General features: G+C 46.7%; 3 protein-coding genes across 4 annotated transcripts; 2 read left to right on the top strand and 1 right to left on the bottom strand.

Annotated features, from left to right (window-relative positions):
- The first annotated feature begins 89851 nt into the window (after window positions 1-89851).
- On the top strand, window positions 89852-238672 carry ITGA11 (integrin subunit alpha 11). The gene is made up of 30 exons (XM_073361500.1): window positions 89852-89928; window positions 111414-111525; window positions 153464-153573; window positions 157947-158038; window positions 159483-159597; window positions 161487-161614; window positions 164447-164595; window positions 165880-166024; window positions 167716-167881; window positions 168663-168733; window positions 172980-173124; window positions 176101-176249; window positions 180167-180307; window positions 184809-185012; window positions 188012-188142; window positions 190368-190534; window positions 193713-193855; window positions 196681-196791; window positions 198767-198852; window positions 201144-201351; window positions 210856-210954; window positions 214370-214446; window positions 217246-217335; window positions 224036-224126; window positions 225094-225207; window positions 226799-226885; window positions 229131-229241; window positions 230598-230693; window positions 234115-234228; window positions 237458-238672. Exons 1-30 carry the CDS (start codon window positions 89877-89879, stop codon window positions 237527-237529), a joined length of 3576 nt encoding a protein of 1191 aa, XP_073217601.1. The 5' UTR covers window positions 89852-89876; the 3' UTR covers window positions 237530-238672.
- A 10640-nt stretch (window positions 238673-249312) lies between these two features.
- FEM1B (fem-1 homolog B) lies at window positions 249313-261775 on the bottom strand. Its single transcript, XM_073304449.1, has 2 exons — window positions 260811-261775; window positions 249313-252359 (listed from the first exon to the last, which is right to left on the bottom strand). Exons 1-2 carry the CDS (start codon window positions 261056-261058, stop codon window positions 250724-250726), a joined length of 1884 nt encoding a protein of 627 aa, XP_073160550.1. The 5' UTR covers window positions 261059-261775; the 3' UTR covers window positions 249313-250723.
- Window positions 261776-270388: 8613 nt separating this feature from the next.
- Window positions 270389-287658, top strand: CLN6 (CLN6 transmembrane ER protein). Of its 2 annotated transcripts, XR_012154112.1 has the most exons (8): window positions 270389-270559; window positions 273736-273850; window positions 274854-274952; window positions 277868-278056; window positions 278163-278218; window positions 281164-281286; window positions 284362-285253; window positions 285311-287658. XR_012154112.1 is itself a non-coding variant. In XM_073304448.1 (7 exons), exons 1-7 carry the CDS (start codon window positions 270477-270479, stop codon window positions 284648-284650), a joined length of 954 nt encoding a protein of 317 aa, XP_073160549.1. In that variant the 5' UTR covers window positions 270389-270476; the 3' UTR covers window positions 284651-287658. The 2 variants fall into 2 exon arrangements, 1 of the variants encoding a protein (XP_073160549.1); XM_073304448.1 differs by having other exon boundaries at window positions 284362-287658.
- The last annotated feature ends 700 nt before the right edge of the window (window positions 287659-288358 follow it).

The raw sequence follows: 288358 nt of genomic DNA, 5'->3' as shown, positions 1-288358 counted from the left end.
GAAGGAGATTCTACCACATATTACCCTGCTAAATTGTCTAAATGAATGGAGGGCTTTTTGGTCAAATATTTCAAGTGCAGCTCTGAATTGGAAGAGGTAGTAACTGGAAACACTAACTTTCACTGATTGTTTCCTAACTAATTACAAGAATGCGGAATCTGGTGTGGCTCATTCTCAGAATTATCCAGTTACTACACGAGGCACGGAATGAAATTATTTTATTGCTACTGAATTAAAAAACACTTCAGGCAAAGAACTTCCCCTGAAAGAAAAGCAGTCTGCCAGGAAACAAAGGATTTCCTTTTCATAAGGAGATCATACAGCCAAGAGTCTGATGAACAGAGCACAGTTACCTTCCCGATGCTGATGTTTCCCATAAAATATTATTGGCTCTGATAATATGAGTACCAAGGGAATAAAAAGAAATGGTCGTCCTCTGACACTCTTCTAAAAGCAACACTGTTTGCAAAAATAAAACAAGTTCTGTGAGATGGGTCTGAAATCATGAGAAAGGTTAACGATTTAGTGTAGAGTTAATTACCACTAGAGCAAGCCATCTTTAATTTCTCAACTATCTATCTGCAAATGACCTCTTTTAAACAAATACCCCCATTTCCCCTCTAAGCTGGCAAGCTAAATGCAAGAATTATTGCAAACCAGGATTAAGTTTAAAACTAAAAACACTTTTGTTAACTGAACAAGACGGGAATTAGATGGATTAATAAGCCAGGCAGGGATAAAACAGCCTCTTACAATGTCTTATAAGAAGTGGGGAGTTCTTAATTAACCAAACAATAAAACGCTCCTAAGTCTGTTTGAGAATGGAAATGCTCGACAGGGAAACAGGACTAGTACCAGCAACAAATAGTGTCAGAGCCACAGGAAATAGAATTGGTCATGTATAACATTTGCAGGGGTGATTAGCCCACATCTGGCCTGATTCTGAGGAAGGGGCTGGCTCTGTGGCTTTCTGACGGGCGTGAACCATGAAAGATCTGGTTTGTGGCAGTTTGATCCAGAGGAAGGAAGGTTGGTTTGGCCTGAGGTGGAAGTCCACTGCCCTTTACAGAGAATAAATAAACCCCGTGCTCTTTCCAAACATTGCGGTAAGTTCATGCTATTGCCTTAGGTCCAGCCCCGGCCAGCTGATCAGTGCAGGTGGCCCCCCGATTCCCCACAGATGGGAATGGGACTCTTTGGAAGCAGTCATTGCAGGGATATGGGAGCCACCTGTGCAGGTCATCTTGCAGGATTAGGAACTGAGTGAGCTCCTTCCATTCCTGCTCTCTTGAAACCACCAGTCTGCAACTATAAAGCAAGAGAAAGTGCTAGAGGAACCCTCCTGCCTTTGCACCCTGCCTGCATCTGGCAGTGCTCTCTGATCTGGGCATAACTCGTGTGGGGTTGCCAATTTTGGTTGGATGTATTCCTGGAGGCCTCATCACACGACATAATCTTTCATTCGTGGAGACTCCAGGACAATCCTGGAGGGTTGGCAACCGTAAACTTGCCTCTGGCTCATCTCTGGCTGTTCCTTCTTTAGACCAGTTGGAAGCTGGTGACTACACCTGCCCTGGGCCGTCACCTGCCCCAGGATTTAGGGAACAAGAAGTAGAGAGGGCTATGACTGGCATAAGCAGCTGACTTCTAAAAAGGGCCTGTTGGCTAGGGATGAGCAAAGCCACCGTTTCACACCGTCGGAAAAAATCTGTGGTGATGAAGAGGGCTACGTCCAGCCGCTAACGAGCTACCCCGTGGGTGTAAATCAGTGTTCTCAACCCCATTTTGGAGACGTGTTAACTGACTGGCCCAAAGTGACCTGGAGAGCTGGTGTCTGTGCCAAGATCAGAATCCCTATGCTTGGCCTTTTGGAGGCCCCGGGTGGTCCCCGGCACAGAGAACAGAAGGCAGGAGTTGCTCTGCTTCACTCTTCAGGCCTCTGTAGCTGCCAGAAATGCCCCTTCCACCTCCTGCACCGCAGCTTGAGAATGGGGCCCTGTATGTCGCCGTTTCTGGCAGCCCTCTGCAATGCCGGCCCAAGGGGAATTCTCCCCCACTGGATGTGGAGTGGGGGGTACGGCCCCTGTTAGCTGCCAGAATCGCATAAAGAAGCTGGAGCGAATACCAGGATCCCACCCAAGGTCTCTTAGAGCTTATGGTCTAAACTCGATGGCTAAACTATATACGCCACACAGCCAGGGGCCTGAGGCACGTGGGCGGAAGCTGAGAGTTGCAGCTGATCAGAAGTGGTGAAAGAAATGGGTCTGGAGGGGCAATTTGAAGGAGAGTTGTGAACTGGATGCTGGAGGAATGGGCTTTTAGTTCCAGACATGACATTAAATGGTCCGACGGACATGAAAAGCCCCCGCACACGGAGTTCCGCTGCTCTGCAACTTGTTCAAAGTGGACCAGCTCCTGCGTAGTTTGCTCCATCAGGGAGACCTGTTCTCGGAGGTTCATAGGGATCTACCCCATGTCGTCTGCTGCAGAGTTCCTGGTGCTGTCAATCCTGCCTTCATTCCTGCTGCACCCTGACGGCATAGATATGGAAATGGTGGCTATCAGAATTTCTTCTCAGCTGCTCCCCTGGTGTATTTGAGATCGATCTGCTGGAATTAATTAATACCAATTAACTGGCTGAGACAACCTAGTGCCTTCCTCTTGGTGCAGTGAATAGGGACAGCGTGCAGAGGCAGGATGATAGTAAACGGACCTCAGCAAACCAGCAGTCTCCTAAATTGCTTCCACCCAGCAGAGCCTGCCAGCCTCCTTGGCCCTGTTTAATCGCGCCGGGTTGGTGGAGAAAGCATGTCTTCTCGAGGGCTGCAGTGGCATGGAAAAAAAAAATCCCTACATAATTATTCAACGTTGCACAGCTTGCTGCAAATGATAATTGCTATTGTCTGGTGCGTGCCTGAAAACTTCCCGGTTCTGGAATGGCTGCAGCCTCAGTAGAATTATTAATAGAATGCAGAGGTTCAGTGCAGACAGTGAAGCCGGAGCCAGCTAAGTCCTTGTAAACAGGAAGCCTGATGGATGCTTCTGAGGAGCCCCTCCTCTCTGTTCAGCAGCCCCTCCCAAGCTTCCCCCACAGACACAATGCTCACCTTTGTGTGGCACCAGTGTTTGGGCCAATTAGGCCTATCTCTCGCTTTCCCTGGCGCACGATACAAAGCGCTTGGCTCTTACTGATTCCAACCAAATAAGCAGCCTTGAGTCTGAGCTCAGTCAGCCAGTGACAGTTCCTGGCCTACTGTGAACAAAGCGAGGCCTGCAAAATAGCCACCCGGTTCCCAGAGCAAACCGTGGCAACTTGCAGCTGCTGCACTCTGAAGAGACGTTCCTTCCCTGAAGGAGGAAGGGGACAACTTACAGCTGCACAGAAAACTGCAGTGGGCCTGAGCTGACTAGAACACAGGGGAATTCACCGCACAGAACAGCGGCGTGCTGGCTCTGGGCATTGGGACACAGGGCCCTTCTGGGTGTGCTGAACGGGCATTGTGCAGAGTCCCACTACGTCAGGGCATGTGTGAAAACATCTGTGTGTTGCTGCACGTTTGTACAGGTCCTGCTGCTCGGGGGGAAAGGGTGAGCCTCGCCAGACTCGTCCTTGCGGTCACAGCCTAGTATAGCTTTAACTGACATTCAGGCTGGGAGAAAATCCTCCCTTCCTGAGACCCACAGCGACTTCCATTAAATAGCCAGGGGGCTTCTAGTTTCACTGGGTGCAAATGTAGCAGCTTCCAGTCAGAGCTATTCAAACCTAGCAAACCTCAAATTTAGGTCAGGTTGCTTGGAGGGACTTTATTTATTTGTATTATTGAAACCCATAGGAGCCCCAGTCCTGGGCCCAGTCCCCATTGGGCCGCTGCTGTACTAACTCAGAACAGAAAGACCTGAGCTGGTTTTAGGGGGATTTGGGTGGGAACAAATCCAGCGCATAGATCCACAGAACTTTTTATTTGAGTTTTGTTTTGGGGGGGGGGGGGGCTGCATGGATTTCATTTAACCCGCAAATGGAGACTGTGACTCCAGGGCTGTCAACCCAGGTGAAGCGAGACTGGAGACATGGTTTGCATAGGCTGGAGAACTGAACTAACAGATTTCCATCTGCTCCCAGCGGCATACGAGGTGTCCTTTAATGAGACGTGTAGGTACAGTATTCACACCCATAATGGGCGCTATGGAAAACGAAAAACAAACTGCAGGAGTTAAATTACCTGCCGTCGTCCCATTCTAAGAGTCAAATCCTGGTCTCTCTCCTCCACCAGTGTAAATCTGGCGTAGCGGTGCTGACGACGATGGAGTTACTCCAAATTTACACTAGTGAAAATGAGATCAGAATTTGGCCTCAAGTATAGGAAACGCTGCAGCAGGCAGTTAATTCCCCTTGTTAATGACACCCACGGAGCTCAGTATGAATGTTGTCATCTTCAAATTATGGAATTGTTTTGCGGAGGTTTGGCTGTTTTAGGGGGTACAACTATCTTTGTATCTGTCTTGGGATCTCCAGTAGCATCATGGGAATGAAGTCCTCATTTTTGCGTGTAATCTTTGATGGCAAAGACCAGATTGAACTGCACATAACTAGGTTTACTGTGAAGGTTTTTTAGGTTGTGAGTCCTGAACTGCGCTTGTAAGTGCTGTTGCTGGGTGGGATCCTATTTCTGGCATCTGCAGCATGTCTCCCGGTGGTGACTCGGAGAGCCGGGCCTAAGCAGAAATCTGCAATGACACAAAATCTCCTCAGACTGGGTTGTGCTAAATAATCGCTTCTGACTCGCTGAGCAATATGGTGCTGTAATGTTCCTGGAATGAAGCTGCTGTTGTGTTGAGTAGAGCTCCCTCTCCCGGCCCTCTTCTGGACCTGTTTTGGAGAGCTGAGTGGAGACCCCAGCACAAGCTTTGGTGGTTTGGATCATTGCTGAAGAATGTCTTCGGCAACGGAAGGTGGCAGTCTAGATTGCAAGGCTGCGTTTAGATTTGTTGACTGTTGTTGTCTGAAGATTTCCAAAATAAGAAGTTCGCTGTAAAAAGGGGACAGGTCGCCCCACGAAACCTATGAACTGTGTCTCTTGTGTCCATAATTCTTAGCCTTATTTAAAGCTCCCCAGAGTGCTAAGGCAGAGGGGCCAACAGGCAGGTGGCATGGGGTTCTTTTCAGAGGTTGGGGGTCATGTCTTTGCAGGTAGTCCCTGCAAGCGTTCCCAGAAGAAGCCAGTTTTAAGGAGTGGTTAATGAGAAGACGGAGGGAGCACCACAGGGCAACCTGCAAGCAGGGCTTTTCATCTTGAGTAGGAACCTCTGCAATCCTGTGTGGCCGTAATGTGCTAAAGAGGCCTGTGAGAGAGGCCAGCGAGATCAGGCCTGAGCAAGGCGAGAATGATTTTGCCCTTTCTGCGTCCCTTCCCTGCTCTCTCAAATAGGCCCCGTTCCAGGGGGCGCTGTGAGGGTCAACCAGCGAATAGGTTTGAAGATGAATGTTGCAGCAGGGTTGGTCCTGCGCAGTACTAGAGGGAGCCGGGGGGGCGTCAGACACACGCTCCAGGTAGGCAGCAGTCAGCAGGATGGACAATGCAGGAAACGTGATCCCGGCGTCCTGCTGAGCAGCCACCTCGCTGCTTCTGCCTACTTAGCCACACATGTCCCTTGGCCTACTTAGCCACACACAACCAAAAGAGGGTCCCTGCCCCAAAGACAGACATGGTTTGGGTTGCCTCAAAACGAAGGAAGCAGGGCCTCACCCATTAACCACAAAAGCAGGGCAAATAATGGATTTTTGATGCACTAGAAATTCTGAATTTAAAAATTTAACTGAATTTCAGGTTACAGTGAAAACAAATTTTTTGTCAGGGGGAAAATGGGGTCAGGTTGGAACAAAACATTTTGTCTCTACCTGAAACTTTGTGTTGCAATTTTGGGCATTTTGCACAAGAACTGGCAGACTAGACTCAAAAAATGTCCAGAGAGGACGAGGCAGGGCCTCCCTTGTGCGCTTTAGCCAAGTAGCTAGGGAACTTGCCCAGGATGTGGGAGATGTAGTTCAATTTCCCCCTCTGCCTGATGTGGAAAAGCATTGGAATTGGCTCTCCTACATGGCAAGAGAATGCCTTAGACTAGGGGCAGGCAAAGTATGGCCCAGGGGCTGCATCCAACCCTCCAGATGTTTTAATCTGGCCCTGGAGTTCCTGCTGGGGAGCTGGGTCTGGGGCTTGCCCTGCTCCGGGTGCTCTAGCCAGGGAGCAGGGTCGGGGGCTTGCCCCACTCTGTGCGGCTCCTGGAAGCAGCAGCATGTCCCCTCTCCAGCTCCTATGCATAGGGGCAGCCAGGGGGCTACGCACACTGCTCCTGCCCCAAGCTGCAGCCAATGGGAGCTGCAGGGGCTGCACCTGTGGACGGGGCAGCACTCAGAGCTGCCTGGCTGTGCCTCCGGGTAGGAGCTGGATGGGGGACATGCTGCTGCTTCTGGGAGCTGCTTGTGGTAAGCGCCGCCCAGAGCCTGCACCCTGATCCCCTCCTGTGCCCCAGCCCCCTGCCCCAGCCCTGATCCTGCCATCTAACCCCTCGGTCCCAGCCCAGAGCACCCTCCTGCACCCCCAACCCCTCATCCCCAACCCCATCCCAGAGCCCGCACCCCCAGCTGGAGCCCTCACCCCCTCCCACACCCCAACCCCCAATTTTGTGAGTATTCATGGCCCACCATACAATTTCCATACCCAGATGTGGCCCTAGGGCCAAAAAGTTTGCCCACCCCTGCCCTAGACACTGGGCTATGGGATATTCTGCCGTGCTGTGGTTCTTCAATCTCTCCTGTCAAAGCTGTTCCACGCTGTATAAATAATTAGAGCAGGGTCTTGAACTTGAGTCTCACAAATCTTGAGTAACAGGTCTAACCACCAGGCTATACAGTCATTCTCACTGCATTTCTCCGGCCCAAGGGCTATTAATTGTCCTCATGAATGACTATGACTTACCACTATGAATGACAATGGATAGCCCTTGAGCCAGGAAAAGGCAGCATTCCCCTCCCTCCTACCACAGATGCGATAACTGAATTTCCCAGCGCTCCACAGCAGCGGCTTTTTGTTCATATTTTGCTGTGTGATTTGTTGGTGACATTTGCCCTCTCTTTGTGAAGCTGGGAATGACTGACAATCTCCCCCCCCAAAACCACGCGCTTCTCCAAATCGAACAAATAATCACTTCCCCGGGAGCTCCGGGCCCAGACGCTTGGATTGGGAGCCTTCCTTCCTGGAATTGTGACGACCGCGCTGTTGGCCAAGGAGCTTTGAACAAGCCGAGGTGTTATCCGCCGGTTAGCTTTGCAGAGCGGGGCTGAGATCCTCATCGGAATTCCGGGCATTCCAGGGTTCTGCAAAGGAATGCGTCCGCTTGCTGCCGTCTCCCCCCGCTGGTGGCTCATGCAGGCCCTCTGACCTCAGCCTGCCCTGGGCTGTGTGATGGAGAATTCAAGCTTCCAGTAAAGGTTGTTTCTAGCCCCTTTTCCTCAGGGGGATAAAATGAAAGCTGGGCTCCTTGTCCACCCTTCCGCCTGACAGCCCCAGCCCTCTTCACATGCCCTTCTGCATCAAGCAGGTGCGGCCCCCATTCAGCAAATTCCTTAAACACGTGCCCCGTTTCTACCAAATTAAACGGGGCTTAAGCGTGCCCCTAAGTGCTTTGCTGAATGGGGACCTTCGCTCCCAAGAATTGCCTCACTCACCCTTCCCAATCACAGCACGTTGCGGGCAAATGCTTCACAGGCCAGCTCCAAAATGCTCAGCCCGGCTCTGCTCCTTAAATGTTCTGCTGTAGCTGATAGATACATAGATCACACATAGACACATAGATCCTGTGTGACCCTGCAGCGTACAAGGAGGAGAGGGGTCAGGGCAGCCTGTCCCCAGCCCTAAGCTGGTAGCAGGAAGGAGGGTGCTTGCAGCCCTGTCCCTCCAAACTGGCAGGAGAAGCCCACATTCCACTCCCAGCGGGGGGAGGCTGCCCGCCTCAAGAACCAAGGGCAAGTCATCCCTCAGCTGGCTCCCCAGCCCATCAGTCTGAGCACCCCAGCTAGAAACTGCAGGACCACCTGCCTGACACCACCTCTGCTGCCCTGAGGAACAACTGCGGGAGGCTGGGCTAGGAGGGAAAGGGTAACTGGAGGAGGGGAGGGGGAGAAGAGGATCCTCCCCAGGGATGGGATTGCCTGCATCGGGGACTGTGGGACACCGTGTTAAAGCTTGGGCAGCAAGCTATGCATCCCTCCCCCTCACGCCCTGTTTGGACATCTAGCGCTCATGAAAGTAGGGGCCCAATAGCAGCACCTACCACCATGGTCCCTGTACACGCAAGCACTATGTGGCCGGAACATTCAAGTCAACAGAGCCTTGTGGGGTTCAGAGGCTGCTCCGCCCCATCCTGCTCATAGGCTTTGTAATAATAATTAACAGAGGAAATAATCAAACCCACTCAGTGTGCTCTCTCTCTTCCTCCCTCTCTGTCCCCCCGCCCCCCACAAGGGTCTCCTAGAATCCCTGGCATCTGGAGCCCCACCGAGAAGCGTTTTGCATTTCAGGCCCTTGTGCTATTTCTTAACAGTGCTACTTAACCAGATGAAGGAAAGGAGCTGTCTTGGTGGATGTTAGCAATTAAAACGTAATGATCAGTGTTCTTGGAGACTGCCTGCCCCGTTGGGGTGGCATGGGAGGGTGTCTCTGCGGACCCTGGCTTTGCAGCATGGCTTGGCGCTGTCGTGCCCAAGAGATCATTGTGTGCAATGCTGCAGACACAGTCAGTGCAATATTTCACCATGGGCTACTACCTCTCCCAAGACGAATAATAGCACAAACCTCCCTGAATCACAGCAACTGGGATAATTTCTTCTGGTCAATCCATTTGTCAGTTGTTTGCTCTTTGGTCTACTCTAGCTCATGGAAATTCAAATGTCTATCATACCCTTAGCGACAGGGATTTAGGTGTATGTATAAACATATGAGAATAATAGCCAACCAACCAGGTAACATGTAATTATCATGTCACCAGAAAGTTCTCATGGCAAGATGACTCCTGGGTGAGTTTGGGTGGCCCACTCTCTAGAATCTCAAAATGGAACTGTCTTCTATTACATCGTTGCACCTTCTCTTGTCATCCTGAAATGATTGGCTTTGTCAGTTAACTCATGGTCTGTTTCCATGGCACCCATCCTAACATGGCTGGGAAATGTTCAGATGTTTATGGGCCTGAGGCTGATGTCACTTCACACTGGGTTTACACCAGGGGCACTGAAGTGATGTTAGAGGAGTTACACCTGACTTCCTCTGATGTGAGCACAGATCCGGCTCCATGGGTCCAATACTCAGATGTAGGACGTATCAGCTGTTCATTTGAATTTGGCTATTCCTGTTGCCTGGGGTATGAGAATTGTCAGAAGCAATTATCTCTTTGTGTGATGTATTTATTTGTGTGTTGCTGTGTCTTTATTTTTTAGGATTAAAGTAGACACCTAATAGGTCTTTCCTATCATTTGATTCCTTGCCCCTTCCAAGGCAGATCATAGTCCCCAAGAGAAGATGCATCAGTTGCTAGACTGGTACTGGACCCGATCTTTGTCAAAAAGCCAAGACTTAGCTCAATCAACTTTAGTCCATTTTTTTACAGATTTAAGTTAAATCAAAATACGGCACTCTGAATCCAAGACAAATGGCCACACAGAGACTTGCACCTAAACAACTACAGCTGGGAATTGTCACAGAGTTCGTTATTTCAGTTCCAGTTGGTGTGTGGACAAGCCCAGAGCATGACTGCCATCTTCGTTTCTGAGAGTTCGTGCCAAATAGCTATTGTGTCCTTGAGGGAACTTGATGCTGGTAATTGCACTGAAAACAAACCAATTGAGCAAACCCATTTGCTTGAAAGCAAGATGTTTCAATTTTAAAATGTTGTTAGCAAGAACTAGGGTGACCAGACAAGTGTAAAAAATTAGGACGGGGGTGGGGAGTAATAGGTGCCTATATAAGAAAAAGCCCGAAAATCGGGACTGTCCCTATAAAATCGGGACATCTGGTCACCCAAGCAAGAATGAATGTCCCATCTTACTAACTCGTATAACTCGTCTCCCTGTTGTCATCTGGTTCAAATTAGAACTGGATAATACCCAGGGAGCTAGGAGGAGAACTTAGAGCTGTTTCTACTCGTTCCAAGTATGAACTGAATGCACTGTACAAATGAATTCCAAAATGCTAAGGAAATCACAGAGATTTCAGTTCCTGTCTGTGGAAAACAATTGCTAAAAGCGCAGTGAGGTTTAACTTTAGAAAGCACAGTAGATCAACTGGTGGGGTTTTAGCTCTCTCTCTAAAGCAGGACAACTCAACTCACTGGCACACAAACCTTACTAACCCAGCGTTAAGGGTGCCAGGTGGTACTTTGTGCCCTTCCAGAACACAGAGTTCAGCAAAACTCAAACCTCTGAAAATGAAGAGTTAGGCACACACGCCAACACAACCTTAACTCTGCCCCCTGGAGCTGGCAATAACCACTGGGAATTATCTGCCTCTCCTCCAGCTGTATTTACTGTATTCGCTGTAGCTGTATTCAGGACCAGATTAGAGAATTTGGGGCCCTCTACATTATGGAAATTCCCCCCCATCTTCCACAAGGGACCTGAGAAATTGAACCCCTCCCAGAAAGCTCCCTATTCTTATGGGGTTTGGATGGCCGTGGCCATCTAGGAGAGCACCAAGAAGGGGCCTAGCTGTCTTGGGCACCAAACCTGAGCCGCACTGCAAGCCTGTGTGTGAGGTCACAATGCCCCACACTGAATTTTGGCCTGCCAGCCCCCCCATCCCATGATTCATTGATTCACGATGGGAGGGGGAAGAGGGTGGCAGCTGGGCCAAACTGGTCAGGGCCTAAATAGAGTTGCCTCCTTTGAGAGGCAGAAAAACTGGTCCCCTCCCCCATACCAGCCTGACCCTTCTCTTCTCCCCCCAGTATCCCCACCAGCACCAGCAGCCTGGCCCAGGAGCCACTACACCCACCCCCTCCCAGGAGACTTATCCCAGGGAGTCCCCTTACTGTCATCTCCCAGGAGCCCCTGCCTCCCCTCCCCTGGTTCCCTCTCCTTCCCCCTCCCTGCTGGTGAGCCTCAGAACCATCCTGCTTTCCAGCACAGAGAGGAGCAGGAGCCTTTACTGCTGCATCGGCACTGAGGACCCGGCAGGCAGAGCGGGACCCGGTGCTGCTTTGGCAGTGCTCCCAGCGACCTTGTGACCTGCGTGCTGTAATGAAGCAGTCACGGGCACGCAGCAATGGCTGCCGGCTGCCACGGGCTGGGTTTTCCACTTGTAACAGACCCCCAGTGCATTGCCGCCAACAATACAAGAGAAAAAACAGCCAGGCCAGTGAAAAACTGCTCAGGTGGCAACAATAGGCCCCAAGCGGAAATTGGGGACCCTGCGCAATCTCACAGGGTGCACATTGGTTAACCCGGGGCTGCCTGGAAGGGCGGCGGGATCAGATGGAGCAGCTTGGCAGAGCTGTGATTGTCATATGAGGAGATTTGGGAGGGCCCTACGTCTGACTGAGCCCGCTCCTGTCACCTGCCTCCCCTCCCCCCAGTTTGTGGGATTGAAGGCCAGAGGTGCATGTGTATCGAGAGATGCGGTATGCTTCGTCGCAGTGCTGAGTTCTGTGGGTTGTCAGCAGCAGGTCACAGGGTGGCCGGGCAGCAGCAAGGTGTGTGGGTTTCCTGACAGGCTAAAAGTGTCAAATGGCACCCCAGGTGTAACAGGTTGTAAAATCTAGCAGGTGCGGTGCTGTTCCTGTGGAGTAGGAGTGTTTGAGAATAGGGCAGCCTGCAGTGCAGCTCCCCTCAACACAGGCTGGGCTTTAGCGAAGAGATGGTATTAGCCAGTGTGCCCGATCCCAGAGTGCCCGGCACTATCCGCAAGGCAGAGTCTGAGTGGGCATCATGCAAAGAGGACGGAGCTAGCGCTGCCTTGGTGTGCACCTTCACTCTGTATTTCCCGGCTTTGAGAGCTGTGAGTTTTGCTGAATCTCGTGCTCTGGAAGGGCACAGGATACCCCTGGGCAGCCTCAGCTCGGTGCTAATGTCAAGGTTCCTTCCCCACTCTGAACTCTAGGGTACAGATGTGGGGACCCGCATGAAAGACCCCCTAAGCTTATTCTTACCAGCTTAGGTTAAAAACTTCCCCAAGGTACAAACTTTGCCTTGTCCTTGAACAGTATGCTGTTGCCACCACCAAGCGATTTGAACAAAGAACAGGGAAAGAGACCACTTGGAGACGTCTTCCCCCAAACCCTACACCCCCTTTCCTGGGGAAGGCTTGATAATAATATCCTCACTAACTGGTATAGGTGAGCATAGACCCAAAGCCTTGGATCTTAAGAACAATGAAAAATCAATCAGGTTCCTAAAAGAAGAATTTTATTTAAAGAAAAGGTAAAAGAATCACCTCTGTAAAATCAGGATGGTAAATACTTTACAGGGTAATCAGCTTCAAAACATAGAGAATCCCTCTAGGCAAAACCTTAAGTTACAAAAAGACACAAAAACAGGAATACACATTCCCTCCAGCACAGCGAATTTTACCAGCCGTTAAACAAAAGAAAATCTAATGCATTTTCTAGCTAGATTACTTACTAACTTTACAGGAATTGGAAGGCTTGCATCCTTGATCTGTTCCCAGCAAAGGTAACACACAGACAAAACCCTTTGTCTCCCGCCTCTAGATTTGAAAGAATCTTGTCCCCTCATTGGCCATTTTGGGTCAGGTGCCAGCAGGGTTACCTTAGCTTCTTAACCCTTTACAGATGAAAGGATTTTGCCTCTGGCCAGGAGGGATTTTATAGCATTGTATACAGAAAGGTGGTCACCCTTCCCTTTATATTTATGACAGCTAACAAAGGAGGAGGGGGGAAGTTGCTTATGGATAGTACACATAGAGGGCATATCCCTGGGAGGAACAGGCAGCAGCTGGAGCTCAGAGGGTGAGCTGGTGGAGGAAAGAAACTACGTGGCCTGCTGCGTACCTGTGTTGTGGCTTGCCCTGTTTGGGAAACAGGAGGTATGGAGGTATGTGTGGTGGAAAAGAAACAGATTGTGTGTTTGTGGCTGAGAGACCATGGCAGAAGGCTAGACAGTGCTGCTCACTGGGTAGTTGAAGAGGTCCCCTCTGACAGTCTACTTAAAATAGTGGGTTTTATAGTTTATAGGAATAGAGCAATATCCCTTTAAGCAGTTTCTGAGTCCTCCAGTGGTGCTCATGTGTTCTGTTGTAGAAGCCATGTCGAAATCAGCCACAGCAGCAGAGTGTACATAGGTAGGCGGTGGCTGGGTGTATTTCAAACGTGGTTATTGGTGCCCCATTGTGCCTGTGGATAGTCTTTGTTGTGTAAAGAGCAAAAGACACAACAGTTCTCCCCTATCTATGTGGGGGTCCTATTATCCCTCCTGTCCCCTCTAGCTTGGACTTGCCCAGTATGGGGTGCTCATTTACCTTAGAGAACCCAGGCTCCAGTTCAGGAAAACAATTAAACCTGTTCCCAAGTTTCAATGACTTCAGTGGGACTTAAGCATGTGCTGAGTTAACCGCATGTTTAAGTGCTGTCCTGGATGGGGATCATTCCTGAACTGGAGCCTTAAGCTGTCACTGTAACCAGAGTGCATTTGTTCTAAAGTGACCTCCACTGCAAGTTACCTGGTGAGGGTTCTTTGTTTCCTAAGTTCAGCTCTAGAGAGAGCAAAACAGGTGACCCTGGCGAATAACACAAGAGGGCAGCGAAGTGGGGGTTTAACCAGAACTCTCAGCTGAGTTGTCTGCAGAATGCTTTTTCCTTTGGAGCTGGGTTGGCAGCAGTACTAGTGACTGCTGGAAGTTCTTGTTCATCTGGTGCAGGTTACTAGCCAGAGAACTGCTGTTGGAGAGACTGCTCTAGCTCATCATGGAGCCTGCGTCCAGGGGACACAATACATCCGATGAAGTGAGCTGTAGCTCACGAAAGCTTATACTCAAATAAATGTTAGTCTCTAAGGTGCCACAAGTCCTCCTTTTCTTTTTGCGAATACCGACTAACACGGCTGCTGCTCTGAAACCAATCTTTTCTTGTGTCTTCTTCACATCCCAGCCAGGAAGGATTTTGCCTTATTTTGTTTTCCACAGTTCCAGCAAAAGTGCCAGCAGTGTGTGTGGCTCTGACTCAGAGGTGGGCTGTGGCCCGTGGGCCGTGTCTGGCCTGTCAGACCTTTTAATCCGGCCCTCAAGCTCCCTCTGGGAAGCAGGGTCGGGAGCTTTCCGTGTGGCTCCCAGAGACAGCAGCATGTCCCCCCTCTGGCTCCTACGCATAGGGACAGCCTAGGGGCTCCACACGTTGCCCGTGGCCCAGGCACTGCCCCCCACATCTCCCATTGACCGGGAACCATGGCCAATGGGAGCTGCGGGAGTGGTGCCTGTGGACGGGGCTGCACACGGAGCCACTTGGCCGCGCCTCCGCGTAGGAGCCGGAGGAGGGACATGCTGCTGCTTCCGGGAGCTGCTTGAGGTAAGTGCCACCCGGAGCCTGCGTCCATGATTCCCACCCCACACTCCAACCCTCTGTCCCAGCCCTGATCCCCTTCCTGCCCTCTGAAATCCTTGGTCCCAGTCCAGAGCACTGTCCTACACCCCAAACCCCTCGTCTCCAGCCCCACCCCAGAGCCTGCACCCACAGCCGGACCCCTCGCCCTCACACCCCCCACCCCTACATCCCAACCCCCTTCCCCAGTCTGGAGCTCCCTCCCACACCCTGAACTCCTCATTTCTGGCCCCAACCCAGAGCCCACACCCCCAGTCGGAGCCCTCACCCCCTCCTGCACCCCAATCCCCAATTATGTGAGAATTCATGGCCTGCCATACAATTTCTTTACCCAGATGTGGCCCTCGGGGCAAAAAGTTTGCTCATCCCTGCTCTGTCTCAGTGGCCAAAGGCACTCCCTGATAGGCCAGCAGCTGGGAGCCATGAGAATGCACATGTGGTTTAAAAGTTCTTTCTCTTATATATCAGAACACCCAGTAAATGCTTTAATTTGGGAACTTTGGGCTAAGTAGGGTGGGAAACCTCAAGAGGTTCTTATGGGAAAAACCTAAGTTTTCAGGAGGAGGACTGGGCATTCTCTTTGTGGCTGGGGGAAAAAGACTTAAAAATGGCCTTCAGTGTGTTTCAATTGATGTGTTGGGTGTGCTGTGCGTATATATAAAAAATGTTTCTTCCATGAAGAACTACTACTTCTATCAGAGACAAGGTGGGTAAGGTAACGTCTTTTATTGGACCGACTTCTGTTGGAAAGTGCAAGCTTTCGAGCTATACAGAGCTCTTCAGACCTGTGGGTTATATCAGCACTGTTGGTCACAAAAAAGAAAATGTGACTTCATGTCAAGTTGTTTGTTGTTTCCTATTCAAGGAGAAAGTCTCTCTCAATCTCCTGCCTCGGATAGCGCTAAACCTTTGGGCATGGAAAGAACGTTAAGTGGCCAGATTCTCCCCGTGTCTTCCCCAAACTGTGGGCTCCGTGTCTCTGAAAATCAGGTCTATTAGGGCTTGTCTACATGGGGAGTTGTTCCTGACTAACTCTATGGGCTGGTCTTCGCTATGGGGAGATCAACGCTGCTGCAATCAATGCAGCAGGTGTTGATTTAGCAGGTCTAGTGAAGACCCGCTAAATCGACCGCAGCACACTCTTCGGTCAACCCTGGTACTTCACGGGAACAAGAAAAGGAAGGGAAGTCGATCGGAGAGCGTCTCCTGTTGATTCAGCACAGTGAAGACACTGGGGTAAGTTGACCTAAGCTACGTCGACTCCAGCTACGTTATTCACATAGCTGGGGTAGCGTAACTTGGGTCAACTCACCCCCGTAGTGAAGACAAGCCCTATGTGTTGGCACTCTTAGCTACATTTATTCTGGAATAAATCAGGAATATTTAATCTGCTTTAAATTCACACCCTACCTTATTCCAGATTCACTTTCATGTGTAGACATGCTCTTGTTTAGATGCCTAAATATGGATTTGGGTGCCTGACTTTAGGCACTCCCATTTGAAACTGTTGGGTTGTAAAGGGATTCAGGAACGAGGGAGATGGTGATGCCCAGGCCCCCCGTTCCTGTTGAGCTCCACCAGCAGGAAGTTGGGGATTCCGTTCCCCCTGCCCTTTGCTCTAGTGGTGTTATCTGGGCTTGGACAAAACACCTCCAAAGGCCCCAGACCGGGGGATTGTTTCACACCCTGATTAGTGCTGCTGCCCTTCGCTTTGGCAAACAGTCTCCTGAGCCTGGAGCCTGCTGTACATGGAGCCTGCTGTACGTGGCTGATTCCAGCTTTTCTGCATTGCACATGCATTGGCTGAGCAGGCAACACTTAGCAATCTGCATTCCTCATTCTACTGCTTCTCTTGGGCACCTCCCAAAGCCATGTTAGGTTCATCTGCAAAGTGTAGTAACATTGTCCCTTTGTTTTCCGTGCCAGTCTGGATGGATGGCCTCCCTGAGAGTATGGGAATCTGAACTGGCAAACAGTGAATGACTGGCATTAATCACTAGCTGTCTTATGTGCTGAGCTGTTGGCATATCAATTAGCTGTCAATCTACTTTCCTGCCAAATCGCTGTTGAAATCCTGTGTGGTATTGAATGCTGGGTCTCTTAAATGCAATATCACAAAACTCACCCGTTCAGAATTATGCGCTTGCTTGAACCCCAGAAAAAGAGCGACCCTGGTCTACCTAAATATTGGGCATATAAGCGTGGCAGCATCTGCATGCCACTTACCCACAGAAGTGTCATTTTCCCTTACAGAATTGTGCATAAATTGCATACACAGAAGCAGCATGTCTGGATGTTTGTATTTATAGATTTTTTTTTCCTGAGACTAATTGGATCATAACAATTCTTGGAAGTCCTTTTGTGATGTGCCACATCGATTTGGGCAGGGACGGTCCAGCTGAGTTTATACCTTAGCACGTTCAGCAATCGGAGTTCAGGACACCTAAAGGAAAAGCTTTTTTTTTTTTTTAACTCTGAGACATTCAGTCCAGTGCCAGGGTTGCTATGCAAAGCTCTCCAGCATTGTTTCAAAAACAGCTTCTCCCGTGCCTGCCCGTTCCCATCACCATGTCTCCACTTTCTTGAGATCCTGTATACCCACAGTAACTTTGTAAGGCCTGACAACTTCTCCTCCTTATACCATCATCTGGGGTTGGGTCACCGTGCAAGCATGCACCATCTTCATCTGTCTAAGGTAGCACTAAAGTCTACTTGCTTATCTTCTTTGATGCAATCCACCCAGTGCTTCCTTGGCTTTACTTGGAGTCTCTTTCCATCCTCCCCTTTCATGCTGTCTTAACCAGGTCCTCTTAATTCATTCTCTCTATGTGACTGAAACAGCAAAGTCATGCTTCCTAGATTTGTCAGCTACAATGGACTTTGACTTCCGTCTTAATGCTTTCATTTTGGCATTCTGTCCCTTCATGTAACTCTTCTTATTGCACAAAGATGTCTCATCTCGTTGGCATTGAACCTGCCGTCTCTTTACTGCCCATGCTTCTGCACCTTTGTGCACTGTGGGGCATGCTCTTGTTCTGTACAGTTGGGTTTTTAGTCTCGGTGGAAAAGGCTTGTCATTCACAACACCTGAGACGTTGTCCCACACATCTTCCAGCACTCCCAGTCTGCATTGTATCTCGCATTCAAGCTCGCTGTCTCCCGTAACCCAGCCAGCCCAGATATTTGGATTTGGCAGTCCTATTTAATCCGCATTAATCTCCGTCTAGTTTCCCTGTGGCACTTCTACTAACCCACACGACCTCAATCTTAATCATGCTCAATTTCATCCCATGCCTGCTTAGCTGGTCATACCACTGGCTTACTATTTCCTCTAACATCCTCTTTTGAGGATGCCCTTATGGCTTGTTATCTGCATACAGCAGCATCTCACCTTTCTTCCATTGGGATCTTCCTGCTGCCATAATCCAGCAACACCCTAAACAGCAATGGGCTGAGAGCTGACCCCGGTGCAGTTTGATTTTTCCCTTCAAAGGAGCTTGTCATTTCAAAACATATTTGGATCACTGTTTTGGGTGACCTGTGTAGTTCATTCACCATAGATAGTAAATCCTCAGACACTCCATATTTCCTCATCACTGGTGTGAACATCTTTCTGTGTTCTTATCAGATGTCTCTTCTAGTCTGTAAAAGCCCAGAAGCTTTTGTGTTGGTACTGTCTGCTTCTCTATCCCTTGCTGAATTACAAACATGGCGTCAGTGGAAACTTCTTATCCTTTTCTAAAGCAGAACTGTTCTTGTTTGAGGAGTGGTTCCACAATTCTCCTAATTCCAGCATCCAAGATATGTTCCTGCATCTTCATTCCATGCAACAATAGCTTTATCCCTCTAATTTCCACAATTCTGGATCCTTCCCTTATTACCTATTGGTGCAAGTCTATCCTGATCCCAGTCTTCTCTCGCCATATGGCTTTAACCACTCTGCTTTTGCCTCTGGCTCTCAGGACTTTCACAGGTCCACCATCACTTCATCAGGTCCTGCTGCCTTACCATTCATCATTTCCTGGACTGCATTTCTCCTCCCCTCCTTCTTTGTTATGTTTGCCTTAAGCACCATGTTAGGATCACAAGTTGGCAGCTCCATCGTAAAGAGGTTTGCCTCATTTAAGAGACTCAAAGTGGTGTTTCCACCTCTCCTTCACTTGTTCAGGTGTTACTAACAGTTTCCTCTGGTCATCCAGAGGAAATAATATCCTCCTTCCCTTTCATGGTTTTTTTAGGTTTTTTTTTTTTTTTGGTAATGCTATAGATAATCTGGAGAGCCAGGTATGGGTGGCTTACAAACTAGGCACACTGGTTGTCTAGGGCATTCTATTTGGCCTTCTTCACTGCCCAGTTGGCAGCTCACTTTCTCTTTACTCTCAACAGATTAATTTCTGTTTTAGCATGTTTTGGATTGCTACCTGCCCTGTCGGTCCATTTCTCTCTTTCCCTCAGTGTTTTCCCCTTCTGCATTGTCCACAATCCTCCTCTGCGGCCACAATCACATTCTTTTGAGGTGATTCCTGCTCTTGTAGGCCGATAACATGTTTGTTTCCAGATACTCCTCCTGTACTGCTGGCACAAAGTTCTCTGCCACCCTTCCCCTTAACTGCCTGTAGTTTAATCTGGTTTCTTTTGAGCTTAATTCCCTCATTTTACAATGCTCAACCACGTTGGTGCTGCAGTTCTGTCTTACTAGGTATCGCTTTGCAGTCCATAATTCAACTCCACTCAGACTTCCTCACCAACATCGTATCAATCTGGCTTTTGTTTCCACTACGGATGGGTGAGTCACTTTGTCGCACGCTCTTTTGGAACCACATATTGGCTATCCTCCATTGAATGGCAATACACATGGCTAGTAGCCCTTTCTCTTCCTCATTCAGAGTCCCTAGGCTGAAACTTCCTAAGCACATTTCATACCCCTTTTGGTTTTTGCCTGTGTGCACATTCGTATCACTCGGCACCAACAGCTCCTCTGGCACTGCTGTGCCCATGAATCTTAGCGGAAACTCTTCTCTTCACGGCATCCTTACTGAGGTGCATAGGCGCCTTGCCGAGGTGATATCAAACAGAGCGTGCTGTTCAACGTACTCCTACAGCTGTCGTCTGTCACTTACTACCAAACTTCAATCACCATCTTCCTTGGCTTTCATCTCACTACCCCTGGACTCCATTGCCCACATAGTTTACAATCTAAGCCTAGCTCCTTCACTGCATTCCCCATCCATTGTGGCTCCTGTAGGCACAGAACATCAATACCCCTCCTTACCATCATCTTGGCTTCTTCCACACCTTCACTAGCCAAGCTGGATACTTAGTGTTGCTATTCATATAATATGGGACTTCTTTGGCTGTGCAGGTCACTGCATTTATCTGACTATTCACTCTAACCATTAGTCCCCCCAATGCTCTAGAGGACTGATCAAATGCTGGTCACCAGAAATCCTACTGGCTGGGGGCTGCTAGGCTTGAGGTGAGCTGATTTCTAGCATCTGGCTCAGAGCCCCTCCCATTGTTGTGAGGCCTGACAACATAGGCTTAAATTTGAGGTCTGGAGTGTTAGTGGTTTTCCTCTTAGCTGCTTACTCTCCTCAGTAAGATGGTCACCATCTGTAGGAAATACCAGCTGGCAATAAAATGCACAGAACTGGTTTCTTTGCTTATGTAAACCGGTGTAGCTCCATTGAAGTCAGCGTAGATCCACTGACTTCAGCCACCTGAGATTCCAAACCTTAATTGCCCGATGTATTTCCTAGCTCATTCATGGTGAGAAGGGAATTTTACCTTTCCAACTCCTCGGCTGAGTGAAATGGGAGCAGAATTTTTGTAAACCTTAAATGTTGCTAAATTTAAACTTTCAATAAAAGCCTTTGACAACTCTTGAGTCCAAAGGTGAGATCCAGTACCCCAACAAACACTTCTGTGACGGAGGAGAGTACAAAGACCTCAAACTGCTCCAGGGTGGATTAAAAACAGCTCGATAGCATCTGGCTTCTGTCTGTATACAGACAGAATAAAATAACCCTGTTGACTGGAGAAATTGTGCTCTGGATTTCTACCCACTGCAGCCCTCTCCTGGCTTCACTGCTCTGCAGCGTCTTGTCCAAACAACAGCTTTTGTTCTTGCCTACTCCAGCACTGTTATGCCACATGCTTTTGCATGCCTCTCTCCTCAGCACACTCTCAGTAATCCTCATTCAAAGGCCACACATGGATAGCACCATTAGCAAGTATTTGAACTTTGCAGGGGGATTCCAGGAATGCTGAACGGAGCTGAACAATGCTGATCTATTTATTTTTTTTAATGGTGATCCCTGCATTTTGCTTAGGAAAAGCCCCTCCCTCTTGCTAGAACAAAGATTGTATAGCTACTACCTTGGTCTGTTAAATTCTGTCCCCACTTTTATATAGAGACAGGTAAACAGAAGTACTCTTCTGTCTCTGCAGGTTTACAGGCTGCACCCCTCACTAGTGTCTGTTCCCTCCCGATAGGGCCTTAGATAATCTGGCGACCAGGGCCCATGGAAGTGCCTAGGTAGCTTTGAGAGTTCCGCTATTGCAATCCTAGTGAAAGGTGCAATCCTGACATGCTGTCTTGACGCTGAATGTGAGAGTTTCCAGGACCATGTACCGGGGCAGTGCAAGGTTCCCCAAGTTACCACTCACGTCAAACTAACCGTCTGTGCTCATATGAGGGTAACTTATTCGGCCCATTCAGTCCTGACCCTCTTGGCCAAGCCTGCTATGAAATTGCCAGAAATGGCTGGTGTTTGATGAAATGGGTCCAGACTCAAACGTCACCGAGTACGAGTAAGGTCTCCTGCTGGAAAAAGGTATAAATCTAACTGGGAAACAGAGCTATGGCTGCAGTAACAATGACAGGGGGCTTGACTGGTGAGCTGTGCCTGGATGGCAGAAGGACGGTGCAGGAAGCAATGCAGCTGAGCCCTGACAGGAATCCTGGATTTGGGTGGGGCGTGGCTGGCTTGTATGATTTAAGAAGTGTTTTCCAACTCTAGCTTTTGGTTAGTCTATGAATGTCTGGCAGCATGGCCCAATCCACATGTTAAAGGGAAACTTGAAATTCCCCTCCCACCACCCCCTGAGATATGAGCACTCTCCAGTCTCGCTGAGGTCAATGGGAGTTGCAGGCTCTCTAAAAATGAGCCATGTTTTCACGGTGTGTCACACGGGAGGAGGTTCTCGTGAACAGTGACCCAGGTCACATTCTCCTCCTCTGAAACTTTCCTGCTTGCCGGCAGGATCTCTGCCACACCTCACGAATACAGTCCTGTCACTCAGAAAGGGATCCTGTCTCTTGGAAAAGCACCTGTCGGTAGCTGGAAAACAGTGCTGATGAAATAACAATAGTGACTGTTTGGGGCGTTATAGAAAGGAGCAGTAAAAGCAGATGTGAATGGAAGAGCTCAGTAGTTGTAAGGAGTTGTGTGTCTATATACTAAAAACTATGTTCTGAACACCTGTGAAGTGTCCCTAGCCTCTGTTTGCCAGAAGTCGGGAATGGGTGACAGGGGATGGATCACTCGATGATTACCTGTTCTGTTCATTCCCTCTGGGGCACCTGGCATTGGCCACTGTCGGAAGACAGGACCCTGGGCTAGAGGGACCTTTGGTCTGACCCAGTACGGCCGTTCTTATGTGATGTAGAATTCTACCAAAATTCAGCTCCATGTTTGTAGTGATCCCTAAACCAAAAGCATGAAGGGCCTAGTCCTGTAAGGTTCTCCACTCCACTGCCATCCCTGGGAATGGTGGTGGCTTGCCATGTCATAGAAGCAGTGTTTTGGGGATGGGGGTTAACAAGTCACATTGGATGATGGAAGAAAAGGGCACTGCTCAAGATTCAACCGGGGGGCCTTTGGCCTACTCTGCTTAGTAGGATACAGTTTGCTTTCCCTCGTGTGGCTGGTCAGCTCTGACTTCACTGCCTTCAAGTCCCTTCGAGGAGGCAGATGCCCCAACATGGAGCTAGCTGGGTGCTTGGAAGGGGGCCATGGCTGTGATTGCGTGAGTGGGGGCGGGGGAGGGAGGAAGCATATTGGAGGGGAAACCTCCTTGTGTCCCCCACCCCTGCACCAGGTACAGTGCAATAGGACCCTCTGAGTTAATCACACGTAACTGTTAAAGCTGAGACATGACTATTGGCAAATCGCCACGCCCCAGCAGCACAGATTCCTCCACCACACCCTGCCCCACGTATTTGATTTGTCTGTAGGGCTTTTCCTTAGCCCTCGTCACCAGCTCTCCAGTTCTCTCCCCAGTGCAGTGTTCAATGACTCTGGCTGTGTGGCTCCCACAGTTCTCCCGTAGGGCAGGCAGCTGGCCGTTACTCTCGCCTCTGCTCTGGGAATCGAACAAGCTGTTGGGAGGAAGGGTATGAAAGGTCTGGTGCCCTCTGGGGCTGCGGTGAGCTCATGTGACTGAGCAGCAGCTTGGGGAAGCCGGCCCTGCTCTTGGAGCCAGGGAGCTGTTTGCATCACTGGTCATGAGCTGTTTCCTGCAGTTGTCAATGGATGCCCTGAGGCAGTTGGCACTGGCCTGGGTCAGTTAGGGTATGGGGCTGGATGCAGCAGGTCTGCTCTGCTCTTGGAAATTCCCATGTTCCTGTGAACTCCACTCATGGCCCTCAGGAGGAACTCTGGGCAGGGGATGGAGGCCTTTAACAGGGATGTTCTAGGGTCTTTGCCAGACCCATTCAGGCTACTTGGGTAATAACACTTGTTACAGAAGCAGCCAATTGCAATTGTTTGCAACCTGAGCCCAGTTCTTAAAAACACAAGGGAGAACATTTTGTCAAACAGCTAAGCCCCATTCAGCTTCGGGAGTACTTGTGAGCTGTTTGCATCAACTCTTAGTTGACTCCCACACAACTCGTCTAAGGAAGTCTGACGATTCTCTTTCTGCTCCCGCAGCGGATAACTGAAATTCTTTCCCAAGCCAAAGGTCAGATAACAAAGCCTTGGCCTGCATGAATTTCAGAATGGCTAAATACTTTGGCTGAAATTTACCAAATGTTCACAATTCCCAGCCGGTTCCCTGATGGAAAACTGGAGCAAACTGAGCCTGGTGCTTCTCTTGTGACAACATTTGTGAATCAGCTTTTGTCTGTTTGTTCAGTTCTAGGGCCTGACTAGGCTTCCTTACTGGGTGGCTCATCTGGCTGCATATTCAGCATGTGCTCGCTCTTTCTCTGGGGCTCTGGGCACTGCCATCCCAGTTCCCACCCTCCCAAAAGCCTTACCCTTTGTCTGCGGACAAGCTGACTTCTAGGGGGATGTGTGCCGTCCTTTAGTGTTTGGGAGCCCTCTAGTGTCCAACTATAATAGTACAATGGTGCTGGGTTCTTTAGTTAACGCACAGAACTCCCTCCAGCTGCTAGACAACACTACGCCACTCCAGCAGCCCTCCAGTCCAGACACGGCTTACACTGTGCCGTAAAATGACCCACTCGAGCAGTGCCTGGAGTCTTGCGCCTTTGCACTGTAATTTCTAGATGAAAGAGTAAAATTACATTCTAGCACTTTCATCAAACTGCACAACCCAGTGTATCCTTCAGTGACACAGTGTGGCAGAGCTCTGGTTGTTGTTGTTTTTTTGTTGTTTGTTCATGAGTTGGTGGGAACATACAATTTGTCTGCAGCAGCCATTGAAGCCGAATGGGAATTTGTGCCCTTAAATCTGAGAGCAGAATTTGGACCTAATTATTGTTCGAATAATATTTTCTTTTGATGTCGGACAATAAAAACCGGCTCTGAGCACCTCACCAATACGTCTCCAAATACACAGCTTGAGCGGGGTCTCCCTTTCCCTAAACAGCAGGGCTTCATATAAACTCCTAATCCCAGAACACACCTAATGCACCTCAGACACTGTGGTGATGAACACAGTATAAGAACCTCAACATCCCTAATTGTCCCTCTAGGGCCTGGTGGAACAAATATGGCCCTGCAGTCCACCTTCAAAGCCAACAGATTTTGGACGTGGGGCAGGAGACTATAAATAGACCATCCCTTCCACCATCAAAAGATGGGTTTTTGTTCCTGTAGGAACATTCCATTCAAACTTTGCTGATGCTTGGCTGGGTAACCGAACACAGGTTAAGGTTTTCAGCAAAAACGTGCTGCCCCAAGCCCTGGGACTCTGGTTTCCAAACTCGGAGTCCCGCCTGCATGAACTGGCGCCATGTAGCTATAGGCCCTTGGCTTTAGTTGCTCAGTCATTCACTTGTTAGTAACCTGGAGCAGCAATGGAGACCATCCTAGGTTCACATCCGTGGACCTCTTAGTAAAAGGATGGCAAGCCAGAGCTAAATCATGCATCAGAAATTCACTGGCATGTATTGAGGAAATAGTTCACCAGTCGTCCTAAGAAATATAATAAATCCATTAAACAACGGAGCTATTTCTATTTCTGAAATCTCTGCTACGTGGTTAACCCTTTGCTATAAAGGCACATTATCTTGCCACCCCCAACCTGAGAGAACTCTCTAAATACCCTTCTCCCTCTGTAAAAAGCTGTCTGCTTCGTTTCTAAATGAGATTTCCATAGTTCATTCTGAACTATGTCAGCCTGTGGAACTCCTTGCCAGGGGATGTTGGGAAGGCCAAAAGTATAACTGGGTTCAAAAAAGAATTATATAAGCTCATGGAGGACAGGTTACTTAGGGCTATTAGCCAAGATGGTCAGGGATGCGATCCCATGCTCTGGCTGTCCCTAAACCTTTGACTGCTAGAAGCTGGAACTGAACAACAGGGGATGGATCATTTGATAATTGCCCTGTACTCCGTGGTGCAAGTGGTAATAATTTCTTGCCCGTTCCCTGCATTCATGGGAGGGACACAGGGCGGGGCGGGGGGGCATGTGGCCTCCCCATGTGACTCCTCTCTGCCCCCAGCTCAGGGCCCCCCTGCACTCTCCCCATCCCCTCTCCATGGTCCACATCCATCCCATGTTACTTGGCGGAGGGAGGGCTCTGACTGTCCTCCTCCCGCTGCGCCAGAGACTTCTGCTGTACAGACCCCAGGCATGACTCAGGAGATGCAGCTGCGTGGAAGGGCTGAGGTCGGGCTCCTGTGTCTTTCCGGTACACTATACCGGCTGTAAATCCCTTCCTGGTACGGTGCACCGGATTGGACCGCCCTACCTGCACCACGGCCTGTTCTTTTCATTCCCTCTGAAGTATCTGGCACCAGCCACTGTCAGAAGACTGGATACTGGACTAGATCAACCACCGGTCTGACCCAGGGCAGCCGTTCTTATGTTAATGATCAGGAGACCTAGTGGGACATACCCAAACAGGGATCTTCCCTACAGGAGAGTGCTGCAACTAGGAGAGTTGCTAGCTAGGAGTAGCTGACTCGCTCCATCCAAGGTCACAGACCAGAGAGCAGGGGAGTCAGACAGATAAAAGAACCAGCAGAAAGGTTTGGAAGCAGCAGTGGCTGTCCGGACCCTGTGTCTGCAGTGGGGAGCCCAGAAGAGAACCAGCTCAAAGAGCTGGCTGTGGGCAGAGTCAGCTGAGTAGCTTTTGGAGAAAAGCTCCTTGAATCCAAGTGGCCAAGCACAACAGAGCGCCTGCATCTGGCATGAGGAGAATGGAGCCAGGACTTTACATATATTAATGTTCCTCCACCGCTCTCCACACCCTCATGTTCTAGCCCTGGCTTGCAGCTTAAGCTCTAATCACCAACTGCTAATTGATTGTTAATGAGCTTGCTGGTAGGGGGCAGTTCAATGTGCAGTCACTCAGCTCTTCAACAAGTTGTCCGAATTCATCTGGAGCTGCAGCTGCTGAACCTTAACCAGCAACCTCCAAACAGAAGCCTTGTTGAATACTTCTTCTCCCTGCACCTTTTTCATCAGGCTTCGATCCACAGACTCTGGTGGGCAAACGGTTTCCCCCGACGCATCGGGAAGTGCTTTACATGAGTGGAGCTGGCGCGTCATAAAACCTCAGATACCAGACCCTACTATGGGAAGCTCGGCTTAAAGCTTTTATGTTAAATAGATCAGCTGACGCCGGACTGCGTGGCTGGCCAGGGTCGGGGTCCCAGGGCGGTGTTGCTAATGGAAAGCACACGCAGTGAATAGTTTCTTTCCCATTAAGAGCCTGATTCCTCCCAGGGACGCAGAGAGAGGAATTTTCTTTGGCATGCTGTGTTTGGGGGCGAGCACCACGCTGGCCTCCGTCTGGGGCCATGCTGCACAGCTCAGCTCCTTCATGCCCCATACGCGGCTCGCAGCACATATGAAGACGGGTGTTGAGTAGATTTCCAGCTCTTGGAGTGACGGATGCTGCGACTAATCCCCACTTTGTGCTAAAAATGTCTCTGGAGCTGCAAGGCCCAGATCCCACATTCAGGGATGCTTTGCCAGCTGTTGTGCACTGGGTGTCCTTGTTTCTCCCTGAGGCGACTGACTCACCCACCAGTCCTGATGGGAGTCATCTAGGCCCTCTCTAGGGCATGGAGACAAAGCCCTGGGGCAGGCAGTGCTGCATCCTCCTCAGTGCTGCAGAAGGCCATGTGTCGAGAGAGGAAGGATGGTTTAGTGGTGAGGGCACTGACCTGGGACTTGAGACCTGGGTTCCATTCCCTGTTCTACCACGGGCTTCCCAGGGGAACTTGGGAAAGTCCTTTAGTCTCCACAGGCCTTCGTAAGCTGTATGTATAATGGAACGTACTTCCTTTCCTCACAGGGGTGCCGTGAGACTAAAGCCGGAGGCACTCCGATACTACGGTAATGGATGCTGGAGAAGTGCCTTGGATGGAGAGAGGTCCTTTTCTCTACCCCTCATTCCACGCTCCGTTTCCTCCTCCTCCCTCTACTACACAACTGCTAAACTTTGTCGCTCCCCTAGAGGCCCTGGCTGCTCGAACCCATTCTGAAGAGCCCAGGAAGGAACAGGAATTGAGACCGCCTTAACTTGCAAAATTTGGACCCAGACTCTCCACAGGCTCCCGGCAGAGGACAGATTAACAGCTGAAGCTCAGGTTCAACTCATTACATACCTGTATCCTCCAGAGCAGGCGGCATTAGAAGTGTGTCGGCTGCAGCAGGCTCACCAGATCTGCTGGCAAATCAGAGAGGGTCTGGGGAACTCCAGACTGAGTTTTAGTTGCCCACCTCTTCCCTTTCCAGTCCCTTGAAATGCCTCCCAAGGACAACCCCGAAGGGTTGATCGTTATCGTTAGAGCTGGCTGACCAATGGAAAACCGGCTGTGTGAAGCTGTTCTCATTTTGGCGGACTAGAAGTGGTTTGAATGCTTTCTAAATGATATTTCAACACTTCAGAATTTTAAATTCCTCCCCCCCCTTCTTACCTGGCTTTTTGCCACGAAACGTAATAATTGGAATTACAATATAATTCCAACTATCTAATTTCCTTTGTCCAGAAATCCTAGTTATCCGAATCCGCAGTGTGCCCCTGTGTTCGTTAATCACATTTCTGTTTATCCAAATGTCCACTTAGCCATAACTGTTGGGTGCCCCCAGGGTCACTGGGAAAATGGCAGGAGTGTGTTATATATACCAAGGAGGGAGGTTCCGCCTTTTTTTCTTTTTGCTGCTGTGTAACTTTGCCAAAGTCAGGGAAGTCTTAAGTTAAGGTGGTAAAAGAAATTTAAAGGAGGCAAGGGGAGGGAGCACATTTTATTGCATTCAGGGGAGGAAGGGAGAGTCAAACTCAAACCGTTTGGGATTTGACAGCCTCCCCCTTGTGAAGTTTTTGTTTTACTTCCCCCCCCCCCCCGGTCCAAAAAGCGTTTTGAAAGAATAATTTCAAACCCGCCCTTCCCCTCCCCCACTATTTTCAAAGCTGGCCTATGCACGAGGCACAGTGTCTCAACCCAGGCATTGATCTAACGCTGAACTACAGGCCATAGTGACCCAATGATCCCAGCAGTGAGGGGCCTGTAAGGTGTTACACCCTCTGTAAGATCAAAAGCTGCCGGCCAGCACACCTCACAGCGTGAGGCATGGCTCCATTCTGTTAGACATTAGCTGGCAAAGAATCACAGAAGATTAGGGTTGGAAGAGACCTAGGAGGCCATCTAGTCCAACCCCCTGCTCAAAGCAGGACCCACACCAACTAAATCATCCCAGCCAGGGCTTTGTCAAGCCGGGCCTTAAAAACCTCCAAGGATGGAGATTCCACCACCTCCCTAGGAAACCCATTCCAGTGCTTCACCACCCTCCTAGTGACAGAGTGTTTCCTAATATCCAACCTAGACCTCCCCCACTGCAACTTGAGACCATTGCTCCTTGTTCTGTCATCTGCCACCCCTGAGAACAGCTGAGCTCCATCCTCTTTGGCATCCTCCATGCCACTGATGTGTCGTGGGCAGGGCGGCACCTTGGAACTAGACAAATTTACTTCACTCCAGATCTGCTATGAAGAGTTTCAGGCCAACCATTTTCTCCCCTGAGTGTGGATTCTGTGAGCTCCTGGTACCCCAGATCTTTGTGTTGAGAGAGCTGTGCACGCGTTCATGCAGGGTGAGCAAATTCTTGTACACTCAACCTTGAATTGTGCTGGTGATATTTAAAATTGAATTAAAGAGCGAGCCCAGAAGAGAGAAAATACACACCGGCTACCCCCCCACCCCACCCCCACAGCCGCTGCATTCAATCAGGCTACAAATGCTGGAGCTATCAGACTGCTGCTCCAAAAAAAAAAAAAAAAGACTTGAGGCACTGCCATCGTGTGGCACGTTTGAGGTATAACTCCTCAATAACGTTGCTGATAAGCTGGGCGGGGAGAGGGAATTGGTGCTTTGGCTCAAGTTTTGCCCAGTGCAGCTCAGCTGAGTTTGACGGGGATGCAGGGTGTAATTCTGGGTTGAATCTGGCCCTTAGAATTTTTGAAGCAATTTCTATTTCCAAAGCTTTGTACAAACGAAAGCCAGTGATGTGAACGAGCTCTTCCCTCTATCTATTGAACTAGGGAGAAAGGACCTCAAGAACAGAGCTGATTTGCATAGTACTTTGCCTAGGTGATCAGCAGACAGACCAGCTTTGCCAAAGTGATAATTTTGGGCTGGTTTTGGGGGTTAAAATGCACCCAAGTCTCAGATGCAGGGGTAATGAAATCTTATCCTTCTTGTATGACTAACGGGCAGCAGAACTGCACTTAATACACCCTCCGGGGTGGGGGGTGTCCTATCTATAACCTCACTTGCTAAGCCAGATCCACGTGAAAGTCAGAGGGGAGGGCAGGTGTTCCTACATAGAATCATAGAATCATAGAATATCAGGGTTGGAAGGGACCCCAGAAGGTCATCTAGTCCAACCCCCTGCTCAAAGCAGGACCAATTCCCAGTTAAATCATCCCAGCCAGGGCTTTGTCAAGCCTGACCTTAAAAACCTCTAAGGAAGGAGATTCTACCACCTCCCTAGGTAACGCATTCCAGTGTTTCACCACCCTCTTAGTGAAAAAGTTTTTCCTAATATCCAATCTAAACCTCCCCCACTGCAACTTGAGACCATTACTCCTCGTTCTGTCATCTGCTACCATTGAGAACAGTCTAGAGCCATCCTCTTTGGAACCCCCTTTCAGGTAGTTGAAAGCAGCTATCAAATCCCCCCTCATTCTTCTCTTCTGCAGGCTAAACAATCCCAGCTCCCTCAGCCTCTCCTCATAACTCATGTGTTCCAGTCCCCTAATCATTTTTGTTGCCCTTCGCTGGACTCTCTCCAATTTATCCACATCCTTCTTGAAGTGTGGGCCCCAAAACTGGACACAGTACTCCAGATGAGGCCTCACCAATGTCGAATAGAGGGGGACGATCACGTCCCTCGATCTGCTCGCTATGCCCCTACTTATACATCCCAAAATGCCATTGGCCTTCTTGGCAACAAGGGCACACTGCTGACTCATATCCAGCTTCTCGTCCACTGTCACCCCTAGGTCCTTTTCTGCAGAACTGCTGCCTAGCCATTCGGTCCCTAGTCTGTAGCTGTGCATTGGGTTCTTCCGTCCTAAGTGCAGGACCCTGCACTTATCCTTATTGAACCTCATCAGATTCCTTTTGGCCCAATCTTCCAATTGGTCTAGGTCCTTCTGTATCCTATCCCTCCCCTCCAGCGTATCTACCACTCCTACCAGTTTAGTATCATCCGCAAATTTGCTGAGAGTGCAATCCACACCATCCTCCAGATCATTTATGAAGATATTGAATAAAACCGGCCCCAGGACCGACCCTTGGGGCACTCCACTTGATACCGGCTGCCAACTAGACATGGAGCCATTGATCACTACCCGTTGAGCCCGACAATTTAGCCAGCTTTCTACCCACCTTATAGTGCATGGTGGCGTGGGTTCTGTTTAAAGGTTTCTGGGTGGGGGTTTAAGCTGGTTCTGTTTCTTAATGTTAAGAGGAACACCTAAATATTGAGCCCATCCCTTGATGCTGCTACACCACCTGGCAGAAGGGTTCCAGAAATATTAACACACAAATACTGACTAAATATGTAACACAGGTTTTTAAAGAGTAGCTTCTGTAGTCAGATGAATTTTTGAGAGGCAGGTAATTTAAGGATGGATTTGCCAGTTTCACAAAACATCAGATAGGAAATTGCACCTGGTGGTTACAGCGGGAGCGACAGAGATCTAATTTTGTAACGTCTATTCCTGGCTTTGCCATTGACTTACTAGGCAATGCTTCTTGGTGTCTGTTTATCCAAGTGTGTCATGAAAAATACTTCCCTCACAGTGGTGCTGTGAGCTTGCTGGAGTGCAGTGCAAGTGATTTTGAATATTGTTAGATTGGTAGGTAGATGAAGTTGGCGAACAAATCCTTTGCTGATCCAGAGCAGAGGTTAAGCCAGAGATTTGGTTCCAGCCAAGTGTAGGTCCGCCTGAGAAGTAGACAGTATGTCAGTGCAACTGATGTGGTTAAAAACAGGGGATTGAAAAGCCCAGATGCATGCTAATGGAGAAAACAGAATTCTCTGGGAGGAAAAATAAATGGTTTGGAGATGCTGCAGCCAAACAGTGCACGCTTAACTGAGATAGAAATACAGTGTGCCATCCAGCAGTGTAACTGGAAACTACCAAATCCCATCAAACGGGCTTCCCCTCAGCAGAGGAGTAAGCGCTGCATTGTAAGCACTGTTTTATCCAGTCTGTCTGTGCATTGTCACTGTGTAGATTTTGCTCCAGTTCTACCTCTTTGCATCAAGGTAGCGCTACCCATGGGTTTATGATACCAATGCAGTTGCCCCAGAGAGTTGATGGACATCAGTTATTTGGTGACTTCCATGCCCTGCTGCCAAACAGTTGGTGGCAAGAGACAACGGCCAATGGACAGTCTGGCTTCTGTATCCTGCACACCCTACGCACTGCTCAGCCTTTGTTCCTTTCCCATTCATCTGAAGCTAGAGCCACCAGCTAGCAAGGGACCATCCCAGAGAGTTTCTCACTCACCACCTCCCCTCCCTGCTCCTGTCTGGCAGCGTTTATAGAACCCAGCAGGGGAGCTGGGCCAAATTGCTTGATGATCACTTTTTTCTGTGGTCAAAAAATGCAGATTCAGGTCAACGGAAACATTTCACGGATTTGTGTGGACGTCAGCGAATTGTTTCAGTTGAAATGTTTTGTTTTGACTTTCTCAGAACAAAATATTCTGGCTTCAAAATTACCTTTAATTTTTTTTGTAAAAAAGCTCTCAGTTGAAATGAAAGCTTCAGTTTCAGGTCAAATGAAATACTTGGCTGGGCCCAAATTACCAGTGAATCAAAACCTGCACTACTCACAGATGCCTCCTCGGTAGCCCCGGTGCTGACATTAGACTGGTGGTTTCCGGAGGGTGGGTGGGGCAGTCACAGGTGCAGAAGGAGGTGTAAATCTCACTTCACGTTGTGCACTGCACCCTGGGGACCACTCAGATTCCTTCGAGAATGGCTGCAGTGGCCTGTGTAGCATGCATCTCTTGTCAGCTGATCCAGGAAGCTGTCTGGTGCTGCTTTCACTTGTAGCCCCCTCCCCCCTTCCCATGCAGTCAGAAGTCGGATCCTCCAGGATAAAACTACAAGTGCTAAGAGAAGGTGAGTAACTATGATGTATGTCCATGAGCCTCTCCGTAGAGCTTCTGAAGTCCACCATACTCCTCCGGAGAAGCTCATGGCTCTTCATGAGGTCTGCCGTCCATCTCCTTCCTTCCCTTCAATAAGCATTTAAAGTACTTGACTGTCCCACCCAAGCAGTCAGCAAGTCTGGTATTCCCCTGCTAGCTGCCTCTAAATCAAGGGCTGTACTGCCTTTCCATGCCCAGTGCTCACTCTCCTTTGGGCTTCTCTGGCTGATCAGATGGTGCCTGAATGAAGAGAGCAAGGCCCTGCTGGCATGATGCACAACAGGGGAGTGATGGCCTCGTGGGGACTCGCTGCAAGCTGAGCTTCTAACCAGGTCCTGCCTCTCAGCCACCAGCCCAAAACTTGGGAAATCAGCCAGGCTCCAGGTGACTCTCTACCTGACAGTAAAGACTAAATAAGTCCCTGCTGCATGGGGCTGCGGCACCCATGCTTGTGGACTCTGTATTTCCAAGCCTGCCCTTGAGCATCCCAACTGGGGTTTACAATTGCTGGACCTGGATGTCTCTGTGGCTTGAGGTGCAGCCAGACTGTAAAATAGCAGGGCCAGGACCTGAGTCGCATTAAAGGCGTTTCTTGCCAGTGGGAAACTAAAGCTGGATTGTTCTTAGTGAAATTCCAGGCCATCCAAGTAGAACTGGGTGATTTTAATAAACTAAACTGAACCTCCCTAATATCTAACCCTGCCAGCACTAGCAGATGACATTCTCATTAGCAGATGTTCTTCCTGCCACGCTGGAAATTGCCCACTTCATATCCCACTGTATGCTGCTCTGCACAGAGGTACTTTGAACATAGGCCTATGCAGGGTGCATGACTAGTCCTAGCCAAGTTTCTCTTGAAGAGTCGCTCAGGCCTGGCCTACACTAGCAATCTAGGTCAGTATAATTATGATGTCACTCAAGTGTGTGGGAAAAATCCACACCACTGAGCGATGCAGTTAAATGACCGAAGCCCTGCTGTAGTCAGCCCGAGGTTCACAAGAGATCCTGCCGACCTACCACCTCCTGGGGAGCTGGGTTACCTGCGCCAATGGGAGAACTTTTGCCTGCAATAAATGGTAGGTGCAAAACTAGAGGCTTTTATTTTATTTATTTATTTAGACCAAATGCTTCGTATTTTAAATGGCTGCCTGTGTCTCTGTAGTTTTCTGATGTCGAAAGCACTTATGTCCAGCCCCACACGCTAGGAATGTCTAACATGCAATTCCCAAGCAATGCAGACCCTAATCAAACCTCTGGAGGATTCTAATGGCATCTGTTATAGAAATGTTTCTGATATCAGACTCGGATAATGCACATCCCTTTGTGGTGACTCATGTTCTAAGCGCATCCTTATGTAACGTCGGCTCTGCCAAATATTTCTGAGAAAAGCACTGTAAATTGCCATTTTTTCTGTTTCTCTTCCTTTTTATTTTCAGCCTTTTTTCCTTGCTTCTTCTGTAATTAAACAAACTCCAGAATTCAGACAGGAATTTTATCATGGGTCACCCACATGCGAACTTGCCAGATCCCTTCCGCACCTGCAAACAATGGAGAGCAATGTAACAGTAATCTAACCTTCTCTCTAATCACTATCCTGGGTTATCTAGGTCTCTTCTTTGGCACCCATGACTGTAGGAGTGTCCAGCACTTCCACCAAACAAACTAAAGCAAAAAGGAGCCCAAGGATCAGATTAAGTTCTTCCCTTTTCCCTAGAAGGCTTCATTTTAACCTCACAGGGCCAAATCTTGGGATGTCTACTTGGTTTCATCCAGGTCTCACTTGTGCAAATTCCCAGGGCCTGGCCCATAATCTACTGGCTCCCTTTACAAGTTACCCAGGTAACCAAGAGTCTACCCTCCACCAAATCCTATGGAGTCCCAAGCACCGCTCCTGGCAGAGGGGAGCCCTCAAGCATTGTTCATACCAGCAAGTTAAAAACATACCTATTACAAAAGGCCTGTAAAGTAGGTACACTAAATTGGCTGCTAGTCCTTGCTCCAATGGCTGACTTATTGGCTGTGAACGTTCATATCAGTTTTACTTAGCCTGTGCACAGTGGTGTTGCTGAGGTATAAAGGCTCTTTCTGAGCATGAGAATGAGATGAGTACATTGTAATTCCCTTTCATTGAATTCCTCTTTCAAGCACCTGCTGATGCTACTTGCCCAGCACTGATGGACCAGAGCAGGGCTGATTTTTCTGTGAAATAGACACACAAGGTGGGTGAGGTTATGTCTTTTTATTGGACCAGCTTCTGTAGGTGAGAGAGACAGACTTTCGAGCCACATAGAGCTCTTCATCCGGTCTGGGACTGGTACCCAGAGCATCACCGCTAAATGCAAGGTGGAATAGACTTAGCATAAGTTGTTAGCACCTATTCTAAGGAGCTGTAATGGTTCTCGCTTGGGGGTTGGTTGGGAAGCATGGCCTAGTGGGCAGGGCCCCAACCCATGACCAGCAGGAGGACTGTTGGTAGGGGAGCCCGGGCCCTTTCTCTTCACTGGGCTCCGACCCAGGGCCGTGTGGGGCTACCAATGATCCAGTCACCAAGGCTACTTAAAGGCTGCCCTCCCTGGGCCACTTCCTGTCTCTTCACCCCCAGCCAGCTCAGTCCAAGGCTTTCCCCTGCTGGGCGAGTCCCAACCAATAACATAAGAGGGGATTGCCAATGTCCGGTGTCCACAAGCAGAGGAGAGGGGGATGAGTCCTCCCTTGCCTCAGGGAGGGCCCTTTGGGGCAATTACGTCAGAGACTTCGGCCTTCCCTCTGCCGTCTACTGCTGGAGCCACGGGTTACAGGTCTACTCTCTTCCAGACCTGCCCCCAAAGGAGCGGTTTCCCTGCCTTGTCATTCCCCCACCAGAGGGCGCCTTTGCTACAGGTGGGGCAGGGTGGGCCCAAAATAATCCCTTAACCCTTTGTTGCCCGTTGTGGGGTCTGTGGCCAGGGAAACACGTTCCTCAATTTGGGATGTTTAGCATCTTGATCTCCCTCTTTGGTTTCAGCTTCCAGGGACTCTGACTGCACTGCAGCATCTGGGAGGGTGACGGGCTCTCAGACTCCTCTATAGTAGAGACCACACTGAAATCATCCGATGAAGTGAGCTGTAGCTCACGAAAGCTTATGCTCAAATAAATTTGTTAGTCTCTAAGGTGCCACAAGTCCTCCTGTTCTTTTCACACTGAAATAGTCTCCCGGAAACCTTCCCAGCTGCCATCACACGGGCAATTTGCAATCCCATTGCATCTCTCTGGAAATGGCAGCAATTGCATACCCAGTAAAGCGATGTCAGGAGAGTATTGAGGTATTTTGGCTGCCTTTTAATATCTTTTAATAGCTGGAGAGAGGAGGAGGCGTTGTCCCCATGCAAGCCGCCAGTTGCAGACTCCTTGCAGATATTGTAGTACAATCTTCGCCCCGGCAGACACAATTAACAGCAGGCTGATAGACTAAACATCTCCCAGCAAGGAAGACGTTTCCCCTGGCAGCAGGACCATGTGAAAACCCTTTGGACTGCTCTGTTCAAATAAGGCAAGAAGGCAGAGTGTAGCAGCTAGAGAAGTGAGGCTTTAGACCTGGTTCGTTCCACCGTCAGCCAAATGTTTGCCTAGAGGCAGCTTTTTGCAGAGGAAGGCTGAATTTTCTAAGCCGTGTGCAGCGCTTTTTATAGACTTCCATCCGGACTTGGATTCAATGCTCTGAGCAAGCTTGTGAGATCTGCTGAGATTGTCTAGCCTGGGTATTAGGAAGTTGGACTGATCATAATGGTCCCTTCTGGCCTTAAAATCCACTGAATCATTTCCAGTTACTCCTGTGAAGCCTCCAGTTGCATGGAAATACACAGCCCACAGTACAGGTAACCTCCCAGTTTCAGGTTACTAATGCACTGAATGAAAACACCCTTGTCAACACTGCTCTCCAAAATGGCAATGCTAGGGCTAGTTACCCTCGGAAAGATTCGATTTTTAGCAGTAGATGTTGATTTTTACCGTACACACACAAACCAATCAAAACTATTTCCATCAGTGGTCATCAGAATGTGCAGACAGGCAAAGCAGGGAAAATGCTGCTTGAGAACATAGTTTGATTTAAGGCTAATTACTTTGTATATTTTGACAGGTGAGGTTGACGATTTGTATATTAATGGTTATAAAGCTTTAACTTTTTAAATCTCAGTGCCTGCTGTCATTAAATTGTCTGTGCCTCCCAATTTCCCACAGCTGTGAAAATTTAAAATTGAAAAAATGCTTAAAAATAAGCACTGATATTCATCAAAATTATGAAAATATTAAAAACTTTGGGTTTTGCTAAAGGTGCAGGGTTGCTAGCCTAGAAGCACCAGCCGCTGCTCCAGAACTCGCTCCGCCAGAGTTTGGTGTTGAGAACATTGTAGTTTAACTCTCCTCATGGCATCAGGTGGTGAAAGGAGGGCAGATGGTGTGTCAGGGCAGTGAGTGGTTTATTTCCCAGACATCTCATGAAATTCCTACTGGGTTCAAAAAAGGGTTCCTGGAGGATAGGTCCATCAATGGCTATTAGCCAAGATGGCAAATCCTTTGACTGCTTGGTGCTGGGACTGGAAGACAGGGGTGATCACTCAGTAATTGCCCTGTTCCATGGCCCTAGCTACTGTCAGGAGACCAGATACTGGACTAGATGGACCATTGGTCTGACCCAGTCTGGCTGTTCTTATGTTCTCCTCAGACAGAACTCCAGTCTGTCTGCTAGCTGCTTGGGTTATTTCCAGGTAGCTCAGTGAATCTCTGCACTGGAGCAAAAAATAAAAAACATACTTCTATTGTTTTGCTTTTTCACCACAGAAATCTTGGAGCATTCTCCTGCTCTGGAAAATATTCTGCCCTCTTTGAAGTTGCTACATTTCTCTAAAATGTTGAATTGCGAGGGTTGAGCTGGTGACTGGTGTATAAAGGTGAAGAATAAAGTTCCTTAAACAAGAGCAAGACCCGCTGGCCCTCCTCTCCGGAAGAAAATCCTTCAGTGTGGTCTGCTCCCTCTGTCCCGGGATGTGGGAAGATAAGATGGGAGTTCTTCAAAGTCTCCTTTCAAGAACCCCAACAAAGGGGATGAGGTGGAAAGTGACTGGCCTACTTCATCTTCTCACTATTTCATTCACCAATTAAACCCACTGCTGTAAGGTCAAACTCGGCACAGGTAACTTCATTCCCACATTTTCTTATTTATTCAGTCCAACCTCAGCCCAGACCTTTGAGATGTATCAGTTAGGTCTTTTTGTTTGGACTTATTCAATTTGTCTGTCTGGTTCTCTTGCACATATCTGGAACATGCATTTTTGAAAATAATGTGATGTACTTTTAATCATCCATTCCCAAGCAGGCAAAAATTCTAGGCCCAGTTGTCACAACCCTACTCAGCACCTCTGAGTAGTAGGCCCTAAATCTTGAGCATTATGTAGCACCCCTCCAGTTAACTGAGCTTTGTCCAGAGAGGCTCCTTATCTCCTGACCCCATGCATTCATAGCACAAAGCAGGATTTGGCCACTATGTTCCTTGATATGGTTAATTGTCTCTCAGCCGTGGATAGCTAATGATCAATAGGGAGCTAAACTCATGGCTCCTCCAGATCTCTCATGGCAATTTGTGAAGCCCCAAGAGAAGATAGAAAATCTGAGACAGATGTTGGCTATGGGGCCAATATGCAATTTCTTTATCTCTGTATTGGAATATAATAATTGCTATACTGGGTCGGACGCAAGGCCCATGTACTTTGGTAGTTTGTTCTCTGACAATAGCCAGATTCAGAGGAAGGTGAAGGAACTCCACAATAGGCAGATGTGGGATAGTCGCCCCCAGCCTCATCCTGATTTATAGTTAAAGATTGGCTTGAGGCGCAATGGATTGTGGACCTATTGATAATCCTAGGAACGGAGGCCTGTCTCCACAGAATGGGCACAACGCAAGATTCCCCATTCTGCCCTACCAGTGCGTCCTCTACGGGGAACGGTCTTTGCTGTACCCATCCCGTCCCGGCTTTGATCTCTGATGACACTTTGTCAAGGTTCCTCCCCCACTCTGAACTCTAGGGTACAGATGTGGGGACCTGCATGAAAAACCTCCTAAGCTTATCTTTACCAGCTTAGGTCAAAACTTCCCCAAGGTACAAAATATTCCACCCTTTGTCCTTGGACTGGCCACTACCACCACCAAACTAATACTGGTTACTGGGGAAGAGCTGTTTGGATGCGTCTTTCCCCCCAAAATACTTCCCAAAACCCTGCACCCCACTTCCTGGACAAGGTTTGGTAAAAAGCCTCACCAATTTGCCTAGGTGACTACAGACCCAGACCCTTGGATCTTAAGAACAATGAACAATCCTCCCAACACTTGCACCCCCCCTTTCCTGGGAAATGTTGGATAGAAAGCCTCACCAATTTGCATAGGTGACCACAGACCCAAGCCCTTGGATCTGAGGACAATGAAAAAGCATTCAGTTTTTTTACAAGAAGACTTTTAATAAAAATAGAAGTAAATAGAAATAAAGAAATCCCCCCTGTAAAATCAGGATGGTAGATAACTTACAGGGTAATTAGATTCAAAAACATAGAGAACCCCTCTAGGCAAAACCTTAAGTTACAAAAAAGATACACAGACAGAAATAGTTATTCTATTCAGCACAATTCTTTTCTCAGCCATTTAAAGAAATCATAATCTAACACATACCTAGCTAGATTACTTACTAAAAGTTCTAAGACTCCATTCCTGGTCTATCCCCGACAAAGGCAGCATAAAGACAGACACACAGACCCTTTGTTTCTCTCCCTCCTCCCAGCTTTTGAAAGTATCTTGTCTCCTCATTGGTCATTTTGGTCAGGTGCCAGCGGGGTTATCTTTAGCTTCTTAACCCTTTACAGGTGAGAGGAGCTTTCCCCTGGCCAGGAGGGATTTCAAAGGGGTTTACCCTTCCCTTTATATTTATGACACACTTGCAACAAGAAATAGCTTTCTTAAATTCTTTGGGTTTATATTAAATCCATAAAAATAAGGGTCCACTCTATAGCCCGCTCTCCCGTATCATGGAATTAGTATTAGAATTAGTAGGGGAAGCAAAAGCGGTTGGGAACCTGAAATGGTTGAGTTCAGGATCCTGACACAAGGAAGAAAGGAAAGCAGCAGAACTATGGACTGGACTTCAGAAAAGCAGACTTTGACTCCCTCAGGGAGCTGATGGGCAAGATCCCCTGGGAGAATAACATGAGGGGGAAAGGAGTCCAGGAGAGCTAGCTGTATTTTAAAGAATCCTTATTGTGGTTACAGGGACAAACCATCCCGATGTGTAGAAAGAATAGTAAATATGGCAGGCGACCAGCTTGACTTAACAGTGAAATCCTTGCTGATCTTATACACAAAGAGGCTTACAAGAAGTGAAGATTGGACAAATGACCAGGGATGAGTATATAAATATTGCTCGGGCATGCAGGAATGGAATCAGGAAGGCTAAATCACACCTGGAGTTGCAGCTAGCGAGGGATGTTAAGAGTAACGAGAAGGGTTTCTTCAGGTATGTTGGCAATAAGAAGAAAGTCAAGGAAAGTGTGGGCCCCTTACTAAATGAGGGAGGCAACCTAGTGATAGAGGATTTGGAAAAAGCTAACATACTCAATGCTTTTTTTGCCTCTGTCTTCACGAACAAGGTCAGCTCCCAGACTACTGCACTGGGCAGCACAGCATGCGGGGGAGGTGGCCAGCCCTCTGTGAAGGAAGAAGTGGTTCGGGACTATTTAGAAAAGCTGGATGTGCACAAGTCCATGGGGCCAGATACGTTGCATCCAAGAGTGCTAAAGGAATTGGCGGATGTGATTGCAGAGCCATTGGCCATTATCTTTGAAAACTCATGGCGATCAGGGGAAGTCCCCGAAAATTGAAAAAAGGCTAATGAAGTGCCCATCTTTAAAAAAGGGAAGGATGATCCTGGGAACTACAGGCCGGTCAGCCTCACCTCAGTCCCCGGAAAAATCATGGAGCAGGTCCTCAAGGAATCAGTTCTGAAGCACTTAGAGGAGAGGAAAGTGATCAGGAACAGTCAGCATGGATTCACCAAGGGAAAGTCATGCCTGACTAATCTAATTGCCTTCTGTGATGAGATAACTGGTTCTGTGGATGAAGGGAAAGCAGTGGACGTGTTATTCCTCGACTTTAGCAAAGCTTTTGACACTGTCTCCCACAGTATTCTTGTCAGCAAGTTAAAGAAGTATGGGCTGGATGAATGGATTATAAAGTGGATAGAAAGCTGGCTAAATCGTTGGGCTCAACGGGTAGTGATCAATGGCTCCATGTCTAATTGGCAGCCGGTATCTAGCGGAGTGCCCCAAGGGTCGGTCCTGGGGCCAGTTTTGTTCAATATCTTCATTAATGATCTGGAGGATGGTCTAGATTGCATCCTCAGCAAGTTTGCAGATGACACTAAACTGGAAGGAGTGGTAGATACGCTGGAGGGTAGGGATAGGACACAGAGGGACCTAGACAAATTGGAGGATTGGGCCAAAAGAAATCTGATGAGGTTCAACAAGGACAAGTGCAGAGTCCTGCACTTAGGACGGAAGAATCCAATGCACCACTACAAACTAGGAACTCAAAGGCTAGGCAGCAGTTCTGCAGAAAAGGACCTAGGGGTGACAGTAGACGAGAAGCTGGATATGAGTCAGCAGTGTGCCCTTGTTGCCAAGAAGGCTAACGGCATTTTGGGCTGTATAAGTAGGGGCATTGCCAGCAGATCGAGGGACGTGATCGTTCCCCTCTATTCAACATTGGTGAGGCCTCATCTGGAGTACTGTGTCCAGTTTTGGGCCCCACACTACAAGAAGGATGTGGAAAAATTGGAGAGAGTCCAGCGAAGGCCAACAAAAATGATTAGGGGACTGGAACACGAGAGTTATGAGGAGAGGCTGAGGGAACTGGGATTGTTTAGTCTATGTAAGAGAAGAATGAGGGGGGATTTGATAGCTGCTTTTAACTACCTGAAAGGTGGATCCAAAGAGGGTGGATCTAGACTATTCTCAGTGATAGCAGATGACAGGACAAGGAGTAATGGTCTCAAGTTGCAGTGGGGGAGGTTTCGGTTGGATATTAGGAAAAACTTTTTCACTAGGAGGGTGGTGAAGCAATGGAATGGGTTACCTAGGGAGGTGGTGGAATCTTCTTCCTTTGAGGTTTTTAAGGTCAGGCTTGACAAAGCCCTGGCTGGGATGATTTACTTGGGATTGGTCCTGCTTTGGGCAGGGGGTTGGACTAGATGGCCTCCAGAGGTCCCTTCCAACTCTGTTATTCTATGATTCTATGGCAAAAACAGCACATTAAAATAGGCTACGTTTCCTGAATCATCACTATCGGATTGCAGTGAATGTCCTGTAGGCACAGAGCTGTCAGAACTTCCTCTCTCAAGCACATTTCCACAGGCTGAAGTGGTGGATGGTCCCTTGCCAGCCTTGGCTGGCTGCAACATGGGAGACTTCTAGGCTCAAAGCTAACTTGGTAGAATCGTGGCTTCTCTTTTTAAAAAATGTATTACGATTCTAAACACTGAAAGATGCATGTACACACCTGTCCCTTTAAGAGGGAAGAAGCCCGTGCACCTGCTACTGGGTAGCTGAACCCCAGTTTGGCTTAAGCAAGGCTACCTGGGCTTTAGAGGGGAGGAGACCTGGAGAGTCCAGACCTGAGAGGAGTCAGACAGGAAGCAGCAAGGAATTGCTGGATTTGCTTGGGGGAGTGCCTCAGGAGACCCAACAGAGCACAGTTGTTGCCCAAAGCTGGGAGCCCCTGACAAGCGGGAGCCTGGGGCAGCAGCCCCTAGGGAAAGGGGAAGATCCAGCCTGACTGGGGGAAGCCAAGCCTGGAAGCAAGGGAATTTGCTATGGGAGGGTGGATCCCCCTTAGCATGGTAGGACTCAGGCAAGGAGGTGTAGGGAGAGGAACCTGCAGAGAGATCTCGGAGAGAAGAGCTGAGTGAAAGGCTGCGGGCAGACTGGTAGTTGTTGGGTAGGGGTCTTGGAGAGTGAGACCCAGGAGCAGAGGCCAAAGAAGCTGGGAACAAAGTGCTGCGATTGCCTGTGGGCAGGTGACTTGGCGGGGGTGTCCCTGGAGAAGGGACGGGGAAAACCTCTTGTGTCTTTAGGTGTTTACTGTGGGAACTGGAGAAAGGTTTCATTACAATGTTTGTGAGGAATTACTGCACTGGTGGATATGAATAGAGTGTGCCCAGAAGCAGGCTTTGTACCAGAGACTGAGACTATTCCTTTCTTGGGCAGAATAAAGGGGAAACCGAGGCAGGTACCTGCTCAAGACAAGGCCACCCTATGACAACCCCCTAGTGGCTAATGCAGAGGGACCATGTAGATGGTCAGATAGCAGCCAGTCTGCAGAGTTTTGAGATAGTCTCAGTGGTCAGGTTTGTGCCATGAGGCAGCTGTCAGGATTGAATGCAGGATGGAGGGAAGGAGGAGGAGTGACTGATGTCTGAGTGGCAGGTGTGTGAGGCCCTCATTCTTACAGTGAGAGCCATCCATCAGATGGCGGGAGCTGAAAGTATTCCCAAAAGCAAGAGGAATCCTCTGCTAGGGGCTGGGTTGGTCTGCACAGCAAATGGACAGCCCTTAGTCAATACAGGTAAAGGATATGGGAGTAGCTATAGTAGTTTGCCATTCAAAATCTTGCAACATATGGCTTCCAGTCTGTCCATGGTGAAGGCTTGTCAAAGCTGAAGTTCTCTGGGGCATTGAAGAGCAGCATGTTGATGAGATCCTGCAACATTTTGTTGCTTTGTTCCTTCTGTTTCTGTTCTCAACTTACTTCTGACGCCATGTCATGTCCTTCTGTACCAGATGTGGACTGGCTACAGAGCTTGCTTATACTCAACAGATGGGTTCATCAAAGATTCTTTAATGATCTGCTAGGAATGGCTTTAAATAAAGTATTTTACACTGTCACCTAGTAGCAGAACAGTATAATACAGTTTTAGCATTCTATTACAGGGGGCCCCCGGTATATGTCAGGGTTGCGTTCTTGCAGCGAAAGATACTGAAACGACAGATACCAGGGAATTTTTCGCCATAAGAAATAATGGTCCGCCTGCCTCTTCCTACCCCCCCGCTTCCCTTCCTCTTCCTGCCCAGTTTTGCCCCCTCCTCCAAGCGTGCCCTGTCCCCGCTCTTCCCCTTCCCTGCCAGCACCTCCTGAATGCTGCAGCAAGCACCCAAAGAAAAGCCACACAAAAGGTGAAATGATGGATATGCAGATCGGGACTGACGTGAATCAAAACACATTCCCCAACTGATGAAGGACGGATACGCGAAACAACGGATAAGGGGGAGACATATACATAGAGATTGAGTGAGAGAAACAGACAAGGTTGGAAAATGACCTGACTTCAGTTAAGGAGCAAGAAGAGGTGAGTGAATTTTGTTTGTACCAGAGGCTGATCAAACCAGAATAATCATCATCTCTGGATTAAGATCAGGCAGTAGGTGGACGGGAGCCATAGCTTTGACACCGACGTTCCTGTGGGGGCTGGAACAGTGGTATGGAAAGCAGTGCTGCACAAAGGTGGCTTAGTTCACACCGCACGCTCCCATGACAGGATCCAGCGCCAGGGCAGGCTTGCTGCCCTGGCAGCCCCTTCGGAACTGCTGGCTTGAGAGGGAATAACACCGGCTTTCAAATAACTGGATTGTCTGTGGTTAAAGTCAACCTGCACCTTAAATGTAGGAAAGGAAATGAGCTGCTGATGAGGGGGAGAGGAGGAATGCAATTAATTAGGATATTTTTTTAAAAAAAAACTTCTGTGGCTATAATTAAAAGCCTTGTCACTGCTGGTGACCTCTTTGGGTATGTCTTCATACTGCCGAGTTCTTGAGTCCTCATTGGTGCTGTGCTCCCCCGGGGGGTGTTCAGACTTCTGGGGCCATATCCCATGGTCCTTTGTGCTGGAGCAAGCTGAGCTGCTCCAATTCTTTCCTAGTGAATTGTGGGAACTTGTCTGTCCTTCAGGAGATTGGGGGAGGGTAGGGTTGGGGAATTGTGGGAAGGCATTGGAGGACCGTCAGCATTCAAGGAGTTTGCAGTGAGGATGCAGGCTAAAGTGAGCAGGGTACCACCCTCAGTGAAAGTGGCACCCAGGCGCTGATCTGTATCCCCAGCTCTGCCGGCTAGCCCAGGATGAAAGTTGCACTAAAGTCAGTGAGAGGGTTTTTGTGTGTGGATGGGCAGAGGGTTGGGGACAACACCCAGGTAAGAGCTGGAGTGAAGACAGATCTCCGATGTTGGCCCTGACACAGCATTGCAAGTCAAGACTCTTATGCTTATCCCTACAGAAAAGACACCCAGGTACCTTCAGCCTGGGTTAATGCTACTGTAGATTGAAGGAAGCAACAAAGTGAGAATGAATAAAAGGCTCCCCAAGAGCACGATGTGTGCCCCTTCCCTGTGACATGCTGCCTCAAGCAAGCCTCAGGTGCCTCTACAGAGCCCTAGCAGGGAGATTTTTTTCTAAGGTCCAAATGGGAGCCAGGTGCCCAACTCCTATGGACTTTCAGTGGAAGGTGAATGATGCAATGCACCAAAACCAAAATCCTAGTTCCTAAAAAGAACAAAGATTGAGTCAAAGAAGCTGCATCCCGTACTCCTGGCTCTTAACCGAGGGGGACTTACTCTTCCTCTGAAACAAACGTGCAAATAGCAAAGGAAATTTCCCTGCTTTTGAGTGTCTGCTGTGGACTGCTCCCCATGAAGGAGAGACATGAGACATTAGTTTTCTGAGATCTTCTTTGTTTTGATTCAAAACACTTTTTCTGTAATCACATCAAGATGCTCCAGCTTCTTTGCCAGTGCAGCAGGAAGCATAAATCGTTGTATCCTACTCGACTTCACTTCACGCCCTGCTTTTCTGCCCGAGGTCATGGTGCTGCAGGCAGCCTGTCACGTGAGGAAGGACAGTGGGATGGTCTCAGAGTCCCCAAAGTGCATCTGTGGCTAGTGCTGGGAAATCTCCACTCCCAGCACACTAGCAAAAGGCCCAGTCCCAATTGGCTGGCACGTGCTGACTTTCACAGCTGTGCAAAGGATGTTGCTGAATGCTTGTGTAAGTTTGCTGTGCAAGCATGTGTGGCAAGCCCAGTGCACCGCCAGCTGAGGCTGCTGCAGGGACCTGTTCTTCCTCTTTGTTACAGTAATCCTTTATCTCTTGTTGCTGTCACTGTTTGCTGCGGGGAATATCTGTCTGGTTTTCAACTCTAGTAACGTAGAAGTTATCAGCACGTAGGGCTGACTTTCTCCGAGACTGCTGTGTACAGAGAGTTGGTGAGAATTGGTGGGTCTGCACCAACCTCTTTCCAACATGTCTCTGTTCTATAGCAATTAATGGCTGGGGGAGGGTCCTGCTGAATGCAGTCTGCTTTAAGCTAGCACATTGCAGTAGACTCCCGGTCTCATCCTTGGCGCTTTTCATCTCCTGGCACTGCTGTGGGGTGAGAAATCTGAGCCATGTTTTACAGATGGGGGAACTGAGGCAGAGAGGTGCCAAGGGAACAGAAGGAGATAGCACCAGAACCAGGATTAGAATGGAGGCGTTCTAGCCTGTCTTCTGCTCAGGCCACTGGAGCTTTCTCAAAACTTAGTAGCCAAGAGCATCTCCCTAGCTGGGCAGTCTGCACAACCCAGTTCCTCTTTGAACCCTCCACTGCTCCCCCTTCCATGCGACGGCAAGTTCAAGCTCCATGGCACTATCTTCAAGACCCTGCATAACTTTGCCCCTACAACACAGCAGCCAGGTAACCATGGTCAGACTGAGGTAGAGCTGACCTGAATTAATGTGATCTATTTAAGAACACTTCGCCAATTCAGCATACTCAAGTGGTGCACAGAGCTGGCCTATAACTATGTGGTCTTACGTATGCACTCACTAGGGCTTCCCAAATACTCTGGAAAGACTGTCCCTTTGCTAATGGGCTCAGTGTCTAAGGTCTGATTTCTAGTCCCTATGTTCTGCCCTCCTGCTCCATCCTCGATTTGTTAGCCTCACTTGAGTGGTGCTATTCTTTTACAGTGGTGCAAGGTGAGAGGAGAATCCACTTTAGGAAGCAGCTGACAGCACGTCAGTTCTACACAATTAGGGCTTCATTTTTCAGGGATAATTAATTTCATTTTGGGGGTTTATTTTTAGTAATTGTTTTAGTTATATCCAAAAATCAGGATTTTCTGGGCTTTCTCTGACCTTATACATTACTAGTTACAATAATCTATATACTATAAAGAGCAATCTCTTTGTACTGTTCCCTTGGGCACTTTCACATAGCGCTGTTTCAAATAGCACTAGGTTTAAAGGGCACGAGGGAACCTTTAGTGCACAGCAGCAGGGTACATGGACCAATTAATGCACAACACCTAAATGCGCTTTAGAAATACCATCCCCAGAGTCCCCGTTCTTGCTCTGTGTAGACAAGCCTGTAAATACAAGTAACTGTTTCTGACGTTTTCCCAGACTTTCACTTTTTTCTTTTTAAATTCTACGGATGCTTTATTGGTGTGTGTTTAAAACCAAGAATCAGAAGCCCTATACGTAATCAAAGATGTACACTGAGTTGTGTACAATGTTGTGTACACCGTATGTCTGTGTGCACACATGTGAAATACCAGAGTTATGTGCCCAAACTTTCCACAATGTGCCTTACATGTAGATTATTTGCTCGCTGTTGTGCAGATCAGTTACTGGAGCCTTAGCATTTTGGGGGCTGACCCAGAATAAGATTCTTGCTATGTCCCTCTCCCCACAACCTAACTGGTTCCTTCTCACCATGACCACATGGATACATACAGGGCCGGCCTGAGGATTGTGGGAAAGGTCAGCAAGAGAAGGCTTTGGGGCACACCCCAAATTTCACTGACACCGAATCTCGTTGGGAAAATGTCAACAAAACATTTTGTCGGAATTTGCTGATTGATCGAAATCCAAACGACCATGCTGATTTTGATGAAATGCCACCAGAAGCTGCACAGGGTTCCGATGGAATCCTGTCTGCCTGGTTTCAGGCTGCTGCCTCCCGGCTCTCTGGGGAACCTGGGCTTCCAGGCTCCCAGCTCCTCAACACCCCACCTAGTTACTCCACCCAAACCCATCAACTGTGACCCATCAGCTGAGCCCAAATCTCGGAAAGGGCCAGCCCATGTGACCAGTGGGATATAGTGAAACCCCATTCCTGGCAAGCTTGTCTGGAGAGAGCTGCTTTCCTGAAAGAGAGGTCCAGAGTCCACACGCAAAGCATGTGGAGGCTGAGGGCTAAATAGCTGGAGATTCCTTTTTTTAACACGCCTGCCTGTAGTTTTTTATTCACTGTCCTGTAGGAAAGTACCTACTTCTTAGCTGTTTTCACTGGTGATTTATTTATAGCCAAAGGTAGTTGGCTGTCCTCACTTCTAAGCTATGTGCTCCGGGGTAGCTCTAAATAATAATGCCCTCGTTTTCAAAAAGTGACTACCTCCCATGAGCACTTGCACCTGCCGCTGAATCACAAGGGAGCTCTGGCTACTCAACACCTTTGAAGATCAAGCTAACGCAATACCTTCCAGACCAGGGGCTGTATTTGTACCTGCCTCTTTGTGCCATTCCTGGTGTATCTTACTACTTGTGAATATTACACCAGGCTATTTACCTTGCTCTTTAGTGTAGAGCCCTCTGCATGGCTTCTGCCCCTTCACCCTGTCTAGGAATTCTACCAAAAAATCCTTGCCTCTTTGAACAGAACATTGCTTGTTTGCTATCCTGGTATTCTCACTGATGGGACAAGAAGAGAAATCGATAATGCAGGCTTGGATTCAGAAAACCTCCCACTCCTCACCATACGCTGCCATCTGCAAAGTTGTTTTTTCCCAATGGTCCTTTTCCCCCAGCAGTCATCGTATCAGCAATGTATCATGGTCTGGGTAATGCTGCCAGCCCTGCTGCAAAATTCATCCTGACCAGAAGTTCACACTTTAGTCTCTTAAATCTACCATGCTCTGCAAGCAACATCCTCTGTGCCAGTGAGCCAAGCCCTCAGGGTGCCACAAAGCTTTCCAAATGTTTTTACTGTTTCTTGCAGAACAAGAGGAAGTAGTAAAGGCTCTGTCCTGGAATGAAAGCCTTGGTATTGAGACGTGGCTTGTTTGCCTAGGCAGCCTCTTTGTTTATCGGTCAGTGTAATACGAAGAAAATAGACTCTTCTTTTTGCCACTCATTGGAAAGATCCATTAGAATAATCAAATATCAATGGTGCCACTTGCAGGGAGAATTGCTCTATAGTGTGTTTTTCGTAAATCCCGATTCAATATAAAATCCAGATTTAAATGGAAAAACTCTGCAATTTGGGGGGCTCAAATATTAGGTGTTGTGAAAATATTTTTCTAAATCCCAGGCAAAGGACTTTGAAATAAGACCCTGATACAGCAAACCACTTAGGCCCAGATTTGTAAATACATTTAAGTATTGCTGCATTTTGTATTGCAATGCCTAAGTCTCATTTTCAAAAGTGACTTAGGCAGTTAATGAGCCTAATGAGCAGCAATGCCTAAATACCTTTAAAAATCTGGGCTTTAACCACTTGCTTAAATGTTCAAATGTGTGCCAAATTCACTGGCATTTAAGCATATATGTGAAGTAAAATATGCTTTGCTGACTAAAGGTGGACTGAAGTGTATGCCTGATGTGCAAGGATTATTCATGATAGGAGCTAGCCTCTTGTGCAAGATGATGTGATCCTGGCTGCTACTAGTAGCTCTAGTAATGACTGTCACTGTCAGAAATAAATCATTCATGGGAGTCGTCAGGGGCCAGAAGAAAGGTGAATGAGGCTCCAAAGTATCGAGATCTCAAGCCAACAGCGTTCTTTTGCCGTTCATACAACCATGCCCTTTTTTTATCTGGTGTGATGATGTAGATCGTGAGTGTAAAGTCCTTCTACAGACTTCCAAATTTCAGTAGAGAGGCAAATCTCATCCAGATAGAGGAGGTGGGTCCCATGCAATTGGTGATAGGTTTTTGCCAACCAGCTGCTTCTGACCTGGGTTCAATGATATATGGAAAGGAAGTTACAACAAAAAATGTCAGCACAGTGAAAATTAGAGTCTGCACCAAACTCCTTATTACAGTGCAGGTCCTTTGGGATCTGCTGCCATTTCTTTATTTAGATTTTTATTCACAGCACTGATATTGGTAAGCGTCAGAAAGATCTGAGGTTCTGTGTATTTGGCATTTCAATTAGACATAACAAAATCTGCTTCAAATTTGCCATTGGCATATGGGTAGCACTTTAAGCAAAGAGTAAGAACACTCAGGTGAATGCAAAAGTCATTCCAGCCATATGACTTAAATAGTGTATTAAATTGATACAATCAGCTAAGTCTGTGCTTTGAGTATTAATCTAGGAATACTCCTAAAAATGTCCCTTTGCATAAGAGCAAATTTCACCTGAAGATGCCATCAATGTGGATAAATAGGCTAGTTACCACTGATGATGTCTTCAGTGTTTTGTCTTCTAGGTCATTCCAGCTGTGCCACAAGGCACTACACTAACGTTCTTTCTTTAGCCACATGGATCAAGTTGTTTTCTTTCTCAGTAAAGAAGCACTTTATTGTGAGTAGGTAGGAAAACTAGTATTCTAATGTTCTTGTGAGCTCTGTTTTCTTTGAGAGAGAGACAGGGTTTCTGCACAATTTCTATGATGGGTTGTTCTAATCAACAATAATTAGAACAGGTTGATTACTCTTTGTCAAATAGCTCTGGGTAATAATTAGCACTAGTATCAAACTTCTGATTTGAAAACGTTAATAGAGTTGGTCAAAAACTAGGAAAATGTAAATTTTTATAAAAATTTCCTTTTTGGTTGAAATTTTGAAATGCAACAGTTTTCACTGAAATTGCAAAATTTTGTGTTTTTCTCCTTGATATTTAAAATTTTGATGAAAGATGTTAAAATTAAATACAGAAAACTCTGACAGCTCGACTAATTAATCCTTACAAAACTTGTAATGTAGATACTTGAAACGTTATTGGTCTTTCTGTTCAGCGGGGGAAAACTGAGACACAGAGAGGTTAGATAATTTACCCAAAGTCATAAAAGGAGATGGGGAAGACCAATTACAACTCAGGTGTTTCTGGCTCCAAGCCCCAATTCCCAGATCACTAATCATAGAATCATAGAATATCAGGGTTGGAAGGGACCTCAGGAGGTCATCTACTCCAACCCCCTGCTCAAAGCAGGGCCAATCCCCAACTAAATCATCCCAGCCAGGGCTTTGTCAAGCCTGACCTTAAAAACCTCAAAGGAAGAAGATTCCACCACCTCCCTAGGTAACCCATTCCAGTGCTTCACCACCCTCCTAGTGAAAAAGTTTTTCCTAATATCCAACCGAAACCTCCCCCACTGCAACTTGAGACCATTGCTTATTGTTCTGTCATCTGCTACCACTGAGAACAGTCTAGATCCATCCTCTTTGGAACCCCCTTTCAGGTAGTTGAAAGCCGCTATCAAATCCCCCCTCATTCTTCTCTTCTGCAGACTAAACAATCCCAGTTCCCTCAGCCTCTCCTCATAAGTCATGTGTTCCAGTCCCCTAATCATTTTTGTTGTCCTTCGCTGGACTCTCTCCAATTTTTCCACATCCTTCTTGTAGTGTGGGGCCCAAAACTGGACACAGTACTCCAGATGAGGCCTCACCAATGTTGAATAGAGGGGAACGATCACGTCCCTCGATCTGCTGGCAATGCCCCTACTTATACAGCCCAAAATGCCGTTAGCCTTCTTGGCAACAAGGGCACACTGCTGACTCATATCCAGCTTCTCGTCTACTGTCACCCCTAGGTCCTTTTCTGCAGAACTGCTGCCTAGCCTTTGAGTTCCTAGTTTGTAGTGGTGCATTGGATTCTTCCGTCCTAAGTGCAGGACTCTGCACTTGTCCTTGTTGAACCTCATCAGATTTCTTTTGGCCCAATCCTCCAATTTGTCTAGGTCCCTCTGTATCCTATCCCTACCCTCCAGCGTATCTACCACTCCTTCCAGTTTAGTGTCATCTGCAAACTTGCTGAGGGTGCAATCCACACCATCCTCCAGATCATTTATGAAGATATTGAACAAAACCGGCCCCAGGACCAACCCTTGGGGCACTCCACTTGATACCGGCTGCCAACTAGACATGGAGCCATTGATCACTACCCGTTGAGCCCGATGATCTAGCCAGCTTTCTATCCACCTTATAGTCCATTCATGCAGCCCATACTTCTTTAACTTGCTGGCAAGAATACTGTGGGAGACCATACCAAACGCTTTGCTAAAGTCAAGGAATAACACGTCCACTGCTTTCCCCTCATCCACAGAGCCAGTTATCTCATCATAGAAGGCAATTAGATTAGTCAGGCCTGTAATCTAATTGTAAAGGGTTGTAAGGATTAGATTTTTGATCGGTAAATGTTAAGAAACATCTGTTTCATCACGTACACACACGGAGAGACTGACAAAACTACGTCCATTGATAATTGAAACTTACAGCTAAGTAAAAAAGGTGCTGCTTGAGGACTTTAGTCAAAATCCAGTGATTTAGACATCGGAAGTCGGCATGTCACAAATGGACTATGAACATGTCACATGTCACAAATGGACAAATGAACGGATGGCCAGGATCCCCTGGGGGACTAACTTGAAGGGGAAAGGAGTCCAGGAGAGCTGGCTGTATTTCAAGGAATCCCTGTTGAGGTTACAGGGACAAACCATCCCGATGAGTCGAAAGAATAGTAAATATGGCAGGCGACCAACTTGGCTTAATGGTGAAATCCTAGCGGATCTTAAACATAAAAAAGAAGCTTACAAGAAGTGGAAGGTTGGACATATGACCAGGGAAGAGTATAAAAATATTGCTCGGGCATGTAGGAATGTTATCAGGAGGGCCAAATCGCACCTGGAGCTGCAGCTAGCCAGAGATGTCAAGAGTAACAAGAAGGGTTTCTTCAGGTATGTTGGCAACAAGAAGAAAGCCAAGGAATGTGTGGGCCCCTTACTGAATGAGGGAGGCAACCTAGTGACAGAGGATGTGGAAAAAGCTAATGTACTCAATGCTTTTTTTGCCTCTGTTTTCACTAACAAGGTCAGCTCCCAGACTGCTGCGCTGGGCATCACAAAATGCGGAAGAGATGGCCAGCCCTCTGTGGAGATAGAGGCGGTTAGGGACTATTTAGAAAAGCTGGACGTGCACAAGTCCATGGGGCCGGACGAGTTGCATCCGAGAGTGCTGAAGGAATTGGCGGCTGTGATTGCAGAGCCACTGGCCATTATCTTTGAAAACTCGTGGCGAACCGGGGAAGTCCCGGATGACTGGAAAAAGGCTAATGTAGTGCCCATCTTTAAAAAAGGGAAGAAGGAAGATCCTGGGAACTACAGGCCAGTCAGCCTCACCTCAGTCCCTGGAAAAATCATGGAGCAGGTCCTCAAAGAATCAATCCTGAAGCACTTGCATGAGAGGAAAGTGATCAGGAACAGCCAGCATGGATTCACCAAGGGAAGGTCATGCCTGACTAATCTAATCGCCTTTTATGATGAGATTACTGGTTCTGTGGATGAAGGGAAAGCAGTGGATGTATTGTTTCTTGACTTTAGCAAAGCTTTTGACACGGTCTCCCATAGTATTCTTGTCAGCAAGTTAAGGAAGTATGGGCTGGATGAATGCACTATAAGGTGGGTACAAAGCTGGCTAAATTGTCGGGCTCAACGGGTAGTGATCAATGGCTCCATGTCTAGTTGGCAGCCGGTATCAAGTGGAGTGCCCCAAGGGTCGGTCCTGGGGCCGGTTTTATTCAATATCTTCATAAATGATCTGGAGGATGGTGTGGATTGCACTCTCAGCAAATTTGCGGATGATACTAAACTGGGAGGAGTGGTAGATACGCTGGAGGGGAGGGATAGGATACAGAAGGACCTAGACCAATTGGAAGATTGGGCCAAAAGGAATCTGATGAGGTTCAATAAGGATAAGTGCAGGGTCCTGCACTTAGGACGGAAGAACCCAATGCACAGCTACAGACTAGGGACCGAATGGCTAGGCAGCAGTTCTGCAGAAAAGGACCTAGGGGTGACAGTGGACGAGAAGCTGGATATGAGTCAGCAGTGTGCCCTTGTTGCCAAGAAGGCCAATGGCATTTTGGGATGTATAAGTAGGGGCATAGCGAGCAGATCGAGGGACGTGATCGTTCCCCTCTATTCGACATTGGTGAGGCCTCATCTGGAGTACTGTGTGCAGTTTTGGGCCCCACACTTCAAGAAGGATGTGGATAAATTGGAGAGAGTCCAGCGAAGGGCAACAAAAATGATTAGGGGTCTGGAACACATGAGTTATGAGGAGAGGCTGAGGGAGCTGGGATTGTTTAGCCTGCAGAAGAGAAGAATGAGGGGGGATTTGATAGCTGCTTTCAACTACCTGAAAGGGGGTTCCAAAGAGGATGGCTCTAGACTGTTCTCAATGGTAGCAGATGACAGAACGAGGAGTAATGGTCTCAAGTTGCAGTGGGGGAGGTTTAGATTGGATATTAGGAAAAACTTTTTCACTAAGAGGGTGGTGAAACACTGGAATGCGTTACCTAGGGAGGTGGTAGAATCTCCTTCCTTAGAGGTTTTTAAGGTCAGGCTTGACAAAGCCCTGGCTGGGATGATTTAACTGGGAATTGGTCCTGCTTCGAGCAGGGGGTTGGACTAGATGACCTTCTGGGGTCCCTTCCAACCCTGATATTCTATGATTCTATGATTCTATGACTAGCAAATGAAGAGTAAACACCTGTATGATTTGTTATTTTAAGGATATTTATGTTGTATATTTTGACAATTTGTATTTTAACACTTCATAAAGTTTTCACTTTCGGAATCTCAATGTCTAGAGTCATTAAACTTCTGAGCCCCCCCCCGCCATAATTTCTTGGGACTGGATGAAAATTTAATTGATTAAAATGATTTAAATTAAACATCCACATTATCCATCAACATTACAACAAATTCCACCCAGTCTGCTTGAGTCTGCCACTGCTTCCAGCTATGGGGCAAAGTCCTTTGCCCCTACTGACTGAGCCTGATCCCTTTAGCACTGCAAGTCCTGGGCTCAAACACCACAGTTTAGCCCAACTGGGGCCAGGTATAAACTGGTCCCCCATGTGAACCATGAACTCTGGCAAGCCTCATCTGCTTGGGCTGGGTTCCCCCTGTGTGGAGGAAGTATGTAACCCCTAGCAGGAGAGTGTGTGTGGGGGTCTCTGTCCCGTTCTAGGGGCTGTTCCCTGTAAGAGGTTTAGGAATCACAGAATCATAGAATATCAGGATTGGAAGAGACCTCAGGAGATCATCTAGTCCAACCCCCTGCTCAAAGCAGGACCAATCCCCAATTTTTGCCCCAGATCCCTAAACGGCCCCCTCAAGGAATGAACTCACAACCCTGGGTTTAGCAGGCCAATGCTCAAACCACTGAGCTATCCCTCCCCGCCAGCCCCCGGAATTATAACAGACAGCATGGCTGATGTACCAACACCGTTCCGCTAACGGGGTGCTGATGTCAATTGGGCAAATCCAGCCAGCCCTCCTCTTCTCCTAGCAGTACTGTGGGGGCCAGCAGGGGCTGCACGGCCCCGCCCTGGGCGCAAGGCAAAGGGTGGGTCAGTGGGGCTCCGGCACTGCTCCTCCCTTTCTGTTGCCGCAGTGTCACCAGCTCTGGTGACTGTTGTCCAGAGTGAGGTGATTGTGGTGCCAGCAGGAAACGGTCACGTGCTGACCGAAGTTCCGGCCTTCACGCCTGCGTAGCCCTGTCCCTGGGGAACCCTCGCTGGGGGGCTGCTCTCCCCCAAGCACCAGGAAGGCAGCCAGCCAGGGCTGCTGCAGGAGGCAGAGCTCTTCTCAGTGCCTGACGGGAGGGGAGGCATTTGGGGTAGGGGCAGGGGAGAGAAGGGAACAGAGAGCCCAGGAGCTCACGGGGGCCCTGTTTCCTCCTTCCGCCCTCCCCACTTAGGACCAGTGGGCCAGTCTATTCCTTCCTCCCCTTCCCTGCAACACCAGGCGTGGGAATGGGGCAGGGGTGATGAACACATGGAGCTGCCTCCCAAGCCTGGGAAGGGGGAGAAAAGGAACCTGCAGCAGCTACTCCCCCCACCAGGCCTGGGAGAGGGGAGGCAAAGAGCCGCAGGGGAGCCGAGGGGCAGAACTGAGGAGTGGGCTGGGAGGGTGTATAATTAATTGCTGGGCAGGGGGAGGGGAATGCAGAATGAATTGGGATGTTGGGGCTTAGGGGGACGCGGGAAGCTCCGCACCATCAACCTGGGAGAGCTCCTGCAGCAGGAATTAAAGTGGGGGAGCTGGTGCGTCTCACACGGCAGAGCAAACCAAACCCTATAAACTTTTTCTAAAACAACCTCCTGGTTGTGGGGCCAAGCCCATGATGGGGGGGGTACTATTGCCCCCGAGGCCACCTGCTTGTTGTAGCTCGTCTGGTCCAGTGCTTCCTGAGCTCCTCAGCCTGAGAGGATCCCTGTCTCTTTGCCCCTGTGCATCTGCCCAGTTCCCAAACTAGCTTCTGGGGCAGGACATTGGCAGGGCGACTTGAGCCTAAATGAGGAATAATCTTAAACCTTCCAATCAGCGTCTTGTGTTACGGTGCTATGCAGTGAATTGCACGGCTCTCCCATTCTGCACCAGATTCAGTGCTCCTAGTGACCTCCTGTGTCTGATAAATTAAACGCCCGTTTGAACGCGGCAGGCCATGAGTGTCACTTGAAAAGTGTCCACGAAAATCATTGCTTAAGTGAGCATATAGTCGCTGCATTCACTCAAAAAACAAAAACAAAACAAAAAACCCCACAGCTGCTGAATTTGAAAGTGTGCAAAGTTTTAATACAATAAAAACACCTCCAATCATTTGGGAACCCTGTGTTTTAGATCAGGGCAGGTTAACTTACACTCCAAATTCTCCTGGCATGTGGCATGGATTTAATCTGGCATTCGGCAAAGATTTCATATGGGCCCTGCAATGAATACCCATTGAAGGTCTGGAAGAAGATATAAATAATCACATTGTAACACGTATGATTTGGCACCCAAGGCAGCTCTGTCAAACTGTGGTCAAAGGGAAATAGAATTTTGCTAGCAGCTATTCTAAAGGGCTGATCTAGATGCATTCCAGAACTGCTCATTTATCCAGACTTAGCTTCCTTCTGTTGAAATTCTTTATTTTATGCAAGCTGTTGATTTTTGCTTTGAAAATTTATTTGACATTTTGGTTTCGGGAAGAGGGAAAAATAATTCAACAAGCCAACTATAAATTCCATCTGCCATTGAAAAATGGATGGAATGGGACCTGGAAAACAATGTACCCGGGAGAAATATCAGTGCTGAGAAAAACAATAACCCATAGAATAAGGTTTGTTCATATAAAAGATTAAATATATTATGAAGATGATTTTCCTGCCCAGAATCAGTCAGAGAAATCTTGGCCTGTTTCTGCATATTTTGCTGTGATTTTCAAAAAAATTCTTTGAAGAGAAATTTATCAGTGAGGATATTGTAAATCTACCTTGTGCCTGCAGTTGCTGCCGTATTAAGTAAAAATAGGACTGACAGGTTTAATAACTGAACCAGAGATAAAGAGCAAGAGAAACTTAATCCCTTCCAGTCACACTGAAACCTGCTGCAAATACAAAACCTCCTCTCCAGAATCATCCAAAATGGCACGGAAACTCCAACTAGAAGCATAACCAAAATAAACACCTAGGAAACTGGAAGGAAACGTATTTGCTTTAAAATGTCCATCATGCAAGGAATTCTACCCGACTGCCGTCTGTGCAAACACCATAAGGCTCTGATTAGCCACATCAGGAGCTGGGTGTCAGCATGGATGAAGTCAGCCTCCTTCCTTTGCCAATTAGTAGCAAGATTGATTTTCATCTCAAGGTACCTCTCTGAGATACTGCCATTGCTGAGCAGTGTTTGAGTCGCACTTGCAAACTTGCGCACATGAATGAAATCTGTGCTGGACATTGGTGTGACTCCAGAATCTTCAGTAGATTTAGAGCAGGGGCGATGTTGGCCCATTGTCTCTAAACCAAAAGAGGCACCATTTAGTGTAACCGCGTGTTCAAAGAATTTGCCTATTTATTTTGAGTACTTTCGTTGAAAATGCCTCAACATGATAATTTCCCTTCCCCTCAGCTGTGACCATGTCTCCCATTTGCCTAAATCTCTGGTTTCCCCTCTTCCATGTACATTTCAACCGACGGCTACTCCCTTTCAAAGTTCTCTGTGACAGATCTTCTGTCACACGCATCTCTGCCCTCAGCTCCTTCTACCCCACAGGCTCTGCGTCATCCTCAAGGAGGGCTCAGTCGAGCATGCAGAGACACTTTGTACCTGCACCAGCAGGTAAAGCAGAGGAAGCTAAACAGGTTGCATCCATATAGTGTGATTAAGCTGCTACATTGCAGCAGTGCTTTCTTGATTTTGCTGCATGCTTTTCAAGTTTGAATCCAGTCCTCTGGTTTATTTTCTCGACAGCGTTTTTTTTCTTGTGTGGCTCAAGCCCCAATTAGCCAGTGTTGTAACAGGACGTGCTAATGTACGCGGCTTTTGTGGCATTAGCATCCCTGGAATAATGCCTGCCCTAGGAGGAGCACCAGCATTCTTCACAACTCACCCACTCCATGTAACAACCTTCCCAAACTGTCCTGATTCCAATTCCCATAAACAAAAGCTGTAGATCTAAAGTGCTGTGGAACGCGCCAAGTCCTGAAGGGTCTGGAAACCCTGGAAAGGATGTTTCATTTGGAAAGCCCCCTCCGGTGTCTTTATTTCTCCTTTGTGATTTCCCCAGGTTAGCCGACAGGCTGCCCCACTGATAAGTGAGCACTCACGTGCCAAAATCAATCCACCTGTAAATCCTCTTTGGAGTCAGCTGCTGCCACATGCTTTGGTGAACAGTCAAGAGGGTTTAAATAAATGGCCTTCAGTGGCGTTGGGTATGCCTTTGATTATAGCGCTTTTCAAGTGTTTTACAAGTCTAAAAGAATGGAAAATGCCTCGGATTGACAAGTCATCTCAGCTCCTAGCCAAGGAGCTCCACTTCTAACGGCATTTCTAAGAATCCTAGAAAAATAGGGGGGCAGTAGGGAAAGCTTGACAGGGCCAGTTCAGAGGCCAATTCATTGCTCCTTAGACACGTGTCACTCTCATTAGAGAGAGAGAGAGTTGGATGGAAGGGCATGACAAATGAAGGCTAGAAACCCACAATTAATTGGTATCAAAAGAAAGAGGGTGAAACATGTCCCTCGTCATTTATAAGTAGCTTTATATTGCAGCATCCAGCATTTGTCTATAAATTCTCCTTGTTAGGAATTACATTTTTAGAAGATGTAGGGCCAGAGTCTCACCTACTATAAATCAGGATAATTCCATTGTAGTCAGCAGAATGGGGCCAATTTACACCAGCTGAGCATCCGGGTCTCTTGACTTCAACTTTTGATATTTATGAGGGCAGCTTGAGTTACCTGTAGCAGAAAGTTTTCACCTCCCTCACGAAGATGCTGACTGAGCAGTTGCGGCTCCCACTGGCTGGAATTGGAGTTGTGAGTGCTCAGCACCTCTGAATCAGTCTGCGGATCAATGCTGCCTCAGGCTTTTTGGTCTGACACTTGAGATCTTTAACATAGTGTCCGCTGCTCTTAACTGCTGTTTTTGTGATTTTTGGATACCCTCCCCATATTCACTGATCAGAATTGGGGGGAGAGAGGTGGGTAGAGTTGGCTCTAGCCTGTTTGGACTGAATCCAGTTTAGGAAGTGAAAGCTGGAACCTTCTAGTGGTGGTTTGATGGGTATCAGTTCAGCTCACAGCAGACAGGTGTCAATCCACCTGTAAATCCTCTTTGGAGGATTACAACACAAAGAGCACCATCCCATTTGGTACTAATTAGCAACCTTGTTGGTAGCTTCAGCAAAGAAGCTGTAGACTGAATGGGCAGGAGCTCTTACCCCTACTGGTGCTACCTGCTGGCCATGGCTGAGGCAATTGGGAGGACCTAAAGCTCAAGATTCAGCTCTAGATTTGGTTCCAAACTTACCCAAAGTTCAGAGGTGGGTGTTTTTTTTTTTGGTGAGTCTATGGTTTTGATTCAGCCTCTTACTGAGTGTAGAGTTGGGATCTGGCGCTGGATTCCCCAGAGCGAGGCCCATTTCTGCACCTTAGTGGCTGAAAGCTCTATTTTCTCGCTGAGATTTGTCTTTAAAGGTCACTTTCTGCCACACAAGTTACGACATTTCCACACGGGTAGCAGGGTTCCCAAAACAGTTCAGAGAAAACAAAACTTGTCCTAAACCTTCACCCAGAACTGTACCTGAAACTCTTTTCCAGATAAGCGGATTCATCTTTCTTCATTTGCTTGTGTCTCTTGCAATTTCCTGTTTTGTCTAGGATTAGAAGTAGCTCTCTCCAAGTCAAGCCCTATCATATTCTATTTAGGTTCTTATCCCATGTTCATCACTGGGGCGTCTGGGAATCCTGCAAGGATTCTCACAGGCAAACACCAAAAATACCAGAGATCCCACAAGAGGATTTCTTCTCAAAGATTTCCTGCCCAACTTCAGATTTTTTCCATTATGTGTCCTAGAGGTTCGTGTGTCTGCACTGTAGGGTACAGAGCTGGAGTTTTAATCCCTTCACAAAACTCATGGGTGTTTGTATGTGGGGTTTCGCTTTAGTCTATTGAAATTACAGTCCAACACAAATTTGGTTCCGGGTCCTGATGGGACCTATCTTCAAGGGAGTTTGGATCCAATATGTTGGTACAGGCCCATCTTTAACATATAATATGGTAATAAAGAGGGGCTCACAGTCTTTGTTGTGAAAAGGTTATAAAAGATTCCTCTCCGACAAAATCATCCAGATTAAATGTGAGCCTGAAACAGACTGCCAAATGCTACAGAAGAGAAACCAATCTACTTGGTCTGGCTTGATTTTTATAACAGACCTAAGTTCAGACTGCAACAGAGCAATAATTTAGAATTCTTGTAAATGGCTTTCAGGTGTGAGTGGGTAATGTAACATAAAATATCATATTGAGTGAAAGGAATGACTTTGCTTGCTTGAATGTATTAAGAATACATCAGCCTTAAAAGAAATCTATACTTTAATCCAAAAAACGTTCCCAATTTACGTATCAAACATCTTTGCCTTTAAATATTTATATATGAGAGGAGCCTGGAAAGAATCTAGATGAAGCAATTTTATCCTGGAGAGGTCTTTTGTTATGCATTTAACAGAGTTTCTGAAGTGGAGGACCCAGGGTAGCCCAGGGCATAGGACAGGGGAGGGCAAACTATGTCCTGAGGGCCGGCTCTGGTTTGTCAGGGCTTTCAGTCCAGCCCGCGGGATTGCCAGCTCCATGGTGCAGTGGGGCTAAGGCAGGCTCCCTGTCAAAAAATGTGCACACCCTTGGCACAGGACTTAACAGGGATCAGTAGCATCTTATGGTCCCATGGAACAGATCTGAGTAGGGCTGGGCAAAATCTTTCCGGTAAATTTGTGGAGAGAGGTATTTTTCAGGACACTGAAACTATTTGTAAATTTGGGTCGAATTTGGCAAATACTTTCAGCTGGAAAAAAACCCTGAGTAATGTTGCAATGGTTTATTTCAACATCGTTGAATAGAGATTCAAAATCTTTCATTCAACCTGAAAAAAAATTTTTTTTTTTTTTTTGGTTTTTCATTTTGGTGAGGAAAACCAAAACTAGATATTTTTGCTGTGAAACTAAGTGATTTTTTTTTCAGTTTGGCCACTGAACCAAAAAATCAGTTCTTTGCTCAGTTCTGTTCTTGAGATCTGGGTTCTATTCCTGGCTCTCCCACTGACCTGCTGTGCAGCTCTGTGCCTCAGTTTCCTTCCCCCATCTTTTGTCTTGTCTAATTAGCTTGTAAGTCCTTTGCAGCAGAGACCGTCTTTATTGTGTGACACTACAATGGATCTCAGCTGTCTTTTGCGGATTTTGGCTGCTACTGCAATACAGATAATAAACACTTTATAGATCCTGGAAAATGTTTTTATCCTGCCTGTTTTCCTGTGAGCATGATACAAAGTAAATATAATCCTCATTACATTAACATCAGAGCTCTGACCCACTGGAGGTTTTGTTCTTCATTATGTAGGGCACCAGGCTGAACATTTTAAATGTGTAGTGTTTGCACAGCATCATTCGAATGTTTTTTTTTTTAAATAACAAACAACGAAATCTGCCTGTGGGAAGACTATCCTCAGGTAGCCTACTTGGGAGAAAGAACAGGAGGACTTGTGGCACCTTAGAGACTAACCAATTTATTTGAGCATCAGCTTTCGTGAGCTACAGCTCACTTCATTGGATGCAACAGACTTTTCTTTTTGCGAATACAGACTAACACGGCTGCTACTCTGAAACCTACTTGGGAGAGTCTAGCTTAGAGGAAACCAAAAAAGTGTCTACAAAAGAAGTATTCTTCTCATAACGGCGTTGCAAAATCTTGTTTTCGTAAAGTGCTAAAAACAGAATCTTGCCAGGGTGGAAGTAGCGATGATTCTGCCGTGTGCGGGTCTAATGAATCTCACGTGCACTGCAGGAGAATGAGATGCCATGGTACAAACAGTAGATGGTCGCAGCAACAAAGCTTCAGGTGGACAGTTACCCAAATGCTTTTCTGCTGTTCCCATGTAAGTGTACGGGCAGCGGAGAGAAAACAGAGCAATAAGGCGGGACGGTTATTTATTTTTAAATGTTTAAACCAGAAATTTTTTGAAACCACAGTTTCTTGGAATCTAAGGTTGCCAGTTAAGCACCATTTTTTCTCCTACAAAATGTGTGGACTGGGGTGTGTCAGCCCACGGCATTTAAAGAGACTTGGCTTAAAACCCAAAACTTAAGGAAACCCCAGTTTACAAACTGGTTTCAAACTTTTTAAATTGGGATTGCAAAAAAATTGCAGCACTCTCACAAGTGTGACTTCTTGCCAAGATGCTTACAGGTAACTACACTGAATTCAAGAGCCGAGAAACTCTTAGACGCGTCATAAGCCCTAAGCCCAGCATCACACGCCCTGTGGTTTAGAGATCTTTAAGTGCTGATTTTTAATTATAACATAAAATAAGAGTGAGATGGGAGGTGCCTTTGGACCGCATAAAGAATCTCATTTAGGCTTGAAAACAGAAGACAACTTTGTAAACTGTAGCCAGAAAGATTGATCCATATAACCTGGGTAGGAAGTGCATAATAATTGCATTGTGTGACACTGTGCTAAACTTGACATGATTTTATTTGGTTACTGTAGCTAACTGAAGTTGGCCTTTAGTACATACTGAATGCTGGCCCTCACAACAGGTACTGCACAAAGCTGGCATTCAAAAAAATCTACTTGTCTATGGAAAGAAAGAGGGGACTTGAGCTATGCTTCCTGTCCGATTTATATATTTTATGAAGGCATTCCTTTACCGTGGTGATGCATGCAGCATAAATACCTAGAGAGACCCGCATCATTTTTCATCTACAGTATAACTTGGAAGGTACTAAATTGACTGTCTGGTTCTGATTTTTGATACATGAACCTTTTATGATAGTATTTGATCTTCAGCTTGTTTAACGGATGCCTGAGAGGTAATAACTGTCTGCATCTATTTGCGAACACGGCTTCTGAGCACCAGCGCCACAGAAGGAGAGGAATTGGGAGTCATGGCACAGAACTGAGCGAAGGACGGGTTAGGAAAAATAGCAGGAAATGTTTTCAGAAGGTGAGAGCTAATAGACTGTGTCATAGCCTGCCAAGGGAAACAGTAGAAGACCAGGGCCAGACTAGGTTTGGCAAAATGCTTGATAATATGTCATAGGCTTCAATGCTACATGGGCCCAGAGGGTATGTCTGCCCCGCAATGTAATCCCAGAGTTAGTAGAAGTCAAGTTAGCAGAGTTTGTTAACCTAGGACTTGAGCATCTATACTAAATTGTAACCACAGGTTAGGAGCTGTTGAACCCTGGAACACAACCTGAGGCTCCAGTTCTACACTACATGATGTGGGCCCGAGTCCAACCACCCATATCCCAGACTGTGCTCAGAGTGTGAAATGATGAGTGGGAAGAATAGTTTACTTACAGTTAAATCATTCAGTTTTGCAACTGGACATGTAGAGCCAGCGTGGATGGGCACAGGTCTATTGATGCCAATTGAGCTGTGCCCTGGTGACATTCTAACTTTCGTCCTGTATTGCGGGATGATGCTAAGTGTGCCGTCCCACTCTCCTGTCTCCACCAGATGCGGTACAGTGGCACATTTGCACCGGTGCAGCTGTGCCAATGTCGTGCGGTAGTGTTGAGCTGCCCATAGTGGTATAACAACCCTGTAGTCGGGACTAAGTCAAAAATCTGTTCCTGGTTGTTCAGCCCTCCGTGTAACAGTCTGCGGGAGCTCCAGTCTTTGATTGTTAAACAGATATTTGTGTGACTCACGAGTGGTTTGTTCAAAGTGCCAAGAGACTTATGATGTTGTGACTTTAAAAAGAATGTATAGAAGGAGGTGAGGTCGCTGGTCTCAGATACAGAACGCTGTACTTTGTGAATGTGACCTGACTCGCTTTGTATAGGCTAACCATAGCTCCAATGGCGGGCTGAGTAATTCGTTTCCTGTTGGTGGGTTTTTCCTTCATAGCAAATGCTTACATGAGATATTGTGTGACAACCGCAGGTCTCCCCACTGTTCGTTTTATATAGAATGCCATGCGGGAGGCCAAAATGGTAGGTAGAAGAGAGAGAAAATCTGGTAGACCTGTTAGTCTAGTGTCTCTAGTTAAAAATGTGGACGGGATGTAACTTGTAGGGAATTCCCAGGCAGATACAACAGCAAGAAGCTCTCAAAGTCAGCTCAGAGTTAGTTTTATTTGAAGATACTCCTGTCATGGGGATGTCTTTTCAACAGCTTTATGGATTGGAGAAAGAAAGAGGAACCATCTGCTTGATGCGGTAATAAGTTGTTTAACCTTGGAATATTTCTCATTTGGCATCACAGCACTAGTCAAAGGCATTTGTTTAAGAGTTTGGGGGTTTTGAGGGTTTGGGGGATGGTTTTGTCCACTGAATTGGAGAACTTAGCTGGCTCTTGGTTGTGTTTCCTGGTCTGTGGATGATACTGTGTCTCAGATCTGGATTTTTAAAAACATGGGAATTTGTTTCTGTGGAAAATGATAACTTTCTGATGGAAAAAAATGAAAACTAGGCAAAAACAGAGAAATGTTCAGGCATTCCGTTTCTCAACGAAAAATTGTAAATTTCTATGGAAAACAGACACCTTTCATGAAAACATTTTGTTTACTCAAAAACCCAATTTTCCATCAAACAGTTTAGATGGAAAATTTTCAATTAGCCCTCATCTCGGATTTGTGAGCAATACTCAAGTTGAGAATGATTTCTTTGATCCAAAACAAAGTAGGCTGTCTTTGAGCAGGGTTCAAAAAAGAACTAGATAAGTTCATGGAGGATAGGTCCATCAATGGCTATTAGCCAGGATGGGCAGGGATAGTGTCCCTAGCCGCTGTTTGCCAGAATCTGGGAATGGGCGACAGGGGATGGATCACTTGATGATTACCTGTTCTGTTCATTCCCTCTGGGGCACCTGGCATTGGCCACTGTTGGAAAACAGGACACTGGGCTAGATGGACCTTTGGTCTGAACCAGTGTGGCTGTTCTTATGTTCTTATATACGTGGTACATTGCCAGGATGGTTCATGTGTATTTCTTTACATCATTCACACTGCCGTTAACCAAGACCGTGCGTATAATTCCCCGTGCGCTGTCCCGAACATATATATACTCCATTATCTTACATCTGAAAGGCACAACATGTTTCAGTACTTCCTGTGTATCCTGACATTCAAAAAGCAATATAAGTGTACGAGTGGCTTGTCCTTTTCTTTTTAAACAAATATCAGCTGCATTATCAATACACTTTCATCCAATAGCTCATCAGTTTCTTTAGCAGAGCAGACATCCGGGAGAACATACATACGTGTGTGTGTGAGAGAGAGAAAGAGAATTTCTCCTGACAGTGGGCCTAATCCTGTTCCCAGTGATGTCGATGCCATTCACTTCAATGACAGCACAATGAAAATCATTTTGCTGTTCTCAGACGTGCACCTGAAATTCACTGCCACGGGAAAGCTTTTGTTGTTCTAAAAAAACCAAAAGAGGGGCAAAGCTAATTGCCTTACCTGGCACTTACAATTATATTTACAAACAGGCAAGAGCTTTTCAAAAAAATCCATAAAAAGCAATGAGTGAAATTGTTCTATATCTATCTCTGTGTAGAACATTCTGTTCTGGACACTGAAAGCTATGAATATGAAACAAATCATGATTTTCTCAGCATGTGGCAAAAATGTTCATTATTAGCATCCTTGCCAGACAGGCCACTGCCAACTCATGTGGGTAATTCAGGCCACGTTTCCAGACACATTGTCTGAGACAAAAGAGAAGATTGGTCTCATGGGGAAAGGGTGGGGTTTTCAAGAACACCTAAATGACTTACGAGCATAAGTCCCATTGAAAGTCTACAGGAATTGTGCTCCTAAATCACATAGGTGCTTTTGAAAATCCCAGAGAGTAAGGAAATCTATGTTCTATTCCAGAATGACCTTGGACCAGCCACCGGGGACCATATTTTCATGAGTGCCTACTAATTTTGGATGCCACTGTTTGGAGGTGTCCCATTTAATGCCTCAGGTTGGGCATCCAAAAACCATGACTCACAGGGTCATGAAAAGATTGGGAGAAGTTGTGGGACTTGCATGATGTTTGTAATGGGGGGAGGAGGGGCAGGGCTGCACTATAACTTCCACCCAAACACCCCTCAACTTTTGGAGTGTGTTAAATCTGTATCGAAATTATGAAAAACGGCTCTTCTTTCTTGTGGGTTGACCCAAAGCCCAGGTTCCAAACATCCCTGAACTTAAGTGCCTCAGAGACGTGGATCTGATTCGGCTGCTGTGACCCAATCTTTGGTTTGGGAAGCTCTTTCGGATGCTTCGTGGGAGTGCTGTCGAAGTACAATGTGTTCTTTACGTTACTACGGTGACACCTCGGAATTCTCAGTGTGGTTATTTTTTTGAAGTGGATGTTGCCTGTTCTGGAGAAATGACCACAAGTATTTGATCCCTAATCTGCCTCTGGAAGAGTCAGAATTCTTGGTAAACGTCAAATGTGGGCTTCGTTTACAGGTCTGACATGTACTCCTGCCACTGCACATTCCAGAGCCTTCCGATCGCAGCTTGCTTGGAATCTAGTAGAACAAAGTTGGGGAAAAGTCTGGGTGACTCATGCTTTAATATTGGTTTTGGGTTTTGTTTTGTTTTTAATCTCCGTCATTCACCATATGAGAGGTCAAATCAGATTTCCCATATTATTTTCTTAAGTTTTCAAATCCATTGCCATAGCGACTGTTTTGCCCTCCTCAAAGCTGTCATTAAGACATGACATTGCTTTCCTCTGGGAAAGAAAAATGGCTCCTTGAGCTCATTGTAAAGAGCGCATATGTATTTTTTTAACCTTTCATAGAGCTCTGCTCAGCAAAAATTCCAAATTCCGTGGCTCTGGCAGTGCACAAGAATCCCTAGTTCAGCTAATACCAAACTTAATCCCCATCCAGAGACCAGGAGCTATGTATCTTGCCCGCAGCATTTGTAATCTTGCCTTCTGCTTTAGCTCCCAGACTGCAATGCGAAGAGAAGCCACATCTGTCCACTGTGTGCAGTGTGCTAGGTGTGAGCATACCTACCATTGCTGGGCAGCGACTTCCCCAGCTGAAGCTAATAAATAATGAAGTCCGTATTCCTGCAGGGAAATGGGAACCATACATAAGAGTGTGTTTCATTGTTCCTCGGTTTGGTGGGACCAGTAAAACTTGTGGTTGTGCACTGCAAATGGCTTCCTCTGGGCAGCTCTTTACATCAGCCCTTAGCAATCCCCGCCAGATGGGAACAAAGGCCTTTCTTCATTTTGCAAGCCCTGCATGTGAGACACATTCCTGGGTGAACAGCAAGACACCCCCATGGCTGTGATAGTTGGCACATCTACAGCACTTGCCTCCAGGGATTGTGGTGTGGTTGTCCATGGTTAATGGCTGTAGTCAATTTCCATGCAGTGCTGCTTATGTGGGATTAGGATCAGGCCACGCTGGGGCATGGAGGGGTTGGTTACATTGCTTGTCACTAAACCCTACAAGTGTACACCAGCAGGGAGTCTAGAGATGGGGGAAGTCACAAGAACACCTGTATTGTAATAAGTGATCTGCAATACGGAAAAGATTTGAGAGCCATTGCTCTAAAATACACATCTTTGCTAATCACGCTAGTAACATCCCCTGGCTGTCATTCATGGGGCAACATGATTTACCCGCCTTCTATTCATTGCCTGACCTTAGCTGCGAGGTACCGTGTGTTCTCAGTATAGGTAAAGGTGAACGTGTCATCCAGGAGCAACATGTGTGTAAGCAGTGTCAGGATGAGCTCCACCCTGACATCTGGTGGTGAGGTGTGGCAAGTTGTGGAAAAGAACTTCAGGGGCCGATCTCATTTGCATAGGCACACCCACCACGCCTAGAATGAGACCATAGCTGCCCAAATGGTCACTTTGGCTGCTGTGGGATCCCCAGTGTCTCTGTTATTGGGGCAGGAAGAATAAATTGTTATTACCCTGATTATGGGAACTGTGCTTGGAACTGCTACAGACTAGGGACCGAATGGCTCGGCAGCAGTGCGGCAGAAAAGGACCTAGGGGTTACAGTGGACGAGAAGCTGGATATGAGTCTACAGTGTGCCCTTGTTACCAAGAAGGCCAATGGCATTTTGGGATGTATAAGTAGGGGCATTGCCAGCAGATCGAGGGACGTGATCATTCCCCTCTATTCAACATTGGTGAGGCCTCATCTGGAGTACTGTATCCAGTTTTGGGCCCCACACTACAAGAAGGATGTGGAAAAATTGGAAAGAGTCCAGCGGAGGGCAACAAAAAGGATTAGGGGACTGGAACACATGAGTTATGAGGAGAGGCTGAGGGAACTGGGATTGTTTAGTCTGCGGAAGAGAAGAATGAGGGGGGATTTGATAGCTGCCTTCAACTATCTGAAAGGGGGTTCCAAAGAGGATGGATCTAGACTGTTCTCAGTGGTAGCAGATGACAGAACAAGGAGTAATGGTCTCAAGTTGCCGTGGGGGAGGTTTAGGTTGAATATTAGGAAAAACTTTTTCAGTAGGAGGGTGGTGAAACACTGGAATGCGTTACCTAGGGAGGTGGTGGAATCTCCTTCTTTAGAAGTTTTTAAGGCCCGGCTTGACAAAGCCCTGGCTGGGATGATTTAGTTGGGGTTGGTCCTGCTTTGAGCAGGGGGTTGGACTAGATGACCTCCAAAGGTCCCTTCCAACCCTGAAAATCTATGATTCTATGTACGTGGCCTTTTGTTATGATGGAGGGATTCACCATCAACTAAGTAGCACTCGCTAGGCAAGGGTCATGGGTTCCAAAACTGTGTGAAGGGAGAGAGGCTGGGGACAAGTATTAATACTTGGTGGTATGGGCCCCTTGTTGAGGGCCTTACATGCTAATTGCACTTCCTCCTCTCTCCACTGTGGAATATCAGAGCTAATTTTGATTTCATTAGAAGTCTAGTTATAGGCTGCTGAGCTCACTTTGGGCTGACAGTACACCAGCACTGGGGCTCCCCTACTACAAGCTGAATTTACCTAAGAGCTGAAATCACTGAGTGTTGTGTTAAGCAGTGGGGGAGCCTGAAGATATATTGTGGAGCAGTTTGCGGGACGGCTGGAGTGCCTTGCGGACTGGCTGGTGAAGCAGTTCGACGCGGAGCAGTTTGTGGATGGCAGGAGCTGCTTGTGGGCCGTGGAGCTGAGCGAAGGAGTTCGTGGGACGGCTGGTGGAGCGGAGCTGAGCGAAGGAGTTCGTGGGGTGGCTGGCGGAGTGGAGCGCAGCTGAGCGAAGGAGTTCGTGGGGCGGCTGGCAGAGCGGAGCGCCGCTATGGAGCTATGGGGCGGTCAGCTTCAGATCATGTAAGGTGCCTCTTACCCCCGTCCCATTTCCACCCAGGTTGGGAGGTAAAGCTCCGCAGATAAACTTTCGAACTCTGGGGCTGCTCTGACCAGGGACAGAGACTTTTTGGGGCATTGGACTTTTGGGGACTTTGGGTGATTTGGGGTTGCTGGACTCAAGAACCAAAGGGAAAGGGCATGCCCCAATTTGCTTGGGGTGGGTTTTTTTTGCTCATGGGTCGTGTTATGAATCCTGTTGGTGGTGTTTCCCCAACATAATGCCACATTGTTTCTCTCTGTTATTAAAAGGCTTTTGCTACACTCAGACTCTGTGCTTGCGAGAGGGGAAGTATTGCCTCTTGGAGGCGCCCGGCAGGGGGGGTATATATTTGTCCCAGGTCACTGGGTGGGGGCTCAAGCCGGTTTGCATTGTGTTATTGGAATGGAACCCCTAGATATTGAACCCGGCCCTTGTTGCTGCCAACTCTGACGGGCAGAAGGGTTACATGTGCAGCTTTCCTTTCGCTCTTCTTTAAAGGACAACAGACACCAAGTCCAGCTGAACCTGCTGCTCAGAGTGAATGCACGAGTTGTGAACTTGTGCGCTCCCCTGGGGTGGAGCCAAACCCGGAAACATCACAAGCCAAACCCGGAGCTCCCGTAAGCATGTGCACAGACATACGAGTGGTTTTGATGCACTGTGGATAAGTATATTGGGCCTGATTCTCCTACAAGTGTAATGCTAATGAAGTCAATGGAATTACTCTGGAGTGAGATCAGAATCAAGCCCATTGAGCTGAAAGTATGATAATGATATTTCCACCCTCTCACATGTTTCTGAGGAAAATTCCAGTGCGAGTTAAAATAGTACCAGAGGAGAGAAGAGCTGATGATGAATAGTCTGGAGGAGCCAGAGGACTCATGTCATGTTTCTTTTGAACAGGTTTCCACTTTCTTTGTCAGACAGAATGGAAAGTGATTTGAAACATTTCTCTTTCCCTCCTTGCAAATTATTTTGCGGACTAAGTTACTTTACTGTCACATTTTCCCCTTCAGCAGGGTATGAATCAGGCTCTCCTTTTATGTTCTGTGATTTTATGAACTGCCAACTGCACAAAGCCAGTCTGGCATCTTCTCTTACAGATCCAGCTTGAAATGGCTTTCCCATTTGTATTTGGGACTTAACTGTGCATGTTGCTTCGGTAGAATTGAACTAGAGGAAAGCAAAAAGAATTCATATTTATATTACACAGCAAATGCCTCTGTTCTGGGAGTAGTTTCTCCAAGCAGACGAAAGTCTGTAACAAAAATGTACAGCTCTGAATAATACTGCTGCAGAGCAAGAGAGAAAATAATATTCAGTAATACAATGTACATTTCCCCTACATTTTTATGATTTTTATGGGTGTGGTGATTAATTTCTTTTTTGTAAATTAAACTTATCTGAGCAGCTCTATGAAGCGTAATGATTTCCATTGTCGGTACTTAGTGGTAACAGTAATAGCTTTACATTTCGGGCAAAACTGCACCTTCAGTGGAAGGAGGAGAAGTCTGGCTTTCCTGCGCATGTGTTTCTGGTTCTCCTGCGTTCCTCAACAGTAACTCGCTCTCAGAACGAGGGGGTTGGGGTTTGAAAATGTCTCGGTGCATGGGGTAGAGGTTTGGAAGAGAAGAGCCCAAGCCTGTAAGGTGATTGAGTGCCTTTTGAGGGATCCTGAGCATTTTCAGTTCTCACTGAATTCAGCAGCCTGTACCTCGCAGGATCAGATACACGAGCATGAGACTGGACTGGGAGTTGGAAGATCTGAGTGCTGTTCTCATCTTTGCCACAGATTAACGGCTGGGCGACTGTGGGCAGGTCATAGGCAGGGTTCTTTCCAAAGGTCCTTTTCTGGGTGCTCAGCAGGGGATCTGGCTGTCCAGCTTGGGGGGCTCAGTGTACCAGGCCAAAGTGCAATGCCAAAAGGGGGTGCTGCTTTTTCTGTGAAAAATCTGCTCTTAAATTCCTCTCCCGTGATCCCACACCACATCTGTGGGCAGAGATGCAAATGGACTCTGGATCGTCTAACTTCCATGCTTGTGCTGTACTGACTAAGACATGCTTCCTGGCTGATTGTAAACTCCTCCTGACCAAGAACTGAAATGAACTACTGCAGGCCACGAAATGGAATTTATATCTGAGTAACCCAGAGCTAGCTTTTTCCCAGGGGAATTTTTAATAACCGATTTATTAGCAAGGCAGCACAGATGACTGTTGACTCAAAAGAAGAAATAAACAAAAAGAGACTAAAGAAAAAAGAAAAAATGCTGGCTAAGTAAACAAGTAGAAATTCCTCAGTAGCAAACACTTATTTTAAGGGTAACTGTGTAAACACGGCATTTGAAAAGATGCTTTAATAATGAGGCAACCCCTTGTCTAATATCAAAGGAAGTGCATAAATTCCCTTACTTTAATAGCAGATTAGCAGCTGTTTTGTGCATTGGAGAAAACAGCCCTGCATGAGCATTAAATATAACTTCCTACCAATGCTCACAGTAGAGGTTGGGACCAAGCTGCAAAGCTGAGATTTGGAATCGAATCTGAATCCGAACATCCACAAAGCTCAAGAGGGTTGGATCCAGGGGGCCTGTAGTTAATAGGTGGCCTTGAAGTTTTGAGTCTTAAGGTATATCTACGCTGCAGTTAAAAACCCACAGCTGACTCAGCCAGCTGACTGAGGCTAGTGCCAGCTGACTCAGGCTAGTGGGCATCAGGCTAAGGGGCTGTTCAACTGCAGTGTAGACATTTGGGCTCAGGATCCCGTGATGGGGGAAGGTCTTGGAATTTGCCCTCCAGCTTGAGCTTGAATGTCTACACTGCATTTAAACAGCTTCTTAGCCGGAGCCCAGCTAGCCCGAGTCAGCTGGCACAGGCCAGCCACGGGTGTAATCGTGATATAGACAGACCGTTAGTGAAAACATCAGTGGAGTGTCCAATCCTTTTCTAAGGTGTCTCTATCCTTTTAAACTCCTTCAAATCCACTGCAGTCCAAATTGTCCTTGGGTCATTATTGCTTTCAGATCACTGGAATTAATTACTCATTTAGGAAGCAGCATTGCAAAAAGTTTCCATGCCGAACAGTCAGATCAGAGGAAATGAGGTACAATGGTCACATTTTCAAAAGCGTCTTCCATTTGGAAAGCACCTGCCTCTTCAATAGATCCACCTTATACTTAAAATGCAGAATACCAGTGCAACTCGTAATCTATCAAATAGGTAGAAACTTGTAAGTTCATCCACAATACAGCACCTCAAAGTAGGAATTATTAAGTAAGCTGTCATTGTTAGGCAGAAATGGTTTTCCCATCTAATGAATATTTCTGAGAGTTCAAAAATGTTTACTGTCCAGAACACGGATGAGAAGTTGAAATCTCAAAAATTTTCATAAGCCAAAAGATTTTGATTTTTTCCCCCCATTTTGGTCAATCAAAATGTTTCATTTCAATAATTATGAAATGTTTTATTTGGATTTTGACTTTTTTTCTTACCTCTTTTTCAGTCTAATTAGCTGAAGTGTCTAAACAAAACATCATTTTGAGCTGGAAACCTGGCATTTTTTTGTTTCGAAGATGTCAAAACAAAACTTTTTGACAATTTTGAAACTTGTTTCAATACATTTTTGAGTCAGGAGATTTGTCGAAATCAATCCTGTTTCACAAACAATTTTCGTTTCAATGAATTGGCATTTTTCAACTGCAACAACAAAAATAGCTTGTGCTGAAAAATTCCTGACCCAGCTCTACTTAGAGTAGGATCGAGTGTCCTCTACTGACTACAGCAAGAGACAGTAATTTTGATTCTATTCCTACCTCTTCCCCAGGTTCGTTTTTGACCTTGGGCAAATTTCTTAACTTCTCTGTGCCTCACTTTGTCCACCTGTAAAATGGGTGTAATAGTAATACCTTAGCGTCATGGAAATGAAAATGGAAAAGACTTATTCATTCATTTAGTCAATTTTCTAGCCAGTGCGGGCTTATTTGGTCTATACAGTCCCTTATGGTAGGCTGGGTCAGAGCTTTATTAACTCAGGTTGTGATGTAATTTCAAGATCCTTAAAGAAAAGTTGCTTTTCAGAATGCAAAGTACTTTTATCTGCAGTGGATGTTTATGTCTGGAGATTACAGCTGCCTTTATTGCCAAGACAACTTAAATTTGCTAGAATGTTTCTCAAAACTGTTGCAACTTTATTTTAGTTCTTATGGAAGAACATTCTTCAGTTATCTGCAGGGACTTCCTGGCTTTGGCCCTATGCGTATTGCAGCATGAGGCCTTCTGAAATAGGGAAGTCGCATGCCTGTTGATTAATAGTGCTGGTGCTTTCCTACCTGTTATTAAAAGCTTTAGGCCATGGGGGCGGGGACTGTTTCAAATGATGCAAAAGTAGAGGGCTTCCTGTTAGGAGAGAAGCATTTTGGCTAAGAGACTAATAAATAAAGCTGATGTGCTGGGAGTCCAGTGCCAGAGGAATTCCAAACAGAGCAGGTTCCAAATCTCTGTTTTCTTGAGGTCAAGTTGCTTTTTAAGAAATACTGAAAAAGCAAATCGTCCTGAGCAGCACTGCTACCTCAACAGAGTTTTCTCTTTGTTCCTTCCCAGTGTTACAATTACACGTCGAGTATGTTTTCTGTCCTCCAAGACAGCTTCTGGAACTGGGCGCTGGTGCGGAGTGCGGCTCGGAGACTTGCAGGCCCAAGACTTCTATCCGAACGATCAGCCTGTTTGCAGGGAGGAGGTAAGTTTTACTACAGTAGCACTGTGATGCCATCGCTCAGAGGTAGATTCGCTGCCTCAGCCAGCCACAAAAGAAGCACTGGAGGGATGCTATTGTACAAGTCAGCCATGCTAATCTATCCTCTTGGCCGCGCTAGCTCCAGGCTAGGTTCACAATCTTCGCCTTGCTCTCTATAGTGGTTCTGCTGGAGGGTCAGGGCCCTCTGTGTTGCTATTTTCTAATCAGCACTGTAGCTTTGCAGACTAATTTCCTGCCATTCGGATCTTATTGTCTACATTAGATTTGACATGAGAAGAGATTCCAATAAACAAAGAGAGAGGGAAGGGATATGGGAGCATAGGCTACAACAGCTGAAGATCAGGAGACATGCTTAATATTCTGCATACTTCTTGCTAGATCCTCTTTGGAGTTTTAAATAAATGAATGTAACGTATTGGGATTGGGGACCCAGAATGGTTATGGTGGGAGTGGGGACCAAGGGGCAAAGCCAGGCCTCTTTATTTGCAGGTGGTGAAGAAATAGTCCCCAGTTATGGATGCACTTTATTTTTCATTCAAATCAGACAACAGAGTTTCTGCTGAGACTGCGTGTGTAGGAGTCAGGGGGCCTGTTTCTCCTTCGTCCATGAGTAGAGAGTGGAGGTTGGTGCCCTCTTGAAAAGAAACAGTGGCTGCGAATGGGAGCGTGGTCTCACACAAGCGCAGACGCTGGATGCTGTGTTAGGGAATACCCACTCCCCTGCACCATCAGTGTGAGCAAAGGCTCAGGGAGACACCATGAATCTAGCACATGGTAAAGACAAACATGCACCCGAAGGCTGCAGGAATATGCTGCCTGACCACGGCAATGCCAGCATTCATTGGTGCTGTGACAGCTGACTGAAAAGCATGGGAGCTTAGCACGGAGTTCTAGCATCCTGGTGGTACAGTGGAAATAAATGCAACTTTTTGACCATTCTGCACAGAATACAGAATTCCATAAGGAGATGTGTAAATTTACTGTACGCATGGGATTTGTTTCCATTTTTGTATTCCTACAGTGCTCCTGCTGGGGACATTTGGTTTACTATTTGAATATTAGACTTGTACAGCTTAAGATCCACCATTTCCTGGCTTCATATTAAATTGATAATCTCCGGAACATTCCATCTTTGTACAGCGAGATCATGTGTTGAATCCTGACCAGTTTCACTCTTTGAAGAATTCCAAACTACTGGACAGTTCTGGGATAGTCCTTGAGTATTTAGTTTAATCCTCAAAATGAATTGTGGTGGGAAAAGTCCATATTATCAAACAAGTTGAGGGATGGCTTTTAAGAGTAATTCAGCTGCATTTCATTTTAGTTAGAGATGATCTGAACAGCAAAGCCTGGAGTTGTGTCTGAACTGTCACAGAGTTCCGGGGGTGAATTCAATGACAGTTCTTCATGATTGAGTCAAACAAGATTTGATCTGGAAAGTGATATTTTGTTGGCTAGTGAGTGGCAGGAACTCCCTTCCATTAGAAGTGCTAACATGCTGTGTACATTAGTCCACAGAGTTGACAGCTAATTTAATGTTGCAACTCCTTTCTTAATGACTATGGAGATACAGGGCTGCCAATGCATATCAAACTATGCCTCGTGAGCCAGACACCCAGGCTTGGCCTTGAGCTAACAGTGTCTATGGCAAATGAATTTGACAAATCGTTCATGTGAACAAAATTGATCCTGTGCACTGTTCACAGTGATTCAATTATTCAGTATCCAGTATTTGCACTTCAGGCTGTGTGATTACTTGGCTAGGTCACCTGCTGTTGGTTTTGCTCTCTGATTTGATGATCTAATCTTTATAAATGGCTATTGTAAAGTACTTTCATTTAGTCACACAGCCAATTCTATTTCATGATTAAACAAATTCATTCTGTTGACGTTCATCTCAGTGAAGCTTCACGCACACGGATAGTTCTGCAGAATGAACCAAAAAAGGGTCTGGATGTCACCAGATCAAAATAATATTCAGAATTCACAGCCCTACCAGTGAATGCTTTCCCGTGCTATTCACCCAGATTTTCATGGAGTATTTAATTGGTTTGTGTTCTTCTGCTGAAGGGCCAAAGAAGGTTGGTTTGGGCTTTAAACCCTCATCCTAAGTGTAGCTGGAATCCATTTCCATTTTGCCTGGGCCATTAGAGTTTTTAGGTAACGTAACCCTTCTGCCTGTGGAGCCAGCAACAACAAGAGGCACCCCCGGATATTAAACCAGGCCCTTAACAAGACAAAGCAGAACCAGCTTGAGCCACCATCCACGAATCTGGGAAAAGTAGCCTCCGACCCCAGGCGAGTGCTTCCCCACTTGCAAGCCCTGAGACTGCGCAGAACAAAAGCAACCGTTTATTAAAAGGGAAAGGGAATCCTGCATTAACTTGGGAAAACATGGCAACCACCATCTGAAAGCTGGTGCCCCGAAGCAAACGCCCACCCCACAATACGCTGGGCGGTGTCCTTTGCCTCCGTTTCCCGCCTTGTGGTGTGAAAGTCTGACGACCGCATGTCCCTTTCATACATCACTCCCTCTCCCTCCGCCATGCCCACTCACAGGCTGTTGTCCTGGGTCAGCGAAGGCCAGAATTCAGAGTACGTTCAGGTGGGTTTGCCGTCGACCCCCCCAGAGGAGGTGCGGGACACACGCCGAGCAATGCCTCTTCTGCCACCGCCACTGTACTCCCCACAGCTTGCCACAGCTGTTGCCACACAATCTCTACCATCGCTGGGCACTTGCTTCTGCCGCCGTTCAACTCTGCCACTCCTGCAATGCAGCATCCCGAGGGTCCTCCACTTAGCCCAGCTCCTAGAGATTTCCCTGGGGAGCAGGGAACCTCTCAGCAGCTGCCTCTTCGTTCTTTCAGTGCAGCACTGTCTGCGCACTCGGTCTAGGACTCAGTCCCTAGACCCACTCATTAGTGATTTCAGTTCTAGTAATCGCTGAACAGAAACAAGAACTTTCAAATGAGTCAGATCAGCTCTGTCTTTAAACAGTGGAGACGCAAGGGTCAAACAGTGTCTAGGACGCTTCAGGTTCATGTAGGAACATCTGTCCCCACCCCCTCTCATTTTCACTGTGATTGGGCATCCCTCCCTCCTCCTGCTTTCCAGTGAGGTTCGGTTTAGGGTGAGCCCCTCAAACCGGGCAGGCTAAGTCCATTTTGGCTGCCCTTTACTCATGCAATAAGGGTAACAACATTTCATTACCCCTGCAGTCAATGCTAAAGTGAATTGTAACCCAAAGACCAGCCAGAATCGATCACTTTGGCAAAGCAGCTCTGTCTGCTGAACGCCTCCGCGGAATAGGTGTGTATATGCAAACACGGTCTGCTCCTGAGGTCTTTTCCCTCAATTTGTCCCTAGGAATCAGGGGCTCATTCAGACCCTCCTTAGAGTAACATTAAAAAGGTTTCCATTCTGCTGCATCACTGTTTTTACTATTGTTAGAATGAGCAGCAGTCACGCTACTGAATCAACGTTCAACAAACCAACTCTTAATTCATTTGGTAGGATCAGTATCTGCACCTGACTAGCCATCTCAATGTACAGCACAATATGCAGAGATGAACAGCAGGAGACCATTATCCCAGGATGGACCAGTCTACTCCAATTATTGCAGGTGTATTTTGGATGATATTTTTGTCTTTCCTCTCCCGGTGCCTGGCGTTGCTTTCCTGACTGTGGGGCTTCCCCTACATCCAATAGCTGAATTGCATTCAGTGCTAGTAAACTACAGGATTTGCTAATGGATTGCATGTTCTGAACATGATGCATTGCATAGCCACTGCTAAAATTGCCATTAAATCACAATTGATGCTAACTTCATGAGAAACACCTGCATAGTAACCTGCATCACTGATCTCCCATTAACTCCCAATTACTATATGATTAGTTTTATCATTTTATGAAAGCAGTCCTTACAATGAAGAATGACTGCATGTTTCTGGTGCAGCTGATGGTTAAAATACCTCAAAAATATCCCCACAATAAATTCCAGTTATTCTGACATCTGTATTAATTTACTGCAGCCTTTTTGTTTTCATTCCTAGACTCTGTGTCTTTACATTCCCTGTATCCTAGTTTAACTCTTCAAAAACCCAAAGAACACAAGCATCCAGCATATCAAGCATCAATTGTGAGGACGTGTCTGCAGGAGGAAAACCCGAAGTTTAGGAAAGAAATGAGTGGTTGTGAAAAAATGTACAATGAACTTCTGTGACCCTCTGCTAGCTTCTGAGTATCTTGAATGGAGGGAAAATAAGATCACTCAAATCCATGAAGTTGGTAGACGTGGGCTTTCTTCCGACTTGAGATGGGCTGGGGTGGGGGTCTGTGTTGAGCTCTGGATTCATTCTAGGCAAGTTTGGCCTGGGAGTCAGGGCCGAGGCATTGTATATAAATCAAAATTTTGGGACTTAAAATTAGTCCTTTATTTTCGTAGGGACATCTATTGAAGTCAATTTCCATTGGGCAAGCTGTGTGTGGTTTATTGAGTCATTCATATTTTTAGTAATTATATATTAAGAGCCTAATTCTCCCCAATGGGCGAATTCAGGATTAAGGGCTGCAAAATTGACTCCTTAGTAAATGAATTAAATAAAGCCAAATTCTGCCCTGTTACACTGGTGTGAATCTAGAGTCTTTCCACCTACAACAGAGACTGCAGCTTTACATCAATGTAACTGAGAGCAGCATGTTTCTCCTGGTGTTGTTTTAGCATATTAACTGGATTACACACTACTTAATTCCAAGAAATTAAGTATTCATTCCCTTGATGAAAACCAATTCTACCTAATTCAGCTACATGGATTTAACATAAATTATTGAACATTTCTTGCAGAAAGGAAACATTCTTTTACTTTTGAGTGGATAAAACACAATATCATGGACCAATTCATGTTAGCAGCAAACGATGAGTCAAGCAATTAAAATGAGCCCCAGCTTTAGGGGTCGGGTATAGCCTTGGCAATGCTGAAATCTCATGAGTTTTCTGCTATTGTGGACAAACAATCCAAGTAACGGCTGGTGTCATAAACTTTTGTTTGTTTCAGATGGGATCTGGTCCCCTGTTCTGGCCTGGAACTGAAACCTTCAGTTCAGGTTCAGATCTACAAATTTGTTCGATTTATATTTCACAAATGACCAGTGTGACTCCCCCAACCAAGGGAGGATGGAACAAAGTAGTTAGATGAGTTACTTTAATTTTTCTGCTGCCTCCATGCTTTTTGACTACTCACCATGGATTTTTTAAGGCTCTGGTATTTCTTAACAGAAATGTAGTGGGGTAGGTAGGCAGGGCCTAGCACAAAACTTGGATTCAGATTTTTAACACCAAGGAGTTTGGAGGGTTTTTTTAGCCTGTTAGAGAATGGCCAGTTGAATTTGGGGGTCAGACCCTGAACCCCGCCAAAGCTCAGAGGAAGGGCTGGCTGAAAACTTTTCATCAAACCTTTTTCCAATGGAAAATTAGGCTTTTGAGAAAAACCAAATTTATTGCAAAAACTGTTGGCTTTCTGCAGAAAAATTAGAGTTGTTTTTCTCAAGACCAAAATCTTCATCTTCCGCCAAAAAGTTTCAGTGTTTGGCTGAAAATTTTGGGTCTTGTAAAAACAAGAAAATGACAAAAACAACCCCTCCACACACACCAAAAAACCCCACAAGTTAAATTTTCTGCAGGAGAAAAAAAAAACATTTTCCAGTCAGCTCTGTTCAGAGGTGTTTAGAGCCAAGGTTTTATTTCTGGCACGTCTCTAGCTGTTGGTGGGAGTTAAGGGACTGAGTCAATGGCAAAGCCTCCAAGCGAGCGTATCAATTTATTGGGCCCGTGGTTAACTTGGGGGAATGACTCCAAAAAGCGCCTGCAATGTGCACAGAACCTCTCATTCTTGTCATCTGGGAGCCTGCTGAGAACCGGGAGTGGGTAAGCCCCCAAGGGGCTGATAAGAACAAAGGGCATGAGAATAGAGAATGCAGGGGGGACAGGAAGTCATCAGCAATAGAGGAAAAGAGGGAAAAGGGAGCCTTGGCAGAAGCTCATATACTATGGTCAAGAGGTTGTCATGGGCAGTGCATGTAAGTAACGGATGAAGCTACTACTGCAGAGCTACTGTGCAAGTATTATCTGCTTTACCGTAGCACCTGGTAGCCCCAGTCAAGGACCAGGACCCCACTGGGCTAGGCACTGTTCAAACACAGAACAAAAAAGACAGTCCCTGCCCCACGGCGCTTCCTGTCTAACAAGAGACAATCGCCGGATATAGACAGTTGTAGTCTGAAAGAAATCAGCGGAATATATGAGTTTGGAAATGTAGCAGCAGAATAAATCAGAAGCCTAATCTGTTATTCAAATCTAAAAGCCTCTACCAGATGTGGCAGCCCAGTATGGAAAGAAAGAAATACACGCAAGGTTCACAGGAAATATATGGTAGTACATTTCTATTCTGCCATCAATAGCGCTAGCTTGTGTTAGAGATGAACTCCCCACCCCCGTCTTTTTCACTCTGTTGTAAAAGAAATAAATTGTACTATCACTGTAATTGCTTGTACAAAGCCAAAAAAAAAAAAAAGTGGCAAAGCTTTTCCTAGTCTAGTTCCAAACATCTGATGGTTTTTGTTAGGGATCAATTGTTTCTTTCCACAATCAGTTATTTGTGCGAGAGATGTTTATACCCTCTCTATCTTCATTTCCCACAACGAAATATTGCTATCAGCTCACAAATTTTCCTCCAAAACGTATAAAAATGTTGAGACTCTCCAGCGTTGCCGCTGCTGCTTTCACTAAGGATCATAATCAACTGCTGCAATTTAAAAAACAATCAGCTCTTTCTGTTTAAACAATAAACTTTGGCAGAGAGAGAGCACATCCGTCTGATGGTTGCATCCTCTTCTCCTTGTTCTCATACAAAGAGGCGTAAATCTAACCCCAGCCGCTGGGGAGATGCATTCAGCTCAAATTTGGCTCTGCTGTAGTGAAAAAAAATTGGAAATGACTATCTGGCCTAGATTAAATAGACCGCTGACTAGGACAATGATCCAGCTACAAAAGAGGAAGATAGTTCTTAATTTGCACCAATTTTTTCCTCCTGTGGGATTAATCCCATCAGATGACTAGCAATGAAAACCTTCTTTTGCAGTGTCTGTAACCCAGGATAACCTATGCTGTTTAATTTTCCAGATGGGTACAGTGCCATGTCACCATAACAGCTCAGCTTTTCTGAAGTGATTTCGTTTCCAGGTCCCTCCCTTGTCATTATTTCCTTCTCTCATTTCCCCATAGATCGTTTCAGCGAACAGTTGTTTACATTTTCAAAGTATTACATCAATATTATCACAATGAAGCTTTATTTTCCTTTGAACTTCTGGCATTTCTAGCTCCTGCCAAGAAGATCAGCAATATTAAGATGTCTGAATGTGATTTCTAATAACACAGCAAAAAGGACTCCTCAAACCAATATAGCCATATGAATCACTGTAAAATGCGAACTATGCAAACGCTGGCTTTTCAGCAGATCTACCAAATAAGGCTACATCCTGCATTAATTGATGAATCATTCTGAATAGTGGATAAACTTGGGAGATTGGCAAGCTTCTTATAGCCAATTCACAAGCAGAAAAAGTGACAAAATTTATCTAAGCAACTTCTTCACCCCGCTCTACCTAAACAATTTGAGAAAAAGATTCTCTTTGCCTTCAGAGCTGGTTTTAAACTCAAAACCTATGAGGATCAACACAATCATCTCCCACCCTTTCCCAGTTATTGGGGTCAACATGAGGTAACGTGGCTTCCTCAGATGTTGAATTAGTCTGTATGATAAGAGAAAAGGCTCACAGAATTGCTCATCTGCAGTACCTTTTGGTGACAGATTGGAGTGTGGTATGATCAGGCCTGCTCACATGATACTTACATTCCCATTCAAATTATTAGAGCTGCAAAATTGGGGGAGAGGGGGAATTTATGAAAAAAATCTATGTATAGCACACAAAATGGAATAATATTTATTTTCTTTAAAAAAAATTTGTGAAATATCTTTTACTCCCCCCCTTCCCTTTTTATTTCCCTTTTTGCTGTGGGGTTCAACACAATAAGTAGTGTCCATGGGGAGTGGGCATTCTTTACTTTTTACTTTTTCCCCTCTGTAACTTTTCCAACCTTCCTCCTCTCTCAAAAAGTTCCAGGGTGGTAGAGTGACCGAATTCCATTGTTCCTTTTGCCACGTGTCACTTTTCCAAAGTTACAGAACATCCAGCTGAGAGGGCAGGTTCCTTGTGCGGAGACTGGGAGGGGAGCTTGTTTCCAGGAAGTTCATATCAGATGAGGCTCCCCAGAACATCTATGAATCTAGACCCCAGTTTGTGCAACTGTGACTCTTGTGAGTTAGGAATTGTCACACCAAGAACAGAGTGATCTGCAGCAACCTTTCTGAGCCATTTATACTGGGCCAAAGTGAAACGCTTTTTTCAGCCCCTTTTCTGAGCTCTTCTCTATTGGGAATTCCCTGCAACGGCAACCACTTTAAACAATGGGAGACCCTGGAAATTTCTGCTTCCGCTGCTCAGTTTCTAGAGGCAATTATCCCAAAGCTTAGCTATTATCTGAGTTTTCCATAAAGAGTGTTAGCATCATTAATGAGTATGATGTGAACTCTGGGAAAGTGCTGGATTTTTCCTCTGTCCTGAAAGCAATGAATGTGGCCACCTGCTCCTGCCTGGAAGGGCCTAAAACAGCCCTGGGAGAGGGCTGGGGCAGGGGAAAAGCTGGGCTCATTGGCAGAGCCGTCATAGCTGGGGGCCATGCCCCAAACAGATCCAGCGAGCCTTATGAAAGCCAGGAACAGAAGAACTCCCTCTCTAGCCCTGAGAGGGAGGGACCTGGCTGTAGAGACGTGAATAGAGGACCTAGTTTGGAGCAGGGCTGGGGAAAGGCCAAGGGAGCCGGAGAGCTCCAGCCTAGGAAAGCCCCAGGCTGCAGGCCTGGGAAGGCCTTTTAGGTATGGGGGTTGCAGGGGCAGCAACGGGTAGGCAGAGGCAGCAGGTCCAAACCCCCTTGCCTGTGATGAGTGGCTTATATTGCAGTCTGCCCCAGGGAGCGGGGGCTAGTTGGTGACTGGCAGTAGCCTAGGACTGAGGTGAGGTGGGGATAGTGGGTGGTGGTTCCCCTGGGAGGGGGAGACCCAGACCTGTGGGGTACTGCCAGGGGGCAGCACCCAGTTGAAGGGGCACTGGGGTCCTGGGAGGGACACGGGAGTCAGCAGCAAGGCGAGACACCAGCCAACAGAGGGCGCTCTGGAGGCTGGAATGCTAATTCCCTGAGACGACCAGCAGGAGGTGCTGCCAGTGAGTCTGAGCCCGGTTACAGGCACCCTTGGCACCAGTGGATAGTTAGGCAAACTCTGGGAACTAGAATGCAGTCCATTTCATCAATAGGCATGTCGTGTGAGATGCCAGGTGCAGAATTACCGATGTACTTGCCATTCTGTCATGATTTACTGCATTTATTGAACTCCTAGATATTGCCAACTTTGTTTGAGAGGTTCCAGAAATACAGAGGATGGTTGTTTAGAAATCTTGGCAACTTTTACATGCTAATTCACAGGGAAAATGCTATATTGATTACATTCCCCCCCCGAAATGATTCACTGTGAACAAGTGGCTGGAGAAGTCAGCGCCTACTGCAGAAGCTCATTATGAAAAAACAACTAAAATCATTAGTGGAGTACAACCTAGATTGCTTAGCAAACTGAATTGGATTCATATTTCTAAATAGGGGTCTGGTAATGTATTTGCAACAGAATCATAGAAAGAGGGCTGGAAAAGACCTCGGGAAGTCATCAAGTCCAGCACCTTGCACTGAGGCAGGGCCAAGTCCAATCTTTGGAAGTTTCCAAGTGCTTCCATGTTGCACATTGGACAATGTTATTGTGAGGGTTTTGTTGGCCAGAGAGCTCACATTAATATGCCCGCTGTTTGCTGTGCAGGGTCCCAGTTACACAAACAGAGAGCTTGGGCCGTTTGCCATCACAAGCTACAAACCCTGCCTTTCCCCACATGACAGCTGATGTACCTGAATGTATCTCTCCAAGTTTCTTTCTGCATATGTCACCTTGATCCCACAGTGAGTACCGTAGAGCGATTTATGGAGACATTTTTATAATACAGCTACGTTGTCCACAAGAGAATCTGAATTCGGATGGAAAATCTGTACTAGATTTGGAAGAACCTGGTTGACAAGGCGTATTGGCTAGTGATTCACCTAGGGGACTGAAAGTTGTTGGTTTTTCGTCCTGGCTCGGCCTCGGGCTAGCTTTGGGACCTTGGGCAAGTCACTTTGGCCTACATTGTGTCACGAAGACACAGCAGTGTGTTGCTGTCCCACCCCAGGACCATCCTGAAGAAAGAACTGAATATTAAAGAGCCACAATTTCCTGCTTGCACTCCACTTCCTCTAGCCTGTGTCAGCAATAAATTAGGATACCACCTATGCTCGCTCAGTTGCCCAGACTGGTGCTTATGCTCTACCCACTCATTCCCAGCGGGAAAAGAGTAGTGGGTGCACAATGCCCGCTCATTCCTGCATGCCTAAACCAAGTCCAGGTAGTCTATTTAGGGAGGTTCTTCTCCCCACTGCATCCTGCATAGCTGCGCAGCCCAGGGCACAATATAGCCATTAATGTCTATGTACTCTGTTTACCCATCCGTATCATAGAATGTACCTAATTGTGAGGATTAACTGATGTTTCTAAGTTCTCTGAGATTCTCCAGTAGCTGTCACTAAGTCAGAACAAAATGTTGCTAGGCTATTTTAATATTTTCTAACTCAAGGTGACCTGGAATTGAAATCCTGGATTCGAAACCCCCCAAAGTTCACATCTGATTACAGTGGCAAACTTTGTGGCTTGGGCCCATCTTTTACTATCTATGGTTTTGATCATGTCTATAACATCCAACCTTACCCACCCCATTCTGCTTTAGTCCACAGAACAAACTTATCAGGCTGGTTTGCCTGCTGGCCCTTGCTGTTTGATATTACTGGAAGGAATGGGGAAAAGACTGCTCTTCTTTCTGGGTGTTACTTACTCTGCTGTATTTCTTCCTATCTCTAGGCTGGTCATAATTAAGACTTCATTGACCAGAGTAATGTCCTAGGATATGTGTGTGTGTGTGCAATTCTGTATATTTTAGCATTGCATGAATGAGGGGCTGTTTACTTAGATATCTCCCAGATGGGACAGTCACAGAAGCTATGCAGTGTTAGCACAGGTCATGGTTACTTTCTGGAGACTTTAGCTAGACTTTGTAGCCTCTCCTTTTGAGCTAATAGTATTCACCACTATCCATGTCAGAAACTGCCTCTGCCCCCAAAGCAGGAACATCTTACGATGAAAACCCTTCCTGAAAAACCGCAAATGTCCATCATCTTCCACATATGGACTTGCCCCTTGGTTAATAACAGCATTCACTGAAAACACACTTTGTGTAAACACTGAAAACTAATCACATTTGCTAGAGTCGTGGCATGTCACAGCTATCGTTTCTGGAGAAAGTACTGGAGGGAACTTTCCCATACTTGTTGTGTTTGGCTGTCATGTAGCGCGCAGACTCTCACCATATAAGACTGTGGCAGTGTGGAGCTGGTGCGTCCCCCTTTTCTGGAGAATTTAGATGATGACAGCAATTAATTACTTCTCATCTCAAAGCCACAGTTTGCAGCAAGTACATTACTGCCCCATTTATCTAGTAGTTGGAAGCAAATTCCAGATCTCTCAAACAGCTGTCCAGTTTTGAAAAGACCTAACACCGGTGGTTGGTGGAGAAATGCTGGCCAGGCCATACTGCACAATGCCTGTCTAGCTTTGTACCTGGGAGGGGTTGAGAACTGAGTGTCCTGTATCTGGGAGTACAGGTAAATTAGGTTAAGTTAAATGGTGGTACAGGGGAAGACCTATGAGGAAGATATGGTTCATTGAAATTAGTGCCCTCTCTCATGTTGGGCCAGATTCTGCCACTTTTGCAGTGAGGAATACCCTGCTCTGCAAGTAGTCCCATTGATTTCAGTGGGACTATTCCTGGAATAAGTTGTTAGTCAGTGGCAGTAAGGATTGTCAATCTGACCCATTATCATCAGACTGTATTTACTTTCGGTACACATTTGCTGCACCACTCCGAGGTGTAAGGTGATGCACACATTCTAGTGGCATTGAAACCAAGCATGACTGCAGCTTTTTGGACATTTGGGGCCGAACATCTTGTAAACAGGCAGATTTCAATCTGCTGAAGAGCCCAGTTGCTCTGAAGCTACAACTTAGAAGGAAGTTCTCAGTTAATTTTACCGTTCAAGTCACTAATAATCAAAGGGTATCATTTTTTAAAAACTCCTTTGAATTTATTCAAACCTTTTGGGAAATGTTCAGAATACAAAGTAGAGAGACAAGGCCGGTGAGGTAATATCTTTTATTGGACCAACTTCTGTTGGGGAGAAAGATGAGCTTTCGAGTCACACGGAACAGTTCTTCAGGTCCTGTGTTGCTCGAAAGCTTGTCTCTCTCCCCAACAGAAGTTGGTCCAATAAAAGATATTACCTCCCCCACCTTGTCGCTCTAATATCTTGGGACCAACACGGCTATTACAACACTGCAGAATATAAAGTAGTGCGATGTGACTTGCAGTTTTTCCATACAACTGATTAAATCATAGGTGTGCTGGTTGGTAACAGTGATGTTCCCAGGGGACTTTTTGTTGCCACTCAATAGTAACCCATCTTCCTTCTCTGAGCATCTTGCCCAGTAAAATATGGGACATCCTTCGACTTATGCGTGTATTTTACTTTACTTGCTGTGTGTAATCCCGCTGACTTTACAGTGTTTAAAGTTAAGCATGCGTGTAAGCCTTTGCAAAACTGGGGATTTACTGTGGAGCATTTTACTGGCCTGAGTCAAATATACATGCGTCTAAACCACAAAGTCTGCTGTTCTGAGACCCTTACTGGGATCATGGCTTGTAATGTTGCATTTTTTATTTAAATTGAATAGTTCTTATCCACTGTTGTCTTTTGTACTTCAGTTAGTCCATGGTTAAATTTCCTATGTACTTGTGTATAATTTTGTATTTTAATACTTTCCTCTGTTTGTTACTCCCCAAAAATAATGATTAAAAAATCATATACTACAAAAAGAAAAGTATTGTTTCCCCTCAGCTTTTGATCTCCCTTGAAATTCTGATTTTTTTTGGTCGAAAACTGACATGGGGAGAGGCAGGTGGGAAATTCAGGAAGAAAACTGAAAATGTTTAATTTTATCAAAAAGCACTTAGCGCCTGGAAAGAACCGGATGCAAACCAATTAGAAGAGCATGCACACATTTGAAATGTTCTGGATGCTGCTGCTGCTTTGATCTCGGTTCAAACATTCATCCTCTCCAGTCTGGAGTCCCCAAATGTGCATTTTCTGTGGAAAGAAATCAGCTCTCCCAAATGTTCTGCTTCATCCGAGAATGTCTGGAGCAGAGCTTAACTTCTTTCTTCAGATCCTGTACCCAGTTTGAAAAATAGCCAATAGACAGAGATAAGTGTCTGACATTTGGACTAATTTCAAAAGGTGGTTGTGGTGGTTGTTAAGTGGGGTGATTGAGAGGGAGGAGGGAATTATTTAGGCCTTGTCCTCTCCATTTTCTGCTTATAAGGACTAGCTCTCTGTGGGTGGAACATCCCTTTCAATATCTCATTGGTCAGCAACACGACCCATTCTGCTGGCTGGTATTGTGCTTTACCAGAGTTCCTACTGTGCAAATGGTAATTCTGGTAGTAGGTTGGTACAGAAAGGAGAAAAGCATGCAGCAGCGGCAACACGAAGAGCTGACATGATCTTATCACTCTGACGCTGCGCCAACCCCCCTGATTTGTATTCATGTCTAGTCTGAATGCACGGCCAGATCCAAAGCTGCTATAAACAAGAGCGACACTGATTTACACTGGCTGACAATCTGGCACTCAAAGTCTGGGTCTTAATATAAAAACCCCTTAGTGGGTTGGGACTTGACTCCCTATGAATGTTACCTAGATAGGTATAGCTACATCATCCCTGTAGAGCAAAGAGAGCCAAGATAATACTCCCCAGTGATGGGTGGTGGGACCCCCGCTGTGGAACTCCATGCCAAGGGAGATTGGATTGACCTTGAGTTTAGCTGTGTTCAGATCAAATAGTGAGGCTGTCTTTCTTGCTAAAGCCACCTCCACAGTCGTCATGACTCCTTCTACACCAAAACGACCACCTTCCCCAACACTGCAGGAGGTGGTCAGGGAGCAGAGCAGCCTTTGGATTTTGCCGTGCTTGGCTGCTGGAGGCAGCTCAGGTGCGACAGGTACCTCTGAACTGCCGTCGATAAGTCAGATCCGCCCAGTCGTTACTGGGCTGATGGTGACCAAGCGAAGCGGCACTTTGTGCACAGCGGAGGGGAGAATCAGGTCTTGGGGGATTCGTCTCGGAGGGTAGGGGGATGATCGTGGCTATTGGACAATTGTGAAGCCTTTATCTCTCCCGGGTCCCCTGTGAGCTTCCCAGCTATGTTGTGCTAGGTGCCTGGCTGGGAGGCAAGCACGGACTTCAGGCTGTAGCAAAAGTGCTGAATAACAATGAGACAAAACTTAGCCTGAACACTCGCCTGGCAGGCATTTTCAATAGAGACCTGCACTGTTCCAGGTCCAGCCAGGTCAGTCCCTCAGGAAGAGTTCCCTGCTAAGCCCTGGCAACCCAGCGGACTGCTCTCTCTCCTACCTACCAGGAAGCATAATGAGAATAGATCTTAACAGAAGGTAAATGCAATGGCTCAGACTGAACCCTGGTGTAACTCTCCAGTGGCCAGCAGGATCAAGAGCCAGCACTGATCTCGGCTTCAGCTGTATTATTTTGTCATCAGAAATGATTGTTCTGTGTAGGAAGAAATAATCTTTCCTTGCCATGGAAGGCATAAGTGCCCTCCCATTGACTGACTGCCTCTCGATGCTGCCCAGGCTGGGGTATCTGAGCAGGAAGTCTGGGGGAGAGGGGTCCTGGCAGGACAGGCAGTCAGGGTGGACTCTCTGCAAAGCGTGTCCTCTCTTCAATCCGCTCATGCTGTACCTCCTACAAGTTTAGCTTGTCCCTCCCACTCATTCCCAATGAGCAGCTTCTGGCAGGGAGCTGGGAAAGGCTGGGGATAAGTGGAAGCTTTTTTCAGAGTAAGGCTACCACTCTGGCTCGGTGCCTCAAGCGGATGGTAGGGGTAGGGTACCAGAAGCCTCTAGCACTCACATGGACTTCTACAGAGGGCTCTTTCTAGCCTGGGCTCTCAGCCTCCTACCAGGTAAGCTCCCTCTCCTCTCTACCATCTGCTGAGCTCTGGAAAGCTTCTGTCAGGGCTGAAGGCACCGATGGCAGCAGGCAGCTTTAAAAAGGGGGGAAATCGATTTTTTGCTTATGTTAGTAACCAAAGGAAAAACAGCCTGAGAAAGCCACCGTTGACTAAGGCCGTTGGTCAATTAGTGAAAGGTCTACAGTAAACGAGGAGGGGATTTTTCTCCAAAAAGTTGAAAGGGATAAAATCTTTCACTCGGCTCCTGAGGGATGACTGGGAATGACGGCGAGAAAACTCTTTTCAGTAAAGCACTCACAGCTCGTCATCTGGGCTACAGTTGCATGTGGGATTAGTTTGTATCTTTTTTTTTTCCTTAAGGAGAAAATGGAGAAAATACTTTAAAACAAAAATGAAGTCTCGAAGACTGTGCTAAGTTTGGGGTTGTAGTGGCAGCTTGTCTTCAGCCGCACAAAAGGGGGCTGAGCATGGGGAAGGTGTCAGGGGCTAAATAACCTCTGGGTGCTGAGATTTTAGGTGCTCATTTCATTTTAAGATGTGAGTTTGCAGCCTTCCTTCACATATGGTTCACTGTGTGGCTGCATAAGCCGTATTGAGTTACAGCGGGGGGGGGGGGTGGATTCTGCTTATTGTTGGCCACATGCCTGTGAGTTTAAGTTCAGTTGTTACAGAAAGTGAGTCCCCGCAGTAGTCAGTTTTGCTGCCATTAGACTTCCCAGCTTTCTAGGCACAGCCCTACCTCAGGAGCAAAGGGGACCGTGACTCTGCTTTGCGCTTTAGAACAAAAGGAAATCTTTCTGCCAGCTAGGAAGAAGTTGCTGCTGTTGCTAACTACATTACACACCTCAATATGCTGCTAAGGGCCGCACTGGGGTCTCGTCTGCTACTGTAAACACTTCTAAACATCCTGAGGGAATGCGTACCTATTTTTTCTAATTGCACAAGTACTTGATGAGCTAAGGAAAGCTGCAAGGAAGCTGCCTTTCTTTTCCTAATACAGAACATGTGTCTAAGCCTTGCACGTGGACAAAATGTTGTCCGCTTTGCACACAACTCTAAGTGAGATCTGAGAGGTTTTCACTTTGGACAGCATTCTGCGGTTACTTGCTGCATTTCAGAGATATTACTTCTTACTGTTCTTTTAGACTATGGCAGACTTGCCTTTGAAAATAGGTGGATCGAGTTGCTCTGACATTTGGACAATAGGCACTATACTTGAAACTGCTTACGTGTGCTTTAAAGTCTGCAGCTTAAACTCTTTAAGGAGATCAAGTTATAGACTTGGTTTTATTTTGTATTTTTAGACTCCACTTATGGAACACTGTAACTTTTTGGATCTTTGCCTGCAGGCCACACAAATAAATTTAAACCTGACTATTTCATTATATGTACACTCCAGATACCATAGTGACATCTGCTGGTGATGACAGAACTCTTTAAGTACAGACATCTGTGGTAAACAGTCTGATGTTTGTTCAGACGGGCAGCAAAAAGAATAACTGAAATAGCAAGAGTCAATTTTTAACTCCCTCTAAAGGGTTCAATGGTATCCTTGGTCTGGCATTCCTGTACGTCTTGTCTTGCAGTTAACCCAGGTGGGGTGGGATGTGGGGGGACAGGAAACTGATGAAGGCTCATTTGGTTTTGTATGCTTGATGCACAAAGATAAGACCAACCTTAGAAGAATCATAGAAGATTAGGGTTGGAAGAGACCTCAGGAGGTCATCTAGTCCAACCCCCTGCTCAAAGCAGGACTAACCCCAACTAAATCATCCCAGCCAGGACTTTGTCAACCCGGGCCTTAAAAACCTCCAAGGATGGAGATTCCACCACCTCCCTAGGAAACCCATTCCAGTGCTTCACCACCCTCCTAGTGAAATAGTTTTTCCTAATATCCAACTAGACCTCCCCCACTGGAACTAGAGACCATTGCTCCTTGTTCTGTCATCTGCCACTACTGAGAACAGCTGAGCTCCATCCTCTTTGGAACCCCCTTTCAGGTAATTGAAGGCTGCTATCAAATCCCCCCTCACTCTTCTCTTCTGCAGACTAAATAAGCCCTGGTCCCTCAGCCTCTCCTTGTAAGTCATCACAGCTTATATCACAGCTGTGGAGCAGTAACATAGGCTGAGCGTGAAGCTGCAGGGTGGAACCAAATCTAAGTATGTATATGTTGAAATAATTATTTTATCCACATAGGAAGCCATCACATGTTCACAGCTGGATATTGTGTCATGATTTATGTTCTAGGTGTAAAGTGCTGTCATGTGGTGCCTTCTTAGCACAGAAAGAAAGCGAGGACTTTATTTAAAAAAAAACAAACAAACCTACTGCATCAAACTTACTTTGTCTCTTTCACCTTTTAAATGGCTGTTTTCAGGCATAATTGGTTTGTGGAAACTAAATATATTTACACTCTAATTATAAAGACATTGGAAAATGCCATGGCAGCCACTGGGGTATATCCCCTGACTTCACTGATGTTTATCCCTGGGATTGATTTGGCCTAGTCCATCTCTATATAACAGACTTTAAAACTACTTAAAGAACTCATTGTCCATATCAGTGTGTGTTCCTTTAAGTCAGTTCAGAGTTTTTCAGTGGTGGCATGTGTGTCATGTTACTATGGAGTTACTATGGTGATTAGCTAATGTAAATAAATAGCATTGGTCCAACTATTACATACATGACCAGAAGAGTCAGGCCACTTTCTCTTTTCAGCTGACTGCCACTCTTCCTGAGAACATACCTTCCAAGGAACTCCATGGAGTGTAATGTCTTGTGCACAGGCAAACAGAGTTTGGTGAACAGTGATGATCCACCAGGGACCATTACTTCATATCTGGATCTATGGAGAGCTAGTCTTAGGGCATACAAACAGTAACACTCCCTTCTCAGATGATTAGAAACAACAAATAGGGCCAGCTCCTGTTCCTAATGAATTCAGTGGAACAGAGATCAGGCCCACATTGGTTACTAACATTGTGGGTAAAGTGCTGCACATGGGCTTAATAGAAATGGCTTCTCTACGTACCTGCTGATATCAGCTGGCTCTGGATGTGCAGAGTCAATAGATCATGTTGTTGATCACTGACAATGCAACTTGCTGTGACAGGGAGAAGTTGTGTCAGTTGGCAACACTTCCAATTGCATAAATCAAAGACCCATTTGAAGAAAGCCGAGAAGGCTTTCCCTGATTAGAGAGTTTAGAAAATACCCAAAGAGGGGTCACAGTTCTGTCTTGCATGTTTGCATCTGGCTGGTTTTATCTGTATGACACATTCTGACATAGAGCACCACTGGAACGTTCATAGGTGGGGAAGAAGTCTGAATATAGATAGTAACCTTATCCAGTAGGGTGCTTGGACCTGTTGATAACCTCTCTTGTTATCTTTATTTGTTGCTTTTGTTATGTAGCTAGTTCTAGACTTGTGTAAGTGAGGGGCTCATGAAATAATAGAGCCAGGCATTTCACAAGGCTATCCCTACAGCAAATTAAGCACTGGTTTTGTAATGTAGACAGATGTCCATGGGAGAATAGGATGAAGCCTCCTGACTCGTCTTGTGGCCTAAGCTGAGTTTGAACCTAGGACATTAGGCATGCACTAGACTGCGTCTGGCTAGTGACCTAACACTGCGCCACCCAGCCTCCACGCTGCTTTATTTCACTATGAAAGATTTAGTCTAACTTTATATTTTTTGTTTTCCACTTCTCCCTCTACCCCACCTTTCTGTTAATCTGGGTGGCTAGAATGTCTGTTTCTAGCTGGGCAGCACATGTGCCGGGAAGGCCCTGACCCCACTGGCATGGGAACGGTGAGCTCTGTGACCATGTTAAAACATTGTTGTCCTAGCGAGCTTCCAGCATGATTTTCCTGACCAGTGTGCACAGGATTTATTATTCATCTGGGAAATGTGCTGGGGTTATTATAAAAGTTTGCTACAGAGTAGCTAGGGGCTTGTCTTCATTACATAACCTTATTGGGCTTGAATAAAATTATCAGAAGGTCTGTTAGCTGATACGATACTGACCACAATTTTGTGGTTAGGCCAGATCATATGCAGTATCGGCCCCCAGTGTTTTCAGCAGAGTTTAACCTGCCATGATGGTGAATTTGATTCTCTTTGGTCTACCCTGCACACAAAGTCATGGTCAGAATCATATCCTTTAACTTGAATGTACCCAGTTCTGATCAAACACACTAAGATTATTAATGTTGATAAGGCTTAGGGAGCTAGTCTATTATTTGGCTTGCATGGTACAGGGAAATCCCCTTTGAACCCTGATCGGCACAGATATGCAGCTGGGTTGGTGTTAACTTGGATCCCAAATGCAATGGGATACCTCTGCCAGTGCAGTAGGCATTAACTGGAGCACTAGAATTTAAATTTTTGTAATGACTTTGTCGTCCCTGCATCCCCAAGAATGATATTCTCGTGGCCCAGCATTTTAGAATAAAGTAACTTCTCTTTCGCTGCTTTTTGAAGGCCAATGAGCTGTAATTGGAAAGTGCTCCTACGGTTAATGACCTGTGGCTGCTTCCTAAAGATCTTGTGGGTAACCACAAACGTTACAGAACATTAATTTGTAATTAGAGATTTTACATCTATGCTTCTTATTACCGTGTTTTCGATCTACACCCATGTCAGCATCCATAAAGAAAACTCATTTTGTTCCCTAATCCCACATGCTGGACAATGGCTTTTAAAGAACTGGAGTCTGAGTTTTAGCCTTTTTTGCCTATAGTATATCAAATAGTTTAGGAGCTTGTTGGGCTCTTTGCTGACAAGATCTTGGATATTTTAATATTTTCAGCATTTTATTTCACTTGTAGGCGGTAATGGCTGGGTTTACTGCAAGGTGATAAATTGTAGTCAGCTAATTTCTATGTGTTGTCATCATTACTGCTGTGTGATTCATTGCCACTGCTTTCTAAGTTTTCTCCCCGTTTAGGGTTGAGTAGCAGTACCCACATGTATACTTTGCTACAAGGGATGCTGCACCTCAGATCTGGGCTTTAGTGACTGGGTAGGACCCAGAAGTGAAAATAGTCCATTGAGGTTCAAGTCCCAGACCAGGATGTTTGACCTCAGCATTCACCAGGCTTTGTCCAAACGTGAACTCCCCACCTGCCACGTGCACAGTCCTCGTCTCCACATCTCGGGAAAGGGTCGACCCTTGATTCTTTGGAGCCCAGTGGGATCTATCCTAGCTCACGTTGTTGTTCCAATTCTCCTCTTCAGAAGAATTTCCTTAGCTTCTTTTAATTTGTCAGTGTCCAGAATCCTCCAGCCCCTGAATCATTCATCTGCTTCAACGGCAAACTTGTGGGATCCCTCTCCCAGAAAAAAGTACCCGGGCTTGGGCCCTGCGGGGAAGAAAACACCACCAGGCTCCTCTCTACAAGTCCCTGTCAGAGGTTGAACCCTCTTCCCCCCTCATCTCCACGGAGTGGGCAATGGTTAGCCCCAAACAGAGGTGTCTGCTAGAAGCACCAGCCCTTGCTTCACTGTTCCCCCTGGCATATGTAAGGGGACTGTTGCTCCCTAACATTCAGTGGGGGTGTTTTGGTTGGCTAGCTCCCAGTACTAAAAGGGGAAGGGTCTATGGGAAACCAGGACCCTGAGACTGATAGTCCCCAGGAACAATGGGGAGAGGCCAATGCTCCAGGTCAGCCTGAATGACAGGGCGCGCAGGCTAATCAGGGAGTCAGGAGGCCAGGGGGGTCCCGTCCTCCCTGTAAGCTGGATTTGCCTGGGTCAGACAGAGTGGGGCCGAGCTAAGGAGAAAGCAGGGCCCCAAGCTGAGCCGGGGAGCAGAGCTGGGCCAGATCCAGAGGGACCGGAAAAGCAGCCCAGAGAGAGCAGACCCTGTCCTGGGAGCAGAGTTGCAGCCCCAGAGCCAGAGGCACAGCCCAGAGAGAGCAGACTTGCCCTGACGTTCCAGAGACACTGTTTGTGATGTTCCCCGCCACAGAGCGGGGTGATGCGTTCCCTTTAACCTTTCCCATTTTTCCTTATTCTTTTTAAAATTAATTGTTGATTAAATAACTTGCATTTGCTTTAACTTGTATGTAATGGTCAGTGGGTCAGAGAAGTGCCCAGGGCAGAGAGAGTACCCTGGAATGGGGACACCCTAGCCCCTTTCCTAGGTGACTGCAGCAGGGTTGGGGGTCGAGCCCCCCAGGAATCCTGGGCCCAGCCTTGTTGGGGTTACAAGGACTCTGCCAGACAGGAGAGTGGAAGGGGAGTCCTCAAGGGCAGGGAGGCCACTGGGTAAAGGAAGTGGGAGCGAGGACTCAGATCCTTTCGCTAGCCCACTTCACCGGGGCCGTGCAGAAGCCAGGAAAGTTCCCCACAAGAGCGGGACTATTCCCCCGCTTACACATAGGAGAAGGCTCAGGGGCAGGAGGGCATCCCTCCCTACTGGCTATCTCCTGCCACATGCAAGGCCAATAGATGCCCTGACAGTCAGAGCATGAGCTAAGGTAGGGTTGAACACAGCCCCAGGCTAGAGCAGATGCTAGATCTTCTGGATGCCTGAGCTTGGCTCTGCCCTGGCTTCTAGACCCCTACTCTTCCCTTTCTCCTGGGAGCCACGCAGCATCTCCCCGCCGCACTGCTACTACGGCGCCCCCTCAGAGGGGTACCCCACTGTGGGAAGAGCTGTCCGAAAAGGTCAGCAGCCTCAGGCCACGTTAACCCCTTCACGGTTTTACCACTCGTTGTACAGGGAGGATCACTGTGTGTTACTCCCAGTGCCGCTCATTTCCTCTCCTTCAGTCCAAACTTCTTCCTACTCACAGAGAGCCCTTCCCCGGGCCAGGGCAGGCAGAGAGGGGCCACAGAAGCTGCTGGCATCCCCTTGTGCAGATGAAGTACCCAGGGAAGAGGGACTCAGCTGAGACACCTGTTAGGCTGGGTAGCTGTAGCTCCCTTCCATAGCCTTTTGCTTCATTCCGCATTTCTGTCACGCTCGGATTACGCAGGGACCGCTCTCCAGTTCCGCCCTGCTCCCACTACACGAACTTTTAAAGCGCTGCAGCCGCACCTGTTTAGCTTAAGTTGATACAGAGTTGTTATCACCGACACGCTAACCTCAAAACATTGCAACAGGCCACATTTTCATTAACGTCAAACAAGACTGCTCTGTAGCGCTGTCTAGCGAGTGGTGAGGTCTATGTTAGAACCAACATCGTAGCCGGTGCAGAGCAAACACCAGCTACCATCAATAAGAAGACACAATTTGAGAGGCAAAGGCTCAAGCGTTAACCTTCCTTTAGAAAAATCTAGCTCGAATAGCATCCTGATTCTCGAAAACCTAGCCAAGGGGTAACCCCGAAAACTGGCCAAATCTTACCTTCATGGTGTGTGAGCCACTGAAAAGTAAACCGAGACTGCCTAGTTTCTTTCCACTCATAGGCACAAGTAGGAGGGTGCCGTGGCTAGAGTGATAGATGGGGGCTTGGAAGCTGTGGATTCAATTCCCTGGTCTGCCATAGACTTCCTGTGACCATGGGCAAGTCCCTTAGTCTCTCTGTGCCTCAGTTTCCCATCTGCACAATGCGGATAATAGCACTTCCCCTCCACTTTAGAGGGGTTTTGCGAGAATAAATCCATTAAAAGATTGTGAGATGCTCAGATATTGCAGGAAAGAGGGTCACAGAAGCACTTTAGATAGATATACACATTGCATTTCTCCTCTCCTGTCTGTTCTCTTCTTATGAATCCTGCTCTATGAAGCCCTCAGAGACACACTGGGAGTAGACCTAGAGAGGACAGAACGCCTCAGTGTTGTGTGTTCCTTTAGAAGAAAGTCCTTCTGACAGAAGATGCAAAGCTCCAGTCAGAAGGGAATGGAAATGAAGATGGGGAGAGAGATTTGTGCAGGAGAACTTTTTCTTTCGGAGAAAATGGTAGCTTTTCTTCCCAGTGTTTCCCAGATGAATTTTTAATCTTGCATGCTTGAGTTTACGCGTATCAAGAGTTTGTACTAAAGAAAAACTCCAGTACAGACAAGACATATTTGAGGCTTCCAGGTTTGACAGCATTGCAAGCTAAACTTGTGGGATTTGGGCACTTATTTATGACTATGATGTCACTTCTGACAAGAAAATAAGGCGTTGTTCTTCAGATTGTTAACCGTCTCCTTGACAACCTTTCACAAGATTTGTTTTAGTAATTTAATCCAGTTTGAACAGTCTCAGATTTTTCTTTTTTTGCCTTAAATGCTCTCCTCAACATCTGCGTACATTTTTGAACAGCTTTCCCTCCAGTATATGACGAATTCCACTGACTTTGCCATCTATTTTGTAAATCTTTCCTCCAAATCATTTTCTGTTTTTCACCCCAGATGTGTCACCAGAATCTCACTAAAACTAAATGTTTATATGGGGTCTATGAACCTGAAAGATTCCTGTGCTATATTCATAGAGTATACCACCACTGAAATTCAGCTACCCATGGTTTGCAGGGAAGACCCAAATGGCCCGACAGCGTGGAGAGGGAATGTTTGTTGACCTAGGGTACTAGGTCATGCCCATTCTCTTACAAAAGTGTCATCTGCTCTTTAGATGCTCATCTTGCATCATTGAAGTCAATGGGATTTTTGCCCTTGACATCAGAGTCCCAAAAGCCATTCAGGCCTCTGTTTGTAAGCCTGTGTCTGAAAGAAACCCTCACACAGAGAAAGCCACCTGGTGGTCACTTCATCTGCCTGGGGAGGATGAAGAGCTGAGCTGACCCACTCAGCCAGTGTTTGACCCTGAGACTCCAATGAACCTGGGTGTTCCCAGCCCGATGCTCCTACCCCTAAACATCCCCTCTGACGTTTGCTCTTGTCCTGCCATTTTTAATGTCTGGGGAGTTTTCAGCTGTTGTTTGCGTCCGTTTTTTGAAGCTGGCATTTGTTGACCAGCCTGAGAGCAATGGAGTCCTTTGTGAATCTAATTTCTGACAGGCCAGGAGGAGTTTACATTGGAAAAGGCTCCACTGCTGAACAGTGAAAACTTTAGAAAGTTTAGTAATTAAAACGTATTCCAAAATCCATCAGCCACCATTTCTCCTTCACCAAAGAAAAATGTATTTTGTTAACTGACAAAAATGCCTTGACAGTGAAACAGGCGTGCCTGATGAAACGTAAATGACTAATCCCAAAAACAGAGGAGACTTTCTACCTACTGCCAAAGAGTCACCAGTGCCGTCGCTATGTTGTCAACAATGGTAGGTGTGGCTGGAATAAGCAGCAGATGGGGAAACTTTGAGTCTTAGGGAAGCAAGAAATACAAATTCCTAATGAATCAACTGCATGTAGCTCTGGGAGATAAGAGCTGAAATTGTATCTGATATTATGGGATTGATTCGGCACCACTGAAATCTATGGAAATTTTGCGTTGACTCATATGGGGACAGAAGCAAGTTCCATAGGGTACGTCTTCACTGAAGAGTTAGCCCGGGCTCTTCCTTGGGTGTTGCCCCTTACGACCCTCCTATCCACACACAAACCTTCTCACCTGAGTATGGGGTGCTTTTAACCCAGGCTGTCTGGCCCAACTGGTGATATAGGCTAGAGCCTGGTTTCTGCTTTCACTCTGCCCAATAATCAGTGAGGACACAGGTAAAATCTCTTGAGTGCCAATAGTCTTCCAGTACCTTCCCACAATTCCTCCTGTGTGCCCAGAAGGACAGACACATTTTCCAGCAATGCACTGGGAAAGACTCATAGAATGGCTCTTCATACCTCAGCACAGAGAACCAGAGGGTCTACCCCCAGAAGTCCTAGCTGGAATGCAGCACCAGTGAGGAGGACACAGTAACATGAGTCTGGCTTTGCTGTCTGGCTGCACACTTGGGCTAGGCTAACCCGGGTTCTGATCAACCGAGTTAACACACGTTGATAAATTTGATAGTCAATTACTTGACCACACTTTGGTTCATTATGAAATAGATTCAAGAGACTGACTCACACCTTCTTGTCAACTGTTGGAAATGGGCCACCTTGATTGCATTGGCCTCGATAGCACTACAAAAGTAATTTTCCCTCCCTTGGTATTCACCACTTCTTGTCAACTGTTGAGAATAGGCCACTTCCACCTTAATTGAATTGGCTCATTAGCACTGACCATCCCCCCCCACACACACACTTGGTAAGGCAACTCCCATCTTTTCACGTGCTAGAATATATATTCTTCTTACTGTACTTTTCACTCCATGCATCTGATGAAGTGGGTTTTAGCCCATGAAAGCTTATGCCCAAATAAATTTGTAGTCTCTAAGGTATCACAAGGACTCCTCGTTGTTTTTGCAAATAACCAGTATCAATCAGGTTGATTGCTCTAAGCCAATAACAATATAGTACAGGAAAAAGGTTCCATACTATATCAGTCTCTGGGAAACCAACTGGTAAAGCGGTGTTACAGCCACCTTAGGCAGAAGATGTGCTCCCCAAGTTACACCCCAATGCCTCCTTTTTACACCCTGCTTGTTTACAAGTAAAAGGTATTGCATACATCGTCTGAAACTAGACTGAACCAGTCGGCTCTTTGCTTTGTTTTTCTGGCATCATGGTGTACCCCTTATCTCTTTGTTCTGAACACATGCATTTCAGGCACCAGAGGGCGTGAAGGCACCTGCTAGGTTTGTACTAGGGTAGGACAATCATGTGGCTTGTCTTCTTCCTTTGGGGCATTTCTGGGTACAGGCCTGTGAGAGTAATTCCCATTCGGTTGCTATGGTAAAACACTCACCTGTCCGGATCTTAACAGCTTCCCTGTTTGCTCAAGCCAAAACTTACTTCAATGAATGCAAGGGGTTATGGGATACTTAGCATAAGTGAGCAGGGTGATATAAAATTCACAGGCCAGTTTAAGCTATATAGCTGCTATAATATCGGTACTTAATGCTATTTATGCTTAATGCATATTAATATATATATGGTGGGGATAATCCATATTATTGATAGAATATGTACATATGATAGCCAGCATACATTAGTCAGTATTCTGACATGAAAACCTACCTTAAATGTCTCCCTAGCAATTTTCACATGAGCAAGAATTTGAACCCAGTGACCCTGATTCAATATTTCCTCTGCTGGGTAGCACACTCTCTGCAGCTTGGGAACTGCCATTCACCTCAGAAGTAGGTGCAGTTCAGTGGCGTGGTGCTTGGAACGCCTTTGGGGGTGAAAGGGGCTGTAAAGATAAAATAGCATTTTCTCCTGTGACAGTGAAACAAGGAGATGGCGTACAGTCCTCAAGTAAATATTGCTGTGATTGGTTTTTAACATGGTCTGTATTTGGGGATAGAACATGGATAAGGCTTTCCAAGTCCTAATGGAAAAGAATTAACTCCTCACTGTGTTTAATTTTGTACTGAATATTGGCTCCAGCCTAGCATCACTTTACAGTAAAACAGGTTTTATACAATCTCTCTTTTTCCCTGAGATCCTGCCAAGGCTGTCTTGCTCTGACAAAGACCAGACACCATCTTGGTCTCTCATTTTTGGTAAGGATGTTATAGGGTACCAATTACATATGGCACAGTTAACAGCTAATCAAAACATCCATTATAATTTCTTTATTCAATCCCATTCACCAACTACTGTCAAGGCAATTAACAATCACAATGACTTTTTCTGGATTCCTAACTTCAATGCCATACTTCTTCACAGTGTTCTTCTAATAAAAATGTATCATCAGGAACATGTTTTGGCTACAGATGTGCTAGGCTGTGATTGTGTGATGGAGTGTTTACCCCCACACAGGTTGTGAAAGAGTTATTATGGGCCTGAGAGGTAACCCAGTGGCTTGGGACAGACCTGGTTAGAGATAAAGCACAGCTGTGGGGAGAGCAAGTGCATTTCTCTCTTTCTCCTGCCCCAAATAAAGAGCTGTTAAAAGACAGAGACCTCAAAGGAGAGGAGGTGTGGTGTTTGCACTCTCTGGGAAGTAGCTTGGAAGCAGAGCAGGCTGGTGGGCTGTCTGGTTTCCTTCTCCTGGGGTGAGCTGGAAGCCTGAGTGGAGATGGGTTCTGGGGAGCTGTAGCCTGCCTGAATCCCTTAGCAAAGGGAGGAGTGTGCCAGGTGCTGAGCTGTGGGGTTGATTGCAGCACAGAAGCCTGTGGTGAGACAGGAGCACAATCTAGAGCAGCAGGGGCTGTTCTGAGGTGGTTGCCAGCTGAAGGTTTGGCTGATTTTATACTTCTGTTGGGCTTTGGTAAAGGATTCTGTGGTTCTGGAAGCAGCGGTCTGGCTGGAGGGCCAGGACTCTCCTGTGGCTGGAGTAGGCCCAAGGACAGTGGGTGGGCACTGAGGCAAAGGTATTGCAATGCTACATCTAGTTATAGGCTACAGCTGTTGTGGTGGCCACCTTGCTTCAGATTGTCTTTGACAACTGTTGAGAAAATGATTATAAATCCTAGTGTAACAAGGGCAAAAACCAGTTCTTCTCAGCGCATGGGAGAGGCAGATAGATCCACCTTTCATGCACAGCCTGGGCTCTGGCTCAGCAGAGTGTGGTGCAGGGCCAGAGATGGGAGGTGTGTTATGCTATCTTTGGGCTCACCCAGAGGGCCAGCTTGCCCCACGGAGTAAGTTAGTGGCCTCAGGCTGGTCTAACTTACAGACACTTGCACGTGCTTCCAAGGGGCCATTGTAGAAGCTGTAAGGTGCCACAAGCACTCCTGTTTTTGTAGAAGCCTGGGAGCACCAAATTACAACATGTTGTGACCACAGCCACTCCCCTGCTAGCACTCCCTGGCATGGTCCTTAAACCAAGCACAGAGTTGGCAGTGTCCGCTCTACAAAACCAGGGATCTCCTACCCCAGGGAAATCCAGGCAGCAGGTGTGAAATTCAGGGGAAAGGGCTTCACACACTTGTGATTCCCGTTAGGAAATAGGATTGGCAGGCACATCTCAGACTTGCCCTCTATGTGTAGTGTAATAATATCCATGCTTTAAGGACAGCCTGGCCACTCACTGTATTGCTTTGTCTGTCACTTGACTCATATGAAGATTCTCCCTCATGCTGGGTCCACCCTGAACTTAGGAAAAGTCCCTCTATTGCAGACCCTGCTGCAGCTCTGGTGTTGTCTTAAGGGTGAGGTGAGAATACAGAAGCCCATGCCACCTCTTCTGGCCTCCTGATGTCATGGCCCTGAATATAGTCTTATTTTTAAGACTAATTACAGAAGCAGAGGCCCATACTTCATGGGATGAGTGTGGCTTAGTGTGTATGTCACACAGAGCTGGTCTTTCACAGTGTTGCCAAGTATTGGGGATTTTTACCATGAGCTTTCCAATATTTTAGGCTTTTCTTAAACTCCAGATCCTGGAGTCTAAGGATTACATGAGAATCTCAGTTTTCATAGTTTTTGTTTTTTAAAAAAAGGTAATTTTTCAGCCTTCATGCGTGTGGAGGAAATCTTGAAACTGTGACCCTTAAAAGCTCAAACTCAGAACACGAATAAAAAGAACCCCACATCCATTATTTTAATCTTATGATTCTGGAGAGGCTGACTCATGATTTGTGAATGCATGGGGCTGGCAATGTTGTGTCTCACACAGGATTTTCCCAGAGATCATTTGCAATGTGAGGGGTCTTTTCCCAGCCCGAGTAGTAAAATGTAACCAAATTGCATCAGTTTCCAAGTCGGTCCCCCTGATTAAAATTTGTGCCAGTCTTTTGGGGGCTGGCTGGACCGTGCCTGGGGAGACGGCCAAGCCAGAGCATGTTTTTTACAGTTTGCACACGTGTTAAATTGCCCATTTTACACTTCTCCCTAATAGATTTGATGTACGCACTTCAGTGCTTAACGAAGCTTTAATGCTATTTTTTTGTTCTAAATTGCCTTTTATGAATAGTCACAATGGATTGATTACCTTTCTACTGCCCTGTCTCTCGGAGAAGATATGAGTGGTGGTTGGGACCAGGCTAGGGCCATATATTAGGCCTGTATGGGTATGTCTACACTGGATTGAAAGACTTGTGGCAGGGCCAGATCAGCTGACTTGCGCTTGCGGTGCTAAAAATTGCTGTGTAAGTGTTTGGGCTCAGGCTGGAGCCTGAGCTTTGGGACCCCTTCCCCTCATGGGACCCAGCTGAAGGCCAAGAGTCTCCACTGCAGTCAAACAGCTCCATAGCTTGAGCCCTGTGAGCCCAGGTCAGCAGACCCCAGCCAGCTGCAGGTGTTTAATTACAGTAGAGACTTACCTTATGTGCTAAGGATTTTGTCTTTAGTTGTTCTTTGGAATAACACAAAGCAACTATGTAAGAGCATCCTTCTACAGGAGGATAGCCAGGGACAGATTTTGTGCCCAGTGGTCTGCAAGATTAAAGGTCCATACGTGCAGATGCAACTGTATGCTTAAGTCCTAAAGCAAGGAAGGATGGTGCTGCACTCTTCCTATGTTATAAAATTGGGAAAAGTAGAAAACCAAGGGCCCAGCATGTCAGTCTTCAAAAGACAAAACTCCCATCTCTGTACACTGAGACCTTTATCTATGTAAGTCTCACTGGTGTAAAACTAGAGAAACTCTGTTGAAACTCAAGCATCCAACCTATGCAAAGGCAGAAGGGAGCTCAACTGTGTGTTATATCCCATCGAGCACTTACTCTGTTGACTACAAAAATATAATAATCTAGGGAGCTAATCTTCTTGAATGCAGTTTAGTTACTGACACACATGTACGTGGAGGTGGATCTTGCTATTTTGCATGTTTGAAACTAGGGATGTCTGAAAATTTTCCATCTAAACTGTTTATCAGTTTTCAATTTTTTTCATGAAAACTCGAAATTGTAATGTTTTCAGCTGAAAATTCTTTGAGTTTTGGTGTTTAGAAGAAAAGCTGACATTTTCCTGTGGCGTACAACTCCATTTTCCGACCAGCTCTCATTTAAACCTCATCCGTTAATACTGGGCCTGATTCTCCACAATCTGACACAGGTGTCAATTTTCCGTAACTCCCACATATAAGCCAGCAAAAGGAAAACGAGCCATTAACTGAGACTCTTAAAGCAGCCAAGGAGATTTGGTTGCCCCATTGCTGTTAAAATACCCCAGGCAGCTTTGAAAATCCCAATCCTTGCTTCTGTTACTTTTTGACAGAGTTTTTGATTCTACATTCAGGAGCAGATTCTTCTCTTGCTTACACTTCTGTGAATCAGGAGTAACTGCACTCTGCACTGAAGACAGTGATGTTACACCAGTGTAAATGGATCAGAGTCAGGCTGACTATGCTAGATCTTCTGTCTTGTTTTTTCTTCATGATACCTTTTGGATTATACTGCTATTGGTAATATTGCCTGGATTGCATCCAGCAGGTATTGGATAAATTGCAGCACTTCTTAGTTAAACTGGATATTGTTTTTAGCATTTAAAAAAGATTAGTCTAGCCATAAAATTTTGTATACAGTCTCCATGTCTCCTCTTCTGTGCTGTCTAGAATTTCTTCTAACTGGTTTTAAAGGGAGTGAGAGAACCTGGATTTGTGCAGGAAATGGCCCACCTTGATTATCATACACATTGTGAAGAGAGTGGTCACTTTGGATGGGCTATTACCAGCAGGAGAGTTAGTTTGTTGGGGGGGCTGAGGGTGAGAAAACCTGGATTTGTGCTGGAAATGGCCCAACTTGATGATCACTTTAGATAGGCTATTACCAGCAGGACAGTGGGGTGGGAGGAGGTATTGTTTCATGGTCTCTGTGTGTATATAATGTCTTCTGCAGTTTCCACGGTATGCATCCGATGAAGTGAGCTGTAGCTCACGAAAGCTCATGCTCAAATAAATTGGTTAGTCTCTAAGGTGCCACAAGTACTCCTTTTCTTTTTGCGAATACAGACTAACACGGCTGTTACTCTGAAACCTGGTTTTAAAGGGTCTTACCTCCATTTTCTTTGGCTAGACTCAGGAGTTTCTCTACTCATGAAGATCGGTTTCAGAGTAGCAGTCGTGTTAGTCTGTATCCACAAAAAGAAAAGGAGTACTTGTGGCACCTTAGAGACTAACCAATTTATTAGAGCATAAGCTTATATATAATCTTCTTATTATATGTTCCATTCTATGCAGCCGACTAAGTGGGCTGTAGCCCACGAAAGCTCATGCTCTAATAAATTTGTTAGTCTCTAAGGTGCCACAGGTACTCCTGTTCTTTCTGCTCATGATGTCAGTGTTGCAGATTAGTTACTATGGATACAAAGGAACAGATTTACACCTCACATTCTTACCTGTAAAAACACTTTTCCATCCTGCATTTTCATCTGAGGAACTCCAATCTCAACCTCTGGCTGAGCCCTTGTTTTCCATTTAAAAAAGGCTTGCCCCCCAGGACATGCTGTTGCCAAGTAGTCACCTTTAAAATGGTCATTCCCCAACCATTACCACAACATAGAATATGAGACCCTGCAGCTATTTTCTGCCCAATGGGGAACAGAAATTCTGTCGTATGCTAGATACCTCACTGGAGTAATGTTCACTTCTTTTAATTGTCCCCCCGAGGCTGCCTTTTCCTATTCAGTTCTCTGATCATATGCATCTAATGTAAAGAGATGCAGGGTCTCTTTTCAGGTGTTTGGGTGCCTACAGGTATTTGTGAGACGTCTTTCAGCAATAAAGAGTTCTGCAAAGGAACAAACGTTAAAATGACCGCATTAGGATGGAAGTCAAAGTGTGTGATGTGGCTCACAAAATCCAAGAACCAGGACTTTGCTGGTTTGAAGATATAGGAAGGATAGCACAGCAGGAGAGGGTGGTAGGAAACCAGAGGAAGCAATAGATGGATTGCGTCAAAGAAGGTGGTAAGCAGGTGGACTTTAGTGCTGCCTCGGACAGATTAAGATGACAGATGCTTGGGATAGGGGGAAAGAAGAAATAAAGAGATCCACGGTGAAGATTATATTTTAAACAAAATCTCCTCTAGGAGGTGAGCAGTATGTATACATATAGGAGGTTGGCATTGCGTTCAGACACGAATCAGCCTGTATATGACTTGTGCAGCATAATACTCTTAGCAAGAGATAAACTGTTTCTTCTGGGCAAGAAACAATAAGCTGTGTGTCATCCATATCTGGAAGCCAGACCTCCAGACAAATGCTGCTAACAGTCTCACATATGTATTGAATGAGAGAGGACAAGATGAGTTTTCTCTCCAGGAATAACAATTGCTAAGCACAACACTTTGGGTCTTGACAAGAAATAGGAATGAGTCCATTTGCAAGCAGCCCTGTCTAATTCTCCCAAGATCTACAGATAGGTCGGCAGCATCTTACGATTTGATTATCAGAGGCAACAAATAGCTCTAATCGTATTAGCATGGATACTTGACTTTTTCATCCATTACTAGAAGGTCATCAGTCCTCCCCACTCATGCAGTCTATTTACCCATCTCCATACCCTGCCTGTCAAAGGGTCAAGGAGATCTGAGAGAATTGTCTGGGCATAGACAATCTTTTCCTCTAAAGGGCCGGTTAGAGGGTAAGTCAAGTTTCATGAGCGTAGGTGGAGCCAATGCTGCTTTAAGAGAGGCCAGCAGCTTGCCCTCCTAATGAGTGGTGGTACCAATCTGCATGAACCGTGGGCCAGCACCTCCTCCCTGGCCTTCCCCAGACAGAATGTAAATCTGGAACTCAAGGGGTGGCCCAAAGTTTCCCCCAAAACCTCGAGAAACCCAGAGAACACTACTGGCCAAAACTCAAATAGACCTGACGTAGCGCTTGTCCCTCCAAGGATCTAGACAGGTTGATCTGAATCTTCTCAGTGAGAGGAACTCAAATTAGCTAATAAAGTGACATCGGCACGCCTAACCAACCTGTCCATTGTTTGAAACAAATCTACTGAGATTTGTTGGAGGCAAGAAAACTGCTCTTGCAGTATTATCCAATCAGGTTTCAGTGATCCATGCAAAGGTGGGGCTTCAACTTCAAACAGGGGCAGCCCTGTGGACCCGTGACGTTGGTATACTCGGCATAAGCAATTGATCCTTGACGTTCCAGCCTCCTGAGAGAGGCACAGCCGAAACCTATAGAACTGATTTCAAACTTGGCTCGTATCTCTTTTATCCTTTTGGCAAGCGTCAGCGCCCTTCTGCTCTGCCCGCCTGCAGAACACAAAAGAAGAGTACACGTGGAGAGAGAGAGGAAGGATTTGATCTGATTCCGTCACGTTATGCACGGTGGTTAATGTTTTCCCTGTAGCACCTCCTCTGTTGCTGTGTCCCTGTGAAGTGCACGCTGGCTTAGAGTTGTTAGGGTGGCTCCATGGAAACAGCTGACTATGATCAGAAAGTCTGTCTGCCAATTAAGCATTTATCTTATTTAAAAAAAAACCCCATACTTTGTTGTAGTTAAAACATTGCTGATGGTGATGTGTCTTTACAAATGATAAAACCAAGACTTTAGATTCCCAGGGATGATATGGGTGCACACAGCATAATGGATGCACACAGCTAAGAGAGCGTCAGGAAATGTCAGATTATTCTTCCATTTTTATAAATCTTTGCATACTCCATTATGGATTTATACAGCAAAGAAATAGCCATTTACATTTGTATCTGTGCCTGGCCCCAAATTTCTGGATGACAAGAAATGCCCCTTAGGTTAGCAGGGCAAGCCAGAAATAGATTATTCACACTTTCTGTACAGAAGAAAACACTGGAGACCATAGTACAGCACAAATAAAAACCAGACCCCTTCGTTTCACTCAGAGCAATTACAATTCTTGAACTAGATCAAGACGTATTTCATCATTCCTTTTCACAGTCTGGACATGGTAAGAGAGAGAAATTTTCACATCCCATTGTCAGTCTTCTTTCTATCTACATTCCAGCTCTCTTGAGCTCATATGCAGCAATAAAATAGGTCCCTAAAGAAAACCCTATAGCACACAAAGAATTTAGTGTGTTGGTTTATTTTAGTGACCACAAAATACCACCCATACAAAAATGTGTGTGCTGCCATATTTTGACCTTGCCTTTCTTAGACAGTCAAAGTTCTGAGGGTGAATTCGGTTATCATTGCAAGCTAACTATTTTTATTCTTTTTGATTGAGTTCATTACACTGCAGACATCCCACCAGGTTTGTATCATAGTAGTTCTTTGCTGATTTAGATGGGGACTTGGACCAAATGCTTATGCAGTGGAATACAGGGGAGGAAGAAATGATCTAAAACCTGGGCTGGCTACTTGGCTCTTGGAGCAAAGGAGAAAAAGGGCATTGTGCACCTGCTTACCACCTCCCCCATGCAGGTGACTGGGATGTAGGATGGGAGGGGCAGGGAAGGGCTGGAGCCTCAGTTATCTCCCAGTGTGCGAGTCTGGAGAGTTGAGCCACTCAAGGACTAGTACAGACCATCAGCAGTGCCAGCATCCTAATTCTTCTCCAGAGCCAGGTGAAAGAAGGGAGAGAACTGAGTCTCCGAAGCACAATGTCTCCTGGGGTGATGCAATTTTCACATTGTCCCTTGCTCAGGACTGTCCTAAAAGCACAGCTAATGCTATAAACAAAAATGCACTTTAAGCTGAGACTGGTCTGAGGCACAAAGCCGGGCCGGGCATGGAGATCCAAGCCGGTCCTGAACTTCTCCCAACTCTGCTGATGGTCACAGCAGAGGGGTTTGGATTCTGGACCAGCTGTACTGCAGAAGGGGGCCTCTTAGTGAAGACAGCAGGTTTAAGCATACGTTTAATAGACATCCTTTTTAAACAAACGTCTGAGCCTTAAAGATCACACGTTTCAGTGCTTCCAGTCTCCATCTCAGAGCATCCTTCCACCTGGGAGAGATCTCGCTTTAGAGTCCATCAAGACTGCTCCCTATCTGCTGGAGAGAGCTCGCTAGACGTTGGCTTCTTTTCCCACTGGAGCTACAACAGCCCGCTCCCAAAGCAAGACTGAATTCAGCCAATCCATTTGCTTCTCCTGGCAGAGCCTCAAACCACCATTAAACCTTCTGGAAGGATTGTCTAGGGGAGAGAGCACTGGTTTGGGATTCAGGAGATGACAGTTCAGTGCCTGGCTCAGCCACAAACTACTTATATGGCCTTGGGCAACTCACTTAATCCATCCCGTCTCTGTTCCCCCAGCTGTGAACTGGGGCTAGTTCTTCTCTACTTGACGGGGTGTTGTGAGAATAATGACTCTGGGGCATTCAGACATTATAATTATGAGGACCATATAAACCCCAAGATAGGAATCCAATCTGTCAGAATAGTGACCCTGCATTTGGAGGGAGGTGGTTGAAAGGTGCAGGTGTGCAAGGAGGGTGTTCAAAGATCTTTTTTGTTGTTGTTCCTGATCCTGTCCTGTCAGCTGTGGTTTTCCAAGGTGACTTGCTCTTGCATGGCCTAGGATAAAAATGTGATTGTCTCTCTCCTATCTTTGCTTAGAGGCTGCCTTTGCAGCTAAGGAATTCCTTACAATGATTTCAGCACCCAGACGGGTTAAACATCTGTGCCGGCCCCAGATGGGCTGGAGAGCAGAAACAGGCGTCTTCCTTCAGACTTCTGCAGCTGTGACCTCTACACCCGAAACAACGTGTTTAAAACTAGTTCAGCTCCAGGTCAGCCAGCAGTCTATTGACGCGGCACCCTGCTGGGGAGCCAGGGTCAAGGCTTGAACTTGGGCCCTTGCTCCAAACAAAGGCTCAGCCCGTGCCTTTGCCCTTCTGCGTCAAGGGAGCTGACTGGTAACGGGGGAGCTGAGCTGTAAGAGCTCTGGCAATGCAAGGGAGCTAGCGTGCTCAGAATCTCCCAGGGTCAGACTCTGTGAGCTGCACTGTGTCCTTCCCGGATGTGTGATCAGGGAGATGCTGATGGTCCCACTAAGCGGTAGGAGAATAGAAGGAGCAGATTCCCTATAATCAGTGTGGGGAAGGGCAGGGGAATTCCATGTAATAATTATTGGGCTACAGAACATTCCTGCTGGGGCCTGGGGGAGAGGAAGGGGAAAGAACAGGACCATGTTAGGCAGAAATAATGCTCAGCAAATGGATAAATGAAGTGCAATGCCTGGGGGTAAACTCTGTCCCAATATCCCCTCACTCCCAATACCCAGTGTTCTCCTGTGGGTCAACAACCTGGCACACCCAAGGCAAGTCCCCACAGCAGCCCGCTGGGAGTCTGGGGAAGCCCTAAAATGGAGGCAAGGTGGACAGCTGAAAAAATGAGTTCTTAGCTGTGTGCCGCACAGGTGGTATCATAAGATTAAAAAACCTGGAAGCAGTTTTCCTGGCTAGTTTCTTCACTCATAAGAAGAAACAGAAGGCACAGGCTCACAATGGATATACCTGAGAATGAGATTTTTCCTTTCAAACAGTGTAAGGAGTAACATGCCTGCATTGTATTATTAATTCCGTGTGTTGGGTAATAGTTAGATTTCATGGTCCTTTACGCTGCAGGTCAGTGTCATTAAGGGAAAGATCTCCTCCTCCCCACCCGGGACTTGAACTGATTAGACCTTTTTTTTTTTTTTTTCCCCCTGCCTCAGGATTCTGCGACACCTTCAATATTGACACCAAAAGGCCCCGAATTATACCAGGCTCTAAAGAAGCGTACTTTGGCTACACCGTGCAACAGCATGAAATCGCTGGGAAGAAATGGTAAGTGAGTGCCTCTTGTCACTGGGGCCTAGCAAGAGGAAGGGGAGCCATTCTCTTAAAGCCGATCTATGCAAAACACTGTAAACTCGCTCCATCTCGCTAACGGCGTTGCCTCAGAGAAGGCAGCTTTGTGACTTGCTGTTCTGAGAGGGACTACGAGGCAAATTCTGCTCTCCTTTACGCTGGTGTAAATCTTTGACCTTCCCTAGCGCCTTCCATCTGAAGCGCTCCAAGTGTGATTCACATGAGAGGTTCTGTCAGAGAGAGAGTTTGTTTCCCTTCCATAGAAGCTGATGGGTGTCGAGTTTCCAGGTCCTGCTGCTGCCTGTCATGTGTACATGGCACTGACATTCGAGATGTACAGCACCTGGCTGCTTCCATTCCCATGAGCATTTCCTTCGATCCTCAGGTGGGCTCACACCTCTGGGGGGTTCTCTTTGAGTTTCAGAGTCTGGGACTCGGAGGGAAAACTCTAAAGCCTGGCTTCTGGTCAGAACTGTCAAGTTTTACCTAGTTTCCACCCGAATGCACATCGGCCAGGATACTTTGGGTCGGGTGTGAAAGATGAAACTTGGATGAAATTTTTATCTGGCTTTAGGTTTCCTGGTAAAAAGTTTCACGCCTAGCCAAGGCTGGAAAATGCAAGGACTGCCCAGGATAATACGATGATTCACCAGATGTTAGAGACGTCACTTAGTGCACGGCTAGAAGGCACTCAGATATTACAGCAATGAGGGTAGTATGGGAACCTATTCAATGTCCCAAAACTTCATTAACACCGAGTTAAGGTTGCCCAGGGGTGCCTAGCGCTCCTCCAGAATAGCGGACCTTAAATCTCTGAAAACCAGGATATGAAGAATTTATGGTACAGGCCTCTTCCATTTCCCCCCAATCCTCAAACTCCCTCTACTATGTCTCTTTCCCCCCCACTCCATTCCTCCCATCCGTTTCCTACCATTTCCCTTAATCCCCTTCCCTACCACTCATCCTTATTTATCCCATTCCCCTTGCCACAGCCCGAAGCCCCTTCTCCCCTCCCATCCCTGGACCCTTCCAAACGCCACACCCCTGTACAGCTCCCGCACCCCAACATGTTCTCCAGTGCCCCTCCATATTCCTTTGATTTGCACCAAAAAGTTATAAGACTCTGAACAGGTTAGGAGCAGCTCATGTTGGCAGGGGGTGGGTGTCTCTATGTACTAGGTCACCAGAGACTTGCTTTCCTTTGATCACACTGTCCTATTGCTCAGGAAAGAGGATGACATTATCCTAACTGCTTACTGGAGTTTTTCTCCTTGCCTGTATTGAAGTTTAATGTTCATTTCCTTGACAATGCTTCGAAAGGGAAATCTGAGTCTGTGTGTGGATTTTAAACTGTCGCTCTGATTGTATGTCACCGTGAGCCAGCCGAATACTGTGCCAACAGACTGCCTGGACACTCGCGCTTCAACAGGGCCCTAATCTTGCTGCGTGCGCGCAGCCCGCTCTTTTCGGCCTTTTGCTTTGGTACCTGCCAACCCAGAGTGACACCCCTTGCCTTTACTCGCTTTTTCAGCCAACCGGAAAGGGGCTGTGCACCAGCTGAGCTAAGACCCAAGCAATTGAGATCAGTTTGGGGAGGATCGGAGCCATAATTTGTGCTTTAGGTGTATGCAAAAAAGGTGGTCATGATAAAAGAAAGATGATGATTTTGTAAAAGGCGGGGTTGGGGCTGTATATTAAGAGCCCCTTGTTCAAATCGGACCACTGACCCTATCTGGCACCTCCATGAGGCCCAGCACATTTCAAGACAATCCTCATCAGCATGTGGATTTTAGAGCATTTATAATAGCCTACAGCCAAACAGAAAATGACTCTCAACCTTAACCAAAGCAGAGAGAGTGCTCTACTATTCAAGAGAATAAACCAGACCACACAGCGTATTGTCCTGCTGCTTTCTGGGACTCGTTGCCCAGCTATGCTTGGTGCTCCTCTCCCAGATGCTGCTCTCTGTCCCATTCTGAAGATGCCCACACCCAAGGAGATCACAGTCAGCGTGTGCATATGAGCTGGGGCAGCCAGCGGTTTGTGCAGAAAGTTTGCAGGGTGCAATGGGGAGGTGTCTAATGACTAGATAAAGATCTGAGGCTTTGGATCTAAATGCTCAGTCATCTCTACGTGTGAGGGTGGCTTTGTGCACACTTTCACCATGTTCATGTTGGGCTTTGCTGTCTCAGTCTGGGATGATTGCTCTGATTTATTAAGATATTCACATGTGAGAAAACCCACCAGATGAAAAGTCCTTCCCATGGCCCCCAGATCTTCAGAGAACCCGAGGGAATTATCTCTCTAGTCTCTTTAGAGGCACACGTTCTCTCTTACAGTTTGGCCTCACATGCCGTAGAGTTGGTGTAGTGGCTTTTAGGCCTCCCCCACTGCCGTTCTCATGCTCTGCCATTCCCTCACTCTGCTGCAATATGGCTCAGTGGCTTCTTTTCCTTGTGAGTTAATGAGAGGTTCTGACTTAACCTTGGATTCCCCAGCTTTTGTCATCACAGCCTTAACATATTTAGATGCAGTTTCTTTTCTGTTTAATTTAAGGTTCGTGATCTTCCCAGACAGGCTGTCCTGTGGTGAATGACGAGTCTGGCTGGATTTATGCCCTGATTGCCCTGAAGCCAAAGGGATGGCGTGTTTTCTCCCAATTAGTACCATATACTGCTTTAGTTAGAGACAACTGCTGGGGGCTGGAGACTTGTTAGAAACAGCAAAGGGTGACTCTGTGGTCACAAGACCAGCCGTAGGAGTACATGGTGGATCAGAGCTCAGGGCCGCTGCTTATGACACCAGAACTCCTAGCTGTGATTCTTCTGAGATGTTTGCAGTTATATAAAGCATGGGTGTTTCCACTCTGGCCTCTGGGTTTGCTCACCCTACAGGAGGGGATTGAATTCTGAGATTCAGAGAATGTAGATTGACGTTCCTGTGAGAGCCGGCATTTAGGGACTGGTTTGAAAGGAGAATGGAAGCACTATTATGCATTCACTGTTGCCAATTGAAAAGGAAAGTATAGGTATTTAACGGTGCCCTGTAAACTTAAAACTCTTGGCTGAGCCTTTCAAAACTGGGTGCCTGTATTTAAGACCTAGGTATTTTCCTACTGCTTACATGGGACCACCAGAATTCCCCAAATTACATTTGGCCCTAGCTCTACATTTTCAAAAATGACTAATGTTTTTTGTGTGTGAGCGCCCAACTTGAGACTCCTTATGGGGTGTGTCTTTCAGTGGGTGGGAGCTCAGCACTTCCTGAAAACCAGGCCCCTTTAAGGCATCTCAACCTGGGCAAAACCACTTTTGCAAATGTGGGCACCCATGAAAGCAGCCTGATGTTCAGAAGTGCTGTGTGCCCCCAGTTCCCCTTGACATTAACTGGATTGCTGGGCGTTGAGCCCCTCTGTTGATGAGAGTCCACCTTCTTTCCATGACGCCTGTCGGCCTGTCTTCCCTCTCCTTTGGGTCACTTTATCTATTTTGGAAAGACAGAAGAAATCCTCTTACATCCTGGTATCAATGTGTGGAGACCTGTGGTTTCCATCTGAGGTGGCAGATACTTCTACTGCAGGATTTTGGTGGCTGGCGTTCCAAGTGCCACATTTAAAAAGCTCATCCATCGCATCCATCTGCCAGCAAAGCCAGTGCAAACGAACAAAGAAATGAGAGTTGCCAGCTATTTCTGTTTACTAAGAATTAACGTTTCACTCGTCAAATTCCTTGTGGCTCAGGGAACAACAATGCAGCTAAGGAACCTGCTAAATCAACACCAACTGTTATTCAGCACGTCTATTAATCATACATTTTAAAATTAAACGTGGGGAAAGAATAAACTGCATTCCCCAAAAGCCACTGAATTGGGGATTTCACTGCCATTTGCAATTGTTTGGATTATTTTTTCCCCTCTAGGAGCAGCCAGGAACACTTCTCTTCATTAAACAAGAAAGAGTGAAAGAGAGGATACTTGTATCCACATACAGATCTCCTTATTGGGATGTAAATGTTGATATTTGCCTCCACGATGGTCTTTCCCCAACATTTTGGGGAACAAAAGACCCTCTGTATGCATGCTCACGGAAAAGCCAATAAAATGAGGAGCAAGCATAACTTGCTCAAATAATTGTGAATTATTTCCTGACTATTCATCTTGCTCGGGTAGAGGAATAGGTAGGAATTGGCCATGTTACAGTAACATTTTCTGTGCCCAGCACCTTCTGGTAGAACTTTAGTCCAACATGGCAATAGCCCCTTTTCTGTCATGATTCAAAATGCCACCAGTGTTTACATGTGAACTAGATCATACAGCCTTGAGTTAGGCTTGGATCAGAATTTCCTGATGATTGGAGTGTCCAGAATCCAAATCTTTCTCCTCGTGCCAATCTCTAATATAGCCAAAGCTGAGTATGAATCACAGTGCATGGTGTATTTCTCCCATCTGATCTCCTGTGGTAGGTGAGCCAGCAATTCTAATAAAACTTACAACCATAATCAATCTCGGGCAGGCTAAAGCAGTAATTTCTGCCTGCTAAGGCTGCATATCTCTGGCAATGCTGATCTTTAATCACGATTAAAGTCTTCAATCCTGATTTATATCCGTATGATACACTGCTAGCAATTGCAACTCTGACTGCTCCTGATTGCAGCACTCAGTCACTGTTGAGTGTACCACTAACACCTTGGCAACAGATACAGCAGGTGCATTGGTATATAAAACCGATAGACATCTGGTTTACAATGGCCTGAAGTAAGATACTTGTGTTGGAGTTTCATTCTACCATTTGCTGGCCAACTAGCCTAAGTCATGCCATCTGCCTTGTGGTGTATGTGGCGGGCGAGAGCTAGGATGAAGTATCTGTTTTCTGTCAAGTTTGTCCTCACTGGAGGTAGTCACAATTTTTCTAGATTTTATTTTAAGGCCTGAAGGAACCACTGTGATCTTCTAGTCCAACCTCCTGTCTAACACAGGCCACAAAACGTCACTTCCTAACTTCTGTCTGAACCAGCTAGAGTGGATCATTTTAGAAGAATGTCCAGTCTCTATTTAAATACTTTAAGGGACAGAGAATCCACCCTACCCCTTGGTATGTCCCTGGACTGTTTGCCCAGCCGAGTCACTCCATCATGCCCCCGTCCTCACCCCAAAGGGGTTGTAGCCAGCTGAACTGCAGGTGGGGCCAGGGCCCTGACCCTAGCTGGGCACCTAGCAGAGGCCCAGGGCTCAGTGTAGACCATGTTTATCAGTTCCAGGTTTAAATGCTGCTGCTTGGCATGTTCTCTCCAGTGCCCCAAGGCCTGCATCTGCCCTGAACAGATGGAATTCATCGGCAGGTGCTACATCTGTTCTCCCTCCCTGTCAGCCTCCAAAGGGCAGGGTTTAGCCCATGGTGTTTATCTGTCTGAAGGAGCTAGCGGCTATGTGGTGAAAAAGGGTCAATGTGCGATATAGAAGCAGGCTCTCCCTGGCAGAAACTCGTGATTTCGCTTTGCTTCTAAAGCAAATGGCAACGTGCTTCACACCGGTGTATGTCTTTAAACCACGGGGAGACTACAGCTGGCGTTGAACACAGCTGCTCGCTTACTGAGCAGAACATTGCCTTGAGAGCACTTGAGGCCAGTGTTCTGGGATCTGCACTAGCAGCTTATTGGTCTTTGGGTGGAGTTTCAGGTATTGGTTCTGACCTGGCTTACCTGAAGGATTGCCTCCCTCCTTGGTGGTGAGCAGCTGCGCTCAAGCTGGATCCCCTCTTATAAAAGAGAAGGGGCAGCTGGCAGCGTGTTCTCTGTGAGGGCTCTGGGACTTGCCCCTCTCCCCCAGTCCAAAACTGCCTGAACTTAGTGACTTAGCTCAATACAAAAAACACCTATTTGAGAGGGGTTTTTGGAGGGGCTGAGGGCCTACGTTCTGGATGATGAAGGGGGTAGATGGCTGGCTAAGTTCCTGTGGCATCTGTGACTTCACTGTTACTGAGATTTAATGAAAGGGCCAGATTCTCATATTGGTGTATGACAACCCTCCCCGCCCCCTTTGCATGCATGCACTGAACGCATGCACTTGGGGATTTGAGAGCCAAAAGGGTGTGCACACTTTCCTGTATTCCCACTCACAATCAGAACCTTAAACTAACACAGCAGAGTTAATTTTTAAGGGGGTATCATCCCAGCCACCTGTTTTGCAGGTGCAATTTTTGCACCCACAAGTGACTGTCGGTGAAAATGATGTATTCCAATACCTACTTGCCTGAGGTGGCAGCCTATCAGGTAGCTAGCTAGGGAGGTAAGTGTTATCATAGAATCATAGAATATCAGGGTTGGAAGGGACCTCAGGAGGTCATCTAGTCCAACCCCCCGCTCAAAAGCAGGACCAATCCCCAATTAAATCATCCCAGCCAGGGCTTTGTCAAGCCTGACCTTAAAAACTTCTAAGGAAGGAGATTCCACCACCTCCCTAGGTAACACATTCCAGTGTTTCACCACCCTCCTAGCGAAAAAGTTTTTCCTAATATCCAACCTAAACCTCCCCCACTGCAACTTGAGACCATTACTCCTTGTCCTGTCCTCTTCTACCACTGAGAATAGTCTAGAACCATCCTCTCTGGAACCACCTCTCAGGTAGTTGAAAGCAGCTATCAAATTCCCCCTCATTCTTCTCTTCTGCAGACTAAACAATCCCAGTTCCCTCAGCCTCTCCTCATAAGTCATGTGTTCCAGACCCCTAATCATTTTTGTTGCCCTTCGCTGGACTCTTTCCAATTTATCCACATCCTTCTTGTAGCGTGGGGCCCAAAACTGGACACAGTACTCCAGATGAGGCCTCACCAATGTCGAGTAGAGGGGGACGATCACATCCCTCGATCTGCTCGCTATGCCCCTACTTATACATCCCAAAATGCCATTGGCCTTCTTGGCAACAAGGGCACACTGCTGACTCATATTCAGCTTCTCATCCACTGTCACCCCTAGGTCCTTTTCCGCAGAACTGCTGCCTAGCCATTCGGTCCCTAGTCTGTAGCTGTGCATTGGGTTCTTCCGTCCTAAGTGCAGGACCCTGCACTTATCCTCATTGAACCTCATCAGATTTCTTTTGGCCAATCCTCCAATTTGTCTAGGTCCCTCTGTATCCTATCCCTGCCCTCCAGCATATCTGCCACTCCTCCCAGTTTAGTATCATCCGCAAATTTGCTGAGAGTGCAATCTATACCATCCTCCAGATCATTTATGAAGATATTGAACAAAACCGGCCCCAGGACCGACCCCTGGGGCACTCCACTTTGACACCGGCTGCCAACTAGACATGGAGCCATTGATCACTACCCGTTGAGCCCGACAATCTAGCCAACTTTCTACCCACCTTATAGTGCAATCATCCAACCCATACTTCTTTAACTTGCTGACAAGAATACTATGGGAGAAACAATACATCCACTGCTTTCCCTTCATCCACAGAACCAGTAATCTCATCATAGAAGGCGATTAGATTAGTCAGGCATGACCTTCCCTTGGTGAATCCATGCTGACTGTTCCTGATCTCTTTCCTCTCATGTAAGTGCTTCAGAATTGATTCTTTGAGGACCTGCTCCATGATTTTTCTGGGGACTGAAGTGAGGCTGACTGGCCTATAGTTCCCAGGATCCTCCTTCTTCCCTTTTTTAAAGATTGGCACTACATTAGCCTTTTTCCAGTCATCCGGGACTTCCCCCGTTCGCCACGAGTTTTCAAAGATAATGGCCAAAGGCTCTGCAATCACAGCCGCCAGTTCCTTTAGCACTCTCGGATGCAACTCGTCCGGCCCCATGGACTTGTGCACGTCCAGCTTTTCTAAATAGTCCCTAACCACCTCTTTCTCCACAAAGGGCTGGCCATCTACTCCCCATGCTGTGATGCCCAGCGCAGCAGTCTGGGAGCTGACCTTGTTAGCAAAGACAGAGGCAAAAAAAGCATTGAGTACATTAGCTTTTTCTACATCCTCTGTCACTAGGTTGCCTCCCTCATTCATTAAGGGGCCCACACTTTCCTTGGTTTTCTTCTTGCTGCCAACATACCTGAAGAAACCTTTCTTGTTACTCTTGACATCTCTTGCTAGCTGCAGCTCCAGGTGCAATTTGGCCCTCCTGATTTCATTCCTACATGCCCGAGCAATATTTTTATACTCTTCCCTGGTCATATGTCCAACCTTCCGCTTCTTGTAAGCTTCTTTTTTATGTTTAAGATCCGCTAGGATTTCACCGTTAAGCCAAGCTGGTCGCCTGCCATATTTACTATTCTTTCGACACATCGGGATGGTTTGTCCCTGTAACATCAACAGGGATTCCTTGAAATACAGCCAGCTCTCCTGGACTCCTTTCCCCTTCATGTTAGTCCCCCAGGGGATCCTACCCATCCGTTCCCTGGGGGAGTCGAAGTCTGCTTTCCTGAAGTCCAGGGTCCGTATCCTGCTGCTTACCTTTCTTCCCTGTGTCAGGATCCTGAACTCAACCAACTCATGGTCACTGCCTCCCAGATTCCCATCCACTTTTGCTTCCCCTACTAATTCTTCCCGGTTTGTGAGCAGCAGGTCAAGAAAAGCTCCCCCCCTAGTTGGCTCCTCTAGCACTTGCACCAGGAAATTGTCCCCTACACTTTCCAAAAACTTCCTGGATTGTCTATGCACCGCTGTATTGCTCTCCCAGCAGATATCAGGAAAATTAAAGTCACCCATGAGAACCAGGGCGTGTGATCTAGTAGCTTCCGCGAGCTGCCGGAAGAAAGCCTCATCCACCTCATCCCCCTGGTCTGGTGGTCTATGGCAGACTCCCACCACGACATCACTCTTGTTGCTCACACTTCTAAACTTAATCCAGAGACACTCAGGTTTTCTGCAGTTTCGTACCAGAACTCTGAGCAGTCATACTGCTCCGTTACATACAGTGCAACTCCCCCACCTTTTCTGCCCTTCCTGTCCTTCCTGAACAGCTTATATCCATCCATGACAGTACTCCAGTCGTGTGAGTTATCCCACCAAGTCTCTGTTGTTCCAATCACGTCATAATTCCTTGACATCACCAGGACCTCCAGTTCTCCCTGTTTGTTTCCAAGGCTTTGTGCATTCGTATATAAGCACTTGAGATAACCTGCTGATCGCCCCTCATTCTCAGTATGAGGCAGGAGCCCTCCCCTCACAGACCTTCCTGCCTGTGCTTCCTCCCGGTATCCCGCTTTCCCACTTACCTCAGGGCTTTGGTCTCCTTCCCCCAGTGAACCTAGTTTAAAGCCCTCCTCACTAGGTTAGCCAGCCTGCTCGCAAAGATGCTCTTCCGTCTCTTCGTAAGGTGGAGCCCGTCTCTGCCCAGCACTCCTCCTTCATGGAACACCATCCCATGGTCAAAGAATCCAAAGCCTTCTCTCTGACACCACCTGCGTAGCCATTTGTTGACTTCCACTATTCGACGGTCCCTACCCAGGCCTTTTCCTTCCACGGGGAGGATGGACGAGAACACCACTTGCGCCTCAAACTCCTTTATCCTTCTTCCCAGAGCCACGTAGGGGATCATGTGTTATCATGTGTTGTTAATAAGGAATTATTAATCTTCTTGTTTGCAGAAACTGCTTCCTCTTTGAAGGCTTAAATTAGCTAATTTTAGCACTCAGTAAAGTTGTGCAGTCTGTTATCCCACAGAAAAGTCCTTTGGCAACTGGATGGTAGAACAATTCTGCTAGGTAGCTGACTTAAATCAAGCCTCCATTGATGGTGACCAGAAGTCATTGCCATCTGATGGCTATGTGTGAAATGAGCTGTGTATCTTAGTTCATTTCCTAGAGAGCAGAGATCACATCACAAAATCGGGGCAACTGCCACAAAATTGGCATCCTTAGTTGTAGCCTAGGCAGAGAAGTCAAGACCCAGGCATGGAAGAAGAAGGATCCTGTGACCCCTACAGGTATTTCCTCAAGGGCAGGACTGAGGCACAGAGACAAGTTGACTTGGCGGGGGGTAAGGGGGGGTCTCCATTTTCCAGGGCTGCTAATCTGACGTCTTTCACAAGCACTGCCTTCTCACTTATAGAGACACCTGCTGTGGGATAATAGATGAAATACTGTATTTGCGAGGACCTGATCCCAAGCCCATAGCAGTCAATGGCAGTCTTTGCACTGATGTCTGTGATCTTTGATTTAGGCCCTAATAGACGTTTGGTTTCTGCAAAGAGTTTTCTGATGGGTTGGTTCTGAGCTCAGGGACTTGTGTTTGAAGCTGCAGGTCTCAGAATTAGATAAGGAAGAGTAAATAAGATGCGTTTCCTTTAGCTTCCTTTCCCCGTTTGCTTTGGACACACTCCTTTTTCGAAAATCCTCACTTTGAACTTAAAAGTACATGCCCCCCTTAGCAAACTGTACTGTAACAGAATGCAGAGGGCATGCAAGCGTGTGGCAATCCAGATGTTAATTAGATACATAGCATATTGCTCCAAGCTGATGTGCCAAACTGCTCCTCAAGCAGTGTTCCTCATCTGACTGTACACGGGAAAGACTACGACAGCTGCTGGAAAAATCCACCATGGGTGGCAACTACAGTGAAAATGATTTAATTTTAAAAATCTCTTCTTCAGGGGTGACCCTGGTGTATTGGGGGGGGGGTATTTTAGCAGAGCCTGCCTACTGTCCTGTTCAGATATTAAGAAGCTTGAAAGAAGAATACCGTCTGCAAGAAAAGTTAGTGAGGCTCTTTCTCCAGGGGGAGCTCCACTTCTACCCTTGGATGCATGGCCCTTATTCCTATAGGGGTCATATTCTATCTCATGAAGTCAGTTGTTGCTAAGTAATTTACGCACTGCACTGAGCCTATGGCTGTATTTTGTAATCGTTCTATCAATGGCTACCATCTCATAACACAAGAAAAGTTCCTGTCTTCAGAGTTCCTACTCTCCAACTGGGTATTTATGATGACTAAATGTCCAGTCCCTGGTATCCTGCCCCTGTCTTTGCAAAGTCTTCCTTTGCAAATAACAGCCTCCCTCGTGCAGTTGCTTAGCCGGGTTCATAGAGTATAGTGCACGTCTCTCAGCTCTTTCATTTTCTGGCAGAGGCTGGGTCTGGCTCTTTGTTCACATGGACAAAATGAAGCAATTTACGCTCATTTCAGCAGCCATTTTGTTTCAAGGTTTTACTTATCAAAAAACTCCAGGCTTTTGCCTGATGGGGTTGAGAAGTATGATAATAAATGATCCATTAGTTGCTTAAAGCCTCAGACCTGTAAGTGAAAGACCAGTTGTTTGCTAATTATAAGGACTGATTTTTCTTAACCCCACCCCCGCCCTCAAGAGGTTTTTATCCTCGATCTCTCTTTGTGAAATAGAAGGTCTGTGACATTCCCCAGGGTGAACTGCTGTGTCCCCTTAGCTCTCCAGCCTGGAAAGCCTTTAACACGGCTTTGCTAGTGAACACCAACCCTGCAGAGTCCTCCCAGCTGAGTACATGAATGCTACGCCCAGCCATCCATGAATAGATACAGGGTGACACCCGCATATCCCACAGTCCCAGCCTTGCCCCCCAGAAATACGTGTCTTGTACTGTTCAGTAACTCACTGGACGGTACAAGCTCATTATTTTAGTCTGTCATTCCAACAAAGGGTAATAAATACACCAGCCTTGTTGACCTGAGTAGAGATGTCCCAAACACTTCAGTCAAACACACTGGTTTAGATAAAGCAGTAAAACAAATTTATTAACTAGAGAAAGATAGATTTTAAGTGATTTACAAGTGATAAGGCATAAAATTCAGAGCTGGTTACAAAAGAAATAAAAATATAAACATGCAAGCTAATTCCTAAATTTATCACAGCTAACAAATTTAAATAAAAAGCAAATAGGTTTCTCTTACCCAAAAACTTTCAGTAATCTGTACTGGCTGCAAAAACCTGCAGGCCAGGAACACTGCCCCCAGTTCAGTGATGAACCATTTGTCTTTCAAGTGATCTTGCTGCCGTGAGTAGAGATGGGGAGGAGAGATGAGGAGGAGATCTCTGTCTCTCTGTTTTATAACCACCTCCTCTCTTTGAGGATTACCCCCCCCCCGTCCACTTGGGAGTAGGCAAAACAGTCCCCTGTGCACATGAGATTCAAAATGTCTTTCAGGTGAATTGCAAATTTCTTTGTTTACAGTCTCCCCTGTTGGCAAATGGTTGCTTCAGCAGTTAATAGTTTTCTAACACCTGTGGTCAGTTGTTTGCTGTCTCTGAGAAGCTAGTCTGGGGGCGTTACCCAGAATTGCAACATATTTCAGTAACGAACATATAGTAAAATCTCATAGCTTTACACAATGTTGTTACACACTTTTTAACAGGACAATGATGTTCAGCAGATTATGAGTTTTCAAATGATACCTCACAAGGCATACTTTATGCAAAATATATCCTAAATGTACAAAAGTGGTGAACATGGGGTACAGGGTGTCACAAGGTCCTTGTAGACTGATAGAGAATGTTTCCTTGATTTTTTTTCAATATAAGGGCATATCGAGTGGGATCCCACAGGGGTCAGTTCTGGGGCCAGTTCCGTTCAATATATTCATCAATGATTTAGATAATGACACGGAGAGAGAAAGAGAGAGTAAAGTTTGTGGACAATACCAAACTGGGAGGGCTTGCAAGTGCTTTGGAGTATCGGATTAAAATTCAAAATGATCTGGACAAACTGGAGAAATGTCTGAAGTAAATAGGATGAAATTCAATAAGGACAAATGCAAAGTACTCTACTTAGGAGGGAACAATCTTTTGCACACATACAAAATGGGGGACTGTCTAGGAAGGAGTGCTGCAGAAAGGGAGCTGGGGGTCATAGTGGACCACAAGCTAAATATGAGTCAACAGTGTAACACTGTTGCAAAAAAAGCGAACATCATTCTGGGATGTATTAGCCCAGGGGTGGCCAACCTGGGGCTCCAGAGCTGCATGCGGCTCTTCAGAAGTTAATATGCGGCTCCTTGCAGAGGCACTGACTGACTCCGGGGCTGGAGCTACAGGCACCAACTTTCCTCTGCTTACCCCAAGGCCCCTGCCCTTCCCGCCTCCTCTCCTGAACCTGCTGCGCCCTTGCTCCTTCCCCCTCTCCCCCAGAGGCTCCTGTACACTGTAACAGATGATTGTGGCAGGCAGGAGGCACGGGGGGAGGGGAGGGGAAGTGCTGACTGTCAGGACTGGAGGTGCTGGGGGTGGTGGGCTGATGGGGGCTGCTGATGTATTACTGTGGCTTTTAGGCAATGGACATTGGTAAATTTTGGCTCCTTCTCAGGCTCCCCTGTATTAGCAGGAGTGTTGTAAGCAAGACACGAGAAGTAATTCTTCCGCTCTGCTCCAGGCTAATTAGATCTCAACTGGAGTATTGTGTCCAGTTCTGGGCACCACATTTCAGGAAAGATGTGGACAAATTGGAGAAAGTCTAGAGGAAAGTAACAAAAATGATTAAAGGTCTAGAAAACATGACCTATGAGGGAAGATTGAAAATATTGGATTTGTTTAGTCTGGAGAAGAGAAGACAGATGGGACATGATCACAGTTTTTGGGTACATAAAAGGTTGTTACAAGGAGGAGGGAGAAGAATTGTTCTTAACCTCTGAGGATAGGATAAGAAGCAATGGGCTTAAATTGCAGCAAGGGAGATTTAGGTTGGACATTAGGAAAAACTTCCTGTCAGGATGGTTAAGCACTGGAGTAAATTGCCTAGGGGGGTTGTGGAATCTCCATCATTGGGGATTTTTAAGAGCAGGTTAGACAAACACCTGTCAGGGATGGTCTAGATAATGCCATGAGTGCAGGGAATGGACTAGATGACCTCTCAAGATCCCCTCCAGTCCTATGATTCTATGATAATCATTTTATAGCCATTAATAGTTCATGATTTTTAGGTCTTGACCCAATGCCCACTGAAATCAGTGGAACGACTACCATTCACTTTGTCTCAGGTCAGGAACTGGAGTGAGCAGGATAGCAGGCAACGAGGGGTTCAAGGCAGGGGCAGGACAGAGGCAAGGCTGGGTAGCGGGCATGGGCAGCAGGCAAAGTGGTGGGCATGAGCCCTGAGCAGCCACCAAACTGCTGCTGCTGGCCCCTGCAGCCAATCAGGAGGCATGGCCAACCGGGCTGCCTGCTGCAGGCCACCTGTACTCCTGAGGCGGCCTGGAGATTAGTCTTGCCACTGGCCCTGAGTCCTGAGCTCCAACCCCTGAGACAGTTTGGTTTCTTAGCACTTGTTTCCAGTTCAGTGCGGGTCTAGAACGTTTGTCGTAGTCAATTATGTACTTATGTGGTTCTTGTTGAATTAATAAACTGCTGATTGGTTACGAATAACCAAGTGTCCTGGTGTGAGAAATACTGTCTAAAGCAAATGTAGACCTGGAAAGAACCTCACACTAAAATTAGTAAGATAGGGCTCCCTGGACTCGATCCATTTTATCCAGTATTGGCTACAACACTTACCAAACTGGCAAATGTAGTTGGTTAGATTTCAGTTTTAAAATCTAACTGGGACCATGGCAAAGTCATTAAATTGGCCCCTATTCATGCTTACATGATTCCTTCACACTCACCCAGACATGCCAAACCTGCGAAAAAAATGCAGAAATTGGGCTTATTTTTGGGTTAATTGGCTTGTGAGTTGCTTGTTGTCTAGTTTTTGGCTTTTATCTTGTTGCTTGTTTGGCTTGTAGCTTGTTGTAGCTTGTTGCTTCTTTTTTTTGATTGGCTCCCGGCAAGCAGGGGCAAGGGTGCACTGCAGGCCCACCACAGTCCCAGACTGCACGCCGGGGGGATCTAGTCACATAGAGTGTTGGAGTTCTTAGGGATAGGCTTGTTTTGGCCTTGTTTTGAAATGGGATTAGCTTGATTTTTGGCTTACTGTGAAAGTCGGGGTGCTTATTTACCACATGAAAGTTGGCAATTGTGCACTTACCTATCTTTCAGGGGTGATAGTTACCTGCGTTGCACCTCATGTAGTTACTTCCAAGCAGTGTGGGGATGACTGGGGCACTCTGGAGGTATAAAGTGGCATATACTGCCAATTGAAATGTAATTTTACTTATGCTTCCAGGCCATCACCTATAGCATCATGAAGGAATTTTCACCGCATCTATCCAATGGTTCAGTAAAGCTACTCCATGTTCCTCAAGCCAACATCCAGTGTCTGCTTCTTTCCATGTCTTTGCAAGAATATAAATGGATATCCTGAGGCAAGATAAATAGGCAAAGGTATTTTTATTAAAAAAAAAACAAAAAACCACCATGAGTCACTCTGGTTAAAATATAAATCATTGACCAAACAAAGTGGCCATAGTATAAAACCGGCAGACACACTGTAGAGGAACCCTATTATGTGATTCATAATAATGGTGTAGGACCTCAACTGGCAGGAGGCAGATGAAATGGAAATGATGAAATGCAACCACAGCTTGTTGGCGAGGCGGAAACCAGACATTCGTTCCTGAACAACAGCCTCCAAAAGGTTCCATGAAATCTGCTGAAAGGAAAAGGGGTGCCAGGAAACAAAATGACAACCTCAAAAATGCAAGACTATCTAGGAGCAATTGCTATAACAACACTCCCAAAACTTTGCTGCCAAATACCAAGTGTGGAATCCGAGTACTTTGGCACCTACGCTAGTTTCTAAATATTTTAATGGTGCTTTTGGCCAGTTAGATGATTTTTAGGAGAATTTCAAACGTTATTATATACATAGATATGTATGCACATTTATATATATACCTATGGGTGTGTTTGTGTAAATATGTACTATGTATATTTTTGGTCAGGACTATTTTCTTAGGGCAGTGAGCCAGATATTACACACTTTCTGGGTTCTAACCATAACCCCCCATAATCAAAAGTTTGAGAGGAAAGACTCCAGAATACTAAATTCTAGGGGGAGGGGGAGGAGTTTGATTTGTAATACTAAAAAAAGGTCAATGTGTGGGATCAAGCTTCTCTGTTCATTGTTCTCCCAGACCAGCAAGTTAATGGCAAGCGTTTCCTCCTCAAAGTTTGGCTCCTTTTAAAAAAAACTCAATATCTTTCCACTGAGCGTGTGAACGGAATAAATAGCAGTGAGCTATCAAGCCTGACAGAATCATGTCATATAATTTTGCACAATAGCAATGGCTGAATTGCCACAACACTGTGGAAAACTCCTGCATGCAAGTTGTGCTTATGCTCGGTGGTGCTGGATCAGCGGAAATACCCAGCAATGGGCCACAGCAGGCCCTCACTGACGCCTAGGAATCTCCACCGAAGTCATTGGGGGTGCCTGGGTGTAGTGGAGGGCAGAATACACCTCCTTCCATATGGCTTTTGCCCTTGGTATAAAGTCGGTTTATATAGTTTTCAGTTGAATGAAGCCGAATTTTGTTAACAAGATATTGTTAAGGACATGTATAACTATGAGACCCTCACGTTGTAGGTAGGATGGGCGGTAGTCCATTCCCTGGAGGTGAACTGCACCTCATGGGGCAGGCCCTCCGCTAGTGTGAGTCGCTGTAGCTTCAGCTGGCGAAGCTGACCACCGTGACCGCTCGCGGGAGCAAAGGGTACGTAAAAATCCCATCACTAGGCATGGCTGCAACTGCTTGGATAAAGTAAGAAGCGCACACCTCCCCTGCCCCAACACACACACACACACACACAGATTCACACACTTCCTCCTGCCCCAGCACACAAACAGACCCACCTCTCCCCACGTACGCATACCCACAAACACCCAACACACACGGAGACACACACCACCCCACATGCACACGCTTGTGTGCACACATCACACACACATGGAGATGCACGTCGTCCCCCCGCCCCCCGGCACACATACAGTTTTGAGTCAAATACAAACTCAGTCTTTTTGAGATTCAGAAAAAAAGTTCTTAAAGGCCCACCTTGAAGGGAAAGAAAAGGGGGAATTCTTGTGAAGCCACAGCTCTGGTCTGTGGCTAAGGGGTGCATGGTGAAGTGCGAGGGCCAGAATCTCTTGTTCACAGAATATCAGGGTTGGAAGGGTCCTCAGGTCCAACCCCCTGCTCAAAGCAGGACCAATCCCCAATTTTTGCCCCAGATCCGAAATGGCCCCCTCAAGGATTGAACTTACAACTCTGGGTTTAGCAGGCGAATGCTCAAACCACTGAGCTATCCCTCCCCCCATTGTCCTCAGTGGAGTTACACCTGATTTACACAAGCAGGAATCTGGTCCAGTGGGTGAAATTTACTCTTGGGGCAAACCCACACACGAGCTAGACACCACTTCAGCCCATCAGTGCTGAAACTAGAGGTGCTGGGGGTGCTACTGTACCCCCTGGCTTGAAGTGGTTTCCATCATACACAGGGTTTACAGTTTGGTTCAGTGGCTGTCAGACTCCCCACTGTACAAATTGTTTCAGCCCCCCTGCTTCAACCCTCACTTTCCATCCTGTTCTGAAGGCTTAAGCAGGAGTTTTCATTGTGAGTTGAACCAAATCCTAATGTGTTTTGAAATTTTCAGTGAATCAGAAAATAAAATATAAAATTATTGCGGGTTGAAGGAAATGTTTTGTGGATGCCAAAAGGAAACACTTGTTTTGATTTCAAGACTTTGTTTACATTTAGCCCCCGGGGTGTAGTCTGGGAGTGTGGGACTGCTGTGCCCCCTGAACTCTCTCCAGCCTGGGCTGTCTCTCACAGGGCCTTGATAGTGACCAGCAGCAAACCCCGCCAGGCGCTGTGATCACTCAGCACAACTGCAAGTGGAGCCCCACGCCCAGCTAGATTGCATGAATGCGCTCAGAGCCACTCACGAATCACACAGAGAAAGGCACCAAAGCCAGATTGCTCCCAGCACTGTACCCCAGGAATATACCGTCTTGCACTTCTCAAGATGAGCAATACAGATTTATTAATTGGTTCACCACTTCATCAATCGATTGTGGACATACACCAGCCTTTGTCTTTACCAGTGAGTTTGTATGAACTGTGGGGCAAATCTGCTCAGGTTTGACAAACAATTAAACACATTTATTGACTATAAAAGGTTGATTTTAAGTGATAAGCAAGAAGTCAGAGTTAGTTACCAAAAGAAATAAAATATAAGCCCGCAGTCTTAACTCTCAATGCTATTAGACTGGGCAACATCTAGATTAAGCAGTTTTTTTTCACCCCACTGGATATTGCAGTCCTTAGTATACAGGTTGGTTCCTTAAACCTGGGCCAATCTCCTCTGTTGGAGTCTTGTCTTCTTCTCAGTGTCTAAGGGTATGTCTACACTGCCCACGTTACAGCGTGGCTGCAGCAGAGCTGTGACGTGGGCAGTGTAGACATGCTTTATCATCGGGGGAGAGCTCTCCCCGGCAATAAACAACCCCCACCCTGAATGAGGGGTGGCAGCTTTATTGCCAGGAGCGTGGTTCCTGGTGACAAAGCCTTGTCTGTACTGGTACTTTTCAGTGCTAAAAGTTTTTTTTCAGCCCCCTGAATAACTAAAGTTCTGAGGCTGAAAGTGGCAGTCTAGACCCAGCCTTAGTTGCTTGCACTGTAGGTGGGGGAAGGAGAAAGGCCAAGCATATGGCCACTCTGTCTGTTTTATACCCTCAGTCCTTGTGCTTGGAAAACACAAGTCCAGGCATGTCTGGGCGCATTGCTGAGGCTACGTCTACGCTAGAAACTTCAAAGCGCTCTCGCAGGAGCGCTTTGAAGTGTGAGTGTGATCACGCGTGAGCGCCAGGAGAGAGTCTCCCAGCGCTCCTGGTAATCCACCTCCATGAGGGGAATAGCTTGGAACCTGTCCACACTAGTGCTTTAAAGCACTCAAACTTTCTGCGCTCAGGGGGTGATTTTTCACACCCCTGAGCCAGCAAATTAGAGGGCAATAAAGTGTAAGTGTAGACAAGCCCTGAGTCTCCAGGCAAAGTTGAGCAATTCCCCTGGTGTGGCCTCATGCAGGTGAGTCATTGCATCCTAGCTCCCTTGCTGGACCATGGCTGTTGATGGGTTGATTGATCCCCCACCCAGGTGTTGGCTATTTTCCTTGCTGTTGCGTCTGGGGAGCTAATATCTGGCTGATTTCCTCCAACTTACAGCATGTTTTAGTGACCACCATACGACACAATTCTCAGAACTTAATAATACACACATATGGACAGAGAAATGACTTTCGGCAGATCATAACCTTTCCCCTGATACCTTACAAGGCCTGCTTTATACGTAAGATCACAATCATATATAAATGACAACTATGGGGGTTCCAGGATGCTCCCCCAAGGTACAGAATGTCACACACATTCCTTGTTCACCATCCAGAGGAGGCCCAGGAGACGTGCTGCTCAGCCACTCGGTGCCTCGCTCACCATCCGTCATCTTTCCTGCGCGCTCCTCCCATGCCTTCCTTTCACAGGGGTGTGTTGTCAATGCTGAGCAAAGGATTAAAAAGTTCCCTAGAGGCTTTGCTGTCAGATGTTTCAAATTAACCCATTTGTCTTTCATGTCTCCTCTCGGAAAATGACATCTCCTAACAATTGCAGTGCAGGCTCTGAAAAGAAAAGCAGCCTTTCGTCCAGACAGGTTAGACAGTGAAGGACTCTTGCATCAAATGTGTTTTTTTAATTTAAGGCGAGCCAGGGCTGATTCAATTACCATTGCTTCGTCGAGCTGCTTCATGCCTCAGGCCAAGGGAATGCCAGACAGAACTTTCCGCTTCCACACTCCAGACATATTTCTAGTCAAAATTGAAAGACAGGTGCCTCTCCCATCCCCCCCACACACTGGTGTTTAAACCAGAAGGGTATATTTTAGGTACTCTACACTGAATGGCAAGCTGGTAAATTAATTGGTATTGAGGGTTTGCTATAGTCGGCTTTACGCCATCCATCCTTCCCCCAAGTGTAGGAGGGTGCTTCTGCACATAGCAGGCAGATGGCCAAAGTGTGCTGCCTTCCGGCCGTCCCCAGCCAGCAAAGCAGCTTCTCAGGGACTTTTCTACCTGGTGAAACGGAGCGCAGCTCTTAAAGAAGCTGAAGTTACACCAGGGGTCAATTCAACCTTACATCAACTCCAGGATCAGGGCGGGGGAAAGTGTCTTAAATCTACCGTCCCCTCTACCCCAGGTCCTGTGCTGAGCAGGCAGGCCCTGGGTGCTTCACCCTAGGGTGCAACCTTCACACGTGATGATAGCGATGGCTGTCTTTACGCCTGCAGCGTCCTAAGTAAACTGGATTGATGTGGGAGGCTCCTCAGCCTTAGATGGCTCCAGCTTTTTAGTTGCAGAACCACTAGCTCCCTTTGACAATGTATCGTAACGATGCTGCACGTCATTAGCGAGCGAGCTCTTGTTCCAGCACTGTTTCGGTGCTCTGTAGAGGAGGACAGGTTTATATTCCCATTGGTCAGTGTCAGCAATTGTTGATCTTTCCCTCTTCCCAAAAGTCAACAATTTTTCCCCACTTCTTTTTAATCAAAATGGGCAGAAACGGGCAATTCAAAACATCTCCGTTGCACTTGTGACAAACTGGTGCCATGTTTTGCTGTCCTTTTGAGCTGGCACACAATACGAAACTATTATGCAATATTCTGATTGTGAATTATATTTGGGGCTTCTAAATCCATAATTAATCTTGAGTTACAGAGTCAAGTAACTTTTCAAAGCATAGCAAAGAGCGTCTGGTTAACATTTTTCACTCGTGCAAAGACAAAATTTGATAAAATGTTGAGGGTGGGAGAGTGGATTAAAGACCCCTTGGCAATAAGCCTCAATTTCCATAAAGAAAACAAAATCAAATCCTAACCATCCCATTAGAGTGAGTTGCACTGATGATGTGTTACTGGCAAGGTGGCCTTGTTCATGATCAAACACAGAGCACTAGCAGACTCAATCCGTTACAGCAGAAGAGAGCCAGTGGGCCAGCTTTTCAGTGCCTGCTAGGAACTAGCTAACAGAATTGCTTAAGCAGCCCTGTTGTTTGCCCCAAACCCAAGCCCTGTTTCCTTGCTATATACTTCACTGCTTATGGACCAGATGTCACCTAACCTTTGCACCAGTCTCCTTTGTTCCAAGTGAATGGGTGCAAGCAGCCTTCTCCCCTGTTCAGGGGCCAGTGCAGTTAAAATTCCTGCTGTCTCCTGACTGCTCCTAACAGAGGCCTTCTGGCCCTGTGTGTGTGCACTCCTCTGACTCTAATGAAAGAGGCGAAGCTGGCGACCCTGCTAGTCCCCAGCGACTGCTCCAGGAGCAGACATGACGTTTTCAGTCTGACTGTAACCGAAAAGGAGGGGGGAGAAGAGAGAAAATCTGCTCTGAAGATTTAGAGCCCTAATTGTGCTGATCTGGAAAAACAGCTAAAAGGCTCGCTCTTTCTCTACTACTGCAAGAGGCCGTCTTGGCTGCAGTCTTCTTGTGGTCTGGCTAGTACATGAGCGTGCTGATTCTTTTGGTGAAAGGGTACATGACTGCTCAGCATTCTTTAAATAGGGGAATAACATCTGCCCTCAGCTAGATCCATCCCAGGCTCCAAGCCTGTCCACCTGGCTGGAATTGCAGGGCAGAATCTGGCCATTGCTGGCTGGCCTATTTCCCATCTTTCCGTGTATATATTTTTTCTCTCTCATCTTTAGCCTTTCAGAATTGTTTCTCTCCTAAGGGGTGTATCGTTTTGTCGTTTTCAGCTGCAGAGGGGACATCAATCACAGCTGCCTTTTGGAGCATGCCCGATGTCAGTGTCTCGTCCATTTACCAGGCTGATTGATCCTAGCAAGGCTTCTTTACACGTGAACTGCCAACTGTCGGAGACCCACTCTGTGGCTATTCTCATACAGGAAAACACAGCCCTTGTCTTTGTTCAGATCGATTTACTGTGCTGAATATTCCTTTTTTTCCCTTCTCGGCTGAATATTCAGCACACACTTGATTAATAGAGAACAGTCAGCATCCTTTGGAATCCTATCACATCCTGTCACTCAGATAAGGATGCAGATTAGCACCTCCTAGGAGTCAGCCTGTAACATGCTGAGTATGCTCCATATCCTCAACTCTTGGAAATCAATGTAACTCCATTGCAGACAATGAAGCACTGAAGACCCTGAGGTCTGGCCATTTATTTTTGTGAATGATTTAAGTTTTGCAGAAGATCTCCTCAGAATGATGGATCCCAGGTTACGCAGCCCTGTAAGATATGGGTGCAGCTGCACACACATAAACCCCACCAGCTTTCAGAAGAGACCAGTTTATCTCCATCCTTAGTTACTTGGGGTCTGATTCTCCTCTCACCAACATACCAGTTTTATACCAGGATAACGCCACTGAGTTCTGGAGAGTCACTCCTGATTCACGCCCATCTCAATGAGCAGAAAAGCAGATCCTCAGGTCCCTGTTCACTGACTTGGCAGAGCTACTGGCTATAGCAGATTACCATGGGGGGACGGGGAGAACAGCCAGGCATATGTCACATACCACAGAGAGTAAAAGGGAAATACCTTAGGGGCTCTCTTGTGCAGGGCTGTCCTTACCCATATGCAAAGTACACAGCTGCGTAGGGCACCAGGAAATTTGGGGCACCCTGGTGCTCCAGCCCATGCTCCGGCTCCTCCCCAGGGCCCCCACCCCCACTCCGCCCCGCCCCTTCCCAGCCCTGCCCCCACTCCTCTGAGGAGTGCAGCAGGGCCGGGGCTGCACTCACTGGCGGTGGGAAGTGCAGCAACCCAGTCCCAGCCATGCCACCGGTTCCCCCCTGCCCCCAAAGCCAGCCCCTCCCCACTCCGAGGAGGCCTGAGGCCCTCCCCCCTCCCACGGAGGCCTGGGGCCCATTCCTCCCCTGCCCAACCTCCCTTCCCCCCATGGAGGCCTGGGGCCCCACACCCCATACACCCCCGCCGGGGGGCTGCGTAAGGCCCCAGAATAGCTAGGGACAGCCCTGCTCTTGTGTGTGACATTCTGGCACATGATGCTGTCTTGGATTGCCTCTGCTTTCCCAGTTACAGATAGTATGTGGGTAATGAGTGGCTGGCTACCCTAGGGGGATGATGAGCAGCCCTGCATCCCACAGCTGTATCTTTGTGTTAATTCACACAGAAGCTCAAAGAATTCATTGATCGGGGGATATTTTCACTGTTATTGACCGTTGAACTCGGGCAAGGCAACTACTCCATCCCTGTCCATGCCTCCCAGATCTGCTATGGACTAAAGGACCAGTTGCCTGCAGGAGAAAAAAAGGGGATATCAAATTGTAAGCGTTCAGCAAAAGGAAACGTGTTCTGGATTCTTCCCTAGTGAAACCGGCAGCAGCTCATGTACAAATGGGTGTTCAGAATATGCAATGGACCCTGGCTCTCGGCTTTCCATTTTTCTTCTGCTTTTGCCGCTGGATTGACAGTATTTGCTGGGCACGTCTGACTCCTCATCTGTATCTGCCTTCCACGCCTGCAGTTAGCTACAGGCTGTGTAATCTCCTGTGTCCTGGAAAGGCTTTACATGTTCCCTTTTAAGTGAAAGGCCGATTCAACATTAGCAGCCCAAAGCAGTTGAATCTGTGTTTTGCAGGTCTGCTGCCGCTCCTGCTGCATGATACCAGGCTGCCTTCATTCTTCCTTAGGCTCCTGAAACAAAAACAAATCCGTCTTTTCCTAGCAAAGTGCAAAGTTAGCATTTTTTGACACTCAAGTTATAAATTCCCCTGCTGACATATGGAGGCTCCGGGAAAGGTTTGTCCTGTTGCATCAGATTCCATTCGACTTGGCTGAGAGAGTCCCCCGATGGAATGTAATCTCCTGTTATTTGTGTCTGTGAGTTCCGAGACCACGTTCCCATGGGTCAGGCCAGTCCTCATGACTACATGGCTATCGTTGTGTTTCTTTTCAGTTCCAATGCTCAGAGCTCCGGCCCCACCAGCAGAACGTCAGTGAGGGAGTGTGATCTCCTCTCAAGCAGTACACTAAAAACACCCCCTAGTCTGACGGCTGTGAGGTTGTTCATTTAAAGGGCCAGGCTCTCAAAGGCAGGCATGGTGACCATTCCGGACCTGTGCATGTAGACTAGGGAGTAGGACAGTGTATAAGGGCCTGTTTGTGTGCCCAGAGTCTTGGCGGTGCCCGCCGAGCGCGATCCTTTGAAAACTGGACATTTGTCACGCTAATGAAAGGTCCGTTCTCAGCCTGGTGCAGCAATGGCCCTAAACCTCTTTAGTAACACTTCTGCCGTGGCACCATGGCAGGCCGAACAGCAGGAATGTGCTGCGGCTGCAGTTACACCCTATCCTGCACCACCCTTCACTCATGCAGTGTCGGTCAAGCAGCTAAACCCATGGGGTCCAAAACCATCTCTGTGGTAGGAAAGGAGGCTCCAGGCCCTTCCAACCCTCACAGAGGTTAGCTGTGGGAAGCCCATTATGTGTTCATAAAGTTCACATCTGGATCACTTAGTGCTTGGGACCTAATGCCGTGAATATGATGCCATGGACTTGAAACATTCAGGGGCAGCTGGGTGAAATTCTGAATCTTGGTTATACAGGAGGAGAGACTAGATGAGCAAATGGTCTTTAAAAGGTATGAATCTGTGAACCCTGCAGAATAATATTAGCCACTGATAACAAGTAATGTGGAAAACCAGGAGTAGCAGCAGACCCCTCTGGAGAGGTGCTGGAGTCAGAGGTCAAGGTGTTGTTTCAAATCAGTGGGGGTGGCAGATGGAACCCCAGGCCGGCAGCAGACTGAGCCGCTCAGCCCGCTGCTGGTCTGGGGTTCTGTCTGCCAGCCCCTGCCAGCCGGGGTCTCGGCCACCGGCCCCACTCAGGCCTCTGCTGGCAGTGGGTTCTGTCCATCAATGTTCAGCGAGCCCCTGAGACATGCTTTGCATCGTGTTACTTTAGGGAGCGCTACAGTCAGGTGGTTTACTGTAATGTCTGTTTGTTGTAATGCTGTAGAACATGTGCCTTATTGAAGCGGGGGTGCTGAAAATGTTGTTGCAAGGTCCCTTCTCACAGGCTGCCTGCCTAATCTCCGGACCAAAGAGGCTCAGATAAGCTTTGCAGTAGCATCCAAACCAAATCTCTGAACTTTTATGGCTCTGCCCATCACTAATTTGCAGAGGCTTTGACACTTAGTGTTCAGTCTGTTCAGTGCAACACTATGCCTTGTGACTGTAATAGACAGGGATTTCCCTCGGCATACTCATCAGCACTTTGTCTTTTTATATATCATTACTCTGCAGAAAATCAGAGTGGCCTTTGTGTGCTTATAGAAGAGGCTATGCGTCAGAATTGCTGGGGTCTGTTCCCAGATTTTCCACTGAGACAATGTGTCACTTAAGCTTCCAGAGCCTCATCTGTAAAATGGGTGTACTAATTCTTTCCTACTTTCCAGGCACATTCTGTGCGTTAATTAAAGTCTGTGAAATCCTTTCAAGTGAGAGTAAAACACTGTCAAATCAGATTTGCACAGGTGCAATGACTACACCTGGTGCAAGGCCTGATCAACATGGTAGCAAAGGTACCAGAAGCTCCTCAAGCCTTGTCTACACCAGGGCACCCACTGGCGTTGACACTAGTGCTATTCAGCCAGTGGTACAAGCAGTGGGGTTAATTTTGTTTTAATTCCTTAATATAGACACGGCCCTCAATTCAGCGGGCCTGATTCTGATGTCACTGGCAGCATTTTAAGTCAAGACTAACTCTGTTGTAGTCAAGAGAGTTAAACTGGTGTAAGGGAACTGGTATAACCATTCACTGCCGTTTGCAGAACTCCCATCACCTGAATATGCTGTTAGTATCATACCCCATTACAGGTGGATCCATTTTATCATATCTGACATTTCCCATTATATATATGTGTGTGTGTGTGTGTGTGTGTGTTCGTGCATCTGTGTGTGTCCACTTAAAAAAGAAATGGGTGGAGGGATTGCTAAAACAAGCCTGCATTGCCACGGGCTGAATTAGGAGATGTGTTGCAGGAACGTACTATATAATTAGAACTATACATTCCAGTCTCAAACCCACTGTCACTAAGAACATCTGTTTAAATTACAATCATGTTTATGTTTCCTTTTGGGATGAGAGGGTTTGTTATAAAACAGGAAAAACACTGATCATTGCTTAGAAAAACAAACCTAGGTCTCCTGTTGGTTGTAAAAGATTAAAGGAAATATTCTCGTGGGTGACTTCCATTAAAATGACAATCCTCTCACACCATTGCTAATGGGTTTTTCCAGAGAACAAAAATTGCTCATTAGGAAGGTAATGCGAGACAGTGACAGACTGCAGAGAGTATGCCAGAGGCGGTCCTGCTCCAAAACCCAGGGCCTGAGCTCTCTTGAATGGTGGTCATGTTCAGACAGGCTGACCCACAGAGTTCAATACATATCTCTTATTGCTACAGCATGTATGTGGTGTAGGATCCGACGGAGGAGAACTAAGATCAACCTATCAAAGCAAGGCTTTATTTCATTCTGTCATTCTCGGGACAGAAGAGTTCAGCACCAATGACCCCATTTTCAGCTGCTCTCAAACCAACTTCCAGTTTCATGCAGCTGCTTTTCCATGTGCAACTTCTGCATCATCAACATAAGTAGGCATGCAGCCATAGGACTGTTAGGTGCCCAGCTGCTGAATCTGCACACGGGCAATGAATGTGTCTCCATCTTTGTGGGCACAATCCAGTGCATGCCTGCTGAATTGGAGGCTTGGGCAGTAGAGTGCCTTGTTAATCCTGCCTGCATACCCAATTGCCCCTACCTACATGCTACATGCCCCTACCTACATGCTACCTGCTACATGCAGGTGTCAATGGGAATGCTGCACAGCGGAAGATAGAGGTACAAAAGGAGATGCAGATGATATTTTTAAAAAATGTAGTTGGCTTTTTTCTCCCATTGACACACACATGTAACTGCCACTGGCTTCACTGGGAGTGATATGCGAGCATTAAGGGGAATCTACAGACCCAGGGTTTGATTTTCTGGGCTGGATTAATCCTCTGGCCCCTATAAAATAGGGGAACCAAGGTTTGCTCTGCTATGATTTTTGCTATGCTGTGCTATGCTTTTCTAAAACAGCTACCTAAGTATAGCCAATTAACATGACTGAAGATACGGGTAATGCAGCCAGCAGTGTTCAGTATAGTCCTGTACATTTGCCAGACCAAAATTATGGGATAGCCACAAATAGTGATGGTAGAGATGCCAAGACACTCTAAACTCTGATCTTCAGCTCAGCACAAGCTGGATCGCTGCTTTCTAACCGTCTGAGTCCCTCTCGGACAGATCATTCAATGCCAAAGGGTTTCCCTGTTCTTCTGTGTCTCTGACACAGTGTCTGTGTTTAGGTTTCAGATGGACATACTCCCTTGGACGTTTGGTTTTTTTGGATTGTCCCAGCTAGGCTTCCTGGAAAAGTGTTTAACCAGGATTATTTAGCAAAGGCTTTTCTGCAATACTCCTGCCATCCCAAGTGCTTGATGTTGTCTCTTTGTCAGGGCTAAGCTCTTCCCATATGCTCTCTGGGAGCCGAGTTTGTGTTGACAAGAAGTAACCCTTTGAGTGCCTGAATATAGGGCATCTAGTGTGAAATTCAGCACCTGTAGCAAGGGGCATTACAGAACTTTATCAGCCACGCTAATGCTTTGGGTCCCTTCTCCTTGTGCAGGGCAGCAAAGGAGAACCCTGTGGTCCCCACCCCAAACACCAGCAGGCACACGTGGGGCAGAAACCCACCCCACAGGAGGCTGATTCGTGTCACCGTGCAGTGAGCCAGTGGCACATCCTAATACTGTGGGAGCTGCTCTAGGGCTCACTTCTGCTGGGCTTCTGCAAGGATGTGACGGGGCAAGGAGGGAGCGAGACTCCTTCTGCCCTCTTTCTTCCCAGGGCATGTGCACAGGAGCATCCGGAAAGGAGCCCACAGATAGTGTGCGTGGTCACTGCAGGGTCCCAGATCTCCTGAGCTGCTGGACGGTTCTAGCTGAAAATGCTTTCGGGTAAAGTCCTAGCCATGCCCAGAGGAGAAGGTGGTATGCTGTGAACTGTAAGTGTCAGAGATTGGTCACGTTGGCTCTTGAGGGGCCAAATCCTGATCTGCAGCTGAGACATAGTTAGTTCAGGGGGGAGGGTTTTAAACTGCCTTTGAAGCCCCTGAGCTGGGGCCATCCAACCACGGGGCTGGTCACTCCAGCTGCCGCGGGCCACCCCAGCTAACGCCAGCTGCCTGTGGTGCTGGGGGGCTGTTCTGCAGCCTCAGCTGTGTTTTAAAAGAAATAGACAATACTAACTGAACTTACTGTGACATTGGGAGGAGGAGCTCAAACTGCCCATGACCAGGACTGCTTGACCTGCACATGTTTTTGGGCAAGCCCTTTTGCTGTCTGTCACGTACACCCCTTTCTCCTCATGGCAAGGTGCAAACGTCTGGAATGTTTGGGTGTGGGTAGTAACTGCAGCACTGTTCGCCAGAATTAATCCTCACTATGCACAGTGACCAGGAGGCAGTGAGGCCAACAGCTTAGCAGTCCTTAGGTTTATTTAGTCCTTGCACATTTATATGGACAAGTGCATCCAGAGTTACGGTAGTAAGGATTTAAAAATATAAGCATTTAAGGGACTGAAATGCTCCTGGCTTCAGGGCATCAGCCGATCTCTAGCTATGGGGGTGAGGAAGATTCTTTCCCTGTGGGTGGGTTATCCCATCACTGACTACTACAGGGTAAGGCCAATGGATTGCATGACATTCCCAGGACCACCCAGAGAGCTGTTGTCAGATCTAGGTTTAGATTTTCTGCTCCCCCAGTGCTGCGCTCTGCCCTCGTTCTCAGATGAAGTGATGGACACCCTTGTTAAAGTTCTCAATTGTTTCTCTCCGATTGAATTTCCTGTCGCTTCTGGGGTTTTTTGACCATTGCTAGTGTACAGCAAGCATTTCAAGTCCATTCCCTCCCCACTTGCTAGCAAAGATCCCCACTCCAATTTAAAGTTTTCCATCACTACCCTCTCCCTCTCCTGACTCTCCATAGTAAGTAGTTTCTCCAGTTCCATCTTGAATAAATTAGCTGCAACTGAATTTGTACGGCAGGAGATTATGTGTTCCACTGATTGAAGCCCCCAGTGAAAGGAGTAGTTGCTTCTTTGTTCATTCTTAATTCTTGCCTTCCAAAATCACCAGCTAGACATACCTTCCATTCCTGATTTTTTTCAGTTTAATCAAAACATTTTTGGAAAATCCAAAAATATTGAGTTTGGTAACTTTGTCGCTACCTCCCAAAGGGCTTTTTTATTCCAATGGATCGTTCCTGTAGGAGATGGGCAGCTGATTGGATGCAGAATTCAAAACCAATAGGTTTGGTTAGATAGCAATGTGTGGATGGCTTTTAGAGGTTTCTAAAACGTTATTCGCTTTCGTGTTGGACTCATGGTACTAAAGCAGCCTGGCTGTACAGATGGAGGGATATAAAAAGTGTACCAATAAATACTGTCAAACTCTCTCGTACATTTTCTCAAAGAGATTTTCTGCAATCTATGAGGCACATACAGAATACATGACAAGGCAGTGTGGCTTCAGACTTGATAGCACTCATTTAAGGTGACCAGCATAACCAGTGTGGCCATCTGAAGCTCAAATCAGTAAAACCTGTAGATCACAACATTATCATGTATAATCATTTTTGCATCTGCCGTTCAGGTCACCTAGACAGCTAAGACCTGTAGCTGTCCGGCACTTGCCCTCAGGTCATTAGAAATCTGATGGCCCAGTCCTATACTGTTGAAGTGAATGGAAAAACTCTTTCTGACTTCAACAGCAGTTGGCCTGAACCCTTAGACCAGGGGTGGCCAACCAGTCGCTCCGGAGCCACGTGTGGCTCTTCGGAAGTTAAGATGCGGCTCCTTGTAGAGGCACCGACTCCGGGGCTGAAGCTACAGGCGCCAACTTTCCACTATGCTGGGGGGCGCTCCCTGCTCAACCCCTGGCTTTGCCCCAGGCCCTGCCCCCACTCCACCCCTTCCTGCCTCCTCCCCTCAGCCTGCCGTGCCCTCACTCCTCCCCTTCCCTCCCCCAAGAGCCTCCTGCACGCCACGAAACAGCTGATGGGGAGGGAGAGGGAGGTGCTGATCAGCAGGGCTGCCAGTGGGCGGGCGGCGCTGGGAGCCGGGTTGGAGGAGCTGATGGGGGGCTGCTGACATGTTACTGTGGCTCTTTGGCAATGTACATTGGTAAATTCTGGCTCCTTCTCAGGCTCAGGTTGGCCACCCCTGCCGTAGTCCATTAAATTGTAGGTGTCAAATTGTCCCCTCAACAATTTGTACTCACAATTTGAAGGAGGAAAACCGGAGAGCAGCCTTTCAAAATTTGATCTGTACATGCAACATATGTATAATTAATTTCCACCAAAAACATTGGGTTTGGGGGGGTTTTGCGGTTACGGATAAAGATATAGGCTCAGGCTGAAAGTTGCCAGCAGCCTGCTCAGCCAGGAGGAGAGTGACTTTTTTTCTTTGCACAATTGAAAAACAAACCCGCGAATGAGCATTTGAAAAGAGTTTATCTTCTGAAGCCGCCTTTATTAGCCAAACAATGACCCAAGGCCCCATCCTGCCACCTTCGCTGGCAGCTTTGCCTGTCTAGGATCAGTCCCTAAGTCAGGATATTATAAATATCTACAAGGAGCGAGAGGAATTATTGAAGGTGACCCAACGGTGCATAACTAGGATTAAAGGGGAAGTACATGCATCCGATGAAGTGGGTATTCACCCATGAAAGCTTATGCTCCAGTACATCTGTTAGTCTGTAAGGTGCCCCAGGACTCTTTGCCGCTTTTACAGATCCAGGCTACCCCTCTGATACTAGGATTAAAGGGGAAGCCAAGGGGAATGTAGCTGGAACAGCAGAAACCGGCTACGGAATACTCTGATGAATGTTGGAAATGTTGATGAATGGACTGCAGGGACCTGTTCTGCATTAACAGAGGATAGCCTAGTTAATCTAGGCTTGAACACATCCCAAATCTCAAAATAAAGCTGAGGTGAAATCTGGCCATTTGGGCTGGTTTCCCACTGAAATCATCTGCCATTTGAATTTCCTTGGGTTCTGAGACAAAACTGGCAAACCTGCAACTCAGCCCGGTTTCACAAACCTCCCCAGAGTTTCAGACTCAGATCCTGGAAGCAGGGGAGTGTCCTGTGGCATCGAGTACTACTGCAAACATGTGGCCGAAGGCCACCGCCACCACAGCCAGGCCACCAGGGAGTGGGTATGAGCTACTGGCCCATAAGAACGGCCATATTGGGTCAGACCAATGGTCCACCTAGCCCAGTATCCTGCCTTCTGACAGTGGCCAGTGCCTGTGGCTTCAGGGGGAATGAACAGAACATGTAATCACTAAGTGATCCCTCCCCTGTTACCCATTCCCAGCTTCTGGCAAACAGAGGCTAGGGACACTCAGAGCATGGGGTTGCATCCCTGCCCATCCTGGCTAATAGCCATTGATGGGCCTATCCTCCAGGAATTTATCTCATTTTTTTTTAACCCTGTTCTAGTTTTGGCCTTCACAACATCCCCGGCAAGGAGTTCCACAGGTTTACTGTGCATTGTGTGAAGAAGTACTACCTTTTGTTTTGTTTTAAAGCTGCTGCCTGTTAATTTCATTGGGTGACTCCTAGTTCTTGTGTTATGTGAAGGAGTCAATAACGCTTCCTTCTTCACTTTCTCCACACCAGTCAAGATTTTATAGACCTCTGTTACCAGGCCTCCCTTAGTCATCTCTTTTCCAGTCTTTTTAATCTCCCCTCACAGAGGAGCTGTTCCATGCCTCTAATCATTTTTGTTGCCCTTCTCTGTACCTTTTCCAATTCCAATATATCTTTTTTGAGATGAGGCAATCAGAACTGCGCGCAGTATTCAAGATGTGGGGGAACCATGGATTTATATAGTGGCATTATGATATTTTCTGTCTTAGTCTGTATCCCTTTCCTAACGTTATCTTTGCTTTTCTGACTGCCACATGAGTGGATCCCCCTTGGATAAGCAGAGGACCCTCCTTCCCCCATCCATATCACATGGGTGAGATTTTTCAATTAGAAGCCCAAATCCGACTGAAATCCAATGGGGCTTGTGCTGCTAAGTGACTTAGGGGCTTTTAAAAATCCCGCCCCCCTGCCCATCCAAACCCATTTGTGTCTCTTTCTGCCCCTTCAATTGTCCTCCTCTCCCTTCCACCAAGCTCATTATTTTGCATAGATTTAAATGTTCCACTTGTCCCCATTCTGTGTAACTGTTGGCCCACAGTAGAGCTAGTCTGGAAGCAGAACCTGCAGCAGAGCCTGTCTCTGGGTAATCTAATGAGTGCAGCTGGCCTGTGGCTAGGCTGCTTGCTTGGTTGTAAGAGTCAGCAGACCAGCTCCTAAGCCCAGCTGTCGATCAGCGACTGCTTGAAGCATTCACCCTCAGCTGCGATAGCTGCTTGTTCCCAGCCCTGCTCTCATCTTGTTCCAGCCCAGATCCTGGCTTGGCCCGAGCCTTGCACCTGCTTTTCCATACTCCAGGTAACCTGGTTCTGACCCTCGGTTCCCATTCCGGACCTCAGACTTTGCCTCTGACACTTGACTCTGGCACCTGGACTCTGACTCTGAGCTCCGATTCCTGGCTACTGACTCCTGTTCTAACCACTAGGCATGACTCCTGCTCCGACCACTAGGCATGACCACCCATGTCCAGTCACATGACAGTAGCGTGTTGTTCTTTGTGACCCTTCTTGCCAGCTGGAGACTCAGAAAGGCCCATTTTGATCACTGCTCTAATCTCTCCAATGCACCATTTGCAGCTGGCGCGAAGTGCCTTATGCCAGCCAACCATTCGGTATGCTGCGATTGGCCCAAATGGAGCAGGCATCCTTTCAGGGCTCGTGCCATGTACCTGCAGCCCCAGGCTGTGCATTGAACTGGGCAGCCATCACACAAGTGCTGGTTGCTTCTCATTCCCAGGTTCCCTCAAGCCATTAAAACATGATCTGAAGGCCCTTGGACTCTGGACTCGGACAATAGCTGATGTGTGGCATTGCTTTGTGTGCCGGAGTTGGTCTCTGGAAAAACGAAATATTATCTTACTCTAAAGGAGAGTCTAACAGCTTTAACGGGAAACAAACAAAAAATAATTTTATGCATCGAGTTTTGCTGCCATGGAACAATTTACAGAGATGACAAATACAGTTGGTGACTCTCATTAGCTCCTTTTGTTGTTATTTATTGGTTTCCTTTCCCAGATGTGTTTTCATGCTGATTTGGGACAGGATCTTATTTTTAGACAAGCATCTAGTGCATGACTTCATAAACCACAATAATACCAGCAGGCTTCTAACCGACTTGAGAATGAAGGATTACATGATTGCCACATTCTAATAACTGCTCTTGTGAACATTAGTCTACATTCCTGTGTCTCCTGTAACTAAAACTCTGTCCACCTTTTAAATAGCCAGAAAAGCATTTCTTTAGCTGCCAAGTTTCCATGTAAGTTTGATGACTGCAGCTCAGTGACCATTTAAAGTTAATCCGAAGTGGAAAACAATGCCATTGTATTTCAGAGACTAAAATGCTATTTTCATTAGCTTCTGATTTTCATTACCTTTATTGTTGTGTCTGTAGATATTTTTGGTTTCCCTGTAGCTTCAAGCTGTGAAATTGACTGGGAGGTATGTGGAATGTATTGCTTTAGAGCCGTGACATTTTTGTGTTCGTATGAGAGACCTGATAGGCCTGATAGACAGTAATGTTAAAGTATGGGGCTATGATCTGTTGGTAGGTATTAGTTTAGCTGAGCCTTGAAAGGAAAGATCCTTCCAGTAGGAAAGTGTTTGAGGAAGTTAGGAGTGATCTGATTCTGGAGCTGGTTTTCTTTGGTGCGACTATTGCTAAGGCTACGATTTAGTCACGGGTATTTTTAGTAAAAGTCATGGACAAGTCACAGGCAATAAACAAAACTTCAGGACCAGTGACCTGTCCATGATTTATACTAAAAATACCTGTGATTAAACCTTGGAACAACACGGGGGGGACGGACACACGAGGGGGGCTGCTGCTGTGGGGGGGTACTCGGGGTCAGCGGCACCAACTGCTGGGGGCCACGGACTGTGGCTGCTTCAGCCAGTCACCCAGGGACTGCTGGCAGGGCCAGTGGACTTCAGCTGTTCTGGCTGGCCACCTGGGGACTGCTGCCGGGGCCAGTGGACAGCGTCTGCTCCAGCTGCCCTGGGACCACTGCCAGGGACCCCTGGAGAAGCAACTGGTGTGGTTGTCCCCAGGGCCGCTCCTGCTTGGGCAGCCCTGGGGTCAGCCACATTGGCCCCTGCAGAAGTCACGGAATCCGTGACTTCTGCGACCTCAGTGACAGACACGGAGCCCTAAGTATTGCTTTAGGAGAATGAATTTGTGTAAATGATGAACTCTGGGAGATGCTATTACATCTTGTTACTGAACTCTGTAACTACTAACAGAAAAGTGCCTTAGCTTTGTATGTGGAAGTGGAAGAATCTTTTTAAAGTCTCCAATCGCGGAAGCACGCCAGAGAACTTTTCATAAAGTTCTCTTTCTTCTTGGGAAGCAAAAAGATCTAAAATGAAAATATCTGCCCTTGTTCGTGGGGAATTCATTGGAGTATGATTAAAAATTAGAAATGGACCAAACACCGTTTTTGAACCTCTTTCTTTTTGTAGGCAAGATTCTACTCAGCTTTTCCTTCTTTTGAAATTTGTCTCTTTGCTACCAATATCCCTGTTTTTTCACCTCCAAAGTCATGGCCTCTCTGCCCAGGCCCCCTCTCTAGCTGGATAGAAGTTTCACGGTACCTGGAATTTCCCAGTCCTGGTGTTGCATGGCGAGTTCTCCAGATTTCATTCAACTTCTGAAAAGTGTGGTTTGGGTTGAGTTGGAGGCCCGGTCTACGCTACAAAATTTTGTCAGCATAGTTGTGTTGGTCGGGGTGTGAAAAAAACACACCCATTAGCCAACGTAGCTACACTGCAAAAACCCAGAATAGAGGTAGCTAATGTCATTCAGGGAGGTGGTGCGACTCTGCCGACAAAACTCCTTCTGTTGGCGTAAGCTGTGTCTACACTAGGGGGCTCTGCCGGTTCAGCTATACTGGCAAAGCAGTTGTAGTATATAGTAGACGATGTCTGAGTTATTGATGGTGGTTCTAGATAGTTATTACTTTCTCCTAATTAGTCTCCTTATTAGCAAAGTGGCATAACACAGAATGTTTCATTTAAAAACCCCAAATGCTCATTAGACTTTTGGAGTGTCCAATTTGCTGAGCAACCCCATTTTACTGCAAGGGAATTAAAGAATTAGTTCTTGATGCCTTTTTGGAAACAATGTTGTTAAAAAAAGATAATCATTCCTGGTATAACACAAACCAGCTGTGCTGAGGCTAGTTGTTTTCCCAGCTGTTGTATAGCACCATGCAGAACAAAAGAGTTTCTGTTCATTTACAGATCTGGATGTGGAGTTGAGCATGTGCATATTTGAGCATCTTACTGCTGCTAGCTGAAACCACCTATAGAGTTCCTAACGCAAAGCTCTCCACATTTCCATAGCCGATACTCAGTGCTCAATATTTATTTAGGGTTTACAAGTTGGGATTGAAAGGTGTCACTTATCCAAGTGTAAGCAGGGGAATGGTCCCCTAGGAACGTTCCTGGCTTATACACTACCCTGGTGAGATGGGCTAGTGAAAGGACCTGAGTCCTCGCTCCCACTCCCTTTACCCAGAGGTCTGCCTGACCTCAAGGGCTCCCCTTCCACTCTCCTGGGTGGCAGAGACCTTGTAACCCCAACAAGGCTGGGCCCAGGATTCCTGGCTCGACCCCCAACCTTGTCGTGGTCACTTAGGACAGGGGCTAGGGTGTTCACACTCCAGGGTGCTCTCTCTGCTCTTGATGCTTCCCTGAGTTCCACTGATCATCACATATAGTTCAAAGAAGATACAATTTATTAAACAGCAAACTAATGAAAAAAAGAAGGAAAAGGAAAACACATCACTCCGCTTTGTGGCCTTGGGGACACCACAACCAGCCGCTCCAGGAATATCTTTTATTTGGACCCACTTCCATTGGTGAGAGAGACAAACCTTCGAGCTACAGAGAGCTCTTCAACCCATCTGGGAAAAAAGAAAAGGAGTACTTGTGGCCTCTCCTCATAAGTCATGTGTTCCAGACCCCTAATCATTTTTGTTGCCCTTCGCTGGACTCTTTCCAATTTATCCACATCCTTCTTGTGGTGTGGGGCCCAAAACTGGACACAGTACTCCAGATGAGGACTCACCAATGTCGAATAGAGGGGGACGATCACATCCCTCGATCTGCTCGCTATACCCCTACTTATACATCCCAAAATGCCATTGGCCTTCTTGGCAACAAGGGCACACTGCTGACTCATATCCAGCTTCTCGTCCACTGTCACCCCTAGGTCCTTTTCCGCAGAACTGCTGCCTAGCCATTCGGTCCCTAGTCTGTAGCTGTGCATTGGGTTCTTCTGTCCTAAGTGAAGGACCCTGCACTTATCCTTATTGAACCTCCATCAGATTTCTTTTGGCCCAATCCTCCAATTTGTCTAGGTCCCTCTGTATCCTATCCCTGCCCTCCAGCGTATCTACCACTCCTCCCAGTTTAGTATCATCCGCAAATTTGCTGAGAGTGCAATCCACACCATCCTCCAGATCATTTATGAAGATATTGAACAAAACCGGCCCCAGGACCGACCCCTGGGGCACTCCACTTGACACCGGCTGCCAACTAGACATGGAGCCATTGATCACTACCCGTTGAGCCCGACAATCTAGCCAACTTTCTACCCACCTTATAGTGCAATCATCCAACCCATACTTCTTTAACTTGCTGACAAGAATACTGTGGGAGACCGTGTCAAAAGCTTTGCTAAAGTCAAGATACAATACATCCACTGCTTTCCCTTCATCCACAGAACCAGTAATCTCATCATAGAAGGCAATTAGATTAGTCAGGCATGACCTTCCCTTGGTGAATCCATGCTGACTGTTCCTGATCTCTTTCCTCTAATGTAAGTGCTTCAGAATTGATTCTTTGAGGACCTGCTCCATGATTTTTCCAGGGACTGAGGTGAGGCTGACTGGCCTGTAGTTCCCAGGATCCTCCTTCTTCCCTTTTTTAAAGATTGGCACTACATTAGCCTTTTTCCAGTCATCCGGGACTTCCCCCGTTCGCCACGAGTTTTCAAAGATAATGGCCAATGGCTCTGCAATCACAGCCGCCAGTTCCTTTAGCACTCTCGGATGCAACTCGTCCGGCCCCATGGACTTGTGCACGTCCAGCTGTTCTAAATAGTCCCTAACCACCTCTTTCTCCACAGAGGGCTGGCCATCTATTCCCCATGTTGTGGTGCCCAGCGCAGCAGTCTGGGAGCTGACCTTGTTCGTGAAGACAGAGGCAAAAAAAGCATTGAGTACATTAGCTTTTTCCACATCCTCTGTCACTAGGTTGCCTCCCTCATTCATTAAGGGGCCCACACTTTCCTTGGCTTTCTTCTTGTTGCCAACATACCTGAAGAAATCCTTCTTGTTACTCTTAACATCTCTCGCTAGCTGCAGCTCCAGGTGCAATTTGGCCCTCCTAATTTCATTCCTACATGCCCGAGCAATATTTTTATACTCTTCCCTGGTCATATGTCCAACCTTCCACTTCTTGTAAGCTTCTTTTTTATGCTTAATATCCGCTATGATTTCACCGTTAAGCCAAGCTGGTCGCCTGCCATATTTACTATTCTTTCGACACATCGGGATGGTTTGTCCCTGTAACCTCAACAGGGATTCCTTGAAATACAGCCAGCTCTCCTGGACTCCTTTCCCCTTCAAATTAGTCCCCCAGGGGATCCTACCCATCCGTTCCCTGAGGGAGTCGAAGTCTGCTTTCCTGAAGTCCAGGGTCCGTATCCTGCTGCTTACCTTTCTTCCCTGTGTCAGGATCCTGAACTCAACCAACTCATGGTCACTGCCTCCCAGATTCCCATCCACTTGATGATTACCTGTTCTGTTCATTCCCTCTGAGGCACCAGGCATTGGCCACTGTCGGCAGACAGGATCCTGGGCTAGATGGACCTTTGGTCTGACCCAGTCTGTCCGTTCTTATAACCAGGTCAGGCAGAGTCACCCTAGGACAAGGGTAATCCTCCAGTGGCCTAGAGCCACCTCCAGGGCTCCCGCACCATTCCCCACCCTACAGAAAAATAGGTGTGGCCACGACAACCTAGTGCCGTACAAATCCTTGGTAGTGGTTATGGCCTCTCGTAGCCATATGCAGCGGGGGTAAGTTAGAGCAGTCTCAGGGATGCTCCAACTTAGTGCAGATGGACCAGCCCAACAGAGGGCTGCACCAGGATCAGGGAAGTGCAAAGGTGAGAATTAAAGCATGTTTGCAGACAGGCACCCAATTGTTTAGTGGTTATTGATGATTAATTTCCAACTAATTACTAATAAAAAGCTGAGGGATTGTAGGGGTCTAGGCACAACAGAATCCAGGTTATTAAGTTTAATATCTGGGCAGGAACCGCAGGACGCACAACACCGACACTCCCACCGAGGGCACAGCGAGGCTTGAATCGCTTTTATTATCACAATTAGTAAAGATTCAAAAGTGGTACAGCAGTAATACAGGGCAAATGTGATCTCTTGCACCATCCCTCACATGTATACTCACACTCCTTCTTGGGGATCTGCTGGTAAGAGGCATAGGTCCTGCTCTGTCCTTGGCGTGCCAAATGAGTCCGATGGTCCAGGTCCTGGTACAGATCCCTCTTACACGGTGCTCTGGCCTATTATAGGGGCTGTCATGAACATTCATACAAATGCCCAGCCTCCCTTGTCCATATCTAACTTCCCCACACTAATTCTATAGGTTAGTATATGAATGAATCTAACTTATCACCATGTACGTCAATCCATTGCCAAGGCAAGTTCGCAGGTAAGCATTCACCAACATTTTATCCTAAAATATCCGAACCTAGTATCAGCTCCATGTTCCTGTGGTTACTTGTTATCATTTTGTACTAAATCCCCCCTTTAGAACACTGTTCCCAGTTCCCCAAAACTCAGGGTGGCTGTCGCCTATTTCAGTGATTCTTAACCAGAGGTCCAGGGCCCCCTGCGGGGCTGCAAGCAGGTTTCAGGGGGTCCGTCAAGCAGGGCCAGCATCAAACTCACTGGAGCCCAGGGCAGAAAGCTGAAGCCCCACCACCTGGGGCTGAAGCCAAAGCCTGAGCAGCTTAGCTTCATGGGGGCCCTGTGGCATGGGGCCCCAAGCAATTGCCCTGTTTGCTACCCCCTAACACCGGCCCTGGCTTTATATGCAGAATAACAGTTGTTGTGACACAGGTGGGCCGTGGAGGTTTTATAGCACTCTGGGGGGTCCTCAGAAAGAAAAAGATTGAGAACCCCTCGGCTACTTATCTATGCCAGCGTTCATAGGCCTCAAAGCCTTGTGCTGATGGCTTAAGCTCGTGCCCTACAGGATACATGCCTGCAGGTTTCTTGCATTACAGCTAGGTAAAATACAATGCTGAAGGTAGCTCTATGGGCTACAACACACACCTCTGGCCAGAACCTTGAGCAGATCAGAAACACACCCAGGGTCTGGCCCACAGACTTTCTTCTCGTTAGCGCATTTTAAACCCCAAACTTTTATTGGCATTTGCTTCGGCTTACTTGCAAAGATCTTAGGCCTTGGCTACGCTTGCGAGTTACAGCACAACAAAGAAGACCCGGGCGCACTAGCTCGCTCCCCGTCCGCACTGGCAAGGCACGTCGAGCGCTCTGCCTCCCCGGCTACAGCGCGGCTGGTCTCCTCCTCGGCGAGTGGAATAACGTTTGCTGCGCCCCCGCTGGAGCGCCGCGGCGCCAGTGTGGACGAGGTGCTGCATTACTGCGCTCTGATTGGCCTCTGGCAACGTCCCATAGTCCCCTTAAGCCAAGTGGCCACTCTGGTCATTGTTTTGAACTGGCTGCAGGAATGCGGATATGCCCTTTGAAAGCTCTGTTTGACAGCCGGCTGCTTATCTGCTCTGAGACAAAGCAACCATTAGTGTGGAATGCCGTGTGTGAGAGAGGGAGGCGGGGGGGGGGGAGGGGGGTCTGCTGCTGTCCGAATTTACAAGACAGCATGCTGACATGCTCTCAGCCCCCCAAAAACCCACTCTCTCTCCCCCCCACATACACACAACACACTCCCAGTTACACTTCACCCCCATTTGAAAAGCACGTTGCAGTCACTTGCATGCTGGGATAGCTGCCCATAATGCACCGCTCCCAACACCGCTGCAAATGTGGCCACACCAGTGCGCTTGAAGCTGGCAGTGTGGACAGACTGCTGCACTTTCCCTCCTGCGCTCTCCGAAGGCTGGTTTAACTCAAAGCGCTCTACATCTGCAAGTGTAGCCCTGCCCTTAGTTGTTGTTCTAGCCTTAGTCCAATATGTGTGGCATCAGCTCTTTGAGTCCTTCTTCTCCATTCCAGCCTGTCTTGAAGCAGTTGCTCAGAAACTGCACAGAATCCTTTGATATGGTACCCACCCATCTAGTTTTGGGTCTTCCAACCTTTCTCATACTTTCCACTTCTATGTTTAACACCTTTTTCATATATATTCTTCCAATTTTCTTTTCATGTGCCCCAACCATCTAAGCCTGATTCCCTCAGCTTTTCTATAGTTGGTGCCACATTGTCTCTTCCCCTAACTTGTTCGTTCTGAGCATGGTCCATCCTTGTCACTCCAAGCGTCCATCTCAGCATTTTGAAAGGCATTCTCCTATTGCAGATCGTTCCCCGCACATCTCTCCATTTCACCCATGCCTTTTCTGTTCGGCTTGTAAGTTTGTCATTGAATTCACCATTATCCTGCACTATATAACCTAGGAACCTGAACTTCTGTACCTTTGGTGGGACTGGCCCACCAGACTTACCTTGCAGGAAGACAACAGAACTGTATCATCGAGTCTACAGACCATGGCCTCCATTTTATTTCTTCTGATTTTCATGCCATTTCCTTTAAATACTCACCTCCATCTCTCTTAGATCTTACTTTCAAACAGAAATTATACGTGGTTATAATACTTTAATGTTCCCTGATGTGGTAGAGAAGTTAGATCAAATTACTTGTTTTGCTACTTGGTTGGATGCAGAGAATGATCACATCTCCCCTCTGGCTATTCAGAGGTGGAGAAAGCTTCCCCTGACATGTCATAACAATGTAGGAAATATTTAAGGGGAATGAGTTGTTGGTTCTTTTCCACCCAAGGTTATTAGCCTCCCAGGTTGTCTGGATGTTTGAACAACAAACCAGTCACATAGACTGGGGATGAATTCACAGATGGTAGTGAAGAGTGGAGAGTTATGAAGTCATTTATTGTGGCAATAATACAAATATGGTAGGAAGGAGCCATTAAAATGTCAATATTTGCCAGCTGCTGAGCTTGCTCTTTCTGAAAATCTCAGCCACTTGTGGGATTAGGGATCCAATTCTCATTACAAGTGATGGGCATCCATATCCTTTAGGCAGCTTTGAAAATGCTAGCCTCAATGCGTATACAACACAGGGTCAAATTCTACCCTCATTTATATCCATTGGTTTCATTTCACAGAAGGGGAAAATGGTTTCCTGAGTACTTTGAGGGAACTTGTGTCCACTGAAATGTTTTTTTCCACATAACAAAAAGTATTTCATTTAAATCCAGCTTTAATCATGTAAATCTTAGGGATGTTTCCTTCAAACAAATACCATACATGTTTCTTCTCTGTCTGCGTTAATTCGCTAGCGCTGTATATTGTTTCTTTGGGATTCTCAAGAAATGATCATTTGAACCATTCCTGGGTGTCTCTGATGTGGTGACTCAGGGTTTGGTGCTGAAATGTGTGTTCTTTGCAAGTGCCCGCTCATGTCTTGACGGAACATTCTCTTGTCCAGGCTGGTGGTGGGAGCCCCCTATGAAACCAATGGACAGTTGAAGACTGGAGACGTCTACAAGTGTCCGGTGAATGGCGAGACGAACGGCAACTGCACCAAACTCAACCTAGGTACCACACGCCCTGCCACTTATGCAGTACAGCTAGCCCGAGTGTTAGAAAATTATGAGTTAGGCGCACACAGATCATGAGATAATATATACAAAATCTTGTGATTTTAAACTCATATATAAAATAGTGTGTGTGTGTGTTTCTTTTTATTTATCTTCTGTCTTTTGAGCCTTTAAAGGTGCACTCCAGTCATGTTTTCAAGCTTTTCTCCATAATTGTGAGGGCGAGAACCGTTTTTTTGAAATGGCAGCTGAGATAATCATATAGTCACATGACGGCTGGAGCTGGGGCTTTAAGAAACACTAAATCTTGTGAGATTAAAATGCTTGAGCGGCCTCCAGAGGGAGCAGAATCAAAGAGCCAGACTGGTTCCAGAGGTGGTGCCTGTTCATTATTGCCCTCAAGTTTTGCTTTTTTTTTTAAACAAAAATCCTCAGCTGGTGGAAATCCGTGTTGCTCCCTGACTTCGGTGATTTAGGCCAGCTGAAGAGCCAACCCCATTGTTCCACATAACCTAAAATGAAAGGAAAAGTTTCCATCTTTGTAAAAAGCATCAGAGTGGCTCCCCAGCGGGTGTGGATTGTTCTGGGCCCAGATGGAGCTCTTTCAATTTACACCAGCTGTGATTCTGCCTCAGAGATTTTGGCTGGGAAGGATTTAAAACCTCCTCTGCCCTGTGTGTGGCCTAAATGGTATGTCCCTCCGACAGAAAATGAAACTGACTGGGAAACTGACTGCTCCATTTTCATCGTTCTGGCTGAGTGTGAACACACAGTATGAACAGTGAGAAGTTCGTCAGAATGAAAAAAACAATCCCTAGAGACAGGTTTCAGAGTGGTAGCTGTGTTAGTCTGTATCAGCAAAAAGAAAAGGAGGACTTGTGGCACCTTAGAGACTAACCAATTTATCTGAGCATAAGCTTTTGTGGGCTAAAGCCCACTTCATCAGATGCCTGCAGTGGAAAATACAATAGGAATATATATATATTTTCTGCATACAGGGCTCCAAGAGATCCAACACCTTCTTGTCAACTGTTTGAAATGGGCCATCCTGATTATCACTACAACAGTGTTTGTTTGTTTTCTCCTGCTGATAATAGCCCACCTTAATTGATTAGTCTCGTTAGAGTTGGTATGGCAACCCCCATTTTTTCATGTTCTCTGTATATATATATATAGCTGTCTTCCTACTATATTTTCCACTGCATGCATCTGATGAAGTGGGTTTTAGCCCACGAAAGCTTATGCCCAAATAAATTTGTTAGAGTCTAAGGTGCCACAAGTCCTCCTTAATCCCTAGAGAGTTAATGATCAGAAGTGTTACCTATAACACCGGCAGAGACATTTGTTTATAAAGTATAGAGAGCCCGGCCATGCCCTTAATATTACACACACAGGGGAGACCCTCTGTATTTAGAGAGACCCCCACATCCCAGGGGAAGTCACCCCACCCTATCTGTCTTAGGTACTTATATGGCCCCATCAGCATAGTGTATAGGGCCCCATCAGCCCTCAGTCTGTTTATCCTCACAGCCCCCCAGGGAGGCAGGGCAGGGCTGTTATCCCCATTGGGCAGAGGGGGACGGAAGCATAGAGAGACTAAGTGACTTGGTCAAGGTCCTACCGGAAATCTGTGGCAGAGCAGGGAATTGAACCAGGGTCTTCCAACTGGCTAGCGCCCCAACATGAACTTCTGTCTAGAGCTGGTTGGAAAATGGGGGGACGGGTCTGCAGAAAATTCCAAGTTTTTGTCAAAAAACCCCAAATTGTTTTTTTTCTCTCAAACCAAAATATTTTTGGCTGAAAAATGACAAAAATTGAAACAATTTTGGTTTTCAGCTGAAAATATTGAGTTTTCAGGTTTGGGGTTTTCTGACAAAAATCAATTTTTATTTTTTTTTCTGAGAAAGTCCTTTGCCTCGCAGGTTCTGTCTCCACTGTGAGTTGGGTGTGACTCCAGGCTCAGGTAGACACACTCGTGCTAGCTCTCATCAGGCTAGTGGACTAAAAATGGTTGTGTTAGTGTCACTGGGGTAGCCTGGTAGCAGCGAGCAGCAGCATGGACAAGCCACACCAAGTCTGTACCCATGGGGGTCAGGCGGGTTTGAACTCAGCCTGGAAAGCTGGTTTCACCATGCGTGGATGGCGGTGCGACCCCAGGTACACTATTTTTAGCACGTTAGCGCGATGAGCGAGAACAAGTACGTCTACCCGAGTTGGAATCAAACCCTGGCTCCTAGTATAGACATGCCCACAGGGTGGGTCTTGAACTAAAGATCAAAGCTGCTCTGGAAACTTTGGGTGTCCTGTAACGCACGTCAGTAATGCTTTGAACCCGCAGAATGAGAGTAAACTAGACTCTGAGTTGAAAGCGAGGAGACCCAAGTACATTTTGTCTTCCCTTGGTGCCCCTGGAGTAGTAGGAGTTGGGGACAGGTTCCCCAGCAATTTGGAGGCTCTGGGGAAGAGGTAACACAACCATAAGCTTTGCGGCATTGCCAGCATGTTCTCTGTGGGTGTCTTGGGGCTTGATGTGTGTACTAGTCACCCTGCCTTGCCCCATCTGGCCCCTAGCCTGCGCTTCTCCCCGGACATGGATCGCTGACCCCAGGGATACCGTGTACAGGAGACAAGGGGAGTGGTGACTAGAGAAGACATCAGCACAGAAGGTTTCCTCTGTGCATGGATCCACACAGAGAGATCAGGGCTTTTATTTTCATGTACAACAACCCTCTGCCCTTCATTTCCCCTCCAGCACTGATCCTGCAGAAAAGTTCAGCCCCACAATATTCATAGATCTATTCTCCTGCCCTCCAGAAGTCTAATGTGGTTGAGATTCCTGGCAGGGATGTTCTTGGCCTGAGGAATCCCCTGGTAGTATGGGACCAGCATAGCACCTCTTACACCCTGCATGCTTGTCCCTACCCTAAGCACCTGGGGTGTGGCTAGTGAAAGTAGGTTCTGACTGGGAGCCACTGTGTCCAGCTGCTCCCCAGATGCTGAAACAATCTGTTGGAGGCTGTTACCAGCCAGTTCGAGGTAGAGCAACCCTGAGGCTGATCTAAGTTGCACCTCAGTACTGTCCCAGTGACCACAGGATCAGGAAGGCATAAAAATGGCTTTGAGCCCCATCTCCATCTGTGCCAAGTGCAGGAGGGCCAGTCCCAAAAGTCCTGCCAATTATGTTTCCCAATTGTAATTGATTATGAACAAATACAATTCCAGTTACACTAGAAAATATCCTTTAAATTGTAGGTGGGCCGGAGGCAAGACATGTACATCTGGCACTGCCCCATGTATGAGCTTTCTCAAAGTTCAAGGGTTCAGGAATCAAGCTTTTCATATGGGCCGAGTATTCAACCTACAAAGTTCAGCTCAGAGTCTGGGGTTTGGGATGGGTTATGGACTTGTGGTTCAGGCTCCTTCCCATTTAAAATCGCACAAGAGCCTTGAGAGAGACTGATACAAGGCCCCAGATGAAAGAAGAGGCCTCATGCTCTTCCCATTAATTGCTCAGTTTTTTCCTCAGTTCCCACCTTCAGGCACTGGGGCAAAGGTGGGAAGAACCGTCCTGTATATCACACTGTGTTCCAACTTCTCTGACGCTCTTGGTGAGCAGGCATAGGTCAAATGTGCACTCCAGCGAAGCACTGCCCACGTGACCAAGAGATGTAAAATCATAGTCACGTGAGAATTTAAAATTGCCAGACCACCCCTGTCAGGTTCGTTTTTGCACCCCCACTAACCATATGCTGCAGGCTGGAAGAGATTAAACGATTTCTTTTGCTGAAGCTAAAGGATGTTAACATTAACAGAATGAAAGCATTGCATTGTGGGACACTCTCAATTTTAAGAAATGGAATAAATTTGCAAATATACATCGGCAACTGCATGCATTTCATACCTGCAATGGGAAATTACTTGCTAGACCAGTTCAAAGGTTTTTCTAAGGCTTATCTAGTAGGAAGTCCAAGTTTTTAACTCATTATTTAATTCCCTAGAAGACTTTTTTTCTATTTGTCAGTTCAGCCCATCCAGGGATGTTCTGAGATCTTGGCTCTGTGGCAGTTGCATCTGTTGAGATAAAATACAGGCTCTGTGACATGAACAAGATAAAGATGTCTTGAGGTCCTTCAGCTGGATCTGTTCTTACACTTACTAGGATACTCACAGTGGCACAATAAAAAAGTGGGATTTTTTGGTTTGTGTTACAATTCTTCGGACCGCTTGTGGTCTGCTGAGGTGCTTCCTTCACAATGGTAGAGCCTCGGCCAGCTGTCCAGGTGTGACGTATAAAACCATTTCGGAAGCCTGTACACTAGCCGCACACTGCTGGATGATACAGCGCATCTAACCTTGGTATTCTTTCTCAAGGAAGAGTAACACTCTCCAATGTGTCAGAGCGCAAAGACAACATGCGTCTTGGCCTGAGTCTGACCACGAACCCCAAGGACAAGAGCTTTCTGGTAAGAAATAAGATACTGTCTATAAATAATTGGCACTTAATATGCAAACTGCCTGGTGCTTTTTTGGTATATTGAGTCTCTCTCCAGGATCTCTGCAGCCATGTTCCTCTCACTATTTGTCTGTCGTTTGTTTCATTAACTTAACCCCAACAGGATTGTTTTATCCAGTTATGAATATAAATGCAGGCCCTCTGCCTTCCAAGATAGCAGCAGCTTCTCCAGACTGCCAAAGTAAAATGCATTTTCCAAACACGTATAGTTAACATTTCACGTCAATATTCTGTTGACTTCATGGATCAAGCTTTCAGTCTTGGCTTCTATTACAGCATGCCTCCTTTTGTGCATGGAACAACGAAGCCTTTGCTAGTTGGCATTAAGGGGCTCATAGGGTCACAAAGTCTACACTACACACTAAGCACAGGCTCTTAATCAGGTTTGCGCTCAAGCTCCCCTTCTGTCCACACACAAATCAGCTTGACTCGGGTCAGCAAACACTCAGGACCCATGTCCGAGGAAGCTGCTAGTGAGGTGGATGGGTCAGAACCCGAGTCCCGCTGTGACTTGGGTCCAGCCCTGTCATTCTGCAGTGTGGATATAGCTCAAACCGCAGACCTGAGTCAGAAGGTCTATATAGTGCAGTATGGACATGTTAGCATGGCTGTGCGACCCAACTGTAAGCCCAGGTTTGCAAAGCTCAAACACGGGCTTGGAAACATCAAGTCCACAAGCCCGGGTCCCAAAGACACGGCTTTACAATGCAATGTAAACTTCCCCTTAGGTTCATGAGAAATGGATAATGCAAATTGGCTCCAGACATTCTTGCCTGATATTGCCACTTCTGACTCCTGACAAGCTGTTATCTCCACACTGTCTGCTCTCACTGCCAATGCATACGGATCTAGATCCTTACATGACAAGGTGAGGATTTTTCTAAATCCAGCCCAAAGCCTGGAAGGGAACTCCTCCTACACAGAAGATATTGGTACAGGATAAAATGCTAGTACACCCTGCCATGAGCCCACATCCTGCAAGTTAAATCTGCCTTAGCATAACCCACAGACACCCAATCATCCCAAGAGTTCGCATATTTTAGAAAGGAAAATACATGTCACTTCCTTACTTAGGCCATTTGTTCCCTCTGTTTCTACTTTCTGCACCCCCTTCAGGATCTGTGCCACCCGTGGCAGTCTTCTCCACATGCGCACAATGGTCTTAATGGCTAAAGTCTTACCGTAATTTGCTCTGGAGAAACCAAGCAGTGTGCTTCTTCATGCAGGCTGAGCTGGCATTGGAGGTGTTTGGCGAGAATAGTCCCCGAGTCGTACATGGGTGCAGATCTCTGATTCTCTGCTGTTGATCTTTATAGCCTGTAAAACAGAGGCTAAATAAGTGGCAGTTTTTCAACCCTTCACTGTTGTTTTATTTTTCCCAATTTTCTTTACAGGCTTGCAGCCCTCTCTGGTCCCATGAGTGCGGAAGCTCTTACTATACCACAGGAATGTGCTCCCGGGTGAACTCCAACTTCAGATTCTCCAAGACCATAGCTCCTGCCCTCCAGAGTATGAGACGCAATCTGTTATGTAGCCTCTAACTCCAACCCTGGTTTTGAAGTTCAATAGAATTTTTGTTCTTTAATCGCTTCAATGCCATTGAGAAAACAAAGTGAAGTCAGGATTGAAAAGGAGGCAAGATAACAAAGGAAATGATTTGCAAAAGGCGACCCAAAGGAGATTACATGCACAGACATCTGGCCAACATTTTCCTTCTGAGTGACTCTTGAGGAAGACCTTATGCTTCGAAAACTGGAAATAAGGGTCCAGCATATTTGATCAGCACCCTTCAGTGCATTGGGAAGGGGAAAGAGGGAAAGAATTCAGGCATTGGCTGCACAAAACAAAGCTCATTTGCTGAACAGCTAAAAATGTTGGCCAGTATTTTCAAACCTGGGTGCGTAAAGTTAGCCACCTGGCTCCCATATGTAGGCACTAAATAAGTGTCCTGATTTTCATGGGCACTCCACAGATGCTGTTGGGTTCAGTGGAGGTTCTGGGTTCTCAGCCCCTCTGAAAAATCAAGCCACTTATTTAGCTGCCAACATTTACATCCTCTTTTGGGGTAATTTTGGCTTCCATCCTGTTGAACAGACCACTGACGAGCTGGAGTTTCTTTGGGTGATGGAGAGAAGTGAATTCAGAGCCTATTAATATTTTAACAGTATTTTTCTTTAAATTTCCCCTCTTATAATGTAATGTCGTAGGATGAATTTCTCCCATTGGTGCCCCATTTTTGTGCAAGTTGATGATGTCATTTCAGACGTTCTTTTCAATCAGAGATGCTGCTATGATCACATTGGGAAGTGTAACTGATACCTTGGAAGAAACTAGATTACCAAGCCTAACTTTATATTAAAATAATAATTGAACAAGCATGAAATATAAGGTCCTCCTCCATTTGAACGTGAGACCACTCAAGCTCCCTTCCCCGTGGTTTATGAGTTCACTAGATAGCGATAGATCTGAGTTCTCTTTTGATAGAATCATGTACCCTATGACTCATGGCATGCTCAGTGGTAGCACAAATCCATCCTTTGCTCCCCCAACAGTTCTCTGAAACACGTCATTAATTCTTATAAAATACGAGGGCATAAAAGAAAGCTATAAGGATAACACCTGACAATGGCACACTTCGGAAAGGAAACTGACCAATCCACAGCTCATTTGATCAGTCCTTCCTAATGTGTTGCTATTGGACAAAATCCTGAAGTCCTCACTTGAGTTTTTTTTTTTGGTCTTAATCTTTACTGTGGCAAAAGCTCCCCTTCTCTTTAGTTGGAGCAAATACTGATCTATACTATTTACTGTGCACTATAAGTGGGTTGAGTTCTGTGTAACCATAGAAGGCCTGGTCCCTGCCCCAGGAAGTTACAATGCCAGGATCAAATTCTGCCACACTTCCACTGGGTGCATCACCTCCTGCTGGTGTTGATTCTGCATGGTGCGTAGGCATGTGCTTATCTCACACTGAAGTTAAGCATATGCTTAAGGGCCTCTTTCTGAGTTGCCCCCTTGAAATCAAAGGGATGACTCGCAGAGTAAAGTACTACTCAACATGAGTAATGGTGGCAGAATTGGGCCCTGAACATTTGAAGTAATCTAATACACTGGATGGAGATCCAAATCTGAATCGGAGCCGGCAATCTGAGGTTGCTTATGTACAATATTATTCTTAGAAAGTTCTCCAGCTCTCTCCTGCCAGAGCTAACCATGGGTGTGGACTCTCTCGATCTCATTTAAGTGAATGTGACCTGAAGGTCTTTAGGTATGATTTAAATCAGATTTTTCACACAAATCACAAGAGCAAGTACCTGACTGCAGGGAATAAAGCCATAAATTTCCACTTTGCAGTTGTTGCCAAGGTCTTTCAATAATATGCTGCGTATTTTCCACAGGATGCCAAACATACATGGACATAATCATTGTTCTGGATGGATCGAACAGCATATATCCCTGGGTTGAAGTGCAACATTTCCTGATAAACATCTTGAAAAAGTTTTACATTGGGCCTGGTCAGATACAGGTAAGCACATCCCTGGTCATTCTCTGCATTTATGTCTCTGTTCATCCTTGCAATACAGATTTTCCTGGTCTATTTCCTAGGAGAAATGTCCCTTCGGTGCCAATATACTGCAGCCTGGCAAGGCGCTTGCCCAGAATAAACCTGCAGAGTATGGATATGAAAGCTGAGCCAATGGAAATACTGCTCACGTTAATGTTCTTAACTGAAACAGAGAGTAAGGAGCAACCCACGCAATGAAATGAGAAGGAAGGAGGGTGGTTAAGTTGTGTGACCCTTAATTAGCATCGCTCTGCGGGTATGCAGTTTGTAGCAGCTGTGGAGGGTACTCCATCTTTTTCTTGCTGGGCCTTATTGGCTATCTCTATACAGCAAAGAAAAACCCATGGCTGGCCCGTGTCAGCCAACTCCGGCTTGCAGGGCTGTTACCCGCACAAAATTCTCTGTTACTCACACACTCAAGGGCACCCATCTTTACCCAGTTCCTAGGGTTCCAGGTGAAAAGCACCTAACTTTACCCTTCCGTGGGCTCTGGGCAAACACCTTTTCCCTGTGGACTCAGGGCTTAATCTTTTGCGAGTTTACAGGGTCTTTTACCAGTGAAAGAACCTTACACAGTAATATCCTACATAACCTCTATTTATTAACAATCACCAAAAACAGACTACACATGCTACACATACAATGCTCCCCACTCCCAATAAGATGGATGAACTTTTCTTGATGGCCAGTCAGGATCAGGTCCATCTGGGAGACTCCAGTTTCTGCACAGTGTCATTGGCAGAGTGTTGAGGTCTGGCCGCTCTGATCTTTAGGGCTGTGTCCTGGAGTTGGTTCCCAAAGAACTTCTTTTTGGACCCCAGATATATAGTGATATTTGGGTCCTTTTTAGCTATACCTTAACCAATCATTATACTAAAATGTTACTAACCAATCCTAACATAGTGTAACAAAGTTCTCTAACCAGTCCTATCCTACCATCTTAATTAATTTACACCTAGCAAAATTAATTATGTAACAGACAGAAACAATCAAAGAACCAGACAGAGACCATACAGACAAACAATAGGGAAGTGGGGACCATGACAAAACAATAACGAAATGAGGATTTCAGAACCACAACTATTGATAAGTGATTACTTGACAGACAGGATGCTATCAAACTAAGTTTTCTTTACCTTAAGATCTGTTTCTTTATCTGGTGATAGTGGGGGCCATTAGGACGGGGTCTCCTTCTTAACACCCTGCTATTATATTGTTTTAATGTAATTTAGATGGAATGCGAGGATGTGGCTTCCTGCATCTCAGCCAATGGCTGCTGCTTGGCTGCTCTTTTAATCTGGCTGTAGACGAATGCCGTAGGCTTTAGGCCTTACAGTATGGCTGCAGACAAAGGCCTTATCCTTACAGGGCAGTTTCATTGCTGTGTAGACTTCTGGGCTCAGTCCAAAGCCTCAGATCTGGGACCCTCCCACCTCACAGCGTCCTAGAGCCCAGGCCCCAGTCCAAGCCTGAGCGTCCACACAGCAATGAAACAGCCCCACAGCCCAAGCCCCACGAGCCTGAGATGGCTGGCATGGCCAGTTGCAGGTGTCTAGCTGCTTTGTAGACGTACCAGTTGTGGCTGATGTCGGTACCTAGGTTTGTGACTGAGAAGCCAGTAAGAGAAGGGGGGAATACGACACAAGGATTTCAGCCAGTTCTGAATCCCCAAAACTGTACAAAGAGCCACCCTGTACATCCTCAACAAGAGAAGACACAGGTCAGCATTATGGGGCCGGGGGACCTGGTCTGTACAACTTAACACCTAGGTTCCCAACCACAACACCACCCCTCTCCCCTTGGCAGGACGTCTGAGCATGGGTGATAGCTGGCCAGAATATAGACCCACGATTATTGCTGGCTTTGTATTGTCAACTGTCATTTGGGGGGAAATATGGAGCAGAATTTGACTGAGTTTAACTGTGGGCAGAGATGACTGTGGTGAGAACATGCTGAAATAGAGTCTTCTCTGCCAGTTACACGAAAAAAGACGTCCTAAAGTTCCCCTTACAAAAGGATGGATTCTAGTATCTAACTCCCAGCAGAAATAGGGCTGAGAGCAGTTTGTTTGCCAGATCTTGTTTGGAGCAGAACTTGTTCAGTGGCTGATCTATCTTCATGCACTTTTAATGGACTACAATTAATTTCCCCACTAACTTTGGCAGAGATGCTACTGCAAACTCTTTTTGTATTCGCTTATTTATGTTGTCAGTGCCAAACCTCTAGCAGTATAAAAAGACCAACAGCTTCCTGCCTTCCTTTTCCCTTGTGTGCCTCATTGTTCCCTGGGCTCAGAAATGGCAAGGCTGTTGGTTTTCCCTACACAGAATTAGGAGACGTTTGCAGCTAGTTTGGGGGCTATGCAACAGGTGAACCTGCAAAAAGGCTTCTGTTCTTGTGTGTACACTCACACACGAACGGCTATGTGACTGTGCTCCTTTTAAATGTCATTGAATTGTAAGGTTCCGTGATGCACATTTTGTGTGCAGGTCACTACATAGACCTACAGTATTATCATCACCGCCGTAGACATACCTGTTAGTCCAATTACTTGTAGCACAGAAGCAATGTAAGTATGGAAAAACCTGGTTCGTTGCAGATGGCCCCATTACTGCACACCCAGACTCCTAATCTCCACATTTCCAGTAAATCATACAACAGTTAGTTATATATAGCGATGTACTGTATATTAACTGAAATTATACTTGATCACTAAAACAGGCTCTTTGTTTCTCGGGTGACTGCTATGATGTGTGGTATTTGCATCCTTTGTAATGCTCCTTTAATTCCTAGGTTGGAGTTGTTCAATATGGAGAAGACGTTGTGCATGAATTTCATTTAAATGACTACAGGTCTGTAAAAGATGTGGTGGAAGCTGCTAGTCACATAGAGCAGAGAGGAGGTACAGAAACCAGGACAGCATATGGGATAGAATTTGCTCGGTAAATCACAAATACGGACTCCCATTTATTCTAATTACAGGTCTTTCTTTCTTTCTTTCTTTCTTTCTTTCTTTCTTTCTTTCTTTCTTTCTTTCTTTCTTTCTTTCTTTCTTTCTTTCTTTCTTTCTTTCTTTCTTTCTTTCTTTCCAGGTGTTGAAAAGTAAACAATAGTCCCTGAAGTAGGGGACATTTCCAGACAAAGCCATAATGATACTTTGTAACAGAATATATCCAGCTCTATTCTCCACTGCAGCCGAACCCAGGAGGAAGGAATCAAGGGTTGCTGTATGTCAGCGTGACATCCCCCGAATCCTGAAGCTGGCTGGGATCATTTCAGCCCCTGCCCAGTGGTCCCCAGGGGTGTCTTCCACCAGCCAAGCATTACCACCCTTGACATACCTCTATCCTGGGGCTGGGATAAGGGAGCATAGACCTGGCTATTGTGGCTCTACACTAGACCAGGGAAATCCCCAACCTGTTGATTAAGCTGGTTTTCTGCATGCTTTGTGCTGAGTAGGAGGAAAGGACTCAGGCCTGTTTATTTCAGGGATAGCTCTTTCTGAACCTAATCTGGGTTGCACTGTTCCAATACAGAGTCAAACTGGAAATATGAACTAGCCCAGAGGCTGGAAGAGTTCTGATCTGAGAGTGCAACCCGAATGCACCGCAGCAGAGCTTTATAAAGACCAGAACCAGCCTACAGTTCAGATCTTGTTTTTCCTTCTCCCTCTTTTGTTGCAGAATTGCAAGTGGTGTGTGATTAGTAAGAATATTGACCACTAACCCACAGCACGATCGCCCGTAATTTATAACTGAATTTGTGGGCACGTTTTAATACAAAGACTGAGCCAGATTCTGATCTGTTATATGACGTAAACCTGGAGCAAGTCCTCTGATTTAATGGAGTTGCTCCACAGGGAGATTACAAGTGGGTCCACTATGAGGAAATATTGCTTATTAACACCACAAAGCTTTCTGAGAATCCCATATTTTGTTGGATTTCCTTTTTAATTTAAGAACTCGCAGTCCATTAAAATAACATTTTGTGGTTTGTGAGTCGACCCTGGAGTAGATTCCTGTTGATCTGAATGGAATGAGAATCTTGGAATTTGTTCAGGTTAAACCAGAGTTCAGACAACAGAAGGGGTTTTTCATGTAAGTGGGACAGGCCAAAGTGAAACACACCCAGCATGGCAATGTATATTAAGGTATGTTCTGATCAGAAGAAACCTCTTGCAGCCAGCCTGCTGCTTTGCACAGCCCAACAGTTCCTTTTAATTTCAGCTCAGAAGCCTTTCAGAAAGGTGGGCGAAAGGGAGCGAAGAAAGTGATGATTGTAATAACCGATGGGGAATCCCATGACAGCCCGGACCTGGAGAAGGTGATTGAAAACAGTGAGAAGGACAATGTCACCAGATATGCTGTGGCAGTAAGTCACTCTCCTATTTAACAATACATTGAAGGTCTTCCATAGTGACCCACTAAACTTGGCATCTGCCCCAGCTTCCCCATTTGTGAAATGGGTACAGACAGGTAACAATACAGAGGCATTCTTCTTCTTTGCCTTGTCCCATCAGTCCGGGTTGGCTACTCTTCTTCTTCATCCCATATGAGGGTGGAGGCCAGAAGATCCCCCCTTAAGGTCAGAAACCAGGCACCTCTACTGCCCTGACAGAGAGGCAAGGGGCCAGAAGTCAGGTGCACTAACAGCTAGGCTGCCCAGCCCTCCAGGCCCCCATCCCAGTGCACTTCTCACTGTGATGTTGCACTCCATATGTTTTATGGAAATATGCTAATGAGTGTGAATATAATGTAACTGGAATTTGCTTCATGCAAAAGGTCTCTTGTAAGGTATCATTACAAAGCTTATAATCTACTGAGTGTGTTTGACCTATTTGTATGAATGTATCATTCTTGTATCTGAAGCTAGAAATATGAAGTATTACTCTGAAGTCCTATTGTAACTATGCAAGGTGTGAGCCATTAATGGTGGCTTAGAATCTTGATAGCTCCCATTAACTAGGACAGTTGGTTGTGAATGGCTCAGTTTACTCACAAATTTTCCTGGATATGTGCAGGCCAACCCTGAAAGAATGGAAAATGAGGTCTTACAGTGACATGTGATCATGTCACCTGGTACTAAAATCCATCTTAAACCTGGTGCTTTTCCATTTAGAAGGAAGGGTGGGAACCCAGAGAGAGACAAAGGATACCCACCTTGTGCCAAAGATATAAAAGGGGGTGAAACAGAACAAAGGGGGCTGCCAGTCATGAGAAATCCCCTAGTTACCACTTGAGCTGAAACTAACAAGAACTGTACTAGGGGAAAGGATTGGGCCCAGACTAAGAAGGAGTCTAGTCTGTGAAAGAAGCTTTTTGGAACATCTCTGAGGGTGAGATTTACGTGTATTCAGTTTCTTAAATGTAGTAGGCTTAGACTTGCATGTTTTGTTTTATTTTGCTTGGTAACTTACTTTGTCCTGTCTGTTATTACTTGAAAGCATTTAAATCCTGCGTTTTATACTTAATAAAATCACTTTTGTTTATTAATTAACCCACAGTAAGTGATTAATACCTGGGGGAGCAAACAGCTGTGCATATCTCTCTATCAGTGTTATAGAGGGCGCACAATTTACGCGTTTACCCTGTATAAGCTTTATACAGAGTAAAATGGATTTATTTGGGGTTTGGATCCTATTGGGAGCTGGGTGTCTGGGTGCTGGAGATAGGTAACTTGCTGAGCAGTTTTTGGTTAAAGTCTGCAGCTTTGGGTGCATGGACCAGACCTGGGTCTGTGTTTGCAGCAAGCTGGTGTGTCTGGCTCAACAAGGCAGGGTTCTGGAGTCCCAAGCTGGCAGGGAAAACGGGCTCAGAGGTAGTTTCAGCATGTCAGGTGACAGTCCCAAGGGGGTCTCTGGGACTGAACCCGTCACACTCACTTCGTGATCTCAGCCTGCAATTGAATTGCAAGTACAAAATGCAGGGACCAATTTTATGGACGTCTATGGCACCTTTGTAGAGGGAGGCTTCCCTTTTGAAAACCTGGCCCTTGGCATCTTGGGAACGCTATGTCCATTATGTGGAAAAATTAGAAGACTTATTTTTGTTTTTCACATCCAGGTTTTGGGGTATTATAATAGAAGAGGAATCAATCCATCAGCATTTTTGAAAGAAATAAAATTTATAGCAAGTGATCCAGATGACAAGCACTTCTTTAATGTCACAGATGAAGCAGCACTTAAGGATATTGTGGATGCACTGGGAGAGAGGATATTTAGTTTGGAAGGTGAGTGATGTACATTTCCTGCATTCTAACAGGTTTATAGTGTTTCTAACTTCTGCATATTCCTACAGACCATCTTCACTTTTAGGATAAACCTGCGTGTTGCCTTGCCAACCCAAACATTTGACCTTCTGACTAGAATGGAGTCTGCTGGGCATTTTCCTAACATTAATAACATCATACTTTGTAAATTAAAACAACTGCATTTGTCTAATTATGTGTTGAAAGACATTCCGTGCACGGAACATCGCGTGCACCTCCGACACAAGAGGAGCAGCAACAATTCCCAAATTAAGGTTGCCAAACATTTTCCATTGTGAAAAAATCTTTGCAACCTTTATTCAAAGATGTTTAATGCTTCCAGCAGGCTTTTGAAATTTGGCAGGGGGTAGTCTGGCAGTCAGTCTGACCCCATGAAAATCCATTCAGATTTGGCCATGTTATAAGCAGTCAAAAGTCACCATATTCTGGGTGTGTATAGTATATATTGGAATGTAAAGTGCAATCATCTAAACCTGTATGGACACCTGGGAGAAAATGAGGCCCTTCTATAGAGGCAGAACGTGCCATATTTATTCACTGGGCTAGATCCTTGGCTGGTGTGAATTGGTGGAATTCTCTTGACTTCAGTGAAGTTACACCAATTTACACCAGCTGAGGAATTGGCCTTTCCTGTTCTGGAGTGACATGAGGAGGTAGTAATTCATTGTGCCTCATTCCATTCGGTAACTGGCCATCTCCCCTAGGACAGGGCTTTAATTGAAACACTTCTTTTTTATTCTAGGTACCAACAAAAATGAAATCTCCTTTGGACTTGAAATGTCTCAGACTGGATTTTCATCACACATTGTGGAAGTAAGAGAATAGATTTGTTTTTCTCTCCCATTCAAGTATTTTTTTGCAGGTAACTGTCCTATGGAAAGCAGATATGGTGGCTTTTGGTTTTTTGGTGTATGAATCCAAGTTGCAAATACATGGCCCAGAAGTCTCTGATGTGCCTTAGGGCCTGGAGATAGCTCAAGGTCTTGATCCCTGAGGAGGAGTCCATTTTTCCTGTTGTACATTGATACTAACTCCCAGAGTAAGTGTCCCGAATTTTTCCAGTGTGTTTCCATTTCACTCTTGATGGAAAGAGATGCCATTCAAGAGCTGACACACTGATTTTTAGGAATGTGTTGGGTGAACATTGAAATGAAAATCATTTCTCTCTGGAGCTGATGAGCCAAATTCTACCCTGGCACAACTCCAGCAAAGCCGAAGGGAGCAGTGAGTGCCAGGTTCCTTGATAGCTGGAATCAGCGCTGTGAACCGATCTGACTCTTCCCTGGAACGTGGGTGGAAGTCCCAACTTTCCAGAATGTTTAGCTGATGTTTATAAACACAGTAAAACATCTTTATTGCTCTCATCTCAAAATGGGAGGGCAAATGAATTAATTGCCTCAGGATATATATATATATTATATAATAATATATATATATATTAGTTATTAGCTTTAGCTGGAGATGGGCAAGCAAACATTTTATAGAAGCTAGTGCTGACAGTTGAAATAGACAAGGCAAAGGGTGGGGGGACAGGGGGAGAAACTGCTGTTATCCTCACAACAGAAGCATAAGGGATTTGTCCCAGGGCACAGGGGGAATCTATGGCAGAGCCCAGAATTTGAACCCAGACCTCCTGCATCCATTCCTTTCCAAGGGTGGGCTGTTTGTCTGAGCAATCACTGCAATGGCTAGCTCACATGGCAGCATTACCGGTGTCCCCTGCATTTTCACATCTGACTAGTGCTGTACTCTTCACCCTGTGAGAGCCTCTGGCATTCCTGTCTCTCCCCAGCTGGGACCTGCACCTCGACAGGGTACTGCTGCCTAATCAGAGGGACCCTCACTCTACAAGGGATGCAGGTTGGGGGGTGGCTTCCCACTGCCCACCTGTGTCACGCCAGCCACAGTCTGACCCCCTTGCCATTGTTCCTTCTCTGGATGGGTCCAGCCCCTTTCATGTGACAGGAAGCAGAGGAGGAGGCCCTTTGACACAGGAGAGTAAAGGCCATGCATTGTGCTCAAGCTGCATCCAAGACTCCATCTGCAGTCAGAGGCTGATCCAAAGCCCAGGGAAGTCAGTGGGAGCCTTTCCTTTAAGTTCCTATAAGTTCAGTGGACTTTGGATCAGCCTGAAATGAGGGTGGTTCTGGCTTTAAAAACCCAGCCCAGCTTGAAATATTCACAGCCATCCAAATGCACGAGCAGGGTTGAGCAGTTAAACCAGGCAGTGTATTATGTGGGCCACTTGTTGTATATAAACTTGGCGATGGAAACACGACTGCAGACACAATCTCAGATGTTACCCAGAAAATGTCTTTCTCCTGCTCTGTTTCCTCTCTTTGTTTTCCATCCTGCCTTTCTCTGCACCTGCTAACAGCTGCTGTCCAGCACCCACTGTACTGCCAGGAGGGTAGCTGAGGACCTGCCTCTGTAGCCAGTGTTACTTCTCCCCCAGAAGAATCAACAGCTTTTAACCAGACTTCAGCCTTGCTTTGTTGTTTGCTTGAGGACAGACTTTTTCAGAAGTCTTGCCAGAGCTGAAAAGATTGCAGGAGTTGGCACGTCTGAGAATATTTCAGTCACTAACTTGGCACTTGGATTTAATGCACGTGGCTTACCTGCTTTTAAATGCTAGATGTTTTTCTAAACACGTCTAGTACACTACTGAAATGCCATGTGACAAGGTGCAAAAGACAGTGCTGCTAGGATCAGTTGGACTCTTGGAAATGAAAAGGTCATTGAAAAGACAGGGCTTGATTGGAAATATTATTACAGTAGTTTTAAAAATATACTTTTCTGTGAATGTTTTGGAGACTTGCTTCCTTGAAGCTTTACTTGCTAAGTTCATCAGTCTTTCTGAAAATGACAAGTATGATTTGTGGGAATAACTTTTTCTTGGTTTTCCTATAACCTATAGTGAGTCATCAAGCCAAATAAATACACTGCCTAGAAATTAAAATTTCAGGAAAACTTTAACAACAACAACAAAAAAAGCTGATAAATTTCCTATTGGGGAAAACAACTAATTAGATTCTTCTTGTTACACTCATTGATTTCAAACATCTGGCTTTAACCAGGATTTGCCGATATGTCCCATGAGGGGAATAATCATTTCTACACGGTAAGAAATATTTTAAACAGAGAGAGGGGCCCAAAAATTAACCTTGAATCCGCCCCACCTGTTCCTTCTGAACCTGTGTGTGGCAGAGCCGAGGGAGTCCATTTGAATCCCCTTATCTGAATCTGACATTATGGATTTGGTATGAGGTCTGATCCAAAACTGAGCCTGCTTTCCTGTTCTGGTAACATCAGCTAATCTAAGGCGATTTCCAGTGCTTGGGGTCAAAATCTCAGGAGACCAGATGGGGAGATTTCAGGGCCATCAAACCAAAACTGTAGTCCTAGTTTGACACAAAACCTAGACTCAGACCCTGACCTGACCGTCTCTCACATCCAAACACTGCACCCTGGGCCCGACGTCAACAGTTATGGATGGAGCCAATTCGAAATCAGATGTGGAACTGAAGTAGTGATGGCTCCCATGTAAATCACTGGCTAAATCCTCATTGATTTTACTGGGAGCGGGATTAGGGCACATGGGTGGGACCGGGGCACTGGTGCGGTTTAGTGGCCCAATCCCATTGTCTTTCAAAGGCAAAGGGATGTGCTGCTAAGTCATTGAGACTCGCTTGAAAATTCCACCTTAAATCTCTACAAGGACATGGCCCGGGTTTTACTTAGCCTGTGTATCACCCCACTCCCTGCTGGGTCTCCTTGCTATGGGAACCTGGAAGAGTTTCCATGCTGGATGCACAAGTCAGTGCGATCTACTCCTTGCTGTTTGCAGTGAGTGCAGTGATGTTATTTGAGGAAAGTTTGAATCCCAGTTTGCCATCTGCTGTGAAATGAAAGGTAACTGAGATTGCACTGAAGGGCTGCTTTATTTCATTATTTTTAGCACTGGATCAGGATGCTCTTAGTCAGACTTTGGTTTTAGCCATACTTATGATTAAACTTCTGCAGGGCTGAGGACAGGCTGGCTGCTGCAGCATGTTATTAAATGACTGAGCACGGAGGGCCGCTACCAGCACTTCCAGAGCTGATTGTTCGGGTTCGGTCAATAATGGGTCAAATCCCTGGGTCCAGCTCTGCTGTGCTGGGCACAGGACCCAAAGGGGATAAGAAAAGTTGCTTTAAGTCACCTTTGTGCTTCGCCAATCCTGGAAGCTGGCTGGGGGCCAGTTTGAGGCCCGATGTAACTTAGAGCAGCCCCTGGCACAACCCCAACATGCCCTCGAGGGATGCGGAGTCATTGACACCCAGAGCAGGTTGCTGACTGCTGGAGCAGCATAAAGCAGCTCGGACCCATCGGGCTTCCTTGCTCTCTGCAGTCTGCGCAATGGGATGAGGACACTTGATGAGCCAGGTTTAACAAAGGTGGCAGGCTTTGATCCTGCAAGTCCTTGTGCCAGGTACAGCAGGGTGCTGCGCTCCGGCATGCAGGGGCAGAGACACGCAGGCAGTAGCAGTGTTCAGCATTGGGTGTCCTTCTCCCCGAGCAGGCATGAAGCTGCAGCTCCTGGTGCCCCCACTGCCTTATTCTCAGGTGCACTGGATAGAAGAGGGGGTGGGTCGAAGTGGAGAATGGGTGTATCTGAGTAGACTTGGCCCTGAGTGCAGCAAGTAGGGCAAGCCGTGACACGCCCTTCTGTGGCCAGCTGCTGCTACCAGGAAGGATAACCTGGCCACGTCGCAAATGCTCTCATTGGTTCAGGGTAGGATTCCCTGGTGCTTCCAGACAGGATCCTCACCTAGCGCTTGGGTGCACCAGTGCCAGGCAGGGTCAGGCTTCAAATGCATCTTCAAAGCAAGCCCAAGTTCAGCCCCTTTTTGGCACCGCTTCACTGTTGCTGGGTGATTTCGTATCTCAGCTGGTTTCCATCTGTCGTTTGCTCGGTCTGACTTGATTCACGAGCTGGTTGGTGTTTGCACTGAAACCACCTTCGGCACCCACGGTTCCAGATGACAAAGGGCTCTAAAGCTTTTGTGTTCCCCGCAGGACGGGATTTTGCTTGGGGCTGTAGGAGCGTATGACTGGAATGGAGCGGTGCTTAAAGAAACCAGCAGTGGAAAAGTCATTCCTCATAGGGAATCGTATCTCCAGGAATTCCCGGAGGAGCTGAAGAACCATGGAGCATACCTAGGTAAGGAGATCACACAGAGCGGGTCAGTTTCCCAAACTAAATTCATGATTTTTGCCATTTTTAGACCATTTCTGCCAGGCCAAAACGTCTTACCATTATCTAGCTACTACCTGGTTTCTGTAGTACCCCACTGTACAGCCTAAACCTCTTCTTTGCTAAGCGTGCTCTGAATTCTAATCAGTGGCACAATCACTCTCCACCAGGCTGCTTTTAGTCCCAGAAATACCCCGGGCTGGACAACATGTAACGCGCCCCTTGACTAAACTCTTCCTTGCAGGGGGAGGCACTAGCGTATCTGTTGGGCACACCTGCTGCATGTAAAAGTGTTCAGGTGAAAATTTCAGCAAAGTCCCTCCAGGCCAGATTATCAGGGGCCTCTTGCAGGTGCATGAGACTGGGGAAGGGATGCAGCAGCTCTGTTCACCCAACCCTTTGGACTCCCCTCTCAGGGGCAGCCACAACCCTCAGCCTGCCTTTCATGAGTGCAAGGTGTGAGAGAGGCCAAAGGGAGAGCAGCTGGTTGGACTCACTGGCTGATGGCTGCCCTAGGCCAGCTCTGGGGAGCCTGTGCTGTATCCCCTGATAAACATGGGTAATGCTTCTCCGTGCAGCTTCCTCTCCAGCCTGCTACAAATCCCATATGACGCGGCCTCAGTATAGACTGCAAATCCTATTTCTGTTCAACTGTCTCTAATATGTCTCCTTCTTCCATAATGATAAGGGATATTCGTCAATATTCATCAGTAATTCTCCCCAGTCTGTTATTACTGCTAAATGCGTGCCTGTCTTTCTTCGTGATCTGCAATCCCCTCACACGTATATAGTGATAAATAGGCTAGCGAGTACCTCTTGCATCCTAATGCTGTTTGTTTGTCTGTCAGGTGTCACTTTTAGCCATTCATAGGGAAGCCATTTGGGGGTAGTTTATCTCTTTTCTAGGTGACATCTAAAGTACCTGCCTAGCCCAAGAACAATGTAATCATTTAAACAGGGATTTACCAGACATTGGAGGTGCTTGTGTAATTACTTTGATACTCAGCCAACCCTGATCTATAGATTTCATGGCCACACTTTATATCAAGGTTACATGTATGAAGCATATTAATAAATGATTAATAGACGCTATAAGCCTTGCGTGAGTGTAAGTGTTGCAGACTATTATAATAACGTCTTCTACCGATGGGCTAGATCAGTGGTTTTCAACCTGTGGTCCGTGGACTCCTGGGAGTCTGCAGACTGTCTAAGGGGTCCACAAAAGATTGTTACCATAGAACAGTGGTTGTCGATTTGTGATCCACAGATCATGTCTAAGCTTTCCAAAGGGGTCTGCATCTCCACTTGGAATTTTTTAGGGGTCCACAGATGAAAAAAAAGTTGAAAACCCCTGGGGTGGATGATTATAAACACCTTATTGATACATTGGTAGGGTGACCAGATAGCAACTGTGAACAAACGGGACAGGGAGTGGGGGGGGGGGGGTAATAGGCGCCTATATAAGAAAAAGTCCCAAAAAACGGGACTGTCCCTTTGAAAATGGGACATCTGGTCACCCTATACATTGGACTCTATAACAATTGACTAAATATTTATTAAAACATATTAATCACCTATAACCCCTTTATAAACTATTGATAAATGTACCCGTAATATACAGTGTGACCAGTTTCATTAATGAAATCTAACCCTGCCTTCCTGGCTCACACGGTAGATTAGTTTAGAACAAGAGTTATAGATTCTGTGGCTAAAGTAAAGCCAATCACTGGGATCCAGCTGGATCATTCAGGAGGGTATAATTCAGCACCTTTGTCTGGTTTCATGTTCTCCATTTGTATATAGGACACATCCATATTTAACAATAGTCACTGACCTCCTGGAGTTTTCAGGTCATAGGTGCAGGGTTATTTACTAAAGTGTTCATGAATCTAACATTCTCTATGGAGTCACAACTTTTTATAGCACTCATTATTTTGGCATCAAATATCAGTCCACTCTTTTACACTTGTGCAGTCTTCTCAGACCTGGTTTGTGCTCTGCTGGGAGGATGCCTTATACAGCACCATACTCAGATGCGTGGAATCATGCATCAATGTTTTGTATCCAAATACAGTGTTGTGGTTTGTATCATTTTACGTAAACCGTGCAGTAAGATGGCTATCAGGAAATGTAATGGACTTACCGGCTACTGCAATATTATTCTGCATTCGACTTGCTAGCAGCACCAAACCTTGTAAATTCCTTGTGGTAATCTGAATTATCAAGGAGATGGAATGAAGGGCCTGAACAATAAATTCTGGGCACTTCAAAACATAAGGTTAGAGTTGTCAGGTTTGTTTGAATGACTTTATCTTTTGAGAACTCTTGATTTCCAGTTTGCTGATCTGGGAGGCAGCTGGAGTTGGGTTGGCAGCCTGAAACAAATCAAAACCAGATTGTCAGCCAACAAAGTTGCAATAAAGGAAGAGACTCAAAGAGTGGAGTGAGCAATGAAATGATAAACACTGCTGTGGACAAATTCAGACTGGAAATACAGCATAACTTTTTAATAGTGAGAATAATTAATCATTGGAACAATTTTACCAAGGGCCGTGGTGGATTCTCCATCCCTGGCAATTTTTTAAATCAAGACTGGATGTTTTTTTACAAGATCTGCTCTAGGAACTATTTTGGGGCAGTTCTCTGGCCTGTGCTATACAGGAGGTCAGACTAGATGATCACAATGGTCCCTTCTGGCCTTGAAATCTATGGTTCCATCTGTCTATTCAGAGCCAAACGGGAAAAATCTAATCAGGACACTTATTTTCCTTCTAGAAAACACAATGTGCAATTAATTTAACAGCTTTCTGGAATCCAGATTTGTCTGTGTCATTTGTTACATGTATTCAGTACAGTATTCAGCCCAGGAGGTCATTCCCATGTTGGTGCTGCTTGGAGCTTCATTTAAAGATTGTGCTCACCTTATATGTACATGTCTTGTAGGTTACACAGTCACCTCAGTGACGTCTCCAAAGCATGGAAGGATTTATGTAGCAGGAGCTCCCAGGTTCAACCACACTGGGAAAGCAATTATTTTTACAATGCACAGCAACAGAAACCTAACTATTCACCAGTCTTTGAAAGGAGAACAGGTAAAACATAAGGGGATGCATGGTTCAGATCTATGGGGCAGACTTCTGAAATAGGCTTGATTGAATGCATTACTGTATATGGCTGTTATCATTAGTCCTCAGGTCCTATGTATATTTCTCATCTATCTGACCTGATGGGCAAAAGGTCAGATCTTCATCTGATGTAAATGGACTCCATTGACCTCAGTAAAGTTACACCCGTTTACATCAGCTGCAGATCTGGCCCAAAGGCTTTGTTACACATTTTGTGGTTTAAAAAGCCCTGTAACCGCTACATTTTATTCTGTATTCTTTACATTTCTGATCAGGAGATTTGCTCGTTTCCCCACTTCACTCAGTGGAAACCTACCACTATTTAGTTAAGCAATATTGGTAGCTTCTGGTTCCCTCCATGAATTCTGGAGAAACAGATTTGGGTGCTCTCTCTGTGGTCTTTGTCTCCCTCTCTGTGCAGATTACTTCTCTGTTATGTTGAAATGAAAGCTAGATATTTTAACAAATCCATCGCCAGCTAGGGATTTCCTGGCTGTCACCGTGCTGGCAACTCTGACTTCCACAGCTGTAGCAGGGATAGAACTCAGGTCTTTCTATTTCAGACATGTGTGAGCAAAAGGAGGGGTTTATTTTTAGTTGTTTCAAACCCAGGACCTTTGACACACTATTGTGCAGGTTGGAACCTATCCAGTAGAGGGCAGCGGTGTACACGTACACACACCCCACCCACCAGCAAATGCGGTATAATATGGAAAGAATCCTATTCTGTGCATAAAACTTACTAGAAGGTTGCACCCTGCGTTGCGTCTGCAGGCCAAGCTCATTTAGGGTGATAGCAGATAGCAAGTGTGAAAAATTGGGACGGGGTGGGTGGTAATAGACACCTATATAAGAAAGGTTTCAGCGTAGCAGCCGCGTTAGTCTGTATTCGCAAAAAGAACTGGAGGACTTGTGGCACCGTAGAGACGAACCAGTTTATTAGAGCATGAGCTTTCGTGAGCTACAGCTCACTTCATCGGATGCATCACGGAAGCTCATGCTCAAATAAATTGGTTCGTCTCTAAGGTGCCACAAGTCCTCCTTTACTATATAAGAAAAAGCACCAAATATCTGGACTGTTCCTATAACATCAGGACATCTGGTCACTCTAAGCTCATTGCACACACCAGAGGCTCCTTGCCTACCTCCATTCCCCTCCCCCACCCATGCTCTGTGTGCCACCCTCCCATCCCCCTCTACTTCAGGGACTCCTTACAACCTCACCCACCCCCTTCCTCATGCTAGGGGTCTGTGTGCCCCCATTCCTTCTTCCCCCATTCTTCCCACCACCCTGCGTGCGATCCGGTGCCCTCTCCCTTCCCCTCACTGTTCTTTGTGTCTGGGAGCTAAGTCTTGCAAGGTGCCAGGGTGTTAAAGTCTTTGGGAGGTGGAGGGGGGCAGAGCTGAGAAGGGGAGTTCTGTTGGGCTGGAAAGTGTTAATAGCCACCATCAAAGGCTTTTCTGAACTATAGACATTCCAGAGGAAGTTGAAGGTACTAGCTCTGCCAACCAGCCTTCAGGGGATCCGTGGCCCCGTTTTCCTCCTTCTGGTTTTCCCCCAGAATCAGTAGAGTTCTGATCACTGATGCCTAGAGCATTCCCTGAAATTTTGGAATTGATCCGGTGCCGCATTCTGAAGTTATCGCATGACAGACAGACAGACAGACAGACGTCACTGGGTCGAGTGTCAGACCTTGCTTCTCTCGACCAGTGACAGTGACCCCATGGGGATGTCTACACAGGCACAAAAACCCTGCGGCGGGGCCATGGCAGGCCCGGGTCAGCTGGCTTGAGCTTGTGGGGCTATAAAGGCTGTGTAGACATTCGGGCTCAGGCTGGAGCCCGAGTTCGGGGACCTTCCACCTTCACAGGGTCCTTAGGGGTCAGCCTGAGCCTGAACGTCTCCACAGAAATTTTTCAGACCCAGAGCCCCAGCCCCCCGAGCCTGAGTCAGCTGTCCCGGGCCAGCTGCGGGTTTTTTATCCCCACGCAGGCACAGCGAAATAGACTCGCAACCTCCTTCTTCTCCAAATAACCTTCCTCTTTTATCTTATCCCTCTGCCTCCTTTTTATTTACATCACCTCCACACTCATGCTACATATAATGCCGCAGCTTTGGCTCTGACTTAGAGCACCCTCCGGCCTCATGCTAAAAGCAGCTCCCTTGCATAAATCTGCTGGACCTTCTGTTGTCTGTCTGCCCTCTTATTCCAACACAGGGCCTGGAAATTCATCAGACACCATTGTTCCCTCCCCAGCCTACTTGGCCTGCTGGGATGCATGAAACTTCCATACCGGGGGTGATATTCACCACTCTGCAAAGGGCCAGTATCAGGCATTAAGTTCCACTGAAGCCTTATTTTGAAAGGCCTATACGCCGCATATGCTGTACAGAGCAAGCTCCACCCTGTGTGAGTTTTGCCCAGAAGCAGAAAAATGGCCAGGCTGGTTCTGCTCATGTAGAATAGTTACACATAAGCTGCTGTTAATCGTCTCCAAACAAAAAAAAAATCCAGTCCGATCCCTGGCACCTGAGCAGAAAGCAAGAGTGAATGGTACTGCTTCATGCACCCAGAATTCCAGAATATTGCCCACATAAATTCTCTCTGTCTGTGGTCCATATAGAGACATGCCTAAACTGTAACATTCCCATCTGGATACAAGCTTTCCCAAAGTTTCGGGGGGGAATTGGACTCAGAGTTTTGATCCATCCCTAGTTATATGATGTAGCAGGTCAGTCCGATGACCAGCTGACCTAGTGGTCTGGCACTAGCATTCCCATTTCTGCTAGCCTAGGCGTCCCCGAGGGGGCCCCAGTCCAGGTGTGTGCAGTGGGCCTCGATCCCACCTGAGTTCTCCTCTCCCTCCCATTGGGGTTCCACTGCTATAGAGGAGGAGGGGGACAAGGTGGGAGACCCAGGCCCACTCACTCCACCAGGTCCCAAGCCAGGGCCCTAAGGGTTTGACAAAGTGTCCAGACCAGCTATAGATCTACCCCAAGTGACGCTTGCCCCTGGGACACTTCCTACCATGCCCCTGGCGCTCTTCTGTTTGGGGCATGGTCGCTGGCTTAGAAGACTCCACTCGATAATGTCCTGTTCAAAGGACTCTGTTTTAGGGCTTTCAGCTCCCAAATTGTGGGGGCAAAGATCCCTACTGCTAGAGCAGGCTTAACAAAGCTGTAGTCACTCCCATCCCAGCTCCCAGCATCAGCCTTCTTTCCTAGTGTAGCCTGCAGCACCTTCCCCCCACCCCGCCCACTTTCCTGAGCTACCTGTGTCCTCTTCAATTATTCTTCCACCTGGTGCATACCCTGCACCAGCTCAGGGTGGGTCCTCCCTGGCCCAGGATTGCTCTATTCCATGCCCTGGTTCAGTGTGGAGTCTGTAGAGGCCGTATGGTCTCCCTTTGACAGTAAAGGGCTGATCCATTCAAAGGGGCTTGAGGAAGAAACAGTGAAGGGGTGTCTGATAGAACGGGGGCGATCGCCCAGCATATACAGTCTGCACAGGGAGGGAATTCTGCAGGGCAGAAGAATGAAGACGCCATAGGCTTGGAGGGAACCTTTCAGCTGAAATATACACGTATACCTACATTTAAACAATCTCTCCTTCAGAACCTAGTTTGACAGGAAACTAAGAGAACTCAACAATGCCAGAGAAAGGAAAAGAGTCTGATCATTAATCTTATAGCATTCAAATTCTTTTCCTGGAGATCTGTCTAGACAACAAGTTAATGTGTCTCCGTTCAGAAGACTGAAAATTCCTCTCACTCCAAGGGTGTCATCCCTGAGGTATTCAATTCCTTAGAAATACAGGGAAGGGTTGGAATACGTGGTGTTCTCGTTTACATTCCAACCATTTTCTCCTTTCCGGCTCTTTCAGATTGGCTCCTACTATGCAAGTGAAATAAATTCCATCGACATTAATGGAGACGGGAACACAGATATTTTGTTGATTGGTGCCCCCATGTACTTCAGCGAAGGCAGAGAGAGGGGGAAGGTGTACGTCTACGTTTTAAAAGAGGTAATTAAGCTGTGATCGTTCCATCTCTGCTCCTGCCCCAGAAGAGGCTTTGGAATACCCTGCATTTCAATTCCCCTTCCTCAAACTTGGCTACCCTCTGACATGGTCCTCACCCTGCCCTGGGCATTCTGCCGGGGTGTGAGTACAGACCGTGTCTGGCGTCTTCCAGGGGACAATGCAGCAGCTCCTGTGGGAGAACGAAAACATGCCAGCAAGGGGAACACTCCCATCACGACTCCCATCCCCAGGAAGTTGTGTGAGAGCATGCAGAGGAGCACAGACAGAGCCAGTCGATCTGCTTCCGCGGAGAGACCGATGCTCTTGACAGAAGCCCTAGCTCTGCTCAGACAGACGGCTCTGCTCAAAGGGACAGTGCCCAATTTCCCTGGATGGCCAGGTTGATGGACAGAGATGTCTGCTCTGCTTGGACACTCCGGTTCCATCTTCACTGAAGCTGGAGTTGTAATTTCCAGCTCAGGTCAAGAAACATGCAGTAGCTTTCATGTCATTAGCCAGCTGAAACTAGCAGCGTAACTGGGGCAGCACGGCTGGTGGCTCAGGCTAGCCACCCAAGTAACTACCTAGGAGCTCGGACAGGACTGTAGTCAGGTGGCTAGCCCATCCGCCATGGCTACGCTGCTGGATTTAGTGCACTAGTTCAATCAGAGCTAGTGCGGATATGTCTACCTGAGCTTCTGTGTAGATATACCTACATGTACCCTAAGACAGGCAAAGGTGTCCTCTCTGCTCAGCTGGACAGAGGTGCTTTTTCCATTCCGAGAAACAGACAGGGTGCAGCTCTGCTTGGCCAGACAAACTTCCAAGGGCACCTGTTCTGCTCAGATGGATGAATGGAGAGGTAGATTGGGCCCTCAAAGTAGGTAGCACATTGCACATGGTGTCCCATTCGGCAGTCTTGCCAAAAATACCGAGCGGGTATCCCAGGCTGGATGCAGGGCCATGGCACATGCATATCCGGCTTGTCCAGAAGTGCAGCCAAGTTGCCTTCAAAGATCACCTGGCAACTTTTGTCACAATCCAAAGGAGACACAGAACTTGCAAGCCCTTCTCAGCTGTGGCTGCTACTAGACTTTGAGCGAGTTTGCCTCTTTTCCTTGTTTATAAACCATCCTGGTTTTCTGATGCCAGTGAAGGGAATCTAGACTATACTAAAGTGCAGCTGTATTGTCCCAGGGTCCCTTTCAACCATCGTCCTTCCAAACATATTCACAGACCTTGAGGACGGCAATACCAGAAGTTGGATTGCCTTTCCCTTTGGAAAACATGTCTTCTGGCTACTGGCCCCTTTGTCCAGCTCACACTCTGGGGATAGGCGTCTGGGTCCTGATCGAAACCCCATTTTAATCCAGGGAAAGACTCCCATTTCTTCAGTGGGTTTTGTATCAGGCCCCTGGGGCACTAGGGTCTTTTTGCCAGACCATCTCCTGCTCCCAGTGTCTTAAGGATGGCCCCATGGAACATGGATGGCATTTCTTCTGCCTTGTCAGCATTTTCTCATTCCCAGAGTCCTGGTGCCTCTCGAAGGGTGCTGCCCTGCCCTTATGGAAAAGCCCTACAGAATCCAATAAAGAATGAAAAGTTTTCTTTTCTTCTTTTAAATCATCCTATAGATTTTAACAGAAAATGATATGCCTGCAGTGGAAGCCATATGATTGTTCAGATGGTAACAAGGGTTCCAATGAGCTAGAAAAAGGATCGCATTCCTTACAGACTCCATGTTTCTAGACTTAAATCCCATTTTGTTTCTATAGAACCTTTTAAATATTATGGGACTTTCCATCAGAGCCTGTTCAGTCTTGGCCTGTAACGTGCGGGGCACGCTCAAAGATTGCAATGGTATAGGCTAGGAGGAAGGGACTGAGCCGTCTCATCATTAATGAGGAAGTGATTGGTGCTGGGCCAGGGCTTTTGGGCGTTAGGGCTCTGGTATCACCTGATACCAGGTGCCTGAGAGGAAAATACAAATGCCGTGATGCTGGCAGTTGACGGCACTCAACACCTCTATGAGGACGCTTAGCATCTCAGAGGCTGTGTGCTGCTTTTCCACATGTGTATTTGGTTGCAGAACTTTGCCTGTAGCAATGGGTGTTTCACAATCTCAAGCAAACCTTTTATCCAATTATTCAAGCATGTAATTGAATGAGAAAGGGAAAAAAGACATCAATGTGAGCCTTCGCGGTGGCATTTGCTGGTTCCTTGTTGCTTCGTTGTGGGAAAGGTTCTTCTAATAACATTTCAGAATTATGCTGTCTTCCTTGTTTGGGAAATTGTTTGCAGATTGCACTACCTCTGTTATGATTTCCTCTAGGATTCCAAACTCTCTGAGGTAATGACCAAAAATAGTCTCCGTACAAAGGAAGAGCCATGCCTTCTCCTACTCCTCCTCCTCTTTCTTGGACATCCTTGTAGCTTTCACAAGATTTAAAATCTTGGCAGCGCTGAAAAAAGCTGTAAGCTCAGTCTGTTTTTTATTGGCAATGCAATGGTAACATTAGATCTCCCACATTGGCACTGAGTACGTCTTGAGTACAGTAAACAGGGAAGCGCTGTTCAGGATGAGATATGTACCTGTTAGCCGGAAAGCTGATGATTTCTGTTCAGAGACGCACAGTAGCAAATGTTGCATTATTTCCATAAACCCAAACTACGATTAGCAGGAAGTGTCGCATATGCGTGGTGACTTTATGTAACCTCCAGGAGGAATGTTACATTTGAAAACAACACTTGAAAAACTCCTTTTGGTCTCAGTTTGCTTTTGGTTTATGACATAGGGAAGCCAGTAAATAATTGGTTAGGAGGATTTTGTAACAAATGTCCTCGGCTCCCAAAAAAAGCCATGTGCACTTCCTGCTCAGTGACAACTATAAACAGAGGCACTGTCCCTAGATTTTAACTCTTGAAAAGTGGAGATTGGGCGTTACCGACGGGAGGGTTCCTGGCAACTGAAGTCGTTCTCTCTCACTCTCCATCAAATGCCTGAAGTAGCTGGGTTTCAAGACCCCATTCAAGGCTCACCTGTTGGGCCCATATTTCCTTGGCTCTGGGTTGAGACATCTTACCTTAGGTTGGGTTGTTTGATAGAGGTTTGTGCAATATGGCCAGTTGATTTCCTTTTTTAATGCAAACAGCGTCGCTAGTGGCCACAGCAATGGGGGTGCCTAAAACTGAAATAATAGCAGTAATGCCGAGTAAATAAACAGAACTAATCTGACAAGTCAGGCTCTGGGAAATTGCAGGGGAAATTTCAGGCAAAATATTCACACAATTTTCTTGACTTGCTTTTGTGCCCGTGGTATTTTTATTTTTGGGGAACGTTAATGAAATCAGCAATTTGGCAATGCTGCTTGTTTTCACGGTGCAGTTTTGCTTGAAATGGGCTGTCACTCCGAAATTTGATGACCACAGCACCTGTTTTGAATTTGCAATGAAATGCAAAAACATTCAGAGCTGGAGCCAGCCTTTGCTTACACCTTCCACCCCAGGCTCACAGGCTGCAATATCCAGGGATCTGCCCAGCTGTGGAGTCCCCAGCCCCACCCTGACCCCAAAAAACCACAGTGCACAGGGCTGAAATGAGCCCCCAGCATGCAGGGCTCTGTTGTACACAGTGGGTGAGCACATGCCCATGCTTCTGAAATGCTGCGTCCCTCTCACAGCAGAACAGGGGGCAGAGTTTGCCTCAAGATGAGCAGATCTTACAGCCATATAGATACAGAATAATATTTGTATGTGCAGAAAAGATCTCAAAGCACCTGACAGATATTAATGAATTAAGCTTTACAACACCCCTATGAGGAAGGTAGGTGATCTTGCCCCTATTTTATAGATCAGTCAGCTGAGGTAAAAAGAATCTAAATGGCTTACCAAGATGTTGGAGCCAATGTTTGGTTGCGCCAAAACAAGAATCCAGGGGTCCTGATTCTCTGTTCTGACCAGGAGTCCATAATGCTTGGTGTTCTTAGTTACAAGGGGCAGCCATTTCTGTGGCACTCTTTCTTTCTTTCTTTCTTAGCTTAGGTATGTACGTGGCCCCCCTCACTACTATCTGAGCACCTCACGATCTTTGAGATCTTTTCACCTCACACCACTCCTGCTATTATCCCCATTTAACAGATGGGGAACTGAGGCACAGGGTGACAAAGTGACTTGTCCAAGGTCACATAGAAAATCTGTGTTAGAGCAGAAAATTGAACACGCGTCTCCCAAGTCTTGGGCTACTGCTCTAACCACTGAACCATTCTTTCTATCTACCTAGGGCTTTTATACTGTGCCCTGTCCTTCCACATGAAGTCAATAGCAATAACAAATCCCCTAGTCATGGATTTTCTGGCTCATCTCCCTTTGTGGAGTACAATCACTATTTAGGTTTGGGGGGGGGGTTCGTTCTGTGGGTTTTTAGGGAGTTGGTTAATTGGTTGTGTCGTGATTTGGGATTTTTTATTCCTCCATCTTCATTGCTGTTTCTCCTTCCCCTTTGAAGGACCAGTTTGTTTTCAACGGAGCTCTGAAAGATTTGCAGAGCTACCAGAATTCTAGGTTTGGCTCTTGCATTGCCTCCGTCCCTGATCTGAATCAAGACTCCTACAATGATGTCGTCATTGGTGCTCCTTTGGAAGATGACCACCAAGGAGCAATATATATCTTTCACGGCTTCAAAGAAAGTCTCCTGAAGATGTATAAGCAGGTATGGTTTCCCTTGTCCCATGGTTTCCCCGCCAGTGAATTTGAAGAATTGTGATTTTCTCCCACTTTAGGGCCCCTGAGAGTGGTATATTTAGTGGAAATGAGAATCAGGCCCTGAAAAGGGGAAAAATACGCTTTGGAATAGTTTTTGGAAATTTGACAACATTTCTGAGGTAATAGTGCCTCAGATACTCACAAGCCAGGAGTGATCTCAATTCATCTCTTCCTACCCATTTTTTCCATATCCATTTATTTCACCCTTGAGTATCACAAAGACGTTAGCAACAGGAGAGGGCTAACATGTTTAGTGTTCCTGAAAGTGAGAAGTGGCAAGAGATAGTAGTGTCATATCCTCCCTTGGTCAACCTTTCCTGAGCAAGGTCTACTGCTGATGCTATCTCATGGGCAGGGGTGGTGTCCCTAGCCTCTTTTTGCCAGAAGCAGGGAATGGGCGACAGGGGATGGATCACCTGATGATTACCTGTTCTGTTCATTCCCTCTGAAGCATCTGGCCTTGGCCACTGTCAGAAGACAGGATACTGGGCTAGATGAACCTTTGGTCTGAGCCAGTATGGCCGTTCTTACGCTCTTATGTTCTTATTGTGTTACCAGAAATCAGCGAGAGAATTAAAACGGAAGTCTCCCCACTACATTTAACGTATGTCTGCCCTGCAAGCTTCTTTTGGTGGCGGGTAGCGCACGTACGTGCATCGCGCCCCTCGCGCTGGCACAGCCGTGTAGATGGTGAGGCATGGCTTACGCAAGTGGAGCAAAGACACTCATGAAGGGGGTGAGCGTATACCTGGGTACATACCCTGCACTGCTCTCCGCTCACTCCAGCCGCGCCTTCCTGGCTACACTGCTATTTTTACCAGTGCAGTGTCCTGCTGCCTCCCTGTTCCTGGAGTCTTTCCCCACCAAAGGAAAAGACTCCGGCAGTGGGGAAAGGCTCTGGCCTAGGAGTTTCCCCACTACCTCCTCCCTGCCAGAGCTTTTCCTCGCCACAGGGAAAGGCTCTGGCATTGGGGAGCGGCGGACGGCTTTCTGCACTGCTTCCCCACTGCCAGAGTCCATCACTGACGTGTAGCTGCACATCGCAGTCTAGGCGCAGCTTGCTTTTCCCTGCGATGTGTGGCTTCACCTACTGCACGCGAGGCCGACATTGGTGCGTAGTGTAGGCACAGCCCGGGAGTTAGTCGGCAAGGTAAAGTACACCAGAGGTCACTGGCAAGAGTACTTTTCAGAGAGAAGCTGCCATATACAAGAACATGGACTATCACATCACCGAACATCTGCTGTCTCTATTAGCACTTGTAATGCTTTCGCCTAGCTATCCAGTATTTTCTGTGTTTGGAAGTTAGCTTGTTTTTTCCATGAGTCACTAATTAATCAGAGAATCTTCTTTTGCCCAGATCGTTCTTAATGTCGCTTAGCAGGCTCCAATATAAAATCTTTCTCCAATGACAAAATCTGGAGGTGAAATCCTGGTGCCACTGAAGTCAAAAGGAGTTTTGGCATTGACTTCAGTGGGCCAGGATTTCACACTCGCTGTTTAATTGTTCCTTAATGTGACTGTAAAACTGGTTCCAAGATATTTCCTTCACATTTCCATGCTGAAACACATGAAATATGAAAGATGTATCAAAAAGGAATGGGATTTTGTAGAGCTTCATACAGTGGGACTGGTTTTGTAAATGAAACAGAATCATAGAAATGTTGGGGGGAAATATGTGGAAGGGATCTCAAGAGGTCATCTGGTCCATCCCCCTGCACTGAGACAGGATTAAAGTAGACCTAGACCATCTCTGACAGGTGTTTACCTTGTTCATAAAAGCCTCCAACCTGTTCTTCAAATCCTCAGTAGAACCATCCTCAAGAGGTAGGAAAAATGGCACAGCCGCCCACTTAAACTATTTTCAGTGGAAAGTTCTAAGAGTGATGCCGCTCAAAAGCAAAGGTACTGTTTTCCCAACAAATTATCTACATTTCTTTTCCTTCAGTCATTTGAAAGTGACTCACGTAGCTCTGAATGCTCTAAAGCCCATGGTTAGTTCAGTGACCTTGACTGAACGTAACACATAAGCGTGATTACTCCACAGGATCCCACTTCAATTTCTAGATCCCCTGACTTGCTCAGAAAGAAAGAGAGCAGGGAGCCTGTTTTGTAAAGCCATGAGCTCTATGTGTTAGCGACTAAGGCCTGACTGACATAGACACAGGATCATTCTCTTGCACTGGCAAGTGAATTTATGTGCATTCACACCCATGTGTACCCATCTTCATGCACATATACTCACACTCATGCACCCACACACATGCTTGTGCATGTTCCCACATACAAATGCATACATGTGCTCACACGTATGTTTTCACGCACACATGTTCATGCTCACAAATATACTTTCATCTTTACACACTGCCATTCATGCTAGATTCCCAACAAATGAGTCTGAATGGAGGTCTGAAGGTAGTGCACCAAACCCACAAGGGAGTTCATCGCCTGAAGTGAGAGATCCTAACAGCTAAAACCCACGCTGGAATACAGTACTGGAATGCAAGAACTGCTGGGGAACTGAGTCAAGAAGTCAGAGAAATGACTCGTTCAATATTAGTATTGTTGGAGTGAGCGAAAGGAGGAGGACTGGATGCAGAAGACTCCATTCAGATGGTATCACACTACTCAGTTCAGGAAACTTAACACATTCCACCAGAGATATGTGTGAAGAAAACTTGGTGCCTGCTGGTGGGACAAAGTAACCAATGGTGACGTGTTACAAAGGACTGGCCAACAGAGTGCAGAGGCAATGGTTCGAGAAAGAAGGCTGAAGTGGTTTGAAGTGGATATGTTGAGTGGATGTCAAGAAACGGGGCATTAGACAGACGGAGAGGGAAACGCCGGCTTGTCTCATGAGTGACAAGGCACAAGAGTATAAAATAATAGTAATCGTAATAGAATACTCAAAACGAGAGTGGATTTCTTTTTTTTTTTGTGCGTTTCAGAGAATAGCAGCCTCAGACCTTCTTCCAGGCCTGATGTATTTTGGATGCAGTATCCATGGACAACTAGATCTAAATGAAGATGGCCTCATAGACCTGGCAATTGGCTCCTTTGGAAGTGCTGTGCTCTTATGGTAGGTTATGCCTCCGGGTTCTGTTACTGCCTTCTTACCAAAGTTCATTGAAATATGTTGTCATTTAGGGGAACAACTGATTCTCCAGGAATCTGACCAGTTTTATACCCTTAAAAAGCGCTGTAATATTCTACAGTAATGATCCAATATACTTAGGCTTGGAGAATTTGATTTTTTTGTGTGTGATTTTGACAGATATCAATTTTTTTTTTTGTATTTTTATCAATTCAAATGTATTACAGTTATGCAAAATTATGGGTTGTCAGCATTTTTTTATTGGTATCCATTTACATTTTCACAGCAGTGGGAAATTATAGGGGAGGGTCAGACAATAATTACTCAATGACAGTAGTCATTAGGATTCAAAAAGTTAAAGCTTTATAATCCTTAAACCACAAATTGTCAATAGCATATGTCAAAATATACAAAGTAAACACAGTTCAATCAAATTTTAGTGAGTTCTCGAGCAGCATTTTTCTTACTTTGCCTATCTGTAAATTTCAGTTATTCTTGATTGAAAGATTTTTAGGTTTTTTTTATGGTTTGTGTGTGTACAGTGAAATCAACACTTACCAATAAAGATTTAATTCTTCCAAGCCTAAATTTCCTCAGAACCAGCAGGGTTCTGGACCGTTCCTGTAGAATGGTGTTGGAAATGTAGCTGTGTATGAAAAGATGTCAAAACATCACTGAATTTCTTAATGAATTCCCCAGGAGTTTCAACCAAAAACCAAACTTCATGTTGTTTCCCAAAGCTCTCTTGGTTTTATTTAATTAATAAATGAATACATCAAAGCCTTAATTAATGTTCGGAAAGCACCTTGAGGGCAGGTGGACAGACTCTCAGCTGATGTAAATTACCACAGCTCAGTGGAGCTGCATGAATTTTATACCACCTGGGGATCTGTCCTGAAAAGTGCTATCCACTTGCAGAGGACCAAATTCTTCTCTCAGTTGTGAGCATGCAACTCCATAGAAGCCAATGGGATTGCACAGGAGAACTTGGCTGTACATTCATTAGTGTTATTCTTCACCTACCAGTCTGCAGTAATTTCCTCTCCTGAATTAGGGTGACCAGATAGCAACTGTGAAAAAACGGGACAGGGGGTGGTGGGTTACAGGCGCCTATATAAGCAAAAGTCCCCAAAAAAGGGACTGTCCCTTTAAAAACAAGGCATCTGGTCACTGTACCCCGATTCCCAGTTGAAGACTGATCATTGTACAATAGTAGTATGTCATCACTTGAGGCCATGCTTAGTCATGTGACACAGCCCTGCATAGCGCTCGCATTCCTTGCTGTTCTCCTGGTCACGTCTCCTCCTATCGCACGTCTAATTCATCACTTGAGCCTCTTCAAGTTCCTGAATTTCCTGCCGGTGCCTTCATCCTCAGTCACCACCTTGGAGTGTCTGTATTAAAGAGGGGTTGCTGCAGCTAGGTGGGGGTGTCATATGTAGGTAGGGTGACCAGATGGCAAGTGTGAAAAATCGAGACGTGGGTGGGGGGTTATAGGCACCTATTTAAAATGAAGCCCCCAAATATCAGGACTGTCCCTATAAAATCGGGACATCTGGTCACCCTACGATGTAGTCAGGAGGAGGCTGCTGTGGTTTGGGCTATGCAGGGGTGCGGCAGAAGCCCCCGTGCCCCAATCCCGCTCTGCTCCCTGGCAGCAGCGCTGGGCAGACAGGCAAGGGGAGGAAGCCCCAGCCCCCAAACCCAGGCTGTGGCCCGGGACTGGAGGAGCCCTGGCTTCCTGCCACGGCCTCAGGGCTGGGAGAGCTCTCACTCCCCACTACAGCCCCAGGGCCTTGGCGAGATGCAGGGGCGGGGGCAGGCAGAGCTTTTCCGGTCTTGGGGCCGCAGTGGCGGGGGAGAAATGAGCAAATGGGAGGCCACAGTGGGGGACAGAATGGAGCAGGACCATGGGTGGAACAGGGGCAGGGCCGTGGGGGAAAGGGGCAGAACCGTAGTGGAGCTGTGGGAGGGGCCGTAGTCAGAAGGGGCAGAATGGGGGCAGGACTGCAGGTGGAAGGTGTGAGGAGTGGGCCTTCTGACTTGCTCTGCTCCAGGGCCCCACAAAACCTTAATCTGCATCTGGATGGGATGCTTCACATCTTACTCCAGGGTGGGCCCTGCAAAACATATGTGTAGAGACCCATTTAGGTGTCCAAAGAGGAGCCACAGCACTGCGGTATAACTCGTGTACCTTGTTCCCACCCTAGGTCTCGCAGTGTTGTCCAGGTCAATGCCAGCATTAGGTTTGAACCCTCCAAAATCAACATCTTTAACAAAGACTGCAAGCGAAACGGGAAGGACGCCACCTGCATGTCTGCATTTGTCTGCTTCACTCCCGTCTTCCTCTCGACCCATTTTCAGACAGCAAGTGTGGGTAAGCGAAGGCTCCCGCTCTGATTTCCCCACTGCTCTTGAGAAAATCGACCTTGTCGGTTTGTCTTTACCTGGCCTGCATTGGTAAGAGCACTGCCAAGCTGCTCTTGTCTATTCGCGGGAGAGGAAAATGAGCTAAGAGCTTGTTAGGCGCAGGGTAGCGCTAAAAGCTTGTGCTCAGCCGCATCTGCCCTGGCCCTTTCTCGACCCAGACCCCACCCCTTTTCGACCTGCACACTGGCAAGTAACGGAGTAGATGTGCCGCGCCCTTTAGATCTACCGCTACTCAGTGCAGGGGGTTGCACCTAGAACGTAACCCTATTAGCATCTATGTGTAACCTCCGCTCACCCCTCTACTGGGGTGCAAAGTCTGGCAGTTCCTCCTGTGCACTCTGCAGGCACTTGCAAAATCCAAGCTTTGCCATTAGAAACCGGTGGAAATTGGCACATAAGGTGAGCAAGGGGCTCTTGTTACCAACAGTCCACGCAAACCCCTGTAGGTCACTGTGTTCGTAAAAATGATCCCAGTCCTCAGGGAGATTAGCATGGTCAGCTCTCACCATCAAGCAGAAAATGCAAGATGGAACAACAATTAATCGCTGTGCAAGTTTTATTAAAGAAAATAAGCGTAGATTGGAAAATGTGTGGAGGTTCTGGGGACTGTGATGTAGAGGGAATAGTGGGACCCCAGCCTCCCTGAAAGGAGGGTGCACAGCACAGTCTACCCAGCGCTTGTTCTGAGTGTCGTCGAATTCCTTCAGGATTGACCTCTGCTCTGATCTTCTTAAAGATCAAGAAGCAAGGCCGACTAGGCTGCAGAGTTAAGTCTCTCACCTGGCTACTGCCGTGCTCTGGGACATCCTGCTTTACAAAGGGAGTCCTCCCAAAGATGTGCTGTGGGAATTGTCAAGGTTCTTGTGGGTGAGAGTTTGCTGCCTTGGTCTTGCATCCGCACAGTACATCTGTGGGCCAGATGCCTACATACTTGGCTAACATCACAAAGAGCCTTTATGAGCTGGTCGATCCTGCTTGGCTTTAAAACACCGCTCCCTGCTATGACCTGGAGTCTTCACACAGGATGCCTAGGACTCAGCTAGAACAAAGAGGAAGCAAAAGCAGCATGGCCTATAATAACCCCCCAACAATGTATAGTAAAATGCTGCAACCAGGGCTTAGGTTATGCATGAAATCATGTCCCCAGTGAAGGCAATGGCAAAATTCCCATTGATTTCCCTGGGGCCAGGATTTTCCTCTATAATGATCAAGGCTGATATTCTGTGTGTAACTCACCCTGTAATTTTAGAGCTTGCAGAAGAGGGTGTCCCAGAAATGTGTTAGAAGGGAGAGGAGATGCAAAGGGCTATCTCTCAGAAGTACAGTGCTGCTGAGGGACAAAGGAAACAAGAGAAGAAAGAAGCTGAATTCTGAATGTGTTAGACTTTGGATCGTCAGTCTCCTTTTAGCATTGCACTAGCAGGGTATTTGGTCCTGGCACAGCACTAACACAGGCCATTTGGGGGTTTGTCGTGGTGTGGGGGAAGGGGGAGGATGTACAACAATATTTAAGAAGAAAAATGCTCTCTCATTACGTATGTAAGGGATGGCGTGCAAAACAGAAAGGGTACTTTCAGAACCAGTGCAGTGCATTGTGTGGCTAGATAGCAGACAAATGTTTAAACAGCCTGTGTATTATTAATCTGTGTCCTGAAATGACCCTTTTATATGGTGGATTGTTGAAACAGGAATGTAAATACATCTAGAATGTCTGTTAAAAAGCCTAAAGTGGCTCCAGAATCCCAAATCCCTGACTCCCAGGTTCTCAGGTATTGCTGTTGTTCCTTTTCCTTGTGCGTTTCCCCTCTGATCTCACCACAGTTATCCATAACTTTTGTAACCTATAGATCAGATTACTGAAGTGTGCACTACAGGGGGCTACTCTTAGACACCTGAGAGCATCAGCTGGTGGAGAGTCCAGCTGCTTGTCTGCTTGATATATTCGTCACATGGAGCATATTAGACATGTAGTCTGGTTTCCAGTGCTATTCATGGGATTAATTTCGATTTGTTAAGCCCTTCGTACCCTAGCCTGGGTCTAGGCTGCCTTAGAAACTACCTCTCTTTCTGACCATTGAGCTCGTCTTCTGCTAACAGCCCCTTGATTTTAATTCTGGGAGACCACTGGCTCAGTGGACTGTTCATGACTCACCACTCTGGAATTTACTTCCTCTGCTAGCCAGCCTAACAAAGCCTACACCTAGATGTCCATCTCATCTTCTGATCCTTGGCTGGATTGGCATGATTGATGGGGCTGCCTTTGTGCTTTGCTTCCTCCCCTACCAAGGTGTTCATTGTAAAGATGTTGTGGTGATTCGGATGTACAAGAGCTGAGCTCCAAGGCTTGTAGATGGTGCATGTTACAGCGTTAGGCAGAAACATACATAAACAAATCATTTTGGGCACCAGCTGGCTGACACAATGGACAGGGTTCCATATGTGCAGATACAGTACGATGTGAGGGCTGTCTGTTTATATCTTACAACAGTGGTTCTCAACCAGGGGACCGGGGGCCGAGAGCAGGGTTCAGGGAGGCCACCAAGCAGAGCCAGCATTAGACTCACTGGGGTCAAGGGTAGAAAGCCAAAGCCCCACGGCCTGGGGCTGAAGCCCAGGGCCCTGAGCCCTGCCACTCGGAGCTGAAGCCGAAGCCTGGGCAATGAGGCTCCAGCAGAGCCCCTGTGGTGTAGGGCCCCAGCAGGCAATTGCTCTGCTTGCTACCCCTTGATGTCAGCCCTCGCTTTTAGATGCAGAAAACCAGTTGTTGTGGCACAGGTGGGCTGTGGAGTTTTTATAGCACGTTGTGGGGGCCTCAGAAAGAAAAAGATTGAGAACTGCTGCCTTACATGACCTGCGATTCGGCCAGCTTCTTAAAAGGGCAAATTGGCAACAACCAAAAGTTGCCTTCAGTCCTCTGAATTAGCATCTTGTTTTTAAAAAGGGGGCTTTGATAAGCTCTGCTGATGTCATTTTGACTCCATGCATTGACAATTCATAGATGTTCGTTTTATTCTGGTAGGAGAATGTTGATTTGTGCTCTAGGAAAGGATGGGGCAGAGCGGAGGCTTTGCCACATAAAAACATAACAGTAGAAAGAAATCAGAATCAAACATTTCCCTTTTCAGGATTAAAATACAATGCCACCATTGACGAACGAAGGTACACGCCACGGGCTCATCTGGATGAAAATAGCGACCGGCACACTCATAGGCTGGTCACATTGTCTGCAGGACAAGAACACTGTGACAAGCTAAATTTTCACGTCTTGGTAAGTATTTTCATGCAAAACAGAATCACATCAGGAAGCAGGCATATAAACCAAGCGGAAGTGCCTCGAGTACATCACATGGCTGGAAACCAAGCTAAACTTTATCTCCAAGTCCGGATTTATTATTGTTGGGTTTGATGTGGTTAAGGATGAAATCCGCTTGAGAGAGCTGCTGAAGTTTTATAGCTGCTCAGTCTGCCATGTGAACCAGTAAGGGACCTGAACTCCTCCCAATCCCTAGTTATTTTTTCCTAAAAGCCTTTTATCATTTCAGTGCTGTAATCTACGGAATTCATACCGATCACGTTTGAGGACCAGTCCCAATGGTTCTGAACTCAGTACAAACACACCCGGTGACTTTGATTCAGGACCAAATGTTTTCATTTGGCTTCCCAGACTTTTTCACTTTGTGCACTTCTCCTACCAGTAGGCTCCTCTTGCTCTTGGGTTAGAAGCCAATTAAAGTTTCTGCATAGCAGAGCCCAGCCAAGAAAGAAATATGATAAAACTGACCAAACTAAATGATGGGAAATTACTCACAAGTGGAGATAGATCTTAACAAAAGCCTGGATCCATATACCCTCAGATTTTGGGGAAATTTGGATTGTGATCTGGAGCTGAAATTCACAGTTAGCCAGGCCAAATCCCCAGACTCAAACTTCTGTGAAATTTGGGGAAGTTTGCTTCTGAAGTTTGAATCTGAGTGAGTGATTTGCATTCATTTCTGCTCATAAGTTTCTCTCTGGCATTATTTTCTAGAGCCAGATATCCAAAAGTCACACACACACATATAAACATCTGCACCTTTGTTTCTGGTCCATTAAGTCAAGGGCAGCCAGTATGTCTCTCTATACACAGTTGATACAGTTTGGGAAATCTGGTGTGGTATAAACAATCACTCTTTGTGATGATCAACTGTTTCAAAGCGGATGTTCTGCACTCCTAAGTACCCCTTTCACTTCTACACACACACACACACACACACACACACACACACACACTCCCCTCACATTTTATTTGTATAGGTCAGGAGGCATGCATGCAATCTCAGAGCAGTAAGAGGCTGTGTTTGTTGTCTCACCTCTGTAATGTCCTTTAGCAGTGAGATCAAAGAAGACGAATGCAAAGTCTGTTAAACTGTGATACATTTACTTTGTAAAAAATTGTTCCACCATGGTTCGGTTTGTGTTTTCATTGCACCCAACTATTCCTGTGGAAAACATCTTCAAATTTTTAATGATGTATTAGAGAGGCTACAAAAGCAGAAAACCCAGTAATAATGGGGGATTTCAACGATCCTCATATTGACTGGTTATATGTCACCTCAGGAAGGGATGCCTAGATAAAATTTCTAGACACATGAAATGACTGCTTCTTGGAGCAGCGTGTCCTGGAACCCACAAGGGAAGAGGCAATTCTTGATTTAGTCCTAAATTTAACACAGGATCTGGTCTAAGAGTGAATATAGCTGAATCACTTAGTAATAATGACCATAAAGTAATTACATTTAACATCCTTATAGGGGGGGAAAATGCCAAAGAAACCCAGCACAGTAGCATTTAACTTCAAAAAGGAGAACTACACAAAAATGAGGAAGCTAATTAAATGGAAATTAAAAGGAACAGTCACAAGGGTGAAATGCCTTCAAACTCATGGAGACCATTTAAAAACACCATCAGAGGGGCTCAAATTAAATGTATACTCCAAAATAAAAAAACAGGAAGGAGGCTGAAAAAGTGCCACCATGGTGAAGAGCAGAGTAAAAGAGACAGTTAGAGACAAAAAGACGTCTTTTAAAAATTGGAAGTCAAATCCTAGTGAGGAAAATAGAAAGGAGCACAAACCCTGGCAAGTCAAGTTTAAAAGTGTAATAAAACAGGCCCAAAAAGAATTTGAAGACCAACTGGCTAAGAACACAAAAACTAATAGCAAATATTTTGTTAAGTACCTCAATGTTGATAAATGCAAAGTAAGGCACATGGGAAAAAATAATCCCAACTATACATACAAAATGATGGGGGTCTAAATTAGATGTTACCACTCAAGAAAGAGACCTTGAAGTCATGGTGGGTAGTTCCCCGAAATCATCAACTCAATGTGTAGTGGCAATCAAAAAAGCTAACAGAATGTTAGGAACTATTAGGAAAGGGATAGATAATAAAACAGAAAATATCATAATGCCACTGTACAGAGCCATGGTATAACTCACAGCTTGAATTCTGCATGCAGTTCTGATCACCCCATCTCAAAAAGATATAATAGAATTGGAAATGGTGCAGACAAGGACAACAAAAATGATTAGGGATATAGAACAACTTCCGTATGAGGAGAGATTTAAAAGACCGGGATTGTTCATTTTAGAAAAGAGATGAGTAAGGGGAATATGATTGAGGCCTATAAAATCATGAATGGGGTGGAGAAAGTGAATGGGAAAGTGTTATTTACCCCTTCACATAACACAAGAACCAGGGGTCACCCAATGAAATTAATAGGCAGCAAGTTTACAACAAACATAAGGAAGGATTTCTTCACACAACACACAGTCAACCTGTGGAACTCATTGCCAGAGGATGTTGTAAGGTTCAAAAAAGAATTAGCCAAGATGGTCAGGGACACAACTACATACTCAGGGTGTCCCTAAACCTCTGACTGCCAGAAGCCGGAACTGAACAACAAGGGATGGATCACTCAAAATTACTCTGTTCTATTCATTCTCTCTGAAGCATCTGGCACTGGCTACTATCAGAGACAGCATAGTGGGCTAGATGGACCACTGGTCTGACCCAGTATGGCTGTTCTTATGTTCTTATTTTCTCTGCCTCTAGGACACAGCAGACTATGTGAAGCCTGTGACATTTTCAGTCGAATATAGGCTGGAGAATCCCGACCACGGTCCCATGATGGATGATGGCTGGCCAACTGGATTTAAAGTCTCTGTACGTAATGGTCACTGCACTTGGCGGAAAGTATTCTGCGTGGGATAGCCCCCTGCAGAATCAGTCTGAGCAATAGTCTGCACTAATTATCTATAGCACCTTTCACCCAAGGATCTCAAAGCTCTTTATGGAGGTGGCTAAGGTATATTCTCACCATTTTATAGATGAGGAAACTGAGGTGCAGAGAGGCTGTGTGAGTGGCCTAAGGTCACATAGGGTTTGTCTGTACTTTGAGCCGGCTACTCTTAGTTTTAGCCCGGGGATGTCTCCTCCCGCTGCAAATCACATCCCCAACTCGAAGTGTAGACATGCAGACGGCCAGCCGGTGATAGAGTCATAAGGAGAAACCAGGTCTCCTGACTCTCAACTGCTGGAGCACGCCTGCTCCAGTAAATCTCAGTGATATCCTACCTGCACAATGCATATTTGTTATTCCTTTCTCTGTGAACCATGGCACATATGAGAATCCATGTTATTGGTATCACTTAGAGCCTTATCCTCACTCACATCAGAGCCAGTGGTATTAAAACCTTGTCCCCTGGCTTTGACAGGAGAAGCAAAATTGTCAATGGTTAACCATAAAGGGCTGGATTCCATGGTCCAGCAAGTTCACTTTGTGCCACTTCGGCCTACATGGAGCAAAACAAACCTAAGCACCCAGTGAGTGTCACTGGCAGATTCCCCTGGTACAGGGGAGATTAGTGCAAAGCTGGCAGGAACAACTCCATCACCTCCCGTGCCAGAAACTAGCCCCCTGGCATAAGGGGAGGAAAGGGCACAGCCATACAGGGGGTGTCATAGGAACAGTCTCTGCTGTCCCTATTCTCCAGTTTCCCAAGGGATCGTGTAGCAGTGGCATAAGTTAAAACCACCCCCTGGAGCCAGGCAGCTCTGCAGAGAATAGAAAATCAACTCAAAAGTGTGCAATACCAGTACGCTCCCCTGTTGCAGAGCCAATCTGATAAGAGCAGCCCTGGGGCTCTTATGTTCAACTATTACCCTGTGGAGATATCATTCTAAATCTTTGGCAGGTAGCTAAGACTTACGGGTCAGGGGGTTTCCCATGCACGTGCCTTCCATTTCACAGAGGGACCCATGGCTGTGTTTGCAAGAGGTGGGGTGCTAACCCCAGATCCTAACCGGAGTGCCTACACTCTGCCTATCCCAGATCCTCCTGTAATTCCAGCTGGGTACAGTATTCTTCACTTCCTGTCCTAAACTCTTGTGTAACATTGCTGCACTCTGCTAAACCACCGACACGTTATACCATGAAGGCTGCTTCTGTGGGAGACAAAGTGACCCCTTGAGTATAGTTTGTAAAGCACTTTATGGTCCCTCACAGCAAAAGATGCTGTAGACATGTTACACTATTATTATAATCTCTAAACATTTTGGGCTAGATCCTCACCTGGTGTAAATTAGCATAGTCCAGTTGACGTCAATGATGGAGCCACACTGATTTCCGCCAACTGAGCATCTGCCACGTAGAGTTTTAAAAATCATAGTAGCAATAGCTTAATTAGTGTGAACAAAGGAGGCAGAGAGAGAGAGAGAGAGAAAGAGAGAGAAGGTAGCTGATAATGGAGTGTATATTCCAGGTGAGCTTAGACAGAAAGCAGGAAGTCTTTGAAAGTCGGGTGTATGGTTTGTACTGACGTTTGAAATATTTGTGCTCTAGATTGGAATTAAAAAGCAAAACCAAAGCAATCTGAATGATAAACTTGGTGGTCAGCTAATTTATCCCTTAACTCAATACTTTTGCACCTTTACCTTTCCAATGGGCAGATGATCAAGAATCTCTCTTGTATTGTTTATTTTTATTGTATTAATTTTTTTGTTGTTTTAAAGCATTTAGTTTGTGGCTTTGATTGACTAAAAATCGCAACCGTGGGTGCACAGTGCATGAAAACTCTGCTCAGCACATGCTGTGCACGTCAAAACGCCGTTTGGATTTCTCTTGCCATTTCCCCTTAAGGTGCCTTTCTGGAATGGATGCAATGAGGATGAACACTGTGTCCCTGATCTGGTCCTTGATGCTAAAAATGATATTCCAACTGCCACGTGAGTAGATAATCCAGATTAAATTGTCCTGCTAACCAGGAAATCATGTCACGAAATGCAGGGGATTGCTGAAATCAGATCACAGGTTTAGCTTTCCTCATTACAGATTTGTATATTTCATTCATTTTCACGCTTTCTCTTTGATTTTACTTGTATTTTACAGCCCCTAGCAAAGTCCAGTAAATTAACTTCCCTTCCTCCCTCCACTCCCCAGCCCTATTGCCTCCCCTACCCCCAGTCTGGCAGTGCACGCCCCACCCAGGAGAACACCTCTTCCCGGGCACACATGTGCAGTGTGTTGGTGATGGACGATACAACTAATGTCTCACACTATGGTGACAAGCCCCAGGGAAACCTGTCCATAAATACACAAAAAATGCTGCTCTCACCCACTTGGCAATTATGGGTTTGATGACTACAGCAGAAACAAGTTTACATTTAGTGTCCTGGGGTCACTTACAAAATCTTCCTAGTAAAGGTTCTCTAGGAGGAGAAAACCTCTCGCTGCTCTCTTTGCAGTTTGATTTTGGTTCCTGTAATATAATAATTAGTGACTGTGATTCCCAGGCATGTTTGGGCCTAAAAGAGTCCTTGTGCTTGGAGTAATTTTAAACATTGATACTGGGAAGATAGAGGTGTAGAGAATATTTGTGTCCATACCTAACGCAGCAACTGTGTTCAGAAACCATGCTCAGTAGTCGCTAGGGGAGTAGTCTACAGCAGCGGTTCTCAAAATGTAGTAACCCGAGGACCCCCATTTTGATTTAAAATTTTTTGCGGACCCCCAAGCCAGCTTCTAATTTTCCCCGGGGGGGCTCAACCCCTGCTCAGCCCCAAGCCCCGCCCCCACTCCACCTCTTCCCCCAAGGCCCCACCCCTGCCCCTCCTGCACCCCTGCCCCTCCTCTTCCCTGCCTCGTTCCACCCCCTCCCCCGAGCATGCCCCATCCCCACTCCTCCCCCTCCCTCCCAGCGCCTCCTGCACACCACTGAACAGCTGTTCCGCAGCCGGCAGAAGGCACTGGGAGGAAAGGGAAGGAGTTGATCAGCGGGGCTGGCAGTCCGAGACATGACTCGTGTCCCCTGGAGCCAGACATGACTCACAGAGCCCCTGGAGTACCCTCATTCTGCGGACCCCAGTTTGAGAACCTCTGGTCTACAGCATGGTTTTTGTTAGCATGATTGTCTATAAGTGTCCCAATGCTCCTAGAGAGAATTTTCACTTTCACAAGTGCCCCTTGTGGCAGAGCAAGGGATAGCAATAGTGGGCTTTCAAGAGGGGTCTTCTCCAGATCTCCTTGGCTTCACAGTGTCTTCTGTTGAGGACCATTGGTGAGAAGAAATACTGTATAGGAAATGCACGTGCACACTAATGAAATAGAAACATGATTGAGTTGCTATTCTTTCTTCAAAGCTTAGAGGGTTTTTTTATCTTGCCAGAGCTGAGCTGAATGTCAGTAAATAATGCATCCCAGCTACTTCCCCTCCAGTGGCAGGGGATGTTCCCTGTCCCCACTATACTGGACTCTCCAATTTGGAACTCATTCTTTTCCTCCCTAAGGCATCTGGCATGTAGCAATCTACCGCCCTGTAAAGGAGACTTCATTAATCCTCCAAATGCAGTGATGCACAACTTGTTCATCTACATGAAATATGCTTGCAAGCCTGTCAGCCCTGATTTTCAAACAGGGCCTCTGATTTCTTCGACCTGCAAAACGGTTATGCGTGCAGCAGTACATACAAAAACCCCTATTTTGGTTGAACCGATATGCATTTGTGTACCCAGGTTGGTAGCTGAGTATCAACGTTCATGGCCAAATGCAAGCGTGCCTACAGTTTTGCTGACATGCTAACATTTGCACACATTTTTAGGGGCTGGTTTAAAGGCATCTGAAAACTTAGCCCATACTATTCGTGTCTAATACATTAAGCACATACAGCTGTTGTCCAGAGCGTCTCACATTCATTCTAATAGCTGGACGCAAAGACAGCATCTCCAGCGTGCTTATGTACAAACTGATCACTATGTTTATTTAACCAGCTTAAATGCAGTAGAAAAGATACACCTTCATTTACCTAACTGGAGCAGCTCAGAGCTTAACTTCCTGTGTGTCGATGCAAACTAATCGTGTGAACTGCCTCCTATGTCCGCAGATAAGCTCTTGGGTGTATAAGGAGCCCCTGATTATATAAGATCTTATGTGCTATGTGTTCTCCAAAGCTTTCACAGATGAAGTCCTCTGATCACAGTGCCAACCTGGCCGCTGGTTTAATGCTGTGCTTTTCTTGCAGGGAGTATTGCAGAAGAGTACTGAGAAAGTCACCATCGGATTGCACCGCCTACACACTATCTTTTGATACCTCCGTTTTTATCATAGAGAGCACGAGGAGGAGGGTGGCTGTAGAAGCTACGCTGGAGAACAAAGGCGAAAATGCATATAGCACCGTCCTCAACATTTCCTTCTCAAGAAATCTGCAGTTTGCTAGCTTGATTCAGAAGGTAAGAACACCTTTAGAGTCTTCTCCGGTTGGCACTTGTGTTGGGAGCAAGTCATTGCCAGTAAAAAAAAGAAAAAGAAATGGCCATCAGTGGGCCTGGGCCTGCACCAGTGAAGCTAATGAGGGTTTTGTCATTGACTTTAGTGGAAATTAAATTGGGCCACAGAAAGAGGAGTCATTAGATTGTAAGGGGGAGGTATTTCCAAAGTAGTGTGTGTTATTCAATGCAGTGGCTCAACACTATTCTGTTGCATTTCCATAGCCCCTTCCACACTCACTGTACACAGATTAATTTAGCCTAACAACTCCTCTGCTCCAGTGAGGTGGGATTGCCAGACTGGATCAGACCCAAAGTCCATCTTGCCCAGGATCCCATCCCTGACAGTTGCCAACACCAGATACTTCAGTGGAAGATGCAAGAAACTCCAAAAAAGGCAATTTATGGGGAATGCTGCCCCTTATTATTCTCTCCAGTGAGCATTCTCTTGCGTGTGTCAGCATTGAATTTCATCTGCCCTTTTGCCGTGTCCCCTTAACATTTTTTGAAGCCTACTCTAGTCTTGAGTAACCAGCAAGATTCCACACCATCTGCAGATATTGCCATCTTGCTGTTCACCCGCTTTTCCAGATCATTAAGGAATATCTTACAGTACCCCGGTCCTTGTGCAGAACCTTGGGACACCCGCCCCTCCGCTGCCATGGTGAAAGTGTATCATTTATTCCTATTTGCTTTCTCTTAGCCATTGTCTAATCCATCACAGAATGTGACTTCTCACCCATGATGACTTAGTTTAATAACCTCTCATGATGGACTTTGTCAAAAGCTTTTTGGAAAGTTCATATAAATCATATTAATTATTTCTCCTTTCTCCACCTTTTTGACATGCTCAGAGATTCTAGGAGATTAGAGGCATGATTTTCCCTTACAGAAGCCATGGTGGTTTGTTCCCATCATGTCACATTCATCTAGTTATTTTTATAATTCATATTACTCATGGTTACAGAGGATTTAATTATTGTTTCAACCAATTATCTCCATTTTGTAGACAAGGAAATTAAACACCGGGAGTGAAATTCCAGCATACACAGAGGGCTCAGCACAAGCCTAATGCAGCACTTTAATCACACTTCGTAACAGGCTTTCCATGGGACAAACGTGTACCCTCAAGGACAAACATGGACCTCAGGCTGGCCTCTATTTAGACAGCATGGCCTAATGGATAGGGCACTGGACTGGACTGGGAGTCAGGAGACCTGGTTTCTATTCCTGGCTCTTCAGTTCCCATCTCTGTGCCTCACTTTCCCCATCTGTAAAATGGGATAATGATACTGACCTCCTGTCGGGACGCTGGTTCCAAACCCAGGCCCACTGGATTCTCAGCAAGCAGCCTTGGCCATCATACCTTTCCACTAGGTCAGACTACCAGGGAACTCACAGATGTGAGTGGGCCGGCTACCAGTGCTCCACGGCCTGCTTCCTGATTGGCCACGTGGTCTTGACCCTGACTGGCTGGTGACCTGATATAAACTTCCTGCTTTCTTTCTGGCCATGTCTGAGCAAAACAAGCCATTGCCTGCTGCTAGCTTCACGGACCCGCCTGACCCTGCCTTGCCGCCCCACCTCCTCCTGACTTGCTGCCTCACCCCACCAGCCAACCCCTTATACCTTCCTCTTGGATTAGATCTCCTGGCTACCAGACCTTTGTGTGGACTCCCACCACTGATCTGGTCTGCCCTTCGATCCACCGGACCCCTAGGCATTACACCTCCTTTTTAAAGCACCGGGGGATCTCCTGATGAAGATCTCTAGATAAGATTCTTAGTACTTGATTTCTCCTTGCAGAACTGAAAGCTGTTCTAAAAACTCAGGGGTTTAAATTAACTGGCCTAAATTTCCCTGTTCTCTGTGGCTGAGCCAAGAATAGAATTGAGAGTCCCGGACTCCCAGTTCTGTGCCTTAACCCCACGACCACATTTCCTCTTAATCACTCCCTCAGATTTCCTTCTTCCTTTCCTCACTTTCTAAGAGGAGAAAGGTCAGGAGAAGGAGAGTGAAGAAGTAGTCAGATGATCTTCCAAACCCTCCCAGTGGCTCTGGGATGCTTCGCTGTAGCGAAGAAAGATGGGATTAATCCAAGAGCATTGCATTACTCATCTGCAAGACATTTTCTCCTTCTTAATGTCTTGGCAGTGCAGCTGTCTGGTGCTCCATGCTTCCTGATGTTCAGCCTTTACACACATATCCCAGATCCTGGCCTACATGTCATCCTCAGAGTCGGGTGCACAGTGAACCTGGTATTCTTTCACACAGTTCTCACTCTAACTCCTGAGACGTAGCTGGTTAAGTATGCATTATAACAGGGAAAACACTGTGTCTCTTTACTTATCAAGGCTAAACATACATGGGAAAAATAGATGCAGATCTTATTTCTGTGGAGATCTCGGGATTGGAATCTAACATGACAATAAAACCAGGAGAGCTGTCAAGGGCCTAAGCGGATATAACCAGATGATCTCAAACTCAGCCCAGAACCAAATCATTTTTGAGAGCTAATGAAGCCCTATAACCTCAGCCGTGCAGAACACAATGCCATCCACAGCCTCAGAAACAACTCTGACATCATAATCAAAAAGGCTGACAAAGGAGGTGCTGTTGTCATCATGAATAGGTCGGAATATGAACAAGAGGCTGCTCGGCAGCTCTCCAACACCACTTTCTACAAGCCATTACCCTCTGATCCCACTGAGGGTTACCAAAAGAAACTACAGCATTTGCTCAAGAAACTCCCTGAAAAAGCGCAAGAACAAATCCACACAGACACACGCCTGGAACCCCGACCTGGGATATTCTATCTGCTACCCAAGATTCATAAACCTGGAAATCCTGGACGCCCCATCATCTCAGGCATTGGCACCCTGATAGCAGGATTGTCTGGCTATGTAGACTCCCTCCTCAGGCCCTACGCTACCAGCACTCCCAGCTACCTTCGAGACACCACTGACTTCCTGAGGAAACTACAATCCGCTGGTGATCTTCCTGATAACACCATCCTGGCCACTATGGATGTAGAAGCCCTCTACACCAACATTCCACACAAAGATGGACTACAAGCCGTCAGGAACAGTATCCCCGATAATGTCACGGCTAACCTGGTGGCTGAACTTTGTGACTTTGTCCTCACCCATAACTATTCCACATTTGGGGACAATATATACCTTCAGATCAGCGGCACTGCTACGGGTACCCACATGGCCCACAGTATGCCAACATTTTTATGGCTGACTTAGAAAAACCCTTCCTCAGCTCTCGTCCCCTAATGCCCCTACTCGCACTACATTGATGACATCTTCATCATCTGGACCCATGGAAAAGAAGCCCTTGAGGAATTCCACCATGATTTCAACAATTTCCATCCCACCATCAACCTCAGCCTGGTCCAGTCCACACAAGAGATCTACTTCCTGGACACTACAGTGCTAATAAACGATGGTCACATAAACACCACCCTATACCGGAAACCTACTGACCGCTATTCCTACCTACATGCCTCCAGCTTTCATCCTGACCACACCACACGATCCATCGTCTACAGCCAAGTTCTACGATACAACCGCATTTGCTCCAACCCCTCAGACAGAGACAAACACCAACAAGGTCTCTATCAAGCATTCTTACAACTACAATACCCACCTGCGGAAGTGAAGAAACAGATTGACAGAGCCAGAAGAGTACCCAGAAGTTACCTACTACAGGACAGGCCCAACATAGAAAATAACAGAACACCACTAGCCATCACCTTCAGCCCCCAACTAAAACCTCTCCAATGCATCATCAAGGATCTACAACCTATCCTGAAGGATGACCCATCACTCTCACAGATCTTGGGAGACAGGCCAGTCCTTGCTTACAGACAGCCCCCCAACCTGAAGCAAATACTCACCAGCAACCACACACCACACAACAGAACCACTAACCCAGGAACCTATCCTTGCAACAAAGCCCGTTGCCAACTGTGTCCACATATCTATTCAGGGGACACCATCATAGGGCCTAATAACATCAGCCACACTATCAGAGGCTCGTTCACCTGCACATCCACCAATGTGATATATGCCATCATGTGCCAGCAATGCCCCTCTGCCATGTACATTGGTCAAACTGGACAGTCTCTACGTAAAAGAATCAATGGACACAAATCAGACGTCAAGAATTATAACATTCAAAAACCAGTTGGAGAACACTTCAATCTCGTTGGTCACTCGATGACAGACCTAAAAGTGGCAATTCTTCAACAAAAAAACTTCAGAAACAGACTCCAACGAGAGACTGCTTTATTGGAATTAATTTGCAATCTGGATACAATTAATTTAGGCTTGAATAAAGACTGGGAGTGGATGGGTCATTACACAAATTAAAACTATTTCCCCATGTTTATTTCCCCTTCTCCTCCCCCCCCCCCCCCCCCCCCCGCTGTTCTCAGACATTCTTGTCAACTGCTGGAAATGGCCCACCTTGATTATCACTGCAAAAGGTTCCCCCACACACACACTCCTGCTGGTAATAGCTCACCTTACCTCATCACTCTGGTTACAGTGTGTATGGTAACACCCATTGTTTCATGTTCTCTGTGTATATAAATCTCCTCACTGTATTTTCCACTGAATGCATCCGATGAGGTGAGCTGTAGCTCATGAAAGCTTATGCTCAAATAAATTGGTTCGTCTGTAAGGTGCTACAAGTCCTCCTTTTCTTTTTGCAGATACAGACTAAGATGGCTGCTACTCTGAAACCTTAGATTTTAGTGAAAACTTTTCCATTTTCACTAGTTATGACTGAGACCAGCAGCAAAAGAAATGGCTATATATGTTGATAAGAAGAAGTTCCACGATTACATCAAAGAAGATGAAAATGTAATGTGGGATATAAACCTCCATGCTCCAGGGCAGAACCACTTACTAACTGCCTGGGATCAGGAAGAAGCTGCTCCTACTCTGTTCTATTCCATGATAGTGCGTCACAGGGAATCCTGCACTTTTCCCTGAAGCCTCTGGTACTGGCCTAGGGTGTGGGATAAAACGGACCCCATGTCAGATCCAGCCTAGCGATTCTATGTCTGTAATAAGTTTGTCAATGCTTTTAGCTTTTAAGCTTCTAAGGATGTTAAATCTTTCATTGTTAGAATACAAAACGATTTTTTTATTTGTAAGTGTCTGAGCGCACTCAGATGCTGAGGAATTTGGTTCCGCCTTTGCTTTTGCACACCTACCACTTTAAAAAATATATTCTCCCAAGCTGAGCATGCTGGTGGCCAAGTTTCAGTCAGTGATGAATTTTTACTGCTGAGTTATAGCTCCCCTGAAAATATGGGCTTACAATGGAAACAGAGCCATGACTTACAGCTGGGCCAGTCGATGCCACTCTAATACTGCTTTGCAAACGCTATGCTGACTGGAAGCTTGAAGGCAGCGCATGTGTTTCGAGTATTTGGGACATACAGGGCTCTGTTGAAAACCAGCTTTGCTCAACGAAACAGTCAGAGTCTGGGAATGACACACACAAAAAAAGACCTCTGATTTATAAACTTCATAACCACATCACCCACTTTGTCATCCTGCATGTGTGTGTGTTGAGAGAGAAGCAGCTTTTCCACTCGCATCTTCAGGCCTCCTCTTGATGAATGGAAGATCTTCGCCTTTTATTACAGAACTCTAGCCACTCGAGTTGCATCTCTAGCCACTGCAGTTGCTGCTGACATAGGTTCAGAAGTGAACTCCACGGGGCTTGTGTTTTCTGGGGCACGTTCTCCTCCCCTGAGAGCCCTAAGCAGGATGTCCTGTCACTCCCAGCGCCTCCCACTGATCTGTTATATCTTCCTAATACAGGTGGTCTTTGAGCAGTCAGGGCCTGAGCCCCCCTTGGTGCATGCTTGTCCCACAGACTGAGGCCAGCGAGGGCTGTGCACATGTGGAAAGGCAGGACTTGGCCTGACGGCTGTCAGGGTCCATTGTGACAATACTCAACACAGCCTCCTGACAGGAAGATGAGAGAAATGGGTGTCAAGCTCCCGCCCCTCCCCCCCAACAGAAAGGAGACCCACCTGAACTCCAGGCCACTTTTGGCAGGTGGACCCGTCCGTTTTCAGTAGCACTGTTGAGAACCCCAGCTCCAGGGAACCCCACAGCCGGCTCTTCGGCACGGTCCAACCCTGCACTCCTCCTTGCTGTTTTTAGCGAGCTGGCTAGATTAAAGCTAGCGTGGGTATGTCTACATGGGCTGCAGATGACAGGCCCAGTCACCATGCAGACGTAGCTTCAGGGCATGTCTGCCCTTCGAGCTGGGGCCGCAGTTCCCAGCTGGAGGTGACGTGCGCGCATTAGCTGGGATCGAGCAAGCGCGCTACATGGAGAGTTGCAGCAGCATGAGTGGCAGGATCCAAGAGGGGCTAGCTGCCCTGGATGTGCCTAGTGTCTCAGCCAGGAACGTACTGCGGGCGGCCAGCCTCTCCCACCCTTTGCGCCCCTGCAGCTACGCTTTGCACTGATCAAAGCTAGCGCACGTGTGTCTCCCCAAGCTGGGAATGCCACGCTCCCCTCAGTCAGCCTCAGCTCTTCACTGCCCTCTCACCCAACCCCTCTTCCTTTTCTAGGCCCCTGGTCCTGGAAAGGCTTCTGTTCCCTTTGAGCCCTCTCTCTGCAGAGGGAACTCCACAGAGTGATGGAACTGAGCCCCAGATCTCCTCCCAACGTTCTGCTTTGGGTGAGGGCGGCAGTTCATTTACATCTTTGGGGATGCATTTCTTGTACGTGTTTCAAACATCTAACTACCCTCCGCTTCCTGGTCCCTCCAAAGGCCCAGACTGGAGAAAGGAGGGACTCACTCCTTACCATGGCCATAGGTTTACCTTTCCTACTTGGTTTCTTTAACAAGCCCTTTTGATCCAACTTCACAGCCACCATAAACACGCACACACAGGCATGCGCCAGGATACGTGACAGATAACCCAGATATTTCCCCATTCATCACCCTCCATCTATCTAATGGTCTTCTCGCACTCATCCTCACGCTCCCCAAGCCCCGCCCTTTGGCTCCCTTCTTACTCCCTTTTCGACTGATTTTGCTTACATGAAAGGCCTGTATCTTTTTATCACTGGTTCTCAAACAGCTTAGCATGCCCTGCCCTTCCCCCACCTCTCCAGTCACTATCACCTCTAAGAAACCTGAGCCAAGCGATCATTCAGCTGTCATTTCAGCATTGTGTCTAGGCACTGGAGAGCTTTGAGCCATCATTCTGGCTGGGAGCATAGTAACAGTCTCAGAGTGGATGACACCATGTGTAAGCCCTCCAGTGTGCGCTCCGAGCAATTCCTGAGAGAGACCTCCAAATTCTGCTTCATGGGAAATCTGCTGATCTTGCTGCGAATTCATTCATCCACTAAATGACTTCATAACCATTCCGGGTATCAAATAGCTCCCATTTGGTGGTTTAAAAGTTGTGCCAATGGAAAATTACGGGACATGTTGCCCACAAAATCAGAAAAATGTAAGGGTCCGCTGTGTGTTTTCTGATACATTACTCCAAATTAACCAAGGAAAACTGTTATATGAGGTAACAGAGTAAGCGCAATGCAGCAGCGCTTAGAGAAAACATTGTTCCCAGTTACGAAAGCTCAGCTCCACTAATGTGCTCCTTGCTACTGTTCATGACAAAGACAAATCAACTAGAGTAATAAGTAGCTCCTTGAGTTTCCAGCCGAACTCCGGGATTGTACTCGATGCTGTACAAACACACAGTAAAAGCCAGTCTTTGCCCCAGGGAGCTGAGAGGCCAAATAGACAAAGGATGGGAGAGAGTGTAAGCAGTGCCACTTGACAGATAGGGAACGGGAACCAAGGCAATGCTCCAGGTCACACAGGGAATTTGTGGCAGAACCAGGCACTGGACTCAGAGCTCCGGAGTCCCAATCCAGTGCCTTAGCTAGAATGACATCTTTCCTCCCTATACTGCAGCATCACTGTTACAAGCTGTATTATTTGGAGCATTACTGTAGGTCATGTTTTTGAAGGAGCATTCCCTTGCTGACAGTATCATTAAATATAGCAAGTTTATTTTATTTGTTGTATTATCTTATTATTCCATTGTCTGATTCATTATTGGGACAGAGATCATGCAATCTCCTGGACAAGCCATATTGAACTAAGTTAAAGTGTCTTCAGAGGTCATGGCTTTAAAATGCAAATGTTGGGCTGGTATGTAGCATCTTTTAAGGAGGAGACAGGACTTAGGTAAACACTGGGAAGTGCCATGTGCTTCCAAGGACTCTTGAAAACAATGGAGCAGACAGTCTGAACTTTTAGCTGAGCAAGGTTCCCAGGAAATACTTGGGATGAGGGCAATACAAATGTCTCACTTCAGGGCCATCCTTTGGAAGCTGCACCTTGAAGAGAAACCCATTGTGTGGCTCATTACCTAGTCACAGTCTCTTCAAAGACCCAAGCTGGCTAAAGGAGGGACTCAGTCACTCATGGGGGAGCTAGTTCCAAGCAAAAGCTGTTCTGAACTGGTGACCACAGGAAACGCTCCTGGGTAGGTGTTGGAGGCCTAATCACCAGCCAGAGCCCTGGTTGGAGTTAGGGGCTGATCTCCAGGAAGCTTTTTAGCATGCGGGTAGGTTCTTGTATTGTTTTTAATGTGTTTTCTCTGTAATGGTTTTACCTTAACACTAAAAGGGCTTGCTTAGAAAGAGCTGTGTGATAACGTCTAACTGGGCCATTGCACTGTCTACTGCCTCTGAAGAGAGAAGAGAAGCAGGCCTGCTTAGGCAGGCTGCCTTCTGCTGGGAATGCCACAGTATAGTCAGGGGACTGCACAGCCTGGAAATACCCTGGTCGGGTGGGACCCTTGTCTCCACTCAAGAGAGTTGACCACAGAAGGGGAATACAGGTGCAATTGCCCTGACTTGTGATGATTATTTACTATTTGTATTAAGATAGCACCTAGCTGCCCCAGTCAGGGAGCAGGACCTCCCTGTGGCAGGGGCTATACAAACAGAACACAAAGATGCCCCAAAAGAGTGTACATTCTAAGTCGGTCAATTATCACTAACATGGTCACCATATAATAAAGTAAGTTGGGCTATTTCTTGTTATTTCTCTAGCACATTTGATCATAGAAAATCTATTCTTATTTGTGATTATTGGTCCTAGAATAATCTGTTTTATTTGGTCTTTTTCACTCATCTCTGTATCTAAAATCCCAGAGTAGGATTTAAAGCAAGAAATTTGAAATTGGCTTTTAGAGCAGCCTGCTCTGTGAATGTGATAATAGTTTAACACAACTGCACTGGAAGAATGTCTGGCCTTCAACAACTGTGGTTTCCCTGTTTTTAGAGCCTCAGTTCGGATGTCTTCCAGTCCGGGTACACAGCCGCAAGGAGCGTGTTGGCTACGAGAAATGTGCTGTGGGTATCTCTGGTGTTTCTGGTAACCAGTTGTATTCCATTTCAGGATGATACAGACGTCAATATTGAATGCATGAATGAAGAAAAGCGCCCCAACAAGAAGGTGTGCAATGTTAGCTACCCCTTCTTCCGAGCCAAAGCAAAGGTAAAGATAGTTTCTGTTATTCGACCTGGCAAGTCCAAATGAAATATCCTGCCCAGGGGGCACTCCGACCCCTCCTCTGTGGCCGCAGAAAGGCTGCTGGCAGCAGAACCCCGGTGGTGCCACAAAGTGGGCAGGGGGCATGGCGGCATTTAGGAATGATGAGCAAAATTATTCAAAGGCTAGTATTTGCTTTCTTTTCTATTTCAGAATGCCGCCAGTGTTAGGGGACAATAGGTCAGCTGAGAGGTTTCAGCAGCATAAAAGTTGCATTGAATCCTAGCAGATCTTCAGGCAGCCAAATTAAAACCAGTCACATGGAGACAAAGAATTTGACTTTAATCCTTTGGCACAGTTTAATGTTGGCTTTCCGATCTGCAGCTGGTAACTTCTCACCAGAGTTCCTGCCTTACAAAATGAGTCACCTTTAACTGGTTAGGTAGAGCAACCTAAATTCTTCTCTCTTTCATTTCAACCGGACCCTCTGCCCCCCATTCATCATACTGGAGATGTTCACATGAATTTGTGCAAAAACAAAGAAGAGAGAGAGACAGAATGAAGGAAACCTCACTAGTATTAGTTTGGTGAAGAGCGTGTCGTGGTTAAGGGTGTTTTCACTGGGAGCAATTTCATGGTTAAAGGTCATGGTTAAGGATGTTTTCACTGGGAGCAATTTCAGATAAACTCTTCGGTATCATTCTTTTTAACCCTATCAATTCATTTTAGTTCTAGATCAGCTAATATTTTAGAAACACGGATCAAACATTTTAATGAGCGTTAACATATTTAGTTAAAAGCCAGTTCATTATATATGGGCTCAAAGACACACCTCACTTGTTGTTATTCAAATAACACTAGCACTAAAAGGGTCCAACTGAGATCAGAGCTAAGCTCTGCACATACCTGCAATGAGGGAATCCTTGCACTGAAGATCTTACAGTCAAAGTTGACAAGACACAGGGTGGGAGAAAGGAGGTATTGTTATCCCTATATGACAAATGAGGACAGGAGTGGCAGAAGGTCCCTAAAAGTGGGGGAGGCCAGGTGCCTCCCTCCATTGCCCCTGTACCACCCCTTCTCCCAGAGCCCCCACCCTCCTGCTGTTCATTCCCTTGAGACCCTGCCCCCACCCTGCCCCTTCCCCCGAGGCCCTGTTCTCGCGTTGCCTCTCCCCCCACTAAGCCCCTCCCCCCACTCGCTCCTCTCCGCCCCTTCCCCCCGTCGCTTGCCTTTACCGATGGTAAAAAGTGTGCAGGGGGGCATGGCCCCCTGGCTCTCCCTGTTCTGGCACCCTGGATGGGGAACTGAGGCACAGAGAGATTAAGTAATTTACCCAAGGTCACATAGCAAGCCTGCAGCAGATTCAGGAAGTAAACCCAGATCTCCAGTCCTGTGATTTTACCACAAGTTCCATTCTGACAGCTGAGTATCCCTGGACTTGGAGGTTTTCAAAAGCCAAAATGAAATCCCGATTTAAATGTTGCAATTCTCAGAATGAGCTGAAGGAAGATTGTGGATATGATTTTGCATCTGCAGCCAAATTTCACATCTCCAGTGTTTGTGGCACATTTTACCAATATGAATATTTTTCTCTTCTGCTAAACAAGGAACAAACTGCTAAGTTATCTTACAAAATAGAACGAATGATCTGGATGATGGGATGACACTAAGCTGGGAGGAGTGGTAGATGCGCTGGAGGGTAGGGAGAGGGTCCAGAATGACCTAGACAAATTGGAGGATTGGGCTAAAAGAAATCTGATGAGGTTCAACAAGGACAAGTGCAGAGTCCAGCACTTAGGACAGAAGAATCCCATGCACCGCTACAGGCTGGGGGACGACTGGCTAAGCAGCAGTTCTTCAGAAAAGGACCTAGGGGTGACAGTGGACGAGAAGCTGGATATGAGTCAACAGTGTGCCCTTGTTGCCAAGAAGGCTAATGGCATATTGGGCTGCATTAGTAGGACCCCTGCCAGCAGGTCGAGGGAAGTGATTATTCCCCTCTGTTCCACACTGGTGAGGCCACATCTGGAGTCTTGTGTCCAGTTTTGGGCCCTCCACTACAGAAGGGATATAGACAAATTGGAGAGCGTCCAGCGGAGGACAATGAAAATTATTAGGGGGCTGGGGCACATGACTTATGAGGAGAGGCCGAGGGAACTGGGCTTATTTAGTCTGCAGAAGAGAAAACTGAGGGGGGATTTGACAGCAGCCTTCAACTACCTGAAGGGCGGTTCCACAAGGGATGGAGCTCAGCTGTTCTCAGTGGTAGCAGATGACAGAACAAGGAGCAATCGTCTCAAGTTGCGGGGGGGGAGGTCTAGGTCGGATATTAGGAAACACCATTTCACTAGGAGGGTGGTGAAGCACTGGAATGGGTTACCTAGGGAGGTGGTGGAATCTCCATCCTTAGAGGTTTTTAAGGCCCGGCTTGACAAAGCCCTGGCTGGGATGATTTAGTTGGGGATCGGTCCTGCTTTGAGCGGGGATCAGACTAGATGACCTCCTGAGGTCTCTTCCAACCCTAATCTTCTATGATTCTATGAATTAGCATATATATCAACTCCCTGTATGTTATGTTAGAGGGAAAATGGGGTGACAGTCTGACGTGTTGGAATATAAAGAAGCAGGTCATGATAGAAGCTTTCCCAGTCTCAAAACAATATATTAGTCTGAAACCTTTGCCTGTCAGAAGCTCGAAAATGATGGATGTGCTTCATTCACCTCTCTAGAATTTAAACCTTGCAATAAAGCCATCTTGTGTGCTCGTGGCCATAAAATAAAATGGAGCAGCCCGATTCCTCATGACCTACAGGGGCTAAGAATGCATCTGCGTGGCATCAGGTAGTTCTGGTCCTGCGAAAACAAAGACAAGCTGGAAATGGAAATTTGGCCCTGGGAGCGGGAGTAGACTTCTAATATTATAATCAGCTGTGCACCGATCCCAGACAGTTTGAGGTCTTTGCCACGTTTTTTTCAGATCTGCCATTAATGACATTTTATTGTTGTTGGAACATCTCTTTGGCACTTATTGTCCCCCGTCGGTGGAAACAATGCCTCAGATGTGAGTTAACTGTATGGCACAGTGAGCCTGATAGGCCTTTAACAAAAAGGATTTTTTGTTCTCTATTCTAAATAATAGTAATAATTTTAAACACACACACACACACACAAACCACAAAGTAAGTAGCTGTTTTCTCTGGAAAGATATGGCTCTGCTTGAGACCTGCCAACCTCTCTTGTAACATTTCATCAGTGATCTTTCTCCCATGCACTTTGTGACTGGCTGGAAAATTATGTTCTGCTGCGATAGGGTTATCAGGAAAGGACAGTGGCAGAGGGGAAGCTCGTGTCTGCGACAGCTGGATAACTTTTTATTTATTTAAGGTGGTTTTTCTCAATCTGTTTTTAATCTCCGCAGGTGGCTTTTCGCCTGGATTTCGAATTCAGCAAATCTATTTTTCTTCAAAGCATGGAGATCTATCTAACTGCCAACAGGTTAATGATCGCATTATTTCTCTGTTCCCTTTGCACATATTTATCACCTTTATTTTCTAACTAAATACAATGCTGCCTGCACAGATCTCGTCTTAGAGCGCCTGTCATCTTCTCCCTCCTATTGCAGCTTAACTGTCGATGGTTTTCACTTCTCCCCCTTCATCCCCATGCAATGGCAGCCTGAGATTTTTAATTGGAGGGAGTTTGGAGGGCACAGATACTCTACGGCTTTGTTCATAGTTGACAAGAGCCTGCATTTCAATCTTCAGTATCTATTAGCATCATGCAGCAAAGCTGGCAACCTCTGCTCTAGAGGCACCCTGGGCATAGCATATGGAAATGAAATTACCTTTGGCTGTTAGAAAATATGTAGCGCTGTACTTGTAAGTCATGGCTCGCTCGCTCGCTCGCTCGCTCTGTATAGATGGTTTGCTTCAGCTGCCAGCAATATTCCCGGGTGTGTGGATGAATAGAAAGTGACACTTGCCAATGCTTTTCATTCAGCTACTTTCACAAACACAAACACTCCCCGTAAAAATACTTTATGCTTGTAAAGTTCTACTCACCCACTTGCCCAGCATGAGTAAATTATTTTGACAGGCAAGTAAAATCTGATTAGGGTTTTGTTGGTTTGTTTTTGTTTGTTGTTTCCCGTATCAATCATCATGGCAAAGGGCAGCGAAGGAGATTTTGTGCCTGGTCTAGTAAATGTACATGACAATTTTGCAAGGCTGCTCTGTGCTCTGAGGAGGGTTTGTGTAGCCGAAATTCACTGCCTTGACCTGGGAAAAGTTACTAAGGAAAATCTGCTCCTGTTGGCTTGTTCACCAGTAACATTTTTCTATGACTTCCGCACACATTTACTAGGCATCTTCCAGAAAAACACCAGAGGGCAAATTCTGACTCATCCGGAACTGGTTTCCAAGGATATGTTTACATTGCATTGTAAACTCGGGTCTGTGGGACCCTGGCTTCTGGGCTCGGTGTTTCCAAACCCACGCACCAGTGTCTACACTGTCTTGTAAATCTGGGTTTACAGTTGCTGGACCTGGGTCTCACAGCCATGCTAACGCGTCCATACTGTGCTACTGGACCTTCTAACTGGATCCTGCAGCTTGAGTTGTGTCCACACTGCAAAACGACAGGGCTTGGACCTGAGTGGCAGCAAGACTCAGGGTCCTATCAGGATGCTAGGAACTGGGTCCTATGTGCTTGCTGACCTGAGTCAGACTGATTTGTGTGTGGATGGAAGTGGGGCTTGGGCTCAAACCTGAGTCAGAGCCTGGGTTGAGTGTGCAGTGTAGACATGGGTGCAAATCAGAGTCTGATCCTGTACCCACTGAAGACAATGGGCCTTTTGCTGTTGATTTCAATGAATGCAGGTTTAGAGCCAGACACTGTACAACTGAATGAGTGTGTTGCCCCCAGAGGCAACCCAGTTTCTTGAACCTCAGTCAAATAACCTAGGTCTGCATGGAACATACCTAACTTGTATCATGCCCCTACCCTCTAGGGCCCATCCTCTAACACCACACGACTTATAAACCAGCTCTCCCACCATAGATGCCTTCATACCAGTATAACTGCGTCCATTCTATAGAGTTGTACTGATTCAACTAAATCATTTTCTACCAATTTAGTTACATCCTTAGATACATTAGAACTATCCTTATTAGCAGTCGCTACCAGCTACTTCCTATGAGAGAAGATGCTTACCTGTTGCAAATTCTGTCTTCTACTCTAGGCAATCACACCCCAAAGCAAAATAAAACAGAATGGGAATTGTGAGGTTATATGCTGGACTGAGACTCTGAAATGCCAGCAGAAACCAGGCAGGAAGAGGCCTAGAGAAAATTTTAGGCAGAAGCTTGACAATGAAACAGAGGAAGAGAGAGAGAGAGAACATAATTTCCCTTATTCTAATAAAGTTTCTTGTTCAATGTTAGAAAAAAGCATCTGGTCCTGTGATTCTTTACCATTTTCACAAAAGAGTGATGGGGGACGAGTTTCTTTTTGGACACAGAGTGCTGCTTGTTAGAAGTTCAACAGTTATTCTTTAAGATGTTTGCGTACCACTTTCCCAGCACAGCTGCCATAGTTATACATGTGCCCGCGATCTCACTGGCCCTGACTGACTCTCATTGCTGTCCTAGGTAATTGTCAGATTTGTGGCAAACACCGTGTGATTTAATTATTCGCTCATCAGGAGGCTTTTACTATGTTGTTAACCAATTGTAGTTGATAAAATAATAATATTTGGTTAGTCATTTTGCTGTGAGAAGTATAAAATGAAACAGTGAATTCACATGACTGTGGCTCTTTGGGGTAATGTTGATTGCTAATTTGGCTCCAGAACCACTGAGGTCTGAGTATCCCTGCTCTAGAGTTTAGGCGGAGCTTAATTCTTTGCGGAGTTTGTGAATCATGCCATGTCAACAATAAGTGCCTTTTTATATGATCCTATCCCACCTGCCCTGCCTGGTGTAAGCGCCAAGGTGAAGGGCCTCTGTCCCCTGCCAAAATAGGCACAAGTAATTGCAGAATGTTGTTAATCTCATTCCCCTGCCTTCCTAAAAATTGATTGCACAAAATCAAAGCAGTTCCCTCTATTTTTTACCAACTCTGACAGTTCGTACGTGAAGAGATGGGCCCTAAGAAGGCCTTGTCAGCAGCTAGGGGCCATCATCCCATTTGGACTCTGTGCTGTGGAGTCAGCAAATTAATCCTCACGCCAGGGTGGGCTGTTTCCCCCGCTGTGTGGAGTGGCCTAAATGCTGTTTTCCTTTGCTTGGCTTCCAGTGACAGTGAAGAACAGGAAAGTACCAAAGAGGATAACGCTGCTCTACTGAATTTTCACCTGAAATACGAAGCCGACCTCCTTTTCACCAGGTTTGTGGTCATTGTGGCGGGGGGTTGATGAATCGGTCGCTGAGCAAATCTGGCCCAAATCCTGCAGCCCTTGTTCAACCATGATACCCACGACTCCCAGGGGTCCGTGTTTCCCTGCCTGGGGGGAGGACGCTGAGCTCATGGTTTGCCTGGAATTGTTCCATAGAGATGGAAGGGCTAAGACTCAGCTCCCTAAACTGGAGTCAAGGGTCTCCATGGGAAGGCTTCTTGCCTCTGCACTTCTGTCCACACGACCTCAGCTCCTCTGCCCCGCAAAGTGCTTCCGGGTGCTGGGTGTGGGGAGCTCCACAGCAGGGAGGGGTGTCCTGGGCGAGGCGCTCTGCAGGTTTGAGGGGAGAGAATCTGGCATGGGGGTGGCCAGCCCATGGTGACCACCTGTGTTAGATGGGAATGCTGGAACAGGTACAGAGAAGGGCTACTAGGATGATCCGAGGAATGGAAAACTTGTCTTATGAAAGGAGACTCAGGGAGCTTGGCTTGTTTAGCCTAACTAAAAGAAGGTTAAGGGGAGATATGATTGCTCTCTATAAATATATCAGAGGGATAAATAGCAGAGAGGGAGAGGAATTATTTAAACTCAGTACCAATGTGGACACAAGAACAAATGGATATAAACTGGCCACTAGGAAATTTAGATTAGAAATTAGACGAAGGTTTCTAACCATCAGAGGAGTGAAGTTTTGGAATAGCCTTCCGAGGGAAGTAGTGGGGGCAAAAGATCTATCTTGCTTTAAGATTAAACTCGATAAGTTTATGGAGGAGATGGTATGATGGGATAACATGGTTTTGGTAATTAAATATTCATGGTAAATAGGCCCAATGGCCTGTGATGGGTTTTTAGATGGGGTAAGATCCAAGTTACCCGGGAAAGAATTTTCTGTAGTATCTGGCTGATGAATCTTGCCCATATGCTCAGGGTTTAGCTGATCGCCATATTTGGGGTCAGGAAGGAATTTTCCTCCAGGGCAGATTGGAAGGCCCTGGAGGTTTTTCGCCTTCCTCTGTAGCATGGGGCACGGGTCACTTGCTGGAGGATTCTCTGCTCCTTGAGGTCTTCAAACTACAATTTGAGGACTTCAATAGCACAGATATAGGTGTGAGGTCTTTTTTAGGAGCGGTGGGTGAAATTCTGTGGCCTGCATTGTGCAGGAGGTCAGACTAGATGATCATAATGGTCCCTTCTGACCTAAATATCTATGAATCTATGAATGAGGGGAAACCACATGAAACACAAGGGACAAGGCCTTATTTTAAGGGCTTTTTAGGGAAAAACCATTCCCCATAGCGTATCATGTCTTTTTTCTCTGAAGTGTACATTTCTACTGCCCTCAGGTATACAATGCAATTATCAGGAGCTTCCACTGAATGTTTAAAATGGTACTTGTGATCAGGTTTAATACATTTCAATGCATCTTCAAATAAGGGACGGGTGGTTCCCCCTAGCACAAATCAATGAAATAAGGGACCGTCCCTGAAAATAAGGGCCAGGTGGTCAACCTAGGCTAGTCCCATCAACAACAACTACCAGCCTGTAGAACGGGAAGACTACGGCTACCCTTGACTGGCTTCCCTGAGCTCTAGGAAAAGAGGGGAGCATGCCACAGAGGTGTGATGGATCCGCAAGTGCGGGCACCACTCTGCATTTTTGCCCTGGGTTAGAGCAGCAGGGTTTGTGGCTGCTCTTGGAAAGGCGAGAGAAGAACACAGGTTGGTTTCGAGGCCTGGCTCCTGGGTCATCCTGGCCAAGCTCTCTTGCAAGAGAGGATCCAGCTCAGCAAGTTGTCGGCGCTGCGGTGAGGGTGTCATAATGCGGCGTAACAGAACAGGCTTGGGAGGCAGGAATGGCTGACGGCTACCAATGCCGAGAAAACGAAGGGCTGTCGCGAGTGAGGCCAGAATGTGCAGCTGGCGGCGGCTTTGGACACCCGCTCCTGTGCGCACAGCTGCCCTCTCCGGCCAGCCCAGATGTGCGGGTGTTTGTGCAGCTGCTGCCGGTTGCACATGCAGAGAGGGACGTGCAACAACAGAGGCTGCACACTCTGCACGTGGCATCCGAGCCGCCAGTGTCCAGTTGCAAGCTTTCTCTGTGATACCATCTCACCACGCAGTGCCTTTGGGCGTCAAGGAGCCCCAGTGGGGTTGGGGTCGCCCCCTACCACGCCCTGGTGAAAAGCCTGTGGATAATGAATGGAAATGCTTGGAGGAGGGTCTCCCCACACCTGCCTTCCTATGGCCTAATCCTGCACCAGACTAGTCAATGGGTGTGTAGGCATTGCCTCAATGGGGGCTTGGTCAGGCCCTTAAAGCGGGGTGGAACCGGGGCGGATCTCTGTGAGGGAGCTGTGGGAAGCCATGGGTGGCCATGGAGTTGACACAGAGGCACAGATACCGGAAAGGATCCCCAGCGCTCCTAGCTGAGCATTTACCCGGCGCTCATCACTGCAGCGGGTGAGCCCTGCAGGACCCAATGCCTGTACCATACAAGGTCAAACTACCTCCGCTACAACGATCCAAGCTTTTGTGAGCTGCGGCCCTTGGGCTGTTACCGTGGTATCTTCCCTTTCCTCAGTCACGTGGGGCGGGAGTTCGCCCTATCAGCAGCGCCTCTGTCGCTGCCTGCTTAGATTTGTTTGAAGGGCATTCCCTGAGCCTGTTTGGAAAAGAAGCCCCATCTGGCGTGGGCTGTCGTCCACGCTTCAGAGAAATCTGCAAAGGAGATTTTTGCTGTGGTGCTAGTCTGGACTGAATAACAATGGTACAGACGCAACTCCGTTTGGTAGCATCAAAGGGGCTACCCGTTCAGGGCTCCGGGCTTTGGGTTTTCTGCTTGCCAAGAGAGTGCTATAGCGTTACTCCTGACTGGAGCGCGATGCGGCCATTACTTCATCGCTCCAGCGCTGCATAGTGTACGTCTGAATCGGGACCCTTTGCATCTTGCCGAGAGGACCAGGCTTTCCCTACTGATCCAAGTGCCACCGAAGCCAGGCAGCTGTTCCACTTGTTTCAGAGGGGAAACGCAGCTATTCCCATGTGAGCAAGCAGGTCACAGATGGACAGCAGTAGTTTGCCGTGGAGGAGTTAACACACTCTTACTGGGTTCTTCTTCCCAACAAGTCATTTCAATTAGGGTTTCTGGGGTATTTAGATTCCTACTTTCCACCCGTATTTTTCCTCCCAAGGTGAATCTCTTTCCAGTGACGTCATTGTGCTACATTATCATTTAAAGATTACAGTCCAGTTTTCTTCTACTGTGAGGCGGTCTGGAATACAGATATAAATGAGGCCAAGGTGATAACTCACCGACATTCCAATGCAATTCATTCTTCCAGCCAAACCACCCAGAGCCCTGCTAAATAGATCTCATGCAATATTTCATAGCAGACTGATTAGACATATTCCATATGGCATGTGGTTTACACACAGGAAGGGAAAGCAATCTAAACAGAAGTGATTTGTATATTATTTAAAATCTGGATTCTGGGTGTTAAATGTTTTTAATTCATGTGTTGTCGAAAAAGACTAACTCACACTGTGATAAATACAGTATAAATGAGAGGAAAAGATTAGTTTGCACATGAAAGGAGATGTAATGTGAATGTTCATTTCTGAACACACACGTTGATTGCATTCATAAGAAGGCCACACTGGGTCAGACCAAAGGTCCATCTAACCCAGGATCCTGTCTTCCGACAGTGGCCAATGCCAGGTGCCCCAGAGGGAATGAACGGAACAGGTAATCATCAAGTGATCCATCCCCTGTCGCCCATTCCCAGCTTCTGGCAAACAGAGACTAGGAACACCATTCCTGCCCATCCTGGCTAATAGCCATTGATGGACCTATCCTCCATGAACTTATCTAGTTCTTTTCTGAACCCTGTTATAGTCTTGGCCTTCACAGCATCCTCTGGCAAAGAGTTCCACCGGCTGACTGTGCGTTGTGTGGAGAAATACTTCCGTTTGTTTTAAGCAATTCCTCATTGTAAAGTATGGGTGCGATGCCCAGGACCGGCCACAGATTACAGCTATAAACGCGCTGAGGGACAACATTTGTGAACTCTTTGTGTCAACGCTCAGCTACCCCGCTTTAGCCCAGGAGCACTGGGTGCAGCTCAGCAGAGGGAGGGGCAGAAAGGTGACCACCCAAGTGCTCCCTGATCTGGGCCAGTCTCCCAGCATAAATCAGAGCAGTCTTCAAGGTGTTCTAATGTACAGTGGCTGCAAATGCCTACAAGGAGTTGTTGTGGCAGCCGGAGGCCTAGAGAAGGCCTGGAGTGACCTCCAACCCCTGCAATAAGGGTGGTGTAGGAGTTACTAGTCTGGCTTTGTGCCGTGGAATTTTTCCTATGGCAAGCCGGCTATAGGGCCGCTGTGTGCCAGCAGCCCAGTGTAAACAGCCATGGCAGAGCTCCCCAAAGGTGAACACCTTCTCTGTTTGACTTGGGTTCCATTAAAGCCCTGGCCACGCGACCCGCTTTTAAAATTCACTAGCCAGGTTTACATTCACGTGCCACAGGTTTGAAACCATGTGTAGCCCAACTGGCAGGGATGTTCACTAGAGATCATTAAAATGGGCTTCGGGAGAGAGCCGTGCGGCTCTGACAGGAAGGATGGTCTAGTGGATAGGGTGTTAGTCTAGGAGTTCTGGGTTCAAATTCAAGCTCTGCCTAAGGTTTCTGCTGTGATCTTGGCCAAGTCATTAAGGGTCTGATTTTTTAATGTATTTACGCATCTAATTCCCACTGAAATCAATGAGAGTTTGGCACCCAAATATATTTTAAAATGTGCCTAAATAGCTTTAAAAATCAGAGCCTACTAGCCTCTTGTGAGGATAACACTGAAGATTGTGAAGCACTCAGACACTATGGTAATGGGCACCAGATAAATACCTAAGGGTACATGTACACAGCAATAAAAAACCCGCAGCAGCACATCCCAGAGCCTGGCTAGCTGACTTAGGCGGGGGAAATGTGGGCTGCGGGGTTAAAAATAGCAGTGTAGACATTCAGGCTTGTGCTGGAGCCTGGGCTCAGAGACCCTTCCCTCATGCGGGGTTTCAAAGCCCGGGCTCCAGCCAGAGCATCTACACTGCTATTTGTAGACCCACCCGCGTGAGTCGGCAGACCTGGACCTCGGGACTCTGTGCTGCGGGTCTCTTATTGCAGTGTCGCCCTTCCCTAAGATAAGGCGACATGGTAACCCTACTTTAAAAGCAGTTTCACTGACATAACCCCAGGGCAATTTGGATGTATTTGCTTTCCCACATTAGCCAGCGAAAAGCCACTGCCTTGCAATGGAGCATTTAATCCCCTTTACTGCGGCTCCCGTAGAAAAGCATTATTTTACGTCGTCTCGATGACAACTTAACTATTTTCCGAAAGGGCTCAGCTTTCCACTACTGCAGACTAGACTTGAGCTTTGGTTTTCAGTTGAGAAAAAAAATATGAAGGAAACATCAAACCGGAGTCCTTCGGCAATAATGCCACTGTGCTCTCTAACGCTCAGTGGATACATGTAGAAATCGAGTGTAAAAAGCAATGAGGTGACGGGCATTTCATAATGTTTTAACACACAAACCTGCGTGTTATTAAGTATGTGTGCGTGTGATTTCTTTAAGAGAAAAACCACTTACTGGACACAATAATGTTCCTAGCATGTGTTACCAACCTCTGATGTGACTTCACATCCCTGTGTCTGGAATCTTAGTCATAGGATTTAAAATAGCTCACCCCCCATCAAAAAAAAAAAATTTGTGCAAGAGAATGTGCAGAGGATTTTATGCAGCATGTTAAACCAATGTGTCTCCTGGGTGTGAATGCAGAGTTCAAGGAGAAAAGTGAGCTAAAGTTCAGATGACAATTTATTTACACGATTAGCAAAATGCAGCATATATAAGTACATTCCGTGGCTGCCCCCTATCCGGGCTGTAATTTCTACCAGATTTTGGAATCTTTCTGCGATTTCTTATACTCCAGCCAGTGGGGCCCAGCAAGCAAAGTCACTTTATTCCTTGTGATTTATGAGACTGTTTCTTTTCACTCCAACAAAGATGCAACTGCCAGAACCACCCCACGAGCACCGAGAACAAAAATGTTACTCTCTGGTCCCACTAAAAAAGGAGGAATCTTTTCAAAGCCATTGTAAGTTACTTGTTGGCCAAAGGCTTTCTGCCTGTGCCCCAGTACGCACACACCCCAGTGAATGCAGAGCTGCACACCGGATAGCAGAGATTCCTCAGCTGTGGTCTGTGGCAAGCTGGCTGGTCACATGGCGCTGGCTCCTTCCTGGGGGTTCAGCTTCTAAATAGTTATTTGATTAGTTGATTTATATTTATACACCATTGATATCAACGTCCAGAATTCTTGCCGTATTGGGCCCTGCCTATATGTACTAGCTAGAATAATTAACTAGCTTCCTATATTAAAGTGATACAGATTCTGCCAGTGAATTTGCTGCTGATGAAACTAAAGTCTAGCACACCAAGGTGCCAAGGGAGCCTGTCCACACGGTCCTGCCCGGGCACCTCACTCTGACCCGGCCCCTGCCGGCCCTCGAGCGTTTAGCACCGTTAAACGCTGGGTGCTGTGGCTCCTGGCTGATGAATGCCGGGTGCTAGAGTCCTCTTGTTTCTGATTGGTTGTTTTGCTGAGACGTGACACGCCCTCATCCGTTGTCACGACAGGAGTTCGAGTCTGGACTATTATGAAATCAAGTCAAACAGCTCCCTGGAGAGGTATGACAGCATCGGCCCTCCCTTTCATTGCACATTTAAGGTAAGGCAACATTTTCAAGTGATGGGTCAAAATACTTGCCTTGTGTAGGCCCATGGATCAATCTTCAGTTAGCCAGGGCGCTGCCTGGGTGCTGGCACCCAGCACAAGGGGGACTGTCCTGGCGCACAGCGCGCCAAGATCAGGGGAGCCCTGGCTGAGCGTTGGGCCACCTCTGACAAGGCTGCGTGCTCCCAGGCAGAGCAGAGACTCAACCTCGCCATTAGTACACGGTGCCCCTTTCTGACCTGAATGGCTCCTTGCAGCTCGCCATGTCTGTCATCGCTGAAAGACGTGAGAAGCAAAGATCTGGCAGGGTAAAGCCTATAGCCTGGAGGAAGCTGTGGCTACTTCTCTCTGGAAATGAGTTCTCCCTAACCCAAGGGCCCTCCTTCACACCAGCCCTTCTGGCTCCGCGCTGCTTTTGGGGCAGATTTTCCACGTGCTGGTTTGGAAAGCCTGCTCCCCACTCGTCCCAGCATACTTCTGCTCCCCCACTCGCCAGGCTTCAGAGCCCAGCCTCCTCCACAAGCCGTAACATCGGCAGGGCTGTTTGTAGTCGTGTCAGCCCAGGGTGGGCAGCTTGCTGCCATGGGCTGTGTAGACACCTTCTGTGCTATGGTGACCGTCTGCAATGTGGGAAGAATAGCACTTCCCTACCTCTCGGGGGTGCTACAAGGACAGTCAATTAATGGTGACCAGACATCATGGTAACAGGGGCCAGATAAGGTCCTAAAAGAGAGAGATGATTCATTTTACTACCAACATACCCTCAGTAAACAACCGGTTGCCTCACCTGATAAAAAACGTAGTGTTCCAATTTAGGTCCATCTCACAACAAAAACCCACCAGTTATCCCTGAGCAAAGAGCTTACAACTGACAACTTGCTCTTTCTCACCTGGTACAAAAAGGTAATGCTCCTCGAATGCTGATTCCCTGCGTTAAAACAGTCTCTTTTCCATGTTACAGCTGCACAATCTGGGGTTCTTTCCTGTCGACGGTGTGACTATCAAAATCACGATCCCAGTAGCCACAAGAGGAGGGAATCGCCTTCTGCTGCTGACCGACTTCATTGTGGATCAGGTAGCAGTTTTGATTACTTCCACTTTTGGAATGGTTCCAGGAGCTGCCCTTTGAAATATTTCCTTTATAAAGTCTCTTACCAGCGCTACTCTGAGCTTCCCAAATGCTTAACCATTTCCACTCAGTCCATGGGGATTCACAGTAGGCAGCGAGATGAGGCTATAGACCTCCGTCCCATATATAGCCAGGGGACATACTTTCATGTGCTCTAGAAAGTTGGTAGATGCTGTTATATTCATATCCTGGTAGTGGGTAATTATTTTCCTTCTGTCAGTTCACCTTAAGTGTTAATAGTCATCTTCTCGCTTATCTGAACCCAATTATTTAACTCTTTGGCTCTTCCGTACACTCATGGACTTCTTCCTTCCACATTCCTTTGGCTGGGAAAGTGGAAAGTGGTAGCAAGCCACCGGTTTAATCCGCGCCTTGCAAGGACTAAACCTCCTACTAGCATTTAATGACTTCTTGCTGGTCTTGAAATGGTTATGTTTTGACTGGGACATCTGCTGGAACCTGAATAACCACAAAATGGTGAGAGAGTTCAGGGGCAGATCACTGGGCACCTTGTGTATAATTTTCCCTCTGCAATGGAGGATATTTCGCGCGCTCTCTACGAAAAGACAGCCTTGGCTGAGAGACAGTGTGTCAGTGGATATTTTAGCTTCAATACCTGTTTTTGTAGTCACAGCCCTGGCACGCTTGCCCTGTCACACACACCAGCACACGTGGACAGACGTGGATGTCCCAGTCGGCGGGAGGTATTACTGATATAGAACATATGCTCTTGGGAGGACACAAATTCATCTTCCACTTTGGGACTATACCTCCCACTGCCACCCCGGGATGAATTTTTGTTAGTAGAAAAGAAAAAATATTCCATGATCCTCGACAAACCTGTGAAATTGAATTCAAAGCCACTTGTGGGTCAAGCTCTCCCAAAGGGCTTACTCATAGCTGGCTCATTTCAGTGAGACTGTCTCCAGCAAGGAAACAGCTCCTGGAAATAACTCTGTGAACTAGACAGGGTTGAGGAGAGCTGTTAACCTTTTAATTAACCTTTTAATTAAAAATATATTAAACGTGTTAATTAAAAATGAATTGCTAGTAGTGAAAGCCACATGCTGTCCATTATAGCTTGGGTTTCAGATGCTCCTTCTTAACTTCTGATTTCAGGGCTAAACTTTCCATGCCTGAAGATCTGTGACATTTGGGTACCTAATGAGCTAAGAGACTTGTTCTGTGGCCACAACTGACCATGTTGTTGTTTTCAAACAGTAGCTGTCATTAGAGAATAAGTTTGTGTCCATGTTCAGATGTGAATAGATAACAGTAAAACTCTGGACTCATTGAGAGAGAGCATTTCCATGCTTTATTGCTCTCGACACGTTAGATTAGAGGAGAAGGTTTAGATAGAGAACCCAGCCTTCTGTGACACTTGTCACAGACCCATCCATGGACTCTGTATAGTGGAAGAGCAAAAATAAAACTGCCCTGAATATGGAAAGCCATGGGGTGTGTTTGTTTAGTTCCTTTGGGTCAGTTTTAACATGAATTTCTTTATGTTTAACTGAATTTCTTTTGCCCATTGAAGGAAAATACGACATGTAATATCTGGGGAAACAACACTGATTACAGAAGGACACCTGCTGAGGAGGACCTTTCCCGTAACCTACAACTGGTATGCCATTTGCATCGGCTTTTGCCTACCCTCTTGTCTGGGCTCTGTCTCCAAGGCACTCCTGCTCTGTCTTTGTGATTGATACATGTCTCCAAAGATAGCATGACCCTTGGGCTGAATGAAAGAAAGAGCAGAAGGGAGAGGGTGATCCCGTATGCACACAAGTTCTGGGGAAGGCCTCCTGGCTGTGAGAAATGTGCACTGTGTAATTGGCCAGGGTCAGTGTCTCCATTAAGGCCAGCCATTATTCAGGAGGTCAATGTCCAGTCCACCCACAGACCTTGTCTCTCCCCTTCGGAGGCACGTGCCAAAAAACATCACATTGCTGACACAGCAGTGCTCGGCTGCTGGATCAGGTGCAGTTTGTGAAAGCCGTTTTGATGGTGACAAAATGACTCTTTCCAGCGGTGTGTTTGGTTTTGGTTAGAGATGGGCTCAAACTGAAAATACCAATCTGGGTCCCAAACCTCCCACTGCCTGGAGGCTTTGGTTCAGCCCATTGCACAAATCAGAACTGTCCGCTGGCTCCATCTTGTCTTCCCCGTCACATGGGAGCTCCTCACTCTCTCCTCCTTCCAGACCCTGCATGGCTCTGACCTAGCCTACTTTCTCCTCTTTTCTGCTCTCAACTTTCTCCTCCTCCTCGTCAGCGCCCTTTTGTATCACTGCTCAGCTCCATGTAACCACTGTGGAATTAATCCATCTCCTCCTCACCTCGCTCTGTAGGGTTTGTCCACTTAGGGAAGGGATCTCGTTTGTTCTGTATTCCGTATATTGAAGGGCAAGCTGAACCTGATCCAACCCGCCTTGAAACTAGCAACATTCCCATTCGCTTCAGTGAGAGCAGGCCCAAGGCCCTTTATCAACAAATAACACAGTGTGTTTTGTACAGCACCTGGCACAGCAGGGTCCCGATCCTGAATGGGGCTGTTACCTGCACAAAATTCTCTCTTACTCAAACACTCTAGGGGCACCCACCTTTACCCAGTTTCTAGGGCTCAAGCATAACCTTCTGCGGGTTTGCAGGACCTTTTACCAGTGAAGAAGCCTTACACAGTAATATCCTTATCTTCTATTTATTAACAATTACCAAGCAGAATACACATGCTAAGAATATGCATGCTAAGCATGCAGTGCTATGCTCACCAATCCTGATCAGGCAGGTGGACTTTCCCTGTTGGCCAAGGTCATTCTCATCTGGATTCTGGTTGCTGCACGTCACGGTCGTGCAGAGGATTCTTAGCAGTTTGGATCTTAGGCTGTGTCTTGGAGGTGAGTTCTTCTTCTTCTTCTTCCCGGTCTTTCCCTCTTCCTTCTCTCCTGGTCTCCTTCTTGGACCCCAGTTTATATAGTGAAACTGGAATCCTGCTTAGCTATACCTGAACCAATCATTATCCTAACATTTTACTAACCAATCCTAACATAGTGTAACAAAATTCTCTAACCAATCCTACCCCACCACCTTAATTAATGTATTATGTAACAGACAGAAACAATCAAAGAACCAGACAGAGCTCATACAGACAAACAATAGGGAAGTGGGGACCATAAAGATAAAACAATAAAAACATGAGGATTTCACAACCACAGCTATTGATAAGTGGTTTCTTGCCAGACAGGATGCTATCAAACAAAATTTTCTTTAACCATCTTAAGATCCGTTTCTTTATCTGGTGATGGTGGGGGCCATTAGGATGGGGTGTCCTTCTTAACAGCCAGATATTACATTGTTTTAATGTCTTTAGATGAAATATGAGGATGTGACTTTCTGCTTCTTAGCTAATGCCTGCTGCCCTGCTAACATGGCTGCAGACAAAGGCCTTAGGCCTCACAATATGGTGACAGGGAAACCACCTTATCCCTACAGGGCCTTTGGGGCCTGTGGCAAGACGTAGCATAAAATAATAATAATGAAATGGCAACATTCAGAGTCTGGGTCAGATTTCACTCCTCCCTCTTCCATGCACTGAATCCGAGACTGTTCAGATCCAGGATTATGGCACAAACCCAGGCTCTCAATGCTGCTGTTTGATTTCAACATTTTGGTTCTTGTTTATGACCAGAAAATATTTCCGCCTCCCTTTTTCTCCCCGAGCGTGAAACGAGCCAATCAGAGCTGGGCTGCAGTGTCTTTTCATTAGTACCGGGGAGATATTTCTTGAATTATGCACTATCCAGAAGGAGAAGGGAAGCCTGGCCACATGTGACGGTAACATCAGCGACATGCAAACATCTGCTTTTTCAGAACCACAGTAACTCGGACGTCGTGTCCATTGACTGTCATGTGAAATTAGCATCCAATGAAGAAATCAGCTTTCACTTACGTGGCAATCTGTGGCTGGAGTCGCTGAAAGCAGTAAGTACAGCAACCGTCACTGTGCCGACACCGCCATCAAACAGAAAGAGCCTCACGGCGAAGCGTTACAGGGCAAACAGATTGGTCTTCTCCCGAGCTTTCTGCCTGTCCCAGGGAGCACAGACGATTTATTCAGCTACAATTAACCCTCCATCCTAATCTGAAATCTCCTGAGGCACCTCACCATGGAGAATGTAATACTGAGCCTTACACTGCCCGTTTCTTCTTCAAAGTGCTTTGCCATCGTTACCTAGTTAATCCAACACCTCTGTGCGGTGGGTAGAGGCTGAGGTCCAGGGCTCACCTTATGGCTGGTGTGGACTGGCCCAACTCTATGACGTTAGTAGAGATTCCCCTTCTCGCCCCAGATCTGAATTTGTCCCATAGAGACTAGGGGACACTGATGTCAATAAAGCTCTGCTGATCTACACCAGCGGCCGGTCTGGCCCAAGGCCACGTAGGGAGGCTAAGAACTCAGAGCTAGCACAGGGGTTACAGCCCAGTTCTTCCTGAGGTTCTTCCTATGCCCCACCCATCTCCGCCGTTCTGTGATGCCCACGTGCTAATATTCATTCCCCATGATGCAGCAGGTCAAGGGAGGGGACACCAGATCTCATTTGCTTCACCTTCAGCCTAGCCGCCGGGCTCATCAGCCAGGGCAACTCGGACAGCCAGATTGGTCCCTAGCCCAACATTACAGCCCCTCACGTTAACTGGCAGGGTCCAGCCTCACTGGGACGAGTCCAGGAGCCTGGGAACCTGTCTCGGGGAATGTGCACTGGGGCATGTTCTGGGGGTGGCATCGAGGCAGCTGCTCAGCATTTGGACTGTGTCTGAGGAACAGCACAACTGCCTGCAGTTGGGTCAGCAATGAGCCACAGGGCCTTGCACCGTGACATCTCCAGCAGGGGCTCATAATGACCAAAAGCTGTTGCCATCTGACGGCCATTCAGAGGCCTGTATTACATGTTTGGTGGTCTCAGGCCATATCCCAGTGGACGGTGCCCACCCCACAAGACCCACCGTCGCAGGTGTTGACATTCCCCTGCTAAGACCGAACTAGCCTCTGGCCCTTAAAGGTGGCTCCTCTAGATTCTGATGGGGCACATTGGCTGGGCTGAGGACACTTGTCCTGTCCCAGGCAGAGAGCCAGGGAGTCAGTCCCCAGGGCTCTCGTCCCAGCCCCGTACACCGGCGCCAACCCAGCCCTGCGCTGCATGGCATTCGCGCCTCTAGCAAATGGTCCCCTTCCATTGCAGCTGCCCCTTTGGGACGTCGCCTGACCTGGGCTCAGTGTTACATTCTAGTCTCACGCTGGGCCTGGTGCCGATTCTCACCATTGTTCTGTCTGTGCAGCTGAAGTTCAGATCACTGAAGCTCACGACGAATGCAGCTCTGCAGCGACAGTTTCGCAGCCCCTTCATCTTTCGGGAAGAGGACCCCAGCCGCCAGGTGAGCTGCTTTAGCTCTTGAAAAAAGAACAGGAGGACTTGTGGCACCTTAGAGACTAACAAATTTATCTGAGCATGAGCTTTCGTGAGCTAAAACCCACTTCATCGGATGCATGCAGTGGAAAATACAGTAGGAAGATAGATATATACACATATATACACTGCATGCATCCGATGAAGTGGGTTTTAGCCCACAAAAGCTTATGCTCAAATAAATTTGTTAGTCTCAAAGGTGCCACAGGTCCTCCTTGTTGTTTTTACTGATACAGACTAACATGGCTGCTACCCTGAAACCTTTAGCTCTCGACTATACTCCCCAATGACGGGAGCACAGATATTTGCATTAGAAGGGAGGGGATGGAGAAAGCCCTAAGTGGGGCTGGACTGCATCAGGCTACCGTGGAAAAGAAATCAGAGCAACTCCAACCCAGCCAGGTGGGCAGGCTGGCCAGAGAGAGCTGGTGATTCAGAATAAGGCAGATTCAGGTGCCACCTTTCCCTACCCCTCAACCTTGGAAACCGACAGGACTCTCAGCTACCGGGCTGAAATCAGGGGAAGCTGCAGCCAGAGCTGCCATAGCCCCGGAGCTGAGACTGGCCATTGATTTCACAGGGCCCAGGGCAGACTGCCAGAGTTTTCCCATCCCCCAGATCAGCAGAGGAGGAAGCTGGGGGTGAGGCGAGTTACACACATTCCCATGCACACGCGCCCACCCTCCCTACCCCTGGCGACTGGAGAAAGGGGAGAATTAAGGTCTGTGAAAGACCCTCAGGTGCTCAGATACTGATGAGTGTCGTACAAAACAGACTAGAAAAGAAAAGAACATTGCAGCCATAGCCGAGTCCAGTGTATCTGCCGGAATCCCTCGGTTTATTTAGCCGCTTACAGGCTGCACGTGCCCTTTTATAGGTATTTTCTTTGCTTTTGTCAATTTGCACTTGAGCTGACATTTTTCAGGCACTTTGCAAATGGCTTTTGTTGGAACCAACTCCCCTCCACTCAGCTTTCCAGGCAGCAGGGCAGGCTGGGGAATCTCTGGTTGTTTCACCCTCGCAGCCGGTTTCTCTGAGTTATTTGGCCATCCCCACATTCCCGTGGAGCCCAAATGCACCAGTGTCTCTAGGACACAGCAGCTGGTGGCACAAAACAATAATGCCAAGGGGCAAAACTGGATCAAGTGCCCTGCCCCAGAAGACCCAGGGGCCTGGCAGAGGGGAAATGAGATGGCCAGCAACGGCAGGGATCAGTTCACGCGTGACACCGTGTGGGTCCATCTACGCTGCAGTTAGCAATATGATTGCAGCGCGGGCTAAACAGCAGTGAAGGCTCAGTGGCCTGGGCATCACCACTGGCTGTTCGAGGCCACCCGGATCCCTGGGCATACACGTGCATGGCTGCCGTGTCGTCACTGCTGGTTTTAGCCGTGCTCGCAAGAGTAAAGCTGTCATGGGTATGCTGGCCACAGCTGCCGTTGCCCCTTTATTGGCAGCGTAAATGTACCCTCAGAGATGGGGGGGGTGCAACAGAGGACTCCACATAGTCCAGGCGAGGCCACTTGTAGCCACTGAGACATGCAGTGTGTCCTAAAAGCGGCCCATCAGGGACTCCGGTGGGTCTCTTCCAAAAGGCAGTTCCACAGACAAGCACCCTTGGTGGAGGAAGCCCGGTCCCCAGACTGGGACTGCCAGGCAGGGCAGAGGGCCCAGAGCGATGCGCAGAGGAAGCGGGGCAATGAAGTGGCCTCCAGAGAGACTGTTCTGTTAAAAGGGGCTTTACCCAAACAGCCATTGTGTGGCGGCTGGTTCATACTGGCTGAACTGCGTCTCCGGGGCTGAACGGCTGGAGAGTGTGGGAATTCCCTGATCACTAGGCTCAGGGCCTCATCCGCGGCCTTCAGCAGGCTTTGGATCAGCCCCACGGTTCCAGCAGCAGACGCCAGGCTGCAGTCCCCTGGCAGGGGAAGATCTGCCTGGAGCGGAGACATTGCTGTGCAAGCTGCCCGTGCTCCCTGTTCCCACCAGGCCCAGAGCCCCGGCAGGGCTGGTTGGGAGGCTCCGTGCCAGGCTCCCAGGAGATGGAATCACTCAGTGTCTCCTTGGCAGGAACAGGCAGTGGAGCTGGATGATCCACGCCAGCCACCAGAGGGTCCGTGTGCTCTGTCAGCCTTCAGAGCTGCCCTCCCCCGGCGGTTGGCGGCAGCAGCGTTGCCATGTGCCTGCCCATGGAGAAAACTCCAGGGTGGCCAACTCTCATGATTTCATTGCAGCTCTCGCAGCATTTGGCGGTTTTCTTAAACCTCCAGCTCCTGGAGTCCTGTGATTCCGTGAGAATCTCAGCTGTCATTGAGCAAAACCAAGTAGGTGTCAAGCCCTCATGGTCGCAGAGCAAAGCTTGAAAATGTAGCCGAAAGGGACGTGTTCGTCCAGCGCTGGAGCGTTTTCCCACGTGACCCCTTGCCCCATGGGGTTTGTATGCAGACCTGTCTGAGGCAGAGCCAGACAAGCCAGACTCCTGCTCCCACTAGGTCACCGCGTTCCCCGCTGGGCCCAGAGAGAATGGAGCGCTGCTGCCCTCTGCTGGCTGCAGGCTTCATCTTCTAGCCAGTAGCCCTGCCAGCCATCCTGGGCTGCCACAGGCCCTGCAAAGGGATTAGAGAGATGTCTGTCCATCGCAGGAAACTCCATTGTTAGCCTGAGCCTCGCTGCCTACAGACACCCACATTCTAGCACCGGCAGCCAAGTGACAGCAAGAAATGTTCAGTCGTTCTTTAAAATCTAAGGCAGGTGAAAAAACTGTGTTTTATTGCATTCCGTGTCAGGCCCTGCCTGCAGCCCCCGTGTCCCGCTGAGTACCATAGTCCCCTTTCAGTAGGGCCCTAAGTAGGGCAGATACAGCCTGGCAGAGCCGTGTGCCTGTTCCCAAGCCTGAGCCTCTGTGATCCTGTTACCTCCTAACTGCTGCCTCGAAAGGGGTGGACTGAGGTGCAGGTGCAGCTGGATTTGAGATGAAGGCCTCGTCTACCCTGGGGATCCCAGCTATCTGCACCCACCCGCCAGAGTGGCTGCACCGATGCAAAGCCCTGGTCCACAGGCAAAGCTGCAATGTGCACCAGTGAACTGGACAGTGCAAGTTCTGGCTCTAGGCTAGGGGGTGGCACCAGTAAGCTAGTCTGCCAGCTGAAATCAGGGCATGTGCCAGGCGCAGAGAAGGCCTAAAAGTGGCATGCAGGGGGGCAGAATGGGGGGGTGGAGGGAAGCACTCTGCAAACCCAAGCACGTTCGTCTCACACAGCTCCCACCTCAGCAGCCCCCACCAGCCTCCGGGGAGGATGCCACAGGGTGTGGCCTGGCCACAGGCAGGGCTGTCGATGTGCTCAGCGTTGGTGCTGACGAAGGGGATTCTGATCCTATTCCTATTGCAGATAACGTTTGAAATCTCCAAGCAAGAGGAGTCCCAGATCCCGATCTGGATCATCCTAGGCAGCACGCTAGGCGGGCTCCTGCTTCTCGCGCTCCTTGTCCTGGCTCTGTGGAAGGTAAGGCCAGTTTCCAGCCAGCACTCGGGGCAGACACGCCTCGTGCGGCTGGGACAAGCTGACGCCGTTTCCCTGCACTGTCATTATTCCTTTGTCATCGACCCATCGACATGAAGGCCAGAAGGGACCATTGTGACCTCTGACCTCTAGCATGACGGACCATAGAACTTCACCCACCTCCCGCCTCCTTCTTCCCCTTGATTCCGTTTCCTTTGGTGAAGATGTTGTAGCCTCTTCCTTCTCCCCAGAGCCAGAACCCAGCCCCACCCCACCCCCTCAGGCTCTGTGCATCCCCCTGCACAGCACACTTGGGTTTGATAACTCAGGGCTGTAAACTAAAACGCCCTCCGCTGGAAGTCAAGGGACTCCTCCAGGAGGGACAAGCCTCAGATGCAACTTGAGTTCCCAATATGACCCCAAAACATCAACCAGCCTGCAACCCGCACTGCTCGGATGGCTTGGAAATGGTCACAGTCAGGCTCAATGCCCGGTGCCCTGGAAGGGAGACAAGGAAGCCCCCAGTGCCCTCCACATCACTTCCTTGTCCCCCTTCTTTCCTGTTTGTGGCGAAGGCAAAGAGAACAGCCCACTCCCTAGCCCAGCTTTAGCCTCAACTCTGGGCGCAGATTGGGTTTCTCACCTCCAACTTGAGCTTCTGGGGCTGGGAGCAGGGCCACGCAGCACCCCAGGGGAACAGGCTGAACAGCCATGTAAGAGGGACAGGGTCACGCTGTGTAAAGAGAGAGGAGCAGAGAGGCTGGTCCCTGGCTGCCAGGGATTTGAGCTGACAAACATCATCGAACTGAGTGGCCAAATTGCAAGCAAGGCAGAAGGCAGCGCTGTCGGGGAGTGAGACCGAAACCCCCGGAGGTCAGTGCCAGCTTTGTGAGCTGTGCAGACCATTAAATACCCCCGGGCATAGTGAATTGCACTGGGAAACACACTGGACATCGGGAAGACAAAGGTCCCCTTGCCTGGCATACCCAAGAAACCGATCACATGGGATACGCCGGGGAAAGGGGACAAAGGCCCAAGGCCCCTGATGTTGTGCCCTGGAGATGAAGTCCCTTCCTGAGCCCGTGTTTAGGGATGGGTTTAAGTGTCTTCTCAGAGCTCGCACTGTGCATTGCAGTTGCTCTTCCCAGCAAATCTTTGATAAACCTACACCAAGTTTTGTCCACAACTAGGGCATGACTGAATAGATTGCACTTCCCGAGAGGGCCCCTTCTCAGGCAGGTAAGATCGCTGGTTAAACAGATGGGGTGCGGGCAGGCAGGTTTTGCTGCTCGTTGTCAAGCTGGAGTGGGAGGTTGGGGCAGGCAGAGCACATCCAGCCAAGGCTGCCCTGTCTTTGCTCCAATTTTCTGAGTATGTCAAAAATCCTGCTCCCATAAGTCTATGGCAAGACTGCCATTCATTGTAATGGGACCAGGATTTGCCTGTGTGGAACAGGGGACCCTGGCATTTACAATTTACATGTAAACGTTTCAAAAGAGCAGTAATCTGGGTTTGTGGCTCGACCCATGAAAAGACATAAGATACCCAACACCACATCCTGGGAGCTCTTGCCCTTCGAGCACCTACAGCGTGCATTATTGCTTTGTCTGAAAACCTTTGAACACTTGAGGTGCTTCTTCCCCCGCCCCCAGAATACAAACCAGGGTTCACAGCAGCAGTGAATAAATGGAGATTCTTTTTCTGAAAGCTTCAGAGAAATCCTACAAGAATTTCTCACTCTCAAGCAGTGAGACTCCGACAGAGGCTCGGGAGCCGCAAGTGGCTCTTTAATGTGTCTTCTGCGGCTCTTTGCAGCACATGATATCAAAACACCGTGACTTAATTATTAACCAATCAGGAAGCTTTTACTGTGTTATTAACCAATTGTAGACAACTTGGTCAGTCATGTTGCTGTGAGAATAATCTATACAGTAAAAACTGCGTTATCCGCACTTCACCAGCCGGGAAGCTCTATTAACCGGCATTTCTGATATCGCCCACTACAAAGCTTCAGTCTCGTAACTGGGACTAGTCCGCTGCCCAGGAGGTTATGCAATTGCACATTGTGCACTTTTATGTAAACGAGGCAGAAGACAAGCAAGCTGATATCAGGGCTTTATTCAGAAAAGCAGCTTCCAGGGTGTGTCATAGGGTCATTACACAGTCAGCCCAATCTCCTACACCTGCTGCCTCTACAATAATAACCGATGTTGATAATGACGACCCTGAGGCACTGCAAGATCCTGAAGTGCCTTCTCAATCATCAAAGATTCAATTATGTTCAGTATCGTTTTAGTGTTGTGTATTTTTAGTGACCTGGGTGTATGCCACGCAGCCCATAGTGATATGTAGTGGCCTAAGATAACCTACTGGATCGAAAACTTTACCTGCGTACACCTAAGTGCTTCAAGAAACCAACCACTCTGCCGTGCAGTACCAGTACTGGATTGGTGAATACCGGAATACCGTCCTGGATCTTATACTTCATTCATTTGATTGTAGTCTAATGCTTTGAAAATTGGTATTCCCTTGGTAAAGTATAACTCTCCATTAACCGCAATATTTGATTAATTGGCACCCCTTATTCTCCCAACATGCCGGTAACAACGCTTTTCCTGTATATATTAAATGAACCAGTGAATTCACACTCCTGTGGCTCTTTTGGGTAATGTGGATCACTAATTTGGCTCCTGAATTACTGAGGTCTGGGTATCACTGCTCTAAAGGAACAGGAACGCTCAGGTGCCACACCATATCTTGTAAAAAGCACATTTACTGATCGACTAACACGTTAAAACCAAATGATGAAAAACGAAAACCTCTCTGCCACGAGTGCAGGGGACTAGATGACCTCTCAAGGTCCCTTCCAGTCCTGCCATTCTATGATTCTACTCTCTGCCATTGATACTTCTGGCATTTCAGTCACCTTGGACAGATGAATCAGTTTCCCTTCCTGCTTTTCAAACACCAGCAGGTGCTGCAATGTTTCAAGGAAATTTAAATGCGAGCCATTTGAAAAGTTTTTTGCTGAATTTTTCTTTAATGTCAAACACATTTTTGTCATGATAAAATTTTCCAAACCCTTTTTATTGCCAACAAATGTAAATGTGGGCCCTTCACTGCCTGACAATATCCCTCTAAAAGAAATGCACTTCAACATAAGCCGCTGAAGTAATGGTGGGGTTGTGTTTTTTTTTTTTTTTTTTTTTTGTCTTTTCTTTAATTCCTACAGCTTGGATTTTTTAAAAGTGCCAGTCGCAAGAGAGATACAGAACAGGAGCAGAATGCCAAAGTATTCGAATGAGGCTTCCCCAGCGAGAGCCTGTGAAGCTCATCTATCTATCAACGTGTTCATATTAATTTACAGCTTACGGAGTATATGTTTGTCTTGATGCCGAGGGATGTGGGTGTGGAACTCCGTTTGCATTGAGATGAGAATACACCCCTTTGTGTGACGTTATCTAAATAAAACCCATTCGGTGGCTATATACCACAGGAGCACAAGCATCAAAAGGTACTTCAAACTGGTTTTAAATAGCTCTGTTCTGCCTGGCCACAGGCAGCTATGCATATCTGAGAGAGAGAGAGAGAGAGAACTAAGGGCAACAACAGACTAGGGGTGGTCGTTATGATTAATTTTTTTATGCTGGGGATTGCAAGTTTAATGACATGCTACAGATCTAAGAAACAAGCAAGCCAGAGTAATTGCGAGAGCTGTGAGATTAGGGTGAAATCTCAGGAGATTTACAGTAGCTAATTTTCATGTATAAAATCCCACTGATTAATTGCACCTCCTGTTCTTGAACTTCTTAATCTGCATTAGGGATGGGATTTGAGAGACGTTCTAGCTGAAAGACGTAGAAAGTCCAGTTCCCAACTGTTAAGCTGTAGCAACAGTAAACCTGCATTTATTCTTTGTTCATTGAAATGGCCTCACACACTGTGGGTAGTGAGTGTTCCAAAATAGTTTGAGGGAATGGACCTTGTGCAGAGCACTCTTTTGAGGCTGCTACTGCTACTAAACAATACTTTTGAGATACCTCATATTAAAGGTTAACATTTGGATTATTCAAACGGGGAGGACTTGTCAGTAAAATGCCACATGTGAATTCCCCACCTGCATGATTTGCCTGAGGAAATAAGATTTCTCCAGTGAGGAAGAAAGAGACGAAAAATCCTATCCAAATAGTGAACAGATACATTGAACAAGTTACACATTTGTTAAATTCATGTTGTGCATCAAAATTTAATAATGCAGGGTTCAGTGGAGCTCCCACTGAAGCAAAGCGGAGCTGGCTCAGGCCATTATAAAGCCACAGATCCCCAAGTGTTTTACATTTTCTGAGTGGAGCAGTTTAACGGAGAGATTTTAATTTGCTTTCTTTTTAATGCACTGAAAACAGTTAATAGCAAATTAAAGCACCTTAATGCAAAACTTCAGTGTCCAGCTGTATATACTTATTCTGAAAATATTTACCTGTTTAAACACAAAAAAAATCAAAAAACCAGTTTGAAGTGTTTTCTACAAACTGTGCAATTTCAAAGAGAAAACGTGCAACAGGAATCGGAATGTGTATTATAATTGTATATACTTTGTGTAATGCAGAGATGATCAGTGCTGTTTGACAAAAATCTTTTCTTTTGCATAATATAATTATTTATGCTAATATTAACTTTATGATTGAAAAGAAAGAAAGCAGATGCCCACCCGATGTGTAATAAAGTCTGTTAAATACTGTTTTAGTATTTTTTAAGGTTTAAAAATTCATAGTTTCAACTACCATTCTGTGCTAACCCATTTTCACCAATTATCATCTAGAATTGGACTGAATTGTTCACGTGCCTTTAGCATAGAGTGGAAAGCGGGACTATGATTATACTAGTTCTGCCTTTATTTATTTTTAAAATGAATATATAGAAGCCTTCTTTTAAAGGGACACTGTCAGGTTGAAAAAACTAAATGTTTACGCTTGCAGCATGAGTAGGGTGACCAGATGTCCCACTTTTAAAGGGACCGTCCCATTTGGGGGGACTTTTTCTTACATAGTCTATTATCTTCCCACCCCCATCCCATTTTTTCACAGTTGCTATCTGGTCATCCTAAGCATGAGTATCCCATTGTGGGCCCATCCATACACATGTTGCAGGAACAGATCCTTTGGGCCTTATCGTTGTGTTAAAACTTTAGGTTATTTAAACTGAAAAACAAATCTAATTGACTTTTCTTGCGTTTTGCATTTCTCAGCTTGAGCAAGGGAAAGTCTAGTCAGTTTCATTATTTCTAGTCATTTTTACTTTCATGTTCTCCTGCACTAGCCCAAGCCTGTAATGGGGATGCAACTGCTTCAGGGAGTTGTGTATTTACGTCTGTTTCCACTGGTGATTTTAAACAAAGAATGGGACTAGCTATGTTAGTTTTAGGCTTTGTGAATGATTAGCATGGGGGTGCCTGTTTTACAAAACTGAATGGAGATTTTTGACCTGACATTGTCCCTTGAATTCAATATTAGATTGGGAATAGCAAATGTTTCCCATCACAAGAATGAATTTTCTTATTGAGCTGCCTTAACTAAAATATTGGCCATTGTACATCGTTTTTTTTTTTCCCCTTCTCTGAGTAATCAATTTTCAGAAATCTTGCAAAATAATCATGTTGAAAGTATTTAAATGGAAGGCTGTGTAAAGAACATTGAAGTCATCACTTCATCCTCACACGACCTCTCTCTTTGACCAACATCAAAACCAACCAAAAAAACCAACCCCAACAAACAAACAAACCAGTAGCTTGTTCATTTCAGATGTTGGTGACGAGAAAATTAATTTTCTTTTTCAAATCCAAAACTTTAGCTTATCATTAGCATTTCCCCCATATTTTAAATAACGTCAATCTACACGAAATAGAAAATACCTCTAGGTCAAAATTCACTGGGGCCTGATTTTGCACCATTGAAGTCAATTGGCACTTTGCCACTTCGTTCGGTGGGCACAGAATAAGATCAATAGTGAATAAGCAACAGTGTAAACAGAATACCCAGTATTGCTGTGGGTTGGGGTCTTTCCACTGGCAACCAAACGGATGAAACGTCGCGACTTCGTATTAATTCTGTTCCTTAAAACAAAAGAAAATGATCGTCCGATCAGTTCTTGCGTATACTATACTAATAATGGGAAAATAAAAGCTTTTCTGATGTATTCCACCAGTCTCATAAAGAACAAAAAGAAGCGCTACCATCTTCTTTGGGATTGCAAGATGTCTGGCCAGTGCCTCATTCTAATGAGCTGCATCTGAAGTTCACATTGCTCGTGTATATAGGAAAAGTTTCGCTGGCAAGTGCTAGTTACATGGTTAGCAAGTTTCCAATTTGATGAACATGCTTTGCCAAAACTTGCCACTGCTGTAAAATATGCAAACAATGTGCTTGTACACAGGGTATGTAAATATGCTTTGAAATGTGCAGCTCTACTTTGTAACACTGAACTGCTGGGAAATACAATTTGAAGAGTTGTGTACATGGTCTTAATGTTCAGCTTTGACTATTTATTTTTTCACATTTTCTTCTGTCGTGGTGCTGCTGAAATCAACTCAGCAAGAATTGGGCTGTCCCTGCAATGTTAGCAAATAGAATTTGGTTTCACGCCGCACCTTTCGTTCTCAAGGTGTCTCAGAAGCGCATGGAATGAAGTTACTGTTCAGAGACCAGTGGTGGAGACAAGCATAGTGATGAATGAAGCAACAGCTCATAACCTTTGTACGCCAAGGCCCCAGTTCTCTGGTCTGTTTGAGCAGGCACACAGAAGGGGCATCGAAAGGGCTTGGGTGTTTTTTTGCATTGTCCTCAGGGTATGTTAGAGCAGCCTTAATGCTGCTCTAACCTAGTTTTGAGTGCAGAGGCACCCAGGGGGCTGGTGCGTCAGCTCAGAGTACCTGGAGCACAAGGCCGTTCCAGCAGTGCACCTCGCCACGAAAGCCCCTTTGCTAACGGGGGCGATCTGCTGCTTTTACGGCCTTTTTAAGCTATTCGAGCAGCATGAATGGGCTAGAGGGCAAGTGCATAGGGCCCTTGCAGCCTGTTTTACAAAGGGTTAGGAATGGTGGCCAAGTTCAGCGGGACCCACGCCAAAAAAGTGTAGCCCCAGCTCCAAACTGGTGCCCTCTTTTCTGTTTAATTCTACGCGCCTTTTTTGTTTGGTTAAAAACGGCCATACAGAGTCAGACTAATGGTCCATCTAGCCCAGTGTCTTGTGTGCCGACAGCAGTCACTGGGTGACCCTTGGTTCTTGTGTTATGTGACGGAGTAAATAACACTTCCTTAGCCACTTTCTCAATGCCAGATGGTTATTTAAAGCTGCTGCACACCAAGGTCACCGTTAGCGTTTAAACTGTTAGCTTTTCTCTTAAAACCCAAGCCAGCAAATGCTGAAGTTCAATGCAAATGCACAGTGTACCCCAGCGGTAGTAAGCAGCAGGCCGTTGGAGAGGTGATGGCAGGCTTTTCAAGCACAGCTCCCTACCCCTCCCCCCCCCGCACCCCTTGCTGCCTGGCTATTGTGCCCACTTTGGTTCTGACTCTCCAGCACTGAGCTGGGTGCGTGCCGGGTGAACCCAGACTGCTGGTCTCACGTTCATAGGCAATGCAGGCTGCCCTAGCAGGCCTTTCTATGTCTCCTCCTACTCTGTGCCGGTGTGTCTGGAACCCAGCCAGGCCTTAGCAAGCTGGCTTGTAGCTCCATTATATGAGTGTTTTACGCCTACATTCAGTGCACCTGGAGCTCTCCGGAGGCAGCCGATCATAGTGCCTGGGGGGGGGCGAGGGAACAAAGGCCTCCCTGCCACCAAGCCCCCCAGAGGGGCCCGTCTGCTTGCTAGGGATCACCAGCCAACCAATGACCTGCAAGCTGCTGTTTGAGAGAGCAGGGACCGGACCCTGCTTCGCCCCAGAGAGTGCCCTAACCACAGCCTACAGGGGCATTCGCCTGCTCTTGCGGGCCCAAGGACTGCTCCAGCTTGCCTGGAAAGGGGACCAAACGTAACACAGCCGCTGGCCCCAGCAGGCCTCCAGCCCCTGTGTAACCTGGCGCACGTAATGAGGGCTAGCTCGCTGGGACCCCAAACCAGAGGGAGGCACAGCCATAGACACTGGTCCCCATCCTGTAACAGGTTGCCGCAGCTGCTGGGCACCAGTGAAGCAGGGTAACGTGTCACTGTACAGCAAACCTAAAGCAAGGGTTACGGGCCTTGGAAAAAACCCCAGTGTGCGCGGGGACTCCTGCAGTGGGCCATAATGTCTGGCAGCGGGCCAGTGGCCACATGGACCCTGAGCCTGGCCTGCACAGCCAGCTTTTCGCCAACCATGGATGGCACATCAACTTCCTTCAGGGCAGCTAGACCCCCGCCCACCTGAGCCCCGAGCTCCCCACCGGCCCCAGCTGCCCTGAACCCAGGTCACTGCCCGGCCTGCCCCAGTCACGCCGGCTGCCCCGACCCCTGGGCCAGTCCAAGCTGTCCCAGGCCCTGGGCGGGGCCCATACCCTGGGTTAGGGGAGGCTTAGCCTGCCCTGGCCGTTGATACCCACCGCCCCTGCAAACATAGCCACTTGTCACACTGTCCACACAGGCATATCGCCTTCGTCACATGGCCGGGGGGGGGGGGGGGGTAAATTTGCGAGCCTGCCTAGTTGGTATGTGGAACGAGCTGTTGCATTTAATCATTGCCATGAACCAACAGGCCAGAGGGGGGGCAAAATGTTTGCAGTTGACTAACAGCCAACTAGGCCAGGGCGCCACGCTGTTCCCCACCCACGCGCCTCTCCCCTGCCTCGGGACTAAATTTGTAATCCAAGTAGAGAAAATGGTTCCCATTTGTAACACAGATGCTCACCATGTGTCATCACTGGGCTGCATGGTGGTGGGAAAAAACCCTCCAGGCCTAGGGTTTGTCTACACAGGGCCTTGGCTACACTGCAATTGCACACCCACCAGTGGCCTGTGCCGGCTGGCACAAGGGGGCTCTTTGCAGCCGTTCACTCAGGCTGCAGCTGGAGCTCTGGGACCCCTGGGGGCACAGCAGGGGTTGGGTTGGGGTGGACACTGCAGAGTAGCAGGTTTGTGAACTAATTTGCCCTTAGTGCGTCTGAGACCGGGGGGGGCACACGGCTGTAAGCCGCCAGCTTACACCCTGGCCCCAGCCCTGGTAGACCGGGGATGGAGCTGCGCCGTTTACAACAAGCCCCCCCAGGAAGTCACTAAAACTAGCACGACACCAGCCTGGCACCGAACCACCACGCAGCCAGCTGCAGTCGAGCAAGTCGAGCCCTGCAGTCACTGGGTCCTTGCTGGTGCTCCTGGGCACAGCGGGCCAAGCGCTGGCTAGCGATGGCCACCAGTGCATTGCAGAGGGGCTCAGTGCACCAGAGGAGACGCGACTGAAGGGCAGCTGGGCTGATTCGAGTGTGCAGCCTGAGCCCTCTGTCAAGGACACAGCAATGCACTGGGCAGCCCCGCTCACATGCTAGACCAGGGGTGGCCAATCCAGGGCTCCGGAGCCACGTGCGGCTCTTCAGAGTTAATATGCGGCTCCTTGTAGCGGCACCGACTGACTCCGGGGCTGGAGCTACAGGCGCCAACTTTCCAATGTGCCGGGGGGTGCTCACAGCTCAACCCCTGGCTCTGCTTCCCCTCCGAGCCTGCCATGCCCTTGTTCCTCCTCCCCAGAGCCTCCTGCACAAAACAGCTGATCGGGAGGTGCAGCGAGTGGGTGGGAGGCACTGGGACCTGGGGTGGGGGGAGCCGATGGGGGGGCTGCTGACGTGTTAATGTGGCTCTTTGGCAATGTACATGGGTAAATTCTGGCTCCTTCTCAGGCTCAGGTTGGCCACCCCTGTGCTAGATGCACCAGAACGTCTGGGGCTCGGGAAATCATTCTACCCCCCCCCCTTCCTTGGCCAGCGACGCAGCATCCCAGCGCTGGGGTAGGAGGGAGGCAGATGTGCTGCTTCGCCCTGTTCCAGCCCCGTGACAGCATTTGCCCCTTGTTCCCAGCACAAAGTCCCCCTTCGCATCTCTCCACACTGTAATCATCTCCCTCCCGTCCCGTTCAGCTTGCGCCCCCCTTTCTTCCTCGTCCTCTGCAGCTTCCCTCTCTCCCTCCCCCCGGGCACGGGGGGGCAGCTGCTCCTTCCACGGCTGTGCCCCTTCTGCAGCGCTTCCCAGAGACACCCCTGAGAGCAGCAAACTGGGCTTGGGTGACTGCAGGAGACACAGCAGTAGACAGAGGGCCTGGCCTGGCCCGCAGCTTCCCTAGCATTTGGTGGAAAGCAAAACAAAGGAACTACCCCGTCCCCTGGCCCTCCCCGTGAGAATGGCCCAGGCAAAGGAAATAAACCACCCCTAAAATGCTGTGGTGGAGCCCCTTCTCTGAGGGTGTCACTGAATGAGAGTGATTTTTAACTAAGCCGGGCCGGGAAGGTGGGCACTCAGCCCTGCAGGAGCTGGGGAGGGCATGGCTGGATGCTGGGTATCAGATCTATACCTAGCTTTGTATTCAGCCTCAGCCACGGCCAGTTGATAAGAGCTTCTCCATGCTTACTCCTCACAGCTCTCTTCAAGGGCAACACCGCCCCCTTCAGCAGCTGCTAATGGTGCCGACTCACCCCCAACCACACTTGAGGCTGAGCTGGGGCAAAAACCTGGCTGCAAGAAATGGTCCCAGGATGCTTTGAACATTTTAATTTAAGCATCTAATAGAACAGCTGATTTAGGGGGGCTGGAAACCACCACCCGTGCGCCCTGCTGTGATACTGGCCCTTCAAAGGTTCCAGTCCCGGGAACTCGAAAGCACAAGAGTCTCTCAACAGAAGCTGGGGTCCTGGCTTTTCACTGGCTGAGTCGAGCAGTGGGTGGCAGCGAATGAGCAGCATCCATAAGGAAGTGTCTCCCGTTTGAAAAAGAGTTGTTTTAGGGAACTGGTTTCTTACCTCTAACCTTACCCTGAAACGTATTTCTGCAGCTTAGCTGTATTTATCCTCGTACACGTTTTCTTTAGAAATGCCCGTTTTTCACAGTCCAGCATTTATTAAGGGGTAACAGTACCGCATGCTGGTGGCTAATAACACCAGCGTGTGCCTTACTGGAGCATAATACAAACCCTCTTGTTTCTTAATGTTTAGTCGTGGTGGTGATTTTAAGAATGTCAACACTTCTATCCATTCAAATCCAAGCATTCACTTGCAGAAGATATTTAACCCAAGTAATATGGATTCACAGCCCTCATCTGAAACTGGGGCCTTGTTTATGGACAGAAGTTGCAACAGTTTAGATTACAGCAGTTTAGTTAAACCAGTACAAAATATAATGTAGACACCCTTACTTCAGTTGTAGAATGCCTTACTACAGGTTAGCTCACACTTGTTCCCAATCCATGTAAGAGGGCACACACCACATTTTGGAGTGGCTTAGTAGATTTTAAATCTCACTTTTTGTTAAGTCTTTTCAGCTTTGCAAGTAGAGGGGCTCTGCGTTGAAACTAAAAGGCAATATTACCCATGAGAGAAAAGCTATGAACATCGGCCCCACTTCTACAGTCTGCAGCAGCATGCAGCTGACTCCCCGCTCAGGGCCTTCCCCATGTACTAGCTGTAATAGGCTCTGGTGCCTGAGGAGGTGCTAGGTAAATGTAAAGGGCAAAGGATCAGACTCAATAGGAACTATTGAAACCACAAGCTGAAACTGTTGATCCAAAATTTTATGTTTCCTAAAAACAAAATGCATTCTTTATTAAAAGATTCCTATTCCCCAATAACTTTTCCTGAGCTATCACACCTTATCCACCAACACTAGAAATGTAAATAAGTAAGGACTTGAAATGTGATAAAATGTGAGTCACAAATCATCAATAGGCCTATCACAAGCTGCACTATTTTACAAGCACTATTAAATTAAAAGAAACAGTCACAACAATGCACAATAGAATGACGCCATCATTAGAACAATCAATCCTTGTGAATTGTTGGATTGCTGCAATACAGTCTCTCTCTCCCCACTTAGGAAGAGTGGATGGGAAGAAGTATTGCTGACCCCTAGTGTTCAAAATTGATGAGTCAGGCCCATCCAAAAATTGTGAGATTGCATTAAAATTTTTATATATATATATATATATATATATACACATACACACACACACACACACTACATTTGGGATCCTTCCCATTTCCTTCGACTGTTTGGGCCTTTAAGGTGCACACAGGTCACATTTTCTCCACAACCATGAAGGCTAGAAACTTACCTTTATAAAAAATGAAAGCTGAGATTGTCACATAATCACATGCCTCCAGGAGCTGAGACTTTAAAAAGCATTTAATAGCGTGAGACAATAAAATTGCAAGAGTTGGCAACACTAGGTCGGGCTCTACTCAACAGTTATGAGGATCAGCAGCTCAGGACCACGGTTTTGAGCTCAGCTGACTCAAAACTAAGAGCATGGTGGTTGTGAAAGATCAGAGATGTGTATCTGTCCCAGCTCTGTTGCACTCCCGCTCTCATCATGAACAAGTATTTTAGGGGAGCCATCTCTCTCCATTGGTATCTGAGGAGTTGAGTGAATGGCACTCTCCAAATGACATCCAGGAGCCTTCAGTGAATACACCCAAAAGTTTGCTTGATATCTACGCCACCTCCGGTTGACTGACAGCAGCATTCTGAAAGCTTGCATCTCTGTCATACAAACTCTCTAAACCCAGAAACATTTATAATCAAACCTAACAACTACAGCCCTTCAGTCGATCACTTTCCGAGAACGAATGTAAAACGCCTTTTCCTGGTGGAAGGAATGTATACAGGAGCTCAGGGTGGATTTTTATAAAGACCATACACAGTCTGCATAAAGCCAAATGAAAAAAAAATAAGTGCCTCAAAACGTTCCCCAAAATCGCTTCACAAATAAGTTTCTAGAGTAGAATGTCTCCTGGATGCCTCTGTGTCCATCATGCCTACAGCACCCTTTGGCCAACATTTCTGATGCTGTCAGTTGGTATCCAATGAACCATCAACAATTTGGCTAAGTCTGAGGGACAGCTATGGGTAGTTTCGGTGTGTATCATCCATCAGTGTGTATCGTCCTCTCCACCAAAGGTATCTCCAGCCAAGTCAGCTGCTCTAATGTGAAGCTAAGTGGGCCTGATTCTGTAAGAGCTTTCAGATCCCCCTGAAGGCAACATTAGTTGAAATCAGTTAACACTTCATATGACCATGGCCATTACCAAGACCTAGGGCTGCAACCAAAAGGACTGTCTTGCAAACTGAGTATGGCATCAGGAGTCACGAACTCCACTATAGACTCACTGTGTTAGACCTTGTGCCTTACCCAAAGCCCGATGATGTCGATAGGAATCATTTCATTGATTTCAGAGGACTTTAGCTCAGACCGTTCAGCACTGTGCATCAATTCCCCAGTCTATAAAATAGGGCTAATAACACTTGCTCATTTTTATACAGTGCTTGGAGAGCCACATGAGCTATATAAATGCCAAGTCGTATTATTGCTCTTGGATAATGGCATATTTTCTCTGCAGCTTTCCACATACTGAAGTATGGGCGAAGGACCCTAGAATAGGATGCAATGGAACCAAAGGTGGAAATTAGCAGAACACAAATTGCAAACTGAGATATAAGACCACCACCCTTTCCACCAGAACATTTGGGGTAATTTTGTTTTCTATTACATAGCAGAATGATTTGTGGAGGAGTTTCATGTAACTAACAATTTCATCTACAGAAATCTCAGGCATGTGTTTGTTCCAAGAATGGTTTTATGCAGATATTTCACAAGAATACATCATGTAGATTATTTTACACATCAGAATCACATCCTGAGGAAAATAGTGCAAGGATGTGCTGTCTTAATTAACAGCACATAAACTGTAACCAGTGCCTTTCGAGCAATTCATAAAGCAGTCAACTGTTAACTACTGCCTAGCTATTTTGCCAGCAGCATGTCACACACACTATTAGTATAGAACCAGTGTTCAGTCCTCTCTTCCCTAGTCAACTGGGTTTCAAGAACTCTTTAGTCTTACATTAATTATACACATTATAAATGTGTACTGAGGTGTAGCAAAGTGTCAAAATAACTTATTTGATGTAGATGGCACCTTATAACAAGAGACTGAGTTTTTTTTCCCCAACACACACACTGATTCATCTATCTGCTTATTTTAGCTGGTGTTAAAATATATCAGCCACCACTAACTTTACCGCCATAATATGTAGCATCTGGTATTTGTTCTTCATGTACTCCAGCAAGGAAGGGCTTGAGGCTTTAGCTATAATGGACATCTTACCGCAAGGTGCTGAGAAGCCATTGGCCTCAGGGGGCTTGAGGACATTTGTCATCCATTGGATCAGACTCAAACATATGAGCTTTAAAAACTTTCTGGCAACAGTAAGTTAAAACCCCTTGTGGGTGTCTAACAGCCAGGCTAGAAATCTTCATAATAAAATCTTAGCAAAACAGAAATTTAAGATTATGTGAAACTTCAGATTGTTGTTTCAGAGTAACAGCCGTGTTAGTCTGTATTCGCAAAAAAAAGAAAAGGAGTACTTGTGGCACCTTAAGAGACTAACCAATTTATTTGAGCATTTGATGCTCAAATAAATTGGTTAGTCTCTTAAGGTGCCACAAGTACTCCTTTTCTTTTTTTTCAGATTGTTGGTACATTTCAGATGGGCAGAGGAAGACATGCAAAGTACAAAATTACAGGAACACTATCACCTTCCTGCCTATTCCGTGAAAGGTTCTGTGGTGCTGCATTTGTTTTAAGGCCGTAGGTGATTGAGTTTGGCTTTGTCATCTTTCCTGAAACACTGAATTGCAACTGTTGGTTTTTCACACTATGGTTGAAACTACATGAGATACAAATTACAAACACATTTCTCATTTGAGGATTTTGTTTTCACTCTGGCAGACTGAGAAGCTTGCAAGTTAAAGCTTTTTCCTTTTCAAGAGACACACAACAGTCTATATTTACAGCACTATACAATCTGAGCAGCATTGTTCTGGTTGGCACTAGCCAAAAATTAGGATTACAAACTAATTTCACATTCAGTGTTTATTTATTTGAAATACAAATGAAAACGTGTGCCCAGATCTTGCCTGAAGTTCTACTCAGATTGTTTTAAAAAAATACAGAACATTATTTCATTGTCTGACAATTAAAAAGCCCTGTTTAAAATAATAAACAGAATTTTCAGTAGCCCATCAAAACAAGTGACATTTTACTGCTGCAACTTCTGCCAAGGAGAAGTACCTTCTCAAGTAACAGATATTATACAATCAGTTACTTCTCATCATAAAAGAACATTTTATTTATAGGATGATTTAAAAAAACAATTTTACGATAAGTTTTCATAATGAAAGGAATAAAAATCATGAAAAAATTTAAACTGAGTCAGGGACACAAATTCCATGCTTATTGGAAAGTTGGTTCTGATCATCATCATCACCACCACACTTAAAGGAAGACACCTAGGCAAAGGGGAACCTTCGATGAAAGACTGCTCCATTAGGAAGACACAGCATTTGGAATTCTGGAGTGCAGTTTTAAAAACTGAGTCAAAATGTTGAATGTTAAGCATTAAAATGACAAAAAATTTAAAAGCGATTTGAAATGTTAGGGGCCATGAACATACACACACAATTCGTTTTCTAGGTATCTATGCATGATATTTATAAACGAGTGGCTTGTTGCGTAAAAAGAAATTTGATTGACATTTGGACAGATGTGCTAGAATAAATGAAGACCATGATTATTCAACAATTACTATCTCAGTATATTCATAGAGTTGAATTTAAACCTGTATTTCCTAATAGAGCCTCCCCGTACTCCTACAGCTATCGATAATTGTGGCTGACATTTCAAAAAAAGAATAGGAATCGTTTAAAATGTTACTGATTGCTTCAGTGTTAACTGAATGGCATAAAAAGGTGGTAAGAAATGAGAGCCCTGGATTGCTCTGTATATTGGGACTTATCACCAACTACAAGACACTTTTAAATTCTTTTTTTTCCTTCCTTGTCCCAAGAAAATTTTAAATCTACACATTTGCAGCAGAGATAATGTGGTGGCACGGGCTTTTTAACAGAAACATCTTTTGAAGTGGCTGTTTAAAGCATTCTCAGCTGTAACTCATGAATGAATGGGCATATTTGAAACAATATTTTGTGCTTGTTACATTTGGTGTTTGTTTTCATTTTGTTTTTTAAAAGATTAAAAATAAATTGGCCCATTATCAAAAAAGAGTGACTACCTTTTCAGACACCAGATTGTAGTTACATCCAAGCAATGTGGCTTTTTTCCAAGATCTGTTTGAGAACAGAGGCTGAAGACTGAATGCAAAGGGGAAAAAAAACACAAATGTGGAGAAAACTAATCTATGCACATGTTTTCTATTGTCTGTGATTTAAGTCTTCTCCGAGTAGCACCACCTTGAAAGATTTTATGTGGCCTAATGAAACTCCACAAATTCTTCCAGAGTTCTGGGGATCTGCTTTTGGTAGCTTATGTTATAGATCCGTACTGCACGGGCAGCCAGGCACTTGAGGCTCAGCTTCATTTGAGTTTTAAGGAGTATTTCAGACACCCCAGTTGTACTTTTATCAAGAGGAGTCTTCTTCTGCTTATTTGTCATGTCTGTATGAGCACCAGCCTCCACCAGACTAATGATAATCGAATGCAAAGTCAAAAAATCACTGATGGGTCTGTTGTACTGGACAATGATGTGAAGTGCACTGTTTCCTTCGTTGTCCACAGCATTCACTTCAGCACCACAGTCTAACAGGAGCTTGGTGACAAGTGCATTTGGAAAGCTGCAGACGTCATTTGTGTGGAAGTCATCTACTGGTGTACTGGAGTTGACAGCATGATGCAGCAAACTGGACCCATCCCGAGTTCTGGGATCAAGATTAATCAAGTTATATATCTGCTTGTTGATTCGAGATTGCTCTTCTTCACCGCACTGAGTCTTGGTTGAGATGCACACCAAATACAAGAAGGTAAAAATATTGCATTCGTAGTTGTCCATGGCTGTGTGGATGTCTGTGTCTTGGTTGCTTTTAATCCTGGACATTCCTTGTTCTATTTCCAAGACACTACACCTCAAAACACTTTCTATGTCCTTGGCTTTAACAGGCTCATTCAAGTGTATCATCTGAGAGAAGACTTGAGCAAACCTCAAGAGATCCTTATGGGTATTCCTATTACCTTTCTGCCTCAAATGCAATGCATGAAGCCATAGTTTGATACACTGTTCAAACTCCATGTTATCTGCATAAACAGCCCCACGATAAATAATAGGATGCGAAACATCTATATTGTCCGAGCCCAAAATTCGTTCACGCACTATGAGGCCTTCCATGTGAAGGGCATCTCTGTCCTGCCGAATAGATTCTAATTCCTGAGGAGTTCTGCATTCAGTTCTGTTTCCATAAGCTTCGATTTGTGGAAGAACCTCTTTCTCAATGATGTTCTCACTGTCTCTGTACCTCTCCAGCATTGCTAAATATAAATAGTTATAAGTCTTCATTATATCATAATTTTCCCTGTCATTTGCGAACGATGCACCCAGAAGTTCCAAAGCTTCAATTCTACTTTTTCTGTCACAATCCGCATGAGCAAGAAGAAGTTCAACTACATCTGCCTTACAGCTCTCAGCAGCTACTTTTAATGGAGTCATTCCATGGCCATTCACCATCATTGCAGATTTCCATTTGACCAGCTCTCTGACAATCTCTAAATGGCCAGCTTCAGCTGCGAAGTGTAATGCCGTAGCACCACAATGTGCCTTGGCATTGGGATCAGCATGTTGTTCTAAGAGATATCTCACCACATCTGTGTGCCCCTTGTAAGCTGCAATCATAAGGCAAGTGTTGTCATACTTGTTGGCAATACTGATGTTAGCATTATTTTCCACCAGGTATTTCACTATGTCCAGTCTGCCATCAAAGCATGCAGCCCGCAGCGGAGTTGAATTGGTCACAGTAGTGTGGTTCACATTGGCTCCATGACTAACTAGCAGTTTGACAACTTCAAAGTGTCCGGCTCCTGCTGCACACCAGAGAGCTGTGGCTCCATCAATGACATAACTACAAATGTAAAGACAAAAGACAGGCAGTTAAACTGCTGCACTTTGTAAGAGATGTGAGTAGTCTGCAAGAAGCATGTTACCAATATCCCAAGTTTATATTCAACACAGGCAGATATTTTAGAGCCACTCCCTTTTTATACTTGAAGATATTTATCAGCAGAGCCAAGACAAAATAAGGCAATTAGCAAGTGCACAGATGTCCAGAAGAAAAAAAGTTAGAGAGAGAGATTTTCGAAGCAGTGCCAGGGATCAAGCCACATGACCCCATTAATATTAACAGACTCGCCTCTGTTGCTTTGAAAATTTCCTCTAGGGCTTTATTCCACTGGCCCACCCGGTCCCAAGAAGCAGAACTAGAAAAAGGAGAATTATTGTCTTCTGTGATAAACTGACATGCAGGAAAGGAAGGCGAACCTACAGATCATGGAATTACAAAAGGAGAATAAAATTCAGACTTAAAAAGAGAATGTCTGATGTTTTCTCCACTTCACTAGGCCACTGGAATGGCACTGGAACGTGGAAACGTTTATATTGCAGCAATATGGATGCAGACAGTATCTCAGACTTCACTGGGAAACCAAACCATGGCAAAAGGACAAAACCATCTTTCATTTCAGTTTGTAGACCTGCGCAGGCATTTTCCAGAGTTAAAACTGAATAATAAAACACCAACGTGATTTAATAATTATGCTGCAAATGCACATAAATAACTTTGCGAGAATACTCGCATGTGTATTTGCATACTCAAGTGCTCAGATGACACCCAAAGGGACAAGCTTCAGAGTTTTGGTCTAAAGACAGTTCTTAGGGCTAGATTCTGATATCGTTACTCAGCATGAGCAGTTTCTGACTCCACAAACAGCCTCTCTGAAATCAATGGAGCTACTTTTGTAACAAGATGTGAGGAAGGATTTCAAGCCCTGGCCCTACAACCAAATGTCTTGTTCATGAACAGAGGTGCTTTCCTGGCGCACCAGGGGGACACATACACAACACAAGAATTTGGGGAGTAGACAAGTGGGTGTTATGAGCCAGGCTTCCTTAGTTTGCACTTTGGCAGGGATTGCAGGCACTATCAGACTCCCTAGCACAACTTGGCAGTCAGGCTCACAAGAATGATGGGAGATATAGTGAGCACAAACAGTAAATGCACAGCAAACCCCCCAGGCCCTAGCCTGGCTATCCTCATGCAGAGAGGCATGAGAGGAAGTTTAAACAGGCAGTGAATCAAAATGACGTATCCCTGAATCTGTGCAAAGAAGAAGTGAAAGGGCGCAGCCATCCCATAAACACACAGTGATGTAGAGAAGAAGAGACTCCTCAATCCAACAGCAGAGTGGTGATAACAGCCCTTCCCAGGGTGGATAAAAATCAATGTTTTTTTTTTAATTTAAAAAAAAAATCCGTTTTTAATTTAAATCAGATTTTTTTGATAAAATGCTTTTTGAGGAAAAAACAATCTAAAGATACAGTAGTTTTAATTAAGATACATTATAGCTCAAAGATATCTCATTATGGAATAGGGATTATAAATTCTAATTCTATCGTATAAGACCATATATTCATGTAATGTTTAAGAAAAGTTTTGTAAATGAGTTCCAATAGTTCATGGATTAGGGACCCAATCTTATGTAATTCCAGGGGCTTCTGTATAGATCATTTAGGTTAATCTTTCTATCTAACCAATGGGACTCATTGCTAAATCTAGAAGATACCATCAGAGATGCTTAGTTTTGCAGTTCTCAAACTGTGGATTTGTGTCTCCAGAAATAACATGCTTGTTAACAGCAAAAATGTTTTTAAATAAATAAATAGAGAGAGGTGAGAAAAAACAGACCTTGACCCTATCGTCCCTCTTCAAATTTGTGTGTACAGAGTCAATCCCTTACCTCTCTCTAAAAGTGAAAAGTTTCAAAAAGTTCAATGAATAGAAGATTTTTGGGGGCGGAATAGATCTGGACAAGGAGAAGAAGTCTGGAGATAAATGTGAAAAAGGAGGGACAGGCAGTAGAAACAAAAGGAGGAGTGCTAGGCAGAGACGGGCTCCACCTAACAAAGAGAGGGAAGAGCATCTTCGCAAGCAGGCTGGCTAACCTAGTGAGGAGGGCTTTAAACTAGGTTCACCAGGGGAAGGAGACCAAAGCCCTGAGGTAAGTGGGAAAGTGGGATACCGGGAAGAAGCACGAACAGGAGCGCGCGAGAGGGCAGGGGTCCTGCCTCATACTGAGAAAGAGGGACAATCAGCGAGTTATCTCTAATGCCTATACACAAATGCAAGAAGCCTGGGAAACAAGCAGGGAGAACAAAGTCCTGGAACAGTCAAGGGATAACTCACATGACTGGTTTCAGAGTAGCAGCCGTGTTAGTCTGTATTCGCAAAAAGGAGTACTAGTGGCACCTTAGAGAGTAACCAATTTATTTGAGCATAAGCTTTCGTGAAGCATCCGATGAAGTGAGCTGTAGCTCACAAAAGCTTATGCTCAAATAAATTGGTTACTCTCTAAGGTGCCACTAGTACTCCTTTTCACATGACTGGAGTACTGTCAAGGATGGATATAAACTGTTCAGGAAGGACAGGCAGGGCAGAAAAGATGGAGGAGTTGCATTGTATGTAAGGGAGCAGTATGACTGCTCAGAGCTCCGGTATGAAACTGCAGAAAACCTGAGAGTCTCTGGATTAAAGTTTAGAAGTGTGAGCAACAAGGGTGATGTCATGGTGGGAGTCTGCTATAGACCACCGGACCAGGGGGATGAGGTGTACGAGGCTTTCTTCCGACATCTCATGGAAGTTACTAGATCGCAGGCCCTGGTTCTCATGGGAGACTTCAATCATCCTGATATCTGCTGGGAGAGCAATAAAGTGGTGCACAGACAATCCAGGAAGTTTTTGGAAAGTGTAGGGGACAATTTCCTGGTGCAAGTGTGGAGAAACTAACTAGGGGCAGAGCTCTTCTTGACCTGCTGCTCATAAACCGGGAAGAATTAGTAGGGGAAGCAAAAGTGGATGGGAACCTGGGAGGCAGTGACCATGGGATGGTCGAGTTCAGGATCCTGACACAGGGAAGAAAGGAGAGCAGCAGAATACGAACCCTGGACTTCAGAAAAGCAGACTTTGACTCCCTCAGGGAACAGATGGGCAGGATCCCCTGGGAAAATAACATGAGGGGGAAAGGAGTCCAGGAGAGTTGGCTGTATTTTAAAGAATCCTTATTGAGGTTACAAGGACAAACCATCCCGATGAGTCGAAAGAATAGTAAATATGGCAGGCAACCAGCTTGGCTTAACAGTGAAATCCTTGCTGATCTTAAACACAAAAAAGAAGCTTACAAGAAGTGGAAGATTGAACAAATGACCAGGGAAGAGTATAAAAATATTGCTCGGGCATGCAGGAGTGAAATCAGGAAGGCCAAATCACACCTGGAGTTGCAGCTAGCAAGAGATGTTAACAGTAACCAGAAGGGTTTCTTCAGGTATGTTAGCAACAAGAAGAAAGTCAAGGAAAGTGTGGGCCCCTTACTGAATGAGGGAGGCAACCTAGTGGATGTGGAAAAAGCTAATGTACTCAATGCTTTTTTTGCCTCTGTCTTCACGAACAAGGTCAGCTCCCAGACTACTGCGCTGGGCAGCACAGCATGGGGAGGAGGTGACCAGCCCTCTGTGGAGAAAGAAGTGGTTTGGGACTATTTAGAAAAGCTGGATGAGCACAAGTCCATGGGGCCAGATGCGCTGCATCCGAGAGCACTAAAGGAGTTGGCGGATGTGATTGCAGAGCCATTGGCCATTACCTTTGAAAATTCATGGCGATTGGGAGAAGTCCCGGACGACTGGAAAAAGGCTAATGTAGTGCCCATCTTTAAAAAAGGGAAGGAGGAGGATCCTGGGAACTACAGGCCAGTCAGCCTCACCTCAGTCCCTGGAAAAATCATGGAGCAGGTCCTCAAAGAATCAATTCTGAAGCACTTAGACGAGAGGAAAGTGATCAGGAACAGTCAGCATGGATTCACCAAGGGCAAGTCATGCCTGACTAATCTAATTGCCTTCTATGATGAGATAACTGGTTCTGTGGATGAGGGGAAAGCAGTGGACGTGTTGTTCCTTGACTTTAGCAAAGCTTTTGACACGGTCTCCCACAGTATTCTTGCCAGCAAGTTAAAGAAGTATGGGCTGGATGAATGGACTATAAGGTGGATAGAAAGTTGGCTAGATTGTCGGGCTCAACGGGTAGTGATTAATGGCTCCATGTCTAGTTGACAGCCGTTATCAAGTGGAGTGCCCCAAGGGTCGGTCCTCAGGCCGGTTTTGTTCAATATCTTCATAAATGATCTGGAGGATGGCATGGACTGCACACTCAGCAAGTTTGCAGATGACACTAAACTGGGAGGAGTGGTAGATATGCTGGAGGGTAGGGATAGGATACAGAGGGACCTAGACAAATTAGAGGATTGGGCCAAAAGAAATCTGATGAGGTTCAACAAGGACAAGTGCAGAGTCCTGCACTTAGGACGGAAGAATCCCATGCACCTCTACAGACTAGGGACCGAATGGCTTGGCAGTAGTTCTGCAGAAAAGGACCTAGGGGTTACAGTGGACAAGAAGCCGGATATGAGTCAACAGTGTGCCCTTGTTGTCAAGAAAGCCAATGGCATTTTGGGATGTATAAGTAGGGGCATTGCCAGCAGATCGAGGGACGTGACTGTTCCCCTCTAGTCGACATTAGTGAGGCCTCATCTGGAGTACTGTGTCCAGTTTTGGGCCCCACACCACAAGAAGGATGTGGAAAAATTGGAAAGAGTCCAGCGGAGAGCAACAAAAATGATTAGGGGACTGGAACACATGACTTATGAGGAGAGGCTGAGGGAACTGGGATTGTTTAGTCTGCGGAAGAGAAGAATGAGGGGGGATTTGATAGCTGCTTTCAACTACCTGAAAGGGGGTTCCAAAGAGGATGTATCTAGACTGTTCTCAGTGGTAGCAGATGACAGAACAAGGAGTAATGGTCTCAAGTTACAGTGGGGGAGGTTTAGGTTGGATATTAGGAAAAACTTTTTCACTAGGAGGGTGGTGAAACACTGGAATGCGTTACCTATGGAGGTGGTGGAATCTCCTTCCTTAGTTTTTAATGTCAGGCTTGACAAAGCCCTGGCTGGGATGATTTAGTTGGGGATCGGTCCTGCTTTGAGCAGGGGGTTGGAGTAGATGACCTCCTGAGGTCCCTTCCAACCCTGATATTCTATGATTCTATGAAAAGTGAAACTGTTTGAGCAGCATATTCCAGAATAAAAAAATTCTGAGGTCTTTCTGAGCGTAGCCTTCATTGATTTGAGATCTACCATACCATTCTCTCACTAGAAGGGAAAACCTATAATGGCAGCAGGCCGTAAAAGAGACCCAGTTTGGGTCTCATCTATCTCTGAGTTGTGAAGAATATGTATGAAGGTTTTAACAACCAACAAGAATGCACTTTTATGTAGAAATCCATGATTAAATCGAGTCTTCCTGATTAGTGATTTGATTTAAATCATTATTTAAATTAATTTGATTTAAATCAAATCCACCCTGGCCCTTCCTAACATTGACTGGGAGCAGGAGTCCCTCCTCCACCTCAAAAACAGGAGAGACCCCCCACACACACACACCTCCACTCTACTCATTCTCAAGGAATTTTACTTTGAAAAGAACGATAAAAAAGAAGCATTCTTGGGTTCAGCCTCTCTCCCTCAGTGCCATAGAGAGGAATTACTCTTAGCTTCTCTGCTGGGCTGGTGGAACGGCCTAGATATAGTACCTACAGGCCATCAGTGGACAGCCAGATGCAAGTCAGCAGCCAGTACCCATTATGTTCTCTCTCCCTCTCTTCCTGTATCTGAAATAAGCTCTTCCTTTGCATACAGGCAGCATAAAGAAAGCAAATCTGTGAAGCCTGAGTTTTCTCTTAAGGCAACTTTAGCTTTATGGATACGGTTGGGCAGGAGATTTCAGCTTTTTTATTTTAAGAGCCATTTATGGGTGCACACATGTTGGAACACACTAGAACAACATTGCAACAAGAAGTTTTAAGAACAAGGGCGGTAACAAAGGTGAAGAAAGGACGATTCACTCAAGAACACAGAATCAAGACATTCTGAGAGGTAACCTTGGTTGATTACAAGTGTTATTCATAATCTAGTAAAATTTCAGCATATCGTATTCATTCCATGCTAAATTAAAATACATCAGTGCTATGGTTCTAAAAAGCTGAGGAACTAAGATTCATTTAGAAAGAGGCCTCAGGCAATAGCTCTGTCCACACTACACAAAACAAATCCATTTACAAATATGATTTAACACACAGCTATAACTGCATAAACATGTTTAAATAATCCACTTTAACAATAGAATCAGAGCAACCACAATACTCCTCTGATGAGCTCTGAAACCCATAGACTCTTGGGTCAGGTAACGTCGTTTTCTATAAACCAGGTAGTTGAGCAGCCAAGAATTTTAGCTTACTTTTGAGAAAAGTTTCTTCTGCACCTGCAGTCTGTATGCACTTAGCTTGCTGGTGTACTGCTGTAAAGTCCACAACTATCCCAGTCTAAATCATAAGATTACTCTGTATTCCCAACTAAGGAAGAGTAAAATGGCTGACAAGATGCAGGAACTGAGTTTGTGGGAACTCTAGCTCCTTATACAACCTTGTCCAGAATGCTCCATACCTCAAGACTAAATTCTTGTGGCCCCAGCAATCAGAGTTAAAGTAACCTTTTAAAAAAATAAATTACCATCACGTAAAATCTGAATGTCCAAATTAGAAATAAAACTTCATTAAAATGTAGATATCAATGAGGCCAAAAAAACCATCTCCCATGCCTTTAAACAGCCAGAGTAAGCAAGGTAGAGGGGAATTTGTGCTTTCACTGGAGGTTTTCAAAGCACTTTTAAAACATTTAAGTCTCACAAAATCCCTGTATGATACATATACAACCAAAAGGGTCCTTTTTCTGATAACTAATTACATTTGGGCTGAGAAGGGACCTACAGCATATTACAAATGCAGCTATAGCATCTCATGCTGTGATCCTGTCACATCCCAAAAGCTAAGCAAGGCCAACTGTTGGTGATTGTGAGATCCAGCTGCTGCAGGAAGTGATGATGATGTTTCAATTTTGGCAGTTCTCTTTCCAGTGAAGTATTAAACTAGTACCACAGCATTTGTCAGAGGGTGCTGAGCTGCTGGGGACATGTCTTGCAAGAGAAGGAAAACTGACCCTTTGTGACCAGAATGGTCCCATAGCACAACTTCCAAGAACAAAATTATTAACCAGAGTGTTTTGGCTAAATCCCAGCTCAGGTGATTACACTCTCTCTCCCAAAACTCCCCATGCAGTTTCAGTTGAATAGTGTACTTTTCTCCCCTTCCTGTCCTACACTGTTGTGTGTGGTTGAGCACCCCCTTCAAAGAATACTGCACTTTAGTGTTGGAGAAGTGATGTCTCCTGTATGGTTTATATAATACAGTAGTTTGTAAAAGGTTTTGGGATGAAATGTACTATACAAAAGACTAATACCATTTTGTGGAGTAATTTAGAGAGGAATCACTGTCTACCTTATCTAGAACCAGAGGCATTAAAATTATATCTAGAGCATCTGAAAAGGAGGATGGTTACATACAAGTAGAGCATCCATGTGGCTCACACCTTCCCTCTCTGAGGGCATGTCCTAAAGCTCCATGTGACCCATGGTAGCAGTGATGTCACAGAATAATACATTCTGGTACATCCAGAAAAACAGCCACTTGCCCAAGGCAGAGGCAGAGTTTTCCCGGGGGAGTTGTGGCTAGCCCATTAGATTCTGTAGAAGGTAAGACTTTCTTTAAACAAAAAAAATACATGCTTTGCCCACGTAGTTGGGAAGATAGCCTTGCAAATGTGAACTGAGGGAATGACGACTCCCTGAGTCTACACACAACTCCTGGAGCACTGCCACTGTTAATAGCTTTCCCAGCAGAATACGGGTGGGGGTGGGGGGAACCCTAGTTAGTTTCACAGCCACTATTCCGAACCTGGTAGGAAAGTGCTGTGTGTTCCCCATAATCACACAGAGAGGTTATGTCTACAGTAGAAACATTACAGGGGTACAGTTGCATCACTTGTAGTATAGATGCTTACTACAGTGATGGAAAGGTTCTTCCATTGCTGTAGTAAATCCATCTGTCCAAGAGGCGATAGCTAAGAACTCTTCTGTCGACTGGTGTCTGCAGTGAGCATTAGATCAACTTAATTACAGTGCAGAGGGCGTGAAAATTTTCACAGGTAGGTAAGACAATCCAACTTTGTTGTGTAGACCAGCCCAGAGTCTACTTAGCAAGATCTTTCAGCGTACGTTTCTGAGATAGCTCACTTTTCATCCTGGCTTTGCCATTCCCCTTTGAAAGAGGTAGGAGTAAAAGACATCAGCATCGTGTACGTACCCATCGAAGCGGACCGTGCCAGTCTGATGGGTCTGCACCCGGTAATGTTCTAGCAGCAAGCGCACCACCTTGGCATGACCGTTACGGGCTGCGATGATAAGGGGCGTGGAGCGCTGACCACCCTGCTGGCTGACGTAGCTCAGCAAGTACCTGATGTCATTCTCGGAGCGGTTGAGCAGCAGGGCAGCCAGGGTCAGCACTCTCCCTTCACTGGCCGCCTTGTACACATAGCCGGCCAGGCCTTCCATGGCCTTCTCCTCCTCCCAACTTCTCCTCCTGCTGCCACCGCCACCTTCAGGCCTGCCAGCTGCAGCTGGTGCCAAGGCCAGGGAAGTCTCTTCCTCCTCCGTCCTGAATCGGTCCACGGCGGGGGGCACATGCGGGCAGGCCCTGACCAGAGCCCAGCTGGCCCCCTCCGGGTCAGCACCAGCGCAGGGTGACCCAAGTTTCCACCACTACCCACAGCCCCCAGGGCGCCCTGTCAGTGCCACGTTCTCCAGCCCCTCAGAGTGCCACGTGCCATGGCGGGCGGGCAGCCGAGGGCAACCACCGCCGTGGGGCTCGGCGCCCACTCCCCCCGACAGGGCCACGCGGGCTGGGGGGCAACGAGCCCCCCCAGGAAAGCTCCCCAGGTGGGGCCTGGTGGGGGAGGGACCCAGGAGGGTGGCGAGGGGGCGGGAACCCCCCGTTCGCTACAGGCCCCCAGAGAAGGCCTGGGGGAGGCAGGGACCCAGGAAGGGCGGGGGGTCCGGCCCTTCCCCTCGCTACGGCGCCCCGACCTCGCTACGGGTACCCGGAGGGACCCTGGATGGGGGACAGGGACTCGGAGAGCGGGAGCTCCCAGGAGTGACAGGGGGGAGCCCCGCCCTCCCAGCTACGGATCCCCGCAAGGGCCAGCAGCCGCGACTCTCTCAGGGTGTCCTGGGCCGCTCCCCTCCCCCGCCCGCGCTCCTTCTAGGCCGCTGAGATTCCGGAAACAAAAGCGGAAGTGGCCGCGTCCTCCGCGGAATCCCTCCCGGCCGGGAAACCGCGACCCGAGCAGAACCGTTCCGGGGAGCGGGCCCGCGGCAGGACCTGGAGCTGGCGGATGGTGGGTGGGACGGAGGGAGCCCCCATCCAGCAGCCCTGGCCCCTCCCCAGCACAGGGCCATGGCCCCCCACGGCGGGGTCCCACAGTCAAGCTAGACAAGACAAATAGAGTTGGAGGGAGACTAGAATCATAGAATATCAGGGTTGGAAGGGACCTCAGGAGGTCATCTAGTCCAACCCCCTGCTCAAAGCAGGACCAATCCCCAATTTATGCCACAAATCCCTAAATGGCCCCCTCAGGGATTGAACTCACAACCCTGGGTTTAGCAGGCCAATGCTCAAACCACTGAGGACTTGCCCGGGGCAAGAGTAACAGAGCTAGAACGGTTTCAGAGGAGCAGCCGTGTTAGTCTGTATCCACAAAAAGAAAAGGAGGACTTGTGGCACCTTAGAGACTAACCAATTTATTTGAGCATGAGCTTTCGTGAGCTACAGCTCACTTCATCGGATGCATACCGTGGACACTGCAGAAGACATTACATACACACAGAGACCATGAAACAATACCTCCTCCCACCCCACTCTCCTGCTGGTAATAGCTTATCTAAAGTGATCACTCTCCTTACAATGAGTATGATAATCAAGTTGGGCCATTTCCCGCACAAATCCAGGTTTTCTCACCCCCCCCCCTTTTTTCCAAAAACCACACACACAAACTCACTCTCCTGCTGGTAATAGCTTATCCAAAGTGACCACTCTCCTTACAACGTGTATGAAAATCAAGGTGGGCCATTTCCAGCACAAATCCAAGTTTTCTCACCCCCCCACCCCCATACACACACAAACTCACTCTCCTGCTGGTAATAGCTCATCCAAAGTGACCACTCTCCCTACAATGTGCATGATAATCAAGGTGGGCCATTTGGATGGTCTATTACCAGCAGGAGAGTGAGTTTGTTGGGGGGGGGGCACGGAGGGTGAGAAAACCTGGATTTGTGCTGGAAATGGCCCACCTTGATTATCATGCACATTGTAAGGAGAGTGATCACTTTAGATAAGCTATTACCAGCAGGAGAGTGGGGTGGGAGGAGGTATTGTGTCATGGTCTCTGTGTGTATATAATGTCTTCTGCAGTTTCCACGGTATGCATCCGATGAAGTGAGCTGTAGCTCACGAAAGCTCATGCTCTAATAAACTGGTTAGTCTCTAAGGTGCCCCAAGTCCTCCTTTTCTTAGAGCTAGAACGAGCGGCCAGGACTCTCCCTTCCCCGCCCAGCACCCACTCCACTAGCCCACGATGCCTCAGGTCGGCTTGCCTTGGCCCTGGCCTTTTCCAGGGAACTGATTCTCTTCAGCCAAAGCTGCTGGTGTCCAAAGACAGACGTGGAATGATAAACTGCCACTCCTTTCGAAACCAAAATCGTGCTGAGCAATGGTAACAGGGCCGCCCAGGCCCCAGTCCGGTAGCCAGCGAGAGCCCCATTGACTTTAATAGGGATCTGCCCGTGCTCAGTGCTCAGTAAGGGGTCTGGGCCATAATATGTAAGCATGCTGGGATCTGGTGGGATGACAGACACTATATAGATTTAAGTTGTTAACAAGAACAGAGACCCAATGCCTCTTGATTTGGAAAGTCCCCCTAAGCCTCCTCTCTCATTTTCCAGGTGAGGAAGGCCCATCCCTCTGGTGCCAGGCCATTGCTTTCCGTCTTTGCTCTAGTTCACCTCTATTCTCCCAGCTTCTCGTCATCTACAGTCTGGGATCTTTGACTTTGCATTGCAAAGGCATGCTCCTCCAGACAACTTCTACCTCCTCAAACAGCCCACTTTTGCCAACTCTCTTTTAAGTAACTTGACTATGCCACAAATGCAGGTGATAGCACTATTCAGTCATACAACTTCCACTGCTGAAAGTGTCACAATGGCTTATCCTCAGTAAGTATAACTGTTTGAAAGTGTACAGGAATCAGAACGGCCTCTCCTTCCCAACCTTTCACTGATAGATGTGTGGGAACATGTCTCTCCCTTTCTGTGCTATATTTGTTTGTAACTATGTGTTATCCATGTCCTTTAAGGCAAGGACTAGAATTCACTCTTCCTGCTTGTTGTGTAAAAAACAGAATTTTCCAATGATCTTTATGAAATTCTGTCCAGACGAGCCTTGGATTTTCCCAGTCTCAACTTGTACCTCTGTTCAAAGGCATAATTCAACTCCCATTAGTATCAGTGGGAATTTTGTCATTGACTTCAATGGGAGTGGGACTGAGACCCAAGTGTCTATAGGTGTAATTCTGCTCTCCATTATTCCTGATCCACCATGAGCAGCTTCACAAAGGTTGCACCAGTTAAACAGGGGGGGAGGGAGGGCGGAATTTAGCCCCATCCCTTTACTTGTTTCTCCCTTTGGTCTACCATACTCCCCTTCTCCAGAAGCTTTTAACGAATATGTCTTGTTGTGACCAGTTATTTGTTATAACTAGCTGACACTGTAAGTAAAGTGATCTACTAATTGTACTGAGGTCTGCTACATGCCATTGTTTTAAGGTGGATATAGTAACAGCAAAATTAATAGTTAATTTAAAACCATGCAACTAGACCCGCTGCTTTCTGTGGAAACTTCTCTACAAGCTAGTCCATCCATTATGTATGGGAGCAATGGCCTAATTCTGCCAAAGGCAATTGCCAAAATAGGTACTGTACTGAAGATACAACAGCAAAGTGACACAGTACATCGTGTTAAGTTGTTGGGTCACCAAGGATCAGCTTTAACAGGCACATAAACACATAAGCTACAATACAATAATACTGGCTCATGTTACTGTCGTAAATTGAAACCTCTTGTCTCCATTATCTCAAGAATTCCCCTCATTTTGGGTCTCTGGACTTTTTAGAGTTATACATCCAAGGAGAAGGAAATGCTAAGTCACAAGCATAATCAATTCTAAAGATCCCAGTGAAGGGGTGATCCTGCGAGATGCTGAGCCCTTGCAACCCATTGATTTTAATGTGTGCTGTGGGCATTCAGCGCCTGTATTAGACAATGTGGGTGTGGCATCAGATAATCGAGGGATACATTTCAGTGCATCAGACCACACGGCTCATTGTATAGGCATGTCCCCTAAATACCAATACTTTTATATTCCTGTGAAGGTCTCAAAGCACTTTACAAAGGAAAGTAAGTATCATTACCCACATTTGACAGCTTCAGTTCTGAGGCAGAAGGTCCAATTCACCTTTGCCCTGCTCCCTGTGTTATCGTTAACATCAGCGGAGAGTGAGTATAACTCGCTACCATTCTGATCTGGGAGCATTTTACACTGGTGTAGTGACACCACAAAGTGCAGGACAACAGTGAATTGGCCCAGCATGAATAAGGGCCAGATTTTTAAAGCTTTTTAGATGCCTAAAGATGCAGATAGGACCCTAGTGCGTGTTTTGACTCTTCCAGTAGCCTACGGACTTTTTAAAATGCCTCTAGATGCCGCGCTGTCTCTTTCACCACCTCGGTAGCATTAAACATCTGGCCCTAAGTTACTTGGCCATGGCTACAGCAGGTCAGTGGCTGAACTAGGAATAGAACCCATCTCTCTCCTGACTTCTAGTCACATGCCCGCTCCACTGAACTACTCCATTGCCTTCTATGACTGATGAGAGAGTCTCCTCTCCCTTACCATAGACTGAATCAGGAACAACGTGTGGGGGGGAAATATGTGAAATGGGGACAGTGGAAAAAACTCAGCGTGAGGATTCAAAGACTCCATATGTGCTTTCAGCCTTGTCCTTCTTTAATCTCTTGCATTTCCATAGTCTTACTCCAGAGGATCTCACAGTGCTTTATGACAGGGTTCAGAGTAGCAGCCGTGTTAGTCTGTATCCGCAAAAAGAAAAGGAGGACTTGTGGCACCTTAGAGACTAACAAATTCATTTGAGCATAAGCTTTCGTGAGCTCCAGCTCACTTCATCAGATGCATGCAGTGCTTTATGTTTCACAGCTGTCTTGTGAGAGCATGAAGTATTAATAACTTTGTTCCATATGTAACACCGACAGACCCCGGTCATCGGTGAGTGGAATCAAACCTGGGACCTCTGGAGCTAAATGCATGAGCTAAAAGCCACTTGGCCCTTAGTTAAGGCTGTAGAGCAGACTCATTAATCTCTACGTGGTCTTGGTGCCACTAGAGGGGAGAGAGCACCACACCCAGGAGGTGTGTGGATTACACATAGATTATGAAAATGAAGCACACGGAACTTGCCCATGGTCACACAGTGAGTCTGTGTCAGGAAAAGATCGCAGATCTCCTGACTACCAATCCAGTGATGTATTTTAATTAAGGGTTGTGTTTGAAATAATAATTAAAAATATGATAAACTGCTCATTTGTGAAAATCCCTATTTCTCATGCCATTTTCATAGCTGAAAATCATTTTCCCTCTTTGGATCTGACTTAAAAAGAGATGAGGGCATATTGCATGGACAATTAGTGTTTGGTCCAAAAGGCAATTAAAGGGTTAAAAGATTGGGTGGGGGGGTGTCCTATTTTAAAAATAGCAAAGATTATCTGACTGTACTTTGAAGAGGGTATATGAATAAAATAAGCTGCCCAGATTTGCTGCCTGGAATATGGGGACAGCGCACATAGGGGGCAGGACATGAACTCAGAGGATTTGCAATGATTTACCTTCTGCTCCGATAAGCCGAGATCACAGCTTCTCGCCTAAAACAGTATTGCGGATCCTGAGTCAGTCTGTTCCTCTAAGGCCCCAGTCCTGCCATGAGCTCCATGTGTCTGTGTGGCGTTCATTACAGGCCCAGGGACCTAGTGAGCATGGCCAGTTACTGAGATCCCGGACCTCAAGAGGTGCTGATAATAAGAGATTACATGAAGCTAGCTAATATACACAGCAAATTAATAGCAAACATTGTGGTTTGCTCCTTGGAAGGCCCAGTGTTTCTCACCCCTCCCCACCTCATGTTCAAGTCTCAGCCTCAATCTTGATATCGGGCAGGGTTAATGCCCTCTGGAGCCTTTCCACCCCCTTGAATCAGCCCTTCAAGGCACGACTGCTGCCAGATCAGCTCGAGAATTCCTGCTGAGCTGATTTCTCAGCACTCACCCTCCCGGCTGACCTGGGGGCTTTAGCCGACCTACAAGGTAAATGTCTCCATGCATGCCAACTGCTGGTAAAGTCATTACAGCCACAGAAGTAACACACTGTTTGTTTTCAGACAGAGTTTTTTAAAGCCCTTTGTGTTTGGCAGCTGAATTGCTTTTGGAATAAGCTCCTTTACACCACAGCATTCATTCACTCTTACAATTCCCAGTGGCCACAATCCCGATTGACTCCCACTACAGCGTGTTCTCCATTGACTTGGTCCTGTGGTCTCATGTTATTTCTTTCTGAAAATCTCCTCTCTGCAGCTTTGTTGGCATCTGCACTGCAAAGGGCTCTGGGGCACAAGCAATAAAACAAACCAAGTGAATGCGTCACTTCCTAGCCAGTCACACTCCGCTACAATGGGGCCACCTCTCCCCTCCCCATTCATGTACAGCGCTCATTAATGGCCATGCGATATGCACACCCTAGCAGTCCAGTGACCTCATGATGACAACAGCTGATTCAAGTTTAAGACTGGAGTTGTGTTGCTGATCTTTGCTGCCTTTTATGGGGCGGGTCCCCCCAAGGCACCATCACATGTACACAGGGACTACTCAGCAGTAGTGCTCATATTATGAAGCAAAGCAAGCTTGAAAAAATTAGCTCCATCTTAAGACCATAAGAACAGCCACACTGGGTCAGACCAATCGGCCACTTAGTCAGGTATCCTGTCTCTGACAGCGGCCAATGCCAGATGCTTCTGACAGTTGGAGGTTTAGAGACACCTGGAGCATGGGGCTGCATCCCTGACCCCATCTTAGCTAATAGCAATTGGTGGACCTATCGTCCAGGAATGTATCTAATTCTGTTTTGAACCCTGTTATATTCTTGGCCTTCACAACATCCCCTAGCAATGAGTTCCACAAGTTGACTGTGCGTTGTGTGAAGAAATACTTCCTTTTGTTTGTTTTAAACCTCCTGCCTATAAATTTAATCAGGCGACCCCTCCTGGTTCTTGTGTTATGTGAAAGGGTAAATAACACTTCCCTAGTCACTTTCTCCACACCATGCATGATTTTATAGACCTCTGTCCTATCCCCACCCTTAGTTGTCTCTTTTCTAAGATGAACAGTCCTTGTCTTTTTAGTCTCTCCTCATATGGAAGCTGTTCCATACCCCTAATCATTTTTGTTGCCCTTCTCTGCACCTTTTTCAGTTCTAATCTGGTTCAAGCAATCTACATGGCCTGTTCATCAGAGGCTACCCTTCAGAGATTTAGAAGCTAATATTAGCTAGTTTTGAAGCACTTTACAAACCTTAAGTTATCCTTCTGACTCCCCTTAGGGGTAGTTAGGTATAATTCCCATTTTATTGACACACAGGCTGGGGCTACACTAGCGCTTTTATCTCTAAAATTGTCCAGTTGTCAACCCTCGTATAGCTACACCCCAATAACAACAGTGGGAGCTCTGGTATAGACAGGGCTATATGGCTTATGCCCTGGCATCATCTAACTCAGCTCACAGAAGCACTACACAGCTTGGCAGGAGAAACAGTGGAAATTGTAGGGAAAAGTCCTAGTGTAGACAGAACCATAGAGAGATTACTGGACGTGCTCAAACCCAGTGTTGGAATCAGAACGCAAGAAGTACCTTGTTCCCAGTCCACATTACTTAGTCCTGCATTCTGCATGTGCCTCTACCGTTGTGTATTTAATTGAGCTTGTTTGTTCATTTTCCTCTGATGCATTAGATAACAACAGCCCACTGCTGAAAGCAGTTGAACCAGACTAGATGGATCAATGACATGTTGTGACATGGGAACACTTCTGTTTATTTACTACATGACAATTTCTTTGGTTCATTTAAAAATATAAGCAAATATAACTTCCTGCTTTCTTAGTCTTTCCTAATCTTGAATTTCTGAATGAACGGAGCTTGATTTATACAGCGTTGTTGTAGCCACATCAGTCCCAGGACATTAAAGAGACAAGGTGGGTGAGGGATCTTTTATTGGACCAACTGTGTAGCTCGAAAGCTTGTCTCTCTCACCAACAGAAGCTGGTCCAATAAAACAGTGTGACTTGTAGTTTTAATCTGAAAAGTGATTAAAATGACATCATGGGGTTCTCTATTTATTGGCTCTCAAGGTCTCATATCTGCTCGATTTACGGTTGAAAAAAAATCCCCTAATTGTCAGCCCTGTAAATTCCACCTGGGGTCTGAATTTCAAGTTGCGCTCAAGCCAATGACATGAGTCAGAACAGAAGCCAGCCCATTCTCTCCCAGCTGTACTGTATAGCTAATATTTCCAGGCTAACAGGAGAAAGAAGTAGTGAAAACAAAATGTTAGTCAGTACAACAAGCAGCTATGACTGAAATGACACAAAGATTAAATATAGTGAGCGGAAGCTACCATTTTTACACAGACCCTCTTCAAAGCAGACCTGGATTTCAAGATGAAAATTTCAGCAGATTTCTGTACACCATAAAGGCAGAAAATATTACAGCCTTACTCTGCCCTTTTACAAATGTAGATTAACTAGTTGAGATTTGTAAAGCCCTATGAGCATGAAAAGCACAGCACTATGTAAGCATTAGGTGTTATTATCCCACTCTGCACGTCTGGCCAGGGGCATGGCTGGCAGGCAGATCTACAATTGGGAAGCACACAGCAGTGCTAAGCAGCCAGCCAACTCTGGGTATGATGGGGTGATGACAGATGATCATTTTAGTTAATTCAAGTTTTGTTTGTTTGTTTGGAAAATCAAAGTAGTAGACTATACACTCTCTAGAGCAGGGGCTGTGTCTTATTGTGGGTATTTCCCTGCTAGGTTAGTGACAATGTACAACGTTCCCTAGCAGTTTTCTTCTTTGGAAACATTTCTGACCCATCCGAGCACAAAATGTTATTTTCAAACCAGATATAAACTGGTGCTAGAAACCCTGATCCCAAAGATCCACCTACGATAGACAAAAACAAGGAGAAGTCCTCGCGTCACCTGAGAGACTAAACACATTTATCTGGGCATAAGCTTTCTTGGCGCCAGGAGGACTCCTCCTTGTTTTTGCTGGTACAGACTAACACAGCGACCACTCTGAAATCTAGGCTCCAGGCACAGTTTTGCAGTTGGCAAAACAGCCTCCCAAACCCTGGGCCACAGGCAGGCGCGGTCAATGAGAAGTCAGCAGCAGAGGACATTTACCCCGGGCTCCTGCCACCCCCAGGCTGCAAGGCGCTGGACAAAGCCCGGGCAGGACAGAGGGGGCCCGGCCCACGCTCAGGCTGGCTCCGTGGTCGTGGCAGAGCCAGGGACAGGACCCAGGAGTCCTGGGGTCCAATCCGAGCGCAGGCAGCGGCTGCATTTCACCCCCCCCCCGGCTTGCCGGCCAGCCAGCGTCCTCCTCCCGCCCTCCTCCCCCAACGCCGCCCCGCCTCCCGCCCCGTCACCCTCCCTCTGGGGCGGGGGCCGGGCGCAGGGAGCCCCGGGCTGCAGCCGAGGCCGATGCGAGGGGACGCGGAGCGGCCAGCGAGCCGGGCACATGCAGGGCTCGGCGCGGAGGCGGCAGTTCCCGCCGGCGGCCCCGGGCTCCCAGCAGCCGCGCGGGTCCTTCTACCAGGGCAGGTGAGCGCGTCCCCCGGGCGCCCCGGGAGATGGGCCGGGGGAGCCGCCTGGCCGCGCCCCGCGGGGGAGCCGGGCGCCGCGCGGGGGGAGCCGCCTGGCCGCGCGCCCCGGGAGCCGGGAGAGCCGCCTGGACCGGAGCCGTGCGCTGCGGCTCCCTGGCGAGGGCAGGTTCCGGAAAGCCCGGGCGCCCGGCTCGTTTGCACGGGAGGCGGGGATCAGCCCGCTCGGTGTGACGGGGCAAGGAGGCCCGTGGTTGGGGCGCGCCCCGCCCCACGTACCGCCCCCGGCTCCAGCCTGCGGGTGCCGGTCTGCGCCCTGCTCGCTGCTTCGGAGCCGCGAATCCCCCTTCCGCTCCGGCCCGGCTCTCTCGCCCCCACCGCCTAAGCTCTTCACTGCCGCAGTTGTTGCCCCCGTCTCCCTGCCCTGCCTCTCCTTGCGGCGCGGCGACTAACCGCCCGGGCTCATGGTGCAAGGGGCTAAGACAGCAGGGTCTGGCTCGCAGAGGCGCGGGCCCCGCGTGCACTTTATTCGTGGGTATTGAATCAGCAGCTCTCTCTCTAATCCCCAAGGCCTGGCTGATTCCTCCAGGTCTGCACGGCTCCCAGCTTGCCTAATCCACCAGGAAAATACTCTCCTCCTCCCGGCGGAAACAACGCTCCCTTCCTCCTAAAGGGCCCTAGATAATCGTTCCAGCGTTCCCCCAAAATACGCTCAGACACCCTCAGGAAGAGCAGCCCCCAGCCTGTCGCAGGGCCAGCCTAGGAATTACACAAGAAACAGGAAAGGAGTACTTGTGGCACCTTAGAGACTAACCAATTTATTTGAGCATAAGCTTTTGTGAGCTACAGCTCACTTCATCGGATGCTGTAGCTCACGAAAGCTCATGCTCAAATAAATTGGTTAGTCTCTAAGGTGCCACAAGTCCTCCTTTTCTTTTTGTGAATACAGACTAACAGGGCTGCTACTCTGAAACAAGGAACAGGACAAACATTCCCCCACCTTCTGCTGTGCAAAGTATCAAAAGTAAATCTAAAAGGGCCTTTTGCTTTCCCATCCTCTTGTTCTGTCACTGTAGTGATCTGTCCACTCCTGTCTTTTTCTTCCCAAATAATAGTCACCGTTACTTGTCTGTATATATTAAATCCTACTTTCCTTGCACCAGAGATCTTAGGTAGAAGTTTTAAAAGCATCTATGAGAATTAGGAGCCTAAGTAGTCACTGGTGCCAATAAGATTTAAGTTCCTAAACTGCTTACTTGCTTTTGAAAATTTCACGCTTTACCTCACTTTTTTACCTTTGAAGCGTCCTGGAGGCCTCCGGCACTATGTGGGTAATAAATCTCTTATACAGATACCGCCAGTCAGGGGAACACTCAGGACAGATAAATTTTGCAACAAATAAAAGAATCAAGCCCAAGGATCCATACTTCCTTTGTGACACTAGATCTGGGGCACAGAAGAAGTGTACATATTGAACTCAGCAAAGCATCTCCTCTCCGGCTGGAGAACGGATGAAAAGGATGGGCCATTTTATTAACGAAGACCTGATCTACCCTAGGAAATTAGCGGCAAAGAGTCCTGGGGCACCTTATAGACTAACAGACGTATTGGACCATAAGCTTTCGTGGGTGAATACCCACTTTGTCGGCTGCATACACGAAGTGGGTATTCACCCACAAAAGCTTATGCTCCAGCACGTCTGTTAGTCTATAAGGTGCCACAGGACTCTTGGCCGCTTGCACAGATCCAGACTAACATGGCTACCCTTCTGATACTAGGAAATTAGATCAGGATAATAGTTAAAAAAAAATCCACATCCCTGAGTAACCCAGTTAAACTGACCTAACCCCTGGCATAGACAGCTCTAGGTCGACAGGAGAAGTCGCCTCTCGGGGAGGTGGAGTACCCATGCCACTGGGATAACCCTCCGGTCAGCAGAGGTGGTGTCTTCACTGAAGTGCTACCACAGCACCACTACAGCCTCTTACGCGTAGACAAGCCCAAAGTCTCACAGGACCACTGGCTACTGTAAAGAAGAAAAAGCTTTTATAACATTAGATTTCCTTTCCAATACCATCACTCTTTCTGTACTGCAGCTTGTTTAGAATATGTCCCTTTGTAAGACAACTGTCAGCCATTGTGAGCTGGACGGCTAAGAACTAAGCTTCAACGTTAGATAATATTTTAGCATTTGATCTCTCAAAACAGTCTCAAGGGCAATAGGTTTCAGAACAACGACATTAATGTAAAGCTGCTGTTTACCTCTAGGTGCACAAAGGCCTGATCTAGCTGTCGCATTCAAGGGGAAGACTCCCGTTACTTCAGTGGGAGTTGGATCACAAGGCATGCTAACGGGAGTTTGCACAGGCAGACGGAGAGAACAATAACCCCTAAATTAGAAAATAAAGGTGGACACGTTTCCAAAGTCGCACCATTTCTTTTGCCATTCGTGTGGCATTGGGCTGCAAAGGAGGAGAGAAATTGCTGGGGGAGTAAGGCTTTGTCATGCAAAGTTTAAAAATAGTTGTATTTCGTTCAACACTTAAAATAAACACATTCCCCAAAAAACAGCATACATACTTATTTTTAGCCAGTAATTTTTTTTTCACAAGTGGTTGTTGCTTTTGATGAATAGTGCTTTGCATTTCTGTACTGCCTCTCAACCAAGGATTTTAACCTTTGCTTGTTTCTCAGAGCGCAGTTCAACAGAGCTGCTTTGTCACACAGCAAAGCATAAGAGAAGCAGTGGGGTCCAGGGGATAGGACACTGAACTGGGTGTCCATACACCTGGGTTTCAGTCCCAGCTTCTCCAGTGATCTGTTGTGTGACCTGGGGTTAGGTGCTTAAGTCAGACATTTAGGCACCACTGCTCAGCTGGTGCTCAAAGTCTCTTAGGCACCTAGGTTTCTGCTGGTAGGCATCGCAAAGCCACCTAAGTCCTGATATTGCCCCCCATCCAACAAGCTGCTTGGAGCTCTCACGCACACGTCTCATCCGCAGCAGGAGTCTCAAAGCAGGTGTTCCCCTGCCTGCTCTTCCACAACCCGTTCATATCTTATTAAAATGGAGCCTTCTTAAAGTGCAGGACTAAAGGGTATTTTCTTCCCATTACTGTCAAGAAAGTGACCTTCTGGAAACACAAAGGGCTGAGGTTGTCTCTCCTGTCTCGTTAATAGGCATGGGTCAGCCAAGAATGAAGACACGTTTAAGACTTCTCAGTTTCATTTTGACCTGTGGTTCTACTTCACTCTACAGAACTGGGTGTTGGACTTTGGCCGTCCAATAGCTATGGTGAGTAGGACAGCTTAGCTGGCAGTGCCAGTCAGCTGAGGGCAACACAAAGGGTAGGAGGATGTAGAAGGAAGAGATTTTGAGCAGTCCAAGGAGCAGTGGGTAAAATTAGTGGAACTATGTTAGCTAAGCACAGAGAATTATCCCTGCACACTGGAACCCCAAGGTCTAAATCCTACTTCTGCCAGAACAACTTAACTTGCATCTTCTCTGTTCTCTAGGGATGGTCTCTGATTGCGTATCATTGTCATCATGATGCTATTGCTGTTGCCCGAGTTTCAATGACTGGTGCTAACTATACTGCTTACTTGGCAGAGCAGAAACCTCAGAAGTTTGGTCTTATCTCAGTACCAGCTTCCCTGCATCAAAATTAAATGGAGAGGCTGGCAGCATCCGTCACTAATACACAGTACATTGTGCCCACCTCCAGGAACTGCCATGTCTGAGAGCAAAAATCCCATCTATCTATTATGGCTGACTGGTTTTCACTTTCAAGCTGTAATTTTTTTGTTGGGCTACATGATTGAAGATGACCCCAGTGCCGGGAAGCCTGCAGAGTGTATTAAATAAGCAATGGATTTGGAATGGGCGTCTTAACAACCAGCCACACAAATTAGCTTTTGGCATTGTTGCAGGAGTAAGTGGATAAGGAGGAGAAAGAGCAGTGTGTTCTCATCTTATTTCAAAGTTCCAGTTTTATGGAGGCTTAATATAAATCAGAAAATATCTCTGGAAAATTGATAGTCAACTGGGTTTACTTCATTAACAGCTAGTCAAAGCCAAGACAGTCAGTTGGCTAACACATCAAGCCACAACTGGGATGTGACTGCAGACCAAAACTCAATCTCTTTCTTGTAATCACTAAACGTTCAGCCAGTCACCGTGGGCTGCAGATATAAGTTATAAATATCATGCAATACTTGTATTTAAATCCGTTGCCTGCTCTACTTACAGGCAAGGTATTTGAAGGTTTACTGACATTTTGTTTTTCTTCTCTCCTCAGATTATTCTACCTTTAGAGTGGTTTCCATTAAACAAACCTAGTGCAGGAGATTATTTCCATATGGCTTACAATGTTATCACACCATTTCTTCTTTTAAAGGTAAACCTCAAAGCATGGATGTTACATTTTTGAAACAAACACTGGGTATGGGCAAAACCACCAAAGACAAGAGGTTTTGCTGCAGGAATTCTTGAGGGAGAGTATGCATAACAACCCTGCTCAAATTCAGAAATCGCTTGCCAGGACCCAGTTCCACCCAGGGTAGGACTACTCTGAAATGCTTATGGGGGGAAAAATGGCAGCTTTTAAAGAACAAGATGTTAACCAGCCTGAGGTAACTGTAAAGTTCATTTGTCTTCTGACCTGCTGAGGCTAGAAACATTTTTAGCGGTTGGGTAGAAATGTTTTCATTGTCAGTAACTTGTCCAAGCCCTGGGCCAATGATCAGGGACGGATTTGATCCTTTCATTGCTGTGTGGGGGTAGCACTTCTCATTCTTATTAATTTCCCTGCCTATCATGAACTGTACCTCCAGGTTGGTTTCTCCTCTGCCTGTTCATAGGAACATACAAAGTGCCGCACTGTATCAGACCCATGGTCCCATTGAGTTCAGTAGCCTGTCTCTGACAGTGGTCAAAATCAGAAGCTTCAGTGGATGGTTTCATAGATTTAAAGCCAGAATGGCCCACTAGGATTAGCTCTAGTCTGACTTCCTGTATAACACAAACCAGAGAGTTTCATCCAGTAATTTTTGCATCAGCCCAATAACTTCTAGGTAAACTTAAGGCATCCAGTCTTGAGTTAAGACTTCAGGTGTTGGAGAATCCACCATATCCAGAGGTTAATTGTTCCAGTGGTTAATTACCCAAATGGGGAAAAGTTTGCATCTTATCTCAAGCCTGAATTTTTCTAGCTTTAGCTTCGAGCCATTGGATCATATGTCTTTGTCAGCTACAGTAAAGAGCCCTCTACTCTCAGAAAGCTTCTCCCAATCAGAACACGCAAGAAGCCCTGCAGTAAGCAGCTATGAACATTTTGTGCTCACCCTTACTAGTTAGAAATTGAATTATGCCCTGGAGTGAAAGGTTTATCCCTTCCAAAAAAATTTTTTTGTAAATCCTTACCTTGGATATTGTCCAATCCAATGTCCAATCCCTTTCTGAATCTTGTTAAGATCTTGGCTGCAATGATATCTTGTGGCAGAGAGTACCATAGGGTAACAAAGCATCAGGTGAGAAAGTGTTTCCTTCCATCAGTTTTCACTTTTTGGCCTTTCAATTTAATTGGATATCCTCTTGGAATTTTATGAAAGGATGAATAGGAATGTCCAACCCAACATCTCTAGGTCATTCATTATTTAGTATACTTTTATCATGTCTTCTCTCATTTGTCTTCTACAATACAGCCCCTATCTTTTCCATCTGTCTTCGGTTGGAAGATTTTTGCTTGGCTCTTATCCGTGTTGCTCACCTCTGAACCCCTCTTTCTGACATTCATTAAGTCATTATAAAAAAATCAATTGAAAGCTAAGCTTTGAAAATAGATTGTCTTGATTATTACTATCTTTTGAAAAACTTCTGCTAAGAAGCTTATTATTGGCAGCAGAGAAAAGGGCAGGCAGAAGACCATTGTAGCTGATTTTCCAAGCTAGGAAGGAGAACACAGCCAGAGCTATGGAGATGATCAGCTGTGTTTCCATGTGAAGCACCCTTATCAAAACTAGTCTTGAGAACTGACCTTTGGTGTTTAGCTCTTCAACCAGCACTAGAGAGAAGCCAAGAATGCTTTCGGTCAGGAGGTGAAATTGTTCCAAAAGTCAGTCGGATTTGCAGCCACTCCAATGTTTTTCTTTAGGCCCTTGATCCCAGTCTCCCAAAGCATTGAAGGTCAAATTAATGCAGTCTGTCTAGAAGCCTCCCTGCTGTGGAAGCCACCGATAATCCAATTCGGGGCATTCGTGCTGCTTTGACGTCTCTGTTACTGAATTGTCCTTTCTGGGGTGAAATTCAGCCCTGGGCAGAGGACCTGCACAAGATGCTAGTGATTGCCCCACCCCAGGGATTGGGCCATAAGAGCTTGAGTAGAATACACACATGGTCATGGGCAGGTTCCCACGCAGAGGAGAATTTCACCCATAAAGTTCAGCTTGGCTGCTGGTAGCAAAGGGTTATTGAATTCACCAAGCAATCTGATACGGTGCTTTGATTTTTCCCTTACATTAGTGCAGAGTAAAGGAAGCTTCACCTTCAGAAACAACTAATAACCTGAAGTATAGAGAAAAATGAGTCAAACTCCTCAGAACACAGTTCATCAGAGAGTATAGTCCAGCAGACGTCTGCACGAATTGAAGGAGGAGTTAGAGCATCATACGGTAACTTGGAGCCTTGCTGGAGGTGACACTCACCACTGGAGGGCACAAAGAGGCTTTCAGACAGAATCATTATGCTGCTCGGAGCAGGAACGACAGAAAGCCACAGCCGTTTTTCTTCTTAGGAATCGTGCTTTTGCTCATGGCTGATGAATAAATCAATAGCTTTGCGTACTATCTTGGATCGTTGACTTAGTTGCAGTGCGGGTGCAGTTAAGGATGGGCTGTCAGGTTTGAGGCTAAAAATACGGTGATTTATTTACAATTTTGATAGGAAAAAAAAATCAATACAACCCATTTCTTTGGTCCCCTGAGCTATCTGCATCCCTGATACGGCAATAGGGGGAGTTAGGAAACAGCTTCTCCTCTGGGTAGTGGATTCTATAATTGTCCAGCGGAAGATGCAAGGAATGCCTCGGGGGAGCATCTGACAGGATACAGGGCTGGACGGACCATGGCTCTGATCTGCTAAGGCGACATGCAGTTTGCAATGTTGTGTGGAATAACTTGCTTGTTGGGGAGGGGATGGACAAAGACTTAAAGTTGGCATTTTACAGTGGCTAGACTCGATCGTGTTTTATTTCCCCTCTGTTTCTATCTTCTGCTTCCTGGTTCAGACACCCTTAACCAGCCCTTTGAATTGCAGCTCATTGAAAGGTCCCCTAAGACCCTGCCCAGATCAGTGGTCTACGTCAGCATCATCGTGTTTGTCATGGGAGCGAGCATCCATCTGGTGGGCGACTCCGTCAACCACCGTTTGATTTTCAGCGGGTACCAGCACCATCTGTCCGTAAGAGAGAACCCAATCATCAAAAACCTCAAGCCGGAGACGCTGGTAAGGACGCTGGGGTGTGCAGCAGCATTGGTTTTAAGCTGCCTGGTTTTGTATACTACGGTAACGCCCCTGCATGCCATTCTAACCCTGCTTCATTCCGTTGCAGATTGATTCTTTTGAGCTGCTGTACTACTATGATGAATACTTAGGGCATTCCATGTGGTAAGTGATGTACAGCGCGTCTGACAGCCGCAGAACGTGGCAGGAGGTAAATCTGTTCTGTTCGCAGCTAGTAGGATGCAGAATAAAGCGCACACTCTAGGAGACCTGGGTAGGTACATTCCCATAGCAGGTGCCAGTAGCACAAGCCATCCCTTTGGAAAACTGCCACCGCCATTTTCGCTTTGTCCCTGTCGCTATCCTTCCCGTCCACAATTCCAGACCACTCTGTGTTCTTGACAGCAGGAGGACTGTTCAGAGCCATGCTATTTTCTATATAGGATGAGCACTTGGGGCCCTTGAAACGGGCAGCTGTGTAGGGCTCTTAGGACGAGGAACATCCTTGCAGGCACCGGTCAGGATTCTGCAGGCTCAGTGTCTCTCGTCTTTTTCCTCTTTTAATGTTCTTCCACTCCAGGGGTGTCCTACTGGGGCATGTCTACACTGCGGTTAGACGCCCGTGCCAGCTGGCTCGGTCTCGCAGGGCTGTTTAACAGCAGTGTAGACATCCAGTGGAGTCCAGCCTCTAGGACCTGCGAGGGGTCCCAGAGGTCGGGCTGTAGCCTGCGCCTGGCAGTCTGCACAGCAATGAAACTGTCCCGCAAGCCTGAGGCGGCCGGCACAGGCCTGCTGTAGGTTTTAATTACAGAGTAGCCCTACCCCTTCGTGAGTAAGGTTGGAATTTGCTCCTTCAGCTGGCCAGAGGCAGTTGCCGTGGAACAACACAAGGACTATGCATCTGCAGTAGTCGAGTCGCTGCCGGGCCCGGGAACTAGTGCATTTCCCGACCCAGCTTGCCCTGTGTCAGAGTTATTGCCGAATGGTGCGGAGCCTCCACGGCTTCGCCCAGGCAGCCGGGTTCGCTCAGCATCAGTCTTGGTTTTTCACTAGGCAAATCTAGGACCAAACAGGCTCAGTAACAGCAGGCACAACTGCTCAAGGAGTTGCAGGTCCTTCCTCAGCACGACTAGATGACCTCTCAAGATCCTTTCCCGCCATACGCGTCTGCTGTTAAACCCTCTGCCTACCAGTGCTACAGCCCCTGAAGGCATGAACCGATCGACGTCTTAACTCCAAAATGAAACTCCCCTATGTCCGTTCATTAGTGAAACTCCCTGACCAATTTTTCCTTAAGCTAGTTCCCATCTCTTATGCCATATAGACTCTCAGTAACCTCACTAGCAGCTCCCTGGTAAGGCTTGCATCCATCCGCTCTCAAATCAGTTGTGTTTCAGTTCACATGATCACAAACAACTGCTGGCTGTTATTAGAGAAAGGACAGGACTGCTGAGTAAAACTGTGACTAACCCTTGCACATGGTGCGAATGGGGGTCTTGCTGTCTTCAAAGGAACACAGAAATTCCACAAAATCCTCCACGGTGCAATACGTTTTGGCTGGCACTGCAGTAGCAATAACCTTGCCTGAGCAGCCCCCCGCCCAGGGCCAGTTGCGGGACCCAGGCTCCCCACAGCTGCCAGCGTGGCTTTCCTCAACCCAGCTCCGGCCAGAGGGGCGGCTCGGAGCCACAGCCCAGTCATGATACGAGCCAGGCAGGCATCTGTGGGGAGCCGCAGCAAACCGTCCATCTGCCCTGGGCGTGGGGCCCGAGCAGCCCCTGTCCCTACCCCCCAGGCCTTCCGCCCAGGGCAGGTGGAGGATCCGCTGCAGCTCCCCACAGCTGCCCACCTGCTCTTAGCGTCAGAGCCCTGCACAGATACAAAATGCATATCCGCATCCACGCTGGTGTCCGCAGAAATGGCCCACGGATATAAAACGGATTTGCGGGGCTCTAGATATGAGCAGCCCCCATTCCTGAGAGAAACAGTCACTGCTCTGTGTGCATTTTGTCCTGGCAGTGGATTTTAGCATGGACCCCATAGTGTCTCTACTGCAAAAATGGCGTGAGGCCTCCTTGAACACTGCAAATATAAATACTTTCACCCACAACCCACGTCCCTGCAGTACTCATTAGGGCTAGATCTGTGAAACAAGCAAAGTCAGTTTGTCTTAAGGAACACAAGTCAGCTGGCCCTTAACTAAGGCTCATTCAGTCTGTTTAAACCCCAGACTGGCTCTGCCCAGCGATGCCCGGCTTTTTAAATGCTGTCTTTCCAAGTGGCCCAATTTTTTAATAAAGTCCCTACGCATCCTATCAAGCCAGACGGTGCAAAAAATGCAAGTGTCAGATGGGGAACTTGGATCACTTACTAATCAGCAAACTCTTGCTTGTCCTTTGAGAGGCAAGGACGTCTATTTTCCTTTGAAAGCACTTTGCACACACCCCATATACAATAACTCAGTGCCAGGCGTAGCCAGCACTTTGCATCTCTTATCCGCACAGCTGTAATCTTGTGGCTACAGCGGTGACCACAACAGAGGGGGCTGTAGCATTACAATCAACACAGTGGCATGACCCTGAATGCAGACCACGCCTTCCCATTGGTGCAGTGTTTCCAGCTAGCCACTTCAGCACAGGCCTTGGCCAGTTCGCGGGTTTACCAGAAGTGGCCCCCGTTAGCCTCACTCAATTTCATTTGCCAAAAGGATTCCTAGGTTTGGCCCAGGGAACTAGCTGATGGTAGCCAGAGTCTGAGGCAAATCTGTAGCTGCAGAGTAAAGGGTTTCAGCCCTTGCAAGCTAACTCGGCTTTGGAAGGTTGTGAAAAGCCTCAGAACTAGGTTCAGACTCTGACATAGAGAACGGCTCTTCAGCCTTGGCTCGGAATAGGCCTACCCGGCTGTTTTTAGCCCCAGAGCGTGAGCCCCACCAGCCCAAGACTGTAGACCCTGGCTCTGAGTGGTTGCCTTGGGTGTTTGTTTGTGGGGGGGGGGCTGCAGTCTAGACGTACCCTGTGAAAGGAGTCGTCCCATGTCTGTCTCAAGCCGGTGTGCTAGAAGGGGTTTTTCATTACTAACAACCTGACCACAGCTTTCTTCTCCTGTCACAGGTATATTCCTTTCTTTCTCATACTCTTTATATATTTTACCGGCTGCTTCACACCCATTAAAGAAGAGAGCAGAATGCCATTAGCCGCCTTGCTGCTTATGGGGCCAAGCAGCCTTTATTACTGGTAAGTTAGCTAAGCTCCATGTGCAGGTAAGGGACATAGAAAACTAGCGGATGTTTGAATAATGATGCACGTGACTAGATGGCTCAGAGAATAGGTAATGGGAACCAAGCTGGTACAGTAACTTAAGTAACAGCTGCATAAGACCACCTCTGTATGAGACTGTGCCCCTCAGAGCAGGGTGGGAGGCACGCTGGTGGGTCTCACATCAGCTATTCTGGGGACAGAGGCTCTGGGACAGGCACTGTCCAGCAGTTCAGCTCTCTGGTGGGAAAAGCAAATTGGTGGGTGTGGTGGGGGAAGTGAAAATTCCTTTACCATGAGATGCCATGGAGAAGTTGGCATTCCTGGCAGACAGAGCTGGCCTGGAGGAGCTTAACAAATGGCTTAACATCCAGGACCTGCTTTCTGCATCAGAACCTTTGCTTTGGAGCTAGCGGGCTGTCAGTCACCTCTCCTTCCTAAGGGGCAGCTTACATCACCACATGGGATCAACAATACAGCATCTCTTACACACACACACCCACTCACCCCCCAGCAGGGTCTGGCTGCCCTGCCGCTGGGAGTGAGCCTTGCAGCCCAGCTAAACAGACTCAAACTAGCACAAGAACAATAGCTTGGCCGTGCCGGCTCAGGCTAGCAGGCCTTTGGGGCATTAGGTGGACTTGAGAGCCCGAGCAGCAGCCTAAGTCGCAGTGTCCACACTGCTCTTTTTAGCACGCTAGCTTGAGTCTGTCTAGCCAGGCTGGGAGACCTGCTCCCAGCTGCAGTACACAGGTACCGGGAGACAATGCCCACGACTACACCAGACTTTCGGGTCAGCAGCCGATCCCAGCCTACACCGTAAATCTGCCTGGTTAGCATGAAAAACACTGAATGCTACTTCACCATCTCACCATCCCCTAGGAGTATTCAAGTGAGATTATTATGATCTCTCGACTTCGGATGTTCAGCCTTGATTTTATTTGCCGTATGCACAATCTGTAGAGCCTGGAGCACACTGTGTTCCATGCAACTTCTAGGAATATTCACCTTTCCTGTGCAAGTCTATCAACAATATTTAAGTTATTTATAATAATGGAAATCCCCTTTTATCAGTCATCTAGGCTTTTTAATATATAAATACAAGTCCTCTTCATCTGCATGCTGCTTTTCTGCTCTGCCTCCTTAGCTGGAATAGCCTTTGGAGAAAGGGCTTATTTATTTCCCATTTTCATTATTCTCTTTCCAAATGCTTTCCCTGATGGCGACCAAAGAGCTTGTCATTTGTCTTCAGAGATTATGTTCTCTTTTATCCAGATCTCTGCCCCCTACCAAGACTGTATTTCATACACTAAATTAATTTTTTATAGTCAAATCAGCTTAATGGTTTAGCCAACTCTCAGTTACCCCATTCTAATTTCCTTTAACTGCAATTCCTGTTCTTTTATGTATTTAGGAATGGAAAAGATTTAAAAGCCAGGGGGAGCTTAATTCCTTCGCTTCTCCCTCCTCTCAGTTCCCTTTTTGGTTCAGATCTCTGTAAGCAGTAACCCATTTTATCATTCTGGTTTGGCTCTGTCCTGCCTGTCCCACTGTGATCTATTAATTAAGAGCTGTTCTATAAAGCCTCCAGTTAGTTTCCAATTTTCCTGATTCACTTTGCTGGCATCTCTAAGTCTCTCCTGGATCGTAGTACACAGCTTCATATTGATTCACACCAAGAACCAGGGCATGACTAGATAGGAGAGATATGGAGCACTATAAATGCCCCCACAAAAAAGTTGGATTTATGGCATTCATGAAAAATGCCAGCCACCCCTTTTAAAAAACAAACTTCTACCTCTCATGGCCCAACCTCTACAATTGCTAATGCCCTGTCTATCCTGCAGGCTTTGCACTGATGAGACCACAGCAGTGCAAATCCTCAGTGTATTCATGATGCACCAGTGCAAGTCTGGTGCACTGGTACAATCTGCTCTGCTAAATCACACTTGGGCAAGATCTGTTTGCACAGGTGCAGCACATCTGCATCAGGGTTTGCATTGGAGTGACTACCTCACAATGTAAGTACTGGGGCCTCGTGGATTGAGAGTAAAACTGGGACTCAGGAGACCTGGGTTCTATTCCCAGCTCAGCTACTGGCTCGCTGGGACCTTGGGCAAGCCACTTCCCATCTATGTGCCTCAGTTTCCCCATGTGTAAAATAGGGTGAACGGTATATTGTAAAGCTATACAAGAGTGAGGAGATATTTATATTATACTATAGTTACACTGGTGCCAATTTCCTTAGTCTAGACAAGTCTCAAGTGTAAAGTGTCCTATTGAACCTCAGCTTCTGCCCTGTGTGTTTCACTCTCACTCATCCCTCATGTTGAAGCTAGAATCTAGTCAGGTGGGAAGAGAGATGGCCAGTTTTAAAACCACATTCTGAACAAGGCGGGCAAACACATTGAGTTACTTATGGTACCAGTTACAACTTTTGGTTATTAAAATGGATTTAAAATATATAGTTTTCTAATTTTCACATTGAGAATTACCCTGACAACTGACAAATGTAAAGACGCAGCCCTGCAGCTAAGTTTCATTTTGGCTGAACAAATGCGTTCTAGATGCGTAAGGCGGAAAGAGTTTTAAAATTTAACTTTGAGAATTTATGCGGCTCGGACTCTCCCTCACCTTGGCCAATGAAAGTCAGTTACTGTCAAGTTCCTGGCGTTGCAATGGCTGCATGAGGGAATGTTTATTTGAAAACATCTGTTCATGTATGAAATATAGGGAAGAGGCATGAGGCAGTGGTCTGAGAATGAGACTAGGAGCCAAAAATACTCCACTCTGATAGATTTCCTCTGGGGAAATCCCTTAATCCCCTGCCTCAGTTTCCCCAGCAGTACATAATACCAGTTACTCACCGTGAAGTTTAATGTTGGTAAAGGGGAAGATTTTCCAATGGTACAAGACACAGGTAGCTGCTCAGGTCCCACTGGAAGTCCCAAGCCTCCCAGCAAAGTGCTTTCCATCCATCAATAGCTATAGGCAGGCTAAGGATTATGATTGCTGCGTGGTCAGAGAGGCACAAATGATATTTTTGCATTGCAGGTATCTTGTGACAGAAGGTCAGATTTTCATCCTCTACATTTTTACGTTCTTTGCCATGATGGCTTTAGTCATGCACCAGAAACGGAAAGGACTGGTCTTGGACAGCAACGGATTCTTCCTCTTCTACTCTTTCATTATTACATTGGTCTTAATTGGTGCTTGGGTGGTTTGGCTGTGGAATGACAAAATCCTCAGGAAGAAGTATCCTGGCGTCATTTACATTCCAGAGCCCTGGGCCTTTTATACCTTACACCTGAGCAATCTCCATTCGGCAAAGGAAGGTTTTTAAGCGGCGATATCTTCGGAGCGGTGGATCTCTCGTTTTTCCTAATGTGGATGTGTTTCAAATCAGTTACTGACTGTGGTAGCTGGACCGCGTGCTGTACGCGAACCCAACCCGGGGGCAGGGCTTTGTTTGAATTGGAGGGGAGGGGTTAAGTCTGCTGTGAAATACTTACCCTAGTGCGTTGGAAGTTACTTTCCAAAGCTGCCATTCTACACGTTCTAGTTTGCATTCAGTGCCGGTACATAACTGACCTTGGCGGGAGCACTGACAGACTCCAGTCGGTATCCGAACAGACTGCACAATGGCATGCTCCTGTTGTACAGTAAAACTTGTCCTGATCTAGCACACGGTGGGGCATTTTCCCCCAGTCTTTGGTAAAGGGCCAGCCTTTCTTTTCTGAGCTGAACGGGGGAAGTGCTCTCATTCCTGGACCTCTGGAACATGGCATGCAATGACTTTAGAGCAGCGGTTCTCAAAGTGTGGGTTGGGGCCCCAAAGTAGGTCGCAACACCATTTTAATGGGGTCATCAAGGCTGGCGTTAGACTGGCTGGGGTCCAGGGCCAAAGCCCGAGCCCAGCATCTGGGGCCAAAGCTGAAGACTGAAGGCTTCAGCCCTGGGTAGCGGGGGCTCAGGTTACAGGCCCCCCTGCCTGGGGCTGAAGCTCCAGTTTTGGCACCCCCACCCCCAGCACGGGGTGGCAGGGCTCAGGTTTTGGCTTTGGCCCTCCCACCCAGGACAGCGAGGGCTTGGGCGGGCTCAGGCTTTGGTCCCCCCTCTTGGGGTCGTGTAGTAATTTTTATTGTCAGAAGGGGGTCATGGTGCAGTGAAGTTTGAGAACCCCTGCTTTAGAGAGACCTCCTCCTCTGAGCCTGGCACAGCTGAGCGATCCAACATCTTGGCATGGATCATTGAATTCATCCCCTCCTCCCATACTACGCAAAGGCATCATGTAAGGGGCTGCACGGGGCTTGGAGGGGGCAGGGCAGTTCAGCCTACCCTTGGTGGCTGCTCTTCCAGCCTGGAACAGGGACTGCAACTGTGAGTGCCACTTACATCGGGGGTCATGGGCACTCGTTCGTGTATTTTGGACCCAAGGCCACAGTCTCACCACCCCGATCCATGCACGAGGCTCTCCTGTTGTGCACGGTTAATGTTAACTGAGAGAGAGAGTGAAACTAACCATCTTTGCACCTGTAAGTTACACATTCCTCAGCTGCTTTAAAGCAGAGAACACCCCCGCAACATGAACCAGGAACCAAAGAGCAGATGTGTTTGGCAGCTCACTGCGTTTCTGATCACAGGTGCTCAGCGGGTTAGGATTTAAGGGATAGCACCCCTTTGCCCCCTGGGTCCCGCTGCCATGCACGGTGACTCTCGTGGGCTGGCTTTAATTCCTCCTGCCCATTGTGGATTTAGACTTTGCGACTGTGCCGAACACTCAGGGAGGGAGACTCGCTACCAGCACAGCAATGAGGGGCAGGAAGGATTGATCAGACCACCCCGATCTAGTCAGGACTGGGGGTTAGGGGGCCTGCACAAAGGGTTAAACACCTCCCTGGGCGAATGACCTGGCTCACAAACCCTTCCCTCGCCCAGCTATTTCCACCCCACTCACACTAATCTTTCCCCCCCAGCCCAGCTGTTCCCCACATGCTTGTACTCCTGGGTCTTTCCGCTCACTCCTCTCCCTTCATCCTCTTCCCAGGCAGGGTAGGAGCTGGTATCTGGAGTGGTCTCTTTCTCAGGTCCTCCTGGACCCTGGCATCCCCCAGAGGGGAGGGGAGGGGGCTGCAGGTCCTGCCTGGTATGGGGACTGGTGCAGTAGCTGGATTCTATCTGCACCCCTCCCCTCTCCCACTGCTGCCTGCTTACTCTGCAGGTGCCCTTCAGCTGTTCCTCACTGACAATACGTCACTATAGGCTTAAAAATAGTACCGGGTTTGAGGAAACTCCTGCACCGTAGCCGTCTATAACCTGTCAGGATAGTCACAACGACATTAGCAGGCTGAGTGTGTCGCTTTTGACTCAGTGACTCGATATGCTTCTCGACTCAGTGAGAATTTAACAAATTCCCGTCTCAGGACAGGACCGGAGTAGCCAGGGATCTTTTAATCTCCCCTCCCACCCAAACTCCTACCTTTGTTTCCTCACTCTCAGGTTATACAGTATTAATGCAGACTTTGATTTCCCTTCCTGGAAACGTTTAACTAAATAAAGCAGGAATGACCCAGCGCTGCTCGGTTTTAACCTACCTACAGCTGAGACGGACTTCAATGCATATCTGCCAATTCTTCAGCATCTCCCCCTGCCTGGCAGCATGGCCCAGGGCTCTCCAAGCCTGCCAGGTTCTGATCGCCATCTGTGTCTGCTGGTAGCAGCGAGGCTTGGCGACCTTCAGTGCCGCGCAGGATCAAGACCAAAGGGTGTCTCTCTGCAGCTTCTTTGCTCCACAGAGCTCAAGGGAAGACTCATTTTGCTGGCGGGGCAGCTTGCCAATAACTCTGTGATGTGAAGCAGGCAAACCTGCAAAGATAAGAGACGCTGGCATCAGTTCTTGTACCTGGCAGCTCCCTGGTTCTGCGTTTCTTTTCAGGCACCCCAAAATGGGACCTGTTCAGTGAACATTCAGTTGCATTTGCAGTTGTCCAGCACAATCTAATGACCCCTTGAGTGGAAAGTGTCTAGGCAAGTGTAGAACGTACTGGACTTTGGTGACTCACCCACGCTCCTCCATTATTTTTGCATGCTACATCCAGTCTGGTGTCTGTCGCACCTTATGTCCTTTGTAACACAACTCACTAATTCTCTTCTGATACTCAGGTAGCAAACAATGCAATAGGTGTGCAGAATCTTTTTGAACTAAAGCTGGTTTTTACCTCCTGGAATTCTTTGGCTAAATCCTTGTTATTTATATCCGTCACATCGTATTACACCCTAGTGTGGCACAACCCAAGTGTAAATGAAGTGTTCTTCACAAAAACCCCAAAATAAAAGCATTTGTGTATGGCTGGAAGTAGTTATTGAACCAGTTCTGTTCTTTATGGGAGGTGGTTGCCCAACTGGTTGGAAAAAGCACACACAGTGGTGGTTCACAGTCAAGCGGGAAGGGCATATCGAATGGGGTCCCCCAGAGATCGGTCCTAGGTCTGGTTCTATCCAATATCTTCATAAATGATTTGGATAGTGGCATAGAGAGTACACTTATGAAGTTGGCAGACGATACCAAGCTGGGAGGACTTACAAGTAGTTTGGAGGACAGGATTAGAATTCAAAATGATGAACACAAACTGGAGAAATGGTCTGAAATAAGTCGGATGAAATTCAATAAGGACAAAGGCAAAGAGGAATAATCAATTGCACAAATACACATACAAAATAGAAATGACTGCCTAGGAAGGAGTACTGCAGAAAAGGATCTGGGGGTCATAGTGGATCACAAACTAAATACGAGTCCACAGTGTGATGATATTGCAAAAAAAAGCGAACCTCACTGTATTAGCAGGAGTGTTGTAAGCAAGACATGAGAAGAAATTCTTCCGCTTTACTCAGTACTGATAAGGCCTCAACTGTCCAGTTCTAGGCACCACACTTTGGGAAAGATGTGAACAGACTGGAGAAAGTCCAGAGGAAGGCAACAAAAACTATTAAAGGTCTAGAAAACATGACGCAGGACGAGAGATTGAAAAAATTGGGTTTGTTTAGTCTGGAG

This window comes from Lepidochelys kempii, chromosome 10, assembly GCF_965140265.1.
Source record: "Lepidochelys kempii isolate rLepKem1 chromosome 10, rLepKem1.hap2, whole genome shotgun sequence".
NCBI lineage: Eukaryota > Metazoa > Chordata > Testudines > Cheloniidae > Lepidochelys > Lepidochelys kempii.
The sequence above is the reverse complement of the archived record's forward strand: the minus strand, read 5'-3'. Positions and strand labels throughout refer to the sequence as shown.

Coding starts and splice junctions, on each gene's coding strand:
- FEM1B (XM_073304449.1), bottom strand. CDS start 261,058: ATGGAAGGCCTGGCCGGCTATGTGTACAAGGCGGCCAGTGAAGGGAGA. Junction 252,360..260,810: donor GGCACGGTCCGCTTCGATGG/GTACGTACACGA, acceptor TTACATTTGTAG/TTATGTCATTGATGGAGCCA.
- CLN6 (XM_073304448.1), top strand. CDS start 270,477: ATGCAGGGCTCGGCGCGGAGGCGGCAGTTCCCGCCGGCGGCCCCGGGC. Junction 270,560..273,735: donor GGGTCCTTCTACCAGGGCAG/GTGAGCGCGTCC, acceptor TCTCGTTAATAG/GCATGGGTCAGCCAAGAATG. Junction 281,287..284,361: donor CCAAGCAGCCTTTATTACTG/GTAAGTTAGCTA, acceptor TTTGCATTGCAG/GTATCTTGTGACAGAAGGTC.
- ITGA11 (XM_073361500.1), top strand. CDS start 89,877: ATGGACTTCTACAGAGGGCTCTTTCTAGCCTGGGCTCTCAGCCTCCTA. Junction 167,882..168,662: donor GAGGATATTTAGTTTGGAAG/GTGAGTGATGTA, acceptor TTTTTATTCTAG/GTACCAACAAAAATGAAATC. Junction 230,694..234,114: donor AAGAGGACCCCAGCCGCCAG/GTGAGCTGCTTT, acceptor TTCCTATTGCAG/ATAACGTTTGAAATCTCCAA.